General features: G+C 47.8%; 2 protein-coding genes and 1 long non-coding RNA gene across 5 annotated transcripts; 2 read left to right on the top strand and 1 right to left on the bottom strand.

Annotated features, from left to right (window-relative positions):
• Nucleotides 1–54,549: 54,549 nt before the first annotated feature.
• On the top strand, nucleotides 54,550–213,852 carry SEZ6L (seizure related 6 homolog like). Its single transcript, XM_032471244.1, is given in 20 exon segments — nucleotides 54,550–54,837; nucleotides 150,000–150,175; nucleotides 150,177–150,335; nucleotides 150,337–150,637; nucleotides 150,640–150,771; nucleotides 151,581–151,714; nucleotides 154,173–154,365; nucleotides 156,312–156,497; nucleotides 160,466–160,631; nucleotides 164,233–164,399; nucleotides 164,804–164,998; nucleotides 166,952–167,090; nucleotides 186,334–186,530; nucleotides 191,718–191,912; nucleotides 194,184–194,375; nucleotides 201,902–202,096; nucleotides 204,465–204,497; nucleotides 206,356–206,467; nucleotides 208,033–208,135; nucleotides 210,627–213,852. Coding segments are annotated over 20 exon segments (3,099 nt in total). The 5' UTR covers nucleotides 54,550–54,743; the 3' UTR covers nucleotides 210,657–213,852.
• Nucleotides 55,578–70,594, bottom strand: LOC116660872. The gene is made up of 3 exons (XR_004316513.1): nucleotides 70,439–70,594; nucleotides 56,637–56,639; nucleotides 55,578–55,588 (listed from the first exon to the last, which is right to left on the bottom strand). It is a non-coding gene; the product is annotated as an uncharacterized LOC116660872 (long non-coding RNA).
• Nucleotides 213,853–239,934: 26,082 nt separating the features above from the next.
• On the top strand, nucleotides 239,935–254,125 carry ASPHD2 (aspartate beta-hydroxylase domain containing 2). Of its 3 annotated transcripts, XM_032471535.1 has the most exons (4): nucleotides 239,935–240,111; nucleotides 243,687–244,777; nucleotides 250,062–250,175; nucleotides 250,699–254,125. In XM_032471535.1, the coding sequence occupies exons 2-4, from the start codon at nucleotides 243,970–243,972 to the stop codon at nucleotides 250,806–250,808; spliced, it is 1,032 nt and encodes a 343-aa protein (XP_032327426.1). In that variant the 5' UTR covers nucleotides 239,935–240,111; nucleotides 243,687–243,969; the 3' UTR covers nucleotides 250,809–254,125. The 3 variants fall into 3 exon arrangements, with proteins under 3 accessions (XP_032327426.1, XP_032327428.1, XP_032327427.1); XM_032471537.1 differs by lacking the exon at nucleotides 250,062–250,175; XM_032471536.1 differs by lacking the exons at nucleotides 250,062–250,175; nucleotides 250,699–254,125 and adding an exon at nucleotides 247,558–247,781.
• The last annotated feature ends 3,798 nt before the right edge of the window (nucleotides 254,126–257,923 follow it).

The raw sequence follows: 257,923 nt of genomic DNA, 5'->3' as shown, positions 1-257,923 counted from the left end.
ACGGAATTTTCTTTTGCTGCACAAAGAGTGTCCTCAAAGTTTGCCTTTGATTTGCCTTCCCGAGGCTTCACAGCCTCCCAGCTTCTCCGGAGTTGCTCCTTTGATAAAAGTGTTCAGTCTCCCTGGTTTCCGTTTTGCTGGGCACGTTGGGAGCCTGTGGGGAGGCAGGTCCTGCTGGGAAATGAGCAGTGCGTTTCAGCGCGGGTGACCTGAATTTCACGGCAGCTCCGGGTTCCTGGCTTCACAGTTGGCAACTGAGAGCCTGTGCAGAAACCCAGGACCCCAGATGGGAAGGGGCACTGGAGGACATCCCCTCCCCATATTCTAGACCAGGAAACAGGACCGGAGCAGGGAAGAGCCCTCCCCAGTGTTCAGAGACTGCTCCCCTGAGACAAGAAGGATTTTGTATCTTTTCAGCATCTCTTTTTAGGTGTTTATATGGGTGATGACGTTTGTTTATTTGATTGTTCTTTGTTGTTGTTGTTTGTAGCCACAATTTCCTCAGCCAATGCCTTGAAAGAGACAGTGTAGAGTGTAGTGATTAAAAGCATGACCTCTGCAGTCAGACTGCTGGAGTTCAAATCCCGGCTCCACTGATCTTCCTGCTGTGTGACCTAGGGCAAGTTACTCAACCTCTCTGTGATCAGTCTCTGCATCTGTAAAATGAGGGCAATCATCGATTGTTATGAGGATCAAATAGGTCAATTTGTGTTAAGTGCCTAGACTCTAGTAAGCACTAGAAATGTCCCTGCTACTTTCATTACCCACAAATGCCATTATTTTCCTAATGCATCCTCTTTTAAGACGTATTATATGTCCACGCATCTGCATAAAAAGCCGCTTTGTGTTTTTGAAATAGATTATATATGTATATCCTTTACCAGCATCAATGACACTCCTCCATCCAACCCAACACATATTCACAGGCCTGCTAAGTGCAAACGCCAAATGCAGGCACTGCTAAACAATAACACGAAATACCACTACTGGTACTCAGCACCGTGGCTGGTACTAAGCACTACTACTGCTGCTACTAAGTACTGCGGCGACTAAGCACTCCCACTGCCGAGTGCAAGCACTGCCCTACACTGGGTGAACAAAACACAGCCCCTACTCTCCCACCCTCACATTCTAATTCTCACATGTAAGCAAATGCTTCTCACCCACATTAGAAACTTACTCATTTAAAATACTCTTGGAAGCCTTTTGTACTGCAGGCAGCGTTCTGAGAGTTTTGCAGATAGTCGTTCATTTAACCCTCATGACAACACCGCCGAAATCATCCCTCCTTAACAGAGAAGGGAACCAGGACACGGAGAGGACGCGTCCCTTGCCCAAGGTCACACGCAGGTGGCACAAGGCAAAGACGCCCCACGGAACCTTTTCTCTAGTTTCCCCAGTCCCGGCCACAGCCCCCAGCCTTCAGTTGGACGTCATTAGAGCTGACGAAGTGGCCGAGTGATCATCAGCCTGTCACCTGTGCCAGCGTTTTGACTCGGCACGTGAGCTCAGTACTAGTCTTAAGCCATGAAGTGTGTTTATGTCTTGCGTGCTGTCTTAGGGAATTACAGGAAAATACCTTTGGGAAACTATCCCTGATCCTTCAGATAAGCCCCGGTTAGAGTACAGGAGAGGAGGCTGTGGGGTTCTTCAGTCATCCTGCAGGGAAGTTCCCAGGGGCGTTTAAGGATGAAGTGTGGGGCTGATGCTTACGTCCCCCTGCTCATGGGACCCCAGCAAGTTGGAGGCTAACCTCCACTGGGACTCATCAGTGAGAAACTCCAACCCCAGGACAGGAAGGGCACCATGCAAGGTTTCACGAGGATCCGTGGAGGGGCTACGCCCGAAGGCAGGTCTCCTAACTCTCTTCCCAGTGTCCCTTCCACAGAGGGAGGCGGGAGGCATGAAGAGGGAACTGCAGGAATGGAAGGCAGTGAGGCAACTATCTCCTCGTGAATTCTTATTTGCTCACCCTAGCGCCCTGCTCCTGCACTGGTGAGAGCTCTCCAAAATCATTCTTTCATTCAGTCAGTCATGTATTCATTCAACAAACACTGATTCAGCTCTGCGATCATGGGGGAGGTAAATCATCATAACCTAAAACATGAAAAGCACAGCAGCCTGGAGGAGGTACCTGACCCAGCCTGGGGGCTCAGGAAGGCCTCCCTGAGGTGGTGACCCATCCCTTGAAGGATGAACAGGAGTCAGCCAGGTGAAGCAAGGGGGAACAGGGATGGAGGAACCCACCTGCCAGGGGTGCAGAGGTGATGGAGAACAGGGCGCTCCCAGTGAACCAAAAGGAGCCCTGTCTGTTTGGAGCAGAGGGCTGGGAATGGGGTGGGATGTCCAGTGAGCTGGGCAGGGCCCAGGGGAGCAGCACACAGTCAGGACCAAGCGGCAGTTGTGCTCTGGCTCTCAGGACCCTTGGACAAGTGCCTTTGCCCGTTGAGACCTCAGTCTCCACATCTGCCTATGGGTAGATCAGACTCATTTGTAGTCTACAGGCTCCCTTCCCATGCTGACATTCTCTGCTGCATTTCCTATTCTGGCTTCAGAGTCTTCAGCAGCCTCTGCCCTCGTCCTGCCCTGACAGCAGGGGACTTTCAGATTGTGGTCTCTGGAGTCACAGTGGCCCAGGTTCCAATCCCAGCTCCACCCCCTTTCAAGCTTTAACTCTCTAAACCTCAACTTTCTTATCTGTAGAATGGGAATGACAACATGCCTACCACCTGGAAGGCTGGTGGGAAAAAAACTGCTTGTGCAGGTCAAGGGTTTAATAGAGGACACGGCTCCTGGCCCCTACTCTGCAAATGGCAGCTGTTGGTTACTGTTGTTCGGACAACTGGCCTTGGTCAGCCCTGCTACATAGCCCCGAAGAGAGTCTAAGACCTCAGAAGGCCTCAGTGTGAGGCCAAGAGGCTGCAGACATGGGGGGAGAGAGGGAACTAACATCTAAGTCCTTACTGTGTCCCGGGCCCTGTACTGTCTGCTCTTCATGGCATACTGATAAGAAGAGGCAATTATTATCCCCATTTTAGAGATGGGAAAACTGAGGCTCAGTGAAGCAAAGCAACCTGTTCCATAACCACGAATCCATCCATGTCTGATTCCACTAGGTCAGATTTTATCAAGCTTTCTCTGCAAAGGACCCGATAGTAAATTTTTTCAGCAACTAGTTAACTAGTTATCACTGTTGCACAGAGGCAGCTACATGAAAGGAAGTGGATATGTCCAATGAAACTTAAATTTTTTCTTTGGCCTGGGGCCAGTTTGCCACCCCATGCTACCTGCTACTTCCCCGAATGCTGATTCATAATTGTCCTTCATCCTTCTGTCCTTACTGCATGTAAGGCACAGGCGCTGGTCACTTGGGCTGGTTTTCTGGTTTCATCTTTACAGCAGTTCCTGTTGGTCATGTTACTCTCCTTGTTTTTGAAAAGGGAAAACAGAGGCGCCTCAAAACCTGTGTGTTGCACAAATCAATTCTCTGTCTGAAAGCACCGTGTGGCCTCCTTGCTCATACGTCACCAAGACTGAAGCAAGGGAAATTCTAGGGGGGCTCACATTTTCCTCCCACATCGCATGGGTTTTCACGTCTTCCTCTGCAACAGCATGGAATAAGCAGGCCTGTGTTTGCAAAGGTCGTGGAATTCAAATCAACTGTATCAGGCTTCCTCTGGTAGAAAGCACAAGAAAAAATCAGGATTCGGCATTTCGTGGCATTCATTATTGGGTCTTTTCCTGTGCTGAGGGAAAGCCCTCGACTTGGGGAGGGGTGGGTGGCAGGGAACTGATGAGCTGTTCCCCTGAGACAGAGCCACACAGCCTGCCTGAAAACAAACAGGAAGTGATGGGCATGGCCACTTCCTGTGACCAGTGATCCTTGGAAATAAATGATCCGGAGAGGCACATCAGGGAGCTGCTTTACTCTCCAGTGTCTCCCAACACACTGTCCCAGTGAATAGATTTTTGAACATGACTGTTACCTTTCTAAGAATAACAAAAGGCCTGGTCAGTCATTAACACTATAGTGTGAATTAGTTAGCTCTCAGAGCAGAACACGTACTGGACTGAGTGGAGAAAGTGTGGCTTTAGCTACCTTGTCAGCTCTGTGGCCATGGGCAAATTGTATTTCCTCTGCAGAGTGTAGAGGCTCAGTTAGAGCGAAAGTTCTGAGTTGTCTGGGAGCCACGTGGAGCCCCGAGGCATATTTTCATCTCTGTTAATTTTTTTAATTGGGATAATTACTTTTAAAGTAATTTTAAAAATGAACAATATAATACTTTCTCTAAATGTATTTAATGTTTAATATTTAAATTGGATGATTTATTTAAATCCTAAATTTTAAATTGTAAAATAATTTTTAATTTGGGATAATTTTTAAATTTTTAATCAAGATAATTAATTTAAATAATTAAGACTTGCCCCAGACCCCAGTGTTCCCTAATATCTCACATTTGACTGTCTCTCACGTTCATTACACCTGCCTGGGCCCTATAGTTATTTGATTTTAATACTGGATTGTACCATTGCTCTGGATTTTAATGCAGTGAGAGCCGGCTGAAGGCTGAGCTCTAGAAGGATAAGACTCTGGTCAGGTGAGTTTTGATGAAGGGGAAGGCAGAACATCTGTCTTTACAGGCAAAGTGTTTTCTGGGGAAGGCAGGGGTGGTGAGAAGCCACCAGGTGTCAAGGAGACAGGCAGCGTCACTTCCCCAACAAAATGTTAGTGTTCTTGCTTTGACGCAAGATGCATACCTAATTGAAAGAGTCTAGTCTAAACACCAGTCTTCAAACCCAGTTCCAACCCTGTTTCCCCGGGTGAGTTACTAAACCTCTCTGAGGCCTTTAATACATGAGTCAATGGTAGTCATCTTTTCCATGTTTTTATTATTTTTTAACTTCTTATACAAGGCCAGACATCTCTGTGTCCATTCAGGAGACGGTGATGGAGATGAGCCTGGACATTTGCGAGGGAGGAAGAAAATCACACGGCGCTTCCCTCGTAAATTATCCTAGTTGATCTGAGTCGCTTTGTTTTTCCTTTTTTATTATCATTATTATGATATTACCATTACCCCATTGAGTTTCACGGCCTGTTTCAGGCGTTTTCCTCTGGAACAGAGCAAGACATAAATTCTCTGAACATTTTCCTCCCACTGCTGGAAACACAATTATCCTTTTTCTGGCCAGACTGACCCCTCCCTGTTAAGAGGAAAGTTGGAGAGTGACCTAAGAAATGAAACAAAGTGGGCCTTGATCCCCACAAATGAAAATTATGGAGATACACACACACACACACACACACACACACACACACACACACACACACATATACATATTATACTCCTTATTTTTAACTTTTAGAAGCCTACTGAGAACCATGATCTCATTTAAAGTCTCACGCCAGCCCTGGGAAGTAGGAAGGAGAGGAACGAGCCTTCCCATTTTAAAGGTGGGACAAGTGAGGCCCAGAGTGGTTAGGGAAGCTTGCCCAAGATCACACAGCAAGTCCTAGCAGAGCTGGTCTGGACTCAGACCTTCTGACGAGGCCTGTCCACCATATCCTCTCTCACAGGGTCGAGGGGCGAGGCTGCTCACTTCCCAGGCAGAAGTCAAGCCCATACTTTATAGACTGGATACCCAGGGTGTCCCAAAGCAGGAGATGGGGGTTACATACCTCTGTACTGATGGTGGCCACTGGGCTCTCCTACCAAGGCGGATTGGGTGGGCAGGGAAAGAGGGCATTGGGACAGACAGGGAGGGCTTGGAGACCCAAGGACACCTCAGTCAGGACTGCACCTGGCGCATTCCCCGAATCCATCCATCTCGACCCCGCCACGTCTCTTTCGCTTTCTTGTGTCTGTCTCTCTTAATGGCTTTCTGCCTCTGTATCTTTCTTTCTTTCTTCCTCTCTCTCAATCTCACACGCACACCATGTGCTCTTCTTCCCCCGGTGATGTATGTCAAGGAGGTAAAGGCAGATTTTTGTCTCCAAATAGGTAGAAGCCCTCAATCTGGAAGGTGTTAAATTTTCCACTACCTTGTTCATTTTCAAGGTACATTTCATGTCTCTCTGTTCCCTCCACTTGATACCATAATTGGGGCATTTTCCTGATTCCTTAATTCAGCAGCTCCTCTGTGGAAATGTTCCTCCATTGTTCCTCCTCGGGCTCACTCCCCCCACATCGCCCTCCCTCCTTCCACACCTGGTTCCCATAATATCCATCCCTTCATTCAGTGCAAATCAAAATAGTTTTTTAAACCCTTGTCCTTACAACGGATAGCCTTCAGGAAAAAAAAATTAAATTATTTGAAATATTTGGGGATCATTTTAAAGCCGTTCGCAACAGGACTGCTGCTCCAGTCAAAAAGATTGTTAGCAAACCCCCGACTCATCATTCAGGGACAGAGAAGTAGACGTGGAGACAAAGCGATGACACAGATCCTGTGTTTCTTGTCAGGCTTCCTATCGCTGGCCTCAAGGTGAGAGGGGGAAAATGAGCTCCGGAATGGGAACAGCAGGAGTCGCCAGGCAGCCAGAGCTCTCAGCTCCTGGGTTCAGCCCACCCCACCCCAGCCAGAGCCACGCACGGCACGTTTTGCTTGGGACTCAGGCAGAACTGGGTTCCAATCCCAGCTCCTCCTCTTACTGGCTGTGTGACCTTGGACACTAATTTCACCTCTCTGAGCCTTGGGCTCCTCTTCCCCTACCTGCGGGGTTGTCAGGAAGGTTGACTAAGGTAGTAGCGGAAGTCTGTTATCAGGGATAGAATCAGGCACCCATTAGTGAGGCTTAGCACGCATCTTCGAGGGGGTTCTTAAGCCATCCTCGCTGCAGTTCTACAAGGGTCAATGTGACAATTATAGCTGTTTTATCAGCTGTGGACACTTAGGACCAGAGAGGTGCTGCAACTTGCCCAAGGCCACACAGCTAATACACAGCATGCCGGAACTGATTCTGACGCCTGTGTGCTTAACCACACGTGAAAAGGCCAGAACTCCATACCCTGCACATAGTACGTACTTAGAAAATTTTTGTTCCTGCTCTTCTCTCAAAAGGACCCTGTTAGGATGAGGGATCAGTGTGTCTGTGGCATAATAACTCTGTGCACCCTCTCCAGAGGCCTCTAGAATAAAGACCCCATTAATTAGTAGAATGGTGCTCTTTGGGGCCAAAATAAAGAGACAATAAAGCAACTCCTGGAGCAGACAAGTGCGTGGACCCAAGCCAAGCACTTTGTCCTGACACAGAGGAGATTAATGGCCCATAAAGTGATGTAGCAACCGTTAAGTTCAGGCTGCGGCTTCTGGAGGGCTGTCAACACACCATGGTTTTGGAGTCAGTGATGGGGCGGGGGTGGGCAGACCTGCTCCTCTCACATCTGGCCCACTCAGCTGCCATCTTGGAAGCCCCGCCTGGCCAGGATCGGCAGCCCCCACTGCGGAGTGGGGTCCAGACACCCCAGGGCGGTACCCAAGAGGAACTCCAGGAGCTTCCATGCCCCTTACACTGTAACTGTCCAGCCTCTCTCTTCTGTCTCCAACTGCTGTCCTCAAGACTGTTTACACTCTTAAAAATGATGGAAGACCCCAAAAGAGCTTTTGTATGTAGATGTTTTATGCCCATGAAAAATCATCATATTAGAAATCAACACATTGTTAAAACATTCATTTATTCATCTACAAATGACAGTCATAAACCATTGCAAGTGAACAAACCTAACGTGTTCTACTGGAAAATAACTATGGTTTTTGCACAACCAACAGAAATCCCGAGAAGGGTGACATCAGTGCTGGTGGTGGTGATGACAATGAAGATGAATGTATTCGCATCCCAGCCCCTGTCCTCCCATCACAGGGAATTTACAACAGCCCCCTAAGGTAATGCTAGGATTCTTTTCATTTAGTAACTTGCCCAAGGGCAGAGCCAGGATTCAAACCCATGCAGTCGGGCTCCAGGTCCTGCGTTCTTGGCCCTGACGCCGTGGGTGTGTGCAGTCCCCACCACAGACAAGCAGTCTCAGGCCGGGAACCATGTCGGCCAAGGTGGTAAATCTCGGGCGTTGCGCTTGGCAACTAAAAATACGGAGTGCATGCTAAATCGGCCTGGCTGGGTTTATTCAGTGTTGTGTTTGATAAATATTTGATCTGGGAGAATGAAATGGCATCTTCTCTCTAGAGAACCGAAGCTGATGGGCCCAGAAATAAAGTTGATGAAAATAGCCCTAATTGTCATCATACTCAAATGTGTGCAGTTTACAAAGCCCTCCCGTATATGTGAGCTTATTGACAAGGCTTATCCCATCTTCCCTCAAATCTGCACTCCACGCTTGGTCCCCACAGCTGCACCCTTGAGCCAGGCGTCATCACCGCTGGTCTGGACTTGCACTGCAGCCCCGGAAATCCCCTCCCTCTGTCCGCCCAGCTGTTCACGCCACTCGACTACTGCCTCCAGAGCTTTCCTTCAGTCATGGCAATGGCGGTGAATGTTAATCCATCACTTGCTGTGAGCCAGACGCCCCGATCAGTGCTAGGCGTGGATTCTATCGTTTGTGCCTCTAGGTAAGTCTGATTTTTATCAACTTCCCCATTTTACAGATGAGGACAGCAAAGCTTAGAGAAGTCACACAATTTACCCAAGGATATGTAGCCAGGAGCCCCAGCCCTGGGATTTGAATGCAACAGCCAGACTCCTCCGCTTGTTCTGAGCCCTGGAGCAGCCTTCCCTCCCATCAGCAAACCAACCCTGTCTGCCGCTGCCCCCCATGGACTCCTCTGAGCCCTCGGTGCCCACAAGCACTTCAGTGCAGCACGAAGCCCTTTAAAATCGGGTTCCTGACTCCTCTCCTGGGCTCTCCCTCCTGCCTCAACTAATTACCACCCTCCAACTGCACCAACTCCCCAGTGCACCTTGTCCCAGTGCCACAACTTTGCACGTACGCGCCCTCCCCTGCTCGCCTCCCTCACCAAATTCCTGCATAGCCAGGAGACCCAGACCAATGGCCCTGTCCGTTCTGAAGTCATGGGTGATTTTTTGCTCCCTCTTGAGGGCTCTGTCAGTGTCCTCCATCCCCACTCAGATTTAACATTTTCCCATCATGTTGTTTAGGGCATTGGGGCTGAGCATGGATTCAGGACGGCTGGGGCCCTATCCAGCCTCGACTGCTTACTAAATATGTGTCACCCTGCTCAAGTGATTGTCACCTTTCTGAGCCTCAGTGGCCCCATCTGTGGAATGGGTCTGATAACAGGGTTACGCGCTCTCATGGGGCTGTTAGGAAGATGCAGGGGACGGATGTTCTGGATCACTGGAGAGGAGGGAAGAGAGGTTGTCCAGGCTCACCTGGCCCTTGCCTCAGCCTTCTCCTGCCAGTTTGTGGCCATGGATCTAAGGAGGGGGCTATCTTTGCCTGAGCACTGGAAGAGGTCCGGGTGTCTGAGATTTTCCTATTAAGGCTGTAGACTGGGTAGGTTCTGTTGAAAGGAGAGGTAAGCCCTAGTAAACAGGCTGTGGGGCCAGAATTAACAAGCGTCTGTGGGGTGCTGCCGACCCCTTGATTTCAGGAGGCGGGTCTAATCTCCCGGAGCCTGAGCTGGAGTTGGGATGGCAGGGACAACGTCTCCTCCAGCTCATCCCTGGCCTCAGAGTCCTCAGAGGACCAACAGGCCACCTGGGACAAAGTAAGTGCGTTATTAATGTGACATCACAAGCACAGTTCAGACCTGCTCTTTCTTTGCTGCTTGAGGCTGAGAACTGGGGTCATCTCCTGGTGACAAAAGATCAGTTTGCTGTGGCAAAGGGTCCTCCGAGGCATTTGAAATGAGTGCTGAGAAATGTGTGTGTGTGTGTGTGTTTACACACCACCCACCATGTGCACACACACAGCCTCCCTTCCCCCGCTCTCATCACTCAGTCGCCATGCACAGGGCTTGGCCCCGGCTCTGCCTTGACCAGCCTCAGCTCAGTTGCTTCCCTCTCCGTGCTCCCCACAGCTGCGACCCCTCCATCCTCTCTGCTTCCCCTCTCCGTTCTGATTCTTGCCACTTGTCTCAGGAAAACCTCGCATCGTTTCCAAACCCACTGCCACATTCCTAGCTGACAGCTTCGTCCCCATCCTTTTCTGAGCCCCCTGCCATCTCCAGCCCAGCGCCGGGACATTCAGAGACCCTCAGCCCTCTGTCATTGAGTGGAGAGGTTGCTCTCCCTCTTCACTTCCTCTCCCTCCTCCTCCTCTCCCTCTTCTCTCTTCGATTTGGAACCCAGCCATCGTGCTAGGAGGAAACCCAAACCAACCCATGCTGAGAGACTCCCTAGTGAGCCATGCAGAGAACTGACCCTGCAGCCAATAGTCTGCATCAGCCGCTTGTTTTAGGAATAAATGAGACTCGAGATGGTTTCAGCCCCAGCCTTCAAGTCTTCCAATTGAGACCCCAGGCATCATAGAGCAGACAGGCTATCCCTGCTGTGTCTTGGTCTGAATCACCAGCCCCAGAATCCATGAGCGTATCAGTGGTGGTTTGACTGAGTTCTGGGGTCATTTGTTATGCGGCCATAGTAACTGGAACACACAAACACATGGAGGCTCAGAGAAATTGTGGATGCTCAGAATTTGGTCACGGGGGCCACCAATCTCCCATTTCTGTATAAGCAAGGGCTTTAAAATCAGAACTCATCAACTAAATGGGAATATCAAAAGGGACCATCTTGAAGAATTAAGATGGCTAATAACCCCCATCTTATAGATAAGGAAACTGAGGCCCACATCCAGGCATAGCATGCATATAATGTGTGTTCTCACCTGAGAATCATAATAATAATGAGGATTTACTGAGTGCCCATCACGTGCCAGGAGCCTCCTCTACATTGCCAAATGGAATCTTCACCATACTTCAGTGCAGTCATTGTTCCCATTCCACAGATGGTAAAATTAAGGCTCATGGGATGGGGAAGTGGCTGGTCCATGGTCAGATAGCCAGAGGGTGATGGCCCTGAGTTCTGAACCCAGATCTGCTCCACCCAGCCCCAGGGACTTCTCACAATTTAGGCTGCTTGTTTCCTTACTGTCACTGCCGGCTTCCCCCAACCCAAGAGCACAGTGTTAAAGTTTTCAGTGTTAGTGCCATGGAGGCATTAAGTTAGCAGAAGGTGTAGCTCTTGCCTTCCAAGTCAGATGCCCGTGGTTCAAATCTTACAGCCTGCATGACCTTGGGTATGATGACACGTCACCTCTTTGAGCCTCAACGTTTTGTGTGAGTAAATGGAATTAAAATGCCTTCTTGCTGTAAGTATCAAATGGAACAAGGTATTTGTAAGGGACTGAGAATGGCTCCCAGTACATGTTAAGCCTCTGATCCAAGTTGGTCCTCCTCTCTTAATTCTTATTCAAAGCACCCCCTTCCAAAAGGGTTTCAGAAATTAAACCAACAGCTTATAGCAACTGAGGACTTGTGTAGCTGGTTTAACGTGCTTTACATAAAGTACATTTAATCCTCACAGCATCACCGTGACGTCTAGATACTATCCTTATCTTTACAGAACAGGAAACAGGGGCTCAGAGAGGTAGAGTTGTTGTATTGATGTCCAAGGGCTGCTGTAACCAAGTACCACAGACTGGGTGATAGAATCACAGAAGCAGTGTCTCCTGGTTCTGGAGGCTGGAAGTCTGAGGTCAAGGTGTTGGTAGGCTTGGCTCCTTCCAAGGCTCTGAGGGGGAATCTGTTCCCTGCTTCCTCCCCTGCTGTTGTTGGGTTGCTGGTCACCTCTGGCCTTCCCTTGCTGTAGAAGCATCACTCTGGCCTCTGCCTCCTTCTGTATCTGTGTCCAAATTTTCCCTTTTGATAAGGACACCAGTCACCTTGAATTAGGAGCCCCCACCCGACTCCAGCATGACCTCATCTTAACTAATGACACCTGCAGTGACCCTATTTCCAAATAAAGTCACATTCTGAGATACTGAGATTAGGAATTCAGCATATGAATTGGGGGAGGGGCACAATTCAACCAGTAACAGTTGGCTTATCCAAGATCACATGGTCAATAAACAGCAGGGGTCAACTTCAAGTCCCGTGAGGCTGCCTCCAGCGTTGGTGCTTCTGACCACACTGCTGGTCATGATCCAAATGCCCCATAGATGGATGGGGCGGAGAATTCCCTGGGAAGAAGATGTCACCCGTAAGCCCAGCTGTGGTCCCTTAGGAGCTCTCTGACTTCCCAAGATCAGCCCCCGTCCTGGTGGTGACTCAGACGCAGCCTGGGAACACGGGGGTGGCTCCTCTAACAGCGTTACTAGAGCACAAGAACAGTTCGTTTGCTAAAGTAATTAAAAACATAATCTGTGCTATTAAATGCCTCCTCTATTTTTCTGCTGTATGCATCCCCCAGTGTGCTGAGTTATATGCCTTCCCTAATCATTGGTGACATGTCATCTCCCTCCTCAACTGTCATCCTTCGAGATGATGGGGGTTCGAGACAGTTTGTTTTAATGTCAGACTCTACGTCTCTGATAATTATATACACACACCCAATTTTCGGGGAATTCACTGCTTGAATAAGAGGCTCCGTTGACAGCTCTGACACTCAGCCCTTGCGTCGGCGGCAGATAGGGTGCATGCCAAGGGCATGGGTGCCAGTCTCATCACCGTGGGAGTTCACTCTGAGCTGGCTTTTGGTAGTGTCAGATGACAGTTGGTACAGAGTCTGAACCTGAGATGCCAGTCCCTGACAGCCCAGACCATGCAAGGAAAAATCACCCAACCCATCCACACTGCCTTTTCCACAACACTTACCATTTTTCACATGTGAAAATAAAAAATGAGATGTGCACATACAGAGAACGCCCTGGTCCTCTTTTAGTTGGAAACATTTATTGTTAAGCCTACCATGGGGGCATGATGGGAAATATCACTTATTAAGTACCTACTGTGTGTCAAACTGCTAGACCATTAACATTGCCTGAATTTTCATAATGGTCCTACAAAGGTATGTTTTATTTCCATCTCTGGATGATTAAACCAAAGTACACAGAAGGGCAGGGATCTAAGTAAGTCAGCTCAGCTGAACTGGGTTTCAAAGCTATGATTTGACCTCTTTATGCCGCTTTATGCTTTTAATAGTACCTTTCCATAGAACTCCTTTTCCATTAGCCTCTGAAACAATTCTTGGTTTCATTCATACCTCTTTGGTCCTTTCTTCGTATTCCTCTTTCTACCAAAGTTCTTCTCTGTTGTTTTGTCACTAAGTAACAATGCTTTCCATGGAGTCAGTATGCTCAGTATCCTCCCTACCCAAAACTCCGCTGGAAGATCCCACCCGAATCAGTGGCTTCAACCTTCAGTCACATGCTGAGGGTTCCCAAAGTCTACTGATTAACTGTTAATCTCATCTTAAAAAAATACCTTCATAGTGATACTGAGACAGGTGTTTAACCAAATACCTGAGTACCATGGCCTTGCCAAATTGACATATAAAAAATTAACCATAACTGAGTAGAGGCCAATAAATCCTTTATGAATGAATGAATGAATAAATTTTAAAAATTAAAGAACAAACAAATGGATGGATGGGTGGATAAATAGATGTAGAGATGGGTAGTTGAATGGATGGATGAATAGAAGGGTGGATGGATGAATGGATGGTTGGATGGATGGACGGATGGATGGAGAAATGGGCAGATAGATGGATGGGTTGAAATTGCTAGGCAATATTCCTAAGAAACGAACGACCTGGTGTCTGAGGTATAAGGATTTCATGCTGTGACAAATATGGGAAGTACACACTAGGTGAACAGAGGGGGAAAGGAATTAGAGTCGGCTTCCTGAATAAAGTGGAACCCAGGATGGGCCTGGAAGGTGGAAAGAAACTGACAGATGGAGATGGAAGGAAGGAGTATTCCAGGAAGAGAGGCCATTGAGAGCCAGATACATCTATTACCTGTATTTTACAGCTGGTGAAACTGGGACTCAGACAAGGTGAAGTGAGAGGCAGGATTCATTTGCCCAAAGCCACCCCAAAAAGTAACCACAGTGACGTGGAATTTAGACTCGGGTTTGACAACCCTGATAGCGGATTATTATGATTTGCAGATAAATAGAAAAGGAGGAAATACCTAAATATAAATCTCTCCTCAAGTTTGGATAAGAGGGTACTCATCTCCCACCAAAGATCATGGTTTTTGATTCTGAGTGAATTGATTCTGAAATACGAGGCAAGCTGAGACTGAGACCGGGGGGAGCAGGGAGCAGGGGCTGGGCAGAAGCTCATGAGAAGGGGCAGCCCGTTAGCCCTGCCATGTTCCCTGCTTTGGTCTCTGTAGGAGGGAAGAAGGCACTAAACAACCTGTTCAGAGTGACATCTCCTAAGCCAATAAGGGTGAGCAGGGAGTGCAGGGAATGCAGAGGGTGTTAATAAGAAAATCCAGCTGTAGGAAAGCAGAGTCACAGTGGGCTGCAGCACTGGAGCTCCTGACAAGGGCTCTAACATCTGGCAGAGCTGAATTTGAATTCTGGTCCTGGCCCTCCCTGGCTGTATGACCCTGGATAAGCCACTTACCCTCTCTGTTCCTCAGTTTCCTCTGTAAAATGGGAATGATACTAATGTTTTCAGCCTTCCAGAGTCACTTTTGCAGATTAACTAAGATACTTACGGAAAATGCTTAGCCAAGCACCCAGCACATAGCACTCAAGATCTGAACTCCGTTGTCAGGCTTCCACCTTCCTGGTGCACTGAGAATGGAAAATATTGAGACCTTTGACTTCCTGGCCTCAGAATCCGAGACTCATTCTGAAAGTCAGAGTTCTGTGTCTGCAGATCATTTTTTAAATTTCTTCATTTCTGCCTGTGCATCCTCCTCAGGGCACCCGCCTCTTTGGATGAAGATTTGAATTGTTACCTCCCAGAGCCAGTAATATACCTCACCTCTCTACAGACCAAGGTAAATATAATTAAAAAGTGATTATAATCTGGGACTACATTCATAAGCTTTGCTAGACCTAATTATACAGTGAGCGCAAGTCTCTGGGCGTCAGATCCTCCCTAGTGGAGTTCACTGATGCTGTCAGCTGCGTGCCGGTTGAACAGGGGTGAGGTTTGTGCCTTAAGCATCAGGGTCTGAGTTGCAGGAGGGGTACTGATCCAGGGCCAGCCATGTCCGGCCTGTGATGATGCTCCTGATTCTGAGTCTGTTCATCTAAGGAGCGTTTATTAAGCATCACCCATGGGTCAGTTCCTGCTCTCACGTCTTATTAAGGGAGAAGGGCTCATCAGTAAAAGCAGAGTGGTAAATTTGCAAAAGAGCATTGATTTGCTACAGAGGATATACATACAGTATATAAGCACATAAAAAGATGTTCCATGTCATTAGCCATTAGGGAAATGCACGTTAAAACCACAATGAGATAGCACTATACACCAATCAGAATGGCTTAAAAAAAAATGACAACACCAAATGCTGGCAAAGATGTGGAGAAATTGAATCATTCATATATTGCTGGTGGGAATGTAAAATGAGACAGCCACTGGGGAACACAGTTTTGCAGTTCCTTATAAAACTAGATATGCAAGTATCATAAGACCCAGCAATCTCAATCTTGGGCATCTGTCCCACAGAAATGAAAAGGTATGTCCACACAAAAACCGGCACAGGAATGTTTGTGGCAGTTTTATTCGTAATCGTCAAAACCTGGAAACAGTCCAGATGTCCTTCAGTGAGTGAGTGGTGATGGAGCAATCCTGTGGCTTGACCGTTCCGGTGCTAACATCCAGGCTGTGCTGCTGTAGTCTAGTTCTGCAAGATGTCACCACTGCGGGGGACTGGGTAAAGGTACATGAGATCTCTGTATTATTCCTTGCAACTGCACATGAATCTACAACTCTCTCAGGATTAAAATTTTAATTTCTATTTAAAGGGAGCATTAGCTTCCTGTTTAAAACCATCCAAAGCTTCCTATTGACTTTGTAATAAAATCCAAAGTCTTATCTTGGCCTCCAGACCCCACTGACGTCCCACGTCATCCTGTGATGCCCCATTCTCCAGACTCTGGCCACCCTGGACAGCTTTCATTTTTGTCTCTCATCCAACTTCAAGCCTATCTCTGTGGCGTTCCCTTCTGTGAAATGTTTTCCCCCCGCCTCCTTCCTCATCATTTGGGTTCCAGCTTAAATGTCACCTCCTCATGAAAGCCTTCCTTGATTTCCTCCAATGCAGCCCCCTCCACAGGTCTCTTTCACTGTCCCTTTTACTCTTTTTGGCAGCACTTAAGGCAATTCATAATTACTAATGTGTTCCCTGGTTTACTCATTTGTCTAGTCTTTTCTGCTAGACTGTAACCTCCTTGAGGGCAGAGATCACGTCACCCTGCTTATTAGCAATTCCCCAGAGTCAGCTGCATAGCCGGTGCACAGCAGAGACTCCATAAATATTTGCAGGCAGAAGGAGGGGAGGAAGAGAAAACAGGAGGAAAGAAAGGAGGGAGGAAGGTTGGAAATAAATGAGAGAAGGGAGGGAGAGGAAAGAGGGTTGGAGGGAGGGCAGGGTGGGTTGAGGAGATGGTGCCAGCAGGACTTCACCGTGGGCAAAGGAGGTGAGGAGTCCGTGATGACATCTGGTTTTGGCTTAAGCATCTCAGCAAGGGCAGGTACCATTGGTCCTTCCCAAAGAAGGGAAGTGTTTGTGGTGGGAGAAAGGGCAGAAGTATGAGTTCACTTCCAGTGTGTTGATTTCCTTCATGTCCTATCTCTCCACATCCTTCTGCAACTGCTTATCTTGGGTATCCAGAGACATCCTCTTACCAAACCCAATAGGGCCGGTTATTCACCAGCTAATCAAAAGGAACATGGTTAAAACAGAATGAAAATGATAAATTCCTTAACACCTTTTTTTTTTAAACTCAGAGGCGTGTGCATAGATTCACTAATCTTATGACGGAAGGTAAGGCTTTTTCCCTGAACATTTTATTGCTGTTAGAGCTTCATGTCATTTTTCTTGCAAAGCCACCGCTGGGTGAAATGCGTTGACTCTGAACCGTAACAGTCGCCTCCCACACCTGATCTGATAGCAGGTCCCCCCGCCCTCCGCCACCCCAGGAACGCTCCTTTTCCCTGAGTCTTTGTATAGCACTGAGTTTCCTATTCATAGAAACATTTTCCTTTCTTTTCACACTACATTTAGTGTAATCGGTTTACTTAATTAAATTGTATAATTATAATAACAAGTACAGCTGGCAGAAACAGGTTTGGGAACCGATATAGCTGACTTGGAGGAAGGGTGCAACTCGGCTGCGGGGGTACCAGTTATTCTGCGAATAAGAGTGGTGTCTTCCAGCCATCAGCAGATGGTGGGCATCCGTCATCATGTCTTATAGAGTGAATGAGTATCTGTAAACCTGGCAAGTCGGGTAAGAGGAAGTTGGCTAAGATTCCGTTAGGTATTTACTTCAACATGGAGTCAAATTCATTGAAGAAATGAATGAAAGTTGGGGATCTGGCCTCGGTGCATCCCTCTGGCCTCAATGTCCTCATCTGTAAATTGGGCCTGAGACTGATTAAATGGCACAGTTGTTGGAGATGTAAAATGAAGACAAAGTGTATAAACCACACACCTGGCTCCTGCCCAAAGCCGAAGTGAGAGCAGATCTTTCCAGAACCTTCAGGCTATGAAGTCCACATGTTGACAACTTTTTACGAAAGCACCCACTCTCTGCTACTCCCTCTGATGTTCCTGATATAAAACAGAAGTCTGATTTATGATATCCCTAAGACTTAAAGGACAGTCAAGTTCTTCCCTCCGGAGGGGCCCGAGGCAGCCTGTTAAATGGAAATGATTCAGACGTTGAGAGCACGTAGACTGGGTTTGAATCCTGGCTCAGCTGTATGTTGGCTCTATCTTCCTGGGCATGTGACTTAAACTTCCAGAGCCTCGGTTTCCTCATCTGTAAAATAGGAGTTAAAATCAAAGTGCTTGAAAGGCCACATTTTTTAAACGGAGAACCTAGAACCTCATGCATGCTAAGCACACACTCTACCACTGAGCTATACCCACCCTCCAAAATGCCGCGTTTAAGTACAGCACATAGTAGGTACCTTATAAATAGTAGCTGCTGTTATTATTATCATTGAAATTTAGGGGAGACGGGCAGCCCGCCACATATCCTCTGGTCACGCAACAAATAAATGTTGCTTTTATGTCCTAGAGAGGAAAAAGCAATTTGCCATTTCCTCTCCCACTTGAGTTGATTGCTGCTTCCTTCTGATTAATATTTATGAGGCTGGCTTTGTGCCTTCGCGGGGAAAGGGCCCTGTTTGTTGAGCAGAGGTCCATAAATCTATATGGTAATTATCCTCCCCTCTGCTCCACTGCTGAAACAAGGCACCCATGAGTTTAATGGGCAGGAGACATTGGCCGTGGAGAAAGCAGGTATGCAAAACCTCTGCAGGAAATGTGCTGGGGGAAACCAGGATTTCCCGGACTCCTGGAATGTCAGGAGTGATGGATGATCCTCAGAGGTTTGGGTCTGATTTGCCTGCTCAACATTAATTCTACCTGCTCTGGTTATTCCATTTGGATTTTCCCTGGGGAGCCATCATTCCCTACCTGTAGGGGGAGTCCAAGATCTAGATCTGGTCAATCAGCATAGTCCAGCCCCCTTCTCCACAGTGATTGGTTTACAGTGGGCCCATGACTCAAGCCGGCCCAATCAGAATGAGTCTTGGGACTCTATTACAGAAGAGGTGCTGCCAAACTGGGAGACTGTCAGCGTGGAAGTGCCAGAGATGAGTACATGGAGGGTGCTTTCCTGAGAAGCAAACCAAAACAGTACGTCTGGAAGACAGAAACAACTGCTTCTCAATGACGTTGTTTGAGTCCTGGGTGCAGCTGTACCTGAAGCTCTACTCCCTAAACTTCCCAGTTGCTTGAACCAATAAATGATTGCCATTGCCTTAAGCCAGTTGGATGTGGCTTCTGTCACTTGCAACCAAAGGAATTCTTTGACTGTTTGCCCCTTCATTTGATAGATAAAAGATATTGAAGCCCAAAGCGGGGGTGTGACTTACCCAAGGTCCCACAGAGAGCTGGTGATGAAACCCAGTATGGATTGATTTTTGTATTTTAAAAACATACATTAGGCAAAGCTTTTTAAAAATGCTGGTAGCCAACATTGGCATGATGTGAGGAAATGTACACTCATGAAATAATTAGAAAGCATGCAAGTCGGTAAACCTTTCTGGGAGGCATTTTGGCAACAGAATAGTCAGAAATCATGTTAATATCTAATGTATGAATAGATCATATTGCATAGGAACCGTGGATGCATGAATCCTGCCTAAAATATCTTCCCACCCAGAAATTCCCCTTGAGGAATTTGTCCTACAAGTATTTTGAGGGAGCCTACAAACATGTAGCCATATAGGTGTTTATCACTGTACTGTTTCTCATAGTGAAATTAGGGGTGAAAAGAAAACTTAATGGGAAAGCTGTTCAATAAGTAGCATCTATCCGTAAAATAGAATCCTAAGAAATGATTAAAAATGACATTTTTGAAGAATATTTAATTACACCGGAAACTGTCCATAACCTGTTTAGTGAAAAAGACAGGTTACAATCTGATTTCTCCTGCGTGATACCATATGACCCAACTTAAGGGAGGAAGCACCAGTATTTACATACATTTACATATGTGAATGTGACATAGAATATAGACAGCAGGAAACATAAGCCAGAGTGTTAGCAGTGTTTATCTCCGGGTGATATTTATTTGCTTCTTTGTGCTTTTCGGTGGTTTCCAATTGTACTACAATGAACATGTGTTACTTATACAATCAGAGAAAATTGAAGTGTAATTTTTTTTAAAAAAATTGAATAATCCAGGTTGGTAAGAAATAACTGGGCCAGCCGGTGATGGGGACACGGTACAGCCTCAGTCAGCTACTTTGTGGACTCCACTGAGGCTGCAAAATAATTGCCTCGGCAACAGAACTGCATTCATAACCTGAATGATTACAGTAGCCAACTCGTGTTAAACCTGCGCTCAGAGCCAGGCCATGCACCAAATGTGCTACACACGGTATCTTAATTCCCGCGATGACTTCTAAGAAAAGGCAGTATCAGTCCCATTTTACAGGTGAAAATGATGGGCGCTCAGCGAAGGTGAGCGTCTCGCTCGAGGTCACACAGCTGAGCCAAGGGCAAAGTGGGAATTCGGACCGCATCTCTCTGAATCAAACTTTAGCCTGTGATGGTTACCGTTCTCTTCTGGCCTGGAGGAGGGCTGGACTGGCCTCATTTTACAGCGGAAGTAACTGAGGTTCTGTGGGGTGCAGTCGTTTGCCCGAGATCACACAGCTGGGAGATAGCCCACAGGGCGTCCCCAAAGCCTGGTTCGCTGTCTACTGCTCTGATCTCCTCTGGACCAGCCTGGCTCAGGCTGCGATGGGAGGGGCAGCCTCTCATGGGTCTGGGCTTTGGAGAACTGCCGTGTTAATTGCCAGAATCAATTTGTGCTGACCCCCCCATCACTCTAAGCCTGCTGAGACCTGTTTCTATGACCTGCAAGCCTCAAATTGACCACAAGTAATGGAAGTCATTTCTAAAGTGGCGTTTACTATTATCAGCCTCAGCTGTGTTCCGACCCAGCATGTGTTCCTCAAACAAGCAGTAGGGGAAGAGGTTTGGGGAAGGAAAGCAGAGGAAGAAACTCACCAATCTCTCCTGACCATTCTAGAAACAGGACTCCTGGCCCACCTCTGACAAGGGGGCTGCCCAGAGAAAAGTTCTTTAAATTTCAGATCTGAGAGTGGAGACCAGTTGATGCCGACTCATCCACACCCTCTCACACAAATCTGTCCTCCTCTGGGGCTCATGTAGCCATCAGTCCTCCAACATTTATGGGGCATCTGCTGTACACCGGGTGTGGTGCTGGCCGCTTAGATTTCGGAGATGAAGGAAACACAGTGGCTCCCGTGGAGACCTCATGGGCTGGAGGGGGAGGCAGAGAGGGAGACAGCAGCCATTCTGTCAGAGGGGAATTCACCCATCCATCTATTCTCTCAGGAAATACTTAGCAAATAGCTACTCAGTGCCTCCAAGGGATGACCTCCCAGCACTGTCCCAAATTGCATCAGACCTTAACTCCCCACGACTACCAGTCACTGGCGTGGCCACCATGGAAGGCTGTGACCTTGGACGACGCAGCTCTCTGCAGCTGCGATGTCCCTGCAGGGGCTGAAAGCGGACGGCTAACAGCACGGGTGTAGGGTCTGGGCAGCGCACCCCCCAAGTCCAGGATGGGAGAGAGAGTAATGAACAAGACAAACACAGTCACAGCCCGGACAGAGCTTTCCTTGGGTCTGAGAAAACCTATTCTGTGGAAGACACAAAACTGAGCAGCCAAGAAGGTAAAAAGTGTTCTTCATTCATTGACTGATCTATTCAGTATTGATTAAACAACTCCTGTGTCCCAGGGACTGCTAAGGAAAACAGCCATGACAAGAGAGACGTGATCCCTGCCTTTACAGAGGCACTAGACAGACAGTTCCGTAATGAGTTGTTTTGGTATAGTTCTGACAAGAGCTGCAGAGGAGAAGCAAAGGACCGGTTGTAATTGAAGTACGTTTGTCTCTAACAGCGTACAAGGCACAAAGGCATTTATCCGTAAGAAGTGATTAATTCTAGGGCAGTGCATTCAAGGAAGGCTTCCCAGAGGAGGTGACATTGGAACCAAGTCTTGAAGGCAGCATAGGCGTTCACAGTAGGTGAAAGTAGAGAGAGGCACATTCGAAGGGAAGGACACAGTTTGTACAGAGCCACAGAAGTGCAAGATTGTGTCCCCCAGACGGAGGAAAAAGACTTTTTTGCAGCCGGGGAAATGCTAAAACGGCCTCAGGCAGGCATCTCTCCATTGCATGACGGTAAGCATGAGCCCGCTTGACGTGAACCCTTTCGTAGATGCCCTTGGCAGCTCCTGGGAAGGTGGGTGGCCCTTCGCCCGGGTCGCTGCCTCAGCCTCTCACCATTACCTCTCTTCACAAAGCTCCCTGGAGAGTCGACAGCAACTTCACTCACCTTTCAGAGCAAAACGCCTAGGCAGCCTGCTTCTCTTGGACCGATGAGATCTGGATTCTTTGGCTGTCAACAGTTTCTACAGATATCCCTTGAAGCTTGTCCCTTGGTAATCATAATAGTAATAATAACTAATGTCTATGGAGGGCAGTCCCCAAGCCAGGCATACTGTTAAGTTGTTACTCATATCATTTCAAATAATCCTCACAAGCCCTCTGAAGGGGGTGTTACTATCCCCTTCACATGGCAGACAAGAAAGAAGCCTCACCGAGAGGCTGAGTCACTCACGCCAGGTTGCGGAGTTGGCAAGATGCCTCCCCTAGACTCAAGCCCTGTCTAACGCGAGCCCCGCAGCCAGATTCATGATCACTGTGAACCACGCCTCCCTGTCCTGCTTTCACCCGTTCCCTCACCTTGAACCCTACATCCATCCTCATTTGAAGACCTGGCTTCTTGAAGAGCTCAGGCTATGTCCCAGTATCAAGCTAACTGGAAAAGTTGTTTTTTTTTTTAATAAAAAAATCACTTTCCCCATTATCAAATGCACACACACTAGAGAAATACCGTTGCATAAATTAAAGCAGAAGTAAGAACGGTATTGGCAGTTCCATCACTGCAACACAAGAGTGGTTAATGTTTTGATAACATTTCCTTCCAGTTTTATTGGTTTTGTTCAGACCATTGTTTTTGCTGTTGCAGATTTGTCTTTCTGTGCTTGAGATCAATTACACAGGCATTGCAGTGTGTTACGAGCCTTGCCCCGTTGGCATATATACTTTGTAATCATCAGTTTGAGTGGCTACATGATATTCTATTATGAGTGGAATGGGGCAGGATTTATTAGCCCCTGTTTTGGACAGTTAGGCTGTTTTCAATTTTTCACCCGTTACAAGTACTGCTGCTGCTACCATCCTCGTGTCTTTTATTTCACATTTAGGATTATTTCATGAAGAGAGAATCTCAGAAGTACAGTTACTGCAACAAACGTCATAAACAATTTAAAGAATCTTAATATCTGCCCACCTCCGATGCTTTTTGCATCGATACAAGTGGCCTCTGGCAATGAATGAGCCCAAGAGTGGATTTCTCTCTTTATTGTATTTTTTCACACAAGTCAAACACGTTCGTCATAGAGTAGCCGTGCAAGTTTTTAATAAACCTAGATAGAGATTTGTTCCCCAGGGTCGTGGAAACCATCTTTCTTTCAGATACTGTCAATTTCATCTCCTCCATCCTTATAGGATCTCGCTTCCATCGCCTGGAAGGGTTACTATAGCAGCGCAGAAAGCGTTCGGTGATCATTAGTTCTCACGAGCTCAGCATTGAAAGATAAGAATAGGACGCTTAGGGCACCCACCTAAACAGAGCCAGTCTTCAGAATTTTTCCACAATAGCCTCATGCCGGCCGGTCCCTCTAGGTTGTTCCACTGTCTTGCAGGATTGGCTGCTGCAGCTTCAGTAAACACAGAGATGTTCCAGCCTCCTGGGTATCAGGCCTGTCTTGGTACCACGGAGTGCAATCAAGCAGACTCCAGCATGGGGCGGGGGCCCTGTTCCCTTCCTGGCTTCTGTTTCTGACCTCATGGCTTGTTTCCAGTGCATCTTCTTACCCACCTCGGGTCACAGGTGCTGTGTCAGAGACTTGGCTCCCAGTTCCTTGTTCACAAGGGTCACCTACTCATCGCCAGCTACTGACCTGTCTCTCCTCAAAACTATCTCTTGAATCTGTCCCCCTTCTCTCCACCCCATTGCCACCTCCAGATGTCAATCCACCAGCATCTCTGGGCTGGGCTCCGGTAATAACCTCTTCATTGGTCACCCTCCCTCTGCTCCCGTCCCTCCAGTCCATTCTGCAGGAGACCTCTCTTGTTAATGAAGTTGGAGTCAGCTCCTAGAAGGAAGAGTCTAGTCATGCCGAATCTGGTTATAACTTTCCGGTGATTTCCCAGTGGACTCTGAAGACAGAAATCCTTTGGTCTTCTCTGCCTCTTCCATCTTGCCTCCTGCTGTAGCATCTCGCCTTTTATAAATCTGCCCAACCCACAGAAAGCCTGCCTTTCCCATGCTGCTCCTTCTGCTGGCAGTTCCCTTCCTCCCTCTTTGATTTCTGGACGCTCCTCCCCCTCCAGGTCTCTGCTGCATTGTCCCCTCTTCAGGGACGTCTTCCCTGACCATTCACCAGACAGGATCTGGAAACCTCCTTGTTAGACCTGGTCATGGCTCCCTGTGCTTTTCCCACATAGCACTTGTTACAGTTTAAAACCATGCCTTTGGGTAATTTTTTTTTAATTGTGGTAAAATGACAGAAAAGTTACTGTTTTCCCCATTTTTAAAGTGTATAGTTTTGTAACATTAAGTAGCTTCACGTTGTCATGTCACCATCACCACCATCCATCTCTGGAACCCTTCTCATCTTGTGGAATGTAAGCTCTGCATCCTTACACAACCCCCCTCCCCCAGCCCCCGGCAATGACAATTCTACTTTTGTCTCTATGAACTTGACTACTCTAGGTATCTCGTGTACGTAGAATCGTGCAGTATTGGTGTGTGTGTGACTGACTCATTTTACATTCCCACCAGCAGTGCACGAGGGCTCCAATTTCTCCACCTCTTCACCAACACTTGTTTTCTGGAAAGTAGCTGTACTATGGGTTCAAGGTGGTATCTTCTTGTGGCTCTGATTTGCATTTCCCTAATGGTTAGTGGTGGTGAGCATCTTTTCATGGCCTTACTGACCATTTGTGTATTATCTTTGGAGAAATAGCTATGCAAGTCCTTTACCACTTTTTGAATCGGGTTGTTGGTTCTGTTGTTGTTGAGTTGTAAGTGTTCTTTATATATGCTAGATATTAACCCCTATCAGGTATACAAGTTTCAAACATTTCTCTCATTCCGTGTGCTGTTGGGTAATTTTTCATAGAGTGTCTCTTCCCCACGACTGTAAGATTTATAAAGGCAGGGAGCTCGTCTGCTCTGCTTATCAGTGTATTGCTAGCACCTAGCACAGTGCCTGAACATAAAAGATGCTCAGTAAATATTTATTGAATCAATCAACCAGCTACTGTTTGGAGACCCCTCTACTGGGCTGTGTCTCAGTCCAGTGGTCTCCTTGACTTCTGTGCCTGACAAGCCTCCTGGTGGCTGGACCCTAAGTAGACTCCGGAGGCAAATGGGAAGCACATTGTCACAAGAGTGAAAAGTTTTTGCTTCCATTCCTTACCGCGGCTTTTTCCTGATGATGAAAACCGTGTTTTATGGGAAACTGCAGTCTTTGCTTGGGTTTTTTTTTTCCCCTCTGCAATGAATAACATTTCGGTTCACTGCAAAGCCAGAACATCTCCAGCAACTGTGCCAGGAACAAAACCTTGAGAGAATAAGAGAAGGGGGAAAAAATCAGCTTGTTCAAGCAAAAATAAACTATGGAATCCCTGGGAAGTTGCCTGGAGCCAGAGTTCCTGCAGGAGGGCCCGTGCCGGGGAGCTGCTGGCCTGGAGGCAAAGCCAGTGTGGGGGTTGATTTGTGTGCTTGGAATGGGGGGCTCGGGTGAGCCTGGACTGCAGTGTCTAGCGTTATTATTAGATGTGTGGTCCCCTCCTCCGGGCTAGGAGGACTGACTCTACGAAGCCAAGGGGAGAGGGATGAGTTGGATATTTGCCTTGACAGGGCTTTTGAAGCAGAAATAGCCACGCATTAGAGTGAATGCAGACTACTTGGAGGGAGCAAAGTGTTACGCCTGAGGCTGAGAGAGGAGACAGGGAGTGGTGGTGGGTGCAGCCCGGTCCCTAGTGATCGTGGTTTCCATGGATGCTCACGTATGAGGAATGCAATTGAGACAGGTTCTGGGCAGCTGGAGGATGCGGTCCCACCCCTCTCCCTGCCATCAGCTCCTCAGGTCACCCCTGAGCCTGTCCATCCTATTCCCTGTAATGGTCTCTCTCCTTTGGACCCCTAGTCCCCTAAAGCCCCTACCACAGGGGTGACTCTGCAAGATGCTTCAAGGGCAAGGACTTTTGTCTGTCCTGTTCACCACCGAGGCCCCAGCACCGAGGACCAGCCTTCCAGTAAATATTTGTTGAATGAGTGAAGGAGCCGTTCTGTCCCACCCAAACATGCTCAGTGGGCCTTTGTCAGATGACCGGACATATCCCTGCATGAGTTGTTATGGGAGCCTTGGTGTCTAGCCCAGAACCAAGGTTCAGAGTCATACACTTGATGAATGAATGAATGTGTGAGTGAATGAATGACTCATTCCGGGGGGTGCATAGTGAGTGATCAGTGAGTATTTGTTGACTGTATGGATGTGAATTTCTCTGATAGCCTCGGTATCTGGTGCAGAACCACAGGGAGGCAGTCGGCAATCTGATAAATGAATGAACGAGTGAATGAATGAATGAATCTTTCATATTCACGTCTGTGTCTCCAATACCCACCCCAGGACCTGGCAATGAATAGGCGCGCGACAAATCTTTGTCCGACGAGTTAATTGTATTAAGAGGACTGTGCGAGCTACCAGCCAGAACTACAGTCCTCGCCACCCAAGTGTATCTTTACTACTTTTTTAACTTCCTAACTTGGTTGTGAAGAGCCCATAAAAGATTAATTAGCCATGCCGATTACTGAAGTTAAGAGATTAAAAACTTTTAACCTTTTATTTGTATATATTTTTTTGCTCTCCTCCTGGCCCATGTATTTTTAAGATCAATCGTATCTCTGCCTCAGAGAGGGTTAACTGGTGGTTCTTAATCCCTCCCCACCCCCCTGTCTCTCTCTCTGTCTCTCCGTCTCTGTGTCTCTGTCTCACACACGCAGTCTCTCCATAGCCGTTAGCTACATATACATGTGTACGCTCATGCTCTCGGACATACAAAGCCCACAAAGCATGCATTAGCCTTGTTCTCAAATTTAATGGGCTTCTTTGCTAAGATTTGAGCTCCTGAAAAGAACAGCATGTTTGGCCAGGGGAAAACAGGAGCCTGTGGGGTCTAGAACTGCCTCCCTCCCCTTCCTCCCTGCACGTCTGACTCTCACCGTCCACGGCTGCCACCCCGGCTCTGGCGTTGGCCCATCAGCAAGCCTGCTCCCCAGAAGCCCCCACTCCCTCACCACACACACACTCGGGCACACAGGTATGCTCCACACTCCTCCTCGCACCCACCCCATCCCACCCTCACACTTGCTCGCCACCTCTCACACACACTCATAAGCTGACACTTCCTTGCACCCCGTGCACGATCATACACTCACTCCTAGGCCCTCGATACTCACAGGCACCATCTCACACCCACAGACTCTTATTTACTCACACCAACTGCACCTTTGACCTTGGCCAAGTCCTTAACTTCACCCTATTCATTTTTCCTTGCACGAGTCGGTGGATAATTCCCAGCTCAAGACATATTTATGGACCACCTGCTACCAGCCATGTTCCCTGCTAGTTCCTGGGGGTACCCACATGTCATGGCCTGTCCTCGTGGACCCTGGACTCTGAGTCTTGTCGATTGAAAAAAATGCACAACCTTAAAGTTGAGAATTGTGTTTTATTTGATGGACACACAGAAGACGTAAGCCCAGCAGATAGCCTCTCAGATAGCTCCGAAAGACTTGTCTGAAGAGGTGAGGGAAGGGTCAGGATATATTGGAGTTTTTGCAACAAAAACCAGGTAACAGGAACATCAAAAGATTACTGTTAATTAAAGAAAAAGCAGGTATCTCAAGTTAATGAATTTAGCAGCTTTTCTATATATGGGAAGATGCAGGAGTCCAGGGTCATTGGAATCTGGGGGAGTCTTTTCCCAGGGTGGTGATGATGGATGATGGATGGATGGCAGTACCTTTGGGAATCATAGTCACAAATATGTGAGCATCTCTGGAAATAAGTGAGACGAGACATACAGCTTGTGTTTACACCATCATTTTTTTTTTTTTGCATGGGAGATAGAATCCTCTTGATCTGTGGATTTTGTAACTTATTCCGAACGTATCCAGAGCAGCATAATATATTGATATTAAAAACTATATTTATATTCAAGTCCTTGTACCCCTTCCTTTTGCCTACCTTTCCAGCAGCAGTGAGGAATCCTATCAGATTGCCCTCAGGGAAAGGAGGCAAAAAAAAAAAAAAAGAATTAAGAATCAAAGTATTGGCTCTGAGTTCTTAGGCAGGCTTTTGTGAATCTATAGCAGAGACCACAGCATTGAAAGCCATGGATTTCAACTGAAAATGTCAAGCGTTTGGGCAGAAGAAAAAACACGCTCCTTTTCTTTTTTTTTAAAGTCTGGATGCTGGCTTCAAACATCAAGAACCTGGGGCATAAACCAGAGTGCAGAAGAAGGGGTGAGGGCATAATTCTTTTTTCCATGCCAGTGGGTGGAAAGAAGAATCAGCAGGGTCCTGAGAAAGACTCCAGGGTCAAAAGAAGAGAAGAGAAGAGAAGAAGAGGCAGGAGCCATTAAAATCCATCCCCGGGAGTTGAGATGCATCCCAGGAGCCCTGGCTTCTCAGATAAGCCTGCAGTTCAACATGGCCGTGACCGCAGAGCAGCAATAGCCACATAGCCCCGCGGAGCTCCCCGGGGAGAAGTAAAACCAAACCCTCCCACCCAGAACCAAGAAGAACGGTGTGTGGGCCTGACAGCTTCAGGGACGAACCAGGCGGAGGGGACCCCTGAGACCTGGCAGGGGGCTGGCAGAGGCTGAGACAGAAGCCTTCTCTGGACTCAGACGGCACCCAGGGATAAGGAAAGGGGGTGAAAGGGGAGAATCCTGAATTGGCCCAGTAATTACCCAAAAGAGACTGAGTCTAACTGCCACCCCAGAAGTGCCCCAGTTGCCTTGACTTGGCAAAGTTAATATAGTCAGCCTTCCGTATCTGTGGGTTCCGTGTCCAAAGATTAAACCGTATTTGAAAATACTCAAAAAAAATTTTTCCATAAAATTGCAAAAAGCAAAGCTGGAATTTGCTGTGCAGTGGCAACAATTTACGTAGCATTAACTTTATATTTACAACTCTTGATACGACATTTACATTGTGTTAGGTATTACAAGTAATCGAGAGACAATTTAAAGTAGATGGGAGGATGTGCAGAGGTTATATGCAAATACTACACCATTTAATATAAGGGACTTGAGCATCCTCAGAGTTTGGTATCTGCGGGGGCGTCTGGGAACCAGCCTCCCCCAGATACTGATGGATGGCTCTGCCTCTACTGACGAAGAGGCTCGTGAGCTAAGCTGACTGAATAATGGAGAAGAATAAAGTTCACAGAAGTCTGCAGCTAATTGTGACTCTCTCTCAACTAACTTGGAGATTAAATCGAGCTGCTTGAGAGACACTTTCAGAGTTTCTTGAATTTGCAGCTCTTAGAGGGTAGACAGATCTAGCAAGTAAAAATACAGGACTTTCAGATTTTATCTGGCAACCCTAAGCTCTTGGCTCCCCATGTCTAAGTGGAGACAAACTGCTCTTTGACAGAGAAGGTTGGGGTTCTTTTTAGGGATCTTAGCCCCCAGTTTGGGATTTGCAGGTGCATAACATAGAAGCAACCTCTAAACCCACCCGCCTCCACCCCTGCCGTGACAGACATTACAAGTCAATTGCTGAGCTCCACGATTCTTTTCAATACAACACTTTACAGCAACTACCAATTGATGGGAGTTGGCATACAAGTTGGAATTAATTGCCCTCCTTGATGGAATCTGAGTTCAGACTCAAAGAGGAAAAGGGTAACCACTGAATGACAGTGCCAAAAACAGAACCAGGTATTCCTGCTCCCCAACTGGTTACTTTCCATTGGAGCCACAGGGTTCTGCTGTGTGGTATCTATACCTCCTTTGTGACCAGCAATTGTCCCGTGAGTGCAGGAGACAGAGTACCAAAACTCACCCCAGTCTCTGCAGTGCATCCCCTGGGCCAATCCAGGAGGGACAGGTTGCTGCCACATAGGTTGACATTCAGGGACAACAGGATGTCTGTTCTGAAGCCACAGTCCTGGAATTCAGATCCTAGCCCTTGTATTTCCTGACTGTGCAATCTTGAGTTTTTCTTCCCTGAGCCACAGTTTTCTGCATCTGCGAATTGGGGCTGGTTAGTATTTACTCCGCTGTGTTGTTTTGAGGATTCAATGAGATGATTTATGGAAAGCCCAACCCCTGGCACATGGTAGATGCTCACAGAATGGTAGGTAGTACCATCTAAGACCCTGCAGGACAATTCTGGTGCCACTAAAATCCTCCCCTCCCGCTACTGTTTTTCTTTCTTTGCAGATGCTCTTCAAAGAGAGTGTTGTATTTTGAGCTTTGTTAGTGAGTCATTTGTACCTGAGAGGAAACAGGAGAAAAATGGCAGGAAAGGAAGGACAGTCAGCATTGGAAGAGACCTGGACTTAAGTCCTACCTGTCACTTTTCTTTCTGGGATGTTCTGCAAGACACCTTGCCTATCCAAGCCTCACTTTTCTCATGTGCAATGGGCATAAAGCTAGGTGTCCCAGGGGGCTCTGATAGCAGGGGAGAGGGTAAGTGTGTGGGTGCCTGCTCGCCTGGGCACCGTTTGAGTGGTGCATTCATGCAGCATAAGCTCATTTGCCAGCAGCGCACTGGCCTGGCACCTGGCCTGGGGCGGGCTAGGCTCCCTGGGCAAGAGGAAATGAAATTTGACTCGGGCTTTTGTTAACAGTCCACGGGGCTGGCCGGGCCTCCCTCCACTGGGGTGAGTGCTGATGACAGGGCTGAGCTTGGCTGGAGGCACGGGGCTCAGGGGAAGCTGGTTCTGCCAGGCGTAGGGCGGGCAGGAGACTCTAAGTCACACATCACTACAGTCAGCGGTGGGTCCTGTCCAGGAGGAGAAAATCAGAAAAGTGGAATTCAGATCCTCCCCCTGAGTTTCTCGTTTCTGGTCTTCTCCCCCAACAGAGGGTGAATATTATACAAAGTGAAAACTGCCCTGGGCTGCCCTCCCTCTTCAGCCACCGAGGTGCTGAAGCGGTGAGCAAAAAGCCCAGGGTCTCCCAGCCAAGAAAGGGAGGAGCCTGGACTCAAATCCAGGTCTGTCCGGTTCCCAGACCCAAGCTGTTAACCAATTCACATGCCCTCTGTGAGAAATTTAGAGGGTTTGCATAGAGGAAAAGAATGTGGAGGGCGGGAATTAGTATTAATTGGGCAAATACTATCAGGCAATGTATTGGCCTGTGAGAGACTTTCTGTTGTTTTTTTTTTTCCCCTCCTGATACCAGCCAATTCTCTGATTCTCCGAAATCAAACTGGGGATTCTACAGTTCAGTTTAGTTCTGACACTGCCGACCCAGAGTTAGTGCCTTAACCACAGGTCAGGGGCTCAGTCCCAGTAAGACTGCCTCACTTCTGGCCCCAGTCAGAGGTCTTGGGTCCCCAGGTAATGCACACTGCTGTCCAACTTGGTTACAAATTCGGGAGGGAGGGGTGTCCCACAACCCCCACCCCGGGTTGAATAATTCAGTAGAATGGCTCACAGAACCCAGGGAGGTGTCTTACTTACTATTATTGGCTTATTATGGAGGCTACAATTCAGGAATGGCCAAATGGAAGAGATGCATAGGGCAAGGAACGGGGTGAGGGGTGCGGCAGGGCTTCTGTGCCTTCTCCAGGCAGGCGCACCACCCTCCCAGCATCTCAACTTGTTCACTAGCCCGGGAACCCATCCTTTAGGGGTTTCATGGAAGTTTCAGTATGTAGACATCATTGGCCACTGGTGATTCTCCAGCCCTGCTCTGCTCCTGGGAGGTTGAGGGCTGAGTTTGAAAGTTTCAAGCTTCTTAACAAGGCTTGGACTTTCTGTGGACCAGCCCCCATCCTGACAGTATCTAGGTAACCTCCTTAAAACAGAAGATGCTTGTCACTCTGGAAATTACAAGGATTTTAGGAGCTCTATGCCAGGAACCAGGCACAAAGGCCAAATAGCTTTCTTGTTGTGTTAATTTAGTCACCGTCCTGGTAATTTTAACTCTGTTTACCTCACTGGGGTGTTGTAAAGACCAAATGATTTTATGAACATAAGGTACTTGGCATACAAAAAGATGCCCGAGTGCTTATTTCTGCCATCGTTATTATTTCTGTTATTATTATGATTACCCAAAAAAGATCAAATTGCTACAGAGTGGCAAAGCCACACTTAAAGCCAGGTCTGTATCATTTTTTTCCCCTATCCCTATGTCCTTGTCACCTGCCAGTAGTTGCCAGACATTTGGACATCACTGGTCAGTCAAAAAAATAAACACATAAAAATTTAAAATAAACATGTATGGATTGACATAGCGTATTACATTTACTATTTTGCCAGATAAGATATTTCTTAAAAATGACTATCATCTCTGACCACCGTCATTTCATAAAGCAAGGGCATTTTAGCACTGAAAAGGTAGGGAAAAAACATAATTGCAGGGTAGAGGAGAGCCCTTTAAAGGAGATAAATGTGGCTTTCTGAGCATTCTCTCAACATCAGTCTTCTCATTTCCCCGCAGGCCAGCGGAGACCTCACCAGAGGCCAGCCCCGGTTTCCAGGCCAGCATTTAGAAAGTGCTGCCTGCCTGCCTGCCCCTACCGAGGCTTTGATGGGGGCTGGGGGCCCTTGCACAGAGGTCTGAGGTGTCAGAGCATGTTTCTAAAAGAATGTGTTTTCAGAAAAGTGTCAGCTGAAAATAGCTGGAGAAAAAAATAGATTTTTTTTATATTTGTATATTATATAAATTTTTTCTTCCCCAGATAATAGCACAAATACAACAAAACTAAAAGAGGATTTCTTAAGACAATAATATAGTAACAGACTAGATGAGCTTATTTCACAATGTATAGGGGATGCATTAAGCAGAAGCTGAGACACTCCTGGCATGAATACCAATCTTGGGGATAAGCCCACAGGACTCAGACACACCTAAGCAAGCACTGATTTCCTTCTGCATCAGTCTTGCAGAGGCAGCAAATGTGGAGCGGGCCTTTCTCTGTAGCCAAGTCGAGGCAGCAAGCCTGCAAGCCCAGCCAACCTCCAGAGGGACTGAGAGAATAGATGAAAGGGGTTCTGAGGTTGGAGCTCACTTCTCTGGTCACTGGGAGGGAAAGCCAGGGCTGAGCTTCCGTGAGGAAGGGAGGCAGCTTGTTGAGCTGGGGTCTGCACAACAGACCAATGTGAATTGGAATCAGATCTCTGCCGCTTCCTACCTCTGGCTTTCAGCTGTCACATCTGTAAAATGGGGGTGGTAACATTAAGTTGAATCCCATGAAATGCCATTTTTAATGGGTCAAAAAGGAGTTCACGATAAAAAGACAGACTTTAACAAGCATTGGTGAGTATGTAAAGAAACAGAAATTACGTTGCTGGTGGGGATGGAAAATGACACAGCCACTTTGGAAAACCATTTGGCAGCTTCTCACAGATTTAAACACAGACTTACAGTATGACCTAACAAATCAACTCCTAGGAGCTTATCCAAGAGAAGTGAAAGCATATGTACACACAAACACTTGTACACGAATCTTCAGAGCAACATTATTTGTAGTTGCCAAAAAAGCAAAAACAATCCAAATGTCCATCAACTGAAAATGGATAAACAAAATGTTACTTGAAGTCAATGGAATAAAAATCAATAAAAAGTGGGGGTGGGTATAGCTCAGTGATGGAGAGCATGCCTAGCATGCATGAGGTCCTGGGTTCAATCCCCAGCACCTCCATAAAAGAAAAAAAAGAAAAAAAAAGCAGTGAAAAGGAAAGGAAGTGTTCATCCACAAAATGTTATGCTGAGTGAAAGAATGCAAAAAGCCACATATCATATGATTGCTTTTATAGGAACTGTCTAGAAAAGGCCGGTCTATAGAGACAGAAAGCTGGTTAGTGCTGCCTAGAGCTAACAGTAGGAATGAAGGACTGACTGCAGATAGTAAAGAGGGATCTTTTCAGGGTGTTCTAAAACTGGATTGTGGTGATGGTTGCCCAGTTTATAAGTTTACTAAAAATCATTGACTTGTACGCTGTAACTGGATGATTTTTATGGTTGGTAGTTATACCTCAATAAAGCTATTTCAAACAGTCAAATATTAGCTGCAAAATATATGAACCAAAAATGGATGGAAGTAAAAGTGAGAAATGACAAAACCACAACTGTAGTCAGAGATATCAACATCCCTATTTCAACAACTGAGGGAACAGTGGACATAAAATCAAAAAGGATGTAGATAACTGAAGAACACAATCAGCCAACTTGATCTAATTGACATCTACAGGACACTCTGCCTAACAACAGCAGGATATAAATTCTTTGTAAGTACATATGGAATACTTTTTTTTTTTTACTAATATAGACCATATTATAGACCATAAAACAAGTCCCAGTAAATAGAAAATGACTCAAATTATGCAAACCATATTTTGTAACCACCATGGAATTAAATTAGAATCCATAACAGATATCTGGAATATTTCCAAATGTTTGGAAACTAAAAATGCACTTCTAAAGAATCAATGAGGCAAATAAGGAATCAAAAGAGAGCTTAAAATGCATTTGAACCAGATTTTCAAAGAGTGCAGCACGTCAAAATTCAGGTGCCGCTGAAGCAGTATTGAGAGGGAAATATATACTGTCAAACACTTATATTAGAAAAGGAGAGCTCAAAGAGCTTAGTTTCTACCTCCAAAAACAAACAAACAAACAAACAAAAAAGATCAAGTTAAATCCAAAGTAAGCAGTGGAAAGAAAATAATAAAGATCAGAGCAGAAATCAATACAATAGAAAACAAGCAATAGAATCAATGAAAGTGAAACTTGTTCTTTGTGAAAAGTTAATAAAAGTTGTAAACCTCTGGATAGAACAATCAAGAAAAAAGAGAAGACATATACACTACTAACACACGGAATAAGAGAGAACATTGCTACAGATGCTATTGATATTAAAAAGCAAGTTAAGGAATAGTATGAATAATGCTGTGCCAATAAATTCAACAACTGAAAATGGACAAATCCCTTGGAAAGTGCCAACTACCGAGCCCACTCAAGAAAAAAATAGATTACCTGAATAGCACTGTTTATTAAAGAACTTAAATTTGTAGTTAAAAATCTTACAAAGAACACTCCAGACCCAGATGACTTCGCTGGTGAATTCTATGCAACATGTAAGGACAAAAATAATACAATTAAACAGAAATAGTTTCAGAAAATAGGATTTAAAAGAAAACTTCCTAATTCATTCAGTGAGGCAGGTATTACCCTGATATCAAAATCAAACAAAGGCATTACAGTCAGATCAGTATCAGTCATAAACATACACACAACACTGTTAACAAAATTCTAGCAAATCAGATCCAACAATGGTGCAGCCACCTTGGAAAACAGTATGGAGGTTTCTCAAAAAACTAAAAACAGAACTACCATGTGACACAACAATTCCACTCCTGGGAATATATCCCAAAAAACAAAAATACTAATTTGAAAAGATACATGTAACCCAATGTTCATAGCAGCATTATTTACAGTTGCCAAGATTTGGAAGCAACCTAAGTGTCCATCAACAGATGAATGGATAAAAAGGATGTGGTATATATATACAAGGGAATACTATTCAGCCATTAAAAAGAATGAAATTTTGCCATTTGCAGCAACATAGATGGACTTGGAGGGCATTATGCTAAGTGAAATAAGTCAGAGAAAGATAAATAGTATATAGTATCATTTATATGTGGAATCTAAAAAAATACAACAAACTAGTGAATATAACAGAAAAGCAGCAGACTCAGACATAGAGAACAAATTAGTGGTTACCGCTGGGGAGAGGGAAGGGATGTGCGGCAACATAGGGGTAGGGAAGTAAGAGATGCAACCTATTAGGTATAAAATAAGCTATAAGGGTATACTGTACAACACAGAGAATATAGCCAATATTTTATAATAACTATAAATGGAGTATAACATTTTAAAATTGTGAATCACTACATTGTACACCTGTAACTTATATAATACTGTACAGCAACTATACTTCAATTTAAAAAAAGAAAAAAGTCACCTAAAAAAAAGAAGAATACTTCACAGGTTAAGAAAAAGAATCAGATCCAACAATGTATAAAAAAGAATAATACATTGTGACTAAGTTTGGTATATGCCAGAAATTCAGGATTAATTTAAAATTTGAAAGTAAATAAATGGAATTTGTCATATTAAGGAATTTAAAAAGGAAAATTAAATGATCTTCTCAACAGACGCAGAAAAGAAAAGCATCTGACAAAATTCAACATCCATTCCTAATAAAAATCCTCCTCAAATCGGGAATGGAAAGAAAGTTCTTTAACCTGGTGAAGGGTATGTGCAAAAACACCTACAGCTAGCATCATCCTTAATGTTATCGGGCTGAATGCTTTCCCTCTCAGATAAGGACTGAAACAGAGGTGTCCACATTCATCATGTCTGTTCAACATTTTGCTTGAAGTTCTCCTCAGGGCAATGAAATGGAAAAAAAAAATTAAAGCCATGTGGATTGGAAAGGAGAAAGTAAAACTTAACATCATTTGCAGAAGGCATGATTGTCTCCATAGAAAATCCTAAAGATTTTACAATTTTAAGGAATCCACGAAGAAGCTACTAGACATAATAAGTGAGTTTAGCAAGGTCAATATGCAAAAAATGAATTATGTTTCTATAAACTAATAACAACCCTTTGAAAGTTGAAGGTAAATAATACTACCACTATAGCATGAAAAATGTGAACTACTTAGTGATAAATTTGACAAAAGATATTTAAGACCTGTACTCAGAGAACTATAAAATATTTTTGAGAGAAATTAAAGAAGGCATGGGTAAATGAAAAGATAAACCGCGTTTATGGGTCAGAACATTGAATATCGTTAAGATGTCAGTGCTGCCCACGTTGATCTACAGATTCAATGCAATCCCAATTAAAACCCCAGCAGGACTTTTCTGCAGAAATTTACAAGAAGATTACATAATTCATGTGGAAAGACAAAGAAACTAAAAGAGTAAAAATTGTTTTGAAAAAAAACAAAGTTGAAGTTCTACACTGCTTGATTTGAGTATGTATTATAAGGTGACAATAATCAAGACAGTATTGGTTTGGTATTGACATAAAGACAGACTTACAGATCAATGGAATAGAATAGAGAGTTGAGAAATAGACCCACACATATATGATCAATTGATTTTCAGTGGAGTTGCCAAGGCAATTCTATGGAAAAAGGACAATCTTTTCATTAAATAATGCTGAAACAATGGGATAGCTGTATGCAAAATAAATAAATAAATGAAAGAACCTTGACTCTTACCTCAAACCATATGCAAAAATTACTCAGAATAGATCATGGACTCAAACATGAGCTGAAATTATAAAATGCCCAGGTGAGACTGTAAGAGAAAAAAATCTTTGTGGACTTGGATTTGGTAAAAGTTTTTAAAATGTGACACAAAAATCACAAACTATAAAAGATCATACCAATTAGTTCGATAAGATTGAAATTTAAATATTCTGTTCTTTAAGATACATTTATGAAAATAAAGGCAAATTACAAACTGGGAGAAAATATTTAGAGCATGAATATGCAACAAAGGTTTTGTCTCTAGAATATGTAAAGAGTGCTTACAGTTCAATAATTTAAAAAATACAAAAAAATTTTTAATGGGCAAAAGAATTGAATGTGCACTTCACCAAAGAATTTACATGGATAGCAAATAAATGCATGAAATGATGTTCTTAATCATTAGTTGTTAAGGAAATGAAAGTGAAAACCATGGTAAGATACCACTGCACACCCACTGTATGGCTTAAATTAGAAAATTGAATTATACCAAGGGTTGGCATGAATGTTAAGTGACTGGGACTCTTACAAGCTCCTAGTGGAAATATAAAATGATGCAACCACTTTGGAAAGCCATCTTGTTGTTCCTGAATTAGTTCAACGTACACCAACTGTATGTGTGGCCATTCCATCCTCGGGATTTACCTAAGAGAAATCAAAACACATGCCTCACAAAGATGTGCATGCAAATTCTTTTATCAATTTTATTTGTAATAGCCAAAAAGTAAACAAGCTGAATGCCCATCATGCAGGTGAACGAATGAAGACAAATTGTGATGCATCCATAAAAGGCAACACCCCTGGTATCTTTGATGCTTCTGATTCATCTGGTGTACTTCAGCCCTTTCTTTTACAGCATCAGATTTCAGGGAAAGTCTGCCTGATATCAGAGAGTTTAAAATAAAACACTATGAGGGTATATTCTAATTTCGTTACAGACCTACCCCAGGCCTTTGTACCCTCCAAGCCCAGAGTCCATATCTTTATCCTGATTGAGGGATCCAGTCCCATTTCCTTATAGTCATGTAGTTTTATTCATCTCAATATATCCTGTTCACCAAGAATATAAGTAAGCATAATTACATCTTCAGACGTTTGCAAAATGGGGGGGGGGGGTAAGTGTTCTTTGTCTAACCACACATGAGAATTTTGGTTTGGGAAATATGATTATCAGACTTGGTTTGGATTCCTACTTTATCTTCTCTTGGTGTGTCTTTCCCCTCATTTGGATTCCCTGAGTCATGGTGTTATCTCCTTTTGTCTCTGTTGGTGAGAGTTAACATATTAGTATATTACAAGATAATGTAGGTTCGAAAACCTGACTCTTCCACTTACTAGCTGTGTGACCTTACATGGATTACTTAACCCCTCTGTGCCTGTTTTCTCATTTGGAAAATGGTGATAATCAGAGTAGTAACTCCTGGAGCTGTTGAGAGCATGTTCAGCTTTTAGCATGGAGAACATAAGTGGTCAATAAATATTTGCTTTTCTTAGCACATGAACTCAGTATCAGAAAAAGGTCTAAAGGCTGGATTCACCTTATTGTCTTATAAAGATCAATTTTAATAGATGATCCCCCAGATGGAGATTGCATTTTAATGTAGACTTGCTATAGGAAATAGATTCTAACTAGGATTTCAGGCAGGCCTGATCAAATCATTCTGGGTAGAAGAGGGGCTAAGGGCAGGCATTCAGTCTGGGATTGAACTGTGTCCTAATCACGGTATGTATCAGAGCTCCATGAGAAGCTCATTGTTTTTTAAAATTTTTATTGAGGTATATTCGATTTACAATGTTGTGTTAATTTCTGGTGCACAGCAGAGTGACTCTTTTATACATACATCTATATTCCTTTTCATATTCTTTTTTATTACAGGCCATTACAAGGTATCAAATATAGTTCAGTTTGTTCCCTGTGTCTGTGAGTCTGTCTGTATTTTGTGAATAAGTTCATTTGTGTCCTTTTCTTTTTAAGATTCCACATATAAGTGATATCATATGGTATTAGTCTTTCTCTTTCTGGCCTACTTCGCTTAGTGTAAAGTGAATGATCTCCAGGTCCATCCATGTTGCTGCAAATGGCGTTATTTTTATTCTTTTTCGTGGCTGAGTAGTATTCTATTGTGTATATATGTGCGTGCGCGTGTGTACATACACACACACGCACATGCACGCACACATATATCCCAACTTCTTTATCCAGTCATCTGCTGATAGACATTTAGGTTGCTTTCTTGACTACTGTAAATAGTGCTGCTGTGGCTTGGCTATTGTAAATAGTGCTGCTATGAACACTGGGGTGCATGTATCTTTTTGAATTAGAGTTTTCTCCAGATATATGCCTAGGAGTGGGATTGCTGCATCATAGAGTAAGTCTATTTTCAGGAGAAGCTCATTAAAATCAGCATCTCTGAGGGATGAGCTTGGGAATCTGCATTTTAACAAACCCTCTAGACAACTCTCATTTCCAGGAAAGCTGTAGAATCCCTGCCTGTGGCATGCTTCTCAGAATATTAACTCTTTTTTTTCACTCTCTCTTGCTACTACATTCTTACAGTCTTTTCTCCTCTTTCTTTACTTTTACTGGGGGCAGAGAGATGTGGAATGATGCTCAAAAAAAAAAAAAAAACCCAAACTTAATTACCTGTAAATTCTTTTTTCTTCTTACTTTGTTCTTTTCAGGACTTGTATAGATGTCTTTCTTATTTTTATACCTCTGCGGTAATATATGTGTAGAATTTTGTATCCTGCATCCAATTAACATTATACCATCTGTATTATTTCATCCTGCTACATTTTTTTCTCATGCCTTCTCTTCCTCACCCCTTGCTTCTCTGTCCAGGTGACCATCCAATGTAGCTAGATAGCTATGTGCCTGTGTCCACACTCATCTCATCTTAATCCAAATATATAGTTATGTGCATTGAATTTGGGGAGCTTGATATAGCTTTGGTTTCTCTTACTGTGTGTATTTTTTTTAAGCATTCTGGAATATTTATTTCTGAAAGCTAAATGAATAAATAAAGGAAGTGCTTAGTCTATGCCTGTGTTTAAAGCTTCACATGAGATCTCTGTAGTGAAGGTTGCTTTACATTAATGAGGATTATATTTACTCTTTTAGCCTCACCTCACCTGCAATTATCGGGTGAACTGAGGTCGCCTTAGTTCATCACCGCAATTAGCACCTGTCAATAACAGAGGGTGTGCCTGAAATGCACAAGTACCTGGGAGCTTCTGACGTCTCACCTCTTCTAGCGGAGGGCAGCTCTGGCCCATGCAGTGAGGGCTGAATTTTGATCAGATGGGCTACTGTAACTTGAATCTCTCCCTGAGCCTCAGTTGTCCCCTTTGTAAAAGATGGCTATCTCACCCAAGCAGTGTTTCTTTCAGAAAAGCCCTGTGGATCACCTGCTTTGGAATCATTCACTGGCATACTAGTTAAAATGCAGATTCCCAGGTCCCACCCTTGGCCCACTGAACCACTGCCTGCGTGTTTAACAAGTCTCACAGTTGGACCCATGGAATATTAAAGATTGGGAACCACACATCCCCATGGTTAAGTATCTTGGTAGCTAATCTCCAAACTCTTCTTTGTTCTTTCTCAGGCAGGAAGGAGTTGATCCCGACTAACCAGTGTGATCCTCAGCTTCTCCGGTAAGATCTGCACTAGGGTCCATGGAAGGGACTCCTGGCTGCTCGCTTAGCTGTGCCCTCTCATGGACTATGGACAGAAGCCAGAGCGACCACGGCTCACCTGTCTCCATAACAGCCCAGACCTCGGGAGGCCACTCCAGCTCAGTCTGGGCCTCCAGTTTGCAGCAGGTAGAATGATACTGTCCAGTCTTCGATTGTAGTCCCTATGGGGACCTGTCTTGCTTCCTAGAGGCTGAGATGAAGGCTGAAATCCTACATGCCCAACACATACCAGGAGCCCAGTGCAAGTTTGATAAATGAATAGAGTTGTGAGTGAGTGGATGATATAAAGAGTGTGGGGTGGGATCTGATGTGCAAGGCAGATAGTGGTGGACAATAAACACTTGAGCAAATGTGCATCACCACATGAAATTCAAATACCTGGCACATAGTAGGTATTTTAAATGCTGTCATGGTAGATGCACTTGGTAGTCTCCCCTTTCCCGTATCCCTCCAGCCCTTAACATTAACTGTGCTGACCCCCAACTGTTAGAATCTGCATCTCTTTGCTGGGGGGCTTTCTCTACTGCCTGCAAGCAGAGCTGGCCAGAGGTCCTGGGGTGTCAGCTCATCACCTTTAGCAGTCCCAGAAATAAGGACTGGTTGAAGTTGGGGTATATATACCCCAGCTCCCTCACCCCTTAGGAGCATAACTGAGATGTGGGTCTTCTAGAGGTCCCAGTGAGACAGAGTCCCAGTTGCCAACAATGGTTATTTGCTTGATAATATATCATTTTTTTTAGGGGTTGGGGGTGGAATCCTTCCTTTTTATTTTCTCAATTCTCTACTCTACTACTGATTTTTTCCCAGGATCACCCCCCAAATCAACTGCTTGCATTCCAACCCTTGTCTCAATGTCTGCTTCTGAGGGACCCCACACTAGGATGGTTGTTGAATGGATGGGTGACCAAATACTTAGTAAATCAAGTGGGAGGGATAGACTACTATCTACTTAAAACATAGTAAGTCTTTATGGGAGGATGCTGAATGAATAGCATTCAATAAATGGATAGAGTTCAAATGTAGTAAATCTGTACTTGAATCTCCAGTACAAAAATGCTTTGAGTGTGCAAGTACATAGGTTAAGGGGGAAAAAAGATTTTAAAAGTGCTTTGAGAAAGAGAGAATGGATGAGTGAATGAATGACCGTCTATCTAATGGAGTCAAGAGCTAGTCTGTGTCATGGTACATAGTCAGTGTTCCATACATAGTCCTGGGACTTTTCATATGGGTGGGAGGGAAAACGAAGGAGAGAAGGAAGAAAAAGAGGAAGGAAAGAAGACAGGAAGGAAGGAAGAAAGGATTCACAGAAGCATGGAGCCTGAAGTGACCAGGCACTGAGCATCCATGAAGGGGTCTATGAGACCCCTGTGGTCTGATCCCTGCTCAGGCCCCAGTGTCACCCTGTGCCACTCACTCCCTTCCTCATAACACGACACATCAGCCTCCTTTTAACTCCAGGTCTCTGCAAATGCTGCTTTCTTAGCCATGAATGATGTCCTGTCTGCTTAACTCCCAAGACTCTCAATGTCTCAGCTAAGAATTGGCTTCCTCCAGGAAGCCGTTCAGACCTTTCCATCATGTTACGTGGATAGATAGTGACAACAGCTCTCGTATCGCCTGGCATTTCCCTTTTATGTCATTAGCTGTTTAATGGCTAACTGACCCCAGGGGAAGGGAAAATCTCATCCATAGTCCCAGCACCCATCACAAGACCTGGTACGTAGTAAATGCTCAAAAATACTTGATGAATGACAAGCATGGCACCTGGCTCAGTTTTAACCTGAGAACCAAGGCTTCCCTGGTAAGAACTATCACACACACACACACGCGCGCGCGCACTGTTCCCCATAGCACCCCAAACCAGCAAAAGGCAAATTGCACCCAAAATCTGGGTAAAGCCTTCAACAAGTCATCTTACAATAGTAACAGCTTCTGTCCCAGCCAGCACTGTCATAGGCAGCTTAATTATGGTAATTAGGAGCCACATTAAAACATGATTATAACATAAAATTGAAATTAGTCATATAACACATCCAAATTTTTCGGTATGCTTATTGATTTTCTTCCCCCATTAATCAGAGGGCTACAGTAAATTCAGATAGGTCTGGTATAATTAAAACTGAGCCCTTAAATGCTAGTGAAAATTTTAATTAGCATCTGTCTTTTTGTTAAGGACAGTGAGGTGGGGTGTATATTTTTACGGGAAACATAATTAGGGCGTTCATGTTTCTTTTCTGGATCCTAGGTGGGGCAGGCCACTCGGTTCTCATTCCTTTTTAAGAAGTGTTTCAAAAGAAGATGCAAGTCATGAAGACACCTAAGAAATGCCGAAATGAGAAGTGGTTGGTTTAAAGAAAAACAGTCAAACTTGGCGATCAGAGGTATGTAGATGAAACAACCAACTGAACTGAATCGTTTTCTTTTCTGTAGGATGGAGCCGCTTTGAAATTAGGCAACCACGCGTTCCCGTCTTAACTCTGCTATTTATTGGTGTGTGATCCTGAATGGATTTTGTTTTGCTTCTCTGAGCCTCAGTTTCCTTGTCTGTGAAATGGGGATAATGGTAGAACCTATCTCACAGGGTGATTGAGATTACACATTTTTCTACGTGAAGTAACACTCTAATGATTAGGAATTGGCATCATCATTATCATTATCGCCACCATCATCTCGATCACTGTGAACATCATTACCATCTTCATCCAGGGAAGAGAATGGCTCTGGTCAGCCTCACAGAGTAGGGGAAACACCACGAGTATGGATTCAGGTAGCCCTCTTAATCTGTGCCGCTCATAAGGTACCCAACCTCAGTCAAGTTGTTGTCTGTCTCTCGGTTCGTTTCCTCATTTGTAAAATGAGCACAGTTTTCAAGGGGATGTGGGGGATGTGCTGAAGGCAGTGGATCATGACAGGCACGGAGCTAGCCATCTGAGCAGTGTTGATTCTCCATATCGGACAGCCAGCCCCACCCACACCACATCCAGCTTTGGTGGTGGAATAGCTCAGACGTGTACAGAATATAAAATGAACAATCTCCAGGTGTCAAATGGCAGCCTTTCCCCAGAGGCGTCTCTGTGCTGCCTCCTGCAAGGCCCATGTCCCACTGTCATGGCCTTAGTTGCCAGGCAGTGTGTGGGCCACCTGTGTGTGTGGAAGAGATAGGAGACTCATCAAATAGGCCGTGTGGTCCCCTGCATTTCCCAGCCTTGCAGTTAAAGTGAGGCCACGTGACTTCTTCCAACCAGTCGACTGTGAGCAGAAGTATGTCTCTTCCATTTGGAGGGAATTAAAGAGCAGTGGCTGGGAAACCCCAGGTAGTGATAACAAAGCTACAGGATGGACGCTGCCTAGATTATCAAGTCAGTGCAGGGAAGACAGCTGTCCTGGGGAGCAGTTGAACCCCCCTAGGACTTTTGTGAGTGAAGAATAAACCACTGTTGCATTAAGCTCCTGAGGTTTTTGAAGCGTCTTTGTTACAGCAGCATAACTTAGCCTATGCTGATTAATACAGTGATTGGTCTCTGCCGTCAAGTCCACTTTTTTTTGTTTGTGCCTCTTGCTCTGAATGCATTAATGACTTGTTGGCTATTAGCCATTCCCAGACGGATGGGCCTTTTTTCCAGAACAGATTTTAGGTAGACCGGAGGGGAACTGGGACTTCTAGGTCTGGGGACGTGCCATAATGCTCCTGCCCCTCTTTGCAACCTGCAGCTGGTCCCCCACTGCTCAGATAGCTCAGGGCGGCTGGGAGAAAGAAAGACGGAAAACTCAAAACACCAGGGCCCTTGCATGGGCCATTCACAGCCACACAGATTCCTACACATACTGGGGTGCCCAGTGGAATTGATGTGTCAGCTGTCATGGGCATCTGTTATCTGTCCCCTGACCAGAATTCACACCCATCTGTATTCTGGTATCAACACTTAGTTTTGTTTTGAGAACCACTCATCAGATGCAAGTTTGGTGGGCTTGTCAATCAAAAGGCTTTACCCTCTTCTGTCCAAGAAGGGGGCCCATGACCCAACCTGGGTCGTGATTCTTACCAAGTGTGGCCTCTTTAAAGGATTTGGGAGGGTCCCAGCTTCCTAGATCCCCAGAACAGCTATGATGCTGTCCTCACACCTGCTTTCCCAACTCTTCTTTGGTCTGTGAGATACTCCTATCCTTCTGACAAAGCTCTCCTACCTTTTTCTGGCTGAATTTAGCCAAAAATCAGCTCCCTTTCATCAAAAAGTCCTAAGTAATGCATAATAATGAATTCTATCCCATACTGACACACCCCCATGATGTGCCGGATGCCGTGCTGTACTCTACTGCCCTGTTCCTCTAAGTTGGGAATGAAATTTATGACTGATGGACCAAGAAAACAAAACTCAGAGGTTAAGTAAAATTTGGACTCATTTATTCATTCAACAAACGTACTCTGCCAATTATGGGCAAAAGCATGTCTAGGTGCAGGGGATACAGGAGTGAACAAAACAGACCAAAATCTCCACTCTTGTGAGACTGACATTCTGGTCGGAGGAGGCAGATGTAAATAACACCAACAGTAAATATATAGGGGAGGCAGATGCTCAGAAGTGCTATGGGGAGAAATAAAGCAGGGCGGGAGGATGGGTCGCATGTGGTTTTGGGGACGGGATAAAGAAGGGTTCCCCATTGGCCAGGGAAGACTTCACTGAGATTTGCGCAAAAGCTAGAAAAATGGAACTGTGTGTTCTCTTGTTCTTGTTTCCAAATTCCATTTTGGAGGCGACTTGGTTTATAGGCTATAGAGTGGGGACAGGACCTGACCCTTACAAAGCACACAGTAAACATCAGCTAGAAAACAAGTGCAAAGAAGCCATTTGGACGCCACGTCAGCACTGAGTGGGGAGCACCGGCACTCACCCTCCATCCTCAGCCGTCACCCTGGGGATGCTGCATCCCAGCATTGGCCCTGGGAACTACTCAGGTGGTGGCCTCACAGTGTGGTTTGCAAGCACCAGACCCCCACCTCCCAGGCTGCTCTAATTAGGGACTTTGGGCAACCCTAGTTGCTGGCTGTTTCTGCTGCTCCTACCCACTGCTCCAGAAGAACTGGGGGTCAGGAAGAAAGAGAGAGAGGGAGGGAGGCAGTGAGGGAGAGACAGAGACAGAGATAGAGACAGAAACAGAGACAGAGAGAGATGGAGGGAGAGAGAGAGAGAGAACAGAAAACAAGGCACAGAGAGGGAGAGAAAGGCACTGCCCAAGCCTGAGGGGGCAGATGGGACTCCCCTGCAATGGGCCTGTCCTGGGTGGGCACGGTGCTTCTAACATCCCTGCTGCCCCACCCCACCTACATTCAAGAACTGCTCAAGGTGGGCTCTGGACACTGGGTTCAAATGGACCCCGGTTCAAATCCTGTCTCCACCATTGCCTGGACATGTGGACGTAGGGAATCCCACAAGTATCTGAATTTGATAAAGAGAGGGTTATTATGTGATGCACAGAAAGCACCTGGCTGCCTGCCATGCACACAGTGCGGGGACCTTGGCTCAGTCCTGGCCCTGGTCCTTGGACTCAGCCCGCAGGAGACCCTGGTCCTGCACATTCACATCGATCCGTGATTGGGACTCTGAATGGGAACCTTGAACACAGTTGCTCTCACCCCAGCTGCACAATGGGATCACCCGGGGGAGCTTTAAAAACACAGATGCCCAGTTCTCTCCCAGAGAGAGAGTCTGATGTAATTAACTTAGGATGCAGCCTGGGCACCAGAATTCCTGAACGCTCCCTGGTGATCCCAAGGTGCAGCCAAGGTTGAGAGCACTGCTCTGTCTTGGGGCATTGAGTTTTATTCCTGAAGGATGAGATGCACCCAGACATCATGCCTTTAGACAGATGCTCAGACCAGCTGATTTTTCTTTGTCTAATTTGGTTCGACGAGCATTTACTGAGCATCTACTTGTTCCTGGCACACTGTGAGACACGGAATCAAGGGCTGCTCCTTGCCCTCAAGTAGGCTGGCGTCTAGGTGACGGTATCACGCTATGCTTGAGGGCACTTTGGGAGAAGTAGGGAGGAAAGAATCTCACCCAGATCGGAGGGTCACACCCAAACGGTGACTTGAGAAACTGAGTAGCAGCTGGCCTGGCGGCTGGGGTGAGCGCAGGTGGCCGGAACAGCGTGAGCAAATGTGTGACGCATTAGGGGAGAGAGGGACAAAATGAGGAGGGGGGTCAGCTCCACGCAGGTCTGTGTGACAGGAGGACAAAGGGCAGGAGAGAAAACCAGATCATAGAGGCCTTACAGCCAGGCCAAGACCCCTGGCCTTCACATTATGGGCACTAGGGAGCCATGGGAGGCTTTAGGTTAAGAGGCACCTTTTGTCCTGTGCACAATTATTCAGACTGTGGCTGCTGTGGAGCGCTGGGGGGTGGGGTATCCGGAAAAGGAAAAAGCCTTTGTTTGGCAATTTTTCCCCAAGCAATTTCATTCTTTTCCCTTCCATCATGTAGAAACTCAAAGTTATCCAGAGAACATCACTGCCATGGTAACGGTAAGAGAAACAAACAATGCACGCGTCATATAAAATTGCCCATAAAGGCTGTTTATTTTTCATGCCATTATTTTAATAGGTGGGGATGGCAGTGATGGGATGGGGAACAGCAGGCTTTAATGGGGCCGCTAACGTCGCCTTTTCTTAAAATGACTGGAAATGCTCAGAGACGTTCAGACAGTGGCACTTAGATCATGTCTCTGGCAGGGAACTCCTGCTGGTTTAGAAGCTTTCTGCTGGGAAGTGTCACCTGTTCCCGGAACCCACAGGCAGTGTGGTCAAGTGATTATAAACTCCAGCCAGAGGTCACACAGCCCTGGGTTTGAGTGCCCGTTCTGTCACTGATTGGTGACTGGTGGTACATTTCAACGCCCCTCTAAGCCTCTGTTTACTCGTCGGCAAAATGGGAATTCATTCACTCATTCAGTCGGTCAGTCGATAACTGAACAAGACTTCAAGGAAAACCTCCTATGTGCTGTGTGCTGAAAGTGTTCTTGCATTCATGGGGCTTAGAATCTAGGGAGAGAACACAGCCAGTACATGGGTCAACACATAAGGACAGAAGAAAGATGATTTTAGACAGGGATACTTGCTAAGAAGGATTTGAAACCAAGGAAGTTCTCTCTGAGGAGGTGCCGTTCCGGCTGACCACAGGGTGAGAATGAGCTGTCTGTGAGCCTCTCAGGAGGAGAAGCCTTCCAGGCAGGGGGACGGCAAGCACAAAGGACGAGAGACAGACCCGAGTTTGGAATGTGTGCAGCCAGAGCTTCATAAAGGGAGGCACGAGAAAAGGGCCGAGAAGGTAAAGGGGCCAGATCTGGGGGCCCTGTAGGCCAGGGTAGGGTTTGGGTGGTAACGATACAGCCTCCTAGGGTGGTTGTGAGGGTCAGGTGAGCTGTCAGATGGTAAGCTCTAAGCAGCTGCTCTGCAACGGCAGCCTTTACTCTCACAAGGATAGCTGAGAGGGGCCCACCATCTCCTGGGGGTGGAGACTAATACCATAGACTGATCAAACTTCAGACCTGGGAGGTCTTTAAGAGATCATCCTTTTCCTAATGATTTTCCTTTTTCATATGGGTACATTAAGGATCAGAGAGGGCAAGGGACTTACAGACCTCTCACAGGAGTCAGTGGGGAAGCTCTCCGGGCTCTCTGACTTCTGCCCACTCTCCCTGGGGTTCCTGGACACAAGCCCATCCATGACCTCGAAGGAGAAATTCCTTGGTCTCTGCTGCTGCTGATGCTTGGTGGGGCTTCCTTTTGGAGAGCAGTGCAGGGTCATGGAAAATCACAGACCCTTTGAGCCCCAGAGGGTCCTCAACATCTGTTCTCTTCTCCTCCCCCACTCCCCGTCCTCCTGGGGACAAAGGCTGGGCTTTGGCTGGGGAGCTGGGAGAAAGGTCAGGATATGGGCTGGCAGGGACCTGACACTGCCTGGTATTTCTATATTCCATACTGAAGAGAGTGGTGAGATTGGCGAGGAAGGCAAAGGGCTGGAGGATGTGTCTGCAATTGAACAGAGCCGCACTGCCTCGGTTAATTTCCAGTGAGGCAAGTCACGTGGAAAATGAGTTAGGTTGGCTACATCCCTGACGGGCTTGGGCGTTTTGCTTATTCCATACCCTCCACCCCAGCTGGACTTTCCTCTGGTTCTAGGCATATATAAATACGCTTCATAAATCCCGCTAGAGAAAGTATTTTTTATGGAATTGGGGCTGTGTTTTTCACTTTCAATCCGTATAATACATTGTAATTCCTCCGGCTTATTGAGCACCTACTACAGGATGGGTACTTGGCTCAACAAGGAACATGCATCCCGTCTGTTACCATCACAAAAGCCCTAGGAAGTGGTTCCTAATATCCCTGGCTCCATACAGACGAGGAAACTGAAGCTGAGAGGCGACACATCAGGAAGGGAGTTCTGACTCACTCAAACTGAGGCGTTTCTGACGCCAAATAAACCTGCTGATTCCAAAGGACACAGGTGCTCATAGGGTCGCCAAACATGAAAGTCTTAGTGTAGCCCAGGGTGTGTGCTCCATGCAGCTACAGGCTGTTCTTCATGGTCTGAAAAACGTATGTGTCACAGTTCGTAGTGCCAACAGATCATATAAATATACGCAGTATCTCTAATTGATTTTTTTCCTCGCCTTTGAGACTCAAAAACGTAAACTGAGGAAAATCTCCCAGCTGGATTTGTAGGGACTTGACTGTGGGGTCCCACCAGAGGTCATACCGTGGTCCCTGTCTTTCAGTCTCCTTCCCGTTTCTGATGGTGCTCTGGCTTTCCCTCCCGTCTGGCCAGACAAGCCTCTGGAGAATGCAAATCCATCTTGCAGACTCACTTTGTATTCCATAAACTTTCAGTTTGAAAAGAAAGGCGTTGTCTCGCTGTCGAATCTCTGCTGTGCAGCGGGGCACTTCTCAAAAGCCAGGGCAGGTAATGGAGACAGATCAAGCATTTCCAGAGAAACCAAAGAGGCATAATTGCTTCTTTCCGGGTGATGTGGACACACTGGATGGGGGTGGCTGCGTCACAGTTAATCATTCCCTTGTTAGCATTTGACGAGAGTGAGGTGATACCCACGGGCTTCCTGCATGGGGCTTCACGGGCTCATTCGCAGGTTACAAAGACTGGGTGGAGAGCACATGATGAGATGCTGGTTGGAGGCACTGCCTGCTGTTCAAAGACCCCGGGCGGATTTGTCTCCTGGACTATATACTCTTGCTGGGATTCTGTTTTTCCTTTCTATGCTCTCCCTCTTTTTCAAGATGTCTCCTTTCATATTTCATTTTCACTCCAAGACAAAAGTTTTTTTCTCTCTCTTTTTTTCCTCCCAGAGATAAAGACTTTTCCAATACCAGATGTTCCTGGGGGGAGAAACCAATGCTGGGTTTGGGCGGGGCAGGACTGTGGATAAGAATGGAAACTTCCTATGTTGTATGTCGATGGGAAGAGTAATGACTAAATATAGACTTCCTGGTGCACCCAGGCTCCAGCCCCTGGTTAATTATGATCTGTGTAGCATCTTAAGAAATGGGACGGCAGTGGGTACCACTTCCTGGAGCAGTGCTTGTTCAGTGCCAGAGCCTTGCACTTGCTGTGCTGTCTAAGTAGAATGTGTTTATCCCCAGATCTTCACCCGGTTACCTTCTCACTACTCACTCCTCGGCTTAAATGTCTCCTAGTCTGGGAGGCCATCCCTATCACTCAGAAGGAACGTGCCTCCTCTGCTCTCAACTCATCCTGTTTTATCGTCCTTACAGCACTTAGAGCTTTCTGAAATTCTTATTTATTAAGGATTTGCTGGCTGTCTCTCACCTGGCAGGGTAAGCTCCAGAGAGCAGGGACTTTGTTTCCTTCCTTTGCATATCCCAAGTGCCTAGAACATTATCTGGCACATAGAACGTACTCAAAAAATATTTGTTGAAAGGATGCGTAGATAGATGGATAGCTGGATAGATCGGTGGATAGATAGATGAAATGGAGAGCTTACTAACGCCACATGCATTATCCTAAGTGCTTTATGATGATTGTCTCATTTAATCTTAAATGATAACCTTTTGTTGAAATGGTTTCAGAGAGGTTAAGTCACTTGTTCAAGGTCACACAGCTGTTAGTGGGAGAGGAAATCATTCAAATTCAGGTCTGTCAGGTTTCAAAGCCCACTTTTAACCACTCTGCTTTACTGCCACCCCTGGTATAGAACATTAATCTTGAAAAGGATTTGGGCACTCATGTTGCCAGACCTCATTGGACTGTCAGCTCTAGAGAGCAAGAAATGGAGTCTGCTGTATCCACAGCACCTTGCATAGAGTGCTGCACTGTAGGTGCTCAAACAATATTTGTAGATAGCTGGCATAGATAGATGGATGGGTGGGTGGGTGGGTGGATGGATAGATGGATGGATGGATAGGCGGATGGATAGCCGGATGGATAGGTGGATGGATAGATGGATGGATTGATGGTTGGATGGACAGATCAATGGATGGATGGATAGGTGGATGGGTGGATAAGGAAACAGAGTCCCAGAGGGGTTGGTGACTCACCTACGATCACAAAGCATGTCAGCAGAAAAGAGATCAGAACTGGGACTCCTGTGTCAGTACTCTCTGGCTCACAACACCAAGCACTCGAGAGTGAAATTGTTTTCCTTACCGTTTACACTGGGCTAGATGCTCTAGGGGTGCTTTCCGTACCTCTACAGACCAAGTGCTATTGTATCCCCTCAGGTCACAGTGATAGTATTGTCCACTTGTGTCATTCACCCCACATGGTTAAATGTTACTTTTATCCCTGCTCCTCAAAGAGGAAAGTAAGGCTCAGAGAGGTTAAATGCCTTGCCCTTCTTACCCAACAGGAAGAGGTGCGGGATCTAACCCTCGGTCTCCACTGGACCAGTTTTAACTGTGTAAGAGCTGATTTATCAAGTGGCAACATATAAAGTAGCCAGAGTTGTCAGCACACATCATTTGCTCTGCAGAGAGTCTGGGGTTCTCTCCCTGGGCAGCAGTGGGTGGCAGGAAGTCCATCCTGACACCAGAATCTAGGCTGGAAGTGCCCCATAGTAATAGAGCATAAGCCTGGACAAAAGGTTGACCAAGTACACAATATCAAGCAAGTCACTTTGCCTCCCTGAACCTCGGTTTCCTCATCTGTGATATGAGGATTGAAATTGTGCTGGGAAAGATTTTCATCTGTAAGCTATTCTGGTCCCTTGCAGAATTCTATTCCTTCTTGCAAAAACAAAAAAAAAGGTCTGTATTGTTCCTAGAGAATCTCCTTAGCCATCATAATTTCAGATTAGTGGGTCTGTGTCCCATTCTCTCTGGACTTTTTCTCTTTCCCATATTTCAGCTAGCAAACGGAATGAGTAAATCCCTGCCCATGGATTCAATGAGTTAAGGGTTTACAATGTCACTTCTGCCACATAAAACACCTGCCCACAAGCAGTGGTCTTCTAGAGGCCCAATGGAGTGACTGATGGTAGACTTTTGTCCACTGTGGTCTATGGTAACAAGGAGGTGTGGAAGCACCAGGGGGACATCCATGGAATCATAGCATAGAGGGGGCCGTCAATCAAATAACTGGGGCATAGCATGTTGAGATGGAATGGGTTGTGCCCCTGGACTCAGACCTGGCATTGAATTGAAGCCAAGTGGCCTCAGCTGGGTTGGGATGCTCTCTAGGGCTCAGGTACTTACTTCTGTGTCAAATGGAGACAATCACACCTCACTGTCAGGACCATGAGGAAATTATACCATTATAGCATCCTGGCAAATAGTAGATGCTTATAAACATTAGTTTCCTTGCTTCCGGGTGTGGAGCTGGCCTCTCTGTTTTCTTCTCCCTCACTTTCTCCCTTTGCCTGCATCTTCCTTGCTTATTCACGTTTCCATCAACAAGTATTATTGTGCACCTGCTGTATGCCAGCACTGTGTAGTCCCTGAGAGGATGGTGATAAGCAGGAAGGCCACTCCTGACAGAGCTCCCAGTCTGATCCAGCAGAGCAGTGGGATGCTTCGTCTTCCCCAGATCAGCTCTTGGGCACCCTGTGCCTCAGCCTTTTTCTTTATAAAAACCAGTTTGCCTTTACTGCCAGGAATGGAAACTTCCTGCAGCCAAGGATTAAGTTTTCCTGGGGGCTCTCTGTCCCCCAGAGCCTAATGCATCTGCAGTGAGTACCCAGTAAAAGAGCAGTGAATGAATGAGTGGCTGGGGAAGCTTTGGGGGTCGAGGGTCTTTGGAAAACCCGGACCAGAGTGCTCCCTCTCCCCTCCTGTCCTCCCCCGTCCGTACTCCCCTCCCGCATCTATTCCTTATAGGGCCTCCCAGCTCCCCCACTCTGCGAGACATATTCCACCCCGCTGCTGCCTGCATCCTTCTCTCCATCTGCTCCCTCTGCCAGCCCAGGCTGCAACGTGTAGGTAGTGTGGCAAGGTGGAGCAGGGGGTGGGGGTGGGGAGAGAGAGGCCTAGGCAGCTGGCTGGGTCTGCAGAGGTCGTCCCCACAGTCAATCTCTGAGGAGGCAAGCTTGTCTCCCATCCAGCCCTTGGCCAATGCCTGTCCCCAGGCATCTGCCTGTCTCCCCATCTATTGTCCCCCCCCCTCCCCGCCATCTCTATTCCTGGAGAAGAGACAGGTTGCTGAGAATCAGGCCTGGGCAAGAGCACAGCAGAGAGGGGGCCTTGAACTCCAGCTCAGATGGGGGAAGGGTGTATAGCAGGACTAAGAGGGCTCAGCTGAGAGGAGACCTCCGCTAGCTCTGTTGGCCCTGTTAACAATGGGAATGTCAGAAACGGTGCTCGCGGATACAGTTTATAGTCCCATGTTGGGCTTCAGAGGTGTACAAAGCCCCCACGGATTGGATGCACAATATTGTGACCGTTTGTACTGTTCTAGGGAGATTGACAGCCCTCATCAGATCCGTAGAGTTTGAGACTTTCTAGGTTATAGGGCTCAGTTTAGAAACACGGAGGGCTGGCAGGGAAGAGGGCTGGCTGGGGCCCAGAGGGGCCTGAAGGGTTGAAATACAGTGGAGAGAGCTGAAATTGAGGTCTGTCTGGAAGGCTGCGCAGTGGAAATCGCTAGGCTACTCCCAGGCTGAGGGCTGGGCTCGGTTTTGATGCTTCCATCTCACCGTCTGGAATAGCCGGGACGCTCTCCGGCCTCGCCTCGGCAGCACAGGGCTGCCGTAAGCGTCCGCCAGGAGGAAACGCTTGGCCCACAGGACGCAAGGGGAATTGGCGTTAAACTTTGCAGGGCCGACGGGCCGGCGGCCAGAGGAGGCGGCTGGCACCCCGGGCGCGGCCGGCCCCTCTCGCTCGCTGCCCGCCCGCCCCCTCCCTTCATCCCCGCGCTCGCTCGGCACAGACTCGGCCCCAGCCCCCTCCCTCCTCCCGCTCGCTCCTCGCGCGTTCGCTCGCTCGCCGGCTCCTCCTCACTCGCCCGCCCGCGCCCGGCACAGCTCGGCCAGAGCGTTCGCGGAGCTGAGCGCGCGTCCGCCCGGGGGGCTCCGGCGGCTGCCCTGGCCCGCGGCCCCCGCCCTGGCTCCCGCCTTCCCTTCCTCGCTTGCTGCCTCCCTTCCTTCCGCGGCTCCGGTGCCCTCCGTCCGCCTGGCATCCCGCTGCTCCGTGCCCCCCGCAGCCACGATGCCGGCGGCCCGGCCGCCCGCCGCGGGACGCGGCGGGATCGCGCTGTTCCTCGCTCTGCTCCTGGGAAGCCCCGCGGCAGCTCTGGCAGGAGGTAAGCGCCGGAGGGACGGGGCAGGGGAGGGGGCAAAGTTGCCGCGAGTGCGGGGCAGCTGGGGGTCCTGGATGGCCGGGACGACTCACATATCATCTGCCGGGATGCGGAGCGCGGGCGGCTGCCCAAATTCGGGACCCGGAACCGCGTCCCCGGGCTGATAGGAGTGTGGAGGCGGGGATGTGTCTGAAGGACTCGGGCGCTTTCCTGCTTTGGCTGCGGGCTCCCTTTCTGCCTTCCCGGCTATGGAGCTGACTCCTCTTTGCAGCCCCAGAGAATCTCCTTGGAGTGGGGTCGGGTCCAAACCCCAGATTCCCGGAGCTCTCTGCACCGCACCCGGGGCTAGGTGCCAGATAATTCTCACCCTTTCGAGGAGAGGACGACCGAGGGGGTGCCAGTGACCCGCCCTGCAACTGAAGACTAGACTCAAACAGTGCGTCTGGGGGTCGTCACCGTGCCGCGCCCTCCCACTCTAGGACCCCATGCCTGCTTTTGGTTCAGGCTGCCCCTTGGGACCGGGTTCCTCGACCGATCCCAACCAAGTGTATGGAAGCCGAACTTGGGTGTGGCTTTCGCCTAGAAGCCGGTGGAGGGGGCTCAGGAGTCTCAGAACTTAGCGGGGGAGGGAGAGGAGATGTTAGGTCACAGGCGGGAACCTGAGCGGACTCCCCTCTTTTTTCTCCCCGTCTCTCAACAGTATTATGAATTGGCGGGGGGAGGTTGTTAGTTTCACACAACACGTGCTCTTCGGCTGGGAAAGGGGCAAGATCCAAGTTTAGCGGAGGATGGCGGCCCCTCCTTCCCAGACCTGGAGCCGCACCCTCTCGTCCACCTGGCTGAGGCCCCCCAGGAAAAGTTGTGTCGGGTGGGTGTGGGTGGAGGTTCCAGATGAAGAGCTGAGTACAGCGCCTAACTCATCCAAAGCTAACCTCAAGAGCTTCGAGGGTTAGATCAGTCCACTAGGATACCCAAGGGCGGAGAAAGGCATTGGTAGACCACCCGACCTGGCCTTTTGAAAGGTCCAACTCCCTTTCCCAGTAACTTGCACCTCACGTGGGAAATAAACAGGCAGTCGCAGGGTCTGCCCAGCTGACGACAAGCCAGAGGGCGCACGCTCTGTCCATCTGGAGCTCCGTCTCTGGTTTGGACTGTCTTGACCCCGAGTTAGGGGACAGGCAGTGCCCCTTCTCCCTGGGGAGTTCTGGACGCCTGGCTCGCACACCTGCGTTCAGCACCGAAGGCCGCGGACAGCTCTCCACTCGTGGGCCCAGGCTCTGGATCTCATTCCCTTCAACTCTTCCCCACCGCCTGGAGTGCCCTCCTCAGCATAAATCAGGCATTTTATCCCCCACCCCCTTCTCTTTAAATGTGGAGCCCAGAGTGCAGACCAAAGGAAATAATTCATCACTTTTTGTTTAACAAAGCATATCATTAAAGAACCCCCCTTTTATGAGGCCATAATATTCACAATTTACACCGGGGCTGGACAGTTTCTCTGGGAAAGATGGGGGAAGAGAATTGGCTTAAATAAATCGTTTCCACCGCAGCATGCCCTTTCTTAATTAGCTGTCTTTTCCAACAATGGCTTGGTGGCCTTGAACAGAGTCCAGATCTCCCTCCCTCATTCCCCTTTTGAATCTGTGTTGTGACTAACACACACAAAAAGAACCTGAAGCTAGTCAGTGGCTTGCTGGCTTTTCTAAAGTGATTGTACCTCTGAGGACTGCACTCTCCAACATACCACCCTCCAGGAAAAATGTCTTAATGGTACATATTGAATTGTCATCCAAGGATTTCACATCCTGCTTCCTTCACCGGTGGCTTCAAACACAAAATGTGTGTGCGTGTTTTAATTTTTAAGACATTTTATATTGTTTTTCCGACTGCTTGACTCTATAGCTAGCCAGCATATATTTTTAATTAACTTCAGGTCACCGCCCAATTAAAGTCAACCGGTGTACTACTTCAGAACTCATTAATAATGGTGTGGTTCTGACTCCAACACTCTGAGTCATAAGGAGAGTGTAAGGGTAGCCAATGAGCTTCCGGAAACCACTGACCTTCCACAGTGAACGTGGAACTCAGCTTCCACGGATGTCGGATGGAGAACTGTTCATCTAGTTCAGTGTTGAAAACTAGTCCTTGTGTTTTCAGTGCAGTGAGGAGATTTGTAAATACAGTACTTGAAAGAAACTTGTTGCTAAATTCTTATGCGAGTCACGTGATTCTCTGGGCCATTTTGCTGCAAGGCATGGGTAAGTATAAAGTATAACTTGTTTTTAAAGAGGCTTCTTATTGTCTAAGATACGCACACGGGGAATAATTGTAACTAAGAGCTAAGACTGCAGAGCCTGAGTGTAATTTCTTTTCTTTTTCCTTGAATTAATAAAGTAAATGCAGTATTGCTCAGTGAGATTCAGATTTGCTGTTTCCCCCCAGTCTCTAATGTACATTGTTGTTAGATTCACTTAAACACTATTTTCATTATAAATCAGCCTTTTTTTTTTTTTTTTTTTTTTTGTCTGTGGAGTTTTGCCTGCCCCTGCTGGGGCCGTCTTACTGAAACCTGAGGGATTCTTGCGTTCACGTGGCTCAGTAGGACATTAGGAAAATAGTGTTACATTCATTTCCTCCCTCTTCCAAGGCAATGGGATATTTCCTGATTAGAATGACTTGTCTTCTAGTTTTACAAGTTCATTCCTGCTCTTCAAAAAGCTATTCAAAGGGGCTCAATTTACTGGTCCTCGTATTTGGTCCACAGTTTCTGCAACCAGCATGCCATTGGTGCAAACCTCCACTTGGGGCGCTCAAAGCTACAGCTGGTGCTTGAGGGCAAAAGAGGTGAATTCTGACCTTTGCAACGACCCGATGTGTGCAATGCCAAAGGTCAGTGGAATAGAGCTCTCCTATTACTAAGAGAAATTATTTGATGACGCTTGACACATACAGTGAAAAAGAGAAAAAGAAAAGTGAAAAGAGGGAGAGAGAATGCTCTCCAAAAGGCATCATTAGAATACAGGGTCCGACTGCCCTTTTTATTACCAGTTTGTGGTTTCCTTTATGGAGCCAAATTGCAAAATGCCAAAGAGTCCATGACAAGGCCATTCTGAGGAGTGTGACTGAGGTGGGCACTGGAATTAGATTTATAGGGTCCTGGAAAAGAAGTATGTGGCTTTGGACTCAGAGTGACCTGAGTCAGGTCCAGCTCTATTGTTTATGAATGTGTGACCTTCTGCAGGATGACCTTCTCTGAGCTTCCATTTCCCCACCTGTGGAATGGGGGTGGGGTGGGGATTAATGGCCCCAGCCTGGAAGGATGGTGGCGTTGATTCCATAACAGTTCTAAAGCACCTGGCACGCAGTAGGTGCTTAAGTAATGTTTACTCCCTCCTCGTCCCTACTTTCCAAAGAGCAAATTGCCCCCACTAGTGGGTGCCCAGAAAGTAGATCCTTGAAGTTGGTGTGAAGGAAGTGCTGGCATAAATATCCAGGTAATTTGGGTTGGAGGAAGGGTGATGAGTAGCTCCTGGAGAGAAGTTTTCATCACCTGGTACAGACTCCCTTTCTTTTCAAACTCTCACGCTGTATCTCTTTGAACCTCAGTATTACTGCCAGGAAGCAGAGTTCATTGTACCAGAGATATGGGATAGCAGGATAGTGGTTGGAAAGAAAACAAAAGAAGAGAGCCTTTTCTCTAGACAATTATCTATTCATTCATTCATTTGACATTGACCAAGCACTTGCTGTGTATGCAGCCGGCCCCGTTTTGGGTGCTGGAGACACACAATAACATGATGAGGGCCCCGTCCCAGTAATGGCAGCCCAGCAAGAGAGGTCTGCAGGTAAATTATCAGCGTCCATGCCATGTGATACGTGGTTCGCGAGGGGGATGGCCAAGTGCGGGGATCCTACAGGTGGGCGTGTTTAATTCTGGCCAGAGGTAATCAGTGACGGCTTCCTGAGTTGGTAGCATTTGAGCTGGCCCTCAAGGGATGCGACAGGTACCAGCAGCCACAGGGGAGAGTTGTGTGAGGGGGCAGTGAAGATCTTGAAGGAGGCTTCACTCTCGGAACACATCCCACACCTGTGGAATTGGTGCGAGGGAAACAGGAGAGAGTGGGCAGGCAAGGGAGGCAGGCAGGCACGCTCACACGTGAGGAGAGAAGAATCTCGGAGTGGCGCATCCTCTTTGCAGTCCCCTGGACTTTGCAGCACCGAGTAGTTCAGAGCTGGAACAAAGGCCCGGGAGCCGCGGTGCTCACTGTTGTCCACTAGAGGTTGTGATGGCACCGACAGAATCCTCTCCGAAGACAGGCCGGTCCAGATGCTGAGTGCAGACGGCCGCGCACAGCCCTGGGTGAACAAATGCTGCTTTACTGGATCTGCGTGTTTGTCTAATCCTCTGGTTACTGTAGTTCTTCAGAAGCCCTTTAGTAGTGGTGAAGGTGGAGTTGGGGGAGAGAGCAGGGCTGCTTTTAAGGGAGGGTAAAAGGATGATGAGTTGGGACGAGGTCACTGGGTCCATGTGACATAGTTTACTAGCTCATGGCCAGGACTGGGTCTTAATGTTGAAAACAGCACTTATTGAGTGTTGATTTTATTCCAAGCCTGTGATCAGTGGCTTATGTAGATTTGTTCAGAGTAGACACTGTTATTGTACCCATTTTACGATCGGGAAAATTGAGGCACAGAGAGGTTAAGCAGTGCGTCGAAAGTCATAAAGCCAAGAAATGGTTGCAGTCCAACCTCAGACCCAGGTCTAAGCCAGAATCCTTTAACGCCATGCCCCACTACTGCCTCTTAATTCCTGCATCCCCTGAGCTCATGTGCAGAGTCTACGGACACAGGTGAGGGGCCAGTAAATATGTGTCAGGTGTGTGTTGGATGTGTGCCTTATGCCTACCACCCTTTCTGGCACATCGTAAGCACCCAAGTAAAACTGGTCAAACTGAAGTGAGTCGTAGAGTGAAATAGGCTACAATTAATGTGTAGACAATTAGTTTATAATCATTATATCTAATGAGCACTTAATATATGTCCACCCCTTACATGGCTTATTTTATTGAAATTTCACAGTTTCTTTCCATTTTGTAGATGAGGAAACCAAGGCTTAGAGAGGCTGCTATCATTTCAGGAAACTCACAGTTGTCAGCTAGTAAGTTGCAGAGACAGGATTTGAACCCAGGTAGTTTGGCTACTGAGTTTGTGAGCTTGACTGCTGGGCATAGTGCCTTCCAACCTGGGTCCTGTGTATTTGCAAATGAAATGTGTAATAAAGATGCCTTCACTGTTACATCAGTGTGTAGCTAGGGTGGGTGAGTTCAAACCCCAGCTCACCCAACTCCAAAGACTAGCAGTCAGAAACCCAAATCAACTAGGATTTTCCCAAGCTATTAGTAACTCTCAAAAACAATGAGCGGTTATCCTTCCCAGGCAGGGAAAGAATTCATGAAAGAGGGTGAGTGATACAGCTGGTTTGTTGGTTGATTTTGAAACTGTGGCTGTTTGTAATTTTGCATTTTTCTGGGCTGCTGAGCTGTTAATGGAGAACTCACAGTGTAGAAGATTGGTTGCTCTAAGCCCCTAAGTTCAGGACCTACGCTCAACCATCTCCTAGCCATGAGCCTCAATTTTCCCATCTGTAAAATGGATCCCAGTAACCGTTACCCCATACACAAAGCCATCCTTGTGGGGCTGGGCACCTCCATGTGTTTCTTCCTGGGCTTGTTATGAGAGAATGACAAAATGTAACACTGCTATCTGTCATTGAGTGTGGGCTCCTCTGTGCCAGAGGACTGTCCAAGTGCTTGCTCTGTGTTCATTCATTTGATCCTCACCCAGCCCTCTCAGATGATGTCACTAACTAGGTGTTACCGATGAGAAGACTGAGTCTTAGAAAGGTGCAGGCGCTTGCTCACGGTGTCATGGGCAATGAGTGATGGAGCCAGGATTCAAGTCCAAGACCATTTGATTCCAAAGCCCAGGTTTGTTCTAGATGCTAGGGTATGAGTGTCTCGGTATTGCATAGCAATGGGTAAATGAAGAGCTGATGTAAACCCAGAAATCAAGGCAGTTTGACTGGCCTCCGGGAGGAGACATGTTTACTCATCCAGTGGTAAATGCCAGCTTCTCACAGCAGATCAGTAAGAGGAGAAACAGTTCATCCCAATCTTCCGTACCTGCTCTGACGGCATCTGGGTGAAGCATCCTTCTGGTCTTACTCATGCAGTTCCTTGACCCTGGACTGTCATCCTAGGAGATTGTATAGATGAAGGAGTTCAGAGAGGACCAGATTAAATTCCCAGCTGGCTGATTTAGCAGCATGATCTTGAGCTATTTGCTTTAGTGTTCTGAATCTATTTTGGCCTGATATATAAAATGAGAGGGTCGTGTCTGCCTTGCAAGATTGTTAAAACTAGTCAATGTGTATAGTGATGTATAGCTTATAGCAAGCGATCAATAAAAAGTTGCCATTATTGCTAGTATTTGTTACCTGGCGAACTTCTATTCATCCTTCAAAACCTAGTCCCTAATTATCTTTTTCTGTGAAACCTTCCCTTGCCTCTCTCCTCTTTATACCACTTATGAGTTATCTTCTGCCTCCCCCCAACACATTTTATTCCTCTATTATGAGCAGCTCATGCACTGATAATGCATGTGTTACTGGTTTACATGCCTTCCTCCCACTAGACAGTGGACTTTTTGAAAACCTTAGCCGAATCTTATCATTTCTCTCTTAGCCTGTCTCAAACCTAGTGTAAGTGCTCAGCTCATTTACTCTGTTCAGTTAACTTTCATCTTCATCTTAGTCACAAGGAGGTGGAGTCCTGAGACCTGAAATTAATTCCTGACTCTTTCTGCTACATCTGTGTAGTCTCAGGCAGCCTGTCTGAGGCTTGGTTCCTCATCTGAAAAATTAGACTAATAATAGTGTCCTACCTCATAGGACATGGGGAAAATCAATGAGATAATAGATGTGAAATCACTGAAGACTTCCACAAAGAGGAAAAGGATAAAGAAAAATCAGAAGATGAGGAAGGAGAGAAATACACTTTGTAAAGAGAAAAAAAAAAAAAAAAAAAAAAAACTCTGTGCAGACACAGAGCCACAAGATGGACCATTCAATGAGTGCTTGCTGAGGCCATCTTTCTTTCCAAAGGGAATGTCCATTGCAATGATTTACCCTGTGGCTTCACTCATTTCAAAATAGGAACTTTCTGGACACAACACTGGTTGTTGTAGAATCTGCCTTCTCTTGGGTCCCTGGCAGCTGCAAAAACAGCAGATGCCCAGCTGAAAACGGGGAAAGTGTAGCAAAGTGATTAAAAACCCAGGCTTTCGAGTCAGAACGACCTGAGTTTAAATCTGTTGCTTTTCTTCAGATGCGTGACCTTGGACAAGCAGCTTTGTCACTCTGAGCCGGCATTGGGCCTCGCCTGGTGGTGACGGTCTATTCTCTGCCCACTTCCCAGGGATCTAGTGATGGTCAGGGGCTTGGTATAGAGAAGCTTTGCCAAAAAAGTTGACAAGCTACCCTTCCTGGGGTCTGTAATATTAATCAGATCATAGCAGATCTATCAAGCTCCCCACCTGCCTCTGTCCTCTCCCTGATATTTTCATTTTGTTGAGGAAAGAGACTCAAAGACAGAAAGGGACTGACTTACTCAAGGTCCCGCTGCGAGTGAGCAGCAGAGCCAGGATTTGAACCTCTGACTCCTGTCTTCTCACTCCCATGTAAAGTGACTTCCCCCTTTTGCAAATGTTAACCACTCTTTATCAAAACAGATTTAGAAAACAAATTTCTTCTGTAGAGCACAGGGAACTATATTCAATATCTTGTAATAACCTTTAATGAAAAAAATATGAAAACGGAAATATGTATATACATGCATGACTGGGACAATAATTGTACACCAGAAATTAACACATTGTAACTGACTATACTTCAATTTAAAAAAAAAAAAAAAAAAGAACAAAGGAGTCCCAGCTCTCCTCAAGTGTATTTTCTGAGACCCAAGGAGATGTAACAATAAAAGCCTTAAGGGCATCTGTCTCCATTAAACCAATGGCATCCATACCCAAATTGGATATTTATATGATGTGGCTGTGGGAGAGGGACCACATAAAAGGAGCTTCAGTAGAAGCTAAAATCAAACCACAGCTCCCTCCTCTGCTGCCTTGGCACCTGTATCTTCAAGGCACCAGTGGACCAGCTTGCACCTGGGAAAGCTGCCATCTAAGCAGATGGCTCGAGTCAAGCAGGCAAGAGTAAGCCATGGAGGCTCAGGGAGGTGCAGGTCCCAGGCCAGGTGGCCCTCCTGCGCTTCCTTGCTCGCGCCATGGGTTGTAGAGAGTGGTTGATTGAAAAACCCAGCAGGGGTGTGGGGTGTAGAGAGCCAGGGAAGGGTCGTATGAGGCATAGATGATGTGGTCAGGGCCAGCTTTGGGCAAGTAGGACACAGAGATGATGCAGAGGCTGGAGGTTAGAGCGAGGTGGATGGGTACAGTCTAATTCGTGAGGTCTGGAGCCTGAGACAAGTCGTAGAGGGATGAAGGGGGAGTATGAGCCACCAGGAGACAGTTTCCTTGTCTGGCCTCACCCATTCCCAGTTGAGGGTAGGCACGTGCCAAAGCTTGGCATCATAGATCGGTGAGTTCAGGATGCCGAAATGAAGCGTTGGCCCAGGACCAAGAGCCCCACTGGACAAGGCAGTGGAGCATAATAAAATGCACAGACACTGGAGTCAGAGAGCTATCGGTTCCAACCTGTGTCGTCTTAGACAAGTCACTCCACTCTGAGATGATGGTGGGGGTGAGGGGGGTGGTGATGATGACGGTGATGATTTGTTGCTGCTGTTGTTGTTATGCTGAGCTGATTCTCAAACTCCCAGATCAGTGCTGGCTTCCAAGAGAAGCACCGTTATTTCTTTGGGCTGTACAGAACAGAGATTTGCTCAGGATGGCTCAGGAATAAGAAGGCTTGCTCAAAGAATACCTCAACTATTGGGCCAAGGATGTTCCAGGGACCAGCTACTGTCTCCATTTCTCTTTCATGGCATCTGCTTCTCTCTGTGCACCTGTCGCCTCTGGCTCCCTCTCCATTGCCTGCCTCCTTCTGCTCACTCCCCATAGGTGGCCCTCTTCACGTCTGCTTACATGTGGGTCATCGTGGCTTCTCCAGCTCCAACTCCCGTGGGAGGGATGTGCTCCCTCCTACAGTAGCCATTAGTCACATGTGGCTATTTACTTTTAGATTTGAATTAATTAAAATTAAACTAAATTAGATTTAAGCACCTCAGTCCTACTAGCCACATTTCAAGTACTCAGTAGCCATGTGTGGCTAGTGGCTGCTGTGTTGGACTGCCTGGAGAGAGAACGTTTCCATCCTGACAGAAAGTTCTAGATCGTGGCAGTCCCAACAGACCTCCTAACACTCAGACTCTTGGTGTTTCCTGGTTCAGGTTCCTGAGAGGAATGTGGCTTGTCCTGCTCAGGCGGTGGGTTGGCTATTGGCGTTTGATCCAGTCATCTGTGGCTGGTGTGATAGGCGCGCACTGGGCAGAACCCGGAGCCATTCAGGTCTGTACTTTGGGTTGAGTGATCACCACTAGTGGCATTTCTCACACTTAGTCTGCTGACCTCGATAAGTTACTTCCTCAACCCTTTTAATTGTGAGGATGTGGCTCTGGAACTCTTTTGTCAGTGCATCCATATTCATGAAGCTGTGGTCTCACTGATGAATGCACCCAGGATTGCTGGGAACTCTCACAATGTGTTGTAACCGTTGATTTGTTTCTCTTCCTCACTGGACAGTGAGACCCTTGGGGCTAGAGGTTGGCCCTTATTATCTCTCTATTCTCAGCTGTTTTGTTGAGTGGATGAGTGAATGAATGAATGAAAGGAAGAAAAGAAAGAAATGCATTTGATGGTCATGAATGACTCAGATTTGGGGGGTCAATGGTCATGAATGACTCAGATTTGGGGGGACATAGGAAAAACATTTGTATGAAATGTAGATCTTCACATCATTTGGGTAAACTTGACTTAGGAAAAAAAACATTTTTGGGCAGAAGTTTATGAGAGGGTCCTCAAATATGGTGCATTTAGGCATTTCAAGGTGCTCCATTCTCCTCGAAAATCAAGCTTGGTTAGAAAATGAAGAGAAGCTTCGAGATAGGGTCCCAGGAGCCCTCTCCATCCTTGGGAAGGTTCTTCTGGAAGGACAGCAATGCATTTAGAAGCAGTGAGGGAGGCCAGTGGGAAAATAGGATATGCTTTTTCAAACATGTGGTTCTATGCATGGTTTTAGTAACACAGCTATTATATAAGATTGTGATTTCTCCAAAGCTTTAATATTATGGAGACAGAGGGAGGAGGTGTTTGAATGAATGTATTCAGAGTGAACTTTCTGAGAATGGTGGACTCAGCCCTGAATTAGGACTGAGACAGGCCTGAATGTGAGTCCCAATTCTGCTGTTTATGTGCTGTGCAATGCTAGAGGAAGTCATCTTATCAACTGAAGCTTTGGTTTCCATCTGCAAAATGAGAATATAATGCTTCCTCTGCCTCCCTCCACAGGGTGGATTATGAGAATGCAATGCATATGGCCCATTCCCTGCACAACTGCAGGAGGAGCTATTCATACTGCAGTGTATGTGAAAGGTCCCCAGAAGTTAAGCAGTGCACAACCTATGCAGCTGTACTTGGCAGCCCTGGATACAAAAGTGCACCAGGAAACTATAAAGCGATTTGCACATGAAGAGGGTCAGTGTTACTCTCACTTCTCATTCCCTAAAGACTTCTGATCAGGCCTCCCCCTCCATCCCCCTCTTTAAAGCAGGTTTACCAAGCTAATTTGGGGCCAACCACCTTGGAAATGAATGCAAAATATGTGGAATCAGGCCTAGTTTTCCAGGTCTTCAGAAGGAAAATTTGCCTAATTTATGGCATAAATCAAAGATGATATGCTGGGGCTAATTTGCATACTTTAAGTTGAACTGGGGTTAAAAACAACATTTTGTTGTTGTTTTTAAAGGAAGCTTCAGACCCATCTTGTTCATCCACTTGTGTAAGTTTAGACAAATTATTTAACCTCCCTAGGCCTCAGTTTCCTCAGCTGTAAAATGAGAATGACAATGGACCCACATCATAGGATTATATTTAGGATCCTTGAGTTAATCCTGTAAAATTTAGAGAATAGTGGTTAGTACGCAGGGTAGGTGCTCAGTAATTATAGTAACAGGTATAATATGTAACATGTATCATCATCATCATCATCATCATCATTAATTCAACATGTATCTAGACCTACAGTTGATGTAACAAAAGAATCAGAAAGATGCCGTATCGCTGTGTAACCACATGGAGTTATTTCAAGCTCAGGACCTAGACCCCTGTAGAAATAGCAGGTGTCTGGTACTAGGACACATGAACAAATGGGTTATAATCATCATGAATCACTTCCCCACGGGTGCATGTGTTTGAAAGCCATTTTCCCCTTCTGGACAGCGAGGTCCTCCAAGGCAGGGAATATATTGCACTTGTTTCTCAGTCCCCACCTCTCAACAGTGCATCTCCAGAAAAACAGCAGTTCAGTAAATACAGAGTTGTTGGTTGAATGAATGCTGAAGTGTAATCATTCTTAATTAGTGTGGGGAAAATGTTTACGAGTAACGTGGGTGCTAATGCATAGTTGTCTTCATCACAGACGAAGAACTCTTCAAGTCTGTGTCACCCACATCTGGCTCAGAGGAAGTGACACATTGGACAGTCTAAAAAACTTCTGGGGTCCCTTCCCTAATGCCTCGCCTCCCCGCTCCTTTCCCTCCGCCTCTGCCAAAGCCCCAGGCTGGCACCCCTGCTATGGTAATAAGCCTGTACTGTTACTAGTTTTTGTTTATGCATCTGGCTTTCCCACTAGGGTGCAGGAAACTCGCAGATTCAACTACAAACAGCAAATATTTCATGAGTGTCTGCTATTCAGCTCTGGTCCAGGCACTGGTACCAAAACAGTACCAGCCCTCAAGGAACTTACCCTCTGTGGTCTTTTACTTACTGATCAGCGCATTTGTTCATTCAGTTTTATCCAGCAAATATCCATTAATTGTCATACCTGTGCTGGGTGGGCTGCATCCCCTGCGGTGATATTTACATAATCAATAATTTGCATAATCAGGTGAAAATGATGACCTTACCCCTGCAATGAGAGAAAAAAGGTTCAGCTTGTCAGTGTGTGATAATAAACAAGGCAAAGAGTTTCCAAGGAACTTCAGGATATATACTGTATGCTTAAAAAGAGAGCCAGGGACCCTGAGAGCATTTATAACCTCTAAAGAGCAGGAGCTGCATGGGGAGGGGGGAGTCCCTCACATTGCCTTTGGGGCATAGCCAGAGCCAGGCACTTTGGTCTGACTCAACATAACTCCTTGGCCTGCACTAGCCAGGAAAGCCACCCAACCAGGAGTCAGAGATCTGCATTCTGGAGCTGACACAACTGCCAAAGATGTGCTGTGTGACCTTGGGCCCATTGCTGTCCCTCTCTGGGCCTCAGTTGCTCCATCTCTACATTAGTGGCCTAGGCTGGGTCAGGTGTTTCCCACAATTGTGGATTGCGAGTTAAAATCCCACGGAGAGCTTTTAATTAACAGACACACGTTACTACATACAAAATAGATAAACAACAAGGACCTACTGTATAGCACAGGAAACTATATTCAATTTCTTATAACAGAATGGAAAAGAATCTGAAAAGAAAATATATATCTGTATGTATATGTATACCTGAATCACTTTGCTGTACGCCTGAAACATTGTAAATCAATTACAATTCAATAAAAAAAATTTTTTTTAAAAAGAAAAAACTAAAATAAAATCCCATAGGGAGCTTTCAAAGACGCAAATACTCAGGCTACACCTCTGCTTGCTGCCTAGGAAGCTCTACATACTGCCTCCGGAGATTTCTGATGCATCAGCGAAGTGCGCCTGAATTGTCTGACCCCTAAACCATGACCTTTTTTGATGCCTATATTCATGATAACTATGCTTGCATTTCTATGCCAGGCACCTCCCACTTTATCATTTATCACCTCCCATCTCTAACCTGCAGGCCCCCATCAGAGCCCTGCAGGTTAGAGATGGTCATTCCGATTTTACAGCGGGAGCCACTGAGGCTTGGAGAGGGTCAGTGACTTGAACAAGGTCACACAGCTCTAGAAAGACCCAGACCTGGGATTTATATCCGTGTCTGAGCATCTTTAAAAGAATTTGCTGCCCCTCTTCGGTAGCTGGGCGGAGGTGGGAGTCTCCTCAGCGTGTTCCCTTCCCTGGGGCCAGTCCTGGTCTCCTGCTCCTCCCTTCCCTGGAAATCTAGTTAACTCCTTTAATGAGCCAAATAAATGTGCCCCGTGAAGTGTGTGATCGATCACACCCAGCTTCCTGTGCGTGGGGTGCAGGTTTGCGGTGCACCAGGCCGGCCTCCCTGACATGAATTATTGCCGCCGTCAGCCCTCTTTTCCGCTTCCGTGCTTGCAGGGGACAGGCTGAGCCAGGGACGTGTTGGCACTCAGGATCCAACTCTGGGCTTAGCCAGGGTAAATGGCCAGAGATCGAGGCATTTGGAGAACTAACAAAAAGCCTGTGTGGCCAGAGTGTTGAGAACAAAGTGGGCACAATGACGTTTAGGGGTCGGGAGTTTATTCCTCTGTGCTTAGAGGCCACTGTGAGCAGGGGAGTGGCCTGACCTGATTTGGAAAGCTGTCGATGAAGAGGAAGCCCTTGCAGACAGGACTTGACGGAATTGATCCCACCCTCTCACCCCACCACCCTGATACAGGAAAATGGGGCACAAGAGGATGTCTGTGTCCCGGGTCTCGGTGGGGTCCCTGGGATGCTCCCCGCCAAGTGAGGGTCCTTGGCTTCGCACAGGAAAGAATTTAAGAGTGAGCCACAGTTGAGTAAAAGTAGATTTATTCAGAGAAAGGTTACACTCCATAGAAAGAATGCAGACCATCTCAGAAGGCAAGAGAAAGGCCATGCAGTTCAGGGCTGGGTGCTTAGTTTAAGGTAAAAGTAGATACACATTCCATAGACAGAGTACAGACGGTCCTGGAAGGCGAGGGAGCAAGAGGCCAGGAGGCATGGTGTTTTCAGCTTTCGTGGGCTAGGTAACCTCATATGCTAACAAGTGGGAGGATCATTCCAACTACTTTGGGGAAGGGGCTGGGATTCCCAGGAATTGGGCCACCGCCCACTTTTTGACCTTTTATGGTCAGCCTCAGACATCCCATAGTACCTGTGGGGGTGCCATTTAGCATGCTAATGTATTACAGTGAGCATATAATGAAGCTCAAGGTCTACTGGAAGTCAAATCTCCTACCATCTTGGGCCTCAAGGTCTACTGCAAGTTGAATTCTCCACCATCTTGGTGTTAATTGCTGTGTCATTCCTTTAAAGTCTCTGCCCTGCCCTCTTCCTTCCTGTCTCACCACCACAAAACAGGCTCACCTGTCTCCTGCCTCCAGGGAAGATCTGGAGCCATCTGAATTCCATTCAGCCCAGCCCACCACTCCTGGCACAGTCTCTCTCCAGCTACAGTGGAAGGAAGGCTGGTGCTCTGAGCCTGCTCAAAAGTCCACAGGATTCCCAGATCCTTCAAACTGTGTTTCAGACTTCCTATCAGTCCCCAGACTTGCCCCCTCAAACCTGAAATTGTGCTTTAAAAGGCTTTCTGTGTACTCCCTGTAGTGGCTAGAACATGGGAAAAGCAGCAGAGAGGAGAGGAAAAGAATATAAATTTGGACAAATGAGGATTAAATCTACCCCTCCCCTCCTCCTAAACCCTGATCAGACTGTACAAAGAAAAAAAATCTTATATATATTATCACTGGCTCTCGGTTTAATGTAGGTCTGACATTGCAGGGTAAATTAAATGACATTTATAATATAGCTTAACTATAAAAATGTGCTTAGGGCAGAAATTAGACATACCAAGCCTTTTCCAGCAAAAGACATTTTTACAAATGCATGAGCACCTGAACCAATTTGGAGGCTCTGTCATTTTGATTTAGAGCCTGGGAAGTGGGGCTGATCCCTAAAGAGGAGGAACAATTCAGATGAGAAAAGATTTTAAAAATCTGGTTCTTACCACTTACTGGCCTTGGACTCAAAAGTTTCATGTAGAGAAGAGGGTTGACTCATGTGTGAGAGCTGGGACCCTTTCTCACCTGTGTCACCCACAAATCCCATACGACTTCCACATGCACTCTCTTCCAGGGAGCCATCCCTACCCCTTGAAGCTGGGTTAGGAACATCTCATTGGAGCACATTAACATCCCCTTTGTTTCAGTTAGCTATTGCTGCATAACAAAACACCCTCAAAACTTAGTGGCTTAAAATAGCAACCATCTATTATCTTAAATGATTCAGTGGTTTGACAGGGCTCAGCTTGGAGATTCTTGTGGTCTGTGCAGGGTCGGACAAAGCCACAGTCATTGGGCATCTTCACTGGTCTAGAATGTTCAAGGGGCTCATTCATAAGTTGGGCAACTGAGCTTCTTATCACCAGAATATCTCAGTTTTCCCTCATGTGACTTTTTCATGTGACTTGGGCTTCTCCCAGCATGCAGCTGGATTTTAAGAGGGAGTGTGCCAAGAGCAAAGGCAAAAGTTAAAGATCTTGCAGGGGCCAGGTTTAGACACTGAACATTGCATTCTGTTAGTCAAAAGAAGTCTCAAGGCCAGCTTAGATTCAAAGGGAAGGGAAATAAACCCTATTCTTGATGAAGGGGTGCCAGAGTCTTGGCAGCTATCTTTAATTTATTCTCTCTTGTACTCTTTCATGGTTTAGAATTTATTGTGCTATTGCCATGTTCTTGGCAGCTGCTATGCTGGGTACTCACCACTCTATACTCAGTTTATGTCTGTGTCTCCTCCTGCCAAGGGACCCTTGTCAAATTCATTTCAGGTACAAAGGAGGTGCCATTGGTTCAGGTTCAACAGAGAGGCCACAATTCTGAGTGTTCATTCCAAGTGTGGTCACTCCTAACCCAGGAGATTACTATGAAATATTACAGGAACCTAAGGACTAATATTATATTCTTTTATAGGAGCAGCAGTAATCATAATAGCAGTGGTCATAAGGATGATTTATTGTAGTATTAATAATGGTATAATCTCTTCTGCTCTAGAAGTAATAATTGTAATACTGCCTTACACTTAAGCATTTGGCCACTTAAAAAGCATCCTTATTTCTCTTATCTTACTACTCTATCCAGCAACCTTGGGAAATGCCCCAGGAGGACTTTTGTTATAATCCACAATTTATAAACGAAGAGACTGAGCCTGAGAAGAAATAAAAAAAAAAACTTACCATTGGTCAATCATAATGAATATGATTTATCAAGGACCTATTATGTGCTGGGCACTTTATGCCAAACATTTAGTTTCCTTCTTGTAGCAATGCTGAGAGGTAGGTGTGACCATTGCCACCATTTTACAGATGAGAAAACTGAGGCTCAGAAAGGCAGACTCTTTTACTTGTCAGTTTCATGGCTGGAATTCACTTCTAGATCAGTCTAACTCATGAGTCAGTGACTCTTGCCATGAGGCTCCACTGACTTCCTCCCAGATCACCATTTTCTAAGTTACTTTGAGCCGAGAAGACAGATAACGTTCGTGTAAAAATAGTGTGCAAAGTCAGAGGGAGGGATTCTTCTGTGCGTAACTTCCACCAGCTTTAGAGCCCACCCTTTGCAGCCTTTTTTTACTGCAAGCTTTCATTTTTCACTTGTTAATTCTTAGTGGCTTCCACTTAGCTGAGTGGAAGTAAAGTTTCAGAAAAGTGAGTTGTCATGTATATAAAGTTACATGAGGTCATTCAGTCCAATTCACCCAGGGATTAAGTCACTTTGGAGTTGTAAACTAAGTACTGAATGGGAGCAAACATATATATTTTCCAGCATCCATGAGAAAACCCATCAGTTGGTAGTTTTGGAGGACACGGTATACACCAGATACTAAAGGGCAGGCTATTGCAGGATTAGGTGCACTGCCTTGAAATCAGGCCACCTGGGTTCAGATTACATCTCTGCCACTTATCCGTTCTGCAGTCTCAGGCAAGTTATCTAACCTCTCCATGCCTCAGTTTCCTCATCTTTAAAAGAGACTTGTCCCAGTACCTATTTCACAGGGTTGTAGCAGGATTAAGCAGGCTGATATCTGTACTATATAATCAGACTTGGTTTGCGTGCTCATGTTTAAACCAGTCACCGGGGCTGGAGTGATGTAGGACCTGACTGGCCAGCCCTGGGCTCCCTGGGGGCTTCCCTAGGGAAAATCAAAATGCTGTCACAAAGAGAAAAAAGGCACAGAGAAGTCTAATACGTTAGGGGGCCAAGAGCTTCTTTTTTTCCTTCCTTGTGTCACTTGATACCTGAAGGACTCGGGAAGGGACAGAGTATGTGGTGAGAGTAAGATGGCATGAGTAGGAATTAAGCAGACGTGCTTCTCCTCAGCAGAGTCTACAAAGTGGCTTGGACCCAGACACAAGACTGCCATCCACTCTTCTGCCTTTTTCAGGAGACAGCAGGGAAAGTGTGCAGGAAGGATCCTGGGGCTTGGCAAGACAGAGACCTGTCAGTTTAGCAGCAAGCTGTCATCGGCTGTGAAATACTATCCTATAAATACGTAAGGTGCCTGAGAAATAGGCATGTGCCAGGTCTCTCCAAGAGGCAAACATTTAAGCAGCAACCTCCTGTTTGATGAGAATGAAGAAAACGTGCCACCAGCTGAGTCTCTTCCTTTCTCTGGCCCTCAGTTTCTTCATCTGTAACATGAGCAAGTTGTACCAGATGAGCTCTTGGGACCTTTCCTGTCCTTGTGCTCGAGGAACTGCGACTAAATTTACATGGCTTTAATAACAGCTTGAAAGTGAGGGATCAGGGCACATTCACTAACTCACTGAGAGAGATTGGGCAGGCAACTATCCACCCATCCATCCCTGTCCACTTATTCATCAATCCATCCATTTATCTGTCCATCTACCCACCCACCTATTCATGTATCCTTATATACAATGGTCCATTCATCCCACCATCTTTTCATCCATTCACCTGTTAATGAATCCTTCCATTCATCTGTCTGTTATCCACCCATGCATCCGTTCATCCATCCCTTCATTTATCTGTCTATCAACCTGTCCATTCATCAACTCATCATATGCAAGGCCATTTGAAGACTTTGTTTTGCCCTAAGCAGTCTTATTCTGGAGCCCCAAACTCACAACATATACAAAGTTAAATGCATTTTTATTGTAACATTTTAAAGGAAATATTTAAGTTATGCTTTTGGAATTATTTTGTTGCTGCAATAACTTTCTCAATTTATGTTTATCTGTAATTTCTTGAAAAATCATCAAGCGTACTCAGGAATTCTTGGGAAATGAGACTTTAAGCCATCAACTCTTTTCCAATATAATGAAACTTTTATGAACACTAAATTTAAAAAATACTAAGTTTGACATAATGGTCTGTTATGGAGCCATTTAATTTGAGCCTTTATTAATTTTGCCTATGCAGTTTTCTTTTATTATTTTGAAACCAATAGACTGCTTTTAGCTCCCAGACATTTTCATGGGCTCTTAAAAAGCTTGTAGGCTTCAGGCCTTACTGGATAAAATACGCCCATTTCCCAAGTCCTTTATTATTAGTCCTATATTTTTTTCAGTTCTTAGTTGAATAAAAGGAAGGACGTCACACAAATGAGCTATCTGGTCAACCCAAGATAATGTGCTTCACGAAGGAAACACAACATGAAACATAAACATCACACTAAAGAAACTGCTTCACATTCACCCCTTTAGGCATTCCCGTCCTAAATAGAAACAATAATTCTGGACAGATGAAAGAGGACAGTGAAGACAGTTTTAAGCGCTCATCCTAAATCGTAATGCATACGTACTGTAGTAGGGAGCATTTCGATTACTTTTTGAAATGTGAAATAGCAGATTTATCTCCCGTGATCACATCAGGAACAGTTTTTTCCGTATAAAAAGAGATTTCAAGAAATGCTGGGGGTTTAGGATAATGAAGGCAAATTGCTCTTACAACAGCAGGGAATGTTGAGCAGTTTTGTGTGTCTTTGAACACGGAGAAATGAGAGAATTCCCCAGGGAAAAAGAAAACCCTTAATTTGTCACCAGAAAATCCATGTGAGAAAAACATGGCTCGATGCCTAAGGAGTACATATGAATCAGAGCCTTTGGTGAATATTCTGGTCTGTCTCCCTTTACTTAAAGATGAAGCACGTACACCTCGGAGAGAGGAGGTCACATGCAAGATTACAGAACAGGTTTGTGTCAAGGCCAAGGGCTGACCCTGGCTTGATGCCTTTCTTCTATCTTATTATGTCACATTGTCCTAAAATAGTGGGAAATGTGTGAATCGAAAAGGTACTATTTTTACAATTTCTTTTTTTTTCTTTATTTGACATTTTTGAACACCGGGGAGATGTGTAGAGAAAATTATCCTGTCCCCACCGCAGCACACCAGCAAAGCCTGTGTTAACAGCCAATGCGAATCTTTTCTTCCCTTTGTTACAATTTTGAAAAGCCATTTTCTCTTTATATTTCTGTATGCTTCTTGAGTCTCTGTGATGTTTAGGCTTGCCATGGCATTCAGTTTTGTTCAATTCCCTGTAGCTGTTTGGGTCAAATTCTTCCAGGAATAATAATCATGTTGGAGACGGTGGTGCCATGTGGACAGTGCACCCATGCTGGGTGTCTCTTGTGTCAGGAACTGTGCTGCTTGTTGAAGGAAAGACGTTGTCTAGGACAGAATCCTTGCCCCCAAGAGACTCGGGGACTGATGGGGAGACTGGATGTATAAGCAGACAATTTTGACAAATAGCAATGTGTCCTGTGATAGAAATAAGCCATAGACAGCCAAGCATGCACCTGACCCAGACTAGGATTTAAGGAAGGCTTCCTGGAGGAGGTGATTCCTGAGCTGAATCCAAGAAGATAAGTAAAACTTAGCAAAAATGGAAGAGAGAAGGGCATTGCAGGCTCAGAGAAGAGCAGCCTCAAAGATTGGAGGCAAGAACTTTGGGACTGAAAGCAACCTTAGATGCAGCTAGACCATACGCCCACAATTCCTAGTTTACAGATGGAAAAAGCAAGGCATTTTTGGCAGGGTGTGGTGCTATTATATAGGGTAGCTCATTCTGTTAACCTTCTTGGCCTTTATGGAAGAAAATGGTCCTGTCAAAGATGATTGTCCTGAATATCTTTGTTGTAACTAGGGCATCCTGAAGCAAAGGAGGTGTGGATTAAATGTGCCCATGAGTGTCTGTCCCCACCCTGAGCTCAGAAAGCCTTTCATTGCACCTCTGAGCTGACAAGTTTGGACTGCACATCAGCTGTCTGTGATCCCCAGTAACTGTTTCAATCCTGACCCAGATGATCATATTTGGGGGCCTGCATATGAATCAACCATTGGGGGTATCCCTGATGGTACAGGAAAGAGAACTCTGGACCTTTACCTATCTCGATTGGAATCCCAGATCCACCATTTACAAGCTATGCAAGCTGGAGCAAATGCCTGTATCCCTTAATCTCCTCACCTGTAAAGCGGCAATAGGAGGAGTTCCCACCTGGAAGGGCTTTGTGTGGATACAAACGCGCGTTAAGGATATTGACTGAGTGCTCAGGACATCCAACAAATGATAGATGTTTGCATCATCTCATCTTAGGGCCAGCTACTCCCACTGACGTATTCTTTTTAGTAAAGTTTTGTGCGGGGCATAAAGCGACAGGGAAATGCCCTGAGCTGGAGCACATCTCACATGTCCTGCAGAGCCTCCCAGGCATAGTCGAGAATGACTCAGTGTGGAGAGTTATTTTCGTTCCCCCTTTGTCTGCTCTGCTCTGGTTGTTCCGATAACTGGACTTTGCTGGATTTTGCAAGACTGGCCAGACTGAGCTCTCCTGAAGTGCCCCTCAAACTCTCAAGCTGCCTTTGATATGCCTGCTGCCTTTGGGTGAAATACTCCTCATACATAAAGTAGGGAGGGGTGGAGAAGCCTTCTAAAACTCAAGGTGTTAGGAATTATACAGTGATTTAAAAGCCCAGCTTTGGGTCAGAGTGGGCTTAGTTCTAACTTCAGCCTAGCCACTGCCTAGCTGTGACTTTGGTCTTATCAGCGCCTCTCTCTGAACCTCGGTTTACTCGTTCCTGAAATGGGGAGAGTAACACTTGCCTCGCTGGGTCTATCATGAAGATGAGATGAGATCCTGTGTTCGTCGTTTGGCATTGTGCTTGGGAAGTCGTAAGCACTCAGCAAGTTCTAGCTATTTTATTATATTTATTTGTTCATTTAGAAAAGGGAAGTATCTTAACACTTTTTCTCTATGCTATGCTCCTGGACAGATGCTAGTGACAGAGTTGCAACCAAATAGATGTGGTCTCAGCTGCCATGAAGTTCAGTCTATAAGAGGCAAAAAACAGTAATCAAGTTAAATGTATAAATATGCGTGCGCACACAATTACCAATAGGGATCAAAGGGCTGTAAAGGCATCAACCAGGGTGCTGGAACTGGGGAATTGGGTAGTCAGGGAGGGCTTCCCGGAGGATGCAAACTTTAAACTAAGATCTAATGGGTGAGTAGGGGTTTGTCAGGCCAAGAGCAAAGGAAACAGCATGTGCAAAGGCCCTGAGGAAAGAGTGAGTTTATCCTGCTGGAGTCAGAACCAAGGCCATTGTGGCTGGAGCATGGTAACTGAGGGCAGGCATGGTCAAAAATGGGTTGAGAGATGCAGCCAGGCTCTCGCAGTAAGTGTTTGGAGGCAATCTAAGAACAGTTGGAGGCAGCCACTGAGAGGTGTTAAGCAGAGGAGTGAGGGATGGAGTCTGAGTTCCATTTTTGAAATCTCACTTTGGCTGCTGGGTGGAGAATGAACTGTGAAGGGAGACCAGCAGGGAAGCTGTTAGAGTCATCCGGGGAGGCCGAATGGCAGCTTGCACTTGAGCGGAAGACGTGGAGATGGAGAGAGGTGGCGGGTTCAAGGTCTGTTTTGAAACTAAAGTCAGTAGATTCGTTGGTGGATAAAATGTGGGGGAAAAGGGAGGAAACAGAATAAAGGTTGTCCCCCCAGGTGACTGCTGAGTGACTGGCTGGATCAAGTGGTACCGTTCACAGGGATGGGAAGGATTTTGGAGACTGAACAAGCCCAGGTCTAGGGCTGTTGCAACACTGACATAGATTGGATGGTGTCTGTCAGCAGCAACACAGTGAGGGATGGAGTCTGAGATATATTGACGGGGGTGCGTACAGATAGCTGTAAATATAGATACATACACCCCCTCCCACACATACACTCAGGCTCACTCTGTTACATCCCCTCATTTCCTTCAAAGCACTTATGAAAAACAGAATTATCTTGTTACTTATTTCTTTTCATAGGTACCTCTGGGTCCCCGACTAGAATGTCGGTTTGGGAGGGTGGGGCATTCGACTGTCTTGTTTACTACTGATCCCCAGTGCCTAAGGCCGGGTCTGGCACTTAGTAGGTGCTCCATAAATTCCTGTTGGACATGTAAGTCTGTACGTTGGCGTGGTGATGTGTACATGTAACTTAATTGCTTGCCAGGTGTTCCACTTCATGTAACTGGAATGGCCAAATGGATTCTCAGTAAAGCTCTCTCCGTGGGCTGGGGAAAGCCTGAGGCTGGTCTTACTGGGCAAGCTGCACACTGTCGCCTGTGCACTTCTGGAGGGGTCCCGGTATAGGGACAGATGAATGTCGTGAGCTTTCTGATATGGAGATAGGGTGGCCGGTGGCCTTCCAGGAAGACTCAGCAGTGTCGACCGACTGCAGGAAGAGTTAATAACTACTCCCAGCCCAGCCAGCTGGGCTCGTTGCTAAGCAACTGCCTCCCTGGAGTTATATAATATGTAAGAGAAACAATTTTTTTTTTTTTCCCCCGCAAATGGAACACAGGCTTTCTAGGTGACAGGGGCTTTTCACCTTGATGTTTCTGATCTGCAGTTGGCTTGGGTGAATTAGTCGTGAGAGTGGCCTCGCAGTGGCTTTCAAGCTGCTCTGACCAAAGAGAATGCCTTTATCCAATAAGGGATGAATTTGGACAGAAGGGTGAAAGGGCAATCTGTGCAGTTCCTCTTTGCTCACATGGAGTCCCTGGGGAACTCTGGAGTGGTCCTGCCTCCCTATGTGGATTCTCCAAAGGGCTTAGGTGGCATCGGATTTCCTTGAAGTTTTGACCAAACTTACAGCTGGATTTGGGCAAATAGGAAGAAGCTACTGGTCTACCCAGGGTTTCATTAGCTCATGGAATTACCCATCTCCTCAGTCTTTGAGGCTACAAACATATATTGAATAAATGACCCACTCAGCAATCAATTGTAGTATTAGAGAAGCAGAGGGGTTGAGGAGTGAATCACAAGGTTTGAAATCAGACAGAACTTAGTTCAAATCTGGGCTACCATGGGGGAAATTACTTAATCACTCTGAGCCTCGGTTTTCTCATCTGTAAAATGGAGGTGGTGATGATGATGATGATAAAACTAGTCTTTGTCTTAAGTGCTCTGCAGGGCTGAGGCCAAGATCTAGTGGGGTGATGGATATCTAAGTGCACTGGGAAGCCCTTAAAGCTATGTAGATATTGGTTATCTCTGGAATTAGGCTGAGACTGTAACTTAGACTCATGGGTTCCTCTGGAAGCTCAGTGATGGGGGAAAAAAACAAAATAAAAACAGGAAGGGATCACCAGGTAAGGAGAACTCATCAATGAAGATGTGGCTGAATTTGCATGATAAGTGTGTCTGATTTGCATAATAAGCAAATCAGGAATTGATGTATAGAAAGCCCTCACTAAGCTCCTTTAATTCAGTGGTTCTCAACTACCCAAGAAACTGGGAAGGCTTTAAAATGCATGGATACCAAGACCCCACTCCAGATCAGTGGGGCCAGAATGTTTACTAGTGATTCTGGGACTTTTTTTTTTTAACTTCACAGATAATTTCGTAGACTATTTATGGAGTGCTTTACTACAATGCCAGGGACGTGCAAAGGACTATGCATTCAGCATCTTAGTTAATCTTCTCAAGAGTCTTGTGAGACGAGTACAATCACCTCCACTTTACAAATAAAGAAAACAAAGGCATAGAGATGCTAAGTGACTTGCCCAAGGCCACATAGACAGCAATAGAGCCGAGCCTCAGTTCTAGCTCCAAAATCCTACTCTCAACTCTCCCAACAGACTGCTTCTCCAGGTCCATTGAAAATATGATTTAAGGTACAGTCATTCTATTTATTCACACATTCCCGGAATCTTATCATAGGGTAAAGCAAGACTCACCTCTGCAGGTTGTGTACGTTATTAATAATATTGGGTCAACTGCTGTGCCAGAGAAATCAAAATATACTTGAGGCGTAACCAAGGCAGAAGTCTGTTTCTCTGTCAGTGAGGATCGTTCAGAGCTAAGAAGACAGATCTGGAATCTCCAGGGACCCCAGGCTCCTTCTAAGTCATTGCTCTGACATTCTTAACATGTACCTTCTTTCATATCATCAGAGACAGCTGTTTCAGCGCCTGTCCTTATAACCACCCTCCAGCCAGTGGGAAAGGGTAAAGAGAGAGGGAGTGGTGGGCACTTCTTTCTGGGGCATTCAGCGGGAGTCATACCCAGCATTTCCCATTGGCCAGAACACAGCCACATGGCCACATCCAACTGTAAGACAGGCTGCGAACTGTAGTATAGCCTAGATGGCCATGTCTCCAGGTGAAATGTGGAGATTTTATAATTAAACAAAAGAGGAGGAAAAAAAGATCTGTTTGGGGAAATCAGCAGCCCCAGCTTCCCAAGCCCTAGGGGAGTTATTCTCACAAACCTAGAAAGACAATGGGGTGATCAGTCATTGGACATTTCATAGCGAGTCTAGGCTGTTAAAGACAAGCCAGTTAGAAACTATCAACTCTGGACCAGCCCTTGAAATAAGAGTTGTCTGACCATTGGGAGATGAGAAAATGGATTCCTGGGGAATGGGAAAAGCTGGCCCAAGGCACTTGCAAATTAGCAATGGAGAAAACCAACCCACTGCCAATCAGCAACCAACCTTTGGCACCAATCACTGTGTTAGAGCCTGTGATTTAAGAAAAAAAAAAAAAAAAAAGTAGCTGGAGAACCACATCCAGGTCTCACGTTGCCCGGGGCCTGATGCTGAGTGGGGAATATGCATAGCTCCCACCTTCCACCTAGTGTTCACTCTCTGAGTGCATCTCTAGTGGACTCTCTCCAGAATAGACAGCCTGGGAGGGAGGGGATGTCTGGGAACTGATATAACTTGTGTCTGTTCATCCGAGAGGAAACCCACAGTTTGATGACATCAGGAGCTACTTTGTACAAAACGACAACTTAAGAGAGAGGCAAAAGCAATCTCTTTAATTACCTTGGTTTGATTCGTCTACCTGATGCTTTTGGGGAAAGGTTAATTTAATCGATTCTCTTATGGGCAGTCCCATTACCTCTGGATGTTTCCAAAACATATTTATGCGGCAAAACTATCTCTTGGCCTTCATTCAAGTTGGACCCTTGGCCCAGCTTACCTTTCCCACCATCTGCCCATCAACATCCCACTCAGAATCTGAGCCCAATTCAAGTATTTCTAAGCCTTCTCCCCAACAGGTCCAGCGCCCTCCTTCTTGAGGCCCCACGGTTCCTTAAACCTCTTTACCTCTCCTGTGGGTTTCACTCCACGGGAGACTTGACTTTCCTCCTTGCTGACCTGAGTCCCTGGCGTACGGTAGGGACTCAATAAAAGTTAACGTAATAGACTGAAATGTCTTTGGAGGTAGTCGTGGGGCCTGATGGTAAACACGGGCTATGGCGATGACTGCTCGTATTTAAAGACCATGCTGCCACTGTTTGTAGCAACTACCTCAATTCCTCTGAGTCTCAGTTTTCTCATCTTTAAAATGGGGGTAACAATCTCTGCCTTGCATGATTGTTGGCAGGGGGTAAATAACCTAACGCATCCAAAGCATTTTCAGAGCCCTGGCCCAGGGTAGGAACCCAGCACATTGGAACTGCTGTTATTGTTGTTGCTATTTTATTTTTTTCTGAAAAGAAGACAGAAGCAGGGGATCCATTATCCATCTTCCCTCGTACCTGCGTCTATATCCTCATGTATCCCTGTATACAAATGGCTAAATTTCTGATTCACGTAAAAGCCGAATCTATCGCTTGATGTTCCCAGTAAGCATATAAAAAGGTCCTTCCTCCGACCTCCTCAGCCACAGCGTGGTACAGATGAACAGGCACAGAGGTCCTCATGGGTTTCCATAAATTCGCGATGGCACGTTCTCTAACAGACAGTGAAGGAGGCAGGGGCTGCCTCAGGAATGTTCCGTACCTTTGAGATTGATGGATGAGAAGGCCGCCCAGTCTCCTCCCCGAAACGCTCCCTCGAGGCCACTTTCAGACATGGAATCCTGAGCTAGAGGGACAGGGAGGTGGCAGGGGCTAACTCTGATATTCTTCACCCAGCGAACAATTCATCAGCTTTATGTCTTACTTTTTCTTCTGATGAGGTTAGCAGTGGAGAAGAGGGAGAGTTTAATGATGATGTGGGCGGAAGGGCAGAGCTGCCTGTCAATTACAGTCGCTCAAAAACAGAGCAGAGCTTTGGAAGAACGATCAGCTCCTCAATGATTTAGAACATTCTCCACTCACCGTATTACCGAGTTTGCATGTGAGAGATCATTAATCATCATTAGCTGATGTTTAATAGAAATAACTTTTAAATGAACACTGGGTTGCAGTAATTTTCCTTAATTGTGGTACTTTGTGCAGCACTACTTAATTTTCACATTTGTAGTAAAGTTTCTTTGTAGACCACATTTGTTTTTCTGTTCAAACCGCTGAGGACAGCGAATCCCTGCAGCTCCCCCTGGTGGAGCAGTTCCTAGTTGCCCCCAGTGAGAAGCAGCTTGGCTGTAAATGTGTGCCTGCACCTTGGGGCCTCTGCCCTTGTGGTTGATTTATGGGTAGTCAGGGTGTCAGGGTCCAGATCACCTCTCTAGGACCTAGAACACTGTGGGTACCCAAGCACGTCCCACAGACGTTTGTCAAGGAATGAATGAAGCTGGCAATCGCAGCTCTCTCTCTCTCTCATCTCCATATCACGTACCTTTGCCTGGAATACCCTTTCGCATCTCTCATCTTCACCTGGGTAGCCTGTCCTTATGTCTCCATGAAGCCTTATCAGTACCCGTCCAGAGTGGGTTTGGTGAGACCGTTTTGCCCCCTTAGTCCCACACGTTCCCCTTGTGGATAGCAGCCACGATGCATGTTGTAATTTCTTAGCTTAGCTCTCTCTCCCACTAGCCTCCCAGCCCCTAGCGGTGAGGGCTTTCTTACTCACCTCTTTGACAAGCACTAGACACATAGAAGGTGTTGGTACAAGCATCTTGAATGGATGAGTCAGATCACTTGTTTCTGTCCTCTGTCACTTCCCTTCCTTCCCTGGGATTCGTGTCCCTGTGTAAAATAAGGGTCTAGTAAGCACGGGGACACTTACTAAGCACATGCTACACACCAGGCAGCGCTTTTACCATGTAGACCTCTCAACGACTGTAGGAAATGGACACTTCATCACCTTCATGCCATGATGAGGACACTGAGGTCCACAGAGGTAGGGGGACTGGACCAGGGTCCCACAGCTAGCCAGGATTGGAACCCAGTTCTGCTTCACTAAAGACCTGAACCGTCACAGCATCCCGCATGCCCTGCCTCCAGGTGAGAGCCAGACTGGGCTATATGGACGAGTCCTGTAGATCCCAGGAGCTGAAAAGGAACAGAAGTACAGAGAGAGAGCATAAGATGATGTTTTAACTTCTCTTTCTAAGTTTTGGCAAGACGAGCATTGTCATTCTGAGGCGAGAGGATTTTGCTGCCAGGCTTTGAATGGAGAATTTAAAAATTTTCCAAAGTGCCTCCCCAAAGATTGCAAACTTTAAGACACCTTCATTCTGGAACCCACTCTGCAGTCCCAGGGTCTGCACAAGTCCCTCGTGGCCCTGGGAAAGCACTGTCCATCCCTGTATCTCGCTGCTTTCCCATCTGCAGCATGAAGATTTGCTGAGATGCTCAAAAATACACGTTGGATAAGTGTATCCACTATGTGCAGGAACTGGAGTCACAGCAGGGCGTGATACAGACATGGTCCCTCTTGGGGTCTTTAATCTACTTGGGGAGTCAGACATAACACAGATGATCATACGCATAATCATTACTACCACTGTGACAAGAACACAATGCTTGGGGGGCAAAAACAGTCCAGAGGATTCTGCAATAATAGTTCCACCGCAAACACAGCATTTGCTACGTGCTGGTCACTCACTGTTCTAAGCATTTGACATGTGCTAACTCAGTTAACAGTGACATTTAGTTATGAAGTGTCTGCTATTAGTATCAGTCCCCATTGTACAGATGAGGAAACTGAGGCTCTGAGAGGTTAAGGAGTTTTCCCAAGGTCACCCAGCTGCTAAGTGGCATAACCTAAATCCAGGCAGCCTGGCCCCAGCGCCTAGGTTCTTAACCATCTGGGTCTGTTGCTTGGAGAGCATCTAAAGCAGGTGTCTAGTCCACTCTGGGAGCTGGGAAAGGCTCCCTTGAGGAAGTATGTTTCTGCTGAGAGTACCACACACCTATATTAGCAAAGGATGTTTGTTTGTGAGCCAAGAGGAGAAAGTGGGAACATAACCTGGAAAGCCTCTCAGTAAATATAAACCATTACCCTTCCCCTGCCCTCCACCCCAACGCACACACATCTTTCCACTGGTTCTCATCTGAGATCTATCAGGCCAATTTCTGTTAGAGGAAAGACAAAGCAATAATAAAAGAAAAAAAAAGATCACACTGAGAAGAAGTGATGGGGTGAGATTGAAGTATAGCTCGTTCCCGACTTCCTGAATCCCTCTCCTTCCTTCTCCCTGCCTCCGACCATACAGATTTTCTTTTAACTCCTTTCCTTTTTCTAATATTAAATGGAAGAAAAGACTTTTCCGTGAACTAATCTAAAGCCTAAGCCGGTTCTCCCTGTTCCCTTCTCTCCCCCAGAGAGGAGGAGGGAGGGTTCCCATTCAGAGCTCATTCTCCTGAGTGGGATAAAGGACAGAACATTAGGGGCTTTTTTCTTTCCCTTAAGAGAACATAGTGCTCCTTTTAGAATTCGTGGGGACATTTTGGAATACAAACAACAACAGCGGAAGGCACCCGTGTGGTGATAATTTAATGTAATTCCGATGCCGGTGACACGCTGTGATGGTCTAGTCAGCGTCCCCTGGGGGCGGTTTCCTTTGTGTCTTGCCTGGGAGAGTGGGCGCCCGTACGCTTACACACCAGCCCAGCACCCTGGTGCACGTTTCCTCCTTCCCCATCCCCTTTCTCACAATGGTTTTCTGATTCCAATCCAGAGGACTCCTGGGGAGGCAAAGGAAGTTGGAAATTTTTCCAAGAAGAGAGAGTCTACAAGCCAAAACTAACCCACTTGAAGTTTTAGATTTGGCCTGAAACTATCTTACAACATTTTAAATTAATTATTCCAATATTTAAAATGGAAGACATTTGTATGAAAATCCCAAAGAAAAATCAGAAGAGCTGACACACAGGATCTGCATTCCCATATTGTGACGAGCAGGGCATGCCCCTTACTTTGGCACAGGTTGTTACCCAATATGCCATGATCCCAGCTGTCCACTTTACTCATTTGTGTGTATTTTTGGTCAGTTTTCATGGACACCTGACCTTATGAATCCTGCCCCTGAGTTATGTTATGCCCCAAGCTCCAGCCTCCCCTATAGACTTCGCCTGGGTTTCTCCACTTCTTGCAGAAGAGAAGTGCAGAAGCCACCTGGATCTGTACTGTTGCAATGGAAATTTCCACCCCATGAAAGGAAAGAAAACTTCAAGATTTTTTTTTTTCTCATTCAAGAAGTTTTGCTATAGTCAACTTTCAGTCCTGCCAAGGCATTTAATTGGTAGAGTCTGTTGGAATGAGATTGGGCCGTTAGTGGTGTTGGCCAAACTCTGCCATTTCACTGAAGAGCAGTGCCATCTGGAAAAAAGACTATGGACAAGAATGTAACCCACCCCACCCACCCCCACCCCCGCCCTAGATCCTGGGCCCGGAAGATGAAGTCTAAGAAAGGAAGACCCACCCTGCCTCCCCAACCATCCTGCTATTTCATTCTTTATGCCCTAGAACTGCAACCACAGTGCTAGAAAGCTTTAGGCTCAAAAAAATACAAGTGATTTGGTCCAAGGGGGTTTCCATCAGGATCCAGTGGAAACTGGAGGTCAGTGGTCAGCCCATGGGGCTTCTGAACTTCCCACCTCCTTCAGGTATTCATCAAACATTTATCAAAAGCTATTCTGTGACAGGCAGACAATGGTGGGCAAAAGGATACAGAATCCATGCCCTCACAAAGAAAGTCAGACGTCACTGACAGGAGAAGGGATGGGCTGTGCATTCATATATCAGAGATTCCAGCCTGGGCTTGGTGGCTGGGAACCAGTAAAGTGATAAAATCCAAAGGACTGATGGAAACTAGTGGGGTGAAATGGAGCAGGTAGACAGTGCTTCAGAGAAAGAGGATGGCAGATTCAAGATTCCCGGGTGGAGGGAACATGAGATGCATAAGGAATTAGAAGCAGGTCATTGGGCAGAGAGGAGACAGGGAAATGGGGAGATTTCAGTCCATGCAGGGCCTTTCAGATCATGATCTGGGCTCTGGACTTAATCCTAAGAAAAATGAAAAGGTTTCATAGCCCCGTGGAGTCAGCCAGAAAACCCATTTTTATCACCTTCTATGCTGCAATTCATGATATGTTCTTATTGAAATAATGGATTCCGTAGTTTAAAACAGTTGGAAAAACCATCACTCCAGCCATTGTGTTTAGAGATGAGGAAACTGAGGCTCAGAATGGGATGCAACCAGTAGGGGGTTCTGAAGCAGATGGTGCCCCTGGAGAGAGAGAGGTGGCCGGCGGGGTGCAGCGCCTGCAGCGGAGATGAGAGCAAAGGCAGAATACAGTGCCTGGAGAGCACAATTGCAAATGGCGGCCAAGACTCAGGGTAGGACTAAGACAAGAAGCTGGACCCCAGCCCTGGGGTCGGCACTCTGGTCCTTGGGACAGGGACTGGCAAGACTGAGCAGAATTGACAAGGCATGGTCTGAGCTGGGGACAGAGGCAGAAAGCCTGTTATCAGAACCAAAGCCCCATATCAGTCATTTGAGCACTGGGCTGGGTCTTAAATCCCAGATCTAGAGTGGGCTGAGGGGCCTTAAGCCCCTCCCACCAGTGGTCAGAATCCCTTGCAATGAGTTATTGTGTGGCTGGCTGAGATGAGGCTTGGTTTGTCCACACAACCTTCTCCTTGACCCCCAGTTTGTTTTTAAAGAAAAATAGCTGTTTCATTGTGGGGAAATCGTCTTTCATTTATCATTGGCTGATTGCAGTTACAGATGAGAACAGTAGAAACCTAATATGAGGAAGCAAGGAATGGACTCAGTTCCTGGCTGGATGCAGGCAGGGCTGTATGGCCCTGGACCGGTCTCCTTACCATACTGGGCACCAGCTTTCTCGTCTGCGGAGTGGAAACAATGGTGCTTTCCACTTTATTTTGAACTTTATGGGAATGGTCATAATACCAGTGCTTTGTATTTGTTCAGAGGATCATAGCCAACTGAAGGTGATGGATGCTATCACCCCAAAACACATGCGTCCTGCATCACTGGGCGTATCGTTTAGTTGATTCACAGGCCACACACCCCATCCAAAGCCTATCCCTGCATCGCAAGTTAAGAGTTCCTACTTACTTTTTCTTTGTTTTCTTCCTTGAGAGTAGAGCCTGGTCTTTGGTTTCTTTCCCTAGAACCCAGCACACAGCTGGGCGCAGTCTAAGTTCCTAAATTAGAGAGGAATTGAATAACTCAGGCCGTAGCATGGATTGGACCCATGCGGCAGATCCAGTGTTGTGCAAGGCACCAAGGCCGTTCGGGGGTACAGAATGCCGTTCTCTGCCACACTTTGCTTGGGATTCAGTTGTACTCACAGCAATATTGCGAGGACCAGGAAAGAACCTACAAGAGAAACTGGTGGTTCTGGGGGGTGGGGGTTGTCAGTGACCTCCTAAAGCATCAAAGGGCAGGGGAGGTTGTAAAGTGCGTTGGTTAAGAAAGAGGCTTTGGCGTAAACTTTGTTTGAAACCTAGCGCTGTGTCCTTGGGCAGGTCGCTTCACCTCTCTGAGGCCAGTTTCTTCATCTGAAAAATGGAAGCAATGATTGAGCCCGCCTCATGGAGCCACTCTGAGGATTAAATGTGCGGAGGCACATGAAGTTCTTAGTACAAGGCTTGGCACACAGGAAAGAGGCGGAAAATGTTAGCCCTTCTTACCTAATTCACATCTAGACCCATTTGCCCACATACACTGCAGGACCTGGGATCCAAGGTGACAGAGTCTGCGATGGAGAAGAAGAGAAGGGATGAAAGCTTTAAAGTCCTGAAGGAGCAGGAGCTACACAAAGCAGGAGCATCACGTGGAGGGTGGTGCACGGGAATTTGCCGGCTGGAGCTCGGGTGGAATTTCAGGGAAGGAGCAGCTTGCCCAGGGGAAAGGCGCGAACAGACAGTGACACCTTGTTTTTAACAAGCCTCAACAAAAGAAATGTGGAGCCAGTTGGCCCAGATTTGGAGGGGAGGGAAAGAGAGTGGGCAGCCTGCAGTTAGAAGGGGGAGATAAAAGTAGAGCACAGAGTCACGGTGTGGGGGATTGGAGGGGGCGGGATGGAAATCGAGCTTTTAACATCGATGAGCAAAATTGCATGCCGAGAGGTCATGACTCTGGATCCTAGTCCCATTTCTCTCTCAATATTTGGCCGTGTGCCCTTTGGCTGCTCATTTGGAAGAGGAAAGGTTTCAAGTAGGTCACCTACAAGGTTATTTTGCTAAATTTTCCCGAATCTAACCATCCAGACAGGACGAGTTCTAACCATCTAGGCAGATGGACACAGAGTTGGGGTATATTGCAGACAGTGGCGGAGGGCCCAGGGCTGTGCGGGGAAAGGATGTGAGCTGGAATCTTGGCTGTCACTTGCTGGCTGTGTGGCTTCACTAGCTGAGCCTCAGTTTCCTCCACTGTAAGATACTTCATCAACTCTAAGATGGCGCCGACTATAAGATACCTAATTTTTTTTGAATTACTGAAGTATAGTTGATTTACAACTTTGTGTTAGTTTCTGGTGAATAGCATGGTGATTCAGTTATACATTATATATATTCTTTTTCATTATAGGTTATTACAAACTATTGAATATAGTGCCCTGTGCTGTACAGTAGGACCTTGTTGTTTATCTATTCTGTATACAGTAGTTGGTATCTGCTAATCCCAAACTCCTAATTTATCCCTCCCCCTCCTTTTCCCCTTTGGGAACCGTAAGTTTATTTTCTATGTGTATGAGTCTGTTTCTGTTTTGTAAATAAGTTCATTTGTGTCATGTTTTCAGATTCTACATATAAGAGATATATTTGTCTTTGTCTGTCTGACTTACTTCATTTAGTATGATTGTCTCTAGATCCATTCATGTTGCTGCAAATAGCATTATTTCATTCTGTTTTATGGCTGAGTAGTATTCCATTGTATGTATGTATGTGTGTGTGTATACACACACACACACATATATATACATACACACACACATATATATACACTGCAACTTCGTTATCCAATCATAAAATACCTAATATTTTATGGGCCACTAAGGAAGAAAAAAATGCTGCTAAGGGACTGTGATACACTGTGCATCCAGATTTCGGAGATGTGTCTCAGAGACATTAAAATGTAAATCAATGTAGATTCGAGAACCAGTGAAATACAGTCACGCCTACTTCATGGGGTTGCGCGGGTGACAAGTGAGCTGATGTATACCTGGCATATAAGGGCTCAATGTGAATTACTAGATCTGAGTTAGGCAGGCCCTACATAAGTGTATATTGAATTAAAGAAATGGTTTTTCTAAAGGGGGAGAGCAAAATGGTTCCAGAAAAATGTTTCTTAGAACCAAACTTTCATCAATTCTTACATGGGTGGTATTTGGTTAGAAGGGAGAATTGAATCATATATGTGTAAATGTCTGTTGTAATTTTTTAACTTAAAATGCTTATTTTAAGTTACAATGATCATTGTATGGTTTGCTTTTGGCCTAAAGTACAGTTTTGCATTTTCGTGGTAAGGCCCTGATTTTCTCTTCCTTTGCTTGGAAAACTTTCTTTTAAACTTGTTATTATTTTTGTTTACTTATTATTGAATGACAGATTCTTTAAATTCTATACTGTTTTATAATTTTCAAAAGTTTCATACATATAATTTCATATACTCGCATGACTTTTTCCCCCCTGCTCCTATATTGCCCCTCTCCCCTTCCCTCTCTCCACTGGTAACCACTAATTTGTTCTCTGTATCTTTGAGTCTGCTTCTTTTTGTTTTATTCACTAGTTTGTTGTATTTTTTATATTCTACATATAAGTGATATAATATAGTATTTGTCTTTTTTTGACTTACTTCACTTAGCATAATGCCCTCCAAGTCCATCCATGTTGCTGCAAATGGCAAATTTTCATTTTTAATGGCTGAGTAGTATTCCATTGCGTATACATACCACATCTTTTTCTATCTGTTCATTGTTGATGGACACATGGGTTGCTGCCATACCTTGACAATTGTAAATAATGATGCTGTGAACATTAGGGTACATGTATCTTCTTGAGTTGTTTTTGTTGTTGTTGTTGTTCTTTTTGGATATATACCCAGGAGTGGATTACTGGGTCATACGGTAGTTCTGTTTTTATTGGAGAACTCCCGCCATCTTGGATTGGAAAACCAAAATGGCAGAGGCAACTCCTCTTGTTCTCAGAAGAAAATTGGCCCCTAATGGAGACACAGGAAGAGATGAAAGAAAGGAAAAGAGGAAGAGACTTGACCCCAAAGGAAATTGGAGCATAAAACTGAGAGGTAGGGAGAAACCCCATGAAGAAGTTCGCGAATGAATAACAGGATTTCCTTAGGCCTTCATTTCACAGCCTGAGGGTTATGCCTCAGTGGCCTGTATTGGGCTTGAGATCAAGTTTTCAATGCCAGTGTCTTGTCAGGGGTCATTTCAAATGTATTTGCCTCTAGAAAGAAGGGCCATTATATATAAATAATGGAATACTACTCAGCTATAAAAAAAGAAAGAAACAATGCTATTTGCAGCAACATGAATGGACCTAGAGACTATCATACTAAGTGAAGTAAGTCAGACAGAGAAAGACAAATATCATATGACATCACTTATATATGGAATCTAAAAAAATGATACAAATGAACTTATTTAGAAAACGTTATTATCTCATTTACTCCATTCAGCAACCTTATGAGCTAGTATGACAACCTGAACTCACCCAGGGTCACACTGTTGGTAAGGGCTGGGACCCAAACACTACCAGCACATTTTAAAACTCAGCCCACTTCTCACAACACTCCTTAAAACCTAACCCAAAGTCATCCTCGGGACGTCAGAACACACAGGATCCAACCTGTGCTTACATTTCCATCTGCATTGCAAACATCCTCCCTTTACTCTCTTTACTTTGGCCTCACTGGCCTTTGGTGCCTCCTCCCACCACAGGGCCTTTGCACCTGCTGTTCTCTCTTCCTGAGCATCCTCTTCATATGCTTCTCCCTGCCTTTTGGCCTCATTTACTTCTACTTCTCCTTTAGATCTCAGTGTATCACTCCCACAGAGAGCTCTCTCTCTTCCTCTAGGGTAGTCATCCATTTGGGATTCCACATTAATGATGTGATTATTTAATTGTGTCATTAGTTAAGTCTCCACCCAACCAATTCCCATCTGGGTGGCCTTGAGCCTGTCTTCCCCCCTCTCTGGGCCTCATTCTCTTAGTCTGTAAAATGGATGACAGATATCCAGGGCTCGTCCATGATGGGCTTCTGGGGCTCTGAGTGGACCTGGCAAATGTAGTCCTCACACCTCTATGGGAAATCTCTTCCCCAAGGAAATTCCACTTAGACCTGCCATAGAATAGCTTCTGAGGTCCCCTTGCCACCTGCTGTGATGGAAGGTGAGAAGCCTGGCTTTCTCTCATAAGAGGCGAATTGAATCCGGAATGCAGGAGGCATTCCGAGGCTGGTGCAGATGAGAAATGAACACGGACGTTGGTTCCTTCTACAGACAGTTCCTGGTGACCCTTCTCTGTCCTGTCAGACTCCTGGGGGCAGGGGAGCAGAGGTAAATTAGACATGTTCCCTGTCTTTTATGAACACACAGTTGAATAGGGGGATGGATAACCATGAAGCAGAGGGAAAGAAAACCGAGGTTTCCCCTTTATCGAGGGTGTGTTACGTTTCCGGCAGTGCTGAGCGCTTTATAAATACCATTTCACTGTCCCTTTTCAAGCACAACCAAAGCCCTCCAAAGTACTGGTAACATCCCCACTTCACAGATGCAGCCTCTGGGGCTTAAAGAGGTGAAGTACGTGTCCAGGTCCCATGAAGAGCAGTGAGTTTTGCTCTATTTCTTTGCCAAAGACGATCCCCCGGCTGCAGCCAGAATTCTCACGTCTTGAGGGAGGCTGGGTGCTGTAATATTGGAAAGTCCCAGGTTCAAGTCTTGGTTCTGACACCAACGAGCATGTGGCTTCTCTAAGCCCCAGTTCCCTCAACTGGCTGAGAAGGGAGCCCATCACCTTCCTCACAGGGTGGTTTTAATGTTTCAGTGGGACGAATCGTGGGAAAGTTCCTCATTCTTCTTCATAGAAGGTGCTGAAAAAAGTGCAAGTTTTCCTCGCTCCTGGCCAGCATCAGTAGGAAAGCAGGTCAGATGCGAATAGCACAACGGTGGAAATGGAGACAAGACTGGTTGAGTCCTGCGTGCCTTTTCCTTACAAAATCTGTTCTGTAGGTGGACAGCTTGAAAGAATTAAGAAATTAGAACTTGCCATTGAGCACGTGACTTGCTTTGTTTTCTGTGTGAACTCTTGTCTCTTGATGTCAAGAACCTTTCTCTTGTGAATCCATCTTCTGAGCCCAGGGCACCCACGTAAGCCAGGAAACTCGCCACTTTCTGAAGGCATTTTTCTGAATCTCGTGCTATGAGAAAAACCAATAAAAATAATGAGGGGCTCATTAAAGCTTCTGGCTATAGGAATAGGGCAGATTTAGCCTTGACAATGAAGAGGGACATGCAGTGCCCAGTGACAGCAATTATATTAATGAGAACAGTGTCTGTCCACCAGGGCACGGGGTAGGTGACGAGGATAGCGATACCAGGGAGCTTTGATGGGAGAACTGAGCCTCACAGGAAGTGGGGAGTGCATGTATGCTACTGTCTAATAGCTCTAGTGAGAACCCTAGGTCCACGCCTGCTCGCTGTGCGCCTCTGGGCAGGTGGCCGCACCTTTCTGGGCTGCAGTTGCCATAACTGCAAAATGGAAAGCATCATCCATTCATTCGTTCATTCAACAAATATTTACTGAGCATCTGCTATGTACGAGGCACTGTCCTAGGTACTGGGGCTATTGGTGAATGAGACTGGCAAACCCCTGCCAGTGGGGCTGACACTTGCATAGACTCATAAGTCAGAGACGGTAATAATAGTGGACCATCCCTGACCCTGCCCTCCTCAGTCCCCTACATCCCTTGGAGGCAGACAGAGCAGCTGTTGTGTCTTCACTGTACAGATGAGGACACTGAGGTCTGGGAGCACACCCGGCATTAGGCTGTGGGCCTCCCGCCTCTTTCCACTCTACCAGCTGTCTTGGGTGAACCCAAGATCTGTTGCCAGCTGAGCTTGAAGGACAGGCACTGTGCAGGCATCTTCCTCAATCTGGAACGCATCCCTGTGAGGCCACCCTGTATAGCGTGTGCAGAATCTGTCATGGTCATCGCTGTGTGGTCCCACGGTCCTCTACCTCTCTCTACCCCAGTGGATTGTGAGCTCTTCCAGGGAAGGGGCCATTGTGTCCCCAGGGCTTAGCATGGAGTCTGGCACCTAGTAAGTGCTCAAGGAGTGCATGTGGAATAAAAGAAGGGATGGAGGAGGAAGGAAGAGAGGGAAGGGGGATTTGGGGCTTTTATTACACAGTAAATATTAGACTGATGGATCGATGGATAAATAGAAGGAAAGATGGCCGGCTGGATGGATAGATGGAAGGAAGGCAGAGTAGAAGGATGGATGGAAAGATGGATGGATGGATGGAAAGATGGATAGATGGTTAGATGGATGGATGGATGAAATAAGAGAAAGAGGAAAGAAAAGAGAAAGATGAAAGGAAGGAATGGAGAGAGGGATGAATAGCCAAGCTTCCTTTGGAAGAGCCCATAAATGTTGAACAAATAAAATAAAAAATGAAATACTTCTCAAATCCCTTCTCTCACTCCCACAGCTTACCCCCTGCCCTTGCCCGTCTGATTCTCCCCACAGCCTTCAAGGCCCAATTAAGTCTTACCTCTGCTGTCTGCTCCAGCCCGCAGAGACCGCTCTTTCTTCTAACATGGTGTGTTCCCATTGTCTAATTGCCAATTAGCATCTTGGTTACACACTCTCACTTCCCTGACTGAAGCTAACCATAGAGCTTGTTAGCACTGGGCAGCGGTTAAATCACAGGGCTGTAGGAGGAAGACTGGCTGGGAGAATTTTGGCTCTGCTACTTCCTAACAGAGTGGCAGAAAGTTACTCCAGCTCCTGGAGGCTCCTCTGTCCCGTGTGTGAAATAGACGCTGTCAGTCCATGCCCCATAGAAGTGTCAAGAAGACTGCCCGTGAGAAAGCGTGCGGCGAGCTTCCCACGGGACTCAGTGCAGAGCGTGCGATCACGCAGGTCAGTTGCTACCAGCAGTGCTGTCATGTGATCTGTGAACGTCTCTCCTACCCAACAACACTGTGAGGTTTAAAGAGACACCTGCCATCTCTCCTCCGCAGGACACGCACACACCCAGCATAGGACGAGGTATCCAGAAGGCTTATTGGTTGATACCTTCTTGGACCCAAGTCCAGGCAGGTTTCATTTCTAAAGATCTGTGTTAGGTGATACTCGATTTGCCCACAATTTCATCCAGGCCGACTTTTCAGAAGTAAGTTTATTGCAGGAAATCAGAAAAGAATGAAGCACCAGTCTGAGTGCGTGTTCTCAGCAAGCTCACGGGACCTCTGGTGCGCTTGGGCCATAGTAGGTGAGGACAGGTTCCGGGAGCCTGGGCTCAGTACCCCTCCCATTCGAACCACTTGGAGGTGGGATTGGGACCTGGTTAGACATGAAGATTCCTAGGATCCATCCCAGACTCACTGAATCAGAAACTCTTAAGCTGGGGCCTGGAAGTCTGCATCTGAACCAGTTCCCCTGCTGAGTCTGGCTCATGCTTAGTTAAGGAACCACCGTCATGCACAGCCTCATAGAACCCTAGGCTTCAGAGCCTGGGGGCCTTTGAGAGGTTCTAGTCCAACTTTGTCACCTTAAAGACAGGGGACAGGGAAGTCCAGAGAGGGATAAGCACCCTATGCAAGGTCGCGCGGCAAGACAGGGACAGGGCTAGGACACAAGCCCAGGGCCCCCGTCTCACTGCCCTGCTGGCTTTACTCCGTTCCACCACTTGCCTCCTCCTCTGGAAGCGTCCTTGCTGGCTCATGGGGAGGAAGGAAATGAGCACTTATCGAGCCTTTACTGTATACCAGGCCCTTGACGCAGGACCTTCCAGCAGTCCTCAGGGCTCAGTAGTGTCATGCCTGTCATTCTAGAGAAGGGAACTGTGAATTAGAGAGAGAAATCATGATATTTTCTGAGAAACAAAACCTGCTGGTATATAAGACAAATTCCAACATTACAGGGGGAAGCTGGGGGAATGATTATAAAATGGCTTAATAAGAAAAAAGTATTTTTTCATTCATGTAAACAGAATATACTGTATATTGGAACCCAGTAGGAATCCCTAATAACACTGCCCATGACAAGTGGTTGCTGTTAGATTTTTATTTGTAGCTGTGGTTCTCCACTGAGGGCAATTTGGCACCCCCAGGAAACATCTGGCAATGTCTAGAGACTTTTTTTTTTTGTTGTCACAGCTGAGGAGGGACCACTGGAATCTAGTAAGTAGAGGCCAGGGATGCTGGTAAACATCCTGTGCTGCACAGGACAGCCTCCCTCAACAAAGAATGATCTGGTCCAAAATGTCCATTGTGCTGAGGCTGAAAAGCTCTTACCCTGGTTGGGATGTCGTTTGTGGCCATCTCCACCACTAGGAGGCAGTATAACTGCTGGTCCTGGCAGTTCACCCCAGACGTGATAGTCATTCAACTCTTCCCAGGAACGTTCCCTCTTCTGTCCACAAACTGGGTATATTAGGGTGGTGTCAGTGAGGCGGGCGGAAAAAGAGAGAAAATAGGTTATGCGTGAACAACGACTCCTGTCAGAGATCATGCAACTGCTAACAACTTAGACTTCAGCTCCAGGTCAGTCTAAAGCCAAAGTTAATGACATTTCAAGTACTCTTGCCTTACAGATCAAAGTCCCGCGAACCAAATTTTGCAACACAAGCCACTCAAGTCCTTTGCATCAAATACAATCTATTTTTAATTACATTGTAGAGTGAGTTGAGTTTCTCAACTTTCGTTTCAAGCGTCATTGGTGACAGAGTACCTGCTCCTTGGCCTCCCCTTCAGTGGCGGAAGGGAGTGTTCTTTAGGGATTAAAAACGCAGATTTGGTGGTCAGCCTGAGTTTGAATTCTGGCCCTGCTGATTTGTAGCTTATGTGACCTTGAAAAAAATCCCTTTGTTTCTCTGGGACTCAGTTTTCTCACCTGTAACATGGGGATAATAATAATAATCTGCATGAAAAGATTATTGTGAGTTTTAATTCAGATGATGCTTGTAAAGTGCTTAGCATAGTGTTTCGTACGTGGAAAACACTCAGTAAATGTTGGCAGTAATTATTACTATTATTGTCATCATGATTATCATTATAATTAAGTCCCCAGGATAGGGAGAAGGTAGGAAATTGAGAGTCTGGGGAATACTCAGCATTTGTAAAGCAAAGCTGATATCATCTGGTTTTGGTAATTCATAGCTCACTAAATCTTACCTATCATTTCTGCTCTTAAGGAAAGTATATTCAATATTCGAATTAATTACTATTAAAGTGGCCTTGTTATTAAGCACCAAGGGATCAGTGACAGATCCAGTGGGTTATCATCACTGAGTAAAATGTCTTAAGGAAAAAAATCAAGCTGAATTAATCCAATTGGAAAAATCCCTCATAACACTAGCTGTTGCTGACAATTAATTTAAGGAGGTTATTGATCATGAGAGAGCTTTAGAGGCAGAAACTAAGGTGGGAGGGGAAACGAGAGAGAACTGGACTTAGCCTGGCTCTTGGACATTTCTAAATCAGCGATTCTGTAACCAAGGAGGAGTTACGGAGATTTGAGGACACTTGTTACCCCAACGAGAGGTCACTCTATGAAGCAGAAGGAGAACTGGACAGGGAGTCAGAAGAGTGGGCCCCGGCCCAGCTCTGTTCTCTATAACTAGGGGTGGTGGCAGACAAAGAGGAATAGGAGAGATCAGAGAGGCAGGCAGGGACAGATCATCTAGTGCCTTTGAAGCCATGGTGAAGAGTTTGGGGTTTTTTTCCTATATACAGTGGGAAGTATCTGTTTGGGTTGAGAGCAGGAGGTGATTTAATATTATTTAAAACTCAGTCTGAACTAAAAATAGTGTTAACTTATGACCCAGCAATCCCACTCCTGGGCATATGTCCGGATAAAACTCCAATCTGAAAAGATACATGCACCTTGCTGTTCATAGCAGCATTATTTACAATAGCCAAAACATGGAAGCAACCTAAATGTCCATCAGTAGATGATTGGATAAAGGAAATGTGGTGTATATATATACACCACACACACACATATATATGCAATGGAATATTACTCAGCCATAAAGAATAATAATATATGTATATACATATATACATAACTGAATCACTATGCTGTACACCAGAAACTAACACAAAATTGTAAGTCAACTATACTTCAATAAAAATAAAGGAATATTCTGGCCACTGACTGGAGGGTAGACTGAAGAAGAGTAAAATGGGAGACCAGTAGGAAGCTATTGCTGTCATCTGCATAGGAGTTTAGAGAGGTTTGATATAGGATTAGGGTGGTGGCAGGGGTGATGAAGAGAGCACACAGATGGAAGGTATGTTTTGAAGAACAAGTTGGCAAGAGGTGCAGATGGATTGGATGTGGAGAGGGAGGGAGAAAGGAGGCAATCAAGGATGCCTCCCCTAGATTAGAGTTTAAGTAGCTAGATGGATATAAGTACCTGTGTCAGTCAGCTATTGCTATGATAATGCCGCATAACAAATCACCCCCAATTCAGGAAGTTAGAACTGCCATGGCACGAGTCTGCAGTCATCTGCAAACCAGCTGCACTAAAGTGAAGACATCTATCTTAGATATGCCATTATCTGTACTACAGAAGTTCTACAATGAATGTATTTTACTTTGGGATCTGAAAATAAGTTACTGAAAAAAATAAGCTACTTTAAACAAAGGAGAGAAATCAATGATGTGACGAGTTTGGGGTGGTATGATTCTAAAGCCCCTTGAAAAGATTTGTCCCAACCATCCCACAACTCAGGGCATTGAGAGAGAGGAGGAGGCTCCAATTTATCCCAGACTCAAGCAATTTCGGTTTTCTGATGAGCTTTGCACAGCTAGCAGGAACTTTGTCGGGCAGATAGCTTGTCACGCCAAACACAGGACGAGCCTGTCACTGGTCAGGAAGCTGACTCAGTCAGAGAGATTGGCTTGCTTCCCCCAGTCGATGCCATCCACATAACACTAAGAATCACAACCACCGCCAAGCCAGTGCCAACTCCTCCGTTACTGGTTCCAAGCAGCGGGATCACTCAGCCTGTCAGAAGCCATTAGACTTCAGGAGTGGCTGCTTTCAAGAAGGAGGGCAGGGGTCTTTTCAAGGACAAGCTGAACACATAGAAGGGAAAATAGGCAGAGGCCCCGGCCCAGCATCCGTGGCTGAGGAATGAGATGACTCCAGGAAGGAAGAGAACCAACAGGATGATGCTTTTGGCCACGCTGGGGTAAGGCGTCACATCTCCCACGGAGAAAGAGGGATCAGGGATGTGCTTGAGGAAAATCGCTGCTGTCCCAAGTGGCGATTTGCAATCTGGACAGGAAGTAAGTAAACGGGCAGCTACAGGCACCCTAAATCAGCTGCATTAGGAGCTAAATGCAGGGCTAGCCTGGCTGCCTGAAAGGTGAAGGATTTGCAAAGAAAGGATGGCTTCTGATTCCACAGAGCAGCAAACCTTCACGTGGCTCACGCTCCTCAACTCACGGTCCCCCACCCCATGCCGTGCCACAGGCCTGGTCATCTCTCTGGAGTATGTGCTGGCTTAGTGACTGGTGCTACCACGTGTGTGCTTCAGCAAAACAAAAGCGTGCACGTCATCCATTACTCCTTGCTCTCCCTCATTTCCTTTAGCCAGTCCATTTCCAAGTCCTTTTAGTTTTGCCTCCTAAATATTCCTCAAGGCAGCTCGCTTTTTCTCCATCCCTCCTGCCATCATCCCAGTCTTAGCCACCATCAGCTCTCACCCGGCCGACTCCAGCAGTCCCCTCACTGGTCTTCTGGCTTCCGACTTTCAATCCGTTCTCCACACTGCTACCGCAGCCATCTTCCCAACACACGGATCTGCCAACGCCACCTCCCAGTTTTAAAACCCTTCTGTGGCTCCCCATTGCTTTCAGAATAAAGACCAAAAGTATGAATATAATTTACTGTTCCCAGCCGGGGCTGGGTCCCGGCCCACCTCTCGCCGCTGCACAAGCTGTTCCATCAGCCTGGAACACACTTCCCTCCTCCTTTCGCCAAGCTCACCGAGTCATTCTTCAAATTCCAGCTTAAGTACTAATTCTGCAAAGCAAGTGTGTGCTTTGCTCACAGCCTTAGCTACATTTGCGATCAGAAACTTAAACACGTGCTCAGAGGATCGTGTTCCATTCCTTCAGAGCTCTTATCTCAGCTCGTAATTGCACCTTCATTCTTCTGTGATTTTTCGGTTAAAAAAATCTGTCTCCGTGTGTGAGCTCTGGGAAACTGTGGGCACATTTACCAAATGCCCAGTCCAATCCCGTCCTCTCTGGCCTTTCTCTACTGTGGTTGAATTCCCAGAATTCCTTGCAGGTAGGAATGGCCATGGGACACCGTCTGGCCAATGAGATGCAAGCAGAAGGTGCTGTTGAGGCTTCTGAGAAAGATTCTTGGAAGAGGAGAGACTCAACTTGGGTGCCTTTTGCCCTTTGTTCCTCACTGGAACATAAACCCGGTGAAGACTGGTGTGGCGGTCATCTTCCAGCCGTGAAGAGAGGAGCCACCCAAGGATGGGGAGCAGAAGGAGGAGGAGCTAGGGTTCCTTGTTGCCACCGTCGAGTGGCTGGGTCGGCCCTGGTCCACTGCCCCCTGGCCTCATTGCCACGGGCTAGGGCTTCATGTGACTGGCAGGGCCTGAATTAATTCCACAGGACTTGCACCTTATTCCGTAAATTGTAACTGGTACAAGCTCCATAAAGACTTGAACTGTGAGTATTTTTTGCTCTGCACACATCCCCAGCATGAAGCCAGGCACGAAGATCTCTTAAATGAGTGGATGGAGGGAGCACCGTCCTTGGAGTCCAACAGACCGAGGCTCCAATTTCTGCTCTATTGTCGATGGCTGTGTGGCCACTGAACCTCTCTGAGCCCCAGTTTCCTCAAGTGTCAAACCAGGCAAATAGCCTCCTTCTCCCCTGTGGGTCGAATGAGGTGATGTGTAGAAAGTACCAGAAGCTCAATAAATGGGAGCTGCTAGGATTACGATTATGAGTGATTGGCTCTGTCTCCTCCACATGCCACTCTGAGCACTGACTGTCTATAAGGCTCTGTGATAGGCACTCAGGGGCCAAGATCTGCGTAGTGGCCTCTGCCCTCCAGGTTTGACAGCTCAGCTGGAGAGAAAAAAAGTCGCACAAACACATGGGAAACTCCCAGTACCTCTCAGTAAAAATATGCCAATGACCATAGGAGGGGCCGAGCCCCCAGACCCCGTGGAAGTGGAGAACAGGGGTGAATGGGATCAGAGGTGCTGATAACGTCATCCCTGGGAACAGCACTGCTTCTTCTCCGCTCACCTAGTTAACAAGCTCTTCTTGGTGCCCCTATGGTGAGGCTAAGTCCTAGGATAACATGGGCACACGCCCACAGAGGTGCAGAAATGGTTACGTGCAGATGCTCGCCTGCCTGAACAATAGGCCAAATGAGCAAAGACACAAACAAATGAACTTCTGAAGAGAAACAAACGAGCTGGAAAATAGATGTAGGTGTTCCTGAGGAAGTAGCCAAGCTCCAAAAAAGGACAGAGTCTGGGGAGATGGAGGGCCAGGCTGCAGGCTTGTGTCCCGAGCCAGAAATGGGGAGTGTGGTCGGAAAAGAAGGTGGGTGGAGGTGGAGGTGGAGGCAGGGAGGGACGATAAGGCTTGACGACACCCCACCTTCCCACCCCAGTGTCTTGTCTATGCTGGACAGCACGGCATTTGTCACTCACCCATTTCTGTGAAAGCGGAGTGTACACACCAGCATGGCGCCAGACAGTGGGCACCCAGTGGAGAAGACAAGACTCTCACCCTTTTCCACCCCTCATCCTTCCCAAGCATCTCTGCTTCCCAGGTCTGCTCCCTCCTCTCAGCCCGCCACGACAGTGGAGAGGGTGGTGGGTCTCCTGTTAATGGCAGGGTGATGGGGGGCTTAACTTTCATCAAGGCGCTCTCCAAACATCTCCTTCAATGCTTCCAATAACGTTGTGAATTTCGGACCATAAAATGAAGAAATTGAGGCTCAGAGAGGGGAAGCAGCCGCCCCAGAATCCCACAGCTGGTGAGTGGCAGCACCGGAACGGGAACCCGCCTCTCAGAAGCCAAACTCTGACCTCTTGATTACTGTGCTTGCCTGTTTGAGTTTATCTTCTAAGCCAGTGGAGTTCCAAGTTGAAGGTGTACATGCAGAACCCTTTGGGGGAATTGGATAGGTCCACTGTCGTGACTGCAGTGATGGCTTCGTGGATGCAGGTGTATCAAAATGTGTCAAACTGTGCTCTTTAAATGTGTAGGTTATCGTATGCCATTTATACTACAAGAAGACTGTTTTTAAAAAGCGATTAAAATAATTCATGTGCCTAACAATCACCCTGCTTATAAGAAGATGGAGATTGTTGGACCCCACCCGCTGCCCACAGAGATTTCGATTTAGCCGGTCTGGGGTGACAGCCGGTGATCTGTGACTTAACAAGCATCTTCCAGGTGATCCTGACTCAGTTGCCCCAATTTAGGTAACCGGTGGTCCTTAATGGCAGCCACGCCTCAGCGTCGCCTGGGGAGCTTTTATAAAACCCAAGGTCTGGGTCCCACCCCAGATCTGCTGAGAACGGGGAATGAGGGATGGGGAAGTTCTGCTGGTGATTCAGATATGCTGTCAAGACTGAGAGCCTCCGAGGCTCCTAAGAAGTCCTTTCGTTGCCACCAGGTCGGGGCTGTGCAAAGCCGGGTGCAGGTATGAGCAGTGCCCCCGGCTCTGCCGGAACAGGCAAGTCGGGCCCTGCAGATGATCCAGAAGACGACAAAAGCCCAAACACACTCGCTAAATTACATCACTCTGGCGGATGCATGGAGAACACTGCAGAGGGGCCAAGGACAGTAACAGGACAACTAAAAGATGTGACAGCACTGAAGTTCATCCCTGCGAGCCTCAGTCTCCCCATCTGTAAAATAGGGATGACCATTCAGGTAGTCATCTGAGGCTTCCAAGGATCCTGCAGGTTTGTTCTCAGCACAGGGGTTTTAGAAACAGTGTAAAAATACCAGCCGTGAGACTCTGTCCCCAGCCCTGCCCCCATCCTCTCCCCGCGGACTGGGAGGCCGTCTGCCACGGGTGAATCTGAGATGGGAGCAGAAACACAAATTTTCCATTCAAAACCCACAGACCATTTTTGTTCAGTAATAGATTTAAACAAGGTTTTCTCTCACAGCAATCTTCCCTAATCTATGATTGTTCCCTTTTTAGAGATGCAGTGTCCTTTTGCGTCGCTTGGAGAATACAAATTAGATATTGTCTGAAACCGCTCCTTGTGTCTCGCGGAGCCTCTTCCTCGGGGCCGTCTTGTTCTCTTTCTTCAGATGCAGCCACTTCGGGGAGCTGCCTCGTGCTGTCGGGGGTGGGGAGTGATTCTCCCCGCAGGTCCTCACAGATGGAAGGTAGATGTTTGTCCGGAATTGGAGGCTCAGGGGTCCCAAGTCTGGCTTCTAACACTTGACATCCAAGGAAGAAAGAATAGTAAAAATAAACGGGCCACCATGTGTTAATAGCACGCCTTGCACCAGCCCGCCCCCACCTTCCAGCACCACCCTGAGGAAGGGAAGTCTATTGTGCCCATTTTGCAGATGAGGAACCCTCAGTCTCAGAGAAGGTAAGTCCTTGGACCAAAGTGGCACAGCTTTCTCCCAGCCCGGAGGGAATGTGCCAGATCAGACACCGCTTCCTCATTGCGCCTGTTTGTTGAGTATTAAGTACATACAGGTCTCTGATCTAAACCCGGGAAGCAGATGGTAAACAAGTAAACCCACAAAGAAGCAGGGTGATTTCAGGTTGTGCAGGGGGTTTGTAATCACGAGTGTCGGTGGTGGGTATGTGTGATATCTTGCAAAGGTGGGCTGGGGCTGGGCTTAGACGGTGACCTTTGAGCTGAGCCCTGGGTAGTGAGGGGGAGCAGACTGCACTGGGGTGTGTGGGAAGACGGTTCTGGGAAGGAGGACTGGGCTTGGGAGTGAAGATGGAAGTACAGGAGGCTGGGAAGCTGGGACGAGCATCCACATGGGGCGCTGAGGCCAGGGAAGGAGTTCAATCTTACTCTCGGTGCAGCTGGATGCCACGGGCGGGGCGCGAGGCCGCTGTTTGACACTTCAAGGACCTTTCTGACCTCCTTGTGCAGCCTGGAGCATCAGGAGCCAGGAACAGGAGCAGAGAAGCCTCCTCAGCGTTGGAGGCACCGAGAAAAGACAGGCTGGCACAGTGGAGTTGGGGAGAGGAAGTGGAGAGAGATGAGGAAGGGAGGGGAGCCCGGTCATCCAGAGGCTGCGGTGAGGCACCAGCGCGGTCCGTGCGCCAGGTTCCCTGGGGAGCTCAGAAAAGATGGGCTTTGACACTGATCAGTCTAGATCCCGGGCCACACAGCCCCTCAGTTACTAACCAGCCAGGGGAGAGAGGAGAAAGGCACGAGGGGCATGTGGGCGGGTGGGTGCACTGGGCATGTGGGAGGGTGAGTGTGCTGGGCAGTGCTGTCTGGGGTCTGGCGCGTCTGCGGGGAGAGTGGGGCGTTTAAGGGAACCGATTCCCCTCTTCTCCCAGGGTGTCTCTCTCTCCCCCTCCTCCTCCTCCTCCCACCTCTGTCAACAACATGGATGAATCTCAAAACACGCTATACTGAGTGAAAGAGGCCAGATCAGAAAAACAGACTACACACTACATGATTCCACTTACATAAAATTGTAGAAAATGCAAACTAATGCATAATGACAGAAAGCACATCCGTGCAGCCTGGGGAAAGCTGGTGGGGCAGAGAGGGATGAATGGAAGGAATTCTAAAAGAATTCTCTCTTCCTCTTTCTCTCTCTCTCTCCCTCTCTCCAAAGCAGGCCTTACAGACCGTATGACAGATAGCAACAATTCTGTGGGAGCTCGGGGCAGACTCGCCTGGCGACTGAGAAGTGGGACTCACTAGTCATCACCCCCTGGGTTTGAGTCCCACTTCCACCACTTACTAGCTGGGTGACCCTGTATGAGTGACCTAACCTCTCTGAAACTCAGTTTAGCCTTCTGTAAAATAGGACGAAAGCAGCATTGACCTCATAGGGTTTTTGGTTTTTTTTACCGGCTTTATTGAGGAATAATTGCATTTAATCGATTGCTCATGTTTAAAATGTATAATTTGTTAAACTATATATATGTGTGTGTGTATATATATATATATATATCTCTGAAAGCATCCCCATAACCAAGGTAATGAACACATCCAACTCCCTGAAAAGTTTTCATGCCCTCTGTAAAAATTCCTCCCTCTCATCCTTTCCCACTTTCCCCCATCTTCCCTAGAATACCACCGTCACTACATATTAGCTTGCATTTTCTAGAATTTTCTATAGATGGAATCATGTAGTATGCATTCATTTTTTTTTTTGTTTTTAAATCTGGCTTCTTTCACTCAGTATCACGTTTTGCGACATTCATCCAGGTTGGCGTGTGTGTCAAGAGGCCGTCCCTTTTTCTTGCCAAGAAGCCTTCCGTTGCCTGAGTGTCCCACAATTTGTTTATCCGTTCGCCTGCTCTGGGACGGTTGGGTCATTTCTAGTTTGGGACTGTTACGAGCAGAGCTGCTGTGGACATGTGTGCAGGACTTTATACGGACATGTTTTAATTTCCCTTAGGTAAACACATACGAGTGGAATTTCATAATCCTATGGATGGTATTGGCTTATCTTTTTTAAAAAAACTTCCTGTTTTCCAAAGTGGTGCCATGTTATGTCCCATCACTTATGTGTGAGAGTTCCAGGTGCTCCCTGGAACTTGTCAGCACTTGGCTGCTGTCGGTTCTTTTAGCCATTCTAATAGATGTGTCAGAGTATCTCATTGTGATTTGAATTTGCATTTCCCCAATGACTACTGTGTTGCGCATCATTTCACAAGCTTCCTTGCCATCCATATATCTTTGGATGGCACAGTGTCTTGCCCACTTTGGGGGTTGCTTGTTTTATTACTGTTGAGTTTGGAGAATTATTTATATATTCTGGGTATAATTCTTTATCAGATAGGAGATCTGCAGATAGTTTCTGTGGCTTGCCTTCATTTTCTTAACAGTGTCTATCAAAGAGCAGAAATTCTTAATTTTAATGAGGTTCAATGTATCAGTTTTCCCTTTGAGGGGTATTTTTTTTTCCTCACAAGTTATTCAGGTAATTCAGTTCCTAGCACATTAGCAAGCGTGTAATAAATGACAGACGTCATTGTTATTATTATGAAAGGGAAAAAGACAGCACACTGAGTGAGGCCCGGAGGCCCAGTGCCTCTGCACACCTCTCCGTGTAGCTCAGCCAAGCTCTCCTCTCCTCTCTGAGCTTCAGTTTCCTCATGTGCACAGGATGGGGAGTTGCAAGGCTCAGTGATGTTTGAGAACCCTGTATCTTGGACAGATCAGAGTGTTAATGTTCTCTAAACGTTAGAAAGGAACATTGAGGGACAAGAGTTGGGGATTGGGAGCTAGGGATGGTGAGGGTCTTTTCTAGGGATCAGAACTCCTGCCTCCCTTTTGAACTAAAAGCTTCCTGCGGGTGATTTCAGATCCTCTGCAGGCATTTGGGAGATGCTAGTGTGGGGGGTGTGGGAGAACCTCTCGCCTCGTGCTTCCTAGAACTGCTCAGATACTGGGATTATGCAGGTGGGGGAAGTAAGGCTCAGAGAGACATGACTAAGAAGTGGTGGAGCCAGAATTTGAACCCCAAAGCACGTGTTCCCTCGGCTCCAACCAGGCTGGACCCTGGAGGAGGGAAATGACGGGGCAGGCAGAGAGAGAGGAACTTCAGCCAAAGAAATGTTCCCTCTGAAAGTCACAGTGCATTCCCTCCCAAGCAGCTGCGAGTAAAAAATAGAGTGGGTCAGAATTAGCAGACCTTTTTTTTTCCTCCTCTTTAATTTATAGCTTGTTAGTTGACAGGCTCTTTGGGAGAATGTCTTGCTCTCTGGCTTGGCAGCAGAGTCAATGACAAAGTACTGACAGCGCAGAACAGCCTTCCTCCTCCATGGCAGGTCATGACTGGGGGCGGAGCTCATCTGTGTACTTGGGCATCTCAGCCGTGGTGGTCCTTACACAGGCGTCCTCCAGGTTCCAGAAGGCAGAGAAACCCATTGTGGGCTTGATGGCTGCAATAGTCCTATTTCTGATGTTCATTTCCCCAACCATTTAGTCAACTACTCACTGTTCTCCAGGAACCAGAGAAATAAAGGCAATTAGGACACAGCCCTTGTCCTCAGGGTGGAGGGGAGATAGTCACATATACAAATAATTACAAGATGGTGTAATGGAAATTGCAGCAGCAGGGAACAGGAAGACTGAGCCTGGGTTGGGGCATCAGGGAAGGTTACCTGGAGGAGGTGATGTTTAAGCTGGGTTTTGAAGGATGAGTAGGAGTTCAACAGGGTTGAGATACCCACAGTGCCTGATACTCGGGGATGTTCAGTAAGTGTTTCTGTCCTGTTCTATTTTCTAGTAGTTTCTCAGCTGTTGCTCTTATGTGCTTTGCCAGGTTAAGAACTTAACGTTTCTTTGCCGTCTCTCATTTCCAACAGCAGTGGCCACAGGACCTAACACACAGAGCAGAATCTCTCACTCTCAGCCCTATTAGTATTTTGGGTTAGATAAATCTTTGTTAGGGGCAAGAAGGATGGGTAGGGGTATGTCCTACGGCATCCCTGGACCCTCTACCACCGGCTGCTGGTAGCACAGCTCACCCTTCCCTCACCACAGTCGTGACAAACAAAAAAATTCTCCAGACATTGCCAGATGTTCCCTGGAGGCAAAATCACACTTGGTTCAGAATCACGGTCATGGACTGTCCATGTAGTCATTCATTCATTTAATTTTTCATTCATGCATTCAACAGACATTTACTGAATATCTACCATGGCCAGGCTCTTTGGCAGGCGTGAGGAACACAGGGACATGTAAGACACAGTCACAGACACTGTCCTCAGGGAGTTGCCAGACCAGAGAGGAAGAGAGGTCAACCAATGAGCTACTAGGGGGGTATAGAGGCTGTGGGAGCGTGATGGGGTGTATTCCAGGAAGGCTCCCTGGAAGAGGTAACATTTGTGCTGAGTATTAAAAATAAATCAAAATTAGCCAGGTGAGAGGGAGAGAAGGCATTCTAAACCAAGAAAATGGGTGAAGCAAAACCCTCGAGGATGGGCAAACCTGGTCCTCGTAGGGGAGACCAGCAGTTTTGCATACCTGGGGCATAGATCTCGAGGGCGGCCAGAAGACTAGAACAGAAAGCCTCCTGTGTCCTTGAAAAGAATCTATACTGGGGGCCGTCTGGGAGCCATTGGAAGATTCGAAGCAGAGAAAGAAGGACACAATCAGGTTAAGTAAGAGCGAGGCTCTCTGGTTGCAAAGCAGCAGAGAGGCCCCAGGAAACAGCACGAGTCTTTGGCCTGGGCGATGCTCTCACAATGTCAGAGGTGCCTCCTGAACCTGCCCTCCCTGGGCCCTGCCCTCCAGGTTCCCTTCACAGAGATGTTTGGGTCCCCACCCCCATCTCTCAAGGATTCAGTCTCCATCTCATCCTGGCCCCCTTCCACAAAGGCCACCTTCCCGTCTGGCAGTTTCTCAGTGATGACAGTCCCTCCAGGTTGACTTGGGGACAGGTCTTCAGCTACCTCTGCCTTTAGACCTGTCCCTGAGCCCGATTATGTTGGGAGTTTGAAGAGAGACTGCGGTTCGGCACGTGGCTTTTTTCCGGAGACTCACAGCTGCCAGCCCATTAGGGCTCCAGAGCTGAACGGAGAGGCTGACCCTCTAATTGCTTGAGAACTTTGGTGTTATTGAAACTTCCTCATGCCTGAATGATGTATGGTCTTCCCAGTGTGGTTGGGCATTTCCGCAGCTCTCCGAAACAGGCGACTTTTTTTTTTTTAAACCGTTTACTTATGTATTTTTTGATCTGCCTGGGAAGGGAAACATTAAAAATTAGGAATGGGATTGGGGGTGAGGGGGGCAGACCTTTCCAGCCTGTGGACTTGATTAATTCCAGTTGTGACATTTATTTCAAAAGGGTCCCTCAGAAAGGTAGTTATAAACTAGACCACTGGTTCCCAGTCTGCGGTGGCCAGACCCTTATGGTCTTTGAAAGGAGTGACAGGGGAGGGTCTGAGAAAGAAGGTGAGGGTTTTGAAAACCCTGCTGGGGATTCTATACTTAGTGAAACTGAGGCTGAATCTGCCAGCTCACAGGTCAGGTCGTTCTAACTTAACATTCATCAATACTGCCTGCAGGATGACATCCTGACTTTGACCTCGGAGGCTCAGCTTGACATGAGCACTGCCAGCCTCCAGGACCTCACTGTCACCATGTCCCTCCAGCTTACCCTGCTCTCCTCTCTGGCCCCGCAGAAGCCCGCACACCCCAGCTCCCTCGTACACGCTGCCTCCCAATACACACCAGCCCCCCAATACACACCAACACCCACTAAACACCAACTCCCATACACACTGGACCCCCATACGCACTAGACCCCCATACACACCATCTTCTCTCAATCCAGGTTGCACCCGAGACCCTTCCCTGCTGCCCCTTCATCATACTGAGCCCCCTCCCCCCAGTACTCAGCTCACCATCCCACCTCCCAGAAGCTGCCGCTGAGCATGCAGACTTCCCAGACCTGTGTTCCGGGGAACCTCGAGGTAGTGGGATCTTGAGTTACACGGACCTGGCTTCAAATCCCAGCTTGGCCACTTCCTTGAGGTGTGAATTCATCTCTCTAAGCCTCCGAGTTCCCACGTGTCAGACAAGGACAACCAGTACCTACCTCATAGGGGCACCACGGGGGTCGTATGGAATCATCACTATGAAGCTCTTCACGCTGACTTGCCTCCGAGAGTCCTCTCCTGTCAGCTGTACCTTCCTTCCTGTCTTCATTTCCATGTCTGCTTTGCCCGCGGCGTCTCCAAGGGGTCAGGGACCAGGTCTGGGGCCCCTTATCCTCAGAGTCTGGTGCAATGCCTCGCAAAGAGGAGACTCCCAATAAATGTTTGGGTGAAGGTGTCCAGAGACATCAGAGAGGGGGCTGGAACCACTTAGCAGCTGGGTGAACCCGCCAGGTTACTTTCTCTCTGTGTGCCTCAGTTTCCTCCTCTTTAAAATGGGTATCATGATAGTACCTACCTTGCAAGGTTGCTGGAAGGATGGACTGAATTAATACATGTAAAGCACTTAGCACAAAGCAAACACTATTTAAGTGTTACTCTTATCATTTGCTTAATAAAACCCAGGAACAGAATGATTTATTACTTCGCCAAAGCACTGTGGAAGACAAAACACATTTCATAGTATACAGTGGGGGGGTGGTATGGGGTGCTGTTAATGATAAAATTATTGTGGCTAGTGAGGTGGTCCCATCTCCCCCCGAGCCCGCCCCACCCACTCCCAGGCCTCCAGGCCAGTGACTGCGGTGAATAATGATCTGGGTGGGTTTTTTTTTCATCAGCAGAGTGCGGGTGTGCTATTTCACACACCGGCTGCTGAAGTGTATACCTAGTTACAGCTGGCTGCCTTGGATGATTGGTTGAGGGGGCCCAGTTCCTTTTTGTCCCCGATCAATCTGGAAACTGAACAGCGGCCAGAATATTCATTTTCCACCATCAGTCTGGTCAGCGGTCTGGGATTATTCTTGATGGAGGAGGTGCTGAACCCAAAGGGCCTGGGAGAGGGTACAAAAGCTGCAGTCTTCCCAGCACCCCAGGGCAGTTGGTAGATGGACAGAGGCAGGGGCTTGAGCAAACCGTGTCCCCATTATTAAGGGGCAGGCACCAGTCAAAGGGGCAGGCGGGCTACGGTGGCGTAGGTGTGGCTCTAGGCCCCATCCTGTTGATGGCAAAGTAGTATCCTTGACACAAGGTAGCCCCAGGTGACGCCCAGGCGTGGAGGCGGGGATTTCATAGGCACCTGCTGCAAGCTTGAGGTTCCGCTGGGCGAAACCCTTGTGAGAGGAAACACACAAGGGAACATAAGAGCTAAAAATGCGACTTCCATCTGGAAGAATGGAAAAGGCAGGGAACCGTGTTGATGTAGATCGCCCCGTGACAAGACGGCATTCATTCGGTGCTCCTTCGTTCACTTCGAAACTTAGCATCTTGCGATGAGGCAGGCATGGTTCTGATGACTTGCAGACGCCAGAGGGGAGTGAAACTCCCCCAGGAGCAGCAGCGTGAGAGGCAAGACCACGAAAGTGCTTGCACAACAACCGCAACAGTCATTGTGACAACAGTCACCGTGGCTGCCATTCAGGTGCTGATGGTGAGCCAGGCTCCGCACACTTTTTTTTTTTCCATTTATTCTCACAATAGCTCCGTGAAATAGGTCCTGTTTTTACTGTGAATTTGCAGATGGCGAGCCTGAAGCTCTAAGAGGGGTTAGTCGCTTGATTGAGGCCGGGGCAGTCCAGAAGGAATCGCAAGTTCACCCAGCCCCATCTGACCCCAAACCCTGCTGCAAACCACTCGGCGAGCCTGCCTCTCAAAACAACCAGAGCAGAGGTTTGTTTTTGCTTTCGGAACACATAGTTTTAACTGCTGAATAGGAACTGCAGGAAGGACCTTGCTCCCAGCTTGGGGGTGAACCCTGGGCAGTGACCCTCCTCCCATCTCCCCAGCACACACTGTAGTGTCTTGCACATAGTAGGTGGGCACCAAGAAGTTGCTGGATGAACAAGTTCATTCCTTCGAAACACCGTCTTTCTGAGCACCGTCAGGCGGGTGTCGTCTGCCCCCGATTTCTGTAATGTCGTTCACAAGGCATCATTTTATCCATCAAATCCGTGAAGGGGGACCATGCTAGTCCTCACTTTGTAGAGGAGGGAACGGCGGCTAGTGAGAAGCAGGCTTGAATCCAAGCCCCCAAGGACTTCAGAGCCCAAGTTCTTCGGCTTTGCACCCACGAGGGGCATGAATACAAGACCCAGCCCCCAGCCCCGTCCAGCTCCACGCGCTGCTTCTTCTTCAGATCCAAGGGGCAGTTCATCCCGCTCAGGTACCTTAACGTGGAACCGCCTTGGTGCTCTGACACCCTGGGCCACTGGGGCCATTAAACATTCTCTCTTGTCACTTTCCACGCTGAGGAAATGCATCCTAAACCTGCTGGCGTGACCTTGGGCTGCTGCACACAGACCCAAGCTGGAAGCCACTCATTTCAGTGTCATTCTCTTCCCTCTCCGACCTCCGACAGCACCCCCTCGGGCCCCCACCTGCCACTCAGCCTCGGCTTAACTTAGGGAGGTTGGGTTCCCTCCACCGGCCTGGGGGTGGAGCTTCTTGAGCTTCCTGATACTCAAATATCATTGAATCATGGGGTTTATTTGACTCCTTCCTTTATTGTTCACTCATGTCTCCCAGGTGCTGTTTCTCCCCCTGGCAGGGGTAAATCTCCTGCTGTAGCCCTCACTGCACCTTTCCCAGGGCTGGGCCCAGGGGAGATGCACGAGAAATCCGTCCGGTTGACCCCTGCACCTTCTCTCATGCTGTTCCCTCTGTCTCCTGCGCCGTCTCCCCCTCTTTCATGTTTGACTCCAACCAAACAACCCCTCCTCCGTGGTGGAAGGGAAGCCCTGCTTATCAGGGGCCTCCTGTGTTCAGGCGCCTGGTGCACGGGGCTGGCCCTGAGAAGCTGACTCAGAATTCAGACACAAGGTGACATGGAATCAGCCCTGCCTCTCGTCAGCTGTGTGAATGCGGGCTGTTGCCTCGCCTCCCTGAGCTCCACTGAATGCAGTGATAATGGTACCTGCCTGACTTGGTTGTTGGGAGGACTGGGAAGGGAATTCATTCAAAAGCATCTGATCCTGTGCCTGGCAGATGGCAGACACTTAATGCAATGTGAAAACACTTTGCTCTGTGCAATTTAAGTAATAACTTATACACTGTCCCTTCCAGGGCCACTGCTGTGTCAGGGGCACTAGGCTGAGTATTCCAGGCGCATCATTTATTCAAGAGGAATTGGGCACTTCACTATGGGCCGGGCACTTGGAGTTCATCAGTGAGAGAACAATATGGAGGATAAATTCTCGCCCTCATGGAGCTGGGAGGTGAGCAGGGAAGGCCTCGTGAAGATGTGATGTTTGATGTCCCTGTCCACCGATTCCCCAGCTCAAAGGACTGAGCCAGATGCAGACAGGGGAGGGTGACCTGCTGCGGGTGTCCACGCTCCCCCGTGATGGAGTGAGTCACGTGGACACTTCAGAGAAGAACATCCCTGCCTGTTCATTCGTTCGTTTCATCCCCACGAGATGCATCGGGGTGTTACAATCCCCATTCGAGAGGTGATGAGACCAACACTCAGAGAGGCTGACGGCACATGTGAGGATCGCAGAGCCAGCAGGGGACATCCCTGGCTTGCTGCAAGTCAAAATATAAGACCTTGTTAGGATCCAGAGGCTGGTGGGCCAGATGACAAAGGGCGGCGCACTCTTGCACCCCTCCCGTTGCTGGCCCAGCCCGTTTCTAGGCCGCCTGTCGGCTCTGCCTCCGGGAACCTGGCGTGGATTGTATCCCATGCACGTGGCCGTGTCTCACGCCCTCCAAGGGGCCCAGCACTGGGTGGAGGAGAAAGAAAGGGAAGCCTCATCTTCTTGTTCTGGGCTTGCCTCCTCCGTCTTGGAAAGCGAGTCTCAGAACATCTGCTCAGCCAAGCCCCGGCATATTAAACAGCCGCTGAAAATGTATTGTTGCCTCCTTCAACACATAGCAATTACACGGCGTGTTTTGCTCATTAGCCAGAAATTGACACAGAGGCAGTCCTGCTTTTTAAATTACCGCTAATCTTCCCGCACCTGCTTGGGAAAAAGGCAGGAGGAGAAAAAAAAAAAAAAGGTCGGTGATAACCATTTCATGATATTTTAAAAACAAACAGTTCTAAAACGCCCTTAAAAATAGCTTTTGGGGCTTTTGGGCTTCTGTCTTATTTTAGAAGGAGGCCCTTTGCCTCATGCCACAGGCTGGCATTACTGTCTGTCCACGTCACAGCCTCCAATGCCACATGTGTCCCAGCATGAGGAACAAGGGAGGCCTGGGGTACGAACCTGGCTTCCTCGAGGTTATTAAAAATGAGATGCTGGGTGTTAAGGGACTTGGTGCACGTCAGTGAGAACCGTCATTCCTAAGAGGCTCATAGAATACTGACTTTTGGGAGAGGTGATAGGGGAACACAGATGCCTTCACAGGTGTCCCCATGGCTCAGAGAGAGGGGGGAGCCACTTGCCCACATCACACAGCTCTCCCTGAAGCTGGCATTCAGACTTACTGGCCAAACCGACAGCTAGGACCACAGTGCCCCGTTTCCCACTCCTGTCTCAGTCCATGGGGCCACATGCCACGTGCAGCACCTCCCTGCACACAGTAGGCACTCAATAACCACGACCTAGCTCTGCCTCCTGAGGCTCTCCTGCGCTGATACCCTCCGGGCCTTGGATCTGTCTCATTCTATAGGGGGCAGGCTGCCTGAGGTTCAAGCCCCTCTTTGGTTGGGTGATCTTGGGCAAACCTCTGTACCTCTCTTTTGCTTCCTCCTTTGGAAAGTTGAGATATTGATGATATTGATGATAAATGCTCCTTCAGCTTGTTGGCTGATTGGTGAGAGCCAGGTGCGATCATGAGGCCGAAAGTACTCAAGGAACTAGCAAAGTGGTCCGGGAATCACGGCTGTTACTCTGGGGTTGATCACTCCTTGGAGGAGGTGCTGGGGCACAGTCTTCGGTTAATGAGAAACTTAAGGAGAGCTTAGCACAGGACTTGGTTCTCAGTCGAGACTCACCCCATGAATTCATTCATTCATCTGAAAAAGGACTGATACAGTGCCTAGTCTTGCCAGACCATGGATGCTGGGGATTCCAGGGGCTGAGGGTGCAGCAGGGAATGGTCTTGTCCTCAGAGAGGTGATGCTCTAGAGGGAGAGAGGGTGTCAGTGCCCAGGGAAGCTGTCACAAAGTACCACAAACCGGGGATGCTTAAGACAACAGAAATGTCTTCTCTCACAGTTCTGGAGGCCAGATAGATGTCTGACATCAAGGTGTCGGCAAGGTCAATCCCTTCTGAAAGCCCCAAGGAAAATCTGTGCCACACTTTTCTCCTGGCTTCTGGTGGTCACTGGCAGCCCTCAGCATCCCTGGCTTGGAGATACATCACTCCACTCTGCCTCTGTCGTCACCTGGCGTTCTCACCTCTATGTCTGTGTCCAAATTCCTCTCTTCTTATGAGGGCGTCAGTTATTGAATGAGGATCCGTTCTAATACAATCTGACTTCATCGTAGCTTGATGACATCTGCAGAGACCTTGTGTCCAAATAAGGCCACATTCACGGGTCACCAGGGGTTAAGGCTTGAGCATATCTTTTTGGTGGAGACCATTTGACCCACTATAAGGAGATAGAAGGTAAACAAACATGCATAGAATATAGCAGAGAGTATTGGGTTCCGCCCCTTACTTGAAGACAATTAAGAAGCAGGGGGAGGATTTCAGGTAAGGGATGATCAGAGCAAGCTTCTGGGAGGAGGTGACACTGAGTGGGGAAAGAGCAGATGAATGAGATGCGGATATCAGAGGGAACAGCATTAAGATTGAGAAAAGAGCAAGTGCAAAGGCCCTGAGGCAGGACCATGCTCAGGATGTGCAAGGGGGCCAGGGTGCTGGAGCTGAATGAGTGAGGAGGTGGAGGTAATGTGGACTAGATAGGGCAGCCTATCATCTCAGAGACTGAGGGCTTCAGCTGTTACTCGGAAAGAGAGGGCAACAGTTGGAGGGTTTTGAGCCATGGCGTGACCTTGTTGTGGCTGAGGCTTTGTAAGCATCACTCCAGCGGATTCATGGAAAACAGCGCAAAGGGGCCAAGGACAGTAACAGGACGACTAAGAGAAGATGAGAGAGCACTGAAGTTCATCAAAGGATGGGGCCTGGTGATTCTGTTTAACCCATTAAACCCCCCAGAGAAGAAAAATCAGCAGAGTGTCCCATCACCCCAGTGGCGGGCTAGTAGAAGCTGTGAACCTGGCCCTACCATGAGCTGGCTTAAGAGGCCCTGGAATAAGGGAGAATCACAGTGGCCTTTGATGCAAATAAATCTGAAATATATTTGCTTCTTAAGCACCTCAGGGTGCTAAGGTCTAGTCACTGGGGGCCCAGGGATGAAGACTACAGGTTCCCTAAACTCAAAGGCCTTACAGAGGAAAGGGAAAGGCGTTTCATACACACGCAGCTCACCCCAGTGAACACTAGAATAGAGAGGCATTTGTTCTTAAAAGGGGCATCTGGAAGGCCTTACTGGAGGAGGTGGCAACTGAGCTGAGCCTTCTAAGAATGAGGAGGATTTGGGCAGAGAGATTTGGGGGTGTAGACCTGCCCAGTCTTGGAGGAGGAATTTTGAGGAAGGATGTTGAACTTGAGTTTATCTCATGGACAACTGATGCAGAGAAAATTCTCACTTTTCATTCCTTCCTCATTGTTTCTCCTTCCTGAGTGCCTGCTGTGAGCCTGGAGTTGTACTAGGCACCAGGGAAGCAACGATGAACAAGACAGACCTGGGGGCCTCTTAGAGCCCACGGACTGGTGGGGTGGCAGGACTTTAGTGCTCACGTGCAGCTCTATTGTGGAGACGGGGGACATTTTAAGTTTCAGAACAAAGAGTTTGTTTGCTCCTTCAACTACTGGAAAGCCAACACAGGATTTAAGCAGAGGAGTGACATAATTTGAACTGGGCAGTAGATAATCATTTGAGCAGCAGGTGTAGGATGGATTTGAAGGAGGCCAGAGGCAGAGAGGCGAGTGTTCATCAAAGGAAGACCTGCCTTTGTACCCTGCCTTTATCTGGGCTCTCTGGTCAACCTTGCCCCTGTGTGGTGGGGAAGTGGGGGGTGGAGCGTCAGAGGAGGGAGTACGGGCTGCAGGTCTGGGAAGGGATGAAGGGTTTCCATGGCAACCTTTGCTTGCCTGTAGCTAAGGTAGCTCTGCAAATTCCCCAGGCACCATTCCCGTGGACCTTGAAGCCAGCATCCCTGTCAGCTGAAGGCGTAGCTTTAGAAAGACCGGAATGCAGTAGAAATGGAAAAGGAGAGGGAGAGAGAGTTGGGGCAAAACTGTTCTGCTGGAACCGGGGTGCAGACTCCCAGGCAGCCCTTGAAATGCCCCCGTACCTCTTCTGCAGGCTTTTCCTCCCTCCTCCAGGCAGGGATTCTCCTGAGCCTGTCTTTGCCCCTTGGCTTACATCCTACACCATGGAGGCTCAGGACATCTGGGAAATGGGCTGACAATGCCTCCTTTCAGGGTTCTTGTGATGATTTGCAATACTGTCTGCCAAGCTCCCAACACAATGCCTGGCTCAGGAGAAGCAGCCCAGAATCCTGACGGTTATTGTTTTCTTTGGCATTGTTGTTAAAGGATCCTGGCCTGGGTGCTGGGAGGCCAGGTCCTTCTCCCAGGCCAGCACTGTCTGGAGTGTGACCTTGAGAGAGTCACTTCCCTTCCCCTGGTTCCCCTGTCCTGGGCCGCGTGGAGATGCGGACCCCTTTCCTATGCGCTGCAAGCTCCTTCGCCTGATTACTATTAGTGTTGTTGTTGCTGAAATCGTTACAATTATTGTTGTGTTATTGTTATTGGTAGTACTGTTACTATAACTCCTATTCTCTTGGCTCCTGCTGCAAAGGGCAAAAATCATATAAATAGTCCACTTAGCGGAGAATGTGAAATTGTTATACCAAAGCAGGCAATGCAATGCCCTCTCCTCTCCCCTTTTCGAGACATAGTTATAGGAAGAGAGCTCATGGAAGTGAAATACTGTATCATACATACCTCAAGGCAGGCTTGCTTGTAGATGGTGAGGCGAGGTAGGCAGGTTAATCCTTAAATGTTCTTTTGTCTTAGTTTTAATAATTGACTGGAATCGCCTGTCCCTGAGTTCCGACGGCGGGTCTGGGTTGTCTGTCCATTTCTAAACTAGGTGATTCCACGGGGAGGGTATAGCTCACGTGGTAGAGCACAAGCTTAGCATATATGAGGTCCTGGGTTCAATCCCCAGTGCCTCCTCTAAAAATAAATAAACCTAATTACCTCCCCCAGCCAAAAAATAATTACTTAAACTAGGTGATTTCAGATTAATTGAGAATGCTGAGCTCAGACCCTTATAAGGCACGGCCCCTCCTCTTGGAGGAAAGCCCATTCAGAGACCAGATTTAGTTCACTGTACTCCTAACCCTAACCCAATGTGGCACACAGGATGGAAGGAAGAAGGGGAGAGAAGGAGGGGTGAGCACTGCTTTCTGAGCCATTAATCTGGAGAAGAAGGTAGAAACAGACCCTGTCTATCTCTGACATCAGTTTTCCCCGCTCTAGCCCCAATCTTTCTCTCTTCTCTTTTACCCACCAATGCCCAAAGGAAGAAAAAATATATATTTCTAAGATGCAAGAGCCTCGGAGTTTCAGACCTGCTGGTACTCCTCCTCACAACAGAGTCAGTCAGCAACTCACCACATTTCTCCTGGGTTGTCGTTAATTGAATTAAATGAGATAATATGGGTTGGGTACTTAGCACCGCGCCTGGAAATGTTTATTGCACAGAATGGAATCCTCAACGGGCAGCGACGATTCGCGTGGTGGTTGCCACTCTTAATTGGGGTTATTAATAACCCCCTTCATTAGCACAGCACGTTGGGACTCGCAGCCCCTTTCCCAGCGCATTTCCTGACAACGCCGTCTGGGTCTCAGTCTTCCATCAGGCGGATGCGGGAGACAGCGCAAACTGTGTGAAATTGTCCGGAGGCCGTTCACACACGGTGCTACGTGCAAGGGCAAGACCCAGGTAAACGAGGGCCATCAGCAGGGCGGAGAGGTCCCAGGTGTGTTCTTAGTGGACTAGCTGAAAGCACAGACTTGGGCTTCACAGAATCTGGGTTTACATCTGAGCTCCTCCACTTCCTCAGACAAGTCAGTCTCTCTCTCCTGGGTTAATAACGCCCCCTCCAAATTCACGTCTCCCTGGCATCTCCGAGTGTAACCTGACTTGGATATTTGGGTCTCTGGAAATGTAATGGGCTGAGTTGAGGCCGTATCAGATTAGGGTGGGCTCTGAAGACGTGTGTCCTCCTAAGAGGGCCATGTGAAGTTGCAGAGGAGACACCCTCTGGGAAGAACACCTGGTAAGGAAGGAGGCAGAGACTGGAGCGGTGCAGGACAAGCCCAGGAAAGCCAAGGATGGCTGGGAGCTACCAGGAGCTGGTGGCAGCAAGGAAGGAGTCTCTCCCAGAGCCTTCAGAGGGTGCACAGCCCTGCAGACACCACCTCCAAGGGTGGTCTGCAGACCAGCAGCAACAGCATCCGCTGGGAAGTAGTTAGAAATGCAGAATCTGGGACCCCATCTCAGACCTATGGAATCAGAATCTGCATTTAACACAATCCCCAGGTGACTCGCTTACCCATATGGAAGTTTAAGAAGCACTGGGCTGGAGAACAAGAAAGAGGAAAGGGTTAGGGAGAAAAGAACCCTGCTATTGAGTTTGTTTTTAGTGATTTATGTACTTACTTGTGGTTTCACATCTGAAGGTCACACTGCCTGAGACCCTTGACAGACCTTTGGGCAGAAACATTCCTCACCCCCCAAGTATATCGGACGGCCTGCAGGCAACGTTCTTGAAATTAACACAGCGATATTAATCATGATAGCAAACAGTCTTAGAGCCCTAACTCCGGACCAGGCACTGTGCTAGGGGCTTAGGGAGAATTACCTCATTAATCCTCACTCCTACCTGGAAGGGTGAGTCTTATTAGTTGCCCTCATTTTACGGAGTTGGAATCGGAGGTGACGTGACTGGTAAATTACTTGTAAATTACAAGCTGGGCTTTGAACCAGGTCCTTCTGCTGCTCCATCTCCCTTTGCCCATCAGGTTGCCCGTCCTTACATATCAGAAGGTTGTCTCCAGCGTAATCCTTGGTCCAGCTTCTGCCCCTGTGTGAAATACATGTGCTCACGAACCTTTCACCTGCTTTATTGTCATTGCGGTTGCTGTGTTTTGTTTGTTTGTTTGTTTGTTTTGATTTGTACCTCCCACCTCCCATTTACCTTGCCCTTTCCCAACATTCTCATCAATTTACATTAAAAATGGCAGAAGAATGAGGGAGGGTATAGCTCAAGTGGTAGAATGCATGCTTAGCATGCATGAGGTCCTGGGTTCAATCCCCAGTACCTCCAATAATAATCATAAATAAACCTAATTACCTCCCCACCGCCCCCAAAAGAGGCAGAAGAAAGGATATTCAAGCTCTTGCTCATTTTTGAATCCCTAGCTCATTGCTGGTGCACATTAGGCATCCAGGAAATATTTGCTGAATTTGGTTTATGTCTTTAGCTGAATTATTATTTGGTTCAGGATCATTAGTTCATTATTACTCGGTTGAACTATTTAGTTTGTTACGAACATTCTTAATGAGGACAGTATTGCCCCCTGAGGGACAAAAATTAGTTCTTGGGTTCCTGTGTGTGTATAAAGCACAGATCTACAGACAGTACGGAAAGAGATATGTAGTCTAGCTGCTGGATGAATTTTTCATGGGAAAATGATCTTACTGGGATGGGTGGTAATGAAAAAGGAAAGATTTGATCAACACAGGTTTATGGTGTAATTTATTCGAAGTTATACTTTAAAAAATCTAGACCACAAAACGCAAATAGACAGAGTGCATAATTAAATAATTTACCAACATGAACCGCGAGTGGAAAGCCTGTGGGAAACGCTCATCCTTCTCAGAGGTCAAGTCAGTGCATCTGATGGTGTCCTTGAGGGACCACCTGACGCTGACTAAATTCGTTTAAAACGTTTAAACCAATAAGAAGGGATGCTGGCAAGGTTATCATAACATTGGGAAGCTCGGGTGTTTTGTAATTTGAAAGACCCCGTAGGAAAGCAGCGTGGCAATTCCGTTCCGCTAGAGCTGTAAAAAAAAACTTCATGCCCTTTGACCAAAGAATTTCATTCCAGGGAATTAGTGCTTGGAAGTGGACTTGATGGAAGCGGAAGCTGTACGCCTAAAAATGCTCCTTAGCCAAAGCCAGCGCTGATAAAAGTAGAAGGACCGGAGAGAGAGGGACATATGTCCTCCAAAAGCCAGCATGTGTGACGAAGCATCTAGCAGAGGGCTGAGCACGTGGCGAACCCTCCAGACAGTGGCTTCCCACGGGCCTCCCCTCCCAGCTAGCAGTCAGGTGGGAAGATCTGCGTATCCGTTCCACCTGGAGGGCTTTGGGAAGGAAGGTCAATGTCAAGGGTCATAAGGAGGGAGGTCTGGACCACAACCCCAGCCAAGCTAAGACACTGGACGGCTGCCGAGGCCGTAGGGGCGCATCCTACACGTCTCTTTGTCAGTGGATGGGGGTCTCCAGGCTGTTTCCTGTCCTCAGAACTCTATTACCTGGTCCTCCTAGCTCACTGCTGGTGAGAAAGTCAGAGCTTCCGGTTTCTACAGTTACCTTGCGTTGGTTAAGGGGCCTTCCCTGAAGCGAGCTTGGGTGCACTGTACAGAGCAGTACTGAAGAACTCTCTAGAATTCTCTCCCGTGGCCCATTTTCCTCTAGCCTAGGGATATAAAGGCATCGTAAGGCATTACCCATCTAAGGCCCAGGCGTCTGCATTTACAAACTAGCTCTTTGTTCCTCCCAGGCGTCTGGTTAATGCTTTAGGAAGCCTGTGCTAATCGCCTATAGCTTTCCCACCTGGGGAGGCCTTGAAGGCCTAGAGAGGGGCCTAAAGTCACTCTGACTGGTAAATAAATGTCAGACAGATTGTGATTTCAAGGTCCTGGGTTGATATACTGCAGTTGAGACCAGCTTGAGAAATCACTATTGACCACTGAGGATGACTTTTGCCAAGATAGCGGGAATTAAGCTCGTCTCTGTCTTTTCCAGGTGATTTCGCAATCCACCCGGGCCCACAAATGCTGGGAAAAGAATCCTAGGGCTGTCACTTGAGTGTCTACCAATTGCCAGCACAAAGGGCCTTGCCTGGGGCACGCAGGGGAGGGTGACCCGGGGCGGGTGTCCAAGCACCCTCGCAGTATCCGTTCAACACACAAGGGCGGGTACGGCACTAGACACGAGTGCAGTGACAGCAAAGACAGACAGGGCCCCTGCCCTCGTGGGGTTGAGTGACAAACAGTGACCACGTGATAAAAAATGTAAAATGACACGCGTGGGAGCTGTAGTGTTGTAGGAGCACGTGAAAGGGCTCTGAGCTGCTCTGAGAGATTAAGGAGGTGATAGTGACTGTGAGGCCTTGAGACGGAGGAGGAGGGGAGTGGGAGGAGGATGGAAGCAGGAGAGAGAGCTCCGTGTGCAAGGTCTGCTGTCAGTCTTCCTGCTCCTGTCTCCCTGCTCACGAAGCAAGACGGGAAAATAGATGAGCGAAGATAAAAATGGGGAGGAGAAGGAACCAGTAGGTGGGGAGAAGGGAAATGAGTAAGAGACAGGTGAGGGGTGAGCAGCGGGTAAGCCGTGGGGTATTAGGGATGGGAGGGAGTGTGCAGGAAGGGAGAAACCTGACCAAGGCACATGGGGACAAGGAGACGAGCTAACAACTGAATCAGTGAAGTGAATGAGAGGCCAGTGGAGTGAGGAGGAGACCAACACATGAATAGAGAGCAGATTTCTTCCATTCTAGCATTTTTCCGTGGTCAACATGGTCCAAAGGCTCCTTTTGAAAGAACTGAATGGAGACAATGTAGACGAGGTGCCTGTGGCTCCCTCCCTCTGCACCGTAGGCTTGTCTGCAACATTGGAATCACCAGGGAGCTTTAAGCGACACAAGGGCCTCACTGCCACCCCAGAGATGCTGATGAAGAGGGCTGGGGTGTGGCCCCCACAGGGGTTGGTAAAATCCCCCAGGATGACTCTCATGTGCTGCCAGGGCTGGGAACTACCGCCTGAGGGCACCGGCTCTCGGAGTCTGGGCCCTGGACCAGCAGCCACAGCATCACCTGGGACCTTGTTAGAGATGCAAAATCTTCGACCCCTTCCCAGACCTGCTACATCCAAAACTCTGGGTCTTAACAAGTCCTCCCAGGGAATCCTGACGACAGCTCAAGTCTGAGGTCCACTGCGAGGGAGGGAGCTCGTCACTTCCCGACAGTCCGTCAAGGGGGAACGTGCTTCTGGTGCAGGGAGGGCTGGGATTAATGTGAAGAAGGAAAGAGTCCAGACTCCTCAGTGTGATGATCAGACCACCACTGTCTAGGCCAGGGGCTCTCAAGGGGTGGTGGGGAGCAGCTTTGCTCCCCCCAAAAGGCTTATGGCAATGTCCAGTGACATTTATGGTTGTCACAACTTGGGTTGGGGGCAATGGCTGGCATCTAGTGGTCGAGGCCAGGGCTCCAGCTAAATATCCTACAGTGCGCTGGCTAGCCCCCACCACAGAGAACTGGCCAGCCCAAGTGTGAATCGTGCCCAGCGTAGGTGAAGGCACCTAGCAAAGCTCTAGCTTTAGAAGAGGGGCGCCCGATGTGGATTGCTTTCCTCCTGATCTCAGTTCTGTGAGCTCCTAGTTGATGGACTTAAAAGGAGCCCTACAAAATCCCAATCATCTCTCTCACGTTACAGGAGAGGAAAGAAGCCAGAGGACGGAAGTGGCTTCCTAGGGTCTCACAGCACTAACTCCTGTCCAATAATCCATTCCATAAATCCACATTGAGGATCCACCATGTGCAAAATACCGTGTTGGCATAAAGGATATAATGGCAGACCAGACAGAGATTATTCCTGCCCTCAGCGAACTCACAGTAAACAGGGCACCAGTAAAAATTATGACGTCTTAATTTAAGGTGGCTAGAGAAGGTCCTTTGGAGGAGGTGATGTTTATGCTGAAATTTGAAGACTGGGGAGGGGCAGCCACGGGGAGAGGAACAGGAGGTGCAGAGGCTCCCGCAGCTCGGTTACTCCAGCCTGCCAGGAGAATCTGGTTTTTTTTCCCTGCAGTCGAGTGTGTCTGCAGCTCCCTGATGTGGAGGGAGTTGCTGGAACTTGGAGGAGACAGGCTTTTAGCTCTGGCCAGCATTCAGTCTTATAGAAAACCCCAGGGAGTTTATCACATCTAAGACCCTGATAGCATCTGTATTAGAAATGAGAATCTGACCAGACTGCTTGTGAAAGATTAGCTTTTAGTTCGTTCAGAATAAATGGCTTATACCAACTCTGGCCGCTTTATCGGCGTGCTCCTGCCAGCCTGCCGCCTTCTCCCTCCATCAAGATGGCCACACGAGGACTCCTGGAATGAGTCTGTCATTTCTAATTCAGTCAAGCTAAAAAGTCTTTTGTGAGCATCCACTCTGCCAGGGTCTGGGTGGAGAGCTGCGGGAGGGGCACCGGGAGAGAAGACGCAGCCTCTACCTTTGAAATACACACAGGCTCATAGGAAGAGTAAGATTCTTACATGGCCGTGCATTCGACAGATGCAACCCCAGCATATCCTCCTATGCCAGGCACCGTGCCAGACACTGAGGATGGAGACAGGGAAGATGCAGCCCCTAACTCCCATGGCATGTGTCAGGTGCACAAATGGTTACAGGACAGCGTGAGAAGTGAGCAGGGATCAGGGAGGCATTAACCCAGCCCAGGAATCCAGAAAGGCTTCTTGGAAGAGATGCTGCCTGAAGTGAGAGTTCAGGAGGAGGAGTTAGCAGTTAACCAGGTGAACAGAGGGCAGAAGCACCAGCATGAATCAAGGCACAGATAACACAGCATGTTTAATAATAGACAAAAAAGGATATAAAAATATGTTGAAAGTATGTACAGTGTTAAGACCTTTATGCAGATGATCTCATTGATGCTACAGCAGCCTTTTGAGGTAGGCGCTGCTTTATTTTTCCCCCTATTTTTAAATGAGGAAACCATAGTGCAAGGGCATATGACATACAGCTAGCAAACTGCAGGGCTGGATCCAAACCCAGGCATCCTGGCTATTGGACCTGTACTCCTAACCACTATTCTTATATGCCCTGTATCTTGAAATTTATATTTAATTCTGTGTCACTGGATAATTGAATTATAAAGGATCTGGGGTAGGGACACCAGGGGAAGTTGAAGCTGTAAATGTAGGTTTGGACTGGAATTGAAGGGCCTTATACACAATGTTTGAAGGAATCAAACCATATCTTGAGGGTAAAGTCTGAAGGATTTTAAGCAGAATATGGTTGTATTTGAATTTTTAGAAAAATCACCATGGAAGGAGGATCTTTTGGAGAGAGAGACAGGGGTGAGGGTGACCAATGAGGAGGCTGTCAGAATCATCCAGGCACAAGATGATGATATGTTGGGCCATTGGCATGGCCGGGTGTGGATGGAGAAGGTGTTAAGGCTGAGAGAATGAACAATCACAAGACATCGTGACTGACTGAAAAAGAAGGGAGCAGAAACGGAAGACTTCCAGAATCCTGGCTTTCATTAGGGCTACCACAATTGCGGAAGTGAAAAGGAAATTATATTTTCATCCCATATGAGAGAAATAAAGGAGTACTGGGTTAAGATTAGGGTTAGTCTATGAAGATGAAACGGGCTGACACCAAGAAAGGCAGGGTAGTGATTATTAATATTTCCCTCTATGTTTGGCAAACGTGGAGAGCTGGAGGAAAATCTCCTGTGTCTACAGTAATGAGGTTCAAAAGAGAGTTTAGCCTTGAAAGGCAACCAGAGGTGCAGGTAAAGGTGAGGAACCCATGGGATCACAGCTACAAGATTCCTCTGCTCTAACTGGTTTTCCTTAACTCAGCTGGCGAAGCCTACCAAGGAGTAGGCAAAAGCACACATCCCTAGGGAAGAGGCTGAAACTGAGGACAAAGAATGGGGACAGTGGGAGAGAGCATGGCAGGAAAAGGGGTCAGGAGGGCAAAGAGGAGGCTGGATTTGGAGAGACACCCTGAAGCGTCTTCACACAGAGGTAGGAGCTCTTAAGGGCACAGTCCCTTCTAGTCACTTTCCACTCTAGGAACTGCCCCACTACTTAAAGGAGGTGCCCATTTCAGGTGGGGTGCTATCCATTGTGCTGAAACATCAGTGTGCCCAGGGTGCTTACTGTGCCTTCTAATCCTGGAGTGCAGATCGTGCCTGTCAATCTCTCTCTTTCTCTCAGTGCTCTTCATTTCACTTAATTTCTTGGGGGAAAAAAAGTTTGTGATTTCTGTACTATTGAAGAAAAAAAAAACTGAGCCATGACTTGTGATGGCCATGCGGGTATCTAATTTAATGACGGTTTGATTATATTTTGAACAGTTACACAATGATTTCCTCCCTGGGAACTTGGATAGGGAACTCATCCCCTCTACCTCCATATGCTGATCTGTCATCCTTTGGGATCTAATTAGGGAATAAAATATCTAGAGTGCAAAGATAAACATCAGCGTGAGGCATGTATTTGGTGTATTCATCTAACAAACGTTTATTGAGCACTTAATCTACTGCAAGGGATGAGGAAGCAGGGGGTGTGAAGATGACTCAGAACCCCGTCCTCAAAGTTACAATCTAATGGGGGAGGCAGACATTGAACAAGTAGCTACAGGTGGAATGGGTGTTACACATGGGAGGTGAGTAGCCTGTACCCACTAAGCATATGGCACTGGTTGCTGTAAGAATACAAAGTCGGCAAGACAAGGCCTCCTCTTCTTTCAAAGAATATGGTTGAGGTGGTGGGGTAGACACAGATAAGATAATTTAAAAAAAAAAGAGTGGCTCAGACAGAATGGATGCAGGTATTTCAGAGAAGTCAGTTTGGACTGGGGTTATTGGGGATGGCTTGGAGGAGGAGCTGGGGTCGACAAAGAAGGAGCAGCAAAGAGGGGGACCACAGGGGTCCAATTCTGTGAGTGTTCTAGGGGTGGGGATTCAGAAGGAGAAAAGATCCAGGAGGTATGTTTGTCCCAGCCCTGGAGGATCTTGGAAGCCTAGAGAGAGTATTTGGATTCTTATCTCCCGGGGGAGGGAGCTGGGTTACACTAGGATGAAAGAATTCCAGGAACAGTAATCTGGCAGCCAGGAGTAGAATGGGGGACATCAAAAAAAAAAAAAAACTATTTAAAGGAATCCACAAGCCTTCTGAATTAGAAGATAAACATGAGACTTCTGGATCATTGAGGTAAATATGAGACTCAACCACACGTCATCTCGGCAATCTGTAGAAATCCCTGGGGGGAAAGGAAGGGAGAGATATTAATCCAGATGTGGCAAGGAACCAGGATGAGGTATACAAACTCATCCATTCATTTCTTTATTCAAATATTTACTTTGCCTCTTGTCTGTTCCTGACTCAGAGCTGCTGCTAGTACTAGTTTGGTTTGTTTTTTTTTTAAATGGATATAGTTTCCACTCTCAGGCTTCTCTCCTAGGAGGAAAGACAGATGTTGAGCAAGTAATTAGAAGCATGGGAGCTCAGGGAGCATGTCATGGGGACTGACTTAGTCTGGAAAGCTGCAGAGGTAATGTTTAAGCAAAGAGCCTGAAGTCTGAGTGAGAAAGGTATCCAATAGAGATGTGGAGGACCAACATGTGCACAGTTTAATGGGGGGCTGCCAAGAGCCCAAAATGTGAAGCCCAAATAATTGATCATGAGAAAGCTCAGTCCCTTAAAGAGAGGCCAACCTGAGGTCACTAGAATCCCAAAGCAATCAATAGGAAGAGGACCAGGCGATCTTCCTCCCAACACTAGACCTCGCTCAGCATCTCCCTTCTTAGGAAGGTCTTCACTCTCCACTTGCTTGCTCAGGCATAAGCCTGGACATCATCCTTGCCCCCTTTCCCTCTTTCAGTCCATTCCCCCTCCATATCCAATCCAATCGCAAGACCTCTTGACTCTAAACAGATCTGTCTTAAATTTAATTCACCTTTCAGCTTCCACTGCTAGCCAAGCCTCATCATCTTTCACCTGGAGTGTTCTCTTAGCCTTCACCCCTGCCCTCTCTCAAGCTCCAGCCGGAAAGTGGAGTGATCTCTGCAGATCTGGTTGTGTCACCTCAACCCCCATGTTCAACCCCCCCCCCCGCCCCATTGCTCTTGAGATAAAACTCTGAACCTTCAACATGGACAGCTGAGATGACCTTTGGTCATCTCTCAGATCAAGGATTCCAGTCACAAAATTTACTGCTAGTGTCACAAAGAATAAACTCAGGGTCATCCCAATTCTGGGTTCTTGGCAGACTCTGAGGCTGCATCTGCTAGAACAAACACTACAGGGGAGGATGTTAATATTTGGTGACCTCAGGAGCACAAAGGCTGAGAACCGGGCACAGACTTTGTCAGGGCTCCCTTGGAGGAGCCACAGGAAGCAGGAAGAGTAGTTATCTTGGAGTTGGGCTCTTGAGTTTGTGTCCTGATCTTGTCACTTTCCTGCTTTGTGACCTTGGGCAAGTCAGTGAACCTCTCTGAACTTTAGTTCTGTTTCCTGTACGAATATAAATGAGGAAGATGAATGGAACAAGCTGTGCAATCTATGGGGTCTAACACCAAAATGGAGCATTAGGTTGAACCACATGAAATTCCCAATATTTTACCTTTTTCTTCTTTTCGCTATAAAAATGGTAATTTCACATATTCATACTTCAAACCAGAGGTTGGCAAACTTTTCCTGTAGAGAGCCAGATAGTAAGTATTTTAGGCTTCACTGGCCATTCAGTCTCTGAGACAATTATTCAGTTCTGCTGTAGCAGCATAAAAGCAGCCATAGACTATATGTAAAAGAGGAAACATTGCTCTGTTCCAATAAAGCTATTTACGATAACAGATGGTGAGCCAGATTTGGCTCGTCCGCTGTAGCTTGCCTACCTCTGCTTTCAACCCATGGGTTTCCCTTTGCCGGTAATAATTTCTGATGTGACATTTGCGTGGAGGAGCTGTGAGAGCCTAGCAGAGGGTCTGGTGAGCAGCAAACGCAGGTTCATTTCCTTCCTCATATCCTCTCCCAGGAAAGATGACTTAGAGAGATCCAGCACGTGGATGTCTTACAGGGCACGGTGTGTTCATATTGCACTAGATGTGTTTTTAGGAGTGAGGAATCATACTCAACTATGCACCACTGAGCCCCCCACTCTCAATGACGTCATAAGCAATGCTGCAGGACTACAAGCCCCACCCTCCCGGAAGATCCTCCCCTTGGGAACACTCTAGGAGTTGCTGAGGATGGTGTAGCTGGGGCAAGTTTTCATACATTTGCACCCTGTGAATCTCTCTGGTTGACCCAAACCTTAGTCTCCTTCCCCTTCTAGTTCCCTGGAAAGGTCCTCTGAACCAGACGTGAATTCAGATCCGCTTTGTGCAAACAGACCCTCATGCAGGCGAATTCTGAGCTGGGAAGGAAATAAATGCTTCCACCAAATTAGGCCAAGTAATACCCGTTTTCTCTAGGGGGAAATTATTTAAATAGCATCAAAATCAATTTCCGTGCCATTAAATATTCTAGTCTGTGTTTTAATTGAGACGATTATATATTCCCCAAAAAAGAGACGAGCTATTTGAAGAATCGTCTTTTCTGTCTCCCTCTCACTGGAACTGACAAGGATAGCACCTCGGAGAGCGGCAGACCGCCAGTTAGCCTGTCTCTGTTCCTATTCATCTTCTTTAGCGCTAACCTGGTTTATTATTTTTCTTTAAGAAATAAAAATGGAGCTCTGAGAGGCACCCGGGGCACTGGGAACTCTGAGTTCTTCAAATAGAATAAACCAGGTCATTCTGTCTTCTCCTCCTTAAGGGACTGGGTTTATGGTATTCCAAGTGGTAGATGTCCCAGTAGCTGGCAGGTATGTTTGGTCAAAGGGGACAGAGGGTTGAGGGTCATTCCCAACCTCTGCTGCTCCCAGGCCCTCCTCCTATTTGATAAATGTTTTGACGCATCTTCAACACTCCAGGCTCCCTGAAGGAGCTCCCTGTCTGGTGGGGGAGATGTGCCTGAAAACAAATCATTAAAATGCAGCGTACCAAGAGCAAGAATAGAAACCAGGGCCCTGCTAAGTGTTCCCGTAGCTCTCATCCTGGTTGCAGTTAATTTTCTGTGTCATTCTATCACATCTGTCTTTTCTTCTAGACTTTCAGCTCCAGGAGGTCAGAGGCTGTATCAGTCCTGTTTCCACTGTGTCCCCAGTACCGAGGATGGCAGGCACAGAGCAAGGCTCAATTAAATTAAATGAATAAAGGAAAGAAGGAGAGAGGGAGGGCAGGAAGGAGGAAGGGAGGAAGGGAAGGAAGGAAGGCAGGGAGGAAGGAGGGGGAAGCAGACAGACATGGTGCTGCAGGAGAACAGGGCAAGGAGTGCCGTCTCTTCCAAAGGGATATGAAAAGGGCTTTACAGAGAAATGATATCAAGGCCAAGATAGCCGATATGAGTAGAGGTTTACCAGATGGCCAAGAAGTGTTTTCAACAGAGGGAATGATAGGTAAGAAGTCAAAATAGTATACAGATCTTCCCAGACTTACCATGGGGTTATAGCCCAGTAAACCCGTCATACGTTGAAAATATCATAAGTCTAAATGCATTTAATATCCTGATCTACAAAACCTCATAGCTTAGCCTAGCCTTTCTGAAACGTGCTGGGAACACTGACATTAGCCTACAGTTGGGCAAAATCCTCTAACACAAAGCCTGTTTTATATTAAGTGTTGAATAGCTCATGTGACTTACTGAATGTTGTACTGAAAATGAAAACCAGATGGTTGTATGGGTACTGAGTGGTTGTAAGTATATCGGTGGTTTATCCTGTGACTGCGGAGCTGACTGGGAGCTGAGGCTTGCTACCACTGCCCAGCATCGTGAGAAAGGTTTGGGCCTCAGAGCACTAGCCCGGAAAAAGATCCAAATTCAACATTCAAAGTGCAGTTTCTACTGGGGCACGCCTCTCAGTTGCCCCTGGAATAGTGAATTGGTGGATTGCTGGCATCGATGGTAGAGGTCCATGGAAGGGTTTTAAGGCAAGGGATGGTATAATCAGATCAAAGAGGGAATCACCCCCTGCAGGGAAGTTTCCTGGAGAGAATAAGGGGCAGAAATTAGATCTGGAGGCTCTGCTGAATTCAAGATCCTCCCAGCCAGGATGTGCATGAAGACCACTGGGGGCGCTGGCCTGCGTCCACTCCACTGGCATCTAAGAGGGGCTTCTACTCACAGTGGATCCAGTGGGAAGAAACTGAATTCACACACATGGCATTATCCAAACAAAGCCATGTTGCTTCTGTATAGAACAACGGGCCGGCTTTTCAGGGTAATTTAATGGCGATGGCATATCGCCCAGGCCATCCATTAAATTCCAATCCAATTTCCTTCCAAAGCATTCTCTGCCTTGGGAGATCCTTTTTAATGTGGAGCAAATCTGGCTGATGAGGCGGGAAGACAGATCGGCCAAAATGCACAATAACTTTGCCTTTCACAAAGGCCAGCCTCTCAGATCTTGTCTTGTCTTCCAAAAGAGGTCACCCAGCATTAACAGAAAATTAGACATAATCAGATCTCAGGACAGGTTTAAAGTGACAGGGGGAGTCTTATTTAGCCTAATCACTCCACCCCTGCCCTTCAAGAGGAAACTGAGGCTCAGCAGGGAGGGCTGGCATGACCAAGGTCATGCAAATGACTTAATAAGCTTCCAGAATTTGCTTTTTCATTACAGTCCATGCTCCCTTCGGCAACTGAAGGGATCCAGAGTCTAAACTCTCCAGAAGCATCTCAGTGAGCTTAGAATAGGATCTAAGTAGGATGAAGTAGGGGGCATAGTCCGGTGTTCTCTGTCTACCTGGGCACTGCTAACATTTAGGCTGGGTGGCTCTTTGTGGTGGGGACCACCTGTGCGCCGTACAGTGTTGAGCAGCCTCCCTGGCCCCTACCCACTGGATGCCAGCAGCACTCCCCACCCCGGTCGTGACAACCAAAAATGTCTCCAGACATTACTAACTGCCCTATGCTGGGCATAATCACCCCCAGTTGAGAATCACCCGCCTAGGGAAAATCCCGGAGAGTAAGATGTGTTTGAAGGAGAGGCAGGGAATCAGCACCGGCTGCTCTGTGTACTGGAAGTGAAGCATGTACATCTCTGAGCCTTGGTTTCCTTCTCTGTAAAATGGGAAGGTAATTTCTTTCCCACAAGGTTGTTCTAGGACCACATAGGGCAGTGGTGGTGACTGTGCAGTGTACACGATAAAGTGATCTAAAAAGATTACAAGATTAATTGCAATGCAGTTCAGTGCAAATTCACTGGTGTAATGGCATGGTTGTGGGGATATTATGGGATGTAGTTTTCTCCATGCCCGGAACTCCCAAAGGCAATGAGTCTTAAACATCAGTGAGCATCTGGCTTACTGTTATGGAAAATATTATGGAGATTCCTCAAAAGACTAAAAATAGACTTACCATATGACCCAGCAATCCCACTTCTTGGCAGTGGGAACTTTAATTCAGAAAGTTACATGCACCCTAGTGTTCATGGCAGCACTATTTACAATAGCCAAGACATAGAAACAACCTAAATGTCCATTGACAAATGACTGGATAAAGAAGCTGTGGTGTATCTATACAATGGAATACTACTCAGTCATAAAAAAAATAATGCCATTTGCAGCAACATGGGTGGACCTGGAGATCGTCATTCTAAGTGAAATAAGCCAGAAAGAAAGAAAAATGCCATATGATATCACTTATCTGTGGAATCTGAAAAACTGAAAAATGAATTTATTTACAAAACAGAAACAGACTCACAGACATAGAAGACAAACTTATGGTTACCAATGGGGGAAAGGGGAGGGAAGGGATAATTTGGGAGTTCGAGATTTGCCAGTACTAACTAATATATATAAAACATATAAACAGCAAGTTTACATTGTGTAGCACAGAGGACTGTATTCAATATCTTGTAGTAACCTGCAGTGAAAAGAATATATAAACGAATATATATATCTTGATGTGTGACTGAAGCATTGTGCTGTACACCAGAAATTGACACATTGTAAACTGACTATACTTCAATAAATACATATATATACATACACACACACACACAAATTGGTCCCACCTACACCCACAAAAAAACCCTAATTTACTGGATTTGAGATGAACCTAGGAATCTGCATTTTTAATCGGCCCAGAAGATTCTGATGCAAGTGGTCCTTTAAGAAACACTGGCCTCAGGGAAGGCAATACCCAGAGTTTTCTGGCAGAAGATTGGGAACTTTAATGAATACATAAGCCTGGAGTGTAGAGAGATGTGGCGGACACTGTCCCAAGATCAGCATAGGAACCCTGGCCTCCTAGTTTGGAGGTCTGAGCATTCATTGCATTTTCTGTGGCCCTTTGGAAAACAGAGATAAACCCCCGTCTCTGACCTACCAGCCCCCACCACTGACTTCATTTTTCATTTGCTACTTACACAGCGTGACTGCCTCCAAAACACATTTTGATATGAGCATCACCCAGTGTCTGATCAAAAATTATGGTAAAACATTGTCTTGTCATGAGGCTAATAAAGCATGTTATCCTGCTTGTCACAGAAGCTGCCTTACAGATGCTGTTTGCTATCCGCCAGGGCCCTGCATTAATCTCCCTTCCGCGTGGCTACAAGGAGTAGAATCTGCCATGGGAAGATCAATATTGCATTATCTTGCCCACCAGTGACGTTCCAGCAGTGGCCGATGACTTGTCATGCCGGTTACAAGCCTGGTGCACAAAGGGAGAGGACCAGGAAATGAGGGGAGAAAGGATATCCAAAAAGGAGATTGCTAGCAAGAAGAAGAACCATGGGAAGGTGTCAGAGAGCCAAGAACACAAGAAGTAGTTAAAGACACTTGCCCTGGAGCTGGAGAGACACAGGGACAGTGCTAAGCCTACGTTCAGAAGCTTCAGGATAATAATTTCATTTTTCTGAACCTCAGTTTCTTTATCTACCAAATGGATAAAACACAGGACCTGTCACAGGATTAAATAAGATGATGGATGGTGGTGCCTTGAGCCCAGTTCTTGGCACCTAGTAAGGGCTCAATTATTATTACTGAGATGTTTTTATTATTGTTGTTGTTGTCATCTTCATTGCTTCCTGGGTAACACTGGATAAGTCACTTTCCTTCTCTGGGCTCAGTTTCCCCAAACAAAAAGTAAGGATTCTTCTGCAATTCTAAAAACAAACAAACAAAAAACAAACAAGAAATCACAAGAGCAAAAGCAGGAGACTTAAGTTGTAATAGCAGAAATGGCAGAGATTTTGGAAACAGAGATGTTGGTGCTGAAGGTTGTGATGTGTGTGTGAGCTTCTGTGTGTCGGGGGGTTAAGTACTCCTGGTAGAGGAAGCAGCACCAGCAGAGACATGGTGGCAAAAAAGGAAGAGGCAAGAGTGCGGGAGGGCAGCCGTGGAAGTCTCCAGTGCCCTGCAGGGAGGATGTGGATTCAGACGTCTTGGAGATTTAAATTCTGGACCATTGCAGAACTGCCCCGTCTCATCCTTGTACCCCTCCTGTCATCGCTTCTTCATTCAAGAGCGAGTCAAGTTGGTACATAGGAGTTGCATTGCCTCCAGCTTAAAGCCTGGTTGCCTAAGGCTGGCCCTTGGGGAGAAGCCCTCCCTGGTGCCTCTTGGATGATTATGGCTCCTCCCCGTGCCTGGACCCCCCTTCCTCCCTGCCTTTCTCTGTGGGCCGCCATCTTGAACCCTCATTGCAGGCAAGCCCAGCCCCCTGGATTCATTTTACACCTAGTTAGAAGGAGCTGCAAGAAGCAATCCCCATTCAAGGACGTAATGAGATGTCCACGGATGATCCAGACACCAAATGAGGATGAAGCGTGGCCAACCGACCCTTGGAAAATGGAAATTGGTATTGGAATAATGTCTGATTGGCCTCTTGGGATGTGCGCTTTGGTCAGGTTTTTATCCAAACCATTCATTTGTGCTTCATATGTGCTTTCATGCCCAAGTCCTTGAAGGATAGGAACAACAGAACGGCAATAAAAATAGTAACTATTAGTATTTCTATAAACAAGATTAGGTTTCTGTTGGTCCACTAGTTACTGCATCAGAGGACAGCAGCTGGATAATTTTTTTGTCAAAATTGGAAGATTTATACTAAATCTTTGGCAGTGTCTACTGAAGATGCACATGCCATACTGTGGAACCAGCATTGCCCTGGAATAACCCAGCAGGGATGGGTATATGTGTGCACCAAGAAACATGTAATACAGTGTTCACAGTTGTACTATTCACAGTAGCCAAGGGCTGGAAGCAACTCGGATGTCCGTTGGCCATAGAATGAATAATGTATAGTATAATCACAGAGTGGAATACTATGCAGCAATAAAAAGGAATGAACTACCACTACATGTGACAACATGGATAAATCTCATATATATGAGTGAACAAAGTCAGATACAAAATAGGACATGTTGCATAATTACCCAATGAATTCATAAGTAGCTAAAAACAGCCTTCCACAATAGAAGCCAAAATTGGGGTTACCTTGAAGGGGCTGTGACCAGAAGATACAGAATGTGCTGGCAGTGTTTTGCTTCATTATCTGGTGGCCAGTTATGCAGGCGTGTCCAGCTTGAGAAGGTTCATTGAGTAGACTTTTCTATGAATATGTTACACTTCAGTTAAAGTTTATGAAAAATATTAAAAAGTATGTTTGGAACCAAGAGATTCTAAATATGGTCTATATGACCATCCTCACTTTTGAGTTCTGGACACAAGAGACTCGAGCTCTCACCCAGTGTTCTTATCATTTGACCAGGCTCCATCTGGTTATCTTATGCCAAGTAGATAACCCGGGTCAAGGATAAACATCAGGGCATCCTTTGCTCCTGGTCCCATAGCCTCAGACAGATGTGGGCATCTGGGAGGGGAAAGCAGGGGCTCTAGAGTTAGCTCCCCTCTCTTTCATTTTCATTCACTCCAAGAATAGAGACTGCTCCTAACATACTGTATACCTGCTTCCATATCTCTGAGCACAGTGCCTGGCACCCAGTGGGTTCTTGGTGGGTTTGTTGAGTGACTGTATGAGGGTATGAATGAATGAAGAAATTACTATTGTGAAAAGTAAATAAGATAATGAATCTAGGATGCTTTCAACAGGACCTGAAATGGAATAGAGCTAGAAGTTCAAGGGCTCGCATGTCAAACAGACCTGGTTTTGAATCCCTGCTCTACCACCCTCTCCCAGTGTGTTCTTGGGTGAGTGAATTCCCTCTCTGAGCCTCCGTTTTCCCACTAGCAGAACAGGGAATTGAACAGTCCCTTATCAGACAGTAGTGCTGAGGATTAAAAGAGACAGTGCATGTAGAACACTTAGCACATCGTAAGGTCCAAAAAGTGGCGGCCGTTATTGTCATTACGTAAGAATTATTAGCGGTCCTGTGAATGAAGCTGCCATTATTGTTCGTGAAAAAGACAGACTGGCATCGTTCCTCGTTCGTCTCTCTGCGTCTCTTTCCCTGTGTCACAGCCCCACATGTGCTGAGCTAACCTTGGCAGAGTTGACTGCTAAGTGAATAAAAGACATTCTCCTCCCACCCCAGGGAGATGGCCCGGTGCCAGTGTGTGCGGGCTCAGTGCCCGTGAAGGGGGCCAGGTGGGCGCCAGGGCACTGAGGCTCTCTGTGTAGTCTCTGCCAGACTCGGGGGCTGACAATGGCCACTCTGAGGACCATCGGATCCGCCCCCTCCAGCGCTTCCCCCAAGCCCTGCACCTACCACCTGCCCACCGGGCAGGCCTCGGGGTGAAGGGAGGCTCTGTGCACCGCCTCGGCCTCAGGCCCGTGCACACCCGAGGCATTGTTCCTGTTGGCTGCAAGAGCTCATTAGGCTCTGGGCAGAGGCTGGCTGAACTCCAGGAGGCAGACACCAAGGCTCAGGAGTTACAGAACGGAGGAGCCTGGGGCTTGGCGTTAGATGGTGCCAATCTACTTGCCAGGATTCACTGAGCTCGTCTGCCCAGTGAGAACCTTGAGCTGTGTGAGGCTGAGGGTAGAGATGATGTGTTGTGCATCCTGTATCCACCCGACACACAGTGTGTGCTCGATACGTGATGATGGGATGGAATGGGAAGGGATGGACTGAAATGGAATAGGATGGAATGGGTGAGATGGGATGGGACAGAAAGGGATAGGATGGGTGGAATGGATTTGGAATGGAATGGAATAGGATGGATGGGTTAAGGCGGGGGTAGAATTGAATGCAATGGCTTCTCCTGTCTCTGGCCCAAGTCCCCCTTGAGGTTGACCTAGAAGTTAGCAGGTATGGACCTGGCACGGACAAAGTCACCTGAGAGAGCAGAGGAAAACTGGAGGATAAGTAGAAACTGTTTCTTCCTCCAAGTCCCAGAATTCTCAGCCGTGGCCGCAAAAGATAAACTGTCCCTTAAGGTCATCTATCTCTAAGACAGATGATCTGAAAAGCATATGAAAAACCAACCTTCCGAGTGCTTTACAAATCATGTTCAATTCTCAACCCCACCAGCTACTAGTTGTGTTGCTTTTGGCAAGTAAACCAAACTTCTTTGAGTCTCAGTTTTCTCATCTGTCAAATGGGGAGGGGTGTAATAGTATTACCTACTTCCCAGGGTGCTGACAAAAGTAAATGAAGTGATTCGTATAAAAGCATGAACTGCAGGACCCGGCATCACCATTAGCTTCCATCATCACCACCATCATCATCATCAAATGTGCCCCAGGGAAGGAAAAAACTTAGGGGAGCAGCTCTCAGACTCCCACCGCCTACTCCTGATTCAATCCATGAGGTTCCACTTTTGGCTGGCTATGGGGGTTCAGTGTTCCCCAAGACCACCCTCAGGTGCAGTCATTTGCTACAAGGACTCACAGAACTCAGAAAAGCCATCATAATCAGAGTTCTGGTCTATTACGGCGAAAGGATACAGACTAGAATCAGCAAAGGGAAAAGGCACGTAGAGCGGAGTCCAGGAGCGGCAGACACAGGCTCCCAGTTCTCCTCTCCCAGTACGGCCGTGCCCACACTGCTTACCTCCAGGGACGATGTTGTGCGACACCCGCAGAGTATTGTCAGCCCCCAAAGTTCTCCTGAGCTTTGGTCCCCGGGGGTTTTACTGGGGGTTGATCACTTAGGTGTGACTGACCACCCAGGGGGCTTGTCTTAGTCCCCAGCCCCTCTAGAGGTCAAACTGATACCAAGCCCCAGGCCCCCGCCATAAATCACATTGTTCACATAGTGTGCCTGGTGGGGCCCAATGCCACCAGCTAAACAGAGATGCTCTTACCAGGCAGGATATTCCAAGGGCTTAAAGGTTCCATCCCAAGAGCCAGGGGCAAGGCCAAGCCTTTCCTTGGGATGTTCAGGGTGTGGACCACCCAGGCCTGCTGAGTTAATCCTTTACTGCACAATTGGACTTTGTCATTCCTCTTAAGGTTTTATTTGAAGAGATGATTCCATTAAACAGAGGGTAAAACTGAGGCCCAGAGATGAGAATGAGCTTACCAAAGGCCATAGGGTGAGTTAACAAGGCATCCTGACTTGCCTAATCCAGCTTTTTCCTTTGCCCCACGGGCCTCAGTTTGCCTGCCTGTGAAGTGGGGGTGCTGGGCAGCTTCCCCCACCTCTTTAGATTCTGCCTTTGTCGGAGTTGTCCTCCCGCTTTCCTCTGAGGTCCAGGCCTCAGGAAGAGCATCTGGTGTTCTGCTACTGCAGGGCGCAGTCAGCATCCTCCTCCGTCTTTGCAGGCCTCTTAGCTGGAACAGCTCCGGTGCTGATTTGTTGGTAGTAGGTAGCACACAGCATGCAGCCAGGAAGCAGCCAGGCCAGGGTCAGGGTCAGCTGGAGGAGAGACACAAACACAGGCACAGGCTTGAGGGTCAGAAAGCCCCAGTTCAAACCCTAACCTTCTGCCACTTACCAGTGTTTCCTCTTTATTAAAATGAAGATAACAATAGCTACATTTCAGGAAAAGAAAAAGGAAAAAAAAGCATTTCAATGCTGCAGGTAAAGCCATGAAGATGTTTTGTTTGCCCCCAGCAAATAAAGCCACTGTTGTCCGTGTTCTGTCTGAAGACAGGCCAGCCCTCAACTCTTTAATGAAACAGATTAAGCCTCACAGTTCTGAAACTCAGTCGTACACGTTACTGCTCCCCATCGCCCCAGTTTTGTTTCTTTAAAGTTGACCAGGCTCAGATGACTCTCTTAACCTTGTCAAGCAAGAAACTGAGGCTTTGAGAGAATTTGCCCAAAGTATATAGTAATTTGGTGGAAAACCCGGGTCTCCTGATTCCCTGGACCTTCTCCACTCTGGGCTTGTCTCAGAAGCATCCCAGGATGGCGGTGTGCTTTGTTCTTGTCTGTGAATATGAACAAACAGGGGAAGAGAAATTGTGAGCTTACTGGTGATGTCTTTTAAACTCACTCCCAGGCCATCTGGCTTCATTCCCAAGTATTATATTTGTCTATGTGAGGATGTAGGTAATTGAACCCAGATAGATTTCCCACCGGGGGGGTTCCTCTCTGAGCTGTCTTGTGTGTCTGTCTCCCAGTCCTCCCTCAGTGACTCACAGATTTTCATGTACACAAAGAAATCACGCCGTGTTCCTCTCCCCATCACTACCAGCAAGACATCACCTCGTCGCACCATGAGATGTGAATGGGGGAGGGTTGGGGGAGGGTTGGGGGAGGGCGGGGGAGACGGAGGTGGGAAGCGAGGGGAGGGTTTAAATGCTAATCTGTTGGCACTGATGTCAGCCACAGTTAATCAGATTGTTAAAGATACAAAGGCGGGATCGCACCCCTGTGCCAACTGCTATGTGGGCTCATTCACTGGGAAGATGGATGCACCACTGGCCATCGCTCTGATGAAACGTAACTGAACATAAAAGAATCTTCAAGGCTTTCTGAACCCAACATGAATTACAAAGGAAGCTCATTTGTGGGGGGAGAAGCCAGCTCACAGAGGACAATTATCAGATAATTACTCTTGCAGCCTAAACACTGAGTCTTTTCTTGCCTTGTAAAAGCTTATCCTTTTAACACCTGCTGTAAGTCCCCTGCAGCCCCCCGGGGGGCTTCTGCAGCAGACACGGGAGGGGTCGAGGTGTCCACTCACAGATGCAGTTGGTGTGAGCTTTGGGGTGATACGCACATTGCACTGAAATCTCCCCTCCACACGTGCGACTGTGGCATGTTGGGCGGTGGCAGAAAAGCGCTGAGACCAACAAGCAAATTCACCAGTTGGGTTTCCATCTGCCCTCCCACTGCTGAAGCAAACCGTGTGATTGATGGGAGCGGGCTACCTTCCTGCTCTCTCCTGGCACGGTGATGAGATTATGTTTTGAATTAGGAATAGGTGCTTTCGTTCACCTAAAACAACTCTCCACCCGTGATCCTATGAACCAAAGCATCTTTGTTTCCTAAGGGTTCACCTTTATGGTAGCGAGGCAGTGTTAACCGTCTGCTGGTCCGTAAGCCCTCACGTAGAGAGGTGGACTTAATCTAACACCCTGAGTCATGTTCTCAACAAGGCTGCAGGCACGGTTAGGATTCACTGAATAGATATTTATGAGGGACCTACTGTGTGTCAGGCTCGTGGTCATGGGATAGGTTCTAGGGTGACAGGGACGAATTGGACAGACAGGATTGCTGTCCTCAGGAAACTTGCTCCTAGTAAGGAAGAATAGAAAAGATGTTAGACAAGTACGATCGTGTGATAAATGGTGTGGCTTATCTTTCGGGGAGGAGTTAAGGCAAGGCGAGAATACCCAGCAGTATGGTTTTGGTAGTATTGGAAGCTAAGGGAAGGACAGGAAACCTGGGAGAGACCACCAGCCACTGGAAAGGGATGGTTTAGAAAGATTCCTCTGACTACTGTGGATGGAACAGGCTGGACTTAGGGAGCAAAGTCCAGGAGAAAAGCAGGGTTTTCAATGTGTGGGAATACTGGGATATCTAAAAATACCTTTTTAAGATACAGCTTGCTCTCTTTGCTTCTCTCATGGTGGGACCCAGGTTCTTGGGTGCCTTGTAAAACTGAAAAGCTGAGTTCATTCAACTCCCCCATTGGACTGTGTTGAGTGGAACCCTAGTTCCTTGACGGGGTCTGACCTGCTTTAGATGTTTCTCATGCTCTGTCTGCAACTACTCAGTGCCCCTGGAAGTAATCTCCTTAGACGATTTTTTTCGGAGCGATGAATGTTTCAGCCTGGTGGAGAGGCTGGCTTGACGATCCTTTGCTTTAGGAGATGTATCCAAAAAAATACATCGCTGCAATTTTTGTCCAAGAGTGTTCTGCCCATGTTTTCCTCTATTAGTTTTATGGTATTCGGTCTTACATTCAGTCTTTAATCCATTTCGAGTTTATTTTTGTATGTGTTTGTAATGTTGAAGAATGTTCTAGTTTAATTCTTTTACAAGTAGCTGTCCAGTTTTTCCAACACACTTATTGAAGAGACTGTCTTTTCTCCATTGTATGTCCTTCCCTCCTTTGTCACAGATTGACTGTAAGTGTGTGGGTTTATTTCTGGGCTCTTTGTGCTATTCTGTTGATGTATGTGTCTATTTTTGTGCCAGTACCACGCTGTTTTTATTACTGTAGCTTTGTAGTATAATCTTCTGAAGTCAAGGGGTAAGTTTCCTCCAGCTCTGTTCTTCTTCAAGACTGTTTTCGATATTTAGGGACTTTGTGTTGCCATATAAATTTTTAAATTATCTGTTCTAGTTCTGTGAGAAATGTCATTGGTATTTTGATAGGAATGACATTGAATCTGTAGATTGTTGTGGGTAGTATGGTCGTTTTAACAATATTTTGGTTTTATTCTCAATCACTGGTGGGTTTTAATCAGAGATCCTATGATCTGATTTACATCTTGAAAGTACTACCCAACTACCCACAATGATTTGATCATTTCCAAGGGCTCATCTGGTACAAATCCTGATTGGGGATCAATTTTGAAGATGTGGTGAAAAATCTGCAGTGGCTCTGATGGTCTTCTTATATCTGAAGATTCCCATTTGTCTTGCAAAAATGGAGGACCACCACAGACCACTTGATAGAATTGCAAAGTCAGTACTCCCTTGAAGATCATGATGTGCTAGGTGACGTCCAGGTTACTTGTGTTTAACCTCAGTATAATAAACAAGACCATGAAACCCATGGTCTGGACTCTGGACTCTTAACTAGTCAGTGCAGGGGGCGGAGATGGTCATCACTCACCTCAGTGGTCCTCTCCTCTGATTTTAACCAAGTGGAAGACAGACACAAGGAGCCAGATGGGACCAGCTTGATCACAGGTGAAGCTGGGCTGCAGACCACGGATGAACACCTACACTCTGTCCTGCCCAAGGGACTTTGATTCGAGGGACCCAGGCACAAGGAGAGAGGTCTGGAAAGGGAAGCAGGGAACTTCACTGCTGGGTTTTTGGTCCAGCGGCTTTGCCCTGCTAATAGGATGCAGTGGATGTCAGTGATGCCCCGAATACCTTCCTCCCTAACACCTCCAGTCAGGTGGTCCCTCCTCTCCCAGGAGGGGTGAGGGAGGGATGAGAAACGGAGCACGGCTGTTGTCCCTGGGGCCTCCCTGCTGCAGTGATGCTCATTCTCCCACCCACCCTGGAAATGTGAGAGCTGTCAGAAACCCCGAGAGAGGCTGGAGTTTGTTCTCCGCCCTTCTCTGAAACTGGGGTGGCAAACCTCAGGGCGTTCATTATTATTATTAATTACTATTACTAATTACTATTTCTATAAAAGTAGTGTGCTCGTGGCAAATTAATGAAGCTATAAAGAAATGATGCACAGTAAAAAGTGATTCCCTCTCCCACCCCAAGCCTCGGTTCTGCTCTGCTGAGGCAACTCCCATTACCTTGTTCAAATGTATTCCTTTTACCCACATGAGAGCTGTTATACCCACTACACTGCCTTGGATTTTTCCACTTCACGTTGAATTCTGTTGGCACATAGCTCTGCCATTCTTTTTGTTATTTTTAAATTAGTTACACAGTTACTGAATAGGTAATGTTTTCTTGATACAGACACACATATACACACACCTCTATGTGTATATATACATACATGTACACACATAGATACATATATATGCATCTATGAAAAAGTACATAGTGAAAATTCTCCTTCCCACCCTTACTCGCCATCCTGTATTGTCTAATGCTCCACCTCCCCTGTAACCAATGTGATTAGTTTCTTGTGTCTCCTTTCAGAGTTTCTGTATGCACATATAAGCAAACGCAAACACACCAAGCTTTATTTTTCTCTCCCCATTTTCACACAGAAAGCAGCAAACTCTGCATACCATTCTTCAGTTTGCTTTTTAACAACACGGAAACCTCAGCCATCTCTCCGCTTCTGTCCACAGGCAACTTCGCCATCTTTCCTTGCAGCTGCCCGGCACTCTGTCTGGATGTTCCGTAATTGATTTAACCTTATTGATGGACACTTGGTTTGTCTCCAAGTCCTTTGCTCCTACACGTAGAGCTGCATTGCCTAACCTTTTTATGTGTGTCGTTTTGCTTGGGGGCAGGCATCTCTCTGCAGGATAGGTTCCCAGAAGCAGACTTGTTGAGTCAAAGGGGAGATGTAATTCCGGACGTTCTGCAGCTCACTTGCCATGTTATTCACCAGCGACTGTGTCTCATCCCTGCATGTGTGCCCCTGTGTGCCTCTACAGTTGTTTAGTGAGCCCCCTCTAGACAAACAGGCAAACTGTTTCCAGATTTTTGCTAATACAAACAGCCCTACTTTGCATTGTGAATGCTTTGCACCATCTCCGTGGGTGTCATGACCATAAGTGTCCCTCCATTTTGGGACATGACCAAGCAGCCTGTCTACCTAGAAATCTCCTGCTGTTTAGATGGAACCTCTTTTGCTCTCAAGCCATTCCATCCACACTCTCTTCCTAGCCCTCATTTGCCCCCGATCACCAGCCTGATCTGTGACATGAACTCTGGCCATGCTGGGGTGGACTTTCCATTCACCCTAGAATGGTCTTCCTGGATGCCTCCTGGTGAGGCAGGTGAAGGGCCAAGAACAACTTGGGGCACAGCTTTAGCAGCAACTAGACAGAGCACCTCGAAATCACCTGGGAGGTGTTCTAGAAGCTCACTGCGCCTGAGCCCAACTGCCCCAGATTCCAACTCAGATTGTCTAGTTACAAGTCACTGGAAGTTAAGCATAGGCAAAGCTGGACGGCAGCAGTGCTCCTGTGTAGAGTTTGTGGCAGGGTAAACAAAGAGGCTCAGATTATTCTGGAAAGAGCCTTTTCAGTGTCAGTCAAAATTTTAAATATGTACATCTTTTGGCTGAGCAATGCAACTGCTAGGACTCTGTCCTGAAGAATTACCTGGACACGTTCACCAAAGATATGTATTTACTGCACTGTTATTGGGAAGACAGGGTGGAGAATGGCGACAACCTAAATATTAATTGATTTAAGAGCCTGGTTCAATAATGTATATGTTCCTATTTTAATGTAGCCACTAAAAAAAGAATGAGGTGGCCACATCTGGGCTGACAAAAAGATATCCATGATAGATTTTAGGTGAAAAATTGGTGATAGAACACTAGTGTAGTGGAATACTATTGAGCAGTGAAAAAGGAATTGATCAAAACTACGCTTAAGATAGATGAATCTCACAAATTATTAACCAAAAAGAAAGGAAGGAAAAGGAAGGGAAGGGAAAGAAAAAAAAAAGGAGGCTGAACAATGCCATATATTGTTGAGATATTGATGTGTGTGATAAATAAATGCACACAATAAATAACAGAAACAGTAAAATGTAAACAATGCACATAATAAATGAGGGTGCTGAAGGCTGAATTCAGGACAGTAGCTACTCCCGGGGGTGGGGAAGAAGGATCATATGGTAGGGAGGAACAGACAGGCTTCGACCGCCTTCTGTTCAAGCTAAAAGTGTTACATGTACAGTTATTTGTTGCCTCAGTCTTTAGCTCTTTCTGAATGACTGAAATATTTCAAAACGCATTTCTTAGTAAGTGACAGAGCGATATATAAAATGTCATAACTCTGTGAATATCCAGATTGACAGACAGAAAGCAACAATGTGCCCCTGAGGGCTGACAGGCTGCCGTGTGAACTGTGCCATTCACTCATGATCTCATCTTACTCTCAGGTAACCCTAGGAGACGAGGCTGGTATGATCCTGCCTCACAGATGAGAACAGAGAGGCCCAGAGAAGGGAAGGGAATGTTCAGGGTCTCGCGGGCAGTTAGCAGCAGGCTGAGTCTGGAACCCAAGCAGCTCTGACTCCAGCCCCACACACCTATGCGCTGTCACACCTTTTAAGGTAAAAACCCTTCACTATTTGTATAGCCATGCATTTTAATCTGAAGATTAAACCAGATCCTATTAACATGGGTCCCCTTTGGAAGGCAGGACTGTTGGATGGGCAGGGGTGGGGCAGGGCTGATCATTCTGATTTTACACCTTTCAGATATTCTTCCATTTTTAAAATAAACTGTTTTATAAGGGGAAAAATATTTGTGGGTCTGGGAAAGAGGAAAGGGCACAGAAAATAATGTCAGAAAGTGTCTAATTCCACCCCAGCTTTGCTCTATGATCTTGCATGAGTCACTTCCACTTTCTGAGCCGTAATTTTTTTTTTTCATCTATACGATGGGAGAAACAACATGCCGATCTTATGGACTTGTTTGGAGGCTGGAATAAGATCACAGCTGGGAATGCACTTAGCAGGGTGTCCGTCACCACCTGAATATCAGTACCGTTAGCCTGGGCACAGGTAGAGGGCTGCGACTGAGGCACTAGACAAAGCCCCACTTCCCCCTGAGCGTACCCTGCATGTCTGCCCTTTCTGTCCCAGAAAGTCTTCTCAAAGTCCACACGGGGCCAGCACCGTGAATCTACCCAAGGGTCCTCGTTCCCGCAGGGCTGAGGGAGCCGGCTGAGCTGGGTCCTCTCTGGCTGAAAGAAATGGGTTGTGGTCATCAGTTCTGGCTGTTTTCTATCCAAGGTGGACCCCGGGATACCAACACCCCTGGCCTGATCCAGTACACAGTGGTTCATAGTGGGCGCTCTCTGAATAAATAAATGAATGAATGATCAAACATGAGTGGGAGAAAGAAACTCAGCCCTCACTCATTTCAATGTCCTTATCTATAAAATGGGGGTTTTGCTAAGACTTTCTCCACCCTAAAATTCAATGATATAAGCAAAACAAAGCAGATCAACTCCAGGAATGGGAGGGAAGATCTGTCCTGTTCCGGGGGCAGTGCCAGTGGTCTTCAACTAGAAGCCATTTTTCTCCCCCTCCCCAACTAAAGGGACATTTGACAATGTCTGGAATCATTTTCTGGTGTCACAACTGGGGGTGAGGGGAGGTGGCTACTGCCATCTAGTAAGTGGAGAGCAGGGATACTGCCCATCTACAACGCCTCCCCTTGCCCCCCTAGCAAAGAATTTTCCATCCTAGAAAGCATAGAATGAACTGACATTCTTCACGGCAGTCCAGATGCTCCTGGGTTTGTTTCTGGTTTCATTCAGTGTGCTTTGGTGTGGTTTTTCAAGCCTCAAGTTGCCTTGTTTTGTTACGGCTGCTAACATGCTGTGTGAGCCCATTTTCCCTCTCTGGACATCAGGTCCATCCTCTGGGCATTTGTAATCAGAAGCTCCGGGAGACTTCTGATCTGCAAGATGTGATGTTTAGTTTTGGGTTCTGTCCCTGTTGGGGCCAAGCAAACCGACCAGGGCGAACTAGGCAAGTCCTTCTTGTGCAGTATGAAAATACAAGAACCCACGACTGAATCAAGTATTAATATTGATGATGAAATAGTGGCTAACATTTTTGTACTGTTGTTTAGCAAAAAGATATCAATTGATCCACCTACCATTCCTACCTCCTAAAGGTACTCCCTGTGAACAGTCTGAAGAGAAGAATTACCACCATCCCCACCAGGAGCCTGCATCCCAAAGGGGGTCAATGACTCAGTTAGTGAATGAAGCGCTTCTGTGATTACAAATGTGTGTCTGCTTCCCCTCCTCCTCTCCATCACGAGGTGCCAAAGGCAGCATTTAAACCTTGCTCTTTTCATAATTTTTTTTATTAGGAAAGTCCTAAATATTTATTATGCCCATTTTGGAAAATACCAAAAAATTGAAGGAAAAAAAGACATTGCCAAAAGTCCCACCACTCAGAGGCAAGCCAAGATCACCATTTGGGAGCCATTCCTCCGATGGGAGAAGGACTCTCTGCATTGCGATCTGTTTTAGTTGGTTGTTTCTAGTCGGTTGCGTCCACACCAGAGAACTTTACCGCTAGCTCTTTCCACTGAACGTTGTAGTAGAAGCACCATCCGGCTTTTGTTTGCTCCACGTCCCATTCTACCCTCTGGTGCCTGTGTGACGATGTGGTATTACTTGGAATCCAGGCCATTCCCGGTCATTCCACTGCCGCTCGGCATTTAAGGTACAAATATTCAGCTTCAAAGCTTCAGAACTTGTGGTTTTTCGACTTTAATGGGATGCTTCCAAGTCTAACCTCCCATCTCCCCATCAAAGTTAGAAAAAAGAGAGAGAGATGTGTTCCTCCCTCCCCCTCCCCCAACCCCGCAACTTGGACGGCAGAACAAATGCTCAGTTGCTCGGTTTTGTCTCAAGAGGGGAAACCAACATCAGGATGTATTTAATTAAAACTCTGCCTCTTCTGTTTGATACCCACGTGGGGATGTCGTTATGTGTCTGCCTTCCTCACTTCTTGAATGCAGGGACCATATCCTAGAGTGTTGACTTTCAGCCATCAGAGAGAGTCAGTACCCAATGCATTCACTCATTAACTGACTGACAGCCTTCCAGTGGGGCACTGAACGCACATGATGAAGGAAAAATCAGCCCATGTGACTACGATGGTTGGAAAAGTTAAGTGCTCTGAGAAAAAGGAGTTAATTCAACCCAGTGGTCACTGGGAAGCCCCAGGAAAACCCAGCCTATTCAAGCAAGTTCAGTCTCTGGATCTCTGAGGCTGTGGAATCCAATTTGGACTAATTCTCAAATTGGGACTTGGTTTCAGGTGGCACTCACCTGGCCAGCGTCCTGGCCGAGGACATAGGCCGGGTCTCAAAGGCTGCACACATTGCAGACCACAGATAGACACTCACCTGTCTTCAACGTGGTCTTAATTTTGGAGCCAGCCAGCAAGACCCCAGTGTGTGTGAGCTCTGAGGAGTAGGGGACATCAGGGGCAGGGAGGTGAATTTACACGGTGGATATGCAACTCTTCTCGGCAGCCAGGTGTTCAGTGGGAAAGGGCTGACTCAGTCCAGTGGATTGACTTCCTAAAACGCTTTATTGCTACCGTGAGTGGGACCGGTTTTGCCCCGGGGACCCCAGGGGTGAGAGCAGTGACTGTGGGGAGGAAGCTGACTACAGGATCCTTTCTCTTGTGTTTCCTCCTGCTCTTGTTGGCCGCGTGGGCTCTCAGCAGGCCGGGAGATTCAGGGGTGATGGGTCTGGCAGGGGAGACCGAAACTTCGTATTTTCACAAGGAACACGTTGAGGGGTGGGGCTATTATCATCCGGACGTTTTGAGAAACACTGTAGCCCACCTAGCAGAAACACAAACAAAATGAGGCTTTAGAGAGAGGGGTGTTGACAGGGGACAGGTTGATTCAGCTTTGCAATATGACCTTGGGAAGTTCCTCAGTACCCCAAAGCTTCTGTGTGCCCACCCATAAAATACGAGTAGTAATTTCTAATTAATAAAGTGGAGAACGAATTAAATGAGGCAGTAGATACAAAGCGTTTAGCCCATGCCTCAATTCACGTATTCAGCACTCTGTCAAGCCATTAAGAATTACATGTTGTCACTGCCACTATCACTGTGGCCAAGGCGCACTGACATGCTTTGTGTCGTGGATAATCTTTCATCAGCTTCTTTGAAACAACTTGCTTCCCAGTATCTTGATCTCCCACACCCTCTCCTTCCTCCCTCTCATCCAGCCCCTTGTGATCAAGGGGACAATTCTGTAAAAAGACTGGCTGAAATTAACATAGCCACAGGACCCAGCTAAAGTCACAATCCAGTGTCAGGATCAAGGCTGTCACTTTGCCCTTTTTAGCAGGATTACCAACAGGCTCGAAGAATAATTGCCAATTACCCGGTTGTTTCAATCATCAACGTCAGAGCGGGAAGGGCCCTTAGGCCCCATCGAGTCCAGCTGCCCATTCAACACAGAGAGAGAGAGAAGTTGGAGAGAAGAGAAGAATCCACACTGTTACAACAGGGAGTAGTAATCAAGACAGGACCGTCAACCGGGTCCCCCAAACCCTGGTTGCATCCAAGCTCCGTGCATCGATCCACAGCTGGGTCTCCGGAGTCAAGTGTCCTGAACCCTCATCCTCTCCTATTTTTGTCTCATCGCCTCCTCACTCAATAGCCCACAAAGATGGTCAGCATCAATCATTTGATAAAGGCCACTGTGAGCATAAAAGTCACAGCTTTTGCACAGACGCGCAATCTGATCTGATCCTACGAAGTCGATGGAGTATGTCTATTACACAAAAAAGAGGCTTAATGGACCTGCCCACGTTCACCCAGCTAGTAACTGTCAAAAAGGCAGGATTTGAACCCAGGTCTAACTCCAAGGCCTCAGCTCTTCTTCTTGGCCCTTTCTTGGACTGAGAAACCTGCCTGGCACCTGGATGAACTTGATCTGTCCTCAGGTCGTCCACACACCCTCTCCTCCCTGATGCCCGCTCCTGCCCCAGTGCCAGGTCAGCCCGGGATGCACAGGCTGGTAACCAGTGTTACGCGGCAGGAACATCTGTCGATGCCAGTTGCAGGCGGCTGCAGTCTGTACAGATGAAGCCACTGCCCCCGACTCCATGAAAGTAAATGAACCTTTCCAGCGGCGGCGGAAATAAATTTAAATGACAGTGCTCAAGGGCCCGAGACTGATGCTGAGCGAGTATCTTTCTGTGGAATATCGACAAGGACAGCTATCGGTCTGAGTGCCTTTGTCCCCCGGACATAATTCCTTTCTATCTTGAGATCGTCATCATCGGGAATGTTCTGACTGCTCCAGCATCCTGCTTAGAGGAGAGATTGCAATGACAGTAGTAAGGACGATGACAGAGCTGGCATGTGCTAGGCACTGACTATCGGTGAGGGACCCCTATGTACGTATGTGTTATACACATCATATAACACACTGAATGATGTCAACTCTTGAATGATAACATCTATGGGACAATAACCCCATTTCACAGCTGGGGAAGCTGAGGCTCAGAGAGAGAAAGCCACTTATCAGCTTGCAGTTGGCAGCCCTGAGTTTCGGATAAGTAGATGAAGCTGCTTTGGGGCATGCTTCTGCCAAACGGCAGTCCTTGTTTACAATTACTAGGTAGTTTTACTTTCAAGACAAAAATAAATCACAAGGAGCCAGCAAGCAGGACATACAAAGCCCACCAGAGCCTGGCCCCAACCTCCCTACCTCACCAGCTTTGTCTCGAATCACCCTCCACCTCTGTCGCCTGTTCTCTTGTCTTCCTCTTTTGCCCTCATCTGAGCCTCACCTCTACTAAACCTGCCTCAGGATTCTGGATACTCAAATCTTTCTAGGTCTCCCACGAGGTCCCTTTTAGGTGTATTTAGTAAAAACAAAAACAAAAATCCTCCCCCGATCCCAGGACCATATAGTCCCTGAGTTGGGGCACACAGCTTGGGGAAGAGACTGTGGGTTGGTTACAGTCCCACTCTTCCTCCTCATGGGATTTCCTTGCGCAGTGAACAATCTGCTCAACTGTACGTGTTAGTCCTGCCCCACAGACTGCGTTGGTGGCCTGTCCTCTCTGTCCTCTTAGCACACAAAGCTTCTCTCTTTCATAGCATTTATCACATGCAATATGATTGTTTCTATTTTCTGACTTCCCCTCCCAGGACATACCCAACTGGACTGTGAGATCCTTGTGCTCTCAGTTTCCGCTTAGCTCAGACTGGGCACGATCAACCGTACAAATCCATGATCAGGAAAAGGAAGGGAGGAAGGGAAGAAGGAAACGAGGTGCCCCCTGCATTGGTTGATTGGACTGTGCTGGCATCCTGGCAAGCCTTGGGTGCCACCTTAGGAGGGCCACCCTCAGAGTCTGTCCGGTGGAGGACCTAAAGCCCCCAGCCCCAAGCTAACTGATGTCTGTTCTCTTTCCAAGATATGCCACTGGAGGGAGACACTGGTCCTTCGGGTACTTACCTTCTGCCCTCGGGAGCCATGGGGAGCAGCAGTCTGAGCCAAGAGACCCCCGAAGATAGAGTGACCATGGCCCCTCTGAATCCAGCACAGCTCGGGGAAGAGCTTCATGAGCCTGAGTTGGAAGGGACAGTCCCAGTCCGCGCCTCAAGACTCAGTGGCCCCGTCCACACTGCTTCCACTTCCGGAGGAGCTGGGCACCAGGCACGCCTCCCCGCCGAGGAAGAAGGCGCCTTCGCTCAAGCAGGTGAACTCAGCCAGGATGCAGCTGAGGCCCAAGGCCACCTCTGTAGCAGCAGGTCCAGAGGGTGGGGTCCCAGCCAGTATCCCCTGGCCTGGGTCTCCTCTCCTCCGCTACGGAGAAGCCTCAACCCCCAGGGGACCTGGACCACCTGGCTTCCGCAGGAGAGGAGACTGGCACCCTGTCCTCGGAGGAGCCCCTCTGGCTGGAGGGGAAGGAAAGTGCGGTCCCCACGACGCCTGCACCCCTGCAGATCGCCCCCTTCACCTCGCAGTCGCCATTGGCCCACACGCTCCCCCAGAGCCCCGACCCCGACGCCGGGGCACCCGCCATGCCCGAGGAGGCCCACGAGGCTCCCCCTGAGACGCCAGTCCCATGACCCTGATGGACAAAGGTGAGAATGAGCTGACCGGGTCGGCCTCAGAGGAGAGCCAGGAGACCACGACGTCCACCATCATTACCACCACGGTCATCACCACCGAGCAGGCCCCAGGTATGCAGCCCCCAACTCTTCCAGCCCTCAGGGACTGTGAGGCACCCGCTGTGCTCCAGGCATGGGGGGGAGGGGGCCCCAGGGAGGTCTACGCCCCACCATTAGTTACCATCTGGGAGCACTGACTATGAGCTTGACTTTGTGACTCGGAATTAGTATCCCCAGTTTAGAGATGAGACACCTGAGACCCTAAGTCATGAAGCAACCTGCCCAAGGCCACACAGCTCAGGAGTGTGGTTCCCAGCCTGTCGCCTTGAAGTAGAATCCTTTAGCTTGCCTAGCAGGCCCTAGCCTTCCACCACGCTTTTGCTTTTACCATTCCATGAACTTGATAAAATGCACTTCTGTGTTCCAGTCTTTCTTCTATCCTTTTTTCCATCTCAGAAGAGAGACATCGGCTGTCAATCATTCATTAATTTTGGACAAATGCAAAGTGGCCACTCATTAAAGAGTGTGAGCTCTGGGTTTGACTCCTGATCGCTGTGTGAGCTTGACCCAGATGCTCTCCCTCTCTGAGCTTTGCTTTACTTATTTCTAAAATGAGAACAAAATATCAGTCCCTCCGAAGACGCAGGGGTCCCCCCTGTAGACTGATGAGGTGCTTAGCAACATGTAGTAAGTCGTTATTCCATGCCAACCGTTGCTGTTTAATTAGCAAGTTGATTCTGGGGCTGAAGAATTAACAGCAGTGGGAGGAGAGGGGCCAGGAGGACACAGGTATTCCCAGCGGACCTGTTCCAGCCCACAGCCCATCTGAGAGATTCCATCTGAGCTGTTCTCCGTGTCCTAATTACAGTGCTTTCCTCCAGCTCTCTGCAGTGTGAGTTTCTCTGATCCTGAAGGGTACATCGACTCCAGTGATTACCCACCATTGCCTCTCAACAGCTTCCTGGAGTGCATCTACAATGTGACAGTCTACACTGGTTACGGAGTGGAACTGCAGGTAAGCCCAGAAAGGTACCCTGCGGTGGCTGCATCTTCTTGCAGGAAGTCTATGGAGGGTTGTCTGAGCCAGGATCGGTGTCATCATCCTAACTAGTTTGGTTCTGTCTTTTCCCTAACTGTGGCAATTTGAACTGGGCTTTGGCGGATGAATAGGAGTTCCCAACTCAGTGCACAGCTGGAAATAGCTTAGCATACATGGAAGCAAGAGGATGTGTTGATAAATTGTGAGACATTAAACCCAGAAGGAAAGTCCTCTGATACCCTGCTTATCAAATTTATCAAACACACACACACACACACACACACACACACACACACACACACACTCACTCATGGAAGCCCCACCTGGTTCATTTGTTTGCTAAACTTTTGCCTGGGAACTGAAAGCAGAAAAGCAGATTGGCATAGTGCTCAAACAGCTGAGTTTTAAGTCCCAGCTCTACCAGTAATGCTGCTTGGCTTTGGGCAAGGGATGTCATTCATCTCTCTGAGCCTCGGTTTCCTCATCAGTAAAACAGAGATGAAAATGTTGCTACTGTACAGAGTCTCAGTGAAGGATAAATATGACAATGCACAGAGAGCATCCACCCAGAGCCTAGGGGAGACAGAGAGGGCGCTCAATGCATGTTACCAATTATCCCCTCCCTGGTTCCAGGCCACCCCTCACCAACCACCCCATCTTTAGAGGTCCTTTTCTACATGAACTGAGGAGCTGTCCTGGGGAGTGGTGAACTGTCCTTTTCACTGCCCCGCCGAGGAAAGGATGGAAGTGAAGCCAGAAATGGGGGCCAGTACCACGTGGTGGCAGACCCTTCCAGGCCAAGGTTAAAGGGCTGGACATGTACCTTTTTCTAATGGGCAATAAAGAGTCACCAGAAGTCTTGAGGCACAGTCAGTTGTATGGCCTAAGCAGAATGTTACTTTAAAAAGACTTTCTGTTTGTATAGGGAGGATAAAAGAGAAGCCTCTCAACAGAGTTCATGGTCCTTGCAACCCCCAGAGCTTACCACAACGTGTGGCACGTAGTAGGTACTCAATGAATGTTCATGGAATTCAGCCAGAGAACAGTTGCAGTCCCTCTGATTCTGGAACTGAATGAACACTTTCCTCCACTTGAAGAGACCCACTCTGTGTCGCATGCTGTACACAGCTCTGTATCAGGCACCATAGAATTCCTTCACTGAGCACCTACTATATACCAATCACAGCAGTTGACACTAGGGGACAGGATGGTGTGCAAAAACTGATGCAGTGTCTGCCCTAAAGGACTGTCTCACTGTTTTGTGACTGAGATAGGCACACACAGAAGACCCTGGGATGCCTTTTGAAAAGGTCTCTAGTAGTGTTTATAGCAGATGTTGTAAAAATCGTGGTGGAGGGACAGGCAAGTTTCTTGGCAGTCAGGGAAGGTCTCACAATGGAGGGCAGTGTTAGTGGGGCTTCAGTGGATGAGTAGGAGTTCATCAAAGAGAAGAGAAAGGTGTTTGCTCCGAAAAAGGAAAGGCTTGTGGGTAATGCCTGCCTTGCTTAGACAAGAGACAGAGGGTTTGGGGTTCCAGGCCCCACTAGGAGAAGCAGAAATGTTCAAAATGGGCACTGGGGACTAAAGGCCCCACCTGACCCATGGCTCCATTTGTCCTTGTGTATAAGTAAAACATCTCCATTCTTTGTCTCTCAAGCCTGGAAAATGGACTTAGCAGACCAAGTACACGGTTCTTGGAGGGAGCTCTGCCACTGAAGCCACCATTGGGGAGGATGAGAAAGTTCTAGAGATGAGGCCCCCTCACTCCCTCACCAGCTGGGGCAAGAATGTATTCAGCCGTTCTATGAATATTTATTGAGCACCTGCCATGTGCCAGGCACTATTTTAAGCACTGGGGACCCTGAGCAACATGGAAATTTTCCCACCTCCCTGGAACTTATGTTCTGGTGAAAGGCCTTCTTCTGTCTCCCTGGAGATGGGACTTGAGGCACATGCTGAAAAATAAGGTCCAGGAGAGTCTCTCGGCTGCCAGCATCCGGAAGCCTGTCTCGTGGGACCCAGCTAAGGGGGCTCACAGACCCTTGCAGTGCCTCCACCCTGCAGCTTGGTTTCACTCTGTCCCCTTAGCCCTTTAGGGACAGGAAGGGGGCCTAGGTGTTCCCAGGGCTCCAGATGTTCCCAGGGCTGGGGCTTGGGGCCTGTCTTCCCCGTGGACCCAGGGCCGGTTGGAGGAGGGGTAGGTTGCTGTGCTGGTAGCCTCAAAGCCTGGGGTGGGGGTGGGGGCTGTCTTTTTTTTAAGTTTTAAACTTAAAAAAAAATTTTGTCTGTTTTTGTAAATGGAGGTGCTGGGGATTGAACCCAGGACCTCGTTCGTGCTAAGCACGCGCTCTGTCACTGAGCTCTACACCCCCAACCCAGGGTCCTGTCTTAAACACGACTCAGGTTCTGTCTGTCTGCCCCTGTTCATCCCCAGGTAAAGAGCGTGAACCTGTCCGAAGGGGAGCTGCTTTCCATCCGCGGGGTGGACGGCCCCTCCCTGACTGTTCTGGCCAACCACACCCTCCTGGTGGAGGGGCAGGTAATCCGGAGCCCCACCAATACCATCTCCGTCTACTTCCGGACCTTCCAGGACGACGGCCTGGGGACCTTCCAGCTGCACTACCAGGGTAGGACCGGGCCGGGGCTGCCGGCACGGAACTCTTGTCTCAGTTTCCCTCTGGAGCCTAGGGTTCTCACCCTTGTGGTGCCAGGGGCCCCCTCTGGCAGTTTGGTCACATCTATGGACCCCTCCCTTGATTTATGTTTTTAAGAGCATAAAATAAAACATACACAATTAAAAAGGAAACCAGCCCTATTGAATAGCAGTTGTCAAAATACTGTTTTCATCTGTGATATCAGCATCTATGTGCTTCTTTTATTAACACATGAAATAATATTTCCCAGCAGCTGTGATAATTACTGTAATTTCACAGTACTGAGAAGCAGAAGAAATATGTCAAGATACTCATTTTGATAGGAAAGTATCTGCTGTTTCCCTCGGTGACAGAGTCGCAGGTTCTGTGATGAGGTTACAGTGCGTTGCCTGCGTTCATGATTGAAGGGAAGCACCACCGTCTGAGTTAAAGGTTAATGAAAAATAAGCAAGCCCCCTTCCCCATTCAAGTTCATGGCTCCTGAATTTGGTACATGGGTCCCATGCGTCTGTGGGTTTCTGGTCGAGAGCCTCTGCCGCCGGGGTCCGCCCCTCTTTTTCCTCCTCCTCCACTATTTCTTTCCTTTTTGTCTGTCTTCCATTCTCCCCTCTTTTGCTTTCTGTTCACCTTTCTCTTCTCTTTCCCTTCCCTCTGCTGCCCCTTTTCTTGCTTCCTTCCTTCCTTCCTTTCCTCCTCTCCCTGTCTTCATACCCACCCTCCACTCCCTCTTCCTTCTCTCTCTTCTTCAATGTCATCCCAATTCCCCACCTCCTGGGCGGTTCCCCAGCCTCGGGTTACTTCCCTTACCAGGAGCTCTTAGCCACAGCTCGGGATGCTGAAAACCATCCACATTTATGTCACATTGACCAAACATCCAGAAAAAAACAATTCATTTAAAAATTTCCCCTTGGATGTTTCTGAAACAGATGGACGACTATATAGAGTGTCTATGTCATCACACCTTCTCAAGATGGAGACTGTGCTCTCTGGTCTTTGTTAATTTAAAAATGGAAAAGAAAATAGTGTGCTGAGACATGAACTTGAATTTGGTCCTTCTAATGAGTACTGGGAATGCAGGTGTCCTAGGCTGCAGGAGAAATCAGACCAGAGTCTAGGGGGCGGAGCTAGGATGGGTTTAGCATCCTCTTGTGAAAATGAAGCTTGAGTGCAATGCGGCCACACACGCCCTTCTACCACCCCCATCCAGCGAGCACTGTGCACCAGACATTGAGTTACGGAGGCTCTTTTTCAGCATTTCCCGTTTAATCCTTACCACCTACCGTGAGGTAGGGACCATTATTGACTCCACCAGCAAGATGCGGAGAGTGAAGGTCAGGGCACTGTGTCACTTTCTCAAGTGATGGATGAATGGTTTCTTCACCGTTTCTAAGTGATGGAGTGAAGAACATAAACTCACATTGGTCTCCACCAGAGTCCAAGCCCTTACTTCCCAGGACAGTTGTTTTCAAGCTTTCATATCCTTGGCATTTCCTGAGGAACTAGTTATTCCAACTCTGGTCCAAGAACCTGCATTTGAAACAAACACCTAAGATGTTCGTGCAGGTGGGACTAACCAGCTGGGCAACCCCACCCCTCCTGTGCTCAAGGAGAAAGTCATTCTATGTCCACGTGGAGAGAGTCTCCAGTGAGGTATGGGACACACATTTTTCACCCCAAATCTACTGTCTCTGGCTAGGCAGGGTGGGGAGCTTTGAGCCTAGGAAAAGCGCCAATCTGGCCATCTCAGCACCACATACACCATATGATCAACCCGAGTCACAAAAATACCCACCTCCAGAGCTCCGGGGTCCCCAGGGGCCTTATCCTTTTTCCTCAGCACAAATCAGCTCCCAGGATGTGGGTCACGTTCTCTGTTCCCTCTCTGAGAGATAACCGTCTACCTCTGCATTTCTGCCCAGCCTTCATGCTGAGCTGCAACTTTCCCCGCCGGCCAGACTACGGGGACGTCACGGTGATGGGCCTGCACTCGGGCGGGGTGGCCCACTTCCACTGCCACCTGGGCTATGAGCTGCAGGGAGCCGAGACACTGACGTGCATCAATGCCTCCAAGCCCCACTGGAGCAGCCCGGAGCCCGTGTGCTCAGGTACACGCCAGCCTCAGCCAGACCAAACGCGGCTGGTCCACGAGGAGGGGGGAGGTCAGCCCCCAGGGTATTAAGATTGACCTTAGGGGAAGAGACCTCCAAATACAAATCTCTGCTACTATTTAAAGCTCTGTTATGTGATAAAATGCACATGACCTAAGATTGACCATTAATGATGTTTAGTACATTCACAATGTTACACAACCATCACCGTTATCACCTGCAAAAGGACACGCTGTACCCATTAGCAGTCACTCCCCATTTTTCCCTCCACCGAGCCCCTGACAAACACCAGTATGCTTTCTGTCTCTACAGAGTTGCCTATTCTGGACATTTCATGTAAATGGAATCACACCATATGTGATCTTTGGTGTCTGGCTTGTTTCAGTTAGCACAGTATTTTCAAAGTGCGTCCTTGCTTGTAGCATGTATTAGAACTTCAGTCTTTTTTATGGCTGAATAATATTCCATGATACGGATAGGCCACGTTTTATCTGTTCATTCGTCGGTGGATGTTTGAGTTGTTTCCACTTTGGGGGCGTTATGAATGATGCCACTGTGAACATTTGTGTACACGTTTTTGTGGGGACGTAGGTCTTCATTTCTCTCGGGTACATACCCAGGAGTGGAATTGCTGAGTCACATGGGAATTCCATGTTTAACTTTTGAAGGTGACCTTACACCATCAAACTGTTTTCCACAGTGGCTGCCCCATTTTACTTTACAACCTGCCGCATACAAGAGTGCCAGTCTCTCCACATCCTCACCAGCACTTGCTGCTTTCCACGTTTGCTTTTTATTATTACAGCCATGCTAGTGGGTGTGAAGGTATTTTGCCGTGATTTTTGATTTACATTTTCCTGGCAGCTAACGATATTGTATCTTCTCACATGCTTCTTGGCCATTTGTATATCTTCTAGGAGAAATGTCTATTCAAGCCCCTCGCCCATTTTTTTAAAATTTGGTCATTTGTCTTTTTCTTGAGTTGTCAGAGTTCTTTATATGTTTTGGGTACTAGATCTTTGTCAAATACACAGTTGGCAACTATTTTCTCCCACTCTGTGGATTGTCTCTTCACTTCTTGATAGTGTCCTCTGGTGCAGACAAGTTTTTAATTTTGACCAAATCTGTCTTATCTATTTTTTGTTTGTTTGTTGCTTGTGCTTTTGATGTGACCGCTGCCGTATTTTGTGTCCAGTCTGTATCCTCACAGCAATCCTATGTGGTGGGACGCATTATCCCCATTTTACAGATGAGTAAATTGAGGCTCATGGAGGTGAAGTCACTTGCTCAAAGTCACCAGATAGAAGTTTAACTGAGTCCAGAATCCTCCTCTCCTGAGTTCTTTCCCTTACACCTTCACTACTCGAAGTGCAGTCTGCAGACCAGTGAGATTATTAGAAACACATGGTCCTGGGCCCCATAAAACCAAGCAAATCAAAATCTACATGTAACATACTCCTTTTGTGGTTCATGTGCACATTATAGATTGAGAAACACTGGGCCCTACCACACTGTCCCTGCTCCAGTGGCCATAACGTTGACCACCTTCAGTTATCAAGAGAGCAAAACCCTACTAGATTCTCAAGAGTCCTGACCATGGCCGGAGAGTACAGGCTGCCCACGTTGGCTGAGAACCTACTATGTGCCAGGCCATGAGCCATGTACAAGGAGAAGACTGGGAATAAGAAAACATTATCCTTGCCCTCCAGGTGTTCATAGTCAATGGAACTGAAAATGCAAATGAGAGCTGATGATAAATTCTGAGATTTAGTTGTTGCAGTATTGTTCCCCCAAGGCCCTTCAGAATTTTTCTTCTTTTTTTTTTAACAAAGGAAAAAAAAATCCAAACCATAGGTCAGTTGGTCTCCATGCTCCCTCGCGTTAATTTTTATCTATGTGTTAAGAGAGGAATTAAGCCTCAATTTGTGCTAAGAAAGATGGATGGGGAGCCATGGCTGGTAAATTGAAGCCAAACAGAGTCATCAGGCAGCTTAATAAGGCAAGGAAGGGAGCAGAGAGGCAACAAATGAAAGGCATCTCAGGGAGGACAGATGGCTGGCGCCCCCCTACCAGGGACAGCATCCCCCATCTCCTCAGCTCCTGAGCTATAGGGCAGTCATGCTGGTTACATTTTGAGCACCTTCTCTGTGCCGGGGTGGCACCAAGCTCTCTACGTGCAATGTTTCATTGATTTCTCACCACGGTCCTATAAGGAGGGTGGAATTATTGTTACCATTTTACAGTGAACTAGAGGTTCAGAGAGCTTCAGGGACTTGTCCTAGATCCGTAGCAGGTAAGTGGCACTGGCCAGATTTGAACCTCCTCTTTAGGATGGAAATAGGGTTGTGGGTGTGGAAGGAGGAGGCAGCCTGGAGAGAGAGTGACCCGGTGCTCTGTCCATGGTCTGAAAGAAGTACCAGACTTCTTGGCTGTGTCTTTGCTGTAGGTCACAGCAGAGTCCAGAGTAGAGAAGGAAGCTGACTGCCTTTCTCATCTATGCGATTCCTTATTAGTCATGCAGTCATTCAACAAACATTTAATTACAGTCAAATATTTCTTCAGAATAAGGAAAAGACTACCTTCCCACATTGTTTTTTTGTTTGTTTGTCTTTTTATTGAAGTATAGTCGGTTTACAATGACATGTTAATTTTTTGTGTACAGCATAATGATTCAGTTTTACGTATATATTCTCTGCATATTCTTTTTCACTATAGGCCATTACAAGGTTTCAAATATAGTTCCCCGTGCTATACAGTAGGGCCCTGCTGTTTATCTATTTTATATATAATAATTTGTATTTATAAATCTCAAACTCCCAATTTATTCCTCTACCCTCCTTTCCTCCTTACGGTCCTGGTAACCATAAGTTTGTTTTCTGTGTCCCTGCTTTCCCACGTTTGAATAACTCTTCCTGGTTCACAAATCACTTTTTAATATTTATTGAATTTTTATGGTAAAAGTAATATATGACTCTGGTAAAAAAAAATCCAAGAAATATGAACATGTTGAAGATTGTAGCAAATCACTTTTATATTCCTGTTCTCAATTGATCCATGCATGTAGCTCACTGAAATAGGAAATGGTGGACCATCTTCCAACTTGTCTTTTTCTCCACTTAAAATATAGTGTGCATTTTCCTCTATTTTCTGTATTTATGTATTTCCTATATTCTCAAGTATTCTTTGGGAACATAGTTTTTTAAAAACTGTATGAATGGAGTGTATGTATATCACCAAGTATCTGTACGTGGACGTTCATGTTATTTCTCATCTTTGGCTCTTAGAAACAGTCTAGCAGTGAACATCCTCATTCACACATTTTTGTGAAACTCTCTAAATCTTTTCTTAAGGTGAATTCCCAGAACCTTAATTACTAGGTCAGAGTATTTGAACATACTTTCTAGATGTTTCACGAAATTGCTCTCCTGAAAGGTCATAGCAATTTGCATTCTAACCAGGCCTGAATGAGAGTGACCGTTTCCCATCACCTGTGCCATCTCTGGTTTACTGTTGCTTTTTATCTTGACCAATTAAGTGCACGAAAATAGAATACAGTTTAGATTTGCATTTCTTTTATTATTAGTGAGGCTGGATATTTTAGTGCTTACTAAGTACCTAAAAGTACATTTCTTCTTCTGTGAACTGCCTGTTTATGTCTTTCTTGATTACCGTTTTATAATTAAGAAATGGCACAGGCAGCACCTTGGAAGAATCCTTAAATCGCAGTCATTCCTTCCTACCGTGGAGCTCACACGATGATGGTTCCAATCGTGGAATTAGATCCGCTGTCAGACAGGATGAACTTCTTTCGGGGGCAGGCCTTTCCCATGGTTCCCCTCGTCCCCACCTGCTTCTTCCACTAAGAGGTGGGGATCAGGGAAGGATGAAACTCTCACTTTCTCTCTCTCTCTCTCTGTGTCTCTCTCTCCTCTCATCACCCCCCCACCACCACTCTCTGGCCCCAGCCCCTTGTGGAGGGGCTGTGCACAATGCCACCATCGGCCGCGTCCTCTCCCCGAGTCACTCGGGAAGTACCAACGGGAGCCAGCTCTGTGTGTGGATGATTGAAGCTCCAGAGGGTCAGAAGCTGCATCTGCACTTTGAGAGGCTGTCGCTGCACGAGAAGGACAGGTAACCTCCAAGGGCCCCCAGACAGCCTCGTTCTCTCCCAGAGTGTTAGCAAGTGGCAAGGGATTTGGAGTCTTGAAATGGCTAAAACGGTGGCTCATGGAAGTCAAAAAAGGGAGAGCTGGGGAGGGTGGCAAGGATATTAGGGACCATCAGCTTCAAACTCTCCTTGTACATGTAAGGAAACTAAGGTGTACAGAGGGAGAGGGCCTTGCCCTAGTCACAGAGGGCAGGGGGAGAGGCGGGAAGGGAATCCAGCTCCCCCACATTTCACTTCCTCATCTTTCCTCCTGCACATCCCTTTTTGCAGTTGAACAAGGAGGTAATGTTTACTGCGTACCTTCTCCTAGTCATGAATTAGGCTCCATGGAGAACAGGAGAGAAGTAGGGAACTTTAGTTCCTGGTATGATAGGAAGTTGAGATTAAAAAACAGATTTACGCACATGAAGGAACTAGAGAGGATACAAGACAACATGTCACCCAGAGCACGTCTGTAGATGCTAGGTAATGTGCACAGAATCCAGAATCTTAAAACTTTACTAACCTGAGAACTTACTCTAGAATATTCTGGAATGTCCTAGAAAATTAAGACCTTAGCAGCTTTGACGTGCTGTCCCAGATTGAGTTCCCTTGGAAACAGACATGGTGACAAGGATGTGAGAGAAAGAGGTTTTTTTGGGATCTGATCCTAGAAAGCACTAGGAAAGTGAGCAGAAAAGGAAAGGGAGTAGGTACAGTATGTGTTACTGTGGAGACAACTGGGGCTCTTATCTCCTGGGGACCTCTGGGAAGCTGTGTTGAGCAGGGTTCAGAGTGTTCCTAGCACAGAGTGAGGGAGCTGGGGTATTTATCCACCTCCACCCCAACATCCATCCTGGGCACTCTGACTCCCCAACGTTGCCTGTTTGAGCTGGCTGGTTCTCAGAGACTCTGGAAGCCAGCAGAAAATAGGTGACTAATGAGTGCTGAGGGGATATGGGTTGGGCACTGACAGCATTTGCTAGACTGCCAGCACCTTAGAATTCTGGGATCTATCAGGCTGTGATCTTAGAATTATAGCACTCTGGCTTCTTTGAAGCTTCAAACCTCGACCATTAACCTCTTTAGGAAAGGATTCCAAGAGAAAATATCAGACAACTAAATAATTTACCCAACTCTGGACTCCACTTCCCTCCAAGTAGTCCAACTTTATCCTGAACAACTGCACATCAACAAATCACTGCTTTAAAGTACAAGGTGTAGAACAGGGGCTTCAGAACATGGCTTCCCAGCAGCATCAGAAGGACCTCAGGAACCCCTTAAGAATATCAGATGCTCAGTCTTTCCCCCTAGAGACTGATTGAGAAGCAAGACCCGGGAACCCTCAGTGATGAACACTTTCTAAAACTCAGACCTCTGATTGGCCTCTTCTGAGTGGTGCTAGGAATAAACCAAGCTTACATTTATACCAGACAGCAAGAATGAGTAGAGAGAGAAAAAATTAACCAAAGTAGGTATTTTCTGAAAGTTTATTAAATCCTGATAAATGTGCCAAACACACACACACACAGGTTTATGAAAGGTAGGAGTTGACAGCCACTAGGGGAAACCAGTTCTCAAGTGTATCCATAGGGAAAGAAGTTTGGAGTAGTTTATCAAGGTTAAAGATTAGCGCATGTGCACACATACGCACGCCCGCACGTGCAGACACACACACACACACATAAAATGAAGGCAAAGAGGAAAAGTTAATTTCTATTAACTTTCTCCGTGGACTTTATTGAGGAAAAACAGCTAAAATGGCACAGTTGTAAGAGGTTAGAGGTAGATAAGGCTCCACATAAGAAATAGGGCCTTGATCTAAACCTTAGAAAGTAATTTGAACAGGGAATCCAAAAATACACTGGGTGATGGAGGTGATGGAGTATCTCAAACAGGGAGAATAGGAGTGAGGAGTGGGCAAAGATGTAGAGGTCAGTTGGGGTCATCTGAAGGGCTTTGGGTGCCAGGCTACTTCTATAAGCTATGGGGAGCCGTGGAAGGATTTTGAGTAGACTAGAGATATGAAGAAAGATTTTAAGATGATCTCCCCTCAAAATGAGGTCTTTCTAAATTCCTGTCCCATAATATGCAGTGTAAAATGTGGGTTCCCTGGTCAAACATGTTTGGAAGACACCGTATCCCTATCTCGGTAGGTACTAATGCATATTAACTGGCAAAGGCACTGACAAGTCCTGCAAGGGAAAAAATGTTTAATTCTTACTTAACCCAGCATTTCCCAAACCCATTTGACCACAGATTATATATAGATTTGAGATAAAACTTACTATCATTTCAGACATTCTAGAGAACATAGCTAGAAAATTCCTATTTTTAAGAAGATTAATTGACTATAGAGATTTTGAGATTTGGGGGGTTTCCTCCAGGGCAACCCTCTTTGCCAAAGACCTTGTTTCTTTGAAAGAGGAGTCCTGGGGCACAGTCCCCAAGATACAACAGGATCAGCAAGGATCAGAAGATTGTGAAGAGGCCCCTCCCCACTCTTGGGATGGCCAATGGCCTCTTCCCTGGCCCCCTCCTCATCCCAGCCACAGTGGACGCACGGCAAAATGAACAAACTGTGGTTCCAACATTCATGCATTTTGGTGACGTTAGCAATTCATCTGGGCAACATAATATAAACCCTTTATTGGGTCACAGTCAAAAAAACTCAAAGGGCTAAAAATGCCTGTTTAATGACTCCATAAAAATAATTTATCCAATTTGTATACTGGTTTCTTCCCCATTTTTGCAAAACTTCTTTAAAAATACCAAGGCTAGCAAAGAGTCAAGCATCAAAGGGTTTTACCAACAGTAAAAATGAATACATTTTGTCTAATACTGTTTATTTTTTAGGTACTTTATCCTGTTACTTTCTCAAAGCCCCCTTGTAATATAGGTAGGGGAGACATTATGATCCCTCTTTTCACAGTTGTGGAAACTGAGGCCCAAAAGGTATTGAGACTTGGATAACCTCAGTGGTGGGGAATTGGGAACTGGAAATCAGGACACCTGACACCGCACACCATGCTCTTAGGAAATGAGAATCAAAGACACAGCCTAGTTAAGGGTCCAAGGCTTCATAAACTTGACTTGCCCCTACTGTCTCCTGGGTACTTTATACCCATGGTGTCTAATGCCCACACTCTGATGTAAGTGTGCTTGTACCCATTTTACAGATGAGGAAACTGGGGCCCAGTGATGTGAAGTGTTCTTGTCTATAGTCGCACGGATCAAAAATTAAAGCCAGGACTCTGTCTAATTATATGTACCAGTATTTCAGGAATGATATTAGTCTGTCCATCCCAACTTCTTAATTAGTAATAATAATCAGTATCAGTTAAGTAGTCTGGTCATTACATCATACACATCACTTTCCTTACAACCTCAGAATCAGTCCATGAGTTTAGGACAGCCACTGGACAGAAAGGGAAACAAATTTGATTCAATGAAGTAGAGCGTCTGGGCGAGTGTGGGGTGAAGTCAGGATTTGAGTCTGGGAATAGATCTCCAGAAGGGGTCTCATGGCATACACTCTGACCCAGGAAGACTCTCAGGGGCCCTCATCTCCTTTCCCACTGCTAGGATGATGGTCTACAGCGGGCTGACCAACAAGTCCGCTCTTCTCTATGACTCCCTCCAAACCGAGAGCGTCCCCTTTGAGGGCCTGCTAAGTGACGGCCACACCATCCGCATCGAATTCACTTCTGACCAGGCGCGGGCAGCCTCCGCCTTCAACATCCGGTTCGAGGGTGAGGGTCCCGGGGGTCACCCCCTCTCCTGGAGCGGTGGTGTGGCAGTGGGGGAAGCATGGTGGGGCTGGGCCTGGGCCCTGGGAGGTACAAATCTGACCTGCTAAGGATGGGCTGGGGGCAGTGGTTAGACTGGCCCTTGGACTTCCAAAAGCCACCTCCGCAGGGTTGGGAGGGCAGAGGTTCTTATTCTCATTTTAGATGTGAAAATAACAAGGCCCAAGAAGCCAAGTGAGTGGCCCAAGGGCCCCCAGCAGGTCAGCTGGAACTAGACTGTGAGGTCCGACACCTGTTTCCCTTGGGGCTTCCCTGAGCAGCAAGAGGGGCCCCTGCTTCTGAGACACAGCACTGCAAGTGGCCCCTGACTCATCTGAGTGACTGCCCTTTCTCTGTCCCCAACGCAGCCTTTGAGAAAGGCCACTGCTACGAGCCCTACATTCAGAACGGTAACTTCACCACATCCGACCCGACCTATAACATCGGAACGGTAGTGGAGTTTACCTGCGACCCAGGCCACTCTCTGGAGCAGGGCCCGGCCATCATTGAGTGCATCAACGTGCGGGACCCGTACTGGAACGACACAGAGCCCCTGTGCAGAGGTGAGTGGGTCCCTGCCCTCCTCACGGGGCGCACAGGGCCCTCCACCCCTTCAGGCGAACAGGCCCAGCTTGCATGCTGATTTTAGGTTTAGAGCTCTTCTCAGGGCTCACTCTCCTTTGGGTCAGGTTTGCTGCTGGTCCTTGAGAAAATTACAAAATGGCTACACTTAAAAAGGTGCCCCTCTCACAGCGAAAAAAAAAAGTGACAATGAATATATGTATGTTCATGTGTAACTGAAAAATTGTGCTCTACACTGGAAGTTGACACAACATTGTAAAATGACTATAACTCAATAAAAAAAATTTTTTTAAATAAAAATAAAAAGGTACCCCTTTGTCCAGACACATGGCCCCATCGTGTACAGGTTGGTGAGCAGACCACTGCATGGATTTCAACTCCTATATGTGCTGTGCACACTTGTGCAGTGCACAACCCACCCAACAATACATGGCAGCCCTGAGTCTCATTAATAATAATGATAATAATGATAACAGTAGTTGTTAACAGGAGTGCAAAAACTGTGTTACAGGCACCCTGTCTGTGCATTATCTGATTTAATCCTCACTCCAACTCTGTAAGGTACATGTTACTATTTACAGATGTAGAAACAGAAACTGAAAAGACAACCTCAGAACACACTGAGGGTAATTGAGAGAGGCAGGAAAGGAAGTCTGGGCTCTCTGTTCTCAGAGACCTGTGCTCTGAGCCCCTCTGGACAATGTCAGCTGTGTGGGACCTTCATCTACGTGGGCTTCCAGTGCCCTGCCCTCCCCATTTCTCCACATTCAAGGTCAATGAGCCATCCTGAGCCTGGACTCATGTGGGGAAGGTGGGGTGATGAAGAGAGCCCTCGCCCCTGGTAGCTGCTGCCCGGATGGCGGTTGGCGTGAAGTCACAGCCTTGCCGTGGTGAGGGATTGATCCCTCTATTAAATGTGCTGGTTTAACAGAGCGGAATTTATTGGTGCTTTGGCCTCTGCCACATTGAGAACTTTCCAAAGGGGTAAACACAGAGTGAAATTTAAAGGGCCAAGCACCAGGTGCGGCCACATCTCCACTCCCAGTTCAGAGCCTAGGGCCTTCCACAGTCACATGAACTGAGAATCACTGGATGCTTACCTTGTGCCAGGTGCTGTGCTGCATTTGGCATCTGTGAGCTCAGTCAAGCCTCAGAATAACCCAGTGAAGTCAGCACTGTTGTTTCTCCCTGCTGTCCAGAGCCGGGGAGCGGAGGCTCCGAGAGTTATATGCCTTGTCACCGAGCCTGTTGATGGCAGAGGCACGACTCCAACCCAGGTCCACCTGACTCAAATGTACCGTCTCTTAGTCACTACTTACCCTGCACAAGGGAGGGCGGGCGTGGGGAGGGCTGTTGAGGATTCACTAGGAACCTTGAGCTCTGTCCTTGGTCCTGAAAGAACTACCGTCATCCCTCGTTATCTGCAGGGGATTGGTCTAGGAACCCCATAGATACCAAAACCTATGGCTGCTCAAGTCCCTTATATAAAGTGCATAGTATTTTCATATAACCTATGCACATTCTCCTGTATAGTTTAAACTGTCTCTAGATTACTTACAATCCCTAATGCAATGTAAGTATTATGTAAATAGTTGTAAATGCAATGGGAATGTTCTAAATACAATATAAATGCTCTGTGAATACTTGCTGGTGAGTGGCAAATTCAAGTTTTGCTTTTTGAAACTTTCTGGGTGTTTTTTCAAATATTTTTGGTCCACAGTTGGTTGAATCCATGGGTGCAGAACCCATGGTATAATGTCCTTGCCCCACGTTCGCCACCCTTCTGCTCAGCAGGCAGGTGGCTGGCCCTGATGTAATCATTCCACACACATGTATGGATTGCCTGACCTCATAGCCCACAGTCTTAAGTGCGCTGCCGTATCTGCTTCCTTAGAAGTAATGTGTGTCTGTGTGTCTGTCTGTGTCTTTTACAGCCATGTGTGGCGGGGAGCTCTCTGCTGTGGCCGGGGTGGTGCTGTCCCCAAATTGGCCAGAGCCCTATGTGGAAGGTGAAGATTGTGTCTGGAAGATCCACGTAGGGGAGGAGAAACGGATCTTCTTAGATATCCAGTTGTAAGTGTTTGTGATGAGTGGACCCCCAGTCCAGCCAGATTGCGGAAGAAATTGCTCCTGCTTTATTCTTTCAACCAATATTAATTAAGCATGTACTGTGTGTCAGGGACTGTGCAAAGGACTGAGGACCCAGTGGTGGGGAAACAACAACATCATGCATGCCCAGAAAGAGTCCATATCCTCAGGAAATTCGGTCTGCTAAGGAAGCAGGCACTAAGTGAGGAAATATGTCAGTCACAGTATACTGTAACCTTGGTCAGTGATGGACAGAAAGGTGCCTGGTGCTATGAGATTCTATAACAGGGATTGGATGTAAAGAGGAAGGTCAAAAAAGCCTTCCCTGAGGATCTAATAAAGCTCAGAACTGAAGGGTGAGTTAGAGTGAACACAATGTTAGATGAGTTAGAAGGAATAGAATGTGCAAAGGCCCTGTGGCAAGAGCCAGCACAGCAGCATTTTCAAAGGACTGAATGGCCAGGATGGTCAGGAGGAGGAGGGAGGTGTAACACATTTGCTCCAGACTGTAGTAGTTTATTTTCCTACCTGTCAGCTAGACCAGGTCCTTGCACTCAGGACCTGGTCTGAGTTATCTCTGTTCCAGTGTCTAACACAGAGCCTGACACACAGTAGATGTTCAGGAAATGATTGCTGAATGAAGAAATGCTGTAATGAATGGACTTACCTGACTGTGGCTGTTTCTGATAGTGGGAGTACCTATTAGATGCTCCATCTAGAACTTTCCCCCTCTAACCTCCCAGGGATCAAGAGAAGGGGACAGAGACAAATGGGGGTGTCTAGAAAGCAGAAGAGAGCGTTCCAGCAGATCCAGACACGCGGCTGGTACAGTGGGGGGATGCTAAGTTTGGAAGAGCCTCTCTGCGTGCAGCCAGGGCCTCTGGGGGTCAGCTCGCCCCTCAAGCCTGAAGTAGAAACCCACTTGGCTAGGAAGCAGGACTTGGGTTGCCTGGCTCTGCAGCGGAGGCTTGCAAGAGGGAAAATTATTTGCAAAATTATGAGTGACTGTCTTTGAAGCTGTCCTCTAGAGGTAGTGGAAGGGTCCTCAGAGGCTGTCACAGGACCCCCTGCTCCAGCTGAGTCACAGACTTACAGACTCTGCACAGTTGCCTCATGTGGCTTTGGGGCCAGGGCAGCCTGGTCAGAATTCCATCCCCTCCGTTTCCAGCTGTGTGACATTCGGCTCCTCTCTGGGCCTCGTTTTGGTTTTTTTTTTTTTTAATCTGTAATGAGGTTCCTGGAACATGGGTGTTTTATGGCTGCTGGAGGCAGGTCTTAAGCATCCCTTGCACAGTGCCCCCCTTACTCATTCCTCAATGAGGATACACCCCTTTTCTTCCTTTCTCATCTGTCTGGCCTCTAGAGTCTGGAATAACTTGCTCATTCATTCAAGATAAATTTTTTAAGTGTCTGCTAGGAGCCAAGCAGTTTTAGGCACTGAAAAGACTCTGATCGTTGCCCCTTCAGCAGTAAGACTTATGTTGGATTGGCCGGTCTCGATGAACTCTGAAGAAAAAAAAAAAAAACAAGAAACTGTGCGAGCACTAGGCTAAGTGCTGGAGGAACAGTTTTGAGAAAAGCAAACAATCTGTGCCCTCACTGTCTAGTGGGTGAAGAGGACAAGAAACTATGTGCAGTGTGATAAGAGTAATGATGGGGAGGGGAGGCAGCTGAGGGAGCCTGAGTGAAATCTTGGAGGGCTTCCAAGAGGAAGTGACTTCTAAGCTGGGATGAAAGAGGGTATAGGCAGGTGATGAAGGGAAAGGAGGCATGTCTGGACAGTGAGAACAGATGTGCAAAGCCTGGAAGTTACAGAAAGGGTGGTTGCCTTGTGACTTAAAGGGAGTTTAATGTGGCTGGAGCGTGGAGGTTGGGTAGGGGTTACAGAGGGAAGGCGTCCAAGGGAGGCCCAGGGGTAATCTGAGCTAAAGCTGCAAGTTGGAAACTCTGTTCTAAAGCTGCTTCCTCTAGGAAGCCTTCTGTGGCTCCCCATTGCCCTCATAATAAATATAAACTTATGGTTCCCGTCAGAGAGCACCCCAGCACCAGGAGTTGCTGGGCAAACCACCTCAGTCTTCAGCCAGGAGAAGAGGAAATCAGCTCCTGATATCCTGGCTTCTCTTGCAGAAGGTCCCCCAGCTCCATGACCCGAAACATTGTCTGTGGTCCCCTCCTCTCTGCCCAGCTCAGCTGTCCTCTCCTCCAGCGTGCTCCCCTTACAGACAGGATTGCTTCACCAAGACTAGCCCACGTCTCCCTTGGTATTAGAAGCCTGGAGGAGGAAACAGGAAAATAGGAACCTTGCTTTCGTCCCCTCTAGGCATCAAGTATTCAATTAACCTTCAGCTTGACACTGGCTGGGGTTTTATTTCCACTGCAAAGCACAGGATGGGGCAGCCAAGCCAGGAACTTGGAGCAGTTAAAACAGAAATCCTCCCCCAACCCCAAGCCAGGCCACCACTGGCATTAGCATCGGGAAAGGAACCCTTGCAAGGAGTAGACTTTCTTCTGATCATCTTGGCAACACTAGATGTGAGTGTTAACTGGAAGAGAGGACCCCTGGCTTCCTTCTTCTGTGCCCTAACAATGAGCCCTGAGCAACCCTGGACCCGTCACCTGGCCTCTCTGGGCTTCACTTTCTTTCTCTACAAAGTAATGAGTTGCCTTCAATAGAGAGGATGGAAACAGACTCCTGCAGGGCCAGGCAAGTAACATAAAATGGGAATAGGGGCTGGTATGAGACAGTGTGGAGGGAAAGGAAACTGTGATGGATTGGGAAGAACGTCCTCACCTAAATTCAATTTTTTTAAAAAAATAATGCCCTCCCACGCCAAAAAGTATCTGCTGGATGGATTCAGACTTGAGAGACCGTAAGTCTAGCCTGTGGTTAAGGTCCTTTCTCATGGAGGTGATAAAGAAAGCCGTTTCCATCACTGAGTACTTACTGTTTGCAAGGTTCTTTCCAAACATTAATTAATTTACTCCTCAGAGTAATCCTGTAAGTTCAGTACAGCAATTATGTTCAACTTGTACCCACCTGCTTTCTTCCCCCGTCACTTGGATGTGTGTAAGGGGCATCTCCGACGAAGTGCCCCTTGATTCTCTTTCTCCAAACTCTTTCACATCATCTTCCCCATCTCAGTGGGGAGTCAGCTGCTCAGACCAAAAAGATACCGCGTTGTTTGAGAGCAGTAGAATGCTGGTAAGTGTGCAGCAAGTAGGGCGGGGAACAACTCCGTATTTGTAACGTCTGCCAATTTCCATGGTGTGAATTGATCACTCCGACTGTGATCAATTTCAGGCAACCAACACAATGCCCACAGGCTCAGTGTGTGCCTGGTCGTTTCACAGTCCGCTCTTAGGACCCAGAAGGAGCCACCAGCTCCAGCACACTCACTGTGAACTAGATTCTTCCCTTTCTCTCACACCCTGTCCCTAAGTCCTCAGTACATCTGTTGATTCTACTCAAGAGTCAAAACCTGCCCCGAGTTCAGACACTTCAGACACCCCCACGACCACCACCGTGGTCCAAGCCACCGCTGATCCATCCTAGGACTATAGCAGAGCTTCCTCCCTGGTCTCCCTGCTCCTGCTTTTGTCCCCTTGGGAGCTGTTTTTTTCATTGAAGTATAGTTGATTTGCAGTGTTGTTAGTTTCTGGTGTACAGCATAGTGATTCAGTATACATACATATATTCTTGTTCATATTGTTTTTCGTTATAGGGCATTATAAGCTATTGAATATAGTTCCGTGTGCTATACAGTAAGATCTTGTTGTTTATCTGTTCTGTAAATAGTAGTTTGTATCAACTAGTCCCAAACTCCTAATTTATCCCTCCACCCTGCCCTTTCCCCCCTGGTTAACCATAAGTTTTTTTTTTTTTTTTCGTGTCTGTGAGTCTGTTTCTGTTTTGTAAATAAATTCATTTGTGTCATTTTTCTTTTAGATTCCGCATGTAAGTGATCTCATATGATATTTGTCTTTCTCTGACTCACTTCCCTTGGGGGCTGTTTTTCACCCAACACCCTGAGTGACCCTGCTGAAACCTGAGACAGATCACATCATGCTCTGCTTCAAACCTCGCAGTAGCTCCTCATTTTATTCAGAGTAAGAGCCAAAGCTCTTACAAAAGCCCTGTGTGATCTGGCCCTGGTTACGGCTCCTGCTTCATTTCTTTCCACTCTCCTCCTTGCTGTCTCTGTTTGGCCACACGGGCCTCCTTGCTGTTCCATAAACATACCTCAGGTCCTTTGCACTGGCTGTCTCTTTCCTCCTGACCTCCTGATGCTCTCTCTGTCCTGAATATCTGCATAGCTCACTCCCTAGCTTCCTGCAGGTCTCTGCTCCCCTGTGGCCTCCTCTGAGATATCCTTCAACATCCTTATCTAAATTAGCAGGACATGGAGAAAAAGCTTCCCCAGGGACACTTAGTAATGTCTGGTGGCATTTCTAGGTTGCCATAATTGGAGGGAAAGATGCTACTGGCATCTGATGGGTGGAGGCCAGGGATGCTGCTAAACAACCTGCCAACCACAGGGCAGCCCCCTCCACAAAGAATTAACTGATGCCAAATGTCAGTGATGCTGTAGTAGAAGAACCCTGATCTATGCTGAGCTGAGACCAAAATACAGACAGCAGATGGGCAACACTGGAGGGAACAGTGTTCCAGCCGAAAGGAACAGCATGTGCTAAGGTCCAGAAGCAGGAAAATTTGTCTGTAATGTGGGATGTGTGCTGAGCACTTAGTTCACCCACGGCATTCACATCCCAGGCACCTTCACAACGAGCACGTACAGTGGGTCCTCTTATTATCTCCACTTTACAGATGTGTAAACTGAGGCTCGTAGAGTTAGAAAAATGACTTTGATCACACAGCCAGGAACTGGCAGAGCTAGGATTTGAACTCTGCCTGCCAGGTCTCCAGGGTCTGGGGTCCTCACCGGCCCTTCAGTGGAGCTGGAGGAGGCCCTGTGCACCTGGAGCTCGGTGATACAGGAGGTGCGGCGTCAAGGAGGAAGCAGTGGAATCAGGCAGGGTCTCGAAGGCTGCATTTGGGGAGTCTGGACTTGCCCACAGTGGGCAGCAGCAGAAGGGTTTTAAGCAGTTAACAGGATTAAAGCTTTGCAGAAGGGAGCTGGGCCCTCAGGTCACTGGCCCAAGGCTCTCCCCGGCAGACTCTGGCACATGCTTGGCAGGGCGGCATCTGGACTTGGCACCCCATTCCTCCCACAGAGGGAGTGAAAATAGCCTCTCACCAGCAAGGAGTAAGTGGGGCTGAGGAGCTGTGGGGCTTAATTTATCTTGCTTGGTTTCCACTGACAGTTTTAGTAAACCAGTTTGGGTTTGATAGTAAAAATAATTCCGTCCTTGGGGCCCCTCACAAGGCCTGAGTGTTTGCAGTTGCTACGTATCACATGGGCGAGGGGGAAGGAGTTTGCACTGCCGACTGAGCCAGGAAGGTGGCCCGTAGTAGGTGCTGGGCAACGCTGGCTGAGTCGTGAGGACTTACGCCCCATGTGTGGGATGAGAGGGGACTTTTCTCCCTGTCACCTACTGGACAGGTCTGTTGATGCTCTGGGCGTTAGGATAACGGTTCTAATTAGTCATCATTTATGAAGGACCTACTGTGTGCTCGGCCCTGAGCTGTGTGGCTTATACCCATGAGCAATGATGAACTTGAACATGATTACGTAGAGATAATAATTACATAAATTAGAGCTAATGTGAGGAGAGAGCATTACAGAGAGGTAATTACCCAAATGTAGAGATGATGTGCAAAGCACATCACGGGGGTCTGGCTCGTAGTTGGCGCCTCATCAATGAAGACTCCGATTGCCAGGAATCCTCAGGAGACAGCTACTGTCGTCACCACTTAATGGGTTTGGGAATAACAGCACAGAGAGGTGAAGTGGTGTCCTCAGGTCACACGGCCAATGAAGGACAGAGCCAGAGTTTGTGCATACACCTTACCCTCCACATTTACTGACCTGAACGGCCTTTGGGGGGACCAGCTATGTCTCAGTAACGGAGCAGGGAGGCTCCCAGGCCTCCAGAAACTCCAAGGTCAGGAAGGGAAGTGGGGCCAAAACAGACAGCCTGGTGAGATGGGGGGAGACTGCTGTGGCTGGAGGAGGTGGGTGTGGAGGGAGTGGAGCACTGCATTGATCTCTGGAGTTGGGGAGATGTCACAGAGAGGGTGACATCCAAGCAGAATTTTGAAGAGTGTCAGTCAAACTTACTATTTGCCAGTCACTCGGTGCTTTCCCCATGCTGTCATGTAAGTCTCACCAGGAAACCTATGTGATAGCATTATAATTACCCCCCCCATTTTACAGATGGGGAAACTGGGGCTCAGAGAGGTAATGTCACTTGTCCAGGGCCACACAGCTAAAAAGAAGCCAAGTTAGGAGTTGAATCCAGATCTCTGGGGCCAAAGCCAGTGTCCTAACCACACAACAAAGTGTAGCGAGGTGCTCCACAAGGAAGAACTCCCTCACCCCATCTTCCAGAAGAAATTGAGGCTCAGAGAGTTGCCCTTCTCCCATTTCCTGGACACCTACTGAGAATGGACATACTCCTGGAAGAAGGAAGTTTTGGGCAAGCTCCAGCTTGTCTTTCTTGACTCCATGGGGGAGCACATCCCCAAAGCTCTCCCTGTTTATGGGCCCCAGCCCAGTCCTTTAACCAGGAAATAAAAGGACCCAGTAACTGTATGATTGATAGCTGGGTCATATTTCTCTTCAGCTGCCAGCCTGTTCTGTGCTAAGTTAATTCCAAGCCCTAAAAATTAAGTGCCTTGTCCAGAGGCACTTCCGTCCTTCAAACAGAGATATAGCTGCTTTGGGTGGTAAGAACTCAGCTTGAGAGCCAAACAAGAAGGGAGAGTCAAGAGTTAAGGGCTGGGTTAGGGGGATGGGTATAGCTCAGTGGTGGGAGCACCTGCTTAGCATGCACAAGGTCTTGGGTTCAATCCCTAGTACCTCCATAAAAAAGAAAAAACAAGAGTTAAAGGCAGCTCTGGCCCCAGGGGCACAGATTTCCAGACACCAGCAGAAATCATGGGATAATTGGCCACAATAGAAATACAAGCCTTGCAATCCATTAGTGGAGGGGAGATGGGATTTCCCAGAGCCCAGGGTTTAAAGGAATCTGAGAAGGAACAGCACAGTTCAGAGTCCAAATTCCATCACATTGCAGATGAGGAAGCTGAGACCCAGAGATGGGAAAAGACTGTCCCAAGACCCCTCTATCAGTCAGCTCTTGCTGCATAACAAACGACCCCAAACTCAGTGGCATAAAACAGCAAGCTTGTATCATTTCTCATGAGTCTATGGGTCAGCAAGGTGGTTCCTCTGCTTTCATCTGGCTCACTTCTGTGGCTGTGGGCAGCTGTGGGTTGGATAGGTGGCTCTGTAGATCGTGACTGGGGCAGGTTGGTTATCAGACGGTCTAGGCAGGCCTAGCCTGGGATGGCTCGCCCCTGTCACACGTGTCTCTCATCCTCCAACAGCTAGCTTGGGCTCCCTCCCAAGGTGACTGGTAAAAGAGCAGAAGCCTTCAGGGCCTCTTGAGTGAGCCTAGACTGGGAATCGGCCCAGCATCATCTCCCATACTCTGTGGAGAGTCACAGAGCAAGGACCAGCCCGGACTGAAGGGGTGGAGAAACAGACGCCACCTCTTGGTGGCAGATGCTTCGAAGCCTCGTGGCAAAGGATATGGACATGGAAGAGGGCAGAGCCTTGAAATCATTTCTGCATTCATGCTACCCCAGCCAAAGAAGAGTAAGGCTTAGAACTCAGGTCTCCTGGCCCCAGTCCAAAGCTCCAGATGACATCTTGGTGCATAACTGACCCTACGAGGTGGCCATTATTATCCCCATTTTACAGCTGAGGAAACGAAGTCTCAGAGAGGTGAAGTAACTTGCCTACAATCCCATAGCTAGAAAAAGAACAGGACAAGATTTATACCCACGGCTTGGTGCTTGGCCATTGTTAATTATTTTATAGTTGGTGGATTCTGAGATTTTCATCTAGGAAACTGAGGCCCAGGCTGGACGACTTGTCCAGAGTCACAGGGCAGAGAAGAGGCAGAGGGGCGCCTCTCAGAGAGATCTCCTGACACCACACCCACTCTCCCCTTAACAGGCTGTGGAGTTCGTTATAAATATACTTTTTTTTTACTTGCTAATTTTTTAAAATTGAAGTACTGTCAGTTACAATGTGTCAATTTCTGGTGTACAGAACAATGTCCCAGTGATCATTATAAATATACTTTTTCAAAGACAAAAAGATGCTCTGTTAGTTGACTTCCTGGCACTACTTAAGTCATTTACAGCTCTCAGTAATATTAGCCCCATTTTACAGGTGAGGACACTGAGGATCAGAGAGGTTAAGCCACTTTCTTGAGGTCACCCAGCTAGAAACCAGCTCACTTAGGATTTGAACCCAAAGCCCATTCTTTTAGCCCTCCTTCTCAGGATGGAGCGAAAACACCAGGGTGGTTGAGGACTAATCTCTTTGTGCTCTCCCAGCAAAGCAGCTGGGAGCTGTTGGGTTTGCCCCTGGTCTGTAGTGCTGGGTGAGAAGTGTCTTCTCAGTGACCTTGCCAAAGGTCTGCCCACCACGTTCTGAGATGGCTCGTTCCAGGGATGTGGGGTGATCCCGGAGGAAGGCACGTCCAATGAGGGGGTCCCTTTCTTCTTCTCTTTGGGAATAATAGGGGGAATTGGTCGAGAAGGGGAGAAAGGCAGAAGAAAGAAAAAAGAAAGAAAGGCAGAACAGAGACTGGGTCTCATCCACATTGACACCTCCAGGGCAGCAAATCCGTCCTGGCTGCTGGTACAGCCTCCTGGGGAATTTCATCAACACTGACACCCGGGACCCACCCACAGGGATGCCGAGGGTCTGATTGGCCTGGGGTGCAGCGAGTTGTTAAATCTCCCCAGAGATTCTCCTGTACAGCCAGGATTGAGAAGCACTGGGCAAGGGCTAGGTCTGAGCTGGACGCAGACCAGTGCTTGGCGGGTATCTGGGGGGAGAAAAGGAAAAAGAAAGGAAGAAGGGGAGGAAGGAAACAGGGAAGGACATAGCACAAAATGAGAAAACTGTTCTGTTTTTTTGCTTTAATGGATCATTTTAGGGAGCCGAAGAGATTGGTTTTCTCTGCCCTCCCTGGAGGTGACATGGTTTCTTGTTCTGCCTGCCATTTTATCAAATTAAATTGAAACCAAATTAGCGCTGGGCCAGAGGGCCCTCAGCAATTCCACGGTGTTGAGGAGCACCTGGCACTGGCTGGGCGGCTTCATGAAGGAGCGAAGGCCTTAGGATCTGGGCCTTCCTGGCCTCAGTTTACTTCACTGTGAAATGGGATTAATAGCATGTTCTCTGACACCCTTCACCATGTGGTTGAGGGGCTATAATAAGAAAACGGGTGCAAAAGAATTCAAAATAGGTCTTTTTTTTTTAAGGCTTTCAAGAAAAATGTAAGTGTTTTTAAAAGTTTTGCTACACCTACCACTGGATTTATGAGTTCTGGTTCTCTTTTTTCCCCCTTATTTAAACCCTACGGTGTCCTTAATCACCATCTCTACCATCCCGTGGAGGTCCTGCGTTAATTGCAAGATGGTGTTTTCTTTTTTTTTTCCTTATATTAAGTTTTATTTTTCTGTCAATTTTCTCCTTGATATCCATTGTCTATTTTTCTCTTTTTTTCTGCCAAATCTTTTTTTTTAACTGAAGTGTAGTCAGTTTACAATGTGTTAATTTCTGGTGTACAGCATAATGCTTTAGTCATACATATACATACATATATTCCTTTTCATATTCTTTTTCATTATAGATTACTAAAAGATGTTGACCATAGATGCCTGTGCTATACAGCAGAAACTTTATCTATTTTATATATAATAGTTAGTGTCTGCAAATCTTGAACCCTCAATTTATCCCTTCCCATCCCCTTCCCCACTGGTAACCAACTGTAAGATTGTTTTCTATGTCTGTGAATCTGTTTCTGTTTTGTAAATAAGTTCATTTGTTTTTTTCAAGATTCCACATATGAATGATAGCATATGGTATTTTTCTTTCTCTTTCTGGCTTGTTTCACTTAGAGTGAAAATCCCCAGATCCATCCATGTTGCTGCAAGTAGCATTATTTTATTCCCTTTTATGGCTGAGTAGTATGCCATTGTGTGTGTGCGTGTGTGTGCATGTGTGCGTGTGCGCGTGTGCACGTGTGTGTGTGCGCGCGCACGTGTGTGTGTGTGTGTGTGTGTACCACAACTTCTTTATCCAGTCACAAGATGGTGTTTTCTTAGGAAAGTTTTTTAATCCCAGTGAACCTCAGTTTGCTCACCTGGAGGAAAAAACCAGAGCTGAATCTCCCATAATTCACCCATGTAAATAACACAGATTTCACCTGTGCCAAGCCCCGTGCTGAGTCTAGGGATATGAGGGCAAAGGGCATGAGCCTTCCGGAAGCTCGTAGCCCGGGGTGGGAGCTGAAACAGGCAGGTAGAGTCCTGTGGTTCAGTGCTGGGGATTTACCTTCCAACTACGTAGGTTTGGCCTCTGACTCTTCTTATGACTAGCTGTTTGAACTTCATCCCATTTCTTCACCTCTGAGTGCCTCTGTTTGTTTATCTGTGAAATGGGTGAGAATAGTAGTCCTTAGAAGGTTCATTGGAGGATAAAATGAAACGGTACATGTGAAGGGCTGAGAACAGCGCCTGGCACCTTGGAAGCCTTATGAAAGCCCTGGCTAGCTATCATCTAGCTGTAAACGCAGGCGGGTGTGGGGAGCACAGGGGGCAAAATGTTGTCCAGCAGAGAGGAGAGGGGAGGCATTCCAGATCCAGGGGGCCAGCTGGCTAAGGCAAGTCTAGGGCTGCAAAGGATCTGGCATCCAGAGATGTTTGAGACTGCAGAGGTGAGCTAGGGCCCGACCGTGGACCTCATGGGCGTCCTAGAAGGCTGAGAAATTGAGCTTTATTCTGTGGGCTAATTTTTGCAATTTCCACCATCCAATTCTATTACCAGCTACTTCTTATTTTCCCCCTTAAACTGCATATCAATTGCCTTGCCTTTTTCACTTACCTGACTCTCAGCAAAGTAATGTCCGTGAAATTAAAAGTTTGATGTGCAAACCACATATTTATATATTTTTCTAATTCACATTTAAATAAATGCCTAGCCATTAGACATTTCCAAGTATGTTTGCCTACCTAAAAAGCATCTTATGAGCACCACTCAGGAAAGACTTTTAAAGGCAAGATTTCTAAGCAAGGTTCAGACGTTTATTTGGAAAGGAATAAAGAAAAGCAAGGTGGTTTGCTCACCATTTATTTCTATGCCTTCTGTGGAATATTAACTCCAGCTCAACAGTTACAAACGTCACCTACCACTGTCTCCCCACATCCAGGCTCCTGGTTGATTGGGGGTAAAGGTGGGGGGACATTCTGCTGGGGAATTGCCGCTATACCTTACTTAGACATACACTGCCCTCTACTGGCCAAGAGAAGAATTACTTCACCAGGGAAGGGTTTGCTAATGTGTGTCAGATTCAAATCTGCGTTCCGTCCTCACCTCTTTGACTCTGGACCCTAGTGAAAGTCATAATGAGAGTCCCCTGGGCTATTTTTATCCACTTTTAAAAGGTAGTACACTCACACAATTCAAAACCCAACGATACACAACAGTCTACTGTGAAAGTCAAGTTTCCCACTGTCCCCCAGCAAACAGCCTCCTCCCTCGAGGCAAACACTATACCAGTTTTTTATGCATCCTTCCCGGACTCTTCTAAAATATTTCCAAAATCATAACAAATCTCATGCCACTAAAATAAAGCCACGCAGTCTAAGTAGTCAGTTTAATGGTGATTTTTAGCGCCTACTCTGTTATACACGAAGGAGAATGGCAACAAAGAGAAACAAATTTGCTACCAAGAAATGTAAATTGTTTAGGAGACAAGATATTTTTAAAACAGGGAGTCTGAAGAAAGAAGAAATATTATCTTGGGAGGGGAAAAATCTTGGAAGTCATGATTCTAATCATATGAACTTTAGCGATGGCATCATGAGAATAAAAGGCGTGTCAGAATGGAGGGAGGAGGGGTGGCAGTGAAACGGGGCTTCTTCATCCTGCAGGTTTTATTTGCAATTTTTAATTCATGTTTTCTGAATTAAACCTGGGCACATTTTTTGGTGACAAGTATATGTGGCTTTCATGGGGTGTCATAAAATAGTGGTGCTCCGGCAGACTTAGGTTTGAGTCCTGGGTCTGATTCCTACCTAACCTTGGGTGGGTGGTTTCTCCTGGCTGAGCCTCAGTGTCCTCATCTGGGGATAAGGGGGGTAAGTTGTAAGTCTTAGTTTATGGGGTGGTTGCTGTTGTTTGAGTGCAGAATACTCAGGAGGCAGCGTTGTTATGCAAAAGCTAAGTGAGGTCTTGGGAGATCTTTTCTCCCAAAACACCGTGAGACCAGTATTTTTACAGCCCTGCCACAGAGAGGAATTGAAGGGGATGCTAGACGTGGAAGCACTGGATGGCGTGCCTGCCGACGGCTGCTCAGGCACTGGACGGGGCTCAGGATGTGCCTGGAGCAGCATCAAGGGGTGGGGAGGGGCGCGGGAAAGCTAGAACCCAGGTGGTCAAGGCCATGGGTTGGCATTGGAGTGACTTATCAGGCACGTATGGGCGTCGTGGTATCAGGCTTAATTCCAGTGACCTGTATATGTAAGAAGAATGGAGGGCATGGGCAAGAAGGGTCCAGGAGGCAGGTGGGGCAGAAAGCATTTGGGGCAGCTCCCATCATGTAAGGCTTTCAAATTAACTCCTGGGAGCAAGTGCTGAACGTAGCCAGAACCAGAGGAGTCCCGCTCCCAAGGCTGGCCCAGGTTAAGGGTCCATCTGGGGTCAGGGTCCCAGGCAGAGAGGAAACCAGAACCACAGTCCAACTTGAGTGGGAACTGAAACCGGGACATCTGCCCTGGGCTGGCGCTGAATCACCCAGCACACACTCAGCACCGTGCCGAGAGCCGGGGACACAGCCGAGAGCAGGCAGATGTGCTCCCCAGTCTCGGGGAGCCTCTGGTCTGTGCAGACACGCCCAGACCTCTGGAGCATGAGTGCTGAGCTCTGTGTGAGGGGTGAGCACAGAGGGGCTCCTAGCCCACATGCAGGGGGCGGTGGGGGCCCCACGCGTGAGCGAGTCTCAGAAGACTGAGAAAAGATGGAGCGGTGGGGTCACCCAGGTCTAGAGAGAGAAGGCTAAGAAAGAATTCAGGGTACAGGGACTGGCACGTGGAAAGCCCCAGAGGTGGGCAAGGGCACCATTCTTTGGGGGAATTGACAAGTAATTCAGTCTGTAAAATATTTGTGTTGGAGAGATGAAGCCGTGGGGAGAGGAGGAGGCGAAAAAATAGATACACGGAGCCTTGACACTAGGATCAAAAACTTGTACTTCACCCAAGATGAGTAGCATTTTTTAAATGGAGATGAAATTCACGTTAACCATTTTATCATGTATAATTCAGTGCTATTGAGTCCACGCACACTCTTGTGCAACTACCACCTGTATCTAGTCCCAAAACACTGTCATCATCCCCTAAACAAACCCCATGTCTATTAAGCAATCACTCTCCATTCCTTCCCACCCAGCTTCCGGGCCCTTGGCAATCACCAAGTTGCTTTGTGTCTCTATGGATTTACCTCTTCTGGATAGTTCTTATAAATGGAATCATACCATATGTGGCCTTTTGGGACTGGCTTTTTTCACGCAGCATAAAGTTTGTAAGGCTGGTCCATGTTGCAGTGTATGTTGGTACTTCATACCTTTTCAGGGCTAGGTAATATTCCATTGTATGGGTAGACCACATTTGTATATCTACTGATTTTTTTGAAGGGGGAGGTAATTAGGTTTATTTACTTATTTATTTTAATGGAAGTACTGGGGATTGAACCCAGGGCCTCATGCATGCTAAGCATGCACTCTACCACTGAGCTATATCCTCCCCCCGCATCTATTGAACTGTCGAATGAAGGGTCCACGTCTGATTCACCTGACTTCTGACAGGAGAGGGATTGCGGCCAGGGCAGGATAGAGTCAGGAGGCCGTGAGGTTCTGTCCCACAATCCAGCTGAAAGATGATGGGGGAGAAGCCAATGGCAGAGACAAGGAGAAAGGGGTGGCTTGTCAGATAGGAGACAGAAGCTGAGGTCTCCTGGCAAGAGCTCAAGACCCTGTGCCCAAAGAAAGCCTTTCCCCCCTGCAGCTTAGAACGCAGGCAGCGGCTGGCCTTGGGAAGCTCTGTCTTCCGGTGGAATTCTCCCTCCGGGGTCCTGCTACACCCAATTCCAGTCAGCTCACACCCACCTGCCTGCCGGCACCTCTCCATCTCCTGTTTGCTCTGGAGTCAAACTGACATCTCGATTTCTCGGTGCCTCCTTGGATTGTATCTCGCTGACATCTCTCTTCCGTCCTCGGCAGACAGCCCTGCTCTGCCCTGTGGCCAATCCCTCTACCGTTAAGTCTCTGCATCTTCCTCTCAGTTGCTGAGGATGGCCCGGTGGCCGGGACCTTGGATGACTCAGTGTATCCAACACAGCCGGGTGGGCGAGGAAAAACGCAGGCTTGTTTTGGGATCGGGGAGAAAATTAATTACCAGCATTTGTGTGTATTGTTGGAACCTGTCTGTCAAAAAGGTAGATCAGAAGAGTACTGCAGAGAGGAATTTTATTCTTTCTCCCACTGCCCCTTCACTCCTTCACATTTCTTTTCCTTTTTTGGGGGGGGGGGGCTTCTTGTGGTGAAAGCTTTGTTTTCATGGATCTTCTGGTCACAAGTGCAGTTCAGTCTGATAATCGTATAGCTCTAAGCATCATTCATTTTAAAACCTCACCCCGCTGTCAGCAGGGCTCCTCGGGCTGGGAATTCTGCAGTGAGGAAGGGCCCCATGGGCTGCTGCCTTCTCACAGGAAAACCTAATGTGTCCCCGCTGTTATGTTATGGAATGCGCAGAATGCTGGTTTTTTTCTTCTCTCTTACGGGGCACTTGACGTGAGTGGAGCCTGCCGAGCCCGGCTGCTCTTGACCTTCCCCTCTGCTGGATCCCATCACACTTTTAGGGTGGGAACACTTTTAAGGAGACCCACAGGGTCTGCCTTCATCAGGGTTCACATCTAGAGCTGGGAAACCTCTCCATTCCCATCAGTCATGGGCAGCTCACGCCCAATACCACACCCCCTTTTCCCCTCTTTGCTCTGCCCCCAGGTAGGCAGGCAGCTTCAGGCTGATTTGTATCCTTACTGTTTTCTTGGTGAGCATCAAATACAGACACTGTTTCCCAATCCCCCTCCCCCCCAAAAACACCTTCCAAACCACCAAGAGTTTCTTCGAAGCCCTCTTCACTAGATGAGGGTGATACACCATCTCCCTTCCCCATGGATCCCCTCCCGGAGTGACATGCCCCTCGAGGCCATCTTTCCTGCAAGCCTCTTCATGGCCCAGTGAATTCTCTGTGTTCTGTAAACTCAAGGTGGGAGGAGGGCTCAGATTGGAAGAGCTGCATAGATGGTGGTGGCTGATGCCATTGGTGTATTACCCAAGCCCTACAGCCCTTGCCACTGTGTACCCACGATGGCTTCCTACTGCAGCCTTCTTTGCCTGAAGGCTTTATGTGGTACCTAGTGAGCAAGTCAGAAGTGCTGGAGATTCAGCACCCCTCATAGCAACCCTCAGCCAATGAGGGATGGGAGTTGGAGGATAAATACCCCAGCTCCCTCTCTCCTGAGGTATGTTCTACACCATCTCTCACAGTTCCTGCAGGACTGAGACCAGTGCCCCTAGTGGAATTTGCCCATCCGTGCACCATGTACTGGCTCCTTCCCTTCCTCCTGTGTCCTGTGCTGCCTGGGATGGTTTCCCATATAAGCCAGACTCCAAGAGACAATCTCATCTCTGCTCAGGCTTTGCTTCTGGAGAACCCAGTCTTACTCAATGGCCACGTGTATCCCTTTAGAAAATAGGAATGCTCAGTACCTATTTTGGCTTGTTCTTAGCTTAGGGAGTTTTGTCTGAAATTTCCAGGACAACAGGAGAAGTGGCACTTAATAGTTTGTTTTATACTGTTACAAAATGCATTCACATAAGTAAGGGTTTCTCAGCCTGAGCACTGTTGACATTTTCAGTCCAGATTGTTGTGACCCAAATTCTTTGTTGTGGGAGGAGGCAATCTTGTGCATTGTTGGATGTTTACCAGTCTCCCTGACGTTGACTTACCAGTGGCACTCCCTTCACTGGGACAACAGTGCCTCTAGACTTTGTCAAGTGCCTCTGAGGGACAAAACCTCCTGTGGTTGAGGTTGGGTGTAAAAGACAACCGAAAAAGAGGATGATGATGGTTCTAGTGATGGTGGTGATGGTGATGACCATGATGATGGTGGTGGTGATGGTGATGATGCCCGTAATAACATCACAACCTGACGTAACATTCACATGACTTGACCAAACTTGCTCAGGTGCTATCAGTGAACCTGGAATCTGATCCCAGATCTTCTGCATGTCTCACCTCACTCCAAAGCCCATGACATAGACTGGAAGTATTAAGACTGTCTATTCACAGACAAGGAACTTCAGAAAAACCACATGCCCTCTATGAAAATGTCGAACCAAGAATCAAACCAAAGCTTTCTGATTTCCAAGGCATTCTGCTCTCTCCAGCACACTGCACCTTCCGATTTTACAAAGAACAAAGAGTTGCACTAGAGTTTTAAAATGAAAGCTCTTCGCATCCTTAAAGATGCTTCTACTGCATTTAGATCATTGAAATGAATGATAGAATAAAGCCAAGTTGTGCACTGTCTGGAACCCACTGTTACCAGCGGATCGGCTGTGAAGTCGGCTTAAGGAACAAATATCCGCCATCTACCAGGTTTCTCGCTAGCCCAATCCGACACTTTCATGAGCTATTGATGTCTTCTTGGTACTTTGAGTTAAGAGGCTGTTCCCTACCATAGTTCAAGAGCTGACATCTATTTCTGTTGTCACATAGGCAGTCTGGCAGGCTCTTTGATACCATACCGTTTATTGAGCACCTACTGTGTGCAAAAGAAGGGGGCAACTCCAGAATTTCAGTATAATAGGGGTTTAGAGGCTGTCACCTAGTTGGAAACTGGCAGAAGGTAGGGAGAGTCTAGGATCTTAGTCTTTTTCATTCTTATTTTCTATTGAAGCGTGGTCGATTTACAGTGTTAGTTCCAGATGTAGAGCAAAGCGATTCAATTACAGATATAGGTAGGTAGGTAGGTAGATAGATAGATTGATTCTTTTCCATTACAGCTTACTACAAGAAATTGAATATGGTTCCCTGTGCTACACAGTAGGTCCTTGTTATGTATCTGTTTTATATATAGTAATGTGTATCTGTTAATCCCAAACTAGGAGTTTAATCTTGAAGCCATGTGTGCAAAATGAGCACATAGCTTTTGTTAGGAGAGGATGTTTTGGGGCTGGAGCAGGGGAAGATGATGGAGGTTATGAGGGCAGTTAGAATCTCCCGAGGCCACCCTTTAGGACAGCCTGACCTGAGGACTTGTGAGAGATGCTGTGGAAGATACAGTGGTGAGTAACATGCATTCCCTGCCCTCTGGAAACCAGCCTGCAGCAGTGCACCTTGTGCTTCTGTCATTTTGTTCTCACTGCCTGAAGCATCAGCATGGGTGGTTTCCACGTCTCCTCCCCACTCCCAGACTGGCAACAAATACCGCCCTTGGGCATTGGATGAAGCTGGGAGGTGGGGGTGGTTCTTGTCACTCTGTATCAATTCCAGGAACTTCGGGCCATTTCCTGGAACGCCTCTCCTCCGGCGGTGAATTGCTTAGTCAGGATGCTCCTGTTTAAAATCCTTTCATGTCTCCCATCCCCAATGGGATGACATCCAAATGACCTAAATTTGGCTTCCTAAACCCTGCGTGGTCTGGCTCCTGCTCCCATGTCTATGCCCAAACCTGGATGCACTGACCACTAGACAAGTTCCTTTGTGAGCCTTGATCCCTCTCCCTTCCTCCCTCTGCCCCAGGCACTGCCTTCTTCCTACCTCTTGTTTATCCGCCTTGTCATCCCCTTTTCTTAATTGAGGATCCGAAGCAAGCATCACCTCCTCCAGGGAGGCCTCCATGATGCCTCCAATCTGAGTTAGACAGCCTTCTCTGCACTTACCTTGATTGTCACTCCTCCCACAAGCCCTGGCTTTCTCTTCCACATATACCACTGCTCTGTGACTCCTCGTGTCCTCTGAGCACAGCACAGTGCCTGGCACCTAGTAGGTCCTTGAAAATATGAGGGAGCAGACACAAGAAAAAGAGAAAGACATAAGAAAGAAAGGGAAGAAGGAAAGAGGGGAGAAGGAGAAAGAAAGGAAAGAGGCACGAGTTGATACCTGTCCATGACTGATGCAGCCAAAGCTGAATTATCCGGCATTCTTTCAATAGGAGATCAATTTTATCCAGCACACCTAACACAGCACGTGTTTCTGTAGCATACTGAAGCACCTTCTGGATTATTGACTATCCATCGCGATCCAAATGTCTAGTGTCAAGGTACTTTCTTGCATTTGAGTCTTTTAAAATGTGTCATCCTGGAATGCTAAGAGTAGTGATAGCAACTCTGAGTGTGTTTCATGAGTAAGACGGGCCTCCTTCCCACCCTCTGCCTCATCCCCTAAACATGATAGATAACCTGGTTGAGTTTGAGGAATTTGCCACATGATAAATGGAAGGATCGGTTCACCTTCTGTGAGAATGCAAATTACAATTAGCGTGCAGTCAGCTTGTTCTGCATCAGAGAAGAATGAAAGGCCCATGTCACAGCCCCAGCAGGGAGCCCCGTGCCCAGCACTTGGTCTTGCCCAGGAAAAGGTGGTCAATGATGAGAGTTCGGAAGCATCTCTGCAGCACTTGGCTGCAGTGAACGCCGTGCGGGGAAGGCTGTTTCACGAATGACACTTCAAAAGCCCAGTCCCTCCCCAGATCCGTGTCCCATGCTCCTAGGAAGGATCGGCGTACCTCGCTCGCGTGTTCGGTCTATGCCGACCTCACCCCCAGGTCCTCGCTTGGGGCCTGATATGTAGTATGTCTCAAAAAAATGCATATTACCTAGAAAAATAAATCAAAGGCTTGTTGAATGTCCGTAACTTAGCTTCACAAGACCCCTCCTCTTCTCTCTGCCCTCGCCCCAGCCTGAACTTGAGCAACAGTGACATCCTGACCATCTACGACGGTGATGAGGTCACGCCCCACATCTTGGGCCAGTACCTCGGAAACAGCGGTCCCCAGAAGCTGTACTCATCCACGCCGGACCTGACCATCCAGTTCCACTCGGACCCCGCCGGCCTCATCTTCGGGAAGGGCCAGGGATTCATCATGAACTACATAGGTAGGTATTCCAGGCTGTCATGTGTTTTTCTTGGTGTTTAGATATAAGTTAAAATGATTTCCTCTAGATATGCCTTTTTGGGAGTGTTGTGTTATGTGGGTTGTTTTTTTTTTTTTAACATATTGGCCCAGTAAATATATGTAGTTTCTTTAAGAGGTTGGGTTCTCAAGTCGGAAGGACTAGGGTTCAAGTCCTAGTACTGTCATCAATGGCTGTGTGACCTTGGAAAAGTCACTTAACCTCTCTGCGCCTCCTTTTTGTCATCTGTAAAATGGGAGTAGTGATACCTACTCCGTGCGGTTGATATCAGGACTTAGTAGATAATGTCTCATAACTTTAAGGTTCATCATGTTTCATTTGCATTCAGCTGGGACTTTATATCGTCAACGCTTTTATATTTGCAACTTCTCAAAACACCGTCGGCAACATCTTGCCTGAACTGAAGCTTGGCTCTCTCCTAAGGACTCTTCTTCCCCTGCAGCCCCATCCAACCAAGACAGCCCTTTCTCTCCCACCTCCCGTTCTTTAGGATATTCCTGCAAGAGATGCCTTTCTTGATGTTCAATGTGGCTTCCAAACCTTTTCTTTACCCCTCATCTTAAAAAAAAAGAAAAGAAAGAAAGAAAACCTGCTATAAAGTTCAAACTAAGTTCCCACTTGGCCATCCAAGACCCCCTTCTTGCTGTTTCATCCACCCACACCCTTCCTTCCTCACTGCCCACCCGGTAACTCCCCCTTCTTCACTGCTGGCTCCATCACTCTCCTCTGCTCAACTTCTAAACCCTGGAGGGTCCCAAGCTCCATCCTGGACGCTGTCCTTTTCTCTGTGTGTTCTCATCCAGTCCCATGGCTTTCAACAACAGTTACCTATATTCCATTGACCCCTAATTTGTACCTCCAACCTTGACCTGTCCCGTGAACTCCAGATTCATCTATCCAACTCCCTGCTAACTACCCTCCTGCTTGTCTAACTGACATCTCAGATTTAACATGGCCAAAACAGAACTATTTCTTTCCCGGCCCCCTGTCCACCACCACCCAACTGCTTCTCCGGCTGTCAGCCCATTCCAGACAGAACCACACCTGGTTTCCCAGACTGCTTGCTCTTTCCTTGTCCCTGTTTCCCAACCCGACTTCCACAATGTGTCTCAAATCCAAGGACTTCTCTCCATCTTTCCACAGCCACCACCCTAGTCCAAGCTGCCAACATCCCAGCAGTCAGGGGACCAGAACACCATGAGGTCCCACTGATCCTAGCCCTGGAAGGGACTTGAACCGACAGAGCATCTGGTCCAACACTGTCGTGTCACAACAGAAAAAGCCCTGGACCACCAAGGATAAGGGACTTGCTTATCAGGGGGAGGACCTGAGGTTCACACCCAGGCTTCCTGGCTCCCAGCTCTTAGGGTTTCTCCACCTCCAGTATTTCTGGCAACAGTAGACAACCTGGGGGACACAAGGGGGCAGTTAAGACCTAACTTCTTTTGGCATCCAGGATGGTGAGTGTTGCCTCCTGAGGATTTCAATGGGCAGGACTCAGCCAGCAGTTAGGGGACTTGCCTGCATCTCCCAGGAAAGAGGTTGACATCTTGAAGTCCCAAGATGGAAAAGGAAAAGGAGGATTGTTCCTGCTGAGTCTCTCTGCCAGCACCCCCCCCCCCAACCAAAGACCCTCTGGCTTGAGCAAGATTCCACGTCTTTGGTTCTTCCTTCCCTCTGGCTAGGAGATTTGCCCATCTCTGTCTAATGCAGAGTGCTCTCTCTGTGCCTCCTCCTGCCTCTGGAATACGGGCTACTTCTCTGACCACTGGCTGTCTCAGGGGGCCCCACACACGTGAAAATAAGTCCCTTCCTTATTTTTTGCTTCCAGCAGGTGGACACTTCCCGTCCCTGCCCTGCTGTGCGCGCACCTCTCAGAGAGGCCTTCACAAGTGCTCACCTCCTTTTTGATGTTTCTCAGGGCCCTGTGGCCCTTGATTGTGATGCTAAGTGTGTTCAGAGCACCAGGGTTACCACTTTGCATGTGTTCTTTGGCAGGCGGTGCCCTGGGTGTGGGGGGATGGCTCGGGCTGGCTGTCCAGGCAAGGTGCCCTCTGGAGTGAGCTGCCTTTAGAGGGAGATTTTCTGATGACTTGGCTTCCATCTCCCTCCCTAGACTTCTCCTCCCCCACCCCTCCCTACTGGAAGATGAGGTCATAATTTTGCTCATTTGTCTCCTCTGGTCCCTCAGTCAGTCTCCCCAAACTGCATTCAGCTTGATGGCAGAAATCTGACTCTATCCAAGGCTGCCCAGGGTTGACCAGAAAGCCTGGCCAGTGTTCAGTTTGGCACTGTGTTGAAGAGGATGTGCTCTTGTTCACTGAAGCTGAAACAGATTCGTGTGACAATTTGAAGCTGGCGAGCACTCTTACATATATTATTTTGTTTCATCTTCAAATGCACAATCTCCATTTTCCAGAGAGTTTGGCTCACAAATCTAAGTGCTAGACCCTGTGCTAGGCATCAGGATACAGGAAAGGATAGAATTCTCTCCCTGCCCTTGAGTCAGTTAGTGAAAAGGAGAGAGACAACGTCAGGGTCCTGTGCTGACGAGCACAGGGTTTCAGAGAGTGCTCCCCCAGGGTACACAGCCTGGCTAATTTGGGATTAAACAAAAAGAGAGAAACTTTCAATGTTTTCTCCTTATTTCTGTTAAAGAAACACATCATTAATTTCACAGAGAAGGGAAGTGGGCCTCTGTATTTAATTTTGATGTCAAGCAATTCCTCGTGACTACTTATACTGAAGACCATGTTGCATTTAGAGGAGGCCATGCCTGAAATCAGTGGGAAAGAGTTCCATGATTGATTAGTGATGTCTGTCATGGGCATAGGAGAGGTATTTGCTACCCTAGGTCTAGACTTAACCAGACATAGATGCAACTCCCATTTCTGTAAAGGGATCAGATGGAAGGGTTAGGGGTTTCTGTTGTCATCTAGAGAATTCTGAGGCTCCTAGACTGATCTCAAGGCCAAAACCCAGCTCTGGAAAGTGGCCAGGGCTTATCTGCTCTGGTTGCTGTCAGAACCTTCCAGAGGAACACTCTGGGCGCACATGGTTCTGACTTCAAATAATTCTCCTCTGCACAGGCAGAAGCAAAGACCCACTCTACTCACTGCTACTGATGTTTTGCTAGTGTCTGTGGCCAAGCGCCTGTGGAGGGAAAGGAATAAAAAGGCAGAGATGGGAAAGCAGTGTCTTCCAAAGATTTTGGTCAGTGGTGTGTTTATTCCTCTAATCCCAAGGTAATAAATAAGCTCCATATTGTAGATCAAGCCCCATCAAATGACAGTGGATCCCTGGTGTATTGTGTTGAGAAGGATGGGGAGGTTTCAGCTTGATTCAAAGAAAGAGATTGCTGTGATTGATTAGCAATGCCTGCCATGAGCATAAGACCCGTCATTGGTGGCATGCACTCAGTGCATTTGGGTGTTTCTTTTGCCCAAAAGTTGGACCATGGTGCTGATCTTGACCATGAGAATGGAACCATGATCCCTATATTCAGATCCCTATATTCCTGGTGCCTGGCACATAGTAGGCACTCACATCTTAGTCAAACAAGTCAATGAATCCATGTAACTCATCTTAGTGTTACTGGTATATCGTGCACATGACTTAGTTTTCACTTTGCCCCTAAGGCTAGACAGGGTCATGATTCTGCTCTCCACTCTGTGATTGAGGACAGTGAGGCTCAGAGATGTTTATGGACATGACCGGAGTCACACAGCTTCTAAAACAAAGAAAGGATTAGAAGCGAAGTTCTCTGACTCCAGGGCCAGTTTTGTCATTCTTAGCAAAGGAAACAAGGGTTCATAGAAATAGATGATCCCAGAACCTCCACCTAGGATGTCTGGTGAACACGCAGATTCCTGAATCAGGGTCTCTGGGGGTGGAGCCTGGGAGCTGAAGAACAGAAAGTTAAGTGAGTTGGCCAAAGCCGCCCAGGTGGTAGACAGTGGGGCCAAGATTTGAGTCAAGGCTGTGCTGCACTGTGGCAGCCACTGAGTAATCCCAAACGCAGTGGATGCCACAGAGGAGACGGGTGGTCCTGCAGGACTGTGTAGACCTGTCGGCTAGTATTGAAAAGTCAGACAAGCAAACCTTTCTTGGTCTCAAAGCATTTGGCACAAAGCAGACCACATATCCAGTTTTTGCCCCCATTTCTCCTCTTTCATCCATAGTGTGAGCATTTGCAGCTGTGTCCTCAATCCAGGGCTCAACTGATTTTTCAAAGGCCTAAAAATAGAGGCTCCTGCTCCCCACCAAGCAATTCTAGAAGCCATTTCCCGTTCCCCTTCTTCTTGCAGACACCCATGAGATCTCCCTCCCCCAAATAAAATCACGATGAAATCCCGGGAAAAGCCATGGCTTGTTTCTCAGAATGACTTTCCTGCAGACAGCGGAGGCGCTTTGCTTTCCCCAGAAGCACATGAGAGCTGCAAATTAATTACATGGCATAATTAGCTCTCTTCTCAAAATCTGTGCAGTGGGCACTTTGAAGCGAGACTCGTAATAGTGGGCTTTGGGTCGCTACCTTGGTAACGAAGGTTTGCAGGAGGAAAGCAAAATCATTCCAGAGGAGGACTCTGTGATAATTAACTGTGTGTAGCATTTTCTGGAGAGTGGTTAATGTTCGCTGATGATCTGCAATGTGATTTGAAGAATGTGACCAATGATTATTTCTATTCTAATAGTTACATTGTTATCTTAATCAGCATGACAAAAATGTATATTACTAATCCATCAAACCAGTAGATTTATAGACATTCTTAGAATGAGGCTGAGTGTTGCAGCAACGTATTGCTGTGTAACAGATTACCCCCCAAATTAGCAATAAACGTTTCTGATCTCACAGTTTCCTGTGGGCCAGGAATTTAGGAGTTGATACTGGGTAGTTCTGACCTGGGATCTCTCATGAGGTTGTAGTCAAGATACCAGCTGGGGCTGCCATCATCTGAAGGCTTGACTGGGGCCAGAGGCTCCACACCCAAAGTGGGAAGAAATTATTATAAAATCGCACTATAGAAGAGTTCTTGCAGGTTAAGGGATTTCAGAAATTGCATTGCTTATTTCTGGAGGCCTTTTCTTCTATTTGCTTTTTCCTCTGACATTCATAAAAGGAAAAGATAACAGTTTTTTGTTTTAAAGAGGTGTCAAGGAACGACTCCTGCTCAGATTTGCCGGAGATCCAGAATGGCTGGAAAACCACTTCTCATACAGAGCTGGTGAGGGGAGCCAGAATCACTTACCAGTGTGACCCCGGCTATGACATCGTGGGGAGTGACACCCTCACCTGCCAGTGGGACCTCAGCTGGAGCAGCGACCCCCCGTTTTGTGAGAAAAGTAAGCGTGGTCTTGTTTTTCCCTCTGGATCATTGCCCGGTAAATCCCTCCCACCCATCGTCTCTCCTATTCCACCGACACACCGGTCCTGCTCACAAATGTCATTTTGTAGTCCAAGGGCAGGAGTCTTAGACTCAGGTGCTTTCAGAAATCTGGCAGGTGATGTAAATGAGTGAAGCAAGCTGGGTGTGAGACCGTAGGGAGCGGTGTAGGACTGCAGTGAATGTATGTAGCTTATGTAAAAACATCATTCAAATTCAGTTCTTTAAAATACCTGCAGTAATCAGCCCAAACTAGTCTAAGTTGGCCCTTGGAGCCCCAGTTCAGAATCCCTGCGGTAGGTAAATGACTTCATCCAGCCCTGTCTCCTGGTCCCTCCTGCCTGCTCCCCTCAGGAGTGCGGGCCAGGTGTGTCGTGACAGCTGAGTCTAGCGTCTTAAAGATGGGTAGTGAAAGGAAGTGCTTCTGGTCTCTACATGGATGTCATAGTAGCAGTGGGCGGAGCTAAACTTGGAGGTGGCCTCCCCCACCCCCAGCCCTTTGCTTCCCACCTCCTACCTAAAGCTCTAGTCTGCTGGGAATCCTTGGATCCTGGGGGGTACTTTGGTAATTCTGATCAGCATGACCTAAATCACTGATTGCAAAATAAGAAATATGGACTGTGAGCAGAGAAAGAGAGTATCAGGGAAGGAAATTGTGGGGGTTCCATACAGTTCTTACCACAAACATTCCAGCATCAAGGAACATTCATTATAATTGTGGGAAACGTGAAGGGCCTCGCTAGTCACCAAACCAGCTATGGGAACGTATCTGTCTGTTCTGCAACAGAATGCATGTGGGGGGTGGGGCACAGCGACAGAAAATTGAAATGGACAGTGCAAAACGCCACGTGGTGGTGGCTGGAGAAACCCCTTATGGACTCATTGATGTGATCTACATCACCATTATTTTTTTTAAACATTTTAAAAGCTTGGAAGGGACATAAACTAGCTCTGTGGGACAGTCCCCTCACGTGCCTCAATTTTTGCCCAAAAAATAAAAGGACCAAAGCAGAGGGAATAAATTTGCATTGGGCCCCTTGTGTGTTTAGTTCCCACGCTGGGAGCCTAGCCGACTCTCCACGTCTGAGATGCAGACCCACCGCCCTGCTTCGGTTACTTTCTCTTCTAGTGAAACGAGGGCAGGAGAACCTCCGTAGGACACTGGGGTCCCACCTGGAAGTCCCTAGATGTCATTACCACCTTTCACTGGTTAAGCTCCACCCACGATGTTAACCACATCACACAAGTAACAAATGCTTGCTTGTGGTTCTCGGGCAGTGGTAAAACAGCGAGGTCGAAGGAGCAAGTCGGTGACAGCCTGCTGTCTAGCGGTGGCGCCACTCTCGAAAGAATCGTTCCAATTGCACGTGTCCGCATGGGTGTCCGCATGGGTCTGTTACAGATACACAGACACGCTGTATGTTTCGTGCAGGTGGACCCGCAGGGCTACATACAGAAATCACTGGTATGTCACCATGACAGGCACCAGTTCAGTACAGACTGCCCTGCAGCCACCCTTTTTTTCCAACTCAGAAATACAGATACGTTTTTGCAGCCCACAGCTTGTCTACTTCATTCTCTTTTAGTTGGATGACTGTTTTCCTTTCATCTATATTGACTTCTTTAATTTTCCTTTTTTTTTTTTGAGCCTTTTTTCTACAATTTTGCATTTTTTAATTTTTATTTATTGGGGGTGTCATTAGGGTTTTATTTATTTATTTTTAGTGGGGGTCCTGGGGGTTGAACCCAGGACCTTGTGCGTGCTAGGCACGCACTCTACCACTGAGCTACGCCCTCCCCACCCTATGTTGACTTTTTAATTAAAAAGTACTAGGTGTTTGTTTGACCACAGTCAAGCCCTACAGAGAAAACACTTTGTTCTCTTTAGTGGTGGATCAGGATGTCATGGAATGGTTGTTCCATGACACTTACCTCTTCTTCTGTTAAAGGCTTTGTATTGGGTTTCTTTTTCCCTCCTTTTTCCTATTTTTTAACTGTTGCAAGTAATGGTGTGATGTATAACCTTGTACATAGATCTTTGGGCAAATTCCTAGAAGTGGAATTAAGTTCAGGTCTCGGGTGCCCTGGCCTGTTCGCCAGCCACCTGCCTTGTCTCTCACACGGGGAAGGAGCTAAGGGAGGAGGCTCTCTGGCTCGTTCTGGAGTCGTCAGCAAACCTCCGGTCACCCGGAGCCCTAACGCCCGCCTGGTCTGCTTTCGTCCCGCGCAGTTATGTACTGCACCGACCCCGGGGAGGTGGACCACTCGACCCGCTTGATTTCGGACCCTGTCCTGCTGGTGGGCACCACCATCCAGTACACCTGCAACCCCGGCTTCGTGCTGGAAGGGAGCTCTCTGCTGACCTGCTACAGCCGCGAAACCGGCACGCCCATCTGGACGTCCCGCCTGCCCCACTGTGTCTGTGAGTCCTGTTTACTGACTTGAGCCCCCGGCTCACCCCTCAGTGACATAAGTTTCTACATCTTGGTTATCGTGAATAGTGCTGCCGTGAACATGGGCGTGTTAGTACCTCTTCAAGTTCCCAATTTCAATTCTTTACGGTAAATACCTAAACGTGGGATTGCTGGATCACATGGTGTTCTATTTTTAACTGTCTGAGGAACCTCCATAAGGTTTTCCATAGCGGCCGCACCATTCTGCATTCCCACCGAGGGTTCCCTCTTCTTCACGTCCTCGCCAACTCTTACTGTCATCTGGTTCTTTGATAAAGACCATCCCACCAGGTGTGAGGCGACACCTCACTGTGGTTTTGATTCACATCTCCCTGATGACTAGTGGCGCTGAGCATCCTTCCTGTCCCTGCTGGTCATCTGTGTGTCTTCTTCGGAGAAATGCCTCTTCCAGTCCTTTGCCCATTTTTTAACGGGGTTATTTGGTTGTTGGCTATGGAGTTGTAGGAGTCCCTTACATATTTTGGAAGTTAACCCCTTGTCAGATACATGGCTTGCAAATACATTCTCCTATTCCCTAAACTCGAGATTTCTCTCACCGATTATTTCCTTTGAAATTGCACCCTTACCTCATACTCTACACAAAAGGCAACTCAAAATGAATTAAAGACTCAAACATTAACACCTGAAACTGTAAAAATTCTAGAAGAAAACATAGGGGGAAAGCTTCATGGTTTTGGTCTCGGCAGTGATTTCGTGGCGACAACTCCAGACGTACGGGTAACAAAAGCAAATACAGGCAGGTAGGAATTCATCAAAATCGGAAGCTCTGCACAGAAGAGGGGAGACTTCGTTGTTCTGTTGTCACAAGCAACAGGGGCTCTTGCATCACACAGCCCTGTCTCCCCATCTGCCCTCTTCAGTCTGAGTCCCAGAATTTCAGAGCTGAAGGGAATCTGGGAGATAAAATGCAATTGAGGGGTAACCTTGAGATGACACACAGCTGCCCCCATTTTACAGACAGTAACAATAATTGTTATCTGTCAACCGTGCAAGGCATTATGCTGAGCACGTTGTGCATGTTTGTGACCGACTGTATACATGTGTACAGTATGTGTGTGTATATATGCAGATGCATCAAAGAGACTCAAGCTCGAAGGGAAATACAGAGATCAGGAGTTCTCATGTGCGAAACACATTGCTAAACATATGTAGGGAGAGAGAGATGTGAGTGTATGTACGTACACACATATACAAATGTGTGTGGGAGGGTGTGTAAAGGAAACTGAGACTCAAAGGGAAACATGACTAAGGTCACAAAACTTCTTCATGGGCAGGACTAGGATTCAGATTTTGGATTCCAGTCTCTAAGGCCAGCATTCCTTCCCCCAGTCTTGCCCCATCCTTTCACTGTGAGTGGCAGGGTCCCAACCTGCGCAGGGCTGTCCCAGGGGAATTGCGATCTGTGGCCCGAATGCCTTAACCACAGCCACATCCCCTGACCTTTGGGCCAAGTCCACACTGGTTGTTTCCCATTGTGGGTTGAACTGTGCCCCCCCCAAAAAAGGTATGTTGGAATCCTAACCCCCCAGGACCTATAACTGGGACCTTTTTCAGAAATAGGGTCTTGGCAGATACAGTCGAGTTAAGATGAGGTTGCATTGGATTAAGGTGGGCGCTAATCCAGTGACTGGTGTCCTCATAAGAAGAGGGGGACTGTGACCCCGATGGAGACACAGACACAGACAGGATGCTGCAGAGATGGGAGAGCCGCACCTGCATGTCAAGGATGCCCTGCTGCCTCCTTGATTTCAGGCTTCTGGCCCCCAGAGCTATGAGGCAGTGAATGACTATTGTCCCAAGCCCCCCAGTTGGTGGCACCTTGTGACAGCATCCTGGAAAGCAAATATAGCTCCCTTCCCCCTCCCAGTGACTGAGGGTGATCCAGAGCATCCTGAGTAATTCAAGCTCCTGAGACCCAGAGATGAAAAGCTACAAATAAAGGCTCATTTAAAAATACTGAAAGGTGGAGCTATGTTTAAAATGAAGGAAAAGGCACCTCAACTAATGAGGCACACAGCCTCCAAAGAGCCCCTGGGCTGCAGCGGCTGCTGAGCTTCGAGAAGCCGACTTCCCCCCCTCCCTCCGGGGCTGCCTTCCCCTGAGACCCAGGGCGCTCCGGTGAGAAGGCGTCCTTGACACCCACGCTGATGAGTTCACGAGTCAAGCTGGGTGTCAGGAGACACGCCGATCCTCCTTACAGAGAGACGCCTGGAGCAGAACCCGGTGTGGGGTTCCAGCAACCTTCCAGCCAGGCGGGGCTGACGGAAGCTGGCACGTGGGGTGGGAGGATGGTCAGATTCTAGCAGTCAGGTGCCGGGGCGAGGGGGAGGTTGTATCTGGGGTCCAAGAGTATTTTTAAGGACGAAGTTGTTGAACATAAAACAGCTTTAAAATGTTTCCTCTGCTGAGCAGAGGAAACAGCCTGGTTTGATGAGCATCTTGGCTGCACCCTTTCCCAATATTGACATGTTTAATTCTCACAAAACTGCACGAATGGTATGTATGTCCACTTAAAAGCAGGCAGAGAAGGCTCAGAGAGGGTGAGCAGCTTTCCTGAGGTCACACAGCAGGGGAAAGAGAACCCAGGATTCCAGCTCAAGCCTGACTAACCCCTCAAAGCATCATCACTCTGCAGCCTTAGCTCCTGGGTAAAGTTTTGGGGCTCTCCTATTGACCAAGATCGTCCACCAACAAGCTCATGAAGTGGATGGCAAATTGTATAAGCTCTGGTTGTCTATAGCCTCTGTTCACATCACTTGCCCAATGTCGTGGTTTGGTCCAGCTGGGACTCAAAGCCATGTCTTTTCACTCCTGGTCTGTTTACCTCAGGCCACTTTGAGAACGGAGAGGTCAGGTATAGATTTGCCATCAGACACACCCCCTAGCTCTGCTGAGTGACGTTGGGCTAGTAGCTCTCCCTCTCTGGGCCTTAGGGTCCTCCCTTGTGAAAAGGAATTACTACTTCCTACCAGGCAGGATTGCTGGGTATAATTCAGTCATTTAACGTGTCCTCCTCTAGGCAGGCACATGCTAAGACGGAGGTTCCCAAACTTTCTCAGCTCACAGTCTCTTTGGAGAGTTGGGGTTGTTTTGTAGATTTCCTGGGCCAGGACACCTAACAATTATATTTAGTAAACAGTTAGGTCCAAACCACTTAATAAGTAGCTATATATCCTGACACCCTTGCAGCTGCTTGAAAAAGTAAGGCACATAAGGTGAAAGAAAAGATGTTATTTTTATTTCACTTTTTTTAAAATTGAAGTATAATTGATTTACAATGTTCTGTTAGCTTCTGGTGCACCGCATAGCGATTCAGTTATGTATATGTATGTGTATATTTCATATCCTTTTTCATTATAGGTTATTACAAGCTATTGAATATAGTTCCCTGTTCTATGCAATAGGTCCTTGTTGTTTATATAAGAAAGAATGAAATAATGCCATTTGCAGCATAGATGGACCTAGAGATGATCATACTAAGTGAAGTAAGTCAGAGAGAGAAACACAAATATCATATGATATCACTTATATGTGGACTCTAAACCAATGACACAAATGAACTTGTTTATTTCATTCTTAAATAACACTTACTTACAATTACAGTAATTGTAATGCAATTGTAATACAGTTACTACTGCAGAGATGCCTGTTGGGCTCCACCAAACTTCTCAAACTTTCAGCATCAGGTTGGACTCCGCCCCCTTCATCCCCTGGTCCTTATTGATTTTGTCACAGTTCTTGCTTTTGAGAACCACAACCACAGAAACCTCGCTCTGCAAAGACGGGGCATCATCCAAAGGGAAGAAGCTCAGTCTGATGTTAAAGCTGTGACCTTCCCCCAGCTACTGGTGCACATGGGACTGGAAGATGTCACTGTGTCTCCTCAACATTTTTTTTTAAAACCTCAAAGAACCCCAGTGAGATTGTGGTGGCACCCCAGGGCACCATGGCACCTAGTTTGGGAACAGTAATGCTAGGCTCTGAAAATATAGCAATGTACAAACAGACCCAATCCACATTCTCAGGGAGCCTGGGGTCTGTTGAAGATGCGGGAGGAGAAACAAGTCTATGAAGGAAATCATAAGAAATCCTCAGCATCACCTCCACCAGGAAGGCCTCCCTGACTGCCAGGTTAGGTCATGTATCTCTCCTCTGTGCTCCCATGGCTTCTATAGTTACATAGCACTTGCTGCAGCTGACTGAGATGACCTGTTTACGAGTTCCGAGACTCAAACACATACCTCACCTGCTAGGATTGTATCCAGTCGGTTCTTGTATCCCTAGGGCCCAACAGGCTCAAAACAATGACAGTATTTGTTGCTATTACTGCCATCATCACCATTCGCAGTACTCATGCAGTCTTAATTGCACTTCGCAGCTTTGTTGCAACTTCTCTTTGGTGACGGCAAGGTAGACAGCTGCTGGGGCTCCCGCCCAGAAAACATCAGCCACACCATGAAAAGTAATGATCTGACAAACCCAGCGAGGGTTTTGTGGGTGGCTCTCTGGGGAGGTACAGAAGGATTCTCCTGGGGGCCCTTGGCCTTCGCTGCCTTGCCCCCAGAACACCACAAATAGGAGACAAGGAGATTTCCTAGCCTAGGAGGAGCCCACGTGGCCAGACCGTGGCCATAGTAAAAGTTTCCACTGACGAGTCATCCCCAGGGGCTTCCCCTCTGCCAGCAGGCTGAGCTCTAGCTGGGTGCCCGTCTTCATTAAGAAATTCCTGTCTCTGAGAAAGCCATAGCCCAGGGGATTCGGGCACAAGAAGGGCCCTTCATTCTAGCAGAACCGTTAAATGCACAGGATTTAAAAGCCAGCAGGTCACCTTTGCATCTCAGCTCTGCCACTGGACAGCTGCGTGACTTTGAACAAGCTAAAGCTGGTGTCCTCATCAAGCAGAAGCTCATGACAATGTGCCTAGTATACAACAAGTGCTCAACTAACATTGGTTGCTAATTACCGCTCAGTTTCAGTGTCCCACGACTACAAACCCTTCATAACAATAGCCAGGGAGACTGATTTTGAGCATTTTGCTCAAATGTGCTCCAAAAATGTACATTTTTTCCTATACTTAATGCGGTGTGGAGGGAGGGGAATAGAAATGAGGGCAGGTGTGTGATTATGTCTGTAAGACCATCAGTCCAGCTCTCTTGAATTCCTGGGAGAGAACGGGATGAAGTCACACCATTGTGATCAGAATCGTTTAAACCTAAGACAAGTGATTGTCAACCAGGGGTGACGTTGCTCCCCAGGGGACAGTTGTCAGTGACAATTTCTAGAGACAGTTTTGGTTGTCACAACAGAGGGAGGGGAGTGCTCCTGGCATCTCGTGGATGGAGGCCAAGGGTGCTCCTAACACCCTACCAGACACAGAACCACCCACCACAGAGTTGCCCAGCCCAAAATGTCAGTAGCATGTAGGTTGAGAACACCTGCCTTAGATGATCTTATTTCAAAGTGTGGGTACATACTCGGAATGTCATTGTCCAGCCACATCCCACCTAAGGAGGAGGTGTTGGTCCAGTCCATTTACTTAACAGGCAGGAAAAAAAAAATGAAGTCCAGAGACATAAAATGATTCACCCAGGGTCACACACTAGATCCAAGCCTCCGGTTTCAAATTCAGGTCACTTTCCATCCTGCCATCTTCTGGGAGCTGAGGATAAACACAAATGCCTTCAAAAAACAGCTGGCTTTTTGCCAGGGAAAGAACTTTGTATGGAATTCTCAGACTCTTACTGATGGCCGGGTCAGAATTGAAATGGACTGACTTTGGAGTCAAAGAATCAAATCACAGCTCAGCCACTTCCTTCTTGTGGGACCTTTCACAAGAGACCTTCCCCTGAGCCTCAGTTTCCTCATCTGTAAAAATGAGTGTATAATGCAGTGATTAACAGCAAACTTGGACCACTTGGATTTGAATCCTATCTCTCGCACTAAGTTAGCTTAACAGGTTACCCAACAAGATACCCAAGAGTTCTGTGCTTCACTTGCTCAGATATAAAACATGGACAATGATAATAATATCTGTGTCTTGTGGTTGTTGTGAAACTTAAATGAGTTTACAGCTATAAAACTCCAAATAGTGCCTGGCTCATAGGATGCTCTCAGTAATTGTTGGCTGTTCTGCTCGGAACTGTTAACCATCTTTAAGGACTTGAGGGAGGATTAGAGGTAATATTTGTAACTCAGCTGGTACAAAATGGATATTTGAATTAATTTGAGGAATTAATTAATTAAATGATTAATCAATTACTTAACCATCCCAAGACACCAAAGCAGCAGTTCTGAGCCCTAAATCCTTCAGTCCTAAAGTTCTGGCTGGACTTTAGAATCACCAGGGGAGCTTTAAAAATAATACTTTGGGGGAACTAATTAAATTAAAATACCTTAGGGGGCAGAGCCAGCTCACTGAATAATCTAGGGTGATTCTAGGATGAAGCCAGGTGAGAACAGCTGGGGACGCCTCCCCCTCATCTTCCTAGACCTGCTGTCAACATCTTCCTTTACCCCCAGGTCTGAGAATTTGTCTTTTGTCCCTTTCTATCTCCCCAGGGTCAGGACAGTGCCTGGTCCAAGAAATAACCTGTATATTACATGAACGTTAAGTTACGAAAAGGCAGGGGTCACGTCTCTCTTTCTCATCATTGTATGTCCAGGGCCAAGAACAGTCCCTGGCACATAGAAGGTGTTCAGTAAATATATGTTGTACTCATTAACCTGTTAATTTATGAAAGAAAATTCCAGGGAAAGTCCGTGGGGAATGCCTTCTGAGTTGCCACTGCCACCTGCTGGCACCTCTGCTACACTGCAGGTGCTGCACTTGGAATTTGCCTTCTCTTCAAGGATCACTTACTTCCCCTCCCCCCAGAAGGAAGGGAAGCCCAGGGAATTAGATCAGCATTTCCCGGGTAGGGGGCATCAGGGAAGGCTTCCTGGAGGCAGAGACCTAAAGGCTGAGTATTGAAAGACAAGACTTATCCAGGCTGGGTGGGCAGGTGAGGTGTAAGGTGAGAAGCAAGAGGAGTATTTCATAATTTAGCAGCACCACTGTCCACCGTTTACTGAGTACCTACCTTTCAAGGGCATGCTAAGCCTTTGCACACATTGTCTTACTTAATCTTCCAAGTCCCTATGAGATGGGCACTGCTATTATCTCCATTTTACTGATGAGGAAACTGAAACTCAGAGAGTTCATGGCCCTTGATGGAGGTCACACAGCTAGTAAGTAGCAGAAGCCAGATTTGAACCCAGACTCCACAGTGTGGTACATTCTACTGTGCCCCTGAGTAACCCACGCCCAGAGGTAGGGGAGGGAAAGGGGAGTTTGAGAAATGGGAAAGATCTCCATGCAAGGTGGGGACGTAGAGAAATGATGCTGGGGAGACTGGACTCAGTCACACTGGCTCTGAGTAGGAGTCCCCAGAGATTTGCGTCATCTCATCAGAGCTCCTTTTGGCTTGCCTTTTAGCGGAGGAGTCCCTGGCGTGTGACAACCCAGGGCTACCTGAAAACGGGTACCAAATCCTGTACAAGCGACTCTACCTGCCTGGAGAGTCCCTCACCTTCATGTGCTACGAGGGCTTTGAGCTCATGGGCGAAGTGACCATTCGCTGCATCCTGGGACAGCCATCCCACTGGAACGGGCCACTGCCCGTCTGTAAAGGTAAAGAAACTTACCCACATCCCGGGGACCGAGGGCTTTGAGCTCATGGGTGAAGTGACCATTCGCTGCACCCTAGGACAGGTTTCCCACTGGAACTTGCCACTGCCCCTCTGTAAAGGTAAAGAAACTTACCCACGTCCCTGGGACTTAGGTACCCAGAGATGTAAGAGTTGACTTGCAGGGATTCTAAATTTGCTCTAAAAACCCAAGCTACTGTGTTTCACTAAATCTAAGACCCCACCACTATTATTTTCCAGACCACCGAGAAAGAAGGAAGTGGTTGCCAATTAAACAATGACACCATGCCTTCTCCTTGCTTGGCTTTTTTTTTTTTTTTTTAACTTACTAAAAGAGCTCTTTCAAGATTAGACTTTTAAAAGAGGCAGCCTGCCTTTGACTCCTGCTGGCACAGCGTGACTTAAACGTCTCCCGCCTCCTGCACTTCCTTCTCCCAACTACTTTGTTCCCAAGGGTTACGTGCACAGCCTCTCGCCGCTCCTCCCCACCATCCACCCCACCCCCACCCCTGCGCCCGTTGCCTCTGGGGAATTCTCCCAAGGCGTTCGCACCCATCCTCCAAAGGCTGAAGAGTTTGCGCTAAGGATTCCGCGCGCACGAACACCGTGAGCGCCGCCTGTTGGCCGCGATTATAACACCCCATTGGTTTTTTAAGACACGCCCCCATCTCAGAGATGGTAAAGGCGGGGCGGGGTGGGGGAAGGAGGAGGTATATTTTAAAATCAGTGAAACACTCATCATTGAAATTAAGTTATGACACATCTATTGAGATTTGGGTCCATTTATCTGTGTCTTTCATATGTGAAATTAATAATCATATCCGAAATATGTTCAATGCTTTAGGCAAGTGGATTTAACCTTTTACAGTTAAAACTCTCTTAATAATCAGGCAGAATTCTCTCCCCATGGGGAAGGGAAACATACAGTTCTACGTTTCTACCTGGGGATCTATAACTTTAGCGGATCCCCAAATGCCTATGTTCAGCACTTTTTTTTTTTTTTTTTTTTTTGGATTGATGACAAAAGTGTTTCCTGCAAGAAGCAAAAGAAATCAGAGTTGCATAAGAAGCATTGGCCGTGGCTCCCTCCCTCCCTTCCCCTACCCCTTCCGCGTTCCTCTCCAGAATCCAGTACTCATCACCTTTGAGCTTGTATGAGTCCCGGCTTCCTGGGACTCATACAAATAGACAGACTGGAAGGATGGGAAGGGGTTGTTTGTTTTTTACAAAAGGAAAAATAAAAAAAGGAGGGGCATGTCATACAGTTCTCGTGTTTTGCTTTTCCCCACTTATCAGAGACATCCGTTGAATCAGAAAACAAAACCATAGCTCTGCCTTATCTTTTTGCAGCATTTCCGATCATTCCACACTGAGTGTCTGTCATCATGCACTCAGTCTTGCCAGCGTGGGTGGATCTGCCGGTTGTTTCCCTGTTTCTTGTTGGGTTTGTTTTGCCAAAAACATCCTCGCCGGAGAATTTTCGGCCCTGGCTCTGCCATCGTCCACCTGCCCTCCCCCTCTGACCTGGGTTTCCCCTTGGGTGAAATAATTGGATGAGTCCACTCAGGTTTTCTAAAGGAGGGTCAGTGGCTGGGCCAGCAGCAGCAGAATTACAGGGAAGTTGGCCAGAGCTACAGACGGGCCAACCCCAAGGACGCCGCCTCGGCAGGTCCAGGAAAGGGCCCAGGAAGCCGCACATTTTATCGCTGACCACACTCCAAGGTACAACATTTCCTTCCAGTTCTAAGATTCCATGGAAGCTTCTGCCCCCCCAAGACAGGCACTCAAGGGTCCAGCTCATGTCTAGGGTGGAAAACATCTGCCTTTGGGATTTTGTCTTGACCCTCACCGTTCATCAACCTTTGTCCTACATGGAAACAGTGAAGAGGCCAGAACTGCGCAGTTAAGAGCAGAGGCTCGAGACAGCCAAGCAGGTTGAAGTCCTGCCTCCATCCCTTAGAAGCTGTGTGGTGACTTCTCTGAACCTCCGTTTGCTCATCTGTTAAGTGGGGATGATTATAGTATCTAACGAGATTGTTGTGAGTGCTAAGTGCGCAAATGTATGTAAAGCTCTTGATGTGCGGGATCTGACACGTGGTGAGTATCAGGAATTCGTGCCCTATTTCTTTCATGTCTATCCCCTCAGCTCTCAGGAACTTAGGAGTGTGTGCAGGCATTTCCGCTAACTCCAGTAGCCCAAGATTTAAAACAAACAAACAAAAACTGTAACTCTAACTTCAGCGCAGCGTGGCATGGACTTTTGCATCTAGTTGGGGGGAGGGGGCGGCTTCATTTCATGCAAACGGAGTGAGTTCACTTGACATTGACCAATGGTCCAATTTCCCTTTCAGTGAATCAAGACAGCTTTGAACACGCTTTAGAAGGTGAGTCCAGTGATGACAAAATCCAGTAAACCAAGCTCATTGCAGAAAGCAAGGGCAGGTCCTTGAATATCCTTACCCGGGTGCTTTAAAAAAATTTTTTAAGCAAAAATTCTGCCTTCACACTGCCGAAGATCATTTCAAAATAGATGATATGAAAAAGAAAAAAAACTGTGGAATTTGCAACTTACAGCCCAAATTAGGACCTGAGAGAGAGCTGGCCCCAGCTCTGTTCATGCAGACGAGGTAAAAACTTCTGGGAGTCCCCTCGCCTGAGAAAGGCGTCACCCTCTTGTAAAGCTTTTCAACCATGTGGTGCCACTTTGGGGAACTACATCCATGGATGCATCACCTTCCATGCCGAGCATCCTCCTGGTTTTGGGGGAGAAAGATCTTCCCCGGGGAATTTTCTGTTTTCCCCTCTGTCTCTCTCTTCTCCAGCATAGCTGTCCATGGATCACCCCCCTTGTTTTCTGTTCTTTTGTCAGAAGTTACCAAGTGAGATTTATTAATGTAGAACAAGATGCTAAAAAGTGATCCAGGATTTTGTTTTTATTTTGTGGTTCCCTCCCTTTTCAGTCCCTCCCCCAACACGTAAAGTCCTCTGCTGTCTGTATAACCTTCGTTCAGTTTGGTCCAAAACCACTCACTGGGCTGTGGTGTCAAAAATATATACTTTTTGTTTCATTTTAAAAATCCAAGTTTTAACCAATTAGACAGTTTTTATTATTATTTTGGGAACCACTTGGCTTTCTGACAATAAACAGTTCACTCAGAATCTGGGGCGGTGGGAATTCCATGCCATTAGTTGCTCGCTTTTGCAACAGATGACATTTTAATCCAAGCAGACAGAGCCAGGGCTCAAATACATGAGCGGGGCGGAGAGCACGTGTTAGTCACTCCACTGGAAAAAGAGAGAGCGTTTATTGGTGCTAGGCTCTGTTCAGGCCCATCCTTTGCTGTCTTCCACCAACCAATGAACCGTGCAAACATGTCAAGGCCTGGCTTGCTCAGGGAGTCTGATGCCATCGTGGTGTTCCGTGCGCACACATTTCTCTTGGGCATTAGGATCGATTTTTCAGACCCGAAGAGTGGCGGTTAATGGATTATAGATCGGCTGGCGTGCAGCCGGGCCCTGTTAGACATGGCGGCGGAGAACCGCAGAGGGGCGGAGGCCAAGTGTCCCGAGGGGATGTGGGGGTCTTCCTTGGAGCCATGCTGAGAAAACGCCCCCATCGCCCCCGCCCCCTCCCCCACCATGGTCCTCATAGTTCTTGGGGTCTCCACAGACCGTGGGGAGGTAGCAGGAGGCTCCAGGGGAGGCGGAGAGGGCTATCAGAGAATGAGCGGCCGTGGCCTCTGAGGATGAAAACGGGGTCTTCCCAGTTGGGGTGTCGTGGGGTGCAGGGTCCTGAGCACTGACCCGGCTGCCCAGCGCCCTCTGCTGGACGGTCTGGTTGAGCCGCTCTAGGGGGGACCTGCCAGTCTGGACGCAACAAACTCTCTTCCCCACGGAATGTCAAGCAAATCTGCCTTTCCTGATAGCACATTTGAGATTTTATCCAAGTCTTCCCTTGAATTGGATTTTAACCAGATTTCAACCGGTAACCACCCTCCCCCCCCCCCAAGAAAATGAGTTAAAAGAGTGTACATCTTGGTGGCCTCAGTGACCACCCCATCCAAGGATGGGTCTGGGCTCTGTTGCAAAGAACCATTTCCTCCAGTCTGCCCTTCTCCCTTCTGGGGATGGCTCTCCAATGGCCAAGGCTCTGTGACATCAGCTCTTTGAGTGGGTGCAGGACTGGGAGGGCGGGAGCTCACCTGGGAGCCAGGTGCCCTCACCAGCCTGTGTGTTTAGTAGCAGAAGCGGCAGCGGAAACGTCTCTGGAAGGAGGAAGCATGGCGCTGGCTATCTTCATCCCAGTCCTTGTCATCTCCTTACTGCTGGGAGGAGCCTACCTCTACATCACCAGGTGCGGGGCTTCGGGTGGCGGTGGCGGTTGCCATCCATTCAACAGTCAGTGCCCCGGGGGACTGGGCACTTCACCTCTCTGAGCCTCAGGTCTCCACCTGTAACCTTGGGGACAGTGGCACTTGTGTGATCATCAGGATGGTGTGATTCGACTCAACTCTGGGAGAAATTTTTCTTATTGAAGCCTAGTTGGTTAACAATGTGCTAATTTCTGGTGTACAGCATCGTAATTCAGTTCTACATACATATATATATATTCCTTTTCATATTCTTCTCATTGTAGGCTATTATAAGATATTGAATGTAGTTCCCTGTGCTGCACAGTAGGACCTTGTTGTTTATCTATATTATATGTAGTAGTATCTGCAAATCCCAAACTGGGAGAAATATTTAGATTGAGCACCTACCAACCCTCCGTGCAGCAGCGAGTCAGACAGACAGTATCCCTGACGTCATGGAGCTAGGGTTTAGTGGGAGAGACAGACATGTGCTGTTACCCGGCACACTCACTCATTCATTCTGTCATTGACTCATTCATTCATTCCTTTATTCAACAAATATGTATTGACAATCTAATGTCATCGTCCCTGGTGTTGGGGATCACAGAACTTGACTTTAATGAAGAAGGAAGACACTCAGCCATGGCCAGGATACTCACTAATTCATTCAACTTCACAATTATTGAGCACCTACTATGTGCTGGGCCGTCTTCTGGGCTCTAAGAACATCACTGTGCACAAAACAAGAGGAAATCTTTGACATGAGGGGCCCAGGTTCTAATGAGGGAAGATAGACACTAAGTAAAGTATAAAATAAAAGTATGTAGTACAGTAGAAGGTGCTAAATGCAGGGAGAAAAAGCTTGAAAGACAGAAAAAGGGATCTGGAGTAGGCGATAGTTGCATTTTAAATAGGGGAGGTTGAGGGGACCCCACTGAGAAATGACATTTGAGTAAGAGCTTGAAAGCAATAATGAGTAAACTATGCACATATATGGGAGAGGAGGATTCCAGGCAGAGAAACAGCATGTGCAAAGGCCCTGAGGCAGGCTTTTGCCTAATATAAATGGTCTCTGCCCTGTGGAGCTCACAGTCTGGAAGGGAGAGAGTAGAAATATGCAAATTATAAGACACTATGATAAATACAATGAAGGAAAGAGGATAGGGGGTGGGAACAGAGACCACCTCTAAATAGGTGGCCGGGGAAGGCTGCTCTGGGACAACACAGTAGATGCCTAATAAATGCACATTATTTTTGCTGTTGCTCTTTGCATTAAAGAGGGACTTAAATTGCCTTACAGGTGGAAAAACCTTAAGCCCCACCCCCTCCCCAGTAAGTGGAGCTACAGGGCATTAGTGATCACTGGCTGGGTTAGGCTCTGAGAGCAATTATCATTTCAGCTTTCACCCCACTCAGATTCTCGCCTGCAAGAGGCTGTTTCCACACATCCTCCTTGTCGTTCGCAGAGGTGCTGGTGCTCAGGAAGGTGCTGATTCCCTTCGGAATTGTAAGGTATCGCCTAGTCCAGGAAAAGTAACTTCTCTTCCCTTGACTGTCTCTTCTCCAGATGTCGCTATTACTCCAGCCTCCGCCTGCCCCTCATGTACTCCCACCCCTACAGCCAGATCACCGTGGAGACCGAGTTTGACAACCCCATTTACGAGACAGGGGTGAGTTGGTCCCTCTTCATCTGCTCTGTATTTGTCAGCATTGAAACCGGAGGTTTAATTTCCTTTTGCTCACAGTGCCGCTGGTGGAAAGGCATGGCTAGTGGTCCCGTCTCATCCCCACTGAGACCCCTACTGAGACAACTGCCGGAGAGCCCAGCTCTTTTTGCGAGCTGGTGACAAGTCCATCGCTCTGTTCATTCTTAGCAGAATGACCACAGAAGGAAGAGGCTGCTGGATGGGTCAGAGCCCACCAGTGGCCTGGTAGCAACAGGTGGCATTCCCAAACACCCTGTTGAACTCCATTCCTTGCTGAATGGCAGTGTGTAACATCCCTCCACATTTGAGTGGCAGGCTTTGTGTTGGGTACTAGGTACACAGCTAAGCCAAACAGACACAGTCCTTCCATTAATGAGCTTATAGTCTTGCAAAGGAGGCAGATATCAATAATAATAATAATAATACGTACCATGGGCATATTAAATGCATATCACCTTATGCATAATCTCCTTGAATCCTTTCAACTCCATATGATAGATTCTCCAGTTATTTCTGACTGACTGATGCAGACACTGACGTTCAGGGAGAGGAAGAATGATTTGGTCAGGTTGTACACAGTCAGGGCACACAACCTCACCTAGGACGCAAATTCTACTTGATTCCGTTCATCATTACACTCTCCTGCCTCCCCTTGAACCTCAATCTCATGTGCCAGTGAAAGTCTTAATTGCAACCAACCGTAATTTTTAAGGGCCATGAAAGAAATTGGACAGGGTGCTATGAGTGTATGGTGGGGAACACTTGGAGGGGGTGGGAGAAGGCATCTTTGAGAAAGTGAGATAAAGCTGAGACAAATAAGGTGGGTAGAATTTATATGGTGGTTGAAGAAGATGCCAGGAAGACAGGAGAGCACATGCAAAGGCCCAGAGGCACATGTGAAGAATTGGAAGGCTGGAGTGACTTTGCAAAACCACAACCCTTCAAATTCACTGTGTAATGATGTACAGTCATCTCCCAGTATTTGGGGGCATGAACTTGACTTGATCCTTGTCCCTGCTAACCTTCCCTTCCTCCTACTCACTCTGACTTCCTGTGTTGGTTATCAACTGCTATGTAACAATATTATTGCAAATTTAGGAACCTAAAAGGATATACCTCTACCACCCCATAGATTCTGTAGGTCAGGAGTCTAGGCACAGCTTCTGTAGGTCCTCTGCTCCAGGATTCAAAGACTACAATCAAGGTGTCAATCAAGGCAGCGGTTTCATCTGAGGCTCAACTGGAGAAGGTCCACTTCCAAGCTCCCATGGTTGTTGATGGCATCCAGTTCCTTTCAGGCTGTTGGAATGAAGGGCTTCATGGCTTGCAGGCTGTCAACCTTAGTTCCTTTTCATGTGTCCCTCTTAAGGGACTAGTGCACAACATGGCGGCTTGCTTTTGCAAAGTCAGCAATAGACAGACAGCGTCTCCTTTCCAGATGGAAATCACAATCCTATGTAATATAAACATAGAAGTGACATCCTGGTCCCTTTACTGTGTTCTCCTGGTTAGAAGCAGAGCATAGTAAGGGGAAGAAATCATAGAAAAGTGTGAATACCAAGAGGATGGAGATCATGAGGACCACCTTATAGTCTGCCTACCACACTTCCATCTCTCATGAAGCACAAATGTAATCGCTTAACTATGTTGACCTATGGGAACTGTAGATCTCCTTTCAAAACATGTGACAGTGACCCTTTCTGGAGCCAAGCCTATGACTTCTTATATCTCCCTGCTCCTCTGCCCTGGGGGCCTGGAGTAGATTACACACACTCCATGAATATTGGAGAAATTGAACTGATTGCTACCTACATGTTGTAGCCATTTTAGATGTGGCACTGGTAAGAAGAGGTCATATGTTGTTTTACATTCTGCATAGTTTCTTTCTGACTCCTAAAAGAAGGTCCAGCTGATGAAAAATAGCATGTTAGAAACTATACCTTATTAATACTTATTAGTATATGTATCAGTTACTTAGTGCTATGATAATGCTGAGTAACAAACAGTCCCAAAACTCAGTCACTCAAAGCAACAAACATTAATCTGCTCATCAGCCCAGGGGACGTGTTTCCAGCTCATTTCGGCTGGGGGATAGTCCTCGTTCGGCAGTCCTCACTCACACATCTGGGACTGGCTGGTGGTTGGCTGGGTGACTCAGCTCTGCTGTCTGTTCCCCTCATTTTCTTGCTGGTGGAAATGGCCATCAAGGCAGGCTCTGCTCATATGATGGCAGAGGGGCAGGACACAAGCAGAAACACACATGTGCTTTTCAAACCCCTCTTTTGACCCACTTTCCCCATAACCCACTGGCAAAAGCAAGTCAAGGTCAAAGAAAAGAGACTGCAAAGTCACATGCCCGATGTCTTGGATGCAGAGATGGGAGAAGATCCGGAACCAATTTTGAGTCACTGTGCCACACAACGGGTTAACAGATCTGGGCTTCTCTCTCTTGCAGGAAACAAGAGAGTATGAAGTTTCCATCTAGAGAGAGCTCCACTTGAGAAGGGAACTTACAGACAGGAATTCAACAACAGCCTCCTCGAGAAATTCATCCAGAGACCACGTGGCATTTGATGGAAACCCCAGAGTGTTGACTGTCTTTTCTTTAGACTCTTTATTGAAGATTTGCTGTTTTCTTCACTGTATTTATTATATTTAAAATCGAAATAGGTGTGCTTGGATGTATTGCAGCTGCAGCCAAATTCATGGTACAGCCTCAATCCTGAAGCCAGCTGGAGGGCCTACAAAATGGCAAATATAGCAGCAGGGGGAAGAGAAGGGGAAGAAAGAGGCTGAGTTTCTCCCAGCAGCGCTGCCGTGCTATGGCTACATCAGATTGCATGCATCTTCGCAATCCACGCCCATGGCGTTTTTTCCTACAAATCTAAGTCCCAAGATTAGGTTGGAAAGGGTGTTTCTTGTTGAATTAACTTGGGTTGGAATTTAGCATGGGTCCTTAAACAGGTCTGCTCCAAAACCCACATGTGTCCTCCCTTCCAGTTTTCGCAGCTTCTCAAAGGTCCCGCCCCATCCCCACCCCAACCCCCCACGGCCCCTCTGAAGGCAGCAAAGGTGTTACCACATCGACATTCCCTTCTACTACCCTGGCCTCGCTGGATGCCGGCAAACTAAGAAAATGTTTTCTCTCCATAAAGGCGACAGATGACAAAGGAAAATTTTCAGAGAAGATGAGAGGTTTGAGAGTTCCAGTGAAGAATTGGATGAGGGGGAGCATTAGGTAAGGGAGTCGAGCTAATTAAATGTTCTTTCCTCTGACACTCTTTCAACGATGAAATTGATGCTCCAAGTGCCAGAATTGTTCAGCGAGGCCACCCTCAAGCTGCGAGAATAGATCCGCAGGCTTTGGACGTGTGAGCAGCACCCCCCGTATAGTTAAAAGGGTTTGTGTAGCAGGAGAGACATCCAGGGGTGAGCTCTGGTCCCCTCTCGGGGTCCCGGAAGGCCAGAGCCCTCAAAAGAGAGGAGACTCGAGTGCACTGTCACCCTAAGAGGTGACACCTTCAGAATACACTTGCCTTCCAGTATTTTGCGGGGAGAGAGGGTCCTCAAAGAAGAAACTACTTTTCCAGTGTTTGAAGCTCTGCCCAGATGTTGGATGGTGGCATGAACACTTGACATGGACCATGGAGGTGCAGAGGAACAGGGCCACGGGGATTAGAACCATGACAGCATCCACCCCCATCACACGATTCGATCTCCGATGGGGAGAGAAGGAGGGGTTCCAAGCCAAAAAGGAATTCTCGGCATCTCATTAATACTATGAGCGTCCTTGTGTGTTATCAGGGTCCTTTCGCCCTAACCCAGTGGGACTGGTGAGTGTGTGACTATCTTCCAGAAGATTCTTTTCTAAGTAAGTATAAAGAGAAGGCAGAGGGTGAGGCTGCAGGGAGGAATCGTGTGTGTGAGGCTGATCCACCTCCCGAGGGATGGCCGATGGCTCAGAGAGGCACACGGGTCCAGTGGCTTTGAGGGCCCTCTTTGGCGCCTTCCCAGGCTCTCTAGAATTGTTCTAAACTAGCTAGTTTTCAAACCAGAAAAGACCTTTCTGGCTGCCACGGCTTTGGGAGAATGGCCGGGAGTCCACGTTTTTGGTAGCTTGCCTGGGAAGCATCTGGAACGGAATACAGCAGTTGGCTTTGTGCGCACACACCTACCCTTCCCACCCCCAGCCAGGAGCTTGGACCTCAGTCTGGAGGGATCTGAGGCCCAAGTATTTCCCTCCTGCCGGAAAAGCATCCCCCACACGTGCTCCTTCGAGCTTGCATTCGCGAAGCACCGCGAGATCAGTAAAGGCTGCCCCCCTCAGCCACTCCGAGCCCCCCCACCCCCGTCTTATTCGGTCATTTTCTAAAGTCAGAATCTGGTCTTGGCTTTTATTTCTATTTGATGCTTCTTCTAAACCTAACCCTGGGTCATCCGAACGAAGAACTCTATTAATGATTTTTAATTTTAGAACATACTATGGTTATGTGAACACTAAACACTTGCCTTTCATAAAGACTGACGAAATATACAATCTTTATGCTAACCCTGTCCCCTAAAACTGGCCAGGCCGTGGCCCAGCAATTCTTCTTGGTTGTTGGACGGACAGAGAGGTGTTGATTTTTATTTTGTTTTTCCAGGATACCAGTGTCTTTGTTCTGTCTTAGAAGTATGACACCTGTAACCATGTTTTTAAAAGTTTGTTTTAGCCTAAAGCTGGAGTGGGCAAGCTTGACAATGTACAGTGTGATTGAAAAGACAGGTTGGTGTCTATTTTTCTTTTCGAAATACCTGAATGTGTCTTTGTAATAGGTAAAGGTAAAACAAATAATAATAATAGTGCCAAAAATGTACCAGGCATCTCATTTCCGCTCACGTCATGTCTGTTTTTTATAAGACCAATGTGAAAACCCACTGGGATTAAATATTTTTGAATCGGATACAATCTTGAGAAACTCAAGAATGGACTGAACCTTCCTACAAGCTACTCTTTGTTTTGAAAACATCGGGGAAACACGTTTACAGCTATTTCGAGCTTCAATGAATGAGTGTGATGGTGTGTATTACATGCTAATTCTCCTAAGCTGTATCTGTCAGCCACCCCCAACCCCGGGCTTATAAAAATGCACGCCCTCCACCCTCTTCAGCTTGGAGCTCATCCTTCTGCTGTTTGTCGGGGGCAGGGGGTACAATTATTGAGCCAACTTGATGGCCGTCCTTACTTCGTTCCATAGACATGCTTTAAAAATGATCTTCTGAAGCCAGCTCCTTGGAGAGCCTACAGATCCTCAAGCTGATAGCTTTGGAAACAGCCAAACAGCCCAGCAGGAAGCAAAGTGGCTCTGTAATCGGGATGGTTGTATAAGCAGAAAGGACTTGGCAGATATATGGGTAGATTCAGGCTGAGCGTGAGCCTTGGGCAAAAATGACCTTTTCTTTGGGGTCAATCCAAAGGGTATCGCTTTCCAATGCTCTTGAGGGGCCACTGGGTCATCTGAGGCCAGGTTTGATTGAGTTGTTCAGCACCCCCCAAAGGTACGCTTTCTCCTGGGGAGTTTCCATTTCCATTTGATGTCCAAACCGAATAAAAATGCAAAACAAACTTTCTAAGCTAATGAAATTAAGTCATTTTCCACTTTGTATATACTGATGCTAATAAAACAAATGAAAAAGAGTCAGATCAGTGGGGTTTTTGTTACAAAGGCTCCAGGATGACACGAAGTGGCATGTTTCCAGTTTCTGGGGGTTCAGTTGGGGTAACACCCACTGACACTTTGAATGCCAAGACAGGACGACCAACTCGGGACTGGTTCCGGGAACATTTGGGGAGTGTGTGGAACGAGGCATGTCCTGCTGCCATCTTCAGACATACCGCCATCCAGGACACCAGGAGCACCAGCGTCCGAGGGCAGAAGAGGGCGGACAGCCCAGCTCGAGCAGACGGCAATGCTCAGGCAGTCGCTGGACCAGAAGACGCCCACCTGCCTTGGCCCTTTGCTCGGCCTCCCAGTTCGAATGTTCATCAATTTGGGAAACACCGTCACAGGACACACCTAAAAATAATGTTTGGCCAGCAATCCAGGCACCCCTTAGCCCAGTCAGAATTAGCCATCGCAGCCTGTCTCCATTTAACAAATAAAGCAGCCATCCAGGTGGCACCCAGAAGGAAGGGAGACAACTCCTGACAGATGAGCACCAGCGATGATACGTGCGGAGAATGACGAGGACCCGGATGAGCCAGGTGAGGCTGTGGCTGGGAGTGAGTGGCCCAGGAGGTGATTCTAAGCTAAGGCAGGGAGGTTGAGCAGAGCCCTGCAGGGTTGTTGGGGAAGCTTTTGGGCGGAGGGAGCACGTGGAGGGAGGACGACGAGAACCTAGCCCCTTGGAGGGACAGCGGGTGTGGCTGAGGGTAGGGGAAGGTGTTGCTTGGCCGGAGGGGGCCAGGGAGGCCGGACGTGTAGGTAACCGGAGGGACAGGACCGGCTCTGTTTAATGCGCCCTCTGGTGGCCATATTGGGAATCCAATCCCAAATTGGGTAATTCAGGAGGCTGGGAGCTCCAAGTTGGCCCTTTATCTCACGGACAACAAATGCGGGAAGGGGGTCGGGGAGGAGGCACGTGGGGAAGCATCCCGGTGGACGGATTGACGTCAGGCGTGCTCCTTCCCTGCAGGTGTCCAATCATCTTCTAATATAAAACGAAGGGTGGGGCTTCTGAAAGGTCCCCTGGGGAGAAGCTTTACCAGTGTAGGGGGGATGGGTGGCACTGGCAGGACTAGGATGAGGCTGAATCAATCATGGGCTTGTCACTCAATCAGTTCTTGAACTGAGATTCCTTGGAAGGACAGACAAGGTGAAAGACAGAAAGGCAGCAGGATGCTTTCAGAAACCAAGATGCTGTTTCCAGTGCCCGGCTGCCTGCAAATTTAGAACAGTAGTGGAGAGACAGCTTCCCTTGAGGCCAGAACCCACCTGCACTGGTAGATGTGCTTCAGACAAAATGAGCAGGATGGACGGCCCTGGGCCAGGAGAGAGAGAGCCATAAAGCAGTGACCAAAGAGATCCCTGCCAGGATGATGTAGCTGATGACATTAACAATCATAGAAATAGTAATAGCTAATAGCTGGCATTTATTGGCTGCTTGCTAGTTCTTTTTGTTTTGTTTTCTACATTTTAAATACACGTTTTCTTTGAGAATAGTTTTAGATTTCCTAGTTATTTGATGCACTTTAATATCTCATTTACTCCTGTGAGGAAAGAAATTAGTATCATTCTCCTTTGACAGATGTGGTATCTGAGGCTCAGAGAGGCTAAGTCACTTGCCCAAGTCCACACAGCTCATCCAGGAGGAAAGGGGACCCAGGAGGTCTGGATCCTGGTCTATGTCTAGGGTAGGAATGGCTGAAGGCCAGCCCAACCAGTGCTATCTCCTCCTAGGGCACCCAGAACTGAAGCAGATTTTAGCCCGTGGACGCCCTGAGCACAGGGATTCTGCCTCACTTGGCTTTGTCCCAGGACTGTTTGGCTGGGTTCAGCAGTGGCGAAGGGCGGGAACTCTGGGCTTGAATCTTGACTTGATCGATGATTAGCAGCTTATTGGGGTGAGTGGACGCAGGTAGAGAGGTGATGCCTTCCTACATCCCTGTGCAGCCCCCGGATGTGGAACTAATACATCCCTATGTAAAAAAAAGGAGGAAAACAGAGAAAAGATTTCACCAACATGGAACCTAAAAACAAAGGTAAGGTGTGAATGCCACTTTCTCGAAAGTTCTGTCAACTTTTCAGCTCTTGTGCCCCAACCAACCTCCCATTCCAAGTATCTCCCCCTCCTTCCTTCCTTCCCCCTCTGCTCTCCCCAACCCGTTTCTCTCCATATTATGACTCTGTTGAAGAGTCACGAATCCCCTGCCCTAAAACATGGTATAGTAGTTTCAACATGAATTTCATGGCTTACAAGTTTTAAAAACCTACTTTTCATTTCCTTACATTTCCAGTATCTTTTTTTATTTGCACTCAACTAAGACATTACCATTTTAAAACAATGCTGTTCGTATGACTGCAACGTTGTTGCCTGGGACACATAGGCATTCTGAAAGATTCGCTGGAGGAATGAATATCCACTAGCAGAGAAATCCAAGGTATGACCAGCGTTGAGAGCATGCTGGGCCCCTTTAAACCGCCAGGTGGCAGCCTCAGCAAGGCTTTATTGGGAGGTCGCACTAATCCTAAAGTGACAGTCACACTTCACTGCCTCAATGGTTATTTTCTTTGGACAAAGTCAGCTGATGAAATGGATTGTTTCTGATACAAGAGGTTTCAATTTGGAAACTTAGTGGACTGCCCTTGACTCTTGACAAAGAAAGAGATGAACATCTCTGGTGCTTCATCCTTGCCCATGAAACAGACCCAGATGGAATGTGTTCTGGGTAAAAAAAAATGGGCCCACCTTGGACCCTGGTCTCGTAGTGTCGCCCTCAACCACTCTTAAGTCCACAGAAGATTTAAAAGAATCTAACTTTTACAGCCAGTCTCTCAAGGGAACTGAAAGGAAGGCATGTCACCCAAGGAAACTTCTTGAAAATTCTGCCACCCAATTCTGTCCCGGAGAGTCTCACGTTCCTGGGGACCTGCTCTGCTCTCTCTCCCTCCCCAAACCCCAGCTCGCTCTCCCCACTTGCAGATCTGGGGTCCCCTGCTCACCTACCCCCATCCCCTACCCCTGACATCTTTCTTCCTTCCTTATAAGGCTGCCAAATTAGACAGTAAATATAGAGGCTACCCAGTTAAATTTGAAAATCAGATTTTTTTTTTTTAAACAACATATAAATCTGTAATATAAGTAAGTTCTGACTCCACGGGCACCTGACTACCCTCTGGCCAATTAGAGTTTCCGTGGTTAGTTCAGAGATGGTCACATGACCCAAGCTGGACCAGTGGGAAAGTACAATTTTGGAATTTACTTACTACTAAAATGTAGTCATCCTTTATGTGAAATTCGAATTTAACTGGGCATTTATCTACCAACCCTACCTCCCTCTTCTATAAAAGCTATAAATGCCTTTTCATTTCTCTAACCCCCAGCCTGCAGGACCTTCCCTGGTCCTCAATCTTCTTAGCAAGCAGGGTTAGCAGAAAGGGGAGAGTTTATTATTTTGAGGTTGTTCACAAATGCAACATACTCATTCCCCTCTTCCCATTTTTGTTGTATTGCATGTGAAATATATACATGTATAAAAATGGCCCAGGCTGATTATAACAACTCAAACAACCCACTGGGCTAGTAAGCAAGCCCTCTAGTCCCACATCCTTAAAATATTAATATGCAATGTTTGATGAGGATCCTTCTATACCATTTCCTTTGGTCTTAAAAACACATAGGAGAGATTTAGTTTTCCTCAAAAAAAAAAAAAAAAATCTGCACCTTGCTCTCCTCCCGCTTGACAGAGGTGGGGGCAGGACATGTCTATCCCACACATCTCGCCAGGTCATTACACAAAGCTCCAACCCATTCTTCCCAAAGCTGAGTTATAGTCCATGGTGTGCTGCATCGTAATTTATTCCATTTATCCCACAGAAATACAAGGCACTGGGGTGAGGATTTTTGTACAAGGTTGTTTATTACGGCAGAATTTGTTGTGTCAAAAGCTTAAAAGAATACGGAGGACAATCAGTAGGGAACCATCATGCTTATTTATCTGAAAGGCTTTGCCAGCAGTTCCAGAATTCCTCTTCTCCCATCAGCCAAGCTCTAACCCTCGGGACCCCACCTGGATGGAGACTCTTCTACCTGGACCTCGTGTCTACAGAAGCTAAAGTCCAACTCTGCCTCCTCAGCGTCCCTCCCGCAGAGCCCCTCCTTCCTGAATTTCAACTGTTTTCTACTGGAGAATTCTCTGAGAGGTTTAATCACAACCAAATTATAAGGAAAGAACCGTACTTTTATTGCAACATCGTGGTCAACCGACCACGTGCCTCTTTAGGAAGACCCTGGTACATGTTGGTCTAGATCTCAACATATTCCAAAAGCAAGGTCCCTTTTTTATCGCAGGCACGACACATGCTGGTTGTAATGGAAATCTAGGCTCCCGTCTCTTGGTCAAAGCGCGCCTCAGTTTTGCTTTGGGGAAGCAAAGAGAGAAGGATCTGAGCCCACGTGTTGGGTGGAGCAGCCCTACCTCCGGCCTCTATGAGCACCTGACCACAGTCTAGCCAATCAGAGGTTCCGTCATTAGCTCAGAGGTGGTCTCATGACCCAAGCTCGGCCAATGAGAATCAAGCTTGTTCTGTCTGTGCAAGTGGCCAGGCTGCTGGAGGGAGGCCAGGACCCGCTGGCTGCCGTTGCCATGTGGGACAAGACTGGCTGTGCATGAAAATAAGATCAAGAAAAACAAATCCCAGAAACGGAAAAAAAGATTCCTGGTGATGCTGCTGTTGAGGCTCTTGGATCCAACTGGACTGAAAGGCAGACCTGCTTCCTCTTACCTTTGCAATCGTCTGACTCAAACCTTCTCTTTGGGTTGAAGCCAGTTTAAGCTGGGTTTCTGTCCCCTGAAACTAAAAGGTGTGTTGCTAACAGAACAGTATTTTTATGTCACGTAATTGAGAAAATATGTTTTGTGTACATGCCTCTCTCCCACACACACACCCCCACAGAGCTATTAAGAATTCAGTCATAGTCACAAAGCATCTAGATACATCTGAAAATGTGTAATATTTAGGTAATGTGCAGACAATTCTGTATCTCCTAATAACTGTTGTATGCCTATATTTAGGTAATGTGCAGACAATTCTGTATCTCCTAATAACTGTTGTATGCCTAAGGTCAAGACTCACAGGTAAGAATCAAATACTCTGTGGGAGGAGGGGTAGAGCTCAGTGGTAGGACGCGTGCTTGGCATGCAGGAAGTCCTGGGTTCAATTCCCCAGTACCTCCATTAAAAAAAAAATGAAAATGAAAGAGGCCAAGTTTAGAAAAAAATTAAAAGAATAAAATACTCTATGTCGGTGGCTTGCAGGCATCCGGAAGTGCTGGAGAAATGCACCTGGGAGCAGCTCTCAGCCCCTGAGGGTGGAGTTGAGGGACTGACATCCCCGCTCTCACTTCCCTTGAGAGACGCGACTGTGAGGTATGTTTCTACGCTGTCCCTGGAGTTCCCAGTGGGGCTGGACCTCTGCTGCCCGCAGTGCACACTTTTTGTTGGCTTCCTTCCCTTCTGAAGATTACAGCCGCATTCTCCTTGTGCTTCCTGGCCTCACCTCTCCGGCAAGCACTTTTAGTGGCATCCTGACTCAGGGTCTGCTCCTGGAGAGCACCAGCCAGGACAGCTACGTCCAAACTCAGGGGAACCAGAGCCAACTCACACCCCCAGATTAAGAACCCCTGTTCCGGAGGACTTGACACATCCCTCAAGGGGTGCTCACTGCAGGGTCACCTGACACCTTATGTTAGCGACTTACTTCAGGAAAACAAACCCAACCGGCAAACCCCTGTAAACGCCTTGCACCTGATGCTTTAACTGGACATCAGATGCTGATATTTTCTGAACTCTTCTCATTCCCGGGACCCTAGGGCACAGGCAGGCTGTGCTTTTAGGGGCATGATTTACTGCTTCCTGCCAGTTCTGCCCGTACCGCAGCGTGTGAGAACTCCTCCATCAATGGGGAATGGCCTTCTTACTGCGTTAAGGCTGCTCCCCTTTATGTCCCTCTAATCTCCCTGCGGGCGGGAAGAAGTCCTGGAGCTGATGCGCCTTCCCCACCTGCTAAGCCCCACTTCCTGTCCCCTGTCCCTTTTAGAAGAGGACTAGAGAGAGACAAAACTGGCCTGACTGTAACGAGCGAGGGCTCTAGACAGATGCACCTGGCCGCACCACTTAATAGCCTTGGGATTTTAGCCAGTGGCCTCGGTTTTCTCATCTGTAAAATGGGGCTGGTAGTAATAACAGCCACTGTCTCTAGTTGTTAATGAGAATGAAACGAAATAAGGCAAGTAAAATGCCTAGCACATGAGAGTCCTTGAGAAATGGAGGGTTGTGTTGCCAAATATGAGACTGTAGCCACAGGGTGGCCATCTTAAATGTCTGTTGAATGAATGAATGAATGAATGAATGAAATAACAGAGAAGCCCCAGGTAGAGTCAGTACCTCTTGCCATTCTCAGAGGCCCTGGGTCCTGCCTCTCCCACTCACTTGCCGTACCTGAGGGCAGCGGAAGAGCCCCATGCTTGGTTTAATGCTCTGCTATCAATGTCTTGAAATTCTTAATAATTTTTGAACAAGGGGCTCTGTATTTTCATTTTGCCTTACAAATCGTGTGCCCGGTTCCACTTGTAGGAGGCTCACAGGGTCTTCCCAAAGTCGTGTCCTATGAAAAAGCATAGCGTGCCTAGGAGAGGGGCAGAACCTGGAGAGGGGAGGGAGAGGGAAGTCGTGTACAGAACCAGATCCATAAACCTCTAACACAGCCTGGACACTAGACTGGGGTTCAGGGCTTCCAGAGGCACAGGACTGACTGATTATTGCTGATTTGTCCCTCCACCTGCAGGAGGGAAAAATACAGGAGACGGAAGTGGGGAAAGGGCGGGCCAGCAGGGATTCACTGGCTAATCAGGTCCCTCCCACCCCCTCCCACTCCTTGCTCTGCTCTGTTTCCTTTTTCTCTCCTTAAGTTCTCCCCCACAACACACTTTTTTTCTATTTCCTTGGACCTCTGTGTTCTAAGTTAACAAGCATCCTTTTCTGTCCTTCTTTCTGTCCTCTGTCTCCTGATTCTTTCTCTTTTTGTCTGGTCTCTGACTCTTTCTGTTTCTCTGCTCCATTTCTCTCCTGGTCTCTGTATCCTGCCCTCCCACCCCCACCACCACATCACCCCATCACCCCTAAACCAGCTCCCTCTCCCAGGGACCTGATTGTCAGGCTGTGCATATCGTGGGCTGCCTGGAAACCTGCCTCACGTATCCATGGCTGGATTTTTCCTGTGTCCACGTCTGTTAAAAAATATCTTTTGACCTCTGAGATTCCATCAGTTTCATTCCTAAGCTTTGTGATTTTGAATGACACAACCGGAGGGTGTGGAGGTCCCTGCAGGTCCTGGTGGGTGTTGCCCTATGCCCAGTCCTCTGGCTCCTTCCCCTCCCACCCACTCTGGAAAGGCGGAGGTGAGCTGAGCTGATGACAGTTCTATTCTCTGGAGTCTGCCAGCGTGCGTGGCAGATGTGCCCAGCAGTTGTTTCTTAATCCTGCTGAGCCATTTGCCACAAATCCCTGTTTTGTCACAATTTAGCTGTGAATTTAAGAGAGCGACATGAGAGGGGGGAGAGGAGGAGCAGGATGAGAATGTGAAGCGTCCTGGGGAGATGTTTAAGAATACAGCCAGGGAGCCAGACATCCCAGGGTTCAAGGCTGGCTGGACACATAAGGTCTGAATAACCTTGGGCAGAGTGACGGCTAACAAGTGTTAAGCACTCACAATGTGCCTGGCATTGCACTGAGCTCTGTGGAGATGCTCTCATTTAATACCCCCAGCAACCCTGTAAATGACAAACCAGCATAGAGAAGGAAGCTGAGGCTCAGAGAGGCTGGGTAACTTGTCCAATGTCACACAGCTAAGTGGTCACCCTTCAAACAGACTGATTTCTGAGCCCAGTGCCTGGAAATCTTTTGGGGATGGTGCTCCTGGGACCCAGTGCCCTGACCACCATCGCAGTCCCCACGGGAATGTCTCATTCATCACAGACCCACCTCTGGGAACTGTGTGGCTGCTTCTAGTTCTGCCCCCCCCCCCCAATGGAATGGAGTCCGTGAGGTCTCTGCAAATTTAGGGATCCAAAAGACCCTACTTGTCAGGGAAGATGGGTAATTGAGTATAGGGCATTTCCAGCAAGTGTTGGGGAGACTGGGTCCATTTCCTGAACATCCAGCGTTTCAGCCAGCAGCCCCCCAAGGCATGTCTCTAGGCCGCTGGAGAAAAGCAAAGAGGGCGTGGAGAGTTAACCAACCAACCCCACGAAACACAGCCCTGCCCTTCAGACAGGCTCTTCTGCAGGGAAGGCGAGATGGCCAGCAATCTAAGACAATTTTTCCTTTTCACATTTGAATATTTCTGAAATCAGGGTGCATCTTACAAACGATGCCCTTGCATCACGACCTGACAGGACTTTCAGTCTACGGGAAAGAACAGTGAATCCTCCAGGCAAAGACGTAGTCCTCTATTCCATGAACTGCGGTAGCTCAAAGACCAGCTCTCATTGGTCCAAGCTGATCACGTGCCAGTCGCTGGCCAATCACTGGGCCTCTGGTTGTTACGCCTTAGTCAGGTGCTTCTCCGGTTAGTTAGGGGTTGGGGTCAGCATCGTCTAGCTAAGCAGGTGGACCCACAGAGGGACGGTGGTTTCTGAGAGAAAATCAAAGTGTTGCTGCCAGAAGAGAGGGCTGTGGAAGCCGGGCAGGAGGCAGGAACAGCTGTCGCCGCTTCTACCCAGAGTCATTCTGAGATTCGGTAAGAACATTGCCTGAAATACTGGGCCCCTAGTACGCGCCCAGCACACGTGTCCGCTGCTACGTTGAGATGTCAGTTAAGATGTTTCACCTGAGCCTGCGAGGGCTTCTAGCCAGAATTCCCAGTTTACAGAAAATGCCCAAGATGGAAGAACGGGGCCAGTGGCACCGCCACGAACTACTTGGGCAAATCCGAATTGTTAAATCTAAGCAGAGGGCATGCAGGTGATCTGTGTGTGTTCTTTTTACGTGTTTGGGAAAGAGGACATGAAAAAGGTAATGAGATACTGTCCACCTTCTAGGATAGACGTAATTTTAAAAAACGGAAAATAGTAAATGTTGGTGAGGATGTCAGGAGATTGGAACCCCTGTATAACCACTGTGGAAATAGTTGGGCGATTCTTCAAAAGTTAACCATTGAGTTACCATAAAAGGCGGCAATTGAGCTTTTAGGTCGTATAGGTCCAAATGAATAGAAACCAGGGACTCAGACAAATACTTGTACGTGGGTGTTCATAGCAGCACTGTTTACAGTAGCTTTAAAAGTGGAAACAACCCAAATACCTATTAATAAACAAATGGATAAACAAAGCTGGGTGTATCTATACCATGGAATATTATTCATCATAAAAAGCAATGTACTGACACAGGCTACAACTTGAATAAACCTTGAAAATACTATTCTAAGTGAAAGAAGCCAGACTCAAAAAGTCACATATCGTATGATTCTGTTGACAGGAAATACCCAGAATAAGTAAATACGTAGAAACAGAATGCAGATTGGCGGTTGCCAGGAGCCGAGGGGAGGGGCGAGGGAGAGTAAATGCTTCATGGGTGTGGGATTTGCTTTTTCACCCATTAAAATGGTTTGGAATCAGAGGCGGGGCTGCACAACCCTGTGAGTTACCAAGTGCCCTTGAACTGCTCACGTTAAAATGGTTAATTTTAGGTTATGATGTGAATTTCAAAATTGGTGATTTTTTTGGGGGGGGGATTAAAATAATACATAAAAAGCCCTCCCAGGAACTATCCACAGGTAACTAGGGAAATGAGTCAGGGGAAGAGAGGCAGTAAATAAGGGCATAACTTGCTTAATGAAATTCTGTTCCACCCTGGAACCCTGGGAGCCAGTGTAGACATGCACCCTAGCCTCCCCATTCCAGTTACCAAGAGTTAATTGTCCCTCACATCCCACCAGTGGTTGGATGACAGCTGCTCTCAGAGGGTGTCAGCTCTGTGGCACTGCTGGCATGCCACCTGTGCCCACACGTGGGGCTCTCCAGAGAAAGCCCTCAAGGCAAGGAACACAGGTGCAGAGAAATGGTGAGGGCCTTGAGGATGGGTGGCATCTCCTGCAAATTCAAGATGAGCATCCATGACAAAACAAAGACCTTTCTTCTGTGGCCAAATGGCTGATGAAATCCAGAGCAGATAAATATAACCGTTTCTCCTTTTGTAGTTGTGAGGATGGCACAGTGTTTGCTGAATCTCACTGAAGATTGTTTTCTTTTTTTAAACGTGTGCCACACCCAGCTCATTAGGCAGCTAGAAAGAGGTCACCAGCTCTCCTGCTGACAGCGCCCCCATACCTGGCTCACCTGCAATTGGACTTTTGCAGGCAGGTCACACACCTCCCAGAAACATCTCCCCAAATCCAGCAGACTCTCAGGGTTTGTGAAAAACATATGCCCCTCTCTTGTCCCTATGTGCAAGTATGTAAAAGTCATGAATCCTTAAAGCAACTAACTGAACCTGAAATCTAGCAAGACACGCTAGGGTTCCTGGGAATGAAATCCACGAGGTAGGAAATGCCAGCCAATGGGCAAGTCACCTCCTCTTGCCAGAGCCATCTCCTCTCTCCAGCGCTGTGATCACACGCATTTCACAGACAGCAGTCACCGCATCTGTTGTGCTGGTGGCTTCAAAGAGGGAGTCAGAACGACTTGGTGATGCAGAGAGGAATGGAATACAGACCCAGAATGCTGGGGGGAGGGGCAGAAAATGGCTTCATCTTCATCATTCTGCATCTCTGTCTTTAGAAGGTCAAGTTGGCCATGTCAGAGAAAAGCCCCAGAAGGTGGTAATTTTGCCACTGGCTTTAACAGACTGACTGACATGCATCCCCCACCACAGTAGCTGGTGTGTGCTGAACCTGTCACCGCCTCTGCAAAACATTGCTGGTTTCCACGGAAACAAAAAAGCATTTACCGAAAGAGCTGCTGGAAATTTCAAGTCGAAATGTCCAAAACTGTCCCTGCTCTGTATTTTTTTCTAAGACCCGATTGGAAAGAGAAACAATAGCACAACTTGGCAAAGACAAAGGAAGATAATGATAAGAAAGACTTGATACCATTTCTAGATCCCAACGTCCTGTCTAGAATCTGTCCTTTAAAAAAAACAAGCTCAAGGGAGACACTGGGTGAAGCAGATGCACTGGTCCACAGGTTTCTGACTTCTGACAGGATTTTATGGCCAACGAGCCTACTTGCTTTGCTGTTCATGGAGTTTAAATCTTGACAGGACAATGCAGCAACATAACTCTGAATACACTTGCTTAAATGAAGCTCCTGCACGCCAATCTGCCTCCTACTCTCTGAGCTAAAAAAGAGCTCCTCAACTCGGATGATTATATACCTATTTTTTTAAATCCACTCTGTATGGCGGTAAAGTGAAATGAAAGATAAAGGCTCCCTTTAACCGTTGTCAGATTGGCATTCCAGAAGATGAAATTTTCTTTTAAACTCCTAAAGAAGATGTTGAACTAATTTCTTAAAAATAGACTCAAAAAATAATTAGACAAACTGGAATTTTTTGAAATCTCTCTAGTGTGATAGAAAAACGTGTCAGCAGCATCCTCCTACTCTAGTCTCTGAATTTAGTTGGGGCCATTCGACAATGGTGGCCTTATTCTCTTGGTTTTTCCCATGATTCACATAGTGGAAAACTTCTGCCTTGTCCATTTCACATGTTGGAATCACCTTCCTTCCTTCCAAGGAATCAACCTTGATTCCTTTTTCTCCTTCAGCCCCCATGTATCAGTCAGCTCAGGCTGCCATGACTGGGTGGTTTAAACAACAGAAGGTTATTTTCCATTGGTTCTGGAGTCTGGAAGTCCCAGATCAGAGTGCCAGCATGGTCAGATTCCAGTGAGAGTTCTCTTCCTGACGTCCAGATGGCCACTTTCTTGCTCTATTCTCACATGGCACAGAGAGAGAGAGAGAACTCTCTGGTATCTCCTCTTAGAAGGCACTAATCCCATCATGAGGGTCCCACCCTCATGACCTCATCTAAATCTAATTGCCTCCCAAAGACTCCCACCTCCAAATACCATCATGTTGGGGGTTAAGATTTCAACATATGAATTTGGTGGAGGAACACAATGCAGACAGAGGCATCCCCATATCCACCAATCACCCAATCTTGTTCATTTTGTCTCCCAAATATCCATCAGGTTCTTTTTCTCCTGTCACCACTACCCCTATCCTAGTTGCAATGCTTATCATCTGTTGCTAAGACTAGCGCAGTAGCATCCTAGCTAATCTCTCTGCTCCCACACTTGCCCTCTTCAAATCTACCCTCCATGTCGTAGTCTTGTTTTCCAAAAACTGAGGCCAATGGATAGAGTCTGGAAGCCAGATATCATGGGAAGACATATCTGAGAAGTTCACTCACAGTTGATGCTCTGCTTCTTGGAAATCCCAGCCACCATCACCACAGCTGAAGTCTCCACTGCCAGCTTCCTTGCCTCCCGTGGAGTGAGGCTGGGGTCAGGCACAACGTCTATTGCACCTGCCATGGTAGGAGGCACGGCAGCTGTGGCACCCAGGTGCCTGAGCACGCCAGATTCGGGGAGACTCTGCTCCTCCCATCATGTCTAGACCTGGATGAAGCTCCTTGCAGCAGGACCTGGGATCTGATCTCCCCAGCAGCTTCCCAGAAGGGCTGGGTAAGTGTAGGGACTTAATGCTCTGCGGGATAAACTTTGAGCAATGAGCGTCAGGAGCCAGGAGAAAGCCTCTCTCTCCCTCTCCTCAGTGAACTGGTCTGTGGCCCAGCGTTTCTGCACATCCTGTCCACAGACACCCTGTGTGACAGAGCGTCCGGCTGTGCTGCTTCACAGCGCCTTGAACTTGTTCCGTCTCCATCTTTGGCTTCTGCCCTCTCATCTTCACCGCCTGCCCACATATCCCTTCCTCTGTATCAGCGTGCCTATCTTCCCACTGTGCGTCCCTGCCCCACCACCAGCACCAAAGTCAGGTGCCCCTTCTCTGTACTTCCACAGAAATCTGAATTATTGAAACCGTTAGCTTTACTGAATGCTCCTCCGTTGCTCTGCCCTTGTAAACTGTGAACTCTGCTGGAAGCCAGAGCCATGCTTTATTCATTTCTTTCTTTTTTTTATTGAAGTACAGTCAGTTACAATGTGTCAATTTCCAGCATACAGCACAATGTCCCAGGCATGCATATATATATATATATATATATATATATATATATATATATATATATACACACACACACACACACACACACACACACACACACACACACACACACACACACATATATTCGTTTTCATAGTCTCAGTTTATTTTTTTGTAATCCCCAACACTTAGCACTGTGCCTGGAGCACTCAGGATTTGCAAAACTGAAGCGCCCATTGAGAGTTACTTCGTGAGACCTGAAATAGTGGACAAGATTTCCTTAGACATGATACTCGAGGAAGGCATTCCTGGACACAGAGGCAGCCTGAGAAAACACCCAAAGTCAGAAAAATGCTGGAGTAGAGGGGATAAGCAGGGCCAGGTAGGTTGACGCTCTCTTGGAAGGTCTTGACAACTAAGCCAGTGATCTGCATATCTTTTCAGTGGGTAAGCTGGGAGCCTTTGAAACCAGGGAGTTGCTTTGGAAACTTTAAACTGCCAGTGATGCGTAGGATGAATGGGGGCAGGGGACCCAGACTGGGGAATTGCGCGAATCGGAATTGCTATGGTAGCCAAGAGACTGAGAAAGAGATGCTTGTGGGAGAGACCGTGGCGGTCAGGGCTACTGGGTCTAGCAAGCGCTTGGGCGCCGAAGGAATCGACGTTGGCGTTTAGCACTCAAAACAAGGGCTCTTGTTTGGAGAATGGTGCGGCTGGCAGTGGAAACTGTCAAGACAGGAGGAATTTTTGGCTTGGAGCTGGGAGGAAGGGTCAGAAGCATTTTCATAAAAGATGACACTGTTTTGCTGCAACACATGCAGGCACACACCAACACTCACACCACCACCACCACCACCACCTCACTCACCATCACCACCAGCCACAGCTGCCAGTCAGGTATGGTGGTTCTGACTTTCATGTTTTCCCACCACTGCTTTTATCATGAGCACTGGGCCCAGAAGTAAAATCACATTTCCACAAACTCAGAGGGCAAGAGTCTTCTGTCTGGCCAATTTATGCTTTCAGTGTAAGGTGAGTCAGCAGAAATGAAAGTGTTGGCTGCCCCTTCGTTGGTTCCCTGCGAAGTTCCATTGCTTCATGTCCACCTAAACACTCATCCCCTGGGCACATACTTCTTGAGGCTAAATGAATAAATTCCTTTAGGGACAGACAGTGTTACTGGGGCAGCAGAGAAAGCCAAAGAGTCCGGAAGAAAAAGTGCACGTTACATAACAATAGGAAAATTCCTCTTCCCTTACACCAAGTCATCACTCTTCTCAAAGGGAAGGCTCTTGGAGGCTGCGTATCCGAAAGGCTGTGACTGTTATTGCTCTCATCATCATTTCCACGTCGCAAGCGCGATGCAGCGCCCAGCTGGGGCTGTTAATTGGCCAGAGAGTTAAGAGCATCAGTGGAGCCTCCTCTTGGACTGTTGCCACTAAGGGAAAGATGGAGAAGAAAAGGCGCCGTCCCTGCCCTCGGACAGTACTCTCTGACCCACGCAATTCAGGCACAGAAGATCATTGAAAAATAAGAGACTGGAGGCTAGTAAATACAATATTTTCAGTGTGCAAGGAAAACACTCAGGAAGGGGTGTTTGGGGAGCCCAAGAGCATCGTCTTGGGATGGAGCAGTTTGGAGGAAGTTCTCTCTTCCTTTTCATCACGTTATTCTGGGCGGGCTTCCCAAAGATGATACATCAAGATGGAAAGAGCTGTTAAATCAAGTGCTTGGATATTACAAAGTGATTCTGAGATAAGGGAAGAGAAATCCATTCCAAAAGGGAGAGTGATCGGGGGAATCCAGCAGTTTCTAAGGCAAGTCCACAGTTTCTCAGTGTGGCCCTCAAAACATCTGCACCAGAACCGCCTGGGCAGCTGGCAAATGCAGACCCCTCCCCAGGTCCCACCCAGAGCCTCCGATTCAGCTGGTCAAGGGTGGGGCTGGATGGTCTGCATTTTAACTCAGCCCCAGGTGATCCTGAGGCATCCTAAGTTTGAGAACCATGGCCAGTCCTTCTCCTGGGTCCTCCCATCCCTGGAATCGCTCTCCTGTATTCAGTAACTTATTCAAATTTGTGCACTGAGTCTCTGCTATGTGCCAGGCTCTGTTCTAGGTACTTGAGATGCAGGAGAGAATGAAAGGGACCAGGTCTCCACCCTTCTGGAGTTTATATACAAGCAGAGGAGCCAAGCAACTAATAAATATACAATAAATATGGAATGTGGTGATAAGCATTTCGGGGGAGCCAGGCAGGACAGTGGCTGGAGAGGACTGAACGAGTGATGTAGGACATCAGAGGTCCTCTCTGATATGTGGCATTTGAGCAGAAACCCAATCCTTCTGAGTGCCCTGGCGCCCACTGGCTGGTGTGCCCTTTCCTCCAGCTCTTCCTTACCCTCCAAATTCATTCATTCACCGATATTGTGGGCTTCGTGTGTGCCAGGCAAATCCCCCCAGCACCCGCCGCACAGCCTCATTAGGGTTGCTTAATTTTCACTCCCTGCCATTCTCAGCAGTTCTGCAGTTTTTCACAGCCCCTCGTGGCCCCCCAGGTCTCTTCCACACCCTCACATTCCATGACCCTCCACCCACCCACCTCCTGTACTTCCATTGTTCTGAATTTCCAACTTCCCAAATCAACAAGGCGCTCCGAACATCACACGCCGTAGGACACAGGCTGCAGAAGGCTTGGCAGGGGCTGGATGATGGCCGGAGCTGCCGGGAGTGGTGAAGTCTGTGAACAGCAGTAAACTCCTTCATGATTACATCAGCTCCTCTTGTGGTTAAGCAAGATCCTGAAGTCAGCAGCTTGGATGTTAAAGGGTTAAAAGTGTGTGAATAAGGAGGCTGGGAACAGGAGGGCACTAATATGTCTGATCACCTCTAAACCAGCCTATGTGATTCGTGTCATCCCATGTGCTCCTTACAGCAATGCTATGAGCTTGGTATTAAGCCCATTTTGACAGGTGGACAACTGAGGCTCAGAGAGCTTAGGTAACTCGTGTCTAAGGCCACCCAGCCAGTGATGGTTGGAGATGGGATTCAAATCTGGATCTGAGTCTCAAGCTCCTTGCTTTCTTCCACCAAGTGAAGTGTGAGTTTGTAAAAGAAGATGTTCTGAACAGTGCATCTCAGGTTAACAGAGATCATGACAACTTTGCCAGCTAAAGTCTCAGAGGAACTTTGAGTACACCACCCTTCAGTCCTAGGTAGGGCAGATGTGTCAACGAGCAGGTTGGGTTTATGATAATCACATCGTGACCCGACCACCCTCCCACGCCACCGCCGAATCAGCTGGGTAGAATCCGGCAGAGTTGATAAGTTACTACCTTAGACAGGTATGAGCAAGGAGGAAATGCAGACTAAAAGACAACGAAAAGGAAGCTTGTAAAAAAAAAAACCCCAAAAAACAAAAAAAAAAACACCTGAACTAAACCCTAATGCATGTGGTTCAGGCTGTTGCAAATTCCCAGGTGTGTGAAAACCAGATTAGTTAATCAGAAATGCAAAGAGGACTTAGCTCGGTGGAGCTGTCCTCAGTTCACGTACTGAGCCAGAGCTTGTAACGGTGATCCAGGTGATTTCGTGTTGTGGCTCCGCGGGACTCACCTTCTCCCTCTAGGAAAGTGACCGGTGAGGCTGAGACTTCTGTCTGGTCTCTTCCAACTTGCTTCTCTTTCCCTGGGATCCAGGAAATTCTGGCCACCTGCAGTGTGCAAAGGCAGCTGGCCAGGCAAGGAAGCCGGCGCCAGGTCCCGGGGCCCCTCCCTGGAGGGAGCAAGTTCCTCTCGGGTTGCAGCTGCAGAATGTGGGAGGAGACTGGGGGGACGGGATGGAGAGCAGCGGTTTGGACATCAGCTGCGTGAGTCATGCCCCAGGCAACTTTTCACCGGAGTTGCAAATTCCAGTAACAGCAGATCAGGGCCATCTCTCAAGGGACTCCTGACCAATCAAAGATGCCTCTGGCTCCATCTTGGCAGGTCTGAGTCCGCAACCAGATAGCTTATCTTCACAACCAGATCCTGAACTTTTTCTTTGCTCGGGTCGCCGGGCTTCCTGAAACCAGGAGGTTGTTCTGCCCTGAAGTTGGAGATGTTGGGTGATTGCCATTGTCAGCAGACACCACGTCTGAGTCTGGCCCCTCGTCCACATAGAGATGCGATTTCCTTTTCCCACGTCCTGGGAGGACGAACCAGGTGTTTTTCCTTTTGCCCCTCCAGATCCACTCTCTGGCTTTCTCTTGTTCCCTCCCCTGAGGAGGCTAACCTGTGTGGTTTCCATCAATGGGCTCCCTCCCTTCTGGTGTCCAGTTGGTGGCCGAAGAGGAGATAAGAATGCAGTTAGAGAGTGAAGTCACTCCTCCCAGCTTCCTCTGTGTGGGGTCCCACGGGCTGACTAGGTCCCTTATGGGAAGAGTACAGCCCTCTCTCAACAGGGTATTGCCAGATTCTGGTAACCACTCACCCTTGTTCTTTCAGGCTTGGGTGGGGTGTGTAACAGCTCCCCCTGTCACTAGCTCTGGGTATTGCACCATCCTAGAGATTTCCTTAAAGTCCGCCCACTCCCTTAACTAGACCCTCCTCCAGTGACCCAGTGGGAGTGCACCATCTTTCCACTTCTGGGCACCTGAGTGATACTGATCATTTAGGTAAAAGCCACCCTTGGGGAGGAGGGGATAGCTCAGTGGTCGAGGGCATGCTTGCATGCTCAAAGTCCTGAGTTCAATATCCAGTAACTCCATTAAAAATATAATAAATAAATAAACCTAATTACCTCCTTCCAAAAATTTCTTTAAAAAGCCAGCCTTGCCCACCTCTCTTCCCCCTCCTGTTGCTGCCACCCTAACCTACTCCTTGTCTACAAGGACTATCAACAGACAAGCGTTATTCAAAGAGCCTTTGTGGGTGTCGAGCAGAACCCATGTCAGCCCACTTAGCTCCCAAGCTCCTTCCCGGGGCTTGAAAGGCCTCAGCCTGCTCTCTGAACTCCCCTCCCTCCAGGTTCCCCCTGCCCTCCCCAGCCACATGGGCTTCCTGCCCAGATGGTTCACACTTGTAAGCCTTCCTCCCCTCTGCCTGCTGCTAGGTCCTGAGGTGGTCAAGTTTAAGGCTCATTCCAACTTCCCAGAGGCAGATTTTTTTTTTTTTTTTTTTTTTTTTGGCATCATTCTGCTCCGGGAGTTACAAACTCACGTGCCTACGGAACATGTCAGATAACGTAAACAAGGGAAGTGGCCAAGGCTAATAAAAATCATTCAGCTCTCTTGGTCTGGCTTGTGTTTTCCCACTTTTGACAGAGACCTGAAAGCTGAGAAATAGTTCCTTCCTACACACACACACACACACAGTGCAGCGTCAGTGCTGGGGGCAAGTGACAATCCTTGGAATTGAGCAGTAGGGCGGGGGTGCAAACGGCAGCCAACCTCCTACCAGCCCGTTTGCTGTTCTGCAGAAATCTGGCTCATCGTGGCTAGAAGTTGCCATTTTTCAAGAGAAGCTGGAAATCCAGATTTGTATGTGGTGTCTCCTAATTTTTTGAACTTGATAATTTTTTAAGTTGAAGTGTAGTTGATTTACAATGTTGTATTAGTTTCAGGTGCACAGGAAAGTGATTCAGTTATACATAGGTATATACCTCTCCTTTTTCAGATTCTTTTCCATTACAGGGTTATTGCAAGATATTGAATATAGTTCCCTGTGCTCTGCAGTAGGGCCTTGTTTATTTTATATATAGTAGTGTGTATCTGTTAATCCCAAATTCCTTATATACACTCCCCTCTTCCCCTTTGGTAGCTGTAAGTCTGCTATGTCTGTGATTTTATTTCTGTTTGTAAATAAGTTCATTTGTATCATATTTTTAGATTTCATGGATAAGTGATATCATACAATGTTTGTCTTTGTCTGACTTACTTCACTGAGTATAATGATCTTGAGGTCCATGTTGATGCAAGTGGCATTATTTCCTTCTTTTTATGGCTGAATAGTATTCCATTGTGTGTGTGTGTATGTATATATATGTATGTATGTATATATATATATAATTGCACATCTTTATCCATTCATCTGTTGATGTACATTTAGGTTGCTAACATGTCTTGATTGTTGTAAATAGTGCTGCTGTGAACATTGGGGTGCTTGTATCTTTTAGAATTAGAGTTTTCTCTGGATGTATGCCCATGAGTGGAATTGCTAGATCATATGGTAGCTCTATTTTTAGTTTTTTAAGGAACCTGCATATTGTCCTGCATGGTGGCTGCACCAATTCACATTCCTACCAACAGCGTAAGAGGGTTCCTTTTCCTCCAAACCTTCTCCCACATTTATTATTTGTGAACTTTTTAACGATGGCCCTTCTGACCAATGCGAGATGACACCTCATTGCAGTTTTGCTTTGCATTTCTCTCACAATGAGCGATGTTAAGCATGTTTTCGTGTGCCTGTTGGCCATCTGGATGTCTTCTTTGGAGAAATATCTATTTAGGTCTTCTGCTGTAAGGTTGACAATTTTTAAAAGCCCTGTGCAGACCACACTGAAGGTATCTTCATGCTGGATTTAACGGAGAGGCCACTAGTACTCAGTCACTGCTGTATATTCAGTGGGCATAGCACAGAGTATACGTCGAACAATTCTGTGTCAAATAAATAGAATAAATAGTCTTCCCCAGGTGACTTCTCGGAGCTTAAAAGTAGCTGACAAGCAGTACACCTTCCCTTTATTGGAAATGTAGAAGAAGTGGGTTTGGAATGGGGGGGTGCATCTCCACTCTAGCTGGGAGCTTTAAGATCCGTTGCTCCTGAGCTCAGAGGCAGCCTGAATGGAATTCCATGAAGATGAGATTTCTGTGCCGCTTGGTCTGCGGCTGATGGGGGTCGGTATGCACTGATGTGCCCATGCTGGTTTTTTATAGCCTGCATCCATCCTGATGGCCGCTGCCATGGTGTACTGGTTGTTAAATAAGTTTAATATCAACCCCAACTGGATGCGAAGAAGGTCGTCGTCTGTTACCACCAAGAAATGAAGGTGGTAACATGAAGGGAAGGAAATGAAGGTGGGAAATGAAGCATGTTGTCAAAACACAGTCTGATTCATTTAGGGGTTGAAGTCTGTTTATTCCAGGTTTTGTAGAGGGCTGGTTCTCTTAAAGATCTTATGAACCCAGCCATGCTTCTAAGGTCTGTTTTGCCATCACAAAGACTGATAGGTTCTCAAACCTACCTTCCATGATTAGTCAAAGCTATTCCAAAGCTTCTAGAGAATTTGGAAGGACTAGAGTGGTCCAGATGAGGGTAAGGAGCAGATCAAGTGCCGGGTGATCCAGGGGAAGACAGTGGCAGAAATAGGCAATGGCTTTGGAAAGAAGTTCTAATTAATCCACTGACTCCAGTGTATAAAGCAAGCTCCCCTGGGCTTCACAAGCAGCGGGCTCACGTCTGGTTCTACCTATTTGCACTGTAAGCAGGAAGTTCACCGTCTGTTCAGACGCTAAATAGATGTTAGCAGCACTTTTTTGGATCAGCTCAAGGTGATTTAGATTTGTTCTTGGAACCCATTAAGCCTCTGATAACGCGGAAGTGGGGCTCTGCTTTCTGGACAGATAGAATTACTCCTCTGTATATGCTAACCAACCGAAGTGTGTCATCCAGTGTCATAAAGCCATTTGGAGAGATTTGCAAACTCATTCCCTAGGATTTCTGACTCACGCTTATCCTGACACTGCCCAGAGCAAAGCTTCCCAGCTTTTATTAGGGGTAGGACAATGGTTTGCAAACTTTTTTTTTAAAACAAACTTATTTTATTCTTAGGATCTTTTACTGCCCAAATTCAGAAGGTGGATACATAAAGCTAATGCAAAGCAGGCTACTGAGGGGGAAGTAACAAAGAGTAACTAAGTAACTAAGAGAAGTGCACCCCGTTCCAAAACCCACTCCGTTGGACCCTTTTCTTCTGTTGCCCCTACAGGGGCTACTGGGAACTTCCCAGTTGGAACACAGTCCAAACAGCTGTTCTGGCAAATCTCCCAGTAGCTCGAGTCCTTTTGGAAACCTGCAACTCCCACCTTTAAAAACAAAGGTCATTTTACCCAATCAAACTGCCTTCTTCTAATTTACAATTGTGTACTCTTTCTAACATTTAGAGGGAGTAATAGGACACACATGTATGTACCCACTGCTTGCTTTTATCAAATCAAAATGCTTTGCTTTGTTGCTTGGGTTTTTGTAAAGGAATAAAATATTAAAAATATTGTTAAAGCCCACCCCCCTAATGTGCCCCTCCCCAATCCTATTTCCCCTCCTCTCCGCTCCACCCTCCCTGCCCCCTCCCCCTCCCCCCTTCCCCAGGAATAATCTCTAGCCTGAATTTGCATTAACTGTCCCCATGCAAGGTTTTTACTATTCATACATACATTAACATATACATTTTTCCTGATTATATATGCATGCATATGTAACATATATATTGTGTGTATATACATGTATTCCCTAAACAGTATATTGTATTGTTTGCAAGAGTTCATACTTTTTGTTAGTACTATGCTATACACGCCATTCTGCAGTTTCCTTTTCCAGCTCAACCTTTTTTTTTTTAATGGAGGTACTAGGGATTGAACTCAGGACCTCGTGCATGCTAAGTATACACTCTACCAATGCATTCCAAGTATGTACTTTACCCCACAGCATTGCATTTTGGAGACTGATCCATGTTGAAACATTTAGCTCTGTCTCCACCACTTTAACTGCTGTATCCTGTTCCTTTCTGTGAATTGATCTGTGCATTTTCCTCTTGAGGAATGTTTGTGGCCTCCAATTTTTCACAAAATGTTGCAATGCATATTCCTGTCTGTGTCCCATTCTGAAAATTTCTCTAGGGCAAAGGCTTTCAAACTTCCCTGACTCCACCCACTATCAGAAATGCATTTTACCGTGGGACCCAGAATAGCACCCACATGCCCACAAACACACAGTACTCTTAGGACACTTTCGGAAATACTCTCATAATTTTGACTGAAATTTATTCTATTTTGCAGTTTTAAAATTGTGGTCATGACTCACTTATCAGTTCTACCACCATCAGTGGAACCCCTAGTTTGAAAGGGGGTGCCCTGGAGCGTTTATCAGGAAGCGGAGTGGCAAGATTGGGGGTGGGCTGTGCACACTTTCAAACTTTGCTCAAGATGGCCAGAGTGGTTGTGCAAATTTATACTCCACCAGCAGTGCACAAGAGCACCTGTTGGCCCACAGCCTCGCCAACACTTAACATCAACTGGCCTTTCAATTTTTGCTCACACGATGAAAGCAAAATGGCGTCTCATTGGGGTTTTAGTTGGCATTTTCATGGGGAGTGATGGGCAGGGCACTTTCCCAGTTGTTTCCTGGCCATTTGTGTTTCCTCGTGTGACTTGCCTGCTCACATCCTTTGTTCGTTTTTTATTAGGTAATTTCATTTTGTCTTTAGCTTCCTTAGCCCTTTGCTTTCCTCTATAAATTTTATGATCAATTTATTTTTGCACACAAAAAATTGGGATTTTCACAAAAATTGAGTTAAATTGTACACGTCATTTAGGAAGACCAAAATTTTTATGTTGTTGTCTCTTCATGTCCATGAATTTTTGCATACATGGTCATTATTCACAATTTATTCTCTGCCCTTCAGTATTTTTATTTCCCTTTTTTCATCTTCCTCATTTTAGTGAAATTCATCCCTAAGTTCTTTACAGTTTTGTTTTGTTGCTACTATGAATAGTTTTTTTCCCAATTACTATTCCAAATTATTATTTTTACCCAACTCCTATTTCTTTTTCTTGCCTTATTGCACTGGTGAGAAGGCCAAGTACAATGTTGAGTAGGATTCGTGAGAGCGAGCAGCCTTGTCTTTTCCTTTTTGAAAGTTAAAATACTTCTGTATGTTTGCAAACACACAGCACTTTCCCAGAAAAAAACGCATAAGAAATTGGTGATAATGATTGTCTCAAGGAATGGGAACCCGGTGGTTAAGGGCCAGAGGAGAGGGATAGTCCTAGCAGCTCATTAGTCCTTTTTGCTTTTTGTTCCAGGAGCATTTAAATCCTTTTGAAAATATTAAGTGAAATTAACACAGTAACGGAAGATGCTGGAATTCCTTTTGTTCACTGTGTCCAATTCTCACTCCTTCCTGACCTCCCCTGACGTTGCTTCCTCCGAGGGATATTCTTTGTATTATAAACATTGTAATGTCTTCAGTTTTAAAAAGGGGACCACACTAGAGTATTCTTCCAGCATTTACCTCCTGCTTTTGCATAACTGTGTGTGTATATATCCACAGAAACTACAGAAGAACGTTTCGTGTTGTGTATTTGTGTATTATGGAGGTGAAATTACACTGCAAGTATAATTCTACTTTTTTTGCTCTATTATTTATTCAGGAGCTTTATCCATATTGTTATAAATATATCTAGCTCTCTTCCCTTTTAATAGCTGCACAGTATTATATAACACGAAAACATAACTATTCCTTTATCTACTTTAGAATTCCTCTAGGCTAGATACAGAGTCGTGAAATTGTTGGTTCTAAGGGTATACATATTTGTTGTTGTTGTTTTAACAAATACTGCCAAACTGCTCTACGAAGTGACTGTGTCGGTCTTTTTCATGCACCCATCGAGTATGTTCTCGAGGATTTACACAGTCCCTTGCTGACTTGCTGTGGCCTTAAGGCATGTTTCCTCTCTGGACCCCTGGTGACTCCAGCTGTTGGAGGAGGGAGTTGGGTGGACCCCACAAGTGTAGGAGACGGCGTAATGATAGTTTGTGCAGCCTCAGAGTGGGTCGGGAGCGGCTGCCCTAGAGAAGACAGGGAGAGGAGGAGGACGCGGGTGGCAGCCAAGCTGAAGACAGGCAATTTATGTGCACTTGGCCCGGATCTCAACTCCTCCATTAGCGCAGCAACAATTTATCTGGAGCTTTCACCCAAAAGCCCCCTCTGGAAGGCCCAGATACTCTTTTCCCTGGGGAATTCACCTCCTAGGGTCTCCCAGAGGAAAGAATGCAAGCAGGATTAGCAAAACGTGTATATGGTAACATTGCCACTGAACAGACAAATACTCTCCACAAGTACAGAGCCATCTAACTGCACTGTTCAAAGGTAATTATAAGATTTATAGACAATATTAATTCATAATGTACTACAGATGACGTGGTCCAGTAATGGAACACACATTTACAACTGCGTGAAGGCTCTTTTCCACTGTCATCAGTGTCACGCGGTGACTGAATAGATAAGTGTCTTTGGAGAAGTCTAAATTTGAGCAACTTTCTGCATGGGAGAGACACCAAATGCCCTCCCACCTTCTCTACCCTACCCAGGTCAGCCACTCCGAGGCTGGCAGTGAAAAGACGCGTCTTGTTTACTGTTTCTAAATCTGATGCCTGTGTCCATTTACCCACACTTGGTACAAATCAGGATACATTGTATGGTTTCCCGATGTATGCATTTTGGTTTATTTTACGTGAATAAAAGAGAAAAAACTGTTCTTCCTCCTTTGGTCTTAAGAAAAGGGGAGAGATGACAGGGATGAAGTGGATTTTAGGACATGGTAAAGGTAGATTCTGGGCCACAGTAGATGTGGATTCTGAGCTACAATAGAGGTGGGTTCTGGGACAGAGAGCAGGTGGGTTCTGGGACAGGGGTGAGAGGAGGGTTCTGGGACATTGTAGAGACAGGTTCCAGGACAAAGGTGAGGTGGTTCCTGGGACAGGGAGAGATGGGTTCTGGGACATGGTAGAGGTGGGTTCTAGGACGAGGACCAGGGGCATTCTGGGACAGCGGTGAGAGGAAGGTTCTGGGACAGAGGCAAGGTGGATTCAGGGACAGGGAGAGGTGGGTTCTGGGACAGAACAGATGGACTATGGGATTGTGGGCTAGCCATCCCACGTCATGTTCCAAGAACCCCCTCCTCATGCGTAGTTCCCCTGGAGCTCTTAACTCACTGCCACATTAACTTAGTCTCCCACAGGCCTTAGCTCCAACATCATGTGCTCAGAGAGGCCTCCCTGGGGCCCCCAGCCCCGCATGGCCCCCTTGTTACACTCTCATCCTGTCCTGTACTTTCTCTTGGTACCCCTCTGCCTGGCCGGTGATGGTAGATCTGTACCTGTGATGACTTGGGCATCGTCTACTCCTGACTAGACGGTGGCTTCCTGCGGGCAGGCGCCATGTCTGAACTGATCGCCACAGAGCACAGGGCCAGCCCCAGAGAGGTTGCTCAGTAATCATCTGTATCTAACGAGTGAGTCTTCCATGAGACGAAGGCTCCTGTTTGATGTGCGGTTTCATTCCTCGTGCCCGAGAGGCCTTATAAGTGTCTGATGAATCAATGCATAAAGGAAAGGAAGGTGTCCGGGCAAGAGGAAGTGAAGGAGGAAAGAATAGGGAGGGAAAGTGAAAGAGAAGGAAAGGAGGAAATGTAGGAGGGAGAGACTCAAGAGAGCCAGAGACAGGGAGAGAGACGAAGGGAGGGGAACTGACAGAGGCACAGAGGGAGAGCCGGGAGCGAATGAATTAATGCACGCCGGACTTAATGAAATACCCAACGCCCTCCCGCCTGCGCGCGCCCTCGGGCTGGGCGGGCAGTGCGTCTCCCTGCTCGGGGCCACGGCCGCGCCCGCAGAAGCCACGCGGGCGGGTGGCGCGATCCCGGCCCGGGTGACCCCGCGCTCGCTGGGCGCTGAGGGTCTCGAGCCCGCCCCCAGGCCGCCCCGCGCCGGCCCCGCCCCTCCCCTCCTCGCCCGCGCCCCCTCCCCGCGCCGCCCGGCCGCGCGCTGCATTGTGGGAGTTGTGGTCCCCGCGGCCCCGCGGAGCGCAGCGCGGCGTCGGCACCAGCGGGGGACCGGTTCTGCTCGGGCTCCGGCGGCGTGGGCCGGGCAGTGGCCGGGCGGTGGCTCCGCGGCGCGGGCAGGGGGCGTCCGCGCGTCCGCGCCCTCGGGCGGCGGCGTCACCCGGGCTCCAGCGGCCGCGCCTGCCGCCCGCGCACCCGGGCGCAGGTAAGCGGCGTCTCCCGGGGCTGCGGGGCGCGAGGGCGGCACGGCCGGGCCGACCCCGCGGGAAGGAGGGAGGAGGCGGGGGCCGGGCGGCTGCAGGCCCGCGGTCCCCACGCCCGGCGGCGCGGCCGCTGAGGATGCTCAGCGCCCCACATCCCGGCCCGGCCGAGGGGCTCCGCTGCCCAGCGCTCTCTACGTGCTGAGCGCTGCCGCCTCGGCAGTGTTCCCGGCCCAGGCATCACCCTCCTCCTCCTCTTGCCTCATCGCGACCCTCTGCACTGTGTTAACACCCTGTACCCCCGTCACCCTCCTCGGTGGCCATCCTCTTAGGTCCTTTCCCTTGCTTGCTCTCCCCTCCCCCATCCCTGTTATCACCCACTTCCCGTTTCGCATGGAGACCCTCCACTGTCCCATTAGTTATCACCATAAGCCTCCTTCCCTAATCGCCCACTTTTTCTGTCAGTACTCTCCTTTCCATCCCCCACCTCCTGGTGGTCACCATCTGTGTTAACCTATCCTGTATCCTCCCTCTTTCCCCCACTCTCCTGAGTGGGTGGATACTGGAAAAGCTGGCCAAGAAAGTGAGGAGAAAAGGTCTCCGGTTCCCCACAGGGGAGTGCTGGACCCGGGGCAACTCTCAGGCTCCTGGGGGGCTTCGCACATGCCTCACACACCTTACCCAGAGCTGCCCTGCCCCTTGGGGAAGCTTCTCAGGTGGCCTGGCCATACGGTACCCTGAAAGGGACCAGAAGCTCTTTAGCACTGGCTGCCTCTCGGACTGGTAATGTGAACTGGATTAATCAGGTTACAGCTATGAGTCTGTTCCCCAAGGTGTTCATTGTATCAGAAGTTATACCTGATAGAATTTGCTCACCCAAAATTGGCCATGAATTCAGACCCTGTTCCCCAGAGATGGTTGACTTTTAAGACCTGGAGTTGCATGTTACTAAAGTGCAGAGCTGCAATGAGATGCCCCCATCCCTAATGAGGACTGACATGGAACGGATCTGTAAAGGAAGGAGGAAGTTACTGTGGTCTCCAAGACAAGGGGTGGGGGTGGGAGTGGAGAGGGCAGAATTCATGCCCTCCCAGCTGGAGGGCTGGGGGCTCGTCTTTGGACGCTTTGAGGGTCAGATGTTTGAACCAGTGCTTGATAAACTGCCAATCATCTTGCAAAGGTAACGGTTTAATTTAGTGCCACATTTCAGCTGTGAGCTTGTTAATCCACCTCTGGACACAGGGACCTGCCAGCAGAGTTTGGCTGAAAATAAAGTGACAGGTACGAAAAGTCCTTCCCTCAGCTCTCAGTGCTGTTTGTGATCTTGTGAGCAGGGTCCAAAGCTGGAGTTCAGGGCGTCAGGATCTTTTGCTGCCTTTGGTTTATAGCTCAGTTGAGGGAGCGTTCATGGCTGGCGTTGTAGAGATGAGGCTTCCCTGAGGAGCGGGTAACCGGAATGAGTGTCCGATGGAGCGATTCCCTCCTCGTCTGCCCGCTCCTCTGTGTCTTCATTTTGACTGACTTCCACTTTAAGCAGGGCTGATGGGACCTAACACTTAACAGGTGTTTGTTAAATTATCATCATCTCACCCTTAGAACGTTTGAGAAAAAGCTCTCCTCCTGAGAGACTCAGTTTCAAAGTTCCAATTAGGGCTTTAGCTCAGTGATGGGGGAAATCCTTTTAGTAAAAGTGCTTGTTAATCACGCTGATGATAGTTTCACACTGAATTTCAAGAATCCTGGGGTTCTGTTTGGGAGGTGGCTTGCAAACAAAACACCTTTCATCCAGATTTTCTTAGCCTTTTTCTCAAGAGGAAACAGCTGAACTGGAGCCACTGGGGTGGGGGGTGGGGGTCTGTTTCCATCCTTTGGGGCCCAGCCTTTCTCTCTTCTCCCCAGTCTGCGAAGAAATGGAGAACATGTAAGGAAAAAATTTTTGCTTCTAACCTCCCCACTCTTGTATTTTTCCTAGAAACATAAAAAATGTCCATGAATATTCAGCATGTGTGTTTTTGACTTAACTAAGTATTATAGTCAAGCGATTCTCTTTATTGAACCTACGCTAGGGAAGATGTAAGTAGGCAGTTAAGGAGCACCTAAGGTTTCCCTTTTGGTTTTAGCTCTGCATGTCTGGGGACAAAAAAAATAACAAAAAACACCTGAGATGTATGGCATCAGGAGAGTCCAGGCTTTACCTTTGTCATTGGAATTCTCTATCTTGAGACACCTTTTCCTGAATGACCCATCTTTGGTCTGCTGGCCAGTGGGGATGGGATGTCACACGTCATAGCCGGCACACACCAATCCATCGCCATGATATGATCATTAAGTGCTTTAAATCCACTCGTTCCCCTTCATCCAGTAGGAAGAGCATCACCCCATCTCACAGATGAGCAAACCAAGGCTTAGAGAAGGGAGTGACCTGCCCAGTGTGGGTTCTTAATCTCTCTGCTATGTTGCAAGAGTTTTCAGGGCAAATTTAGTGGCCAAATTTAGTCCCCGGTGAAAGGGGAGGGTATAGCTTTCCTGTTTTGTTAGTTGCCTTCTCATATTCCTGAGAGAGAAGAGAGAAGGTACAGTGCAAAAGGAAATTTCTGAATTGTCCTGCTTGGCGAGGTGAGAGGATGTATTACACTTGTAGCAGAACGTAGACCTGGCTGTCCTTATCAGATTAGAAAAAGCAGAATGGACAAAGAGTTTCAGCTGGGAAACACGGCCGGGGTTTTTTAGACTCAGGCAACGAGACAGCTGGGCTATGATCGTGTTTTAGGTTATTAGGAGACTCAGAGTGCTAGACACTGGCCCGAACCATCAGCAAGATAGGAGGCAAAGCACTTGTGTCTATTCTGGAGACAGTCAGAGACCAGAAAGGGCTTCTATCTTCATTCTGTCCATCATTTCACTTTCATAACCCCGCGGGTGAGGCCAGTAGGTAGACTCCCAAGCGAGTAGACAGAAAATGCCCCGTGTCAGCCATGGGTGTGACCCCAGGGAGCCCACTTCCTTCTCCAGCTTGATTTAAGCCCAACCTATGTCAGAAGGGCAGGAGAGATTAAATGAGAATGTTGAAGTGCTGTGAAAAGAGAGTAAATTGAAGGATGTGCAGTTTTAAGTTCCTTTGCCATCTTTAAGATACTTTTGAATCCAAATTTCTCTTTAATAAAAGCTACAGAGCTTTAAGGAGAATAAGCATTTATTACATCCCCACTAGCAAAGTGGGTAGACTTTGCTTTGAAGTGAGATAGGGTCTGTGTCCCTGCCCAGCTGTGTGAACTGGGGTGAGTTTTAGGACCTCTCTGAGCCTCAGTTTCCTCATCCATAAAATGGAGATAACAGTCCCGCCTAAGGATGGCACAAAATAGATGGAACGACTATCATTATCAAACAGTATTTGATGCAGCTTAAACACTCCTGTCCTTTTGGGAAATGAGGATGATGGTAAAATGCAGGGAAGAAGGTACAGGGTTGAGAAGTGTGTCACCTTCCAACAAAGGCCTTACTAAATGACCTGGGGCTTTTCCAGTTGAGGACTTCTCCAGGTGTAAAGATTTATGCTGGTTCTTTTGTTTTTTCATCCCAGGTTTGGACCGCCTAAAAAGTCATTTCACAGTGACCAACCCTGCTTGCTCATGTGACCCAAGGCAGCTCCTTCGGCCCTGCCCGCAGTGACTTTTACCGGGAGCGGAGTGGTGGGCGCAGGCGTTTGTCAATGGCAGGACCCGAGAGACAGCCATGCCTCCCCCTGCCCCAGCCGCCCCTCGCCCCCCGCGCTAACCTGCACGGTGAGGGTGCTGCCAGGATCCCTGAGAACTGACTGGCTGACCTTGCCGCAGACCCCCATCGGCCACCCCCCCCACCCCAAAATGTCGCTTGAGTGGCTGGTGGCCTGGAGCTGGTCGCTGGACGGCCTGAGGGACTGCATCGCCACCGGCATCCAGTCCGTGCGGGACTGTGACACCACGGCCGTGGTCACCGTGGCCTGCCTGCTGGTCCTGTTCGTGTGGTACTGTTACCACGTAGGCAGGGAGCAGCCGCGGCCCTACGCGGCCGTCAACACGCTGATGCAGGGCCCGGATGCCGGCGGGCTGCAGAACGGCTTCGCCTACTGCCAGTCCCCCGAGTGCGTGCGCTGCAGCCACAGTGACGGCCTCAACCAGAAGCTGTACCACAACCTGCAGGAGTACGCCAAGCGCTACTCCTGGGCCGGCATGGGCCGCATCCACAAGGGCGTCCGCGAGCAGGGCCGCTACCTCAGCAGCCGGCCCTCCATCCAGAAGCCCGAGGTCTTCTTCCTGCCTGACCTCCCCACCACGCCCTACTTCGCCCGCGACGCGCAGAAGCACGACGTGGAGCTGCTGGAGCGCAACTTCCAGACCATCCTGTGCGAGTTCGAGACCCTCTACAAAGCCTTCTCAAACTGCAGCCTCCCGCAGGGCTGGAAAATGAACAGCACCCCCAGCGGGGAGTGGATCACCTTTTACTTGGTCAATCAGGGGGTTTGCGTCCCCCGGAACTGCAGGAAGTGCCCACGGACGTACCGCTTGCTTGGAAGCCTTCGGACCTGTATTGGGAACAATGTTTTTGGGAACGCGTGCATCTCCGTGCTGAGCCCCGGCACCGTGATCACGGAGCACTACGGACCCACCAACATCCGCATCCGATGCCACTTAGGTAGGTCGCAGGGACGGGGTCTCCTGGGATGGGGTCTTGTGGCACGTGCTGTTTGCAGGATGGCCTGCCTGCCAGACGGGAGTCCAGACACCACAGCAGTTCAGTAGCCGGCATGCGGCTTTTCACATGCTTCCTGTGCTGTGATCAAAAATCAATGCGTCACACGTAAACCACGTCGGCACAGCAGAGATTAAGACAGAAAGGAAACATGTGATCAGTATGAACCTAATTTGTGACAGAAGCTCTGTCCAAAGGAACTGACTGTCTGCAGTGGTGGGAATGGGCCCATCCGCACTGTCCGACACGGGAACCACCAGCCGCGTGTAACTGCTAAGTGCTTGCACTGTGGCTGGTGCAACTAAGGAGCTTGATTTTTAGTCTAAATTTAAATTCTCACATATGGCAAAGGGCCACTGTACCGGACAGGGTAGATCTGGAGCCCAAGGCTTTTGGGATGATTACCGAGGTCCGCGATGCCGTCGAGGAGGCTGGGAGATACCCAGGTGCCTTCTGATCACCAAGGATGAAGTGATGCTTGGTGTTAAGTTGATTTTACTTGGGTTCTCAGGAAGTTGGTGATATGTATAGTGCGTGTCGCAGTGGTTTTGAGAACAGGGGTCTGGAGTCAGGCCTCCTGTGTTTGCATCCTGGCCCCACCAGCAGCTGGCTGTGTCACTTTGGGCAAGTCGCTTCACCTCTCTGGGCCTCAGTTGCATTTGGAAAGTGGAGATAAAAAGGTCATTTCACAGAATTATGTTGTGGGTCTGGTAAGATAACGTGTTCTAAAGCATTTGTTCATACAGAGCCTGATAGAGAGTGAGCAGCTGATAAAAGTAGGCTTCAAAACGACTTGGTGAAGAGGGATATTAGTTCCCCCAAATGCCTCCTTCCTGGTGAGTCGTGATAACATGCTGGTTACCAGGGCAACGGCACCACTGGTTAGCATCCCAGATTAGAGCAGCTGCCGAGAGCCTCGGCAAGGTCCAGCTTTGGAAGTTTGCAACGTGGCTGCGCCAGCTTGGGAACGGAGGGAGAGGACACGGGGAGCCCCCGTGTAGGCAGGAGCAGGGGTTCATAACCACACTCTGTAGGGGACCTGAACCCGCCACCCCGGCCCTCTAGCCCCTCTACTCCTCCCACTCGCTCTCTTTGGGGATTCTGAATAACATGTGGCTTGGACAGCAGGGTTCAGTGCTTTAAAAAGAAAAAAAAAAAAAAAAGAACTACTAGATTTGAGCAATTGACACTTGAGTATTTTAAGAGTAAAAGCAGGACAGGGGAGGGGCTCTGGAGGAAGGAGCCTGGCTTCGTGGTCAGCTGTGAGAGTCTGGGCAGTAACTGTGTCTGTAAAATGGGGAGACTACACTTACAGGAACGTTGAGAGGTGTAAATAAAATAGTATCTTCCATGGCAGCTTGACACGGTGCCTGGCCTCTGACGGCATTCGGGAAATGGTATTCGAGGAGCTTTTATGGTCAAATGCTGTGCTGGGCAGTGTGAAAACTAAGACATAGTCTCTGCCCTTGGGAAACACAGGGAAATGAACAGACCTGGGAGGCACCTGGAGTCGGGTCCCAGCTTAGCCCCACTTGCCGAGGGACCTTGGGCAGGATCTGAAACTCTCTGCGCCTCAGTTTTCTTCTCCCTAAAGTGGGAGTAATACCTACCGGGGGGGCTGTTTGGACGATTAGAAGTATGCAGTGTGTGTAAAGTACTGAGCAGGTGAGGGGCAGCCAGTTAAAGGGGCTCTGGTTAATCTCAGAAATGAGATGATTGTCTAAGTGGTGATCACGATCAGTAAAATCTCTGTGCGAGGCACCAGGGCGTGTGCTGAGCTCCGAGGATGCAGGGGCTGCAGGTGGGCGCTCTGGGGAGATGGGTCTGCCCCTGAGGGCTCCCTGGGACCTCCAGGGTGGGGTGGGGGTGCCAGGTCTGGGCTCACCAGGGAGCCTGCTGGTGGGGGCTGAGCCTGGGCAGGTGGGTGGGAGCAGACCGCAGAGGCCCCGCTGCCAGGCTGAGGAATTGAGGCTGTGGGCAGCGGAGAGCAGTGCTGTTCTTTTCAAAGGTTTTCCTTGTGCGTTTTTAAAAAGCTTCAGGATGACAGGTAGGGAAGGGCATGTGAGGTTGATGCGGTCGAATTCCAGGCAGGTGTGTTGAGTAGGATGTGCTGGTGGATCTGCCTCCTGGGTGTTCATGCCTGTGGTGTGTCTGTGCAGCGTACATGCATGTGTGTGTGTGATGTGTGTGTAAAGCATGCCTACATGGGCCTCTTTATGACCTATCATTTCCCTCCTGGCCCAGCGAGTTCCTTCTCACCAGGGAAACTGGGTCAGCCGTGTCACCCTGGACAGGAGGCGGCGTTGGAAGGCATCCCTCTGGTGTGGGGCTGTTCCCGAGGCTGGGGCGAGCGCCAGGGTTGGGTTTGCTCCGTGGTGTCCATGTCCGGATCCACCCAGGAAGGAGACAGAGGGGTGTGAGACTCCCGTGGCCCTGTGTGTTGACAGAGGGCGTGCCCAGAGAATGAGGTCAGAGTGGGCAGGCCTGGTATGTGCCAGAGGCCACACCTCTGCCAGTTACCTGGCTGCCGCGGGAGGCACCTGCGGTTCCAGAACTGTGCCCTTGACATGTCAACCCAGGCCTCATTTCCTGCCTCTGTCTGCATGGTGACTGGGGGCGCTGTCCTTTCTCATGGCTGCATCCTCTCCGTGTGGCGCACGCTGGCAGAGGTCTGCTCTGAGCTTCCTCTAGGGACAGCGTCACTCAGCCTCCCCTCCCCACAGGACCACGTGACAGTTGTGGGCCAGCTGTCACTCAGCATCATGTACGGCCAGGATGTCCCGAGCCACTGCCACAAGCCTCCAGGGAACAACCTCTGAAACTAACTAGGCAGGTGTTACCGGGGAGGCAGATACCTGTCCAAGTGGCCGACCCTCAGGAAAGGGTGGATGAAGATGCATGTGCTCCAGTTCTCATGAAACAAGCAAATTAGACTGATTTCCCTTTCGTGAGTATATTGTTGGATTTCTCTGCCGTCTGGTGGGTGAAACGCGTGGTTCAGCTTGTGTCTGCCTTGCCAACCCCGAGTACCAGCTGCCAGCCTCCTGAGGTGGGGCTGCCGGTGGGCAGAGCCCCCTCCGCACCCATCCTGCGCCTCCTGCAGTGGGCGGTGGGGACAAAGCTGCAAGCCCTAAGCCAGAGGAGCCTGTGGATATAGGACTGGCTGAGGCCGTGCATGGGGCCTGTTCCCAAGGGCCACCAGAATGCTTTATTAGGGGGGGCTTTTTTTTTTAAATGGAGGTACTGGGGATAGAACCCAGGACCTCGTGCATGCCAAGCATACACTGTTATCACTGAGCTATACCCCCTACCCCACATTTGGAGGAGCATTGACCGTTTCTGCCCACTAAGCTGGTTTGCGGCAACAGGCAGGGAGGGTGGGCCTCCGGAAGGCTGGAGCAGAGTGCAGGGGAGGCGGAGGAGAGGCAGCAGGGGGCTGTGAAGCCAGCGAGCCAGGCCATTTTTCTCTTGTACCATGGCACGTGGCAGTGAATCATTTCGTGGCCCGGAGAAAGGGGAGCTTCTTTCTGAAACCCTGAGTGACTGTCCCTGCAGGCCTTCTCCACCCGAACCAACCAGTGAAAGCACACATGAAAAGATGTGGCCTGTGGGCACTCTCCATCTGGGCCAGCGAGCGGCACCCCTAACCTCTGCCCCAGCAGCTGTAGTGGGAGACTGTGGTTCCACAGGCAGAATGGAGAATGTCAGTGGATTCTGTGGAAGGTGCTATTGGTGGTTGAAACGTACTAACTACAGGACAATTAGCATTCGCTTGGTACCACTGATGTGATACCTAGCATGTAGGCTACTGTCCAGGGTTAGAAGAGCCTGTTCTTTGGAGTCAGATTCAGGTTCAAATCTCAGTTCCTGCAGAACTAAGTAGTGACTTCCAGCAGGTCAGTTAACTTCTCTAAAGCTCAGTTGCTCCATCTGGATAAGTGTGTGAAGTGATGTCTGTAAAGTGTTTATTTAACTCAAACCTGCTCACAGTGAGTCTTCAGTTATTGTAGCCAGGATGGTGGTTGTGCAGCCCTGGAAGGCGAGCATGCCACTGTCCCCTCTTTACAGACGAGCAGGCTATAGCTCAGAGAGGTTGAGTGACTTGCTCAAAGTCACCCAGCACATAAGGGTCAGAGTCAGTCTTCTGACCCCAAGTCCTCTATCCTGCCATGTGGCCTCTGTTTGAATTCTTACTCCATACATGCTCCCTGGAACCATCCATTTCTGGTTGAGAGGGTGTCTTAAATATTCTGGCTGTTAGAAGGCTGTGTCGTGTGTCGTGAGGGACACGAAATCAGACAGGGGTGCCGACTGGCCCAGGGTCAGTTGTCGGGGGAGTCACTGAGGACAGATGAGAACACCTGCTACCCCAGCCCCTCTCCTGGGGCCCTGCTGCCTCCCGGGTCAGGCCTTTCGGAGAGCTGTCTGTCGGGCCATCCCAACCTCTTCTGAGTCTGTTAGATGGCTGCGCTGGTGCCTTCATTTAGGACGACCATGTAGTGCCGGGGCCACACGTTCCTTCAGACCCTCCCTTGGGTTGGAGATGGGGGTGTGAAATGCACACACAGCAGCGCTTCAGCCAGACCCCCTTTCCGGGGTCGTGCACCCGAGCATCGGACCCCCACTTGCATTTTGAATGTACGGCTTCTTGCGAAGGGGGCAGTCTGTTTCCTCTCGGAGCTCCAGCATTTCCTCAGGGGAGTCTTCTGCTCCCCCAGAACGAGGCTGGGGGAACTTAGACTGAGAAGGTGCCATCCTCGGGCCTCACGATGGCTTTAGAGGTTGGGACCCAAAGGGGAGGGCGGCGTGTGAGTCTTTGCGTCTTTAATCTCAGTGGAGGTAGCCCCTGCCTGTTGGGCCAGGCAGGGCTCTGAACCCGGCCTCCCTCGATGTCTGAAGGCCCCATGGTTGGGCTTCAGGAGACTCAGAGGTGTGGTGCAAGCCCCAGTCCGCGCTCTGTAACCAGCGGAGCCCGTGGCCCAGAGCAGATCAAGGCCGTGGAGGGATGGGTTTTTCCAGGGAGCACAGTGAGGACCCAGGGGTACAGCCTGTGTCTGTCCTGTCCAACCCACCCCCAAACAGGGCTCCTGAGGGGTGAGGCGGGAGGCGGTGCTTCGGAAGCTGGGAGCTCTCTCCAAAGCCAGCCACCCCGACTTCCCGCGTCCCTGCTCCGCCCTCCCTCATTCTCTTTCCTCTGCTTCTCCCCCCCCCCCCCCCCCCGCCAAAGGTCTGAAGACTCCAAGTGGCTGTGAGCTGGTGGTGGGCGGGGAGCCCCAGTGCTGGGCAGAGGGCCGCTGCCTCCTCTTCGATGACTCTTTCCTGCACACCGCATTCCACGAAGGTGGGTGTCCGCCGTTCCTGATGCCACCTTTAGAAACAAAATCAGAAACCTTGTTTTTTAGAGCAGTTTCTGGTTGCCAGAAAAACTGAGCAGAAAGTACAGAGTCTGCCCCTTCACATGACCCCCCCCATACAGTTTCCACTTTCATTGGCATCTTGCATTCCATTCGTGTGGTACCTTTGCTATGATTGATGGGCCAGTTTTGACACGTTGTTATTAACTGCGTCCACTGTGGCAGGATCTTACGGAGTAGCTTTCACTGCCCTAAAAACCGTCTGCGCTCCACCCACCGCTCTTTCTCCCCTCCTTCCCTCTGCCCACTTCCTCTCCGGCATTCTGCTCAGAACCTTCTGGAGCCTTCTGGTAACACTGCTGATTATGAGATCAGGAGGTGGTTGTCTTGCAATCTGTGTTAAGGGGCAGGCCGGGTCCCCTCCCGAGAGCCGGCCGTGCGGGTGCCTCTCTGCGTGGGTCCTGGCTCCGGGTGGTTTGAACCTCTCCTCTCTCACCACCCTCCCCCCAGGTTCAGCGGAGGATGGCCCACGGGTGGTTTTCATGGTGGATCTGTGGCATCCAAACGTCGCAGCAGCCGAACGGCAGGCCCTGGATTTCATCTTTGCTCCGGGACGATGAGAGCGCTGCCCTTGCTGGAGTCGGCGAGAGGGGCCGCGGGGCCGGGTGCGGCCCAGCCCCCGCCCGTGGTTTCCGTGCTCACAAACCTGCCTCAATGGAAGTTCTTATTTGCAATTTTTTTTTCATGTTGGGTCCCTCTTTCCTTTGATTATTGAAAACGGGAAATTTTCAGCTTGTATTTCCTTAGATTCTTTTCCTTCCAGTCATTTGCTCTGTGGTTCCTTTCTGCCTAGTGGCGCATTACTCTGCTCTGTGGCTGGAGGCGCAGTGTCCCTGTTGTCTGCGTCATGCTGCTACCTGGTTTTGTCAGCGCTCCGAAGTAGAGTCGCCAAACGGTTATCTGTCTGAATGTGATAGCGTACAACTTCTCGTGGTCGTCTTAAAAGAAAAACAAAACAAGAAAAACTGCTAACCGGAGAGGCTGGAGAACTCGGCCTCTGCTGCCGCCAGTCACCCGGGGGCGGCTGTGGTCACTGTCCCTGGCCAGCTTCACTGGCAGGGTGGCCCGGTCGGGGCAGGGCAGACTCACCATCACTGACCTCACCCCACACCCCGCCAGGTCCCTGGTGGCAAAGCGCGTCGGGCTCGTGGGACTGGAGGCTTTTCTGTAAATGTCGCTTCTGACCGGGCTGGGGCTGGGGCTCCGTCGGACCAGCCGTAGAACGTGTGACTTGTTACCTCACTGCCTACAGAAGCCCCACTGCCAAAGCGGGCCTGGAAGACCCCCGCCTGAGCTGTTCTGGGTCCCCGGCGATGAGCCGCGGTTGGGTGAGACCTCACCCACCCAGTGATGTTCCGGGAAAGCCTCTCTCTGGCAAAACTGGAATCGTAGACCCGACCAAAGTGTCTGTTTTGCTTTGGAGTTCTGTTTCTATGATTTTCCATTTATTCGTCTGTACATAAATGTTCCAACGCTGGGCTCAGAGATCGTGGAAGAGTTGGCCCTGTGTCTCTGTCACCGCACGAGGGTGTGGGCCCAGTGAGGGCCACCTACGCGAGTGTGTGCGCGTGAGGACACGGCGGGGACCTACCAGCCCGAAGGACCCACGGTCGTGGCGCTGGTTTTTTGATTTCCTGGGAGGGACGTGGCCAGTTTGAGACGATAAGTCTAGAAATGGCCCCATGGGGGCCGGTGTATGAAAAAGTCACCTCGAGCCGCATTTAGAGATGCCTTTTTTGAATAATGTGTTATGGCAGTCAGGTTTATAAAGCCGTGGAACGGTCTGGAACGCACTGCTCATCACAGGTCCAGGTCCAGGGTTTCTCTCCGGACAGAAACCAGCAGCTTCTGGGAGGAACAACCGTCAGAAGTAAACACGGTCTGACACGCACCAGGGAGTTACTAGCAAGTGTGCAAAGAAAACGTGTCTGCATTTGAGTAAAATTTCTACACAGGTATTTTTCAGTGATTAGAATGCAGGAAAGGGCAGACATTTCGAACACACCTGAAGTCTTTTTACTCATTAAGTTTCTTGTCAGAGAATCACTGAGGTGCATGATTTCTCTACGTACTGACTGCTCTGCGTTTACAAAACCAACAGCCCGCACAGGCACCTGGCTGCCTGTGCGCGTGCCACGTGGTTGGGGAACAGGAGATAAATAAAAGATCTTGCTGAAAACCAGAGTAAAGTGATCTGTTGGAGAGGAGGCGTGACCTGGGCAGAAGGTCTGAGCAGGGCACTCGTGTGACTTTGAGGCTCTTGGTTTCTGGATCATGTGGCAGAGACAGGCGGGCCCCTGAAGGTGATCACGGACAGTCAGTGAAGCAAGATGGAATGCTGAGTAGTGGGCGTGAGGTGGGGGAAAGGAGCAGATCCATGGAGTGTTCGGGAACTGCAGGTGTCACTCTGGGCAAATAACAAGGACTGTGCATCAGGACTCAGTGCCAGGAAGTCGCCCCCATGTGACCCTGAGCAAGTCTCGGGGCCTCTGGGAGCCTCGGTCTCCTCCTCTGTGGCGGCAGTGCCTGGCACATGAAGCCTTTGTGATGTAGCAGGGGTCTGAGCAGTTGTAGAGAAATGGGTGAGGAGGAAGGACGGGTGAGGAGGAAGGACGGGTGAGGAAGAGACGGATGAACACGGCCAGTGGTACTGGTGGCCAGGGGAGCTGCGGCTTCTTTCCAGTGTCTGTGTCTAAGTTCAGTGGGGGAAGCAGGGCCCTCAGTAGCTAGGTTTTGAATTTTCCCCCTTGTCCTAGAAGACAGGCAGGGGACTCTGGTGGCCTGGAGCAGCCTGGCCACCGGGCGTGTTCGCAGCCAGCCCACTTGCCGCAGCAAGCAGAAGGGAAGGGCGCTCGCCCGGGGCGGCGCATTTCTCACTCCCCTGAAGTGTGTGCTGCCAGCCGGGCAGCTGCTAAAGTGATTCACACGTTGCGGCCAGGGATGCTCACGGTGGGGAGGAGCCAGCACAGCCGCCCAGCTCCACATGGGAAGCCCTGCCCTCCATCCGGAGGCAGCCTGCCTCAGCTGCAAGGCCAGACCGGTTACTTGGTTTGACAGGGTCACATCCCCAGTCTCCCAGGCACCTGCTCGTCGTCCCCTGCAGTCACCTAGATTGCCTGGGTTCGGAGCCCTCCTTTCGTGACTGTGGCCGCACTTGTAGCATCGATCACCCTACAGCGTGTGCCGGGGGAGGGGGAGGGTCGTCCTCATTCACTGGTGCCGGACTTTGGCTGCACGGCACAGTCACCCGGAGAGCTTTGGAGAAATACTGATGCCACGCTCTGCCCCCAAAGCATCTCGTTTCTTTGCCCTGGTCTTGTTATTTATTTCGACTCATTTCCTGGCCTGACTCTGATGTGTAGCTGGGGCTGAGGGTCGCTGCTCTGGGTAGCAAGAATGGCAAGGCTTTTGAAACCAGCCAGCTGGAGGGTTGAGGCTGCACTGCACCCTGTGTAACGCTGGTCTCTAGGGGACGGACACTTTTTAACACTCCTCCAACAGTGCTTTGATGAGTCTCTTGCAAGACCGTAACATTCCCCTTCTTAGTCCTTGAGTTTCCAGGACTGACCCAACCTCGGCTGCAGGGCAGGGCACCTGACCAGTCAGAGCCTTCTGAACTCCTGGGTACTCAGAGATGGGGTCAGGGCTGGTCACGTGTGGTCCAGGTTCTTTCCTGGGACCATTGAGAAAGCAAGGCAGCCTTTCATGGGGTTGGGAGTGGGGATCCAGTGTAAAGAAAATCTGAGGGTGAAACCCACAGAGGAAAGCAGGTCCCACCCTGTGGAGAGCATCTGAGTCCTAAATATAGCTTTGCCTGGAACCGGCCCTACCTCTGGACTTTTCAGTTACAGGAGCCAATAAACTCCCTTTTAATTAAGTCAAGTTTGAGTTGTGGTTTCTATTCATTGCTACTAAATGCCCAAGTCCACTCTGAGCTTCCTCTATAAAGTGGGCCTCGTGCCTCCTCTCATAGGCTTAAAGGGAGGTTTGAGTAAGGTATTATTATGTCAAGTTGTGGGTGGATGGGAAATGCTGCCTACATGTTTTAAAATGTAAATAGGAGAAGTGAAAGTTAAGTACAAAACGCTGTTTTCACAGACCGTCATGCCCTGCTGCAGCCAGCACCTCCCCATAACACGGGCATGCCCCACCGGATCTTGCTAACCAGATGTAAACACAGGGAACAGGACAGAGGAAGGCCGTAGTTTCAGGGCTGCTGACAGATGGCAGTGAAAATGCGCGAGCAGATTGTAGCGTTAGGTGGCAGGAGGCAACACACAGAAGTGACTGACTTTCCATCTCCTTCCTGGGCACACACGTTGGTCCTCACTTTGGATTACCTGCCCTTCCCCACATTTCCCACTTCGCCGGCTTAGCCACCCCGGATTCAAGGCAGATGTGCTTCCTCCTCGAATACAGAGAGCACTGTGCCCTCGGGGAGATTCCTTCGCGTCCATAACCACCCCACCATGCTTGCAGCCTTGCGGGCCAGGCAGGGACCTTGTGCCCACTCAACACGGGACGAGGTAGGCTCACAGTGCAGAGGATGTGAACCAGGTCGTGGTGCTGGAGGACGAGCTGCAAATAGAAGCCAGGTGTCCCAGGTCCCAGCTCAGCATCCTCAGTCTTTTGAACTCTGGGCATTCGTTCAGGCCTCTCTCCATGGTGGGCAGAGGCTCCCCCGGAAGGCTGTTGGCCCTCTCAGGACACACGCTCTGAGCCCCACTCTCTGCGAGTCCACAGTATGCCAGATTTTTACATACACAGCCTTTCCTCTCCACTTTAAAGAAGACACTGAGGTTCAGAGAATTAAATTAACGTGGCCCAATTTCCACAGCACTAAGTCCCAGAGCTGCGATTTGAACCCAGGTCTCTGACACATGCTCCTGCAGCATCGGGAACCAGCTGGGGCGGGCTGGAGAGTGTGGACACGCTCTGTACCTCCTCACTGGCAAGGGAGACAGAGACGGAGATGGCCCGTCTCAGTGCCCCCTCGCCGCCCCGCTTCCCGCCCTGCGTCAGGCCCCCACACCTGCCCTGGGAGCCCTCATGCCAGCTGAGCAGGAAGGCGGGGCAGCGAGGGGCCAGCACTCGGCTTGGACCTGAGCACGCACGGGCAATCTTGAAACAGCCTCTTCTTGACTCTTGACATGACTCAAAAGGCACTCAGGATTTTGTTCCCTGGAGAAATACAGCTCGTTTCAGGTTCGGACATTTAAAATAAACAGAGAGGAAGTGTCTTTTTTCCCTCTTGAAGCCCTTAGAATCTTCACCTTAAGCCTCCCAAATTCAAGGACCACATTGAGAAAAAATCCAGGGTATCTTATCTTATTTTCCCCTGAGCTCAGATGACAAGTGTTGATCTTACATCCTGCCCTCCCCAGCGGCCCAGTGGCAGGGGACAGGGGACTTCCCCTCCTGCTGCTCTTTTCCCAGGACAAGACCACGGTGAAGGCGGGGGCAGGCGTGTGTGTGTACACGTGTGTGTAGTGGGAGGGCGTGAACAGACGCTGGTGTTGCCTGCAGTTCAAGAGTATCAGCTGTCGTTTCCTGCTTACGATGGAATCCTTCCGACTAGGGCTCTGCCTCATGTTCTCCATCCTCTCTCTGCCCCGAGTGCCGGCGTGTCCAGTCTCCCACGTAGTCCTCAGATCTGCTCATTTCTCTCTGTGGTCCCGTTGCTCCCCGCCCCCCTGCTCCGGGCCAGTAGCCTCTCCCGCCTGGACAACCACAGCCTCCTGAGGGCTTCCATTCTTGCCATCTGAGAGCCAGCGACGTTTCCAGTGAGAACCAAATCGAGTAACTCCCCTGCGTAAAGGCTCCCCACCACCCAGCGCCCGGCAGCCTTGCAGGGTCCTTCGTGGCGCGCCCCTGTCTCCCCCTGCCCCGTGCTCCCTGGCACCACACTGCTGAACGACAGGGGCTTGGAGCTGCCAGGACACGCAAGTTTGCAGCGTGGGGGTGTCAGTTTCCTGTGGCCGCTGTGACAAACGACTACAAACTTGGGGGCTTAAAACAACAGACCTCATTCTTTCGCCCTTTGGGAGGCTGGAAGTCCAAAACTGGTTTCACTGGACTGAAATCAGTGTGCTGGCAGAGTCGTGGTCCTTCCGGGGGCTCTGGGGCAGGGTCCGTCCCTGGCTCTCCTGGCATCTGGTGGCCCCAGCGTCCCTCAGCTTGTGGCCGCGCCTCTCCATCCTCACGTCGCCTCCTCTCACATGAATAATCTCCCTCTGCCTCCCTCGTGAGCGCACTTGTGATGGCACTTGGAGAACTTCCATCTCAAGATTCTTAATCACACCTGCCAAACGTTGGTCACGTGAAGTGACGCTCACAGGACCGAGTTGGAGCCTTTGGGGGCCACCGTTGGGCCCGTGACGCAGGGGCTGTGGCCTGATGTGAGGATGGACACACGTGAGAGGCAGCCGCACTCCCCTCACTGCGGGATGGGCGTCAGGAGTGCAGTCACGGGGGCTGGGGGTGGAAGCATCTCAGCCCTGCCAGGAGGGACCACCATGAGGGTTAAACACTGGGGAGAGACACCCGAGAGGGTGACTGCATCCAGGGCCCAGTCTCCCCGTGCTATTCTGTCAAGGTGACAAGAGCCGTGAGCTGGGGTGCTCCCTCCAGCGGGAAGCAGTCTGATGCGGCTCACGTCCCCACAGGGAGCAGAGAGCCCTTCCTGGTGGGGATCTGACTGCCACTGGTAATCACGCTGTGGGAACTGTTCGCTCACAGCTCACAGGTGGCAGCTGCTGCAGGGACTGACCCCAGGCAAAGCCTTTCACTCCCTCTCTCTCCTCCCAGGTCCCCGGTGTTCGCCGCGCCCTGGTGGAGGCCGTGGTCCTTGGATGACCATGGCACTCTGGTGTCATCCGGAAACTGAAAGGTGGGGGCGCACTCGCAGTTCCTCCCTTAGTTGTGCAGCCCAGGTCTCCACGGTGGGGAAGGGGGTCTCTGGGACCTCAGACTGATGCTTTGTCGAGCACTGGGCCGCAGGACCCCCATGCCAAAGTGGAAAGGAACCTAGTTCAGTGGGTGAGATGCAGGCTTGCAAGTGTATTATTCATTACCTATTGCCGTGTGACAAATTACCCCAGGAGTGGCTTAAAGCCACACACATTTATCATCTCCCACACTTGCTGAGGGCGAGGAACTCAGAAGGGGCTCAGCTTGACGGCTCTGGCTGTTTCTTAGGAGGTTAGGCAGATGTTGGCAGGGGCCGAGCCCTCTGAAGTGACTGGGGCTGGGCACCTGCGTGCAGGGAGGCTCCCTCACGTGGCGTCGGTAGGCGACCCTGACCCGTAGGGCTGCGTGAATGTCAGCTTCTCCCCAGAACAGGGGAACCCAGAGAGCTGGCGGCCGGGATGGGGCACCTGTGCTGGGAGGTCAGGGCCACGTTCTGCTCACTGGATGTGAATCACTAAGTGCAGCCCACGCTCAAGGGGCACAAGTAGGTCCCTCATTTGTAGCCAAGAAATGGTGGACTGACTTTAAAGTGACCCTAGCGCATGGGTCTTCCCGCCGTGCTGACCTCACGCTCTAAATGTGACTGCTGAGACTCGGCTCGGGGTGGGGGGCGCGCGCCGGCGGCCTGCAGCCCTGATTCTCAGCAGCATTTTCTATGACACGCATTTGAGGCTCAGGAGCAGCCCTGGGAAATGAGACGAGGAGA

The sequence above is a fragment of the Camelus ferus genome, chromosome 32, assembly GCF_009834535.1.
Source record: "Camelus ferus isolate YT-003-E chromosome 32, BCGSAC_Cfer_1.0, whole genome shotgun sequence".
Lineage (NCBI taxonomy): Eukaryota > Metazoa > Chordata > Mammalia > Artiodactyla > Camelidae > Camelus > Camelus ferus.
Note: the sequence above shows the minus strand (reverse complement) of the source record. Positions and strands in the feature narration are given on the sequence as shown.

Bases quoted from the DNA above. Each gene is read 5' to 3' on its own strand.
- ASPHD2 (XM_032471535.1), top strand. From the start codon at position 243,970: ATGTCGCTTGAGTGGCTGGTGGCCTGGAGCTGGTCGCTGGACGGCCTG. The intron at 244,778-250,061 runs GTAGGTCGCAGG...CCCCCGCCAAAG, and splicing joins CCGCATCCGATGCCACTTAG to GTCTGAAGACTCCAAGTGGC. The intron at 250,176-250,698 runs GTGGGTGTCCGC...CCCTCCCCCCAG, and splicing joins GCACACCGCATTCCACGAAG to GTTCAGCGGAGGATGGCCCA.